A 226,181-nucleotide genomic window follows, 5' to 3' on the forward strand; every position below is an offset into this window, starting at 1 on the left:
CCTCTCTTGGCCCTGGGCACTGAGCACCCAGGGCTGTGCCCTGACATCCACCAGCCCTGAGGGATGGGGAAGTGGCAGCTTTTACAATGAAGTGGCTTTTCCTCTCTGGCTGGAGCTGACAAGCGTCACGTGCTGCTGGCCCAGCCAGCAGCAGGAGCCAGGCTTGGCCAGCCAGGATGGCCCTAAACAGTCCCAACACCCACCCAGCTCCTGAGATTGTGTCCTGGAGAGTCAGGGGGGAGTGAGGTCCCATGTCCTTGAGAGTGGATCCCTAAATCTTGCTCCCAGTCCCCTGGGAATTACAGTAATTTGCTGGGGCGACAGGGTCAAAACCAGCCCAGACCTTCTGGAAGAAGAAAAAGCAGAAATTGCATTAAGTAAATTAAAACTGTCTACTGCCGAGCAGCTCAGTGCAGACGAGGGAGAATATGCAAAAAGCTCTGTTTGAAACCTACTAAATATTACCATGTGCTGTTTATAGGAAACAAATGGGGAAAGGCATCTGCATCAATAAACCCCAACGTGGCTGGGCTTGGACTGAAGCCTTTCCACGGCTCTCAGTTATTGAATACCCGTTGCTTTCATGTGGTGCCAGCCCTGACCCCTGACACATACCATGGAGGGGAAAGTTGACTTGTGGGAATAATAGACATTCCTGGTGAGCGATTTAACCTGGCAGGAAAAGAGGCGACTTCCAGCCTCTCACATCCCTGTGCGATATTGGAGATGACAATAGCAACAAGTTGAGGGGGGCAATGTGGGACAGGGGGTGGGAGCAGTGCCAGGGAGCGATGCTGCAGGATCTCTGTGCCTGGGGCAAGCCCCCTGCAGTGCCCAGCCCCTGTGTGCCCCCAGGGTGCCCTCACCACCCTGAGATGGCAGCAGACAGACCGTGCATTGCCCACACCCCAGGTCCTGGTCACACCACCGTATCCCACCCCCATCCCAGGCCCCCACAGCAACAGAACACAGGAGCTTTAGTTGCCACAGTGCCTGCAGAGGTAGAAGAAGCTTTTCCAGCCCTTGCCCTCTTCCAGCACTGTTCCCTCCTCCAGGAAAGTGGGACAGTGGCTGGTGTCCTGATGGAGTGCTCTGGCAGGAGCTGAAGTCCTGTGTGTGACTCAGGGTCCAGCGTGAGGGTTTAAACCAGTTCATGTCCCCAGCATGGGGACAACCTGGCCAGTGCTGGACAACGTGGTTGCCCCACTGAGCCTGGCCATGGTCCACACTGCCTTGTGCTCACAGCACCCTTATTACACCCCTGCACCTGCATGGTCTCAGGTGATCCCTTCTCCCCTCACCACTGGGAAGGGAAGCTGCTCTTGACACCCAAACTGGGGCAGGTGACAGCCCTGAGCACCATCCCTTTGCAGACCCCATGGCCCAGTACCCACTGAAGGGGCAGGGATGATGCCAGGAGAGGATCCTGGATGGGGCAGGAGAATCTCTCCAGGAGGGAAGCGTTTCCGGGCTGGTGTCCTCATTGCCGGGGCAATTCCCACAGCTTTCAGCCAGATGTGCTTGGCTGGGGCTATGCAGAGGATGTTTCACCCATGAGGGCTCGTGCAGTGGGGATGGGGTTTGTTGGCAGGACTGGCACCATTCTGGTGGCCCCGAGCAGCCAAAGTGTGGGCAGTGCCAGTGGTGATGGGCTGGTACAAGCCCCAGCCCCTCAGAGGGCTCTGGCATCATATCCATGAGCTCCCACCACAGCCAGGTACAGGATGCTCAGGGTGTGGGTGCCAGCCAGGTATAGATCCATCCCCCACAGGACTCCCAGCTCTCTCTGACCTGGCTGAGCATCTCCCTGTGCTTGGCACTACCTGGGTACCAAACCCATTGGAACATATTCTCTGCCTGATAAGAGTCTGGAAATTTTGGGTACCTGGGTGCCTTTATAACCCTTCCCGGGCCCCTGGGTTGGCCGTGGCACGTGTTTGGCTGCCCTGGAAGCCCAGGCAGCTCACAAAATTCTCTCCCAAGGCCCGGCCACACTGCAAACCCCCTGCCCTGGCCAAAACGCAGTTTCCAAAGCTGGGAATGCCTCTGGCAGCAGCGCCGGGTCAGGGCAGCCCTTTGGCCATGCTCCTTGGCACCCACCCTGCTGCAGGATCCCTTGCCAGGGTGAGGAAGAAGAGACGTCTGCAGTTCCTCCCTCGGGCCAGGGGGACGCAGGAGCGGCCCCGGCAGCGCTGCTCGGAGCGGTGCCACATTCTGGTGGCGTTTGGTATTTGGGGTGACAGGAAGGAAGCTCTATTGTTCCTCTTTTATTGTTTTGTATTTCCTAAGTGGGACCAAGCACCCTCCTCCCACAGTCTGATCCAGCCCTGTGAAAGCCACACTGCGCCGGAGGCGGCTGCTGAGTGCTGGGCAAAGGGAAATGCAGGAAGAAACTTCCCTGTTTCCAGCGCTGATTGGCACTGCTAGCATGTGCAGGGATGAGCAGTGGCTGGGGCAGGGACATGGCTCACCTCGGTGTCCCTCTGGTCAAGTCTGTGTTCCCAGCTCACCGTGGTGCTTTGCTCCTGGCTGTGGACATTCAGGCAGCAGAAGTTCGTGCCAGCTGTGATGGGAAGGGACAATCCCGGTGTGAAAGTGACAGGGAAGAAGGGTGACATTGGCCATGCCATCATTCCTGGCCCTCTGCCATGATCCAGTGAGGATGTTGGTGCTCTCGGGATGATCCAGTCCCCCCCCACATCATTCCACTGCACACACCCAAACCCCAATAATTCAAACCACAGCAGCTCCATTCCCCTCTGGAAGCCACCCTCAGCTGCCAGTGGCACAGGCTGTGGCACAGGGACACAGAGCCCTCTGGATCTGGGATTCATCCAAAACTGTGCCCAGGAGTCCATGGGATGGGTACAGTTCAGGCATCCACTTTGCACCACAAACATTGAAGCCACGAGCTTGCTGCACCCCAGAAACCCCAGGGGCAGCAAGGCAGTGCTCTCCAGCCTTGCTGAATTTCCACAAAAAGTGCAAATTTCCAAGAGAAAATTTCGATTTTCCCAACTGCAGCCAGAACTCTGAGGACCCAGTGAGGTGGGTTTGCCTGGAGGCAGGTTGGGAAGCTGCTGGTGCTGAGCAGCCTTGGCCAACAATGAGAGCCAGGAACAGGCAGGAATTTCGATGAGAAATGCTTGTTTTCTTTTAAAATAGTTTTAATTGTGGCTTCCAAGGAAGAGAGCTGCTGGAACAGTCCCTGTTTCCCTGAGCCTGTCATGAACGAGAGGTTTGGGAACCTTGAAGAATCACTAGCAAAAATAGGTTTGATATAAGTTTGTCACTATTGCTGAAGGTGTAGCTAAAGCACTCCAAGGGAAATTGGATTAAAAGCAATCTCCTATGATTTAAGTGGAAATGACAACACAGAAAAGAAAGGAGGGAAAAATAAGGGATGCAAAGGGTAAGGGAGACCCCCTGAGCCATCACCGGGTGCAGGGAGGATCCCCTGTCTAAATTTAGCCTTAAACTGGACCAGTGGTCTAAGTCTAAAGGATTTACCAACACACAATCATGACAATATCTCATTAACACAGCAATAGTAGCACTGGATCAATTGACTAATTTAACTCTGACAAAATCATTCAAATGGGATTTTCTATTACCTGTTCCAAGTGGCAACATTCACAACATGCAGACATAAAGAAGGAACAGACCTGTGAGACATTCCCCTTGAATTTAGTGAAATACTCACATTGATGAATCTTCTCAGTGGGGAAGGGTTGAGCCTTGAGGAGTTGGGGAGTGTCAGCCCAGGCTCTGTCATTCTTAGTCCTCTGGATATCACAACTAGAAGAGTCCATGAGCTCCAAGATTCATCCCACTCCAGGAGAGTTGCTGGTACATACCACCCAGGAGAGCTCCAAAGGGTCCTTCTCAGGACCACTCATTACAGGGCCATGAGATGACTGACTTCAGTCACAAGTGAATTTCCATCCTGGTCATTATCCCAGTTGGTAACTCCTGGAGTTTTCCTCAAAAAATCCAATAACAAAAGTATGATTCCACACAGGCTGTTGTTCAGGCAGAAAAATGAAGACTCAATGCTGTTTGTGAGAAAACAGGAGCTTGTGAGAAATCAGGAGATCAAAGAGCAGAGAAGGTCTCAAAAAGTCAAGTGAAGCCACCTGCCCAGAATCCATTAATTAAGGAGGAGGCCTAATGAGCATTCCTGAGCCTGTAATGCACCACAGAGCCACAGGAAGGCAATTGGGGGCTGCTCTGGAACCTCTAAAAACACAGCCCATTCCTGGTCCCTCCTCATCCCCTATTCCATACCAACCCTGATCCCACTCCATACCCACCATGGTGAGCAGGACTGAACCAGATGCCTGGATGACCAGGGATGGCTGCAGTCAAAGCTTCCAAGTGGTTCCGTTAACAGAGAGAGGAGAAAACAATTTGAAAATTGAAAACCAATCCCCTCCCTGAGCGAAGCAAAGACCAGCCATTCCTCAGGCCCCGGGATCCTCTTGGCTTCTCCCTGCCCATCACACACAGACACAGGAGCTGACTCCGGCGAAAGTGCTCGCCAGAACAATGTCTCTTCTCTCAGCAAAAAAACGATGATTCTATTTTAATTAGTGCTAGTGCTGACATCCAAGAGCTCAGGGAGAAGTTGCCGGGCACAGGGCCGGCTCTGCCCCAGGCTGTGGCTCTGTGCCTCTGTCCCATGGTGGGCACGGAGTCCCCCACGGCTGCCCGTGTGCCCCAGCTGGAGCCAGTGCCTGCCCAGGGCTGGGACCAGCACTGTGGCCTCTTGCCCAAGCTCCTGCTGGGGCTGTCACTGCTCCCCAGGCCCTGGAGCAATGAGCCATTGCTGGGAAGGCACTTGAGCAAGATGCCACTGAGGAGCTGGAGGGTGGCCCCTGTGGAGGGGAGAAATCCAGTGGCTTCCTCGAGCATGGAACACCGAAATGACCTGGTGGGACCTTTGCTTGCCCACTGCTGAGGAGCCTCAAGAGGGTAAAAAGGCGATGGGGCTGGCCTGAGTTCCTGCATCCCCCCATCCCCCAGCATCCCTCTGCCCCACTCCTGCATCCCCTGAGCTCCTGCATCCCCTTTTCCCAGCCTCCAGCATCCCTCTGCCCCATGTCCTGCATTCCCCAGGCTCCTGCACCTCAGCTGGGCAGGGCACAGGGTGCTGTGCCATGGGTGCTGCCTGGCTGGGAGCCAGGGAACGGAGCATTAAGCAGGACAGCCGGGCCAGAGAGCAGAGCCTGAGGAATGAGGAAGCCAGAGCGGGTACCGTAGTGGAAAGGGCTTGGCACAGGCTGTGGAAAATGGAGGCCTAGAGAAATGTGACAGCAGGCTGGCCTGGCCGGCAGTACCACACAGGCGTAGTTAAGCCTTCAAGCCTGCCATTGTTCTCCCCTAATTATTCCCACTCCCTGAGTATTACACCCCATAATTCAGGAAAGCTGAGTAATGGAAGAAACAACAGCAATTTTAATCTCTCAGTACCGGTGGTCTCCACCAAAAAAATGCTTTCAAGAGCTCTGCGGTTGCGACTTCCTCGGTTTGGTGGGCAGTGGAGGGGAGGGGGAGCATGGCCACCAGCTTGGCCAAGGCTGGGGGCACGGAGCTGAGAGGGGACAGCACCAGGATCTCGCTTCAGGTGATGGGAGAGGAGCAGGAGGAACATGCTGGATGCTGGGAGCATCCCCACTGGGTACCATGTGAGCCCTGCGCCAGTCAAAAGGAGCCTTTGGCTGATTTAGCATCACCTGCCCATCAGATCTCAGGGAGCAGGAAGGGAAGGATGGGCAGTAGTGCCTGCAATGGGGCCAGAACATGTGCACTGAGCTGGGATCTGGCACCCCTTGGGAGCACTTTGATGCCAGGGCATCTGCCAGCCTCCACCCATCCTCCCATCCATCCATCCATCCATCCATCCATCCATCCATCCATCCATCCATCCATCCATCCATCCATCCATCCATCCATAGCTCTGAGCCACACAACAGCACCAAAACAAGCCTGCCCTGCCCCAGCTTCCTGCAGGCACAGCACTCACCTGCTGCAAACTACACTGACCATCTTCCATCCCATTGGAGGTTTTGGCAATAGCAATGCCCAGGCCAAATAAACAATGAACTCAGTGCCAGACGAGGAGCAGCTGTCCTGAGGAGGCCATCACAGCCACACAGGGAGTGCACCAGAGCCGAGGGGATGGGGCCAGTGACTTTGAGACTCGGTTCAGCATCACTTCTCAGCAGCTGCTGTAAGGTTTGGCTCCAGGATGCTCAGCTCCATGTTCCATTTGTGGAGGTCACATCCCTCACCCCCTCAGGTACGACCCGGGGCAATGCCTCTGCCATCCTGGGAGCCACATGACAAGTCACCAGCCCTGGGGGACAGGTCACCCTGCAGTGACCCATGAGGTTTAACCCTAACAACACACACAGCTCAACCTGCCACGTCCCTGAGTGCTGTCCCTTGGCCACGTGCCTGTGCCCCTTGGCAGGGCAGGTGAGGTGGGCAGGGGTGGCCCGAAGGTGACGGTGACGGTGGCGGCGGGCGCTGCCTCTGTGTGGTCTGAGCCATCTGGATGCACTTACAGCAATACTGCAGCAATTGCGGAAAGATCAAAACTCTTCAGGCCAACCTTGATTCCTGGTGCATTTTTTGCATTTTTGAGGACTTGAGCTCTATAACCTGACAGCAGTGAGGGGTGTTGCCTGCACAGCCCCAGAGCCCTTGGCAAGGCACTGCCAGACTCTGGGAGTGATGGCCAGGCTGTCCTGGCATTACTGCAAGAACCATGGGGTTCTGGGAATGACCCCAAGGAAACGCTGTTGGGCCCTTTGTCCATACCTGGCACTCAGGGCTGGCACTGCTTCTGCTGGAGGGTCAAATCCCTGAGCAGGACCTTGCTAAGACCCTGCTGCACCCCAGAGCTCTCACTCACAGTGACTGGGTGGTGGCTTTCCATGTGTTGCCATCCCTGGGGCCAGGGGAGATGCCAAGAAGCAACTGACACCCGCACCTGGCCTTGGGAATGACACAGTCCCACCCAGCTGCACCTCACTCCTGGGGCTTCCCATCTCCTTTGAAGCTCAGATGAGGAAAATTATCCCTCAACATGGACATAGAGGTGTCCTTGTGGTGGGGCAATGCAGAGGGCACAGGGATGTCTGAGGGGGCACAGGAGTGTTGAAAGGGGCACGGGTGAAGCAGCTCCTGCTCCCATGGCAGTCCTGCCCATGCTGGCTGACTGGTTCAGTCATTAGCAGAAGTGGGGCCATTTGGCTTTTCCCTTCTCCACCTGGAAAGGGGCCACTTACTGTTTTACAACTAAAATAACAAATTATTTCATAGAGGCTGGAGCTGCTGGGAGCTCTCAGGCCTAGCACAGTGTGGTGCTGGGGCAGGCTCAGCCCCCTGAGCCCCCTCCCCAGTGCTGGCCCCAGTGCTGTGGTCTGAGGTGCCCATGCCATGCCCACATGGAGTGTGGGCAAAGGGAGCACAAGGGATGGAGAAGGAGGAAAGGGACCAGCAGGGACAAGGGCTGAGTGCCTGTCCCTGTTGGTGCTCACCCCATCCCTGGGGATGCCCAGGGAACCCCAGCCCTGCATTCATGCTCTGTGCAGTGCTGGAAATGCAGCAGATTCAGACCCCAGGCTGCCATCAACACCCTGCAGCCCTGCCTGGTGATGCCACATCCCAGGCACTTGGCTTCCTCTGGGAAAGGGATTCTGAGCTGTGCCCCAGATTCCTCTCCCAGGGAAGGCAGCGGGAATCAGCCCTGTTCCCTGCTCCCTGCCCTGCAATGGGAACCAGCCCTGTTCCCTGCTCCCTGCCCTGCAGTGGGAACCAGCCCTGTTCCCTGCTCCCTGCCCTGCAGTGGGAACCAGCCCTGTTCCCTGCTCCCTGCCCTGCAGTGGGAACCAGCCCTGTTCCCTGCTCCCTGCCCTGCCCTCTGGAGCTGCTCATGCACTATCTGGCCTTGCAGACAGATCTCAGGGTGCCACAGGATGCAGAACCCACTGAGCAGAGGCCCCCATGCCCCCTCCCCAGGGTGACCTGCTGACAGCCCCAACAATACAAAGGTTGATAAAACCCCAAGGCCACACATACCCTTCCCTGTCCATCCCCACTGTGGCCCCACATGCCAGCCTGGTGCTGGGGGGTGGATGGGGGCTGAAGGACCCAAGCTGGGGTTGCCAGGAACCTGCAGCCCACCAGGACCTGGGGAGGTGCTTCTGCCCCACCAGCCCACCCTCCTCAGAGAATGACCCCTATAAAATGAAGCAGCAGCTGTTTGGTGGATAATAAACTGTTATTTTTTTCCTGTTTTACAACTAGTTTACTGCATAAACATTTCAGCAGCTCAGTGGAGCGCTGGGGCAGCAACCCTCCTCCATGTGCTCCAGGCAGCTGCTGGACAGGTTCAGAACACTGCTCTCATTCCATGGGATGGGTCCCACTCATGGCAACACCCACACCAGTCACTGGTGTGGCACAGGGAGGAAGGATGCAAACTGGGAGGGTGACCATGGTCCTGAAGACTTCTGTCCTGAGCCACCACTGTTGGAGGTCAGCTGGATGCTGTGGGGTGTCTCTGACCCCAGGATGGAGCAGCCCCCAGGACTCAGGGACTCTGTTCACCCTCTGCTCCAGAGGTAGATTTACTACCTCATAGCCAGGGGTGTTTATGGTGGGCTGGAATGTGTGTCCTCAGCACGTGATGAATTTACAATGTGCCAACGAGTGGATTTATTCCTACCCCTCTGTCAGTGAATTAATCACTGCAGCCATGGGAAGGCTGGAGGTGCAGATGGGGAGAAGTGCCCAGAGAGGGAGGTGACAGGGGCACGTGGGGCACAATGGGCACAGGGCATCACAGGGATGGTCCTGGCTCTGGGCTGTGTTGAGTCACGATGAGCTCCAGGGCTGCTGTGTCCTCTCCAGCATTCCTGAGAAGGGCTGGCAGCCTCCAGGGCTGCCATGGGGAGAGGTTTAACATTCAGCTTCCAATTGCACGTGCCATTTCCAAACAGAGGTGCAGGGGCCACCAGCTCCCACCTGAGCTGGCGCTCTGCAGACAAGGGAGCCCTGGAAACTGTAGGTGAGTGCAGTTTTTCCATGTGTATGTATATAGGAGCAGAGTCAGCTGCCAAAGTAAATACAACCCTTCCCTTTCCAAAAATGTCCTCCAGGAATTGTAAAGGATCCTGGAGCAAGAATTCTGTCTCAGATCCTTTTTGCTTTCTGTTGGGGGAAGTGTATAAACCCTCTGCGATTCAGCCTGAGCAAAAGCAACGTGCTGAGAGTGTTTTTTTATGACATGCACCAAAGGTGCTGGGAGCTGGAGCCACGGCCATGTGTACCCCGGGCAGAGCTCACGCAGGAAAACAATCCCAGTAAAGAGCTTTACAGCCACCGAGGAATGTGGAACCTCCACCAGCCCAGCCGAGGCTTGCAAAGCTAATTGCTTTGGGATTTGCTCTTTGGGGGGGTCGAGTCTCCATGGTTGCTGCCTCAGAGGGTCCCAGCTGCCCTTGCGGTTCATTAGGATGCTGAGCGGGGAACTGGAGATGCTTTTAGGAGGCTGCAGCGGTTGTGGGGTAAGGGAAGGAGCCCTGTGGTTCCCAGCTGCAGCTCTGCCTTCTCCCCTTACAGCCGGGGACCCTTCCTGCCCCGGCGGGGTCCATGCTCAGAGCCGGCAGTGGCGGTGGCGACCACTGAACCAGGAGCTATCCCTGATCCCAGTAGGACCATTCCCTTCTGTGTGACCCACTGGGACCCATCCTGGGCTGAACTCCCAAGGAGAGCCCCGGGGATGCTTTCTGAGGCTGATGCATCCTCGTGTGTCCCAGGGCGAAGCTGCGGTGGCTGATCAGACACGGTGCTGCACCCGCAGCTCGTCCCCCCAGGCCCAGGCTGCCCGCGTGTTTTCTTAACTGATCTTTTCTTGCTCATTTAAGTGACTTTGGAAAATGGGATTTTGGCTCTTAAATCGTTCAGGGGCTTTTGAAAATTTGACTCTAAATACTTTCCGAAGTGCATTTGTATGAAGTAATTCTCTCCAACCTCCCACAGTGGTAGTCAGATTGCATTTAATCCATCACTGAATGTTCCCGAAGGCTGGGATCTGGCACCGCACTCCACACGGAGCTGTGGCTCACCCTGCACTGTGCTGGCACCGCTGCTCCCTGCCCGGTGTCCTCTTGCCCAGGACACCTCTCACCTGAGTGTCACCACCAGCAAAGCAGGGATGGTGCCTCCAGATCCCTTGTCCCTGCCCTTGGCACACTGTGCTGGCACCCTAAGTGGGCACTGCAGTGCACCCCAGCCCTGCTCAGCTCTGCCAGCCCAGCCCCTGGCCCCCTCCTACCCTCACGGCACATTTTCCTGCTGAGCACCAAGGGCTGGTTTTCCGAGCACAATTACCCGTCTTGTGGAAACATGGAAATGATATTCCAATGCACGGGGTTGATTCGATTACGTCCGTGACCCACCGAAATTAAGTTAAGGCATTTTTCAGCCCTAGATTGAATTATGCCTCCTCCCAGTGGGATGGCTGGGATGAGGATTTTAGGGGGCAGCAAGCCCACGACCCCACGAGCAGCCCTGAGGTGCAGCAGTGCATGGTGCTCTGTGGCACCAGGGCTGTCACTGGTTCACGTGTGTCCCTGGCAGGGCCAGCACGATGCTGGGGACACCACAGAGCCCTGGCATGGCAGTGGGTGCAGGGCTGCCAGGGGATAGAGGCAGTGGAGCCGCTAAATCCCACGCTAAGCCCAGCTTCCCTCTCCTGCTGGGAAGGAGAGCATTCAGCAGTGGCTCAGCACAGTGCTGAGAGGTATCAGTTGTTTAGCTCAAATAAGTAAATTCTAAGTTATGACACTTGGTGAGTTGGGATGTTTGCTTTCCTTGCTCAGCATGAGGAGCTGGGTTTGCTGCAGCCTTGGGTCATGATCTGTGAGCTCACACCTGGACACATTTTGGGCTGGAATAGAGTAAATTTCATAGCAATTTTCCCAGTAGCTGATACAGTGCTGGGTTATGCCATGTATGAAAACAATATTGATAAGACATGGATGGTTCGGGTATTGCTCAGTAATGTTCATCCTAATCCCACATTTTTTTTTTCAGTTCCCTGTGCTCTACCAGCGAGCAGGTGCATCAGCACCCAAAACAGAGGATCAGGAGACAACAGCTATCAGCAGAAACTGCAACTCTACAAGGCCAAAGCAGTGACTGGCCTGGAGGAAACAGAGGAAGAACCAAATGATGGGCTAGAAGACCCAGCTCAAAAATGACCTTGCTAGGCAGTGGGAAGGAGCTGGTGTGGCCAGGGTGGCAGGGTCAAGATGGCATGGCCAGGTGACACGGCTGCACCCCAGGGTCCACCCCGGTGAAGGGACAGGCCTGTGGAGCAGGGAACCAACATGGGAGTGATGACAGGAGAGAGAGGCCAGCACGGAGCGAGGCTGCAGCCCATGGTTTGCTCTGCGGGACAGAGGAATGTCTGTGCTGGTGAACGAGTCTGTGAGTAGAGGAAATGCTTTGCCAGTGAGAGCTCTGGTTAAACAACGCTGGTTCACTTCTGCAGGAACTGCCGTGCCAGTGGAGGCCCCTCCATGGTCTGCCCTGTGCCTGAGCGCTGCAGGTGGGACAAGGACGTGGGAAGGAAAGCTGGCACTGGCGGTCGCACGGTGGCAGAGCAGTGTCCGAGCAGCAGGTGACTGACTGACCGTGTGCCGTGGTTCATCCCAGCTCAGCCGTGGCCAGGAGCTCGCCGTGGTCTGCGGTAGGGACCAGCTGCGGGTGGACCCCCAGCCCTGCCTGCTCAGAGCACGGAGGGGACCCCAGCCTCGTCCTCCGGCGCGGGGCACAGCACATCAGCATTCCTGAGAGCAGGGTCCGGCCCCGCGGCGGCTGCTCGCCGGGGGAAGGCATTGAGGGGGGATTAGCTGTCTGATGCCCCCCTCTCTCAGGCGCTTAATACAGAAAACAAACACCCTTGTGCACCCAGCGGCTTCCATCCCGACGGGCTTTCTCCGTGCCCGTTGCCTGAGCAACCCTAATCTGCCTCCCGGGGCACACCGGGGCCCTGCACCCCCGGCCCGTGCACCCATGGCAGCTGCGGCGGTGCCGGCGGTGTCCCGGCTGTGCCTGGCACGCGGCTGCCAGCGGGATGCCACGGCTCCTCCGCCTCGGGAATGGGCAGCTCACGGTGGTTGGGAAAGACGTGAGGTGGATGCTGCGGGCTCCTCACTCCCCCGGGATCGGGACACCTCTGTCCCGGTGTGTGATTTGAAACTGTGCCGAGTCACGAGGCAGCAAGACCCGGCAGCGCTGGCACCACATTTCCCGACTTTTCTGCCCAGGGCAACAGGATTTTTGGAGTGGTGAAGTTCCTCCACCACAGAAAAGGGGGGTTCCTCCTGCTGTGGCCCTGTGCCCACAACGAGAGAGGGCAGTGGGTTTGTGGGAGCATGGGAGAAATGCTGCTCCAACCCCAGGCTGCCAAACGGACCAAGGAGGGCAAAGAGTATTGGACCCCACTGTGCCCCATCACGGGGCCCAGCAGCACTCAGTCCTTGGGACTCTCTTCCCACCCTGTGGCTGGTGTTCTGGCATCAGCATCCCCAGGGCACTGGGCATCCCTGAGCTGGTGGACGACAGGCAGGCCCACGGGGGTCGTGCCCAGGGCCGCCTGTCCCGCGTGGGGTGGCGAGGAGGGGCCGGCGGGGCGGGGGCCGGGGCCGCGCTCTCGGGGATGTGCGGTGCGCGCAGTCTCCTTCCCGCGCCGGAGGAACGAGCAGTGCGGGACCAGCCGGGCTGGGACCGCCGCGGGGAGCGAGGAAAAAAGAGGGAAAAGAGAGAAAAAGAGAGTAATCGCAGCAGCTGGCCCGCCACGGTCCCATTCCGCGCCCCCCGCCCCACTCCGCATCCCCCTACTCCGCATCCCCCGTCCCACTCCGCATTCCCCACTTCGCATCCATCCGTCCTGCTTCGCATCCCCCCTCTCCGCATCCCCCCGTCCCGCTTCGCATCCCCCCGCAGCCACGGCCCCGCTCGGCATCCCCCGCAGCCCCCGCGCCCCCGGCCCCGCTCCGCCCTCCCGCCCGCCCCGCTCCGCCCCGCGGGGTGCCCGGCCCGGCCCGGCCCGTATCGCCGCTCCCGCCAGCGGCCGCCCGTGCCCGTCGCTCCGCTCTGCTCCGCCGCGCCGACGGGAGGTGAGGTAAGGTCCGCTCCGCTGCGCCGGGATGGGGTCAGGGCTCCGCCGCTCCTGCTCCCCTGCGTGTCCCCGGGCTCGGGCGGGAGTTGATCTCGTGGATTTCCCAGTCACGAGTCCCGCGGTTCTGGTGCCTTCACCCGCGGAACACCGCAGGACGCTTCAGCCATCCCTCCCCGGGGCAGGTCTGAGCCCACTTTCCTCTGCTTTTCCTCTTCTCATCCTTTCTCCGTCGTCTGACCCACCTCAGTCGGGTTCCTTTCCCAGGGAATCCTCCCCAGAGCCTCTGCCGTCTCACAACACCCAGCCCTTTCTGCTGTTAGGAAATTCGTTTGTGAGAGCAAAAGTGTTTTGGGGAAAGTGCCGTGACCTTTGGGACAGCTGCTGCTGGCACTCCCTGTCCTGGCCCTGCCTGGAGCTTGTTCCCTCCTGCAGCTGCCAACATCTGCACCCATCGGGTACCGGCACCGTTCCCAGGTACTGGCACTGGAGCACCTTCCACAAACACCTTGGGAAATACAAGGTGCTTATTTTATTTAGGTTTTTTTAAGAGTGTTGCTGTTAATTGGCTCCTGAGCTACCAGGTTCCCTGGCTTTGAACATTCCCAATAAGCCAGGAAAGATCCCCCCTGTACAGTAGCCCCAGGCCAGGCAATAACCTACCGGAGATATTTCTCATCTATGGGCAGCTTTGCTATAAGGAACATGTTTAATAAATCATAAGGCCGGTGAATTCCTGGGATTTTTATCGCTTCTGTAAAAATGCAGTTTTGATCCATCTGCGAGGGACACTGGGAAACAAAGTGGCTCCTTTCAGAGCCGGATCCTGTGAATTTAGAACGCAGAGCTGGCAGTGGGGCTGGTGGCTGTGAGCCCCTGGGGCAGGGACGGTGCTGTGGTAGTGAATGGGGCCTCCAAGGGCTGTCCTGTCCCTGATCTTTGAGGGACTCGGGTGCCTGGAGCCCCATCTTGGCTTCCCTTGCTCCACCGGGGCTGCAGACACGGCCGTGTGTGCGGAGCCGAGGCAGCGATGCCAGGGGAAACATCACAGCTGGAAATGCAGCGAGGCTGCGCCAGGCTTCCAGTTACATTTTTCCTCCTCACCCTGTTGCCCAAGGGGAAAAGGAACAGCAAAACCCAAACTGCTGAAAACCGGGAGAGATTCTTGTAGGAAGAATTGCCTGGTTTCCATCAGCCCAGCTGACTCGGTCCTCCAGCAGTGGGGAGGAGGATTGTCCCAGCGAGTCTGGGCAGAGGAATGGCAGTAAAGAGATTTTCTTTGCCTGTTCCAGTGTGAAAACTGGGGTTTAGGCGTGGGAGCAGAGCCAAAGTGTGAACAGCACACAGAGACGAGAACCTGGAGCTGTCAGGAACTCATTGCGATTTCGGAATCCACAAGTGCCTTGGCTGGGGAGTTGGTTGTGGGTTGGGGTGGGTGGTGGAGGGTGCTGGGCTCTGCCCCACTCTGCTGGGCCAAACCCAGAGGCTGGGCTGCCCTTGGCCACTGAGGCAGCGGTTTGGTGATGGGGATTTGTCCTGTCTCCTGCCATGCCTTTGTTTTAGGCTGTGCAGAGCCCGACTGCAGAGCAGGGAGGGAGCGTTTCTTTGTACAGGGAAGCATTTAAATTCTTTACAGTGATTCATATATTCCATTCATATGAAACACAGTCCTGCAGAGTGTGAATGGGGACTGTGGGGGGATTTTTTTAAGGCAATAAGCCCTAGAAGTGTCAAAAGTTATTCACACCTTGGTGAAATCAAGGATATTTCTGTCCATGGCTCTTGGCAGGGGCTCAGCACAGCTCGCCTTGCGTCAGGTTTTTGGTTTCCCACTTGGATACAGAGCGGGGGGAACATGGGGGCAGCGCTCCCGTTGCCCCTGCCCAGCACTGGAATGTTTCTCAGTGCCGGAGGGGCCCAGCACAGGCTGTGTCCAGGGGTTGTGGGGCAGTGCCCGTGCTTGGCCCCACGAGGGCTCAGACCCCCATGGGTCACATGCCCAGGAAGACCCAGGGCCGGCGAGCAGCTGCCTCTCAGTGAGCCCAGGGCTGGGTGAGGTGCTGCCCCTCAAGTAACAGTCAGCAGGGCTGTGACCAAAGCTCCAGACCTGCTGTCCCCATTGGGGCAGAGTCTGCCCTGTTTGCCCTCAGCACAGGGGACAAGAAGAGCCCAGCGAGGGGACAGGTCTCTCTTGAGCCTTTTTGTGGGGTACTGGGACCCCAGCAAGAGGCTCTATGGGTCAGGCATGACCTTGGGGGCACTGACCTTCTCTGGGGGGCTCCAAAGTCCCCATTGGGGAGCACTAGTTTGGGGTGAATCAAGCTTAGTGACTGAGGGCCGAGAGGTGTGGGGGCATCACCCCAATGCCACGATGTGTCCCAGGTTGGGGGCTGGAGCCCATGGGGGGCTCCTGCTGCCCTCAGCTGCTCCAGGATGCTTTGAGCCACTGTAAATCCTCTCTGAAGGAACTGGGAAGACAGTTTTATGGCTGCTGAGGAGGCAGATTAGCAGGGTGTTGTTTTCCGTGCTGATCCATCACGGGATGCTGGCGCTGTGTGGTGCATCCAAGTGCTCGGCTGCTGGCGGGTGGTGCAGCCTCTCCCCCGAAGGTGGAGATGAAACTGCCTGGTTTTAATGCTCTGTCTGTTCTCAGGATCTGTGATGTGAGGGACAAAACCACCTCCACGGGCCCTGGGCTCCATGGCTGCGCAGCAGCCGGGCTGCTCATATCAGGGCAACAGCAGATCAAGTGGATTTGGGCGATGCCACCTGTAAAAGGCATTAACCCGGCGGGGAGGGCGTGGGGGCTGGTCCCATCCCATCCCCACACACCCCTCTGTCATTCTCTCCTATTTCAGCTTGTCTGTAGCATGGGAAGGAGCAGAGTTTCCATTCCTCTGCACTAAAGAAAATGTCTGTGACAATAAAATCTCATAGGGCAGGAAGGGGAGGGATAAAAAGACACCAAATTGGATTTGTTTTTCCCCCAGTTTTTCAGTCCCAGCCCTTGCCCTGTGGGAGAGGGTACAGGCCATCAGCTCCATGGGGCACATGCTGGGCTCTGAACCTCCCCACTTCCCCATATGCTCCATTATTGGCTGATTAGAGAGGGTAATTAACTGCTTTAGCAAAAGTGGTGGGGAGCATCAACCCATGCCCACTCTCCTTCACACTCAGGGGTTGCCTGAACTGGACACTTGGGGAGCAGGACTGGATGCTGCTTGAACTGGCTGTGTCCTGCAGCAATCCCGTGGGGTTGGGAGCCTCAGGGTGGCTGGTGGGGTGGGGTGATGCTGACCCCCCGGCTCTACCCTCCTGCTCAGGGCTCAGCTGCACGTTGCTTCCCTGCGTTGGCGACTTGGATGCCGGCACAGACATAATAAACTGCTTTTCCTTTTCCCCTTGTCACCGGAGCCGCTCCTGAGTCACATCCCTGGCCGCCTGGCACTTCCCCAGGGCTGTCTGCTCTGGCTGCATAACCCTTCGCATCGGCTGTGAACTTCAAAGCGATGGGATCCATCCTGGCCGGGAAGGGCTGGAGGGATGGCAGCACTCCGGGAAACATCTGCACAGGGCTGGGGTGTGCAGGGCCTGGTGGGGCTGGCGGGGTGGCAGGCTGGGTTCCCCAAAGCCTGGCTCACCTCTGGGCATCGCTTGGCTGCTCCCAGGGAGCTGCAGGAGCCAGACCCTTCATCAAAGCCACCTCCTGCCCTTTATCCCGTGTCCTCACAGGAGTATCCCACCAGGGACCCCATGGCTCCCAGTGGATGCTGCACTCCTGAGCTTGGCCATGGGCTGCAGGTTGGAGATGGGTGCTGCCAAAAATGAGGTGGGTTAAAAAAGGAGCCAAAGGTGGTGTTGTGAGGGTGTCTGTTGTCCCCTCAGCTGGTGGCCATGGAGCGCTCCTGTGGCCCCTGGACCTGGTGTCAACCGAGTTCATGGAGCAAAGCTCCAGATCACAGGAGCAACTGCAGCCAAAATCTGCAGAGCAGCCGAGTCTGGTCTCTGCGACCTTCCCTGGGGCTGAGCCCGTCCCGCTGGCCCATCTGGAGATGTTTGTCCTCAGAGGCTCTTCCAGGCACTTCTGTCCAGGACAGGGCTTGGCAGGGAACAGTCAGGGAGGAGGACAATGGCCTCTGTGTCCACCTGCTGTGGGTGCAGCGGTCGATACAAGGCCTTGGTCATTTTTTACCAAGACCTGAGTTTTTATTTCTTGCAGCACTCCCAGCCCAAGCTCTGCCTTCGCCGGGCAGGATGGGCCCCAAGACCTGCCCCAAACCAGCAGATTTCTGCAAACCTGCTGCACACCCGAGCAGCACAGCAAGGCTGGACCCCTGGGACCTCTCAGCACTCCTGTGCCTGCCCCAAAGAGCTCAGGCCGTCGCCGAGAGCCTCTTTATTGTTCTGGCGGAGGGTTTTGTTTCACTGCTGCCTTCCAAGTTCCCAGGGATCTAAATTCTAAAGCAGGGTCTTGTAAAGAGCTCCGTCCAGATGGGCGAGATGATATTGCTGTATCAGATGAGATCTATCCCCGTCTTTATCCACAGACAATGCAGCAGTGGGAGCAAACAAGGATAGAGCTTTTCTTCAGAGGCACATTAGCCAAATAAGAGCCTTTGCTTTGTTTTGTGCTGAAACCCAAGACCTTGAGGCCAGACCACCTTGGGGAGCTGCCCCCATCCCTGCAGCCACACGAGGAGTTACCCCTTTCTCTGATGCTCATGTTCAGGCAGGGCAGCAAGTTCTTCCTGTCTCATTGCTGGGGTGTTCCCTGTTCTCCCCTGCTGTTGGAGCTGTGTTTGTGCCCCTGGGGCCTGGAAGGTCTCAGTGTGGCCACAGATATTGGGCAGCACTCAAGCCTCTCCTCAGACACCACAAAGGTGAAAGATGCTTTGGTTGTGCCCCATAATTGCAGGAGAGTTGAGCCCACTCAGACAAGTCAGGGCTGTCCAGAGTGGCCGAGGCCACTCCGTGCACTCACTTGTGGTGATGCTCAAACCCTGTGGCCAATTCACCTGCTTTCAGATTTCATTACAAGACCCAAAATTCAGCCCAGGTTTGTTTTAAGAAATTACTGGAGGCTGGGAGAGTCTGGGACTGATTTATGGCTTCCCATCAAAATCATGTGGTTTCACCACAAAACTTGGAAGCTCTGGCTGCATTTTTTCCTTTGGAGATTTTGGCTTCACTCCAGAGGCGAGAGTGTGAATCCAGGGTGTGCATCAGGGCTGGAGCATTTGGGTGCAGTGAGGGAAATGGAGGAGATATGGATCACCACAAGAATATTTAATGTCAGGATAACACAGCAATGGTTTTCAGGGAAGCACCGATAAGGCAGCAAGAGGCTTGGCATGGAGTGGAGCTGCAGCAGGTCCTTTGCTTTCCTTGTAGATTTCATTTCAACACTCATCACTTATCACCCTCACATCCTGCTCCATGTCAGTGGTTGGAGCAGCTTCCCCTGTGCTGCTGTGCCCAGGCAGGCTGGGAAGTCCCACTGCCCTTCCCTCTCCGGACCCACGGGGTGAGCTGCTGGTGCCCACTGAGGTTAAATATGTGGGCTTTTGCCAGAAAAGCATATTTTCAGCCTCAAACATGCATTGTCAACGAGTGCAGAAAGGTATTTCTCACTGCTCCGTGTGCCATGAGCCAGGGGACAGGAACAAGCTGACTTTTATTGCTATTTCTTCATATTTCCTGATATTGCCAGTCTGGCACTCACAACCCACAGGCAGATCCCGATGGGATCCCAGGTTTGGATTACAGTGGTGATACCTCTGTCTTTGCTATGCCTTTAATTTCAGGTGCTTTGAGCCCTGAAAGGCTGAGCTGATAAGCTGGGAGGGCAGAGCCCACAGCCCTGAGGTGGGCAGTGCAGGCACCCAGAGCAGACCCCAAACCAGGCCAGTGATGTGGGGCCATGCCTGGGCACTGTGGGCACACAGAATCACTGAGGTTGGACAAGCCATCCAAGACCATCAATTCAACTCTCATGCCCACTAAAACATACCATGAAATGCCATGTCTACTTGTTTTCTGAACACTTCAGGGATCCTGACTCCACTACATCCCTGGAGAGCCTGTTCCACAATCAGAGCTGGTCCAGAGCTCAGCAACCACCACAGGCCCACGGACCCCTGAAGGTCACGTTGTGGGGCTCTCAGCAGCTGGCTCGTGGCAGTGCATGAACAGAGGGAAAGAGCATTGTGTTACATAAATAACAAGGTCAGGGCCCTGCGAGCTGCTCCGGCTGTGCCGAGTGCCGCGTCCCGCCGAGCATCCCCTGGCGCGGGGGCCGGCGGGACAGCAGAGTCGCTTCGGGGCTTGGGTGCCTTTGTGGTTTTAATTTAGTGGCTTTTTAAAGTCGAGATGAAAGGGAAAGCCGGGCAGGACCACAGCAGTTCCTCTGTCTGCATCCAAAGGAAGCTGGTGGGGCTGTGCCGAGCACCAGTGGCTCTGTGCCCGCTTCCCAAACCTCCACTCGCTCCTTCCCACTGCCGGCACAGACACGTCTGTGCCACGAATGGACCTTGTCTGTGTCAACACTGTGCTGTGCCAGGACGTGCCAGCTCATGTGGCAGTGTGAGATGGTCCCACATGGCTACAGTGAGGGACACTCAGGTGTCCAGCACTGCTCTGACAGCCTGGCACGGCTGGTGCTGATGCTCATTTCCATTACACCTTCTCCCATCGTGGTTATTAAAGACCATGTGTGATGTCATTGCCAACCACCAGCTACGGGCCAGGACAAGACCCCAGCGCTCCTCAAGCAGCCATAAACCGAGCTGCACAAGGAGTCTGTAATTATTTTATGCCAAGCCTGGTGTTTTCCTCCCCCCAGGGAAGGCACCAGAGCGAACAAGAGCGGGCCCGTGCCAAACTGTGCCCAGGCAGCGCTTTTATGAAATCTTGGGTTCGTCAGAATTAATTTCATTTAAAACATTCTTCTCGTTTTTCATAAAGCACAGCAAATCCGCGGTACTTAGGGCAGGAATGCAGCCAGAGCGCTGCCGGGCAGGCGGCGAATCACCCGCGGCAGACGGGCCGTGACGGCGGGGTCGCTCCTGGTCCGGAGCTGCGCCAGCCTCAGCTTCCTGGGGGTATCCAGCTGGGAAGAGGGGAGGTGTGGAGGGACCGTCTGGGGCACAGCCAGGTGCAGGGCTGCAGCACCCCATCCCACTCTGTGCTCCCAAGGGATGTGGGAGCTCAGGTGTGTTCGTCCCCAAAGGTCAGTGAATGCCGTGGCTGTGGCTGTTCCTGTCCCAGGGCTGTGGTGTCCTGCATGAGTGGGACAGTGTGACATAGATCATCTGTTTGAGCCTCCTGGCTGGTGGCAGCTGGTCCAGGGGTGGAACCTGGTTGGAAACATGAGCAGAATTGCTCAGGTTGCCAAAAATTCAAGTGAGTTTTGGGGCTAGGGGTCCCTGAACTGGGCTGTGGAACAAGGGCTGGCAGCCGATGCTCCTGCCCTGCATGTAAAGGTGTGAAGATGAGGGCAGAGGGAGAAGCAAACTTCTATCCACCCATTGCTGGAGGCATGAAAGGGGCACCTTTCCAAAGACATGCCCCCTGTGGAGCTGCTGCCTGCAGGCTGTTGGCATAGGATGGGATTTGCTCCCTGGGGTCCAATCCCAGCTGGAGGAATAGCTCAAAAATCCCATTAGTGCAGCCCCACTGGGAAAGAGTTTAACACACCTTCCTTCAGCCTTTCCCCTTCTTGCAGCCCCCCAGGACAGGACCCAGGTGGGCATCTCAACCAACATGTGCTCTCAGGATGTGAACAGGTGCTTGTGACCTGGAGTGACCTTGGGGTCTGTCCAGGAGAGCAGGCGAGGGAAGTCCCCATGGGAGTTAGAAACCAGAAGGAGCTGATGGATTTGTCCAACTGGTCCCACTATGGGCTGGGATCACACCAAGCTGTGCTGGGAACTGTTTGCTCCAGACCTCCACCAGCAGCTGGGCTGGTGGGCTCTGGAGAGCTGGCAGGGGTGAGGAGGGGGATTAGAGGGTTTAGCAGGTGTTGAGCCTCGTCTTTCATCCTGCTCCAGAGAAATCCATGGCTTGTTTTTCTCTGCTCCTGCACAAGCCCCTCTGGAGTGAGGATACCCTTTCCCTCTGCATGTTTGCTGCTGACTGGGATGGACTGGGAGATGGGTTTGGAACAGTCCTGGGGATCTGCACTGTGTCCAGAGTTTTCTGGGCTTTGGCCAACTCAGTTTTGTCTGGATGAAGCTCCAGAGGAGTGGGCAGCAGCTCTCTGGCACCATGTGGCACAGCCAGGTGTGCACCTGATGGTGTTTGCCAGCTGCAGGATTGGGTTGATCCGTGTTGCTTCACAGTTTGCTGTGGAGTGTGAGAGTGCAGGGCTGGGTGTGCTGCTTGTTTTGGTTAAATCGAGTCTTCTTTGGGAGTTTGGGGGGCATGGGGGGCCTCCAGACAAGGGACTTTTGTGAGCTGGGCTGCAAACCGATCCCCCTTTGTGGTTTTGCTTTTTTGGATGATACAATTTGTTATTCCAAGAACTACCCAGCAAATGGACCCCATTAGCTGAGTCCCTGGAGCAGCTGGAGCTGGCGCTCACGGGGCCTTTGTCTGTGCCCACCTTGGGCCTGATGGGAGTGCTGGGGCTGTGGCACCACTTTGCCCCTGAATGGTGCCTGGGGCAGATGGAGGGGCCAGGAGCTGCTGCCTCTCCTTTCTGGCTGTGCTGACAGGGCATCTTACAGGATTAGCCTGGACTGGGACCAGCGGAAAGCACTGGGATTGTTGCATTCCCTGTCACACTCGTGTCCCTGGCACACACAGACAATAACCCAGTTGTTGCTGCGCTGCTGGGGGCTGGAGCCAGTGCTGGGGCAGCCCTTTTGCCCCCTTGGACAGGGCTGGACCCTCATCCTCACGCTTGGTGGGAGCTGTGGGAGTCTGCATCTTTCTCTGTTTTGTGCCCTGGGAAGAGCACTGGCTGCCAGCAGGGCCAACTGTCCTGTTGAAGTGCCAGGGGAGCAGGATGGGAAGCAGGGGGCAATTGCAGTGCCAGGGGTGCCACAGTGGCTCTGCAGACCCCAAGCAGGTCCCTGGCACTGAGCAGCGGCCCCTGCACTGGGAGCAGCATGCAGGGTCCTGCCAGCAGCCCTCCACGTGTTCCATGCAGCCCTGGCACAGCTGGTGCACCCAGGGTGGCTGTGTGGCTGTATTGTGGGATCCCAGCCCTGGGGCCATGGTGCCAGGCCATGGCCACCCTGCCAGGTACTGGGGCTGGAGGAGCATCCTGCCAGGTACTGGGGCTGGAGGAGCATCCTTGGCCTGCTTGGCGCTGCCTCCCACCATGCCGGGATGCTGCTGGCTCTGTTTATCTTGGCTCCAAAGGGATTTTTCCTGCATATGAGCAGTTGAAGCTGGGCAGGAGCCAGTGGGTTTATAACAGTATCAGACACCTCTCTGGGTGGTGCTGAAAGCTCCTGAAATAGCCCTATCAACCTGCCATGGCACACATGGACTCCCTGTCCACAGAGGGCACCCTGAGGCTCCCCCAGCTTCCTGATCCCATTTTGCCTGGGCTCACACACACATCACTCCTGTAGCACCAGGATGTGTTGCCCTGGCCAGCCAGGACATGTCCCTGTTCCCATAAACTTTCCAATGGGATGTGCCCCCAGAACTCACTGTCCCCCAGTGAGAAGTGGTGTCCAGGAGTGAGCAGTGGGTGCCAGCTTTGCCCAGGGGTGGGTTTGCCACAGGGGCTGGGTGCAGGGAGCATCCCTGGGGCACTGTGTGTGATGTCACCACACAAAGGGGACATTGTCTGCCGTAAAGTGACCTCTTGGCAAGCTCTGGTTGATGAAGAAGGTCTGGGGGGAGAGCACTGGCCTGGTGACTTCACTTCCCATTACTGCCTGATCACACACTGTGTTGGTGCCGTGGCACTGGCCCGGTGCGGGCAGGGATGGTCAGAGGCCGTGGGACACTGGCCTTGCCCGGCATTTGCTTTCCATTGACTCATCATGGCCATGGTCTGGCCCTGGCAGAGCCCAGCGGGGGCCGTGAGAAGGGGCAGCCATAACTTCCCAACAAAAGGAGCTCGGCAGTGGGCAGGAGACAGAGCTGGGAGCCAAGAGCTGGGGCAGGACCCTGTCCAGGGCTCCTTGGACCGGCCGCCTCCGCTCGCCACTGCCCACAGGGTGCCAGGGGGAGGAAGGCAGCCACAGCCCCCAGTGCCTCCCTTGGAGGCCAAAGGCCAGCCCAGACAGGGGGTTTCTGGCACCCAGCCACGACCAGAACTCTCCTCCCACCACGCCCCCGCCACATTCCACCCAGGGTCTGACATTTCAACGTGCCGAGCCTTTGGAAAACAGCATTTTAATGCTCTTGCTGTAAACGCAGTGGAAAATGTCCGAGGGCTTGTGCGAGAAGGCTCCCAGGAGCCAGCTGAGCTGTGGGTGTGCCCGGCGCTGGCTGAGCCCTACCAGGGCAGCTGGGATGGGGTGGGATCCTCCAGAGCCCTGTGCCTCTCCAAGACACCCCTGTGAGCACAGCCAGCTGTGCTTATCCTGGTTATTTCCATGGGCAGCAATGAGACTGGTGTTGCTTGTCCCAGGTGGGTCCCACAGCCACTCAGGTCAGGGATTTAGGGCGCACCTTGACCTACCCATAGTGAGTGTGGAGGTGGCTGTCACCTTCCCTGGGCATTGCCCACTGCCATCCCTGCCTCCAGAGCCTTTCCCAGCCCTGGTCCCACAATAATTTCAGGCTGAAGGCTGAAGGGTTCCTTGGGCTTCTTTTCTCTTCTTGGTGTTTCTTTTGGTTTTTTTTTAAAGAACTGTTTTCTAGAAAAATGGTCTCAATCAGTCAGTTTAATTTTTTCCCCATGTTTCATTGCTCATAAGTGCCAGGCCAGCGTGGCAGTGCAGCAGACACAGACTGGGGCTGCCACGTGCCCACCACTTCCTAGAAGGCAGCAGCAATGCCAGAGCCTGCCCTAGGTCAGGTCTAATCCCTGGGTCTTGGTCTCTTCCCCAAGTTTGGGTCTATTCCCAGGGTCTGGGTCTGCTCCTGGCATGGGGAGACAGTTGGAGTCAACGTTGTGATTCCTTGAGTGCAGTAACAATGCCAGTCCCCTCCTGAGTACTGTGGCAGCAAAGAAGGGGGTGCCCCTGTGCCAAGACAGAGGGTCCTGGCTGGGTTCAGCACCATACCACTGGCAGGATGAGCCTCTCTGAGCAGCAGGTCCCAAGTGGACATGGAGGGAGGTTCCTGCATGACACAGCCTGGGGGAAAACCCAGAGTGTTTTTCCAGCTTGAAGACTAAACAAAAGGTTTTGTAATAAGTGTTTCCCCGTCCCCCGGGGTCAGTCCTGAGCTTTGTGCCCCAGTGCTCCCGTTTCATCCCATCCTCCAGCAAATTCTGCCCCAAGGACACTGCAGGGACACGGGGACAGCCCTGACCGCCACTGGCTGTGTGTCTGACCAGGGCTGGCATCTGTAACAGAAACACAAGTTCCACTAAGAAAATATTCCATATATTCCACACTGTTTTCCACTGGTGCTGGAGCTCCAGGTCCCTAATTTTGCTTGGCAAAGGGTCAATGGTAACAGCAACGCCCAAGGCAGATGCTCTGGAGCCATGAAGGTCAATGGCTCCTCCAGGCCTTTCCCAGACAACTCTTTATGCTGTCCCAGCTGCTGCTTTCTACAGCCTGGGTCCAGAACTGTTTTATCCCCTGGAATGATGTGGGGCACACAAAATCCATCCCGTTTCCTCCTGGGCTGCCCTGTCGGGGTCTGGATGCTCCACATCCACCGTGTGCCCTGGACAGGGCGACTCTGCTGATGGTGCCACACTGGGAGAGGCACAAGCAGCAGGAGATGAATGTGTTTGTGGGTGCAGGGTTTGGACAAAGAGGGGTCTGGAATCTTTCGAAGCAAATTCAGTGGGAAACTTGATTGTACTGGAAATACAGAGCCTGGAAATGAAAGTGTGGCTGTGGGTTGTGGCCTGTTGGTGTTATGTGAGGCTGAAAGATTGTTAATGACAGAGATGGTGCACATGGGGACACTGAGTGGTCCCTCATGTCCCTCAGGATGTGCCACCCAGCTGGCCAGGAGCAGAGCTGCCCCATGGGACTTGCTGGTGCTTCTGCACGAGACTCAGGGGGATGAGGGATTGGCATAATCCCCAGGAAAGTGAGGCCACTGGAATTCCCTGTGAGGCTGTCAGCTCCAAAACAAAGGAAATGTGGAAACTAAAAAAAAGAAATAGAAATTTCAAACTGAAAAATCAAAGCAGCTGATTCAGCGATGGTGAAACATCTTGTGACAGTGTCAGGCAAATTCTTTCCAAGCAAAATTCTGGGAAAAAAACAGCTTGATTTTGCACAACACACATCTGTCCCAATGGAAAGACACGTGGGGGTGCCCACTGGGATGAGGGCACTGAGCTCTGTGGTGCTGCAGGGGCTGCCCCCTGACACTGGCATTACAGGGCACAGGGGGAATCTGAAATCCATTTGGGAGTGTGGGATATGGGAGTGTCTTGTCAGAGTTTCCACCAAACACCTCGCTCTGGCTGAGGTCTCACATCAGCTCACAGAAATTAAGTTAAATTAAATTGAATGACATAAATACTGCCTGAAATGTGCACTCCAGCCCCTTCCTGGGGCGTGGATGTGAGGAAGCAGCTCCACACCAGTGCTTGTGCCAGGAGCATGGCCCTGAGGGGCAGCAGGGGATGGGGATGGGATGGAGATGGGAAAAGAATGGGAATAGTAATGGGGATTGGGATGGGATGGGATGGGGATGGGGATGGGGATGGGGATACAGATAGGGATGGGAAGGGGATGGGGATGGGGATGGGGATGGGGATGGGGATGGGGATGGGATGGGGAGAGGGGAGCCAGTGCTGGTGCAAGGCTGTGTGTGACTGAGGCGAGGGCAGGACAGCGTCACCACCCCGGCAGGTAACTCCATCCCCCTGCACCGCCTGCCAGGGAGGGACACAGCCGAGGCTCCTGCTCCTGAAATTTATTTTAATGTAAACCTAGCTGTAAGGCAGCTTTTTCTCATTTTTAAACTATTTCATATCAATCCTTGGCCTGACATTTGTTTTCTTTGAGTGCGGTGGGGAGCGCGGTCGGCATTGCTGAGGATATCTCCTCTGGAATCTTGGCAGAGGCGGCTCCCTATCTTTGAAGAAAAGCAAATGCAAAACAGAAGGCTGATATTAGAGAAGCATAAACAATATTCCCCCCCCTCTGTTAACCCCAGGAGCAGCACAGGGGCCGGCTCGGAGACGGTGATGGGGGGACACGGACCCCACCGAGCTACACAGCACCTGCCTGGGCTGACCCCTGGCAGGGGGACCCCAGCACTGCTCCAGATGGGGCCCATCACCTGCAGCCAACACAGTCCCCAAGGGCTGTGACCAACCTGGTAGGACAGGGAGCAGGAGCCTGTTGCAGCCAGGGGTGCTCCAAACACCGTCTTGCCCTGTTGGGGGCAGGGAGCAGCACTCTGGGGTCACCCCCGAGGAGATGCAGCTCTGAGGATGGAGCTGGTCTTGCTGGGTGTTCTGGCAGAGGAGGAGGATGGACACGGTGAGGATGTGCCAGAGCGTGGGCGGGCAGGCACAGGCAGCAGCGCTGGCACCAGCCAGGCTCACCTGGGGGATTGCTAAAAAGCTGGAAGAGGAGAGGACAGGGAGATCAAAGGACCCAACAAAACCAGGGAGACAGGCTTTCAAGCCCTGACGTTAAAGTAAAATGACTGTTAGGATAAACACTGCAAGGCAAGCTCCCGTCTGGGCAGCAGGGCCAGGGATGGGGGATGTTCCTGGTGTTTCACACAGGAGGGGATGGTTTCACAGCAATTGACACATTTGCTGTTGTACCTTGGGTGGGTCGGGAGCACGGTGGAGGGGGGTGCAGGGGTGGAGCTCAGCTGAAAAAGCCACGGCGTGGCTCCCTGAGTGCTGTTACGGGCTCCCAGTGCATCTCCCTTCTCCCGTATCCCCCTTCACAGGAGTCCCCTTCCCGCGGGATGCACGGGCAGGGCTGTCACTGCCTCGCCTCGGCTGCAGGAGCTGCATCACGATGCGATGGGCTCCAACAGCATCACAGTGCTCTGTGCCACGCCATCACACTGGATCTCATGGAGGACAGTGTGGATGGGGACATGGGAGGTCTCTGGGACATCCCTGCCCCTTGTGTCCCAGCCTGCAGCCCCCTGAGTGAGTTCTCCTGAGTCCCCTGCCCCAGAAGGCTCTGGCCTGGCCCACGGCTCGTTATGATGAAGCTGGTGACCCCAGCACGAGGCTGGAAGTTTAAATGTCTGCGGTTGATGGCCACTTGCCCACAAATTCCCTGAGATGGGAATCGCTCTCTGCAGGTCCCTCCAGGCTTAGCAGATTTCTTTGCAAAACACCCTTTGCCTTAGAAAATGCTGTTTCTGGGCAGGAGCTGTGAGGACAAAGCGAGTCTGACCCTGGGGAAGCTCTGACTGCTTCCCACTGCTCCCACCAGGGCTCATGTGCCCCTGGAGAGCAGGGCTGGCTGAGCCAGCACACGTTCCTCAGGTAGTGATGCCTGATGCTCCAGAAGCTTAATGGAGCTCACAGCCCATGTCCTTCCCCATGGTTTCTGTACAGATGCTCCACATCCTGCCCCAGGATCCAGCAAGAAGCTGTGCTTGGCTGTGGAACAAGCCAGGGCTCACTCAGCAATTTGGACCCTCACAGTCCCCACACAAATCCCTGGAGAGGGACTCCAGACCCCCCCACGGTGGCCAAGAGGACAGGACCCTCTGGGACCCCCATCCTTCCTTCACCCCAGCTCTGGCATTTGGCTCTTGCTCTGCTTGGTCAGGCCCTCAGGGACAGTGTCACTGCTGCCCTCTGGGCAGGCCACCATCCCACTGGGAGGAGGAGACGGGAAGAAGAAGAGAAGAAAAAAACTGAATCCCCACAAAAATGTCTTCATAACAGGAAACGTCTCATAAAATACCTGTGGTTTGGCATGTGTGATCCGACTGGTCAAACTATGCACCTGGCAGGGAACCCTGCTATTAATGCTGCGAGTCTGGTATTTCTGTGGAGTGGAGGCTGGCGGGAGGGACACAGGACTGGGGGCTTTGGGTGCAGAACCCTTCACAGGGGCTGGGGCAAGGAGGGACGTGTCTCTTGGGTCTTGTTTGACTTCATGGAGGATTTCCCAGCTGTATTTCAGTGAGGGAACTGCAGCACCCCAGGGGTGCTGTGAGCCAGGCTGAGCCTCATCCCCAGGGCAGGAACCTGGTGTTCCTGCAGCTTTGGGCCAAGGTTTTCCACCCGGACCCAGGTGCAAGCCAGCAGTGACCTGGGGTTCTCTCTCTGGGTTTCCCAGTGCCATGGTGCCCACCATTCTGCAGGGCTGGCTTCGCCCTCACAAGCACCCTCAGCAATGATCACCGGGGCTCTGCTGTGCTCAAGAGGAGTTTTGACAGCTGGAGGTGAGGATTAAGCCCTGCACCGTGACCTGTGCCTGCGCTCCCGGCACACACGCCGGGGTCGTTAATCCGCCTGAGCTGAGCCCTGACCCGGTGGCCGTGGGATCAAGTGGTGGCACCGGTGGTGTTGGCACTGCTGCTGGACCCTGGGCCCCTCAGCTCCAGGCAGGGTGAACCACGGGTAGTTTGCACCATGGGCACGCTGTGTCACACCATGTCATGCCTTGCCATGCCATGCCTTGCCATGCCATGCCATGCCATGCCATGCCATGCCCATCCCACTCCGTGTGGGACCAGGCACAGGCGCTGCTTGGGGGCAGCAGGTCTCTGCAGATGGGGTGGGGTGTTTTTCCTTCATCAAGGAAAATGTTTTCTTGTTCCCTGGGCTGCTGGCGGGTGAGGCTCCGGCTCCGGCGGTGCATACAGCAGCCTTGGATCAGATCAGGTGTCATGCAGTTAAGGACAGGCTGGTGCCAAGTCTGCCCCGTGCTCCAGCACTGCTCAGCCGAGCTGCTCCCGATGCCTTTGGCTTTTGCAGCCCGGGCTGCGGAAACAATGTGCTGCTCTCCCTCTCCATAGCTCACTTTTCGTTTTTGACTCGGTTTATTATTATTTTTAAAGCATGTGTAGCGCAAAGCAAATCATCGACCTCCCGCTGGAGCCGGGCCAGCCCCATGTTGGGCTTGGAAATCCTCCCTGCTTTATTTTTTATTGTAAATGACCGGAGGATGGAGCGGCTCGATGGGACACGGCGGCGGCCAAGCCCGCCTGCTCCAGCCCACCCACGCGCGCCGGCTGCTCCTGGTGCTTCCCCTTCCCTGTGTCCCCACGCCCTGGGTGAGCACGAGGTGCTTCCCACTGCTCCCCCCAGCCTGGGCCCGGCTTCTGCCACAGCTTCCAGAGCTGGTGACTGTGCCTTGTGCTCCCAGAGCACAGAATGGGAATGGGATGGGCACAGGGACAGGGATGGGCACAGGGACAGGGATGGGCACAGGGATGGGCAGGGGGGTGGGGTCAGGAATGGAATGAGGCTACACCAATGAGCCTGGGTGTGCAGTTGAAGTGCATCAAACTCCTCATCCTGGCTCATCCCTGAGCCCTTCCATGGGGCTGGCGTGGCCCTGGGATGGATGTGGGGCCAGAGCTGGGGGGAGGGCCAGCGAGCACACGCCGTGCCCTGCAATGACCGTGCTTTGACTGCCGGGTTTAAACAAGTTCCCTGTTGTGCCGACCTTCAATCGCAACAGCAGATCCCCCGTGGATCACATATATTGACTTAAAAAATAATTAGCCTTGAAGGGAGCAGGCGCAGGGCTGGCCAGGCCCTTCATTAATATTTCAGTAACAGGGGCCATAAATCAGCTGCAGCTCAGCCAACAACCCCAGCTGTGTCCACAGGGAAGCACAGCCGTGGTGCTCACGGGATCATTGCCCAGTCCATGGGCACGGGAGTGCTGACATGGACACTGCGGGGAGAGAGGGATGGTGTGGGGGTCAACAGCCCCCTTCCGCTGGGAATGACCAGGAGCATGCCAGGAACACAGCAGATGCTCACCAACCTGCCCAGCACAAGACACAGGCAGTTCTGGAGCGATGGGGGCGGCACAGGCTGGCTGTTTTCCTGCGAGAACAAGGTGACATTTCTTGTCTCCTTTCTCATGCTTTAAGTGTGAGATTTTTTTCCCTGTTCCCAGCACTTTCATGGTGTGCCAGGGGTTTTTAACACGTCTGCTTGCCGCCTGCCAGGGGAGCCGCACTCCCACCGTCAGTGTGGCAGCGGCGGCTCTGAAGCCGTGCCAGGGGTCTTGGTGCTGGGTCAGGGCTCTGCTCCCCCCAGAGCGGTGCTGGCAGGCCCCATCCTGCTCCAGCATCTCCAGGGAACAGCACAGACCCCCAGAGCACTGCCCCTGGGTGAACCCTCCTGGCTCCACTGCTCCTGCTGGGCTTGGCTTTGCAGCAAGGGGTGGTTGTGGTTGAAGTACCGGAGTGTGCTGGGGAGACTGGAGCTGCCTCCAGAGCATGTCAGCCTGGTCAGATAGTGCCCAGCCTGGCAGCTGCAGGGCCCAAGCTGGGTGGGGTGAGCCAGGAGGGGCTGCACTTGGGACCCTCAATGCCTGTCCCCTGCTCCAAGTGGCAAAAATAATTACTTTCATGGGATTTCTGCTGGCTGTATTGGAGCAGGTTCCAGCCTTTGTTGTCCAGGAGGATGGGCAGGTGACCCTCAGCCCCCAGGAGGACAGGGAGGTGACCCCCAGCTGTGGCCACCACAGACCAGCCGCTGTTCAAGACCTGCCCGGCGAGGTGGGAGTTTCGAGCGGCTGCTCTGTGTGATTAATTATCAGTTCATAACACAGGAGATTTCAGGCATGAAAGAGCCTCTCCACAGGCACGTTGTGCACACTTTATCCATCATATGAGACTCCAGATGTTTCCATTTTATTCTCATTAAATCACTGCCTGGAGAGTGCGGGTAGAGGGAGGCCTCCTGCCCCAGTGCTGGGCACCACCGGGGGGGACAGCACAGCACCAGAGACCCTTTTCCTTGAGGGATGGACACAGGTACCTGGGGGGCTAAGGTCAGGCTCCCCTTTTCCCACAGCTTCTTGGAAGTGCAGGAGCAGGTGGAATAACCCAGCTGGACCAAGGGTCCAGGAGCTAAGAGCCTGTCTGGAGCTGCTGGCTGACAGAGGGCACAGGGAACTTAATTTTGCATCCAGCATGCAGCAAAACCATGGCCAGATTACCTTGCCTTCCCTCTCCCTTCCCTCTGGCTCTCTTTCCCTCCCCTCCCATGTCTCTCCAAGGGCTGAGGTCTCACAGAAGGACAGGGGGATGCACTGTCCAGCAGTGAGGGGCTGAGCCACCCCAGGGGGCTCTTCCCATGACAGCATCCCCAAAACAGCCCAGCAGACGGGACGAGCAGGGCTGAGCCCAGCTCAGGTGGGAGAGGAGAGAGCTGGGAAGGGAGGGAGGCAGACAGAGGCACAGGGGTCATACCAGGTAAGAAAAACAAGTAAATAGCTGATTCAGGGGTTTGTTCTCCTCTTTTATTTAACAGAAACTGTATTTTTACAGCTGCAATCCCTTAAAATGGGATTCTTTTTCCCTTAAACAAATCCTTGTAAAATAATGCTTCATAAAAAGAAGCGTTCCTCTCCTCGACCCTGAAGACAGAAAAACAATAACGCCGGTGAGGCCGTGGCTGTGCTGCCAGGGAGGCCTGGGGTGGCTGTCACGCGTGTCCCTGGCAGTGCCACCTGACCCACAGCCACAGCTCGGGGGGCTGTGGTGGGTATGGCATCGCTCCGGGCCGGCGGCTCGCACGGGATGGGCACAGCTGAGCTCCTCTCCCAGCATCTGCCACCACCACCTGCATCCTCACAGGGCCCAGGCTCTGCTGTGGCAGGGCCATCCCTGTCCCCTCCCGCCCTCAGCTGACTCCGAGGGCATTTTCCAGGCAGGAGAGCAGCACTCAAGGCTTCCTCATCCCTGGAGACTCCAACAACCTGCCAAAGCCTCGTGGCATCAGAAACAAACCCGCGCCAGGGCTCTCTGCTCCCTTGACTTAATTTGGTTTAATTTTGTTATAATTTGGGGGGGTTTGGGTTGTTTTTTCTGTAGGCTGCAGCTTTTTCTTTTTTTCCCTGCTGCTTCAGCAAAAGCGATTCAGGAAATTCCGATGAAATCCCGGCGCGCAGCAGCCCTGCCCCTGCTCCCCGGCGGGACAGGCAGGGAGCTTAATTCTCATTAATAACCACCATGGGTCAATTATTGCGAGAAGGAGGAAAAGCAGCAAAAAAGCTCTTTGGCATCACGTGTTGTTTAAGCTTCCAAAAATAAATGTTCCTTGCAAATCAATCTGTTTGCAGCTCTGCGCGTGGAGCCGGCAGGGAAAGTTGCTGGAGGAAGAGAGTATTTATGGAGGGGGTTTATTTTAAATAAACAGGCACTTAAGGCTGGGGCTGCTGCTCCAGTGTGGATCCCTCGTCCTCTGCACGAGCTCCCGGCACTGCCCACGAAGTGCCGCAGTTGAGCCACGAACGCGGCAAGTCTCCGGCTCCAACATCGTGGGTTTGGTCCAGCACCCACTTGGGAGACTCAGCACCCACTTGAGAAACTCAGCACCCAGATGGCTGTCCCCCCAGGGCAGGAAGAGCTTGGCAATGGCAGCCTGAGCCTCCCACAGGAGCCACGGCCACAGTGGCCACAGCTTTTGTCAGAGGAGCCCCTGCTCACTTGAGGGATATGAGAGCAATGTTGGGTTTGGTGGGCTGTGGGTTTTTCATTCGATGTTTTTTCCCCTTTTATGTGCTAAAAATACCAAGAAAACCTGATGCAGGGATAACCCCAGACTCACAGGTACCATGGCAGCCTCTGGAAGGCTCTGCTGGGTGCCCACCATTAGTTACTGCTCATAAACTGTGTATTTACTGTGCGTCTCCCCGTCATGGTGTGTCGGGAAGGGTGACGTGCTCAGGAAATCTCTGGTCCACAAAAAGGCAAATTTGATGGAGTCCTGATCCCACTGAGATCCTTCCCAGGCTCCTGGATGGTCCCTGCAGGGCAGAGAGGACAAGGGGGGCTGCGGGTGCCCACTCCCACTGTTGCTTTGTCCGCAGGAGCCGTGGGAGCAGGAGCAGGATGGTGCCGGACGCCGTGGAGCTGCTGGTGACGATGGTGATGATGGTGATGGTGATTGGCCCTCGATCGGCTGCAGGAGGCGGCGTGGGGGGCTACGCCCAAGTCAAGTACATGCAGCCCATGGTGAAGGGACCCCTGGGACCCCCGTTCCGTGAAGGCAAAGGGCAGTACCTGGGTAAGAGCCATGTCTATGGGGAAGTGGGAGGACATGGGGGAGCTGCTGGCACAGTGGGAAGGGGCCATGGCACCCCACAGCCATGTCACACTTGTCACCCCCTACCCTCAGATTTGGAGCCCCCCAGGAGTCACCTGGCACAGCTGATGGGTCCTGCTGTTCAAAACACCTTTGGCCAAACACAAGGGGCCTTTTAAGTCTCCTTAACCCAGTATAGAAGGACAGGATGTACACAGGGAGAGGCTCAGAGGGGAAGTGGAGCCCTTTGCTGGGCTGAGGGGGCACCCATGGGTCCCTTGGTCAGGGAGCTGGGACACAAGGGGACCCTCCAACTTCTTGCTCCCACCCTCCTGCCCGTCCCAGCTGTGAGATAGAGGAGCCCCAATACTCACCCTCTCAGCCTCTCACTGCTGTTAAACCTGAGCTGTCCTGGCAAGGCTTTTTCCACTTCTCCACCTATTCCATTTCCCTGTCTGTGTTTTGCACCAGCTGGGAAAGGAAAGAGTGCCAAGGCTGGAGCTGTGACCCAGCCTGGCAAGGGAAGAGCAGGAGAGAGACATTTCCTCCCTCAGAGAGCAGCAACCAGAAACTCCTCACATGTTAAATCATTCCCCGTGGAGTGACGTGCACTGGAGGGGCCAAGGCACCAGGGCCATCACTCAGCACAGCCAGGGCTCCAGGACCCCTGCCCTTCCATACCCCCTGCCCACAGCTGCCCACAGGACCTGTGCCCATCCCAGGCTGCTGGCAGCACTGCAGGATGGGGCAGCACTGAGTTTGGGTGCCCAGACCTGCCAGGTTGGTGTTTGGCCCTCGGGAAGAGCTGCTGGATCCTCCCTGTGGGTTCTCACAGATCCTGACCCTCACAGGAGCCGAACTCCTGGCTCTGGGAGGAGAAACTGGAGAAGGCTGGTCTGCCAGTGGCTGATTTACTGCGGGGCTGAATGGCTTATCAGGAGTTCAGCTCAGCACATGTGTCAGAAAACACACAGCAAAATCTGGAGCCGAAGTGTGCTCCGAGCCCCCCCTCCCTGCCCCCTTCCCAGCTGTTGTAAAGCTGCTCCCTGAATCCCAGCCAGAGCCAAAACCTTCCAGCGTAGCACAGGAACACTTCAGCTGCTGGTGGGACTGGATTCAAATCTCTCCCTGCTGTTTTCCCTTCTTTTTTCTCCTTCTTCCTATGCATGGGAGTGGCTTGTGCTGCCTCAGAGCAGCAATGCCTATGGTGGGGAGAGCAGCAAGTGCCAGGCTGGGGCAAGGTGTAATTTGGGCAAGTTTTGCCAGGTTACAGCAGGTGTAGAGGAGACATTGAGGCAGGGCAGAGCACAGGAGTCCCTGGGCATTACTCTCCTAAACTCCTGGGAAGGAGAAGATGGGGGGGGACACAGGGACATGGGCAGGGACAGCTGCAGCCTGAGCCACCAGCTGCAGAGCTGCATGGAGGCAGCTGGAGAAGCCAGTGCCTCCTGGATCCCACCGAGCTCCCATCTCTGCTTAACCTCTAATTTGGCAAGGAAAATCCCTGCTGGCCTTCTGCCCTGCTCGGGGAGCTCAGCTGACTCGCCGCGACGGCGCAGGGCTGTGCCGTGCCCCCGCAGGTTACCCCGACCCGGCAGGGAGCTGTGAGGGCCCCCCGGGCTGGGATCCCCGGCTGGAGAGGCACGGGGGTCCCTCCTGCCTCCAGGTGCCATCTAGTGAGGGACAAGTTTCCTCGAGGTGCCAGACACCTTTTCTGACCCAAAAGCAGCTGCCCCAGGAGCACAGAGGCAGCTCAGGGCAGGAGATGCTGCAAAGTGCTAAAATGCTCAGAACTTTGAAGCAGAGATTTGCACATTGGAGTTTATCTTTGGCTTAATTTAAACCATGTCCATGGCCCTGCAGCCAGGTAAACCTGCTGGATGCTGTGCTGGGACAGCAGCCGCTGGGGGAGAGGATGAGAGGCGCTAAAACATCGATCCCACGCAATGTCCCTGTGAGCCTGTGAAACTCTCTCACGAGACAGGGCTTGGCAGCAGCTCTGGAACGAGCTCTGCCACGGAGCAGCCAACCTCTCCTTCCTGCAGTGTCATCCGGCCGCGCTGGCCAGACCCGCTGCTGGCTGCTCGTGGCTGGGAACCACTTCCCATCCCGCTGGATTATTCCTCCGACGGCTGGTCTGCGCTGCTGGGTCCCTCCTCGGGGCATGAGGGGGCCTTACTGGGATGAGCACAGCTCTGAGGGGCTGCAGCACCCACCTGGCCGTGTCTGTGCTCCTCAGGATGTGGAACACTCTGCGGTGCCCAGGTGGGAGCTCGCAGGGGCTGTTCCTGCCCCATCTCCTTCCCGCTGCCCCAGCTGGCTGTGCATTAACATTCACAGCAACTCTCTCATGCTTCGAGGGGAACTCAGAACCCCTCGCTGCTGCTGTGAAGCGCAGAGCTCCGAGACATGTGTCTGTGGTAAGACATGGGCTTTTGAAATCGGACACCAGCGGGGCTGCAGTGTCCCAGTTTCTCTCCACTAACCGGCCCCGGTTTGGTTTTCCCGTCTGCTTTTTTGGCCGCCTGTGAGCTGGCAGCTCCTGCCTGGCGTTTCTCTCCACTGCCTTGTGTGAGAGAGTGTGTGTGTGTGCTTTTTCCTTCCTTCGTGGGCTCAGCTGTAGATCCTTGCTCTGATTCCATGCAAAATGACCTAGAAAACTAATTTGTTTCAAACCATTGCAAGAAGAAAAAAAAAAGAAAAAGTAGGGAGAGAAAACACATTGAAATGATTTTCTGGAGTAAATTTTTTCCAGGATTCAAACCCCAGAAACGGTGCAGCACTGCACAGCTCCCTTGCCCTCTTCCTCACTCTGTTTTCCGGGGTGAGGAGCAGCAGTTTGCAGAAATCCAGTGGCAATATCAGGACAGACAAGTATTTCCTTCATCAAGGGAGCCAAGTGACCGCGGCTACAGCTGGGGCTGTGGGCCAGGCTTTGATTTATAGATAAGCTCTGAAAATGTTTCCATTACCAAATGAAAACACGCCGGCACCAGGCTGGGAAGGGGCCGGAGCTAATTGCTGTGCTTAGGGCAGCAAAGCCACCTCTGATGCTCCGGGAGCGGTGCCTGCTGCTGCCACAGTTATTCTTTTCACGTGTCTCAAATCTCCCCTAAGCTTTTCCCATTGCCTGAGGGAATCTCCGTGCTGGCAGATCCCGGCTCTGTGGGTGTCTGTGCTCTCAAGGACTGGCTTGGCTTATTGAGAGGGGCAGGCTGGCAGACCCTGGGGACCCCACTGCCTCCTCTGCAACACCGTGCCAGGGCACACAGCTCCCATGTCCCGCTCCCATCCCAGTCTGGATCCGCTCCCATCCCAGTCTGGATCCACTCCCATCCCAAGAATTTCTCCATACAGATCTCTTCCCAACTGGAATGATCTACCTTAAGCAGATTTGGTTAAAATTCACCCAAAGATGTCAAGGCCCTTTCCTCTCCCTTTCTCATTTCTCGACATTGTCCTGTGTAGGTGCGACTGCCAAGTGTTTCCTTTATCTCAAACTTCCCAAAAGGAGAGCTTGTCTGATTTATTCTTTTTCACTCATTCCTGGTGTCACGTGGGGGGTGACACCCTGCCTGGGCCAGCCTCGAGGAGTTATTTATGCTCACGTCTGTGCTTTCCAAGCCGAGCTGCGGTGGGCATGTCCTCTGCCTCTCCTCGCCTGTGGAGACTCTCAGCCCATTAGTTGCTTTCTTATATCCGTTTGCAAAAGACCTCAATAAATTCTTGAAATGTCAAGTGGTTGCAGCCTATTCCCAGCTGGGCTGACTCATTTGGATGGAGCTGAGGCTGCATTTCCCTCCCAGCTTTTGGCTGCTCCTCCACCCCCAGCGCTTTTTTCCTTTTTGGTTTTTCTGTGCCTTGCTGGACTCGGGAGCTGTGCCAGCGAGCACCGTGGGCATGGCCTAACCCATACACCCATTGCCTCCTCGGGCTTTCGAGTACATGTCCAAGAGTTTTCTTTTTAATCCAAAAGGATTAAAGGTCTCTCGAGGCCCTGGACTCTCGGGATGGGGTGGAGGGATTATCCTCAGTCTTGGCTTGCGCTGTCGCCATCCTCTCAGCTGAGCCCAGGCAGGAGTGACTGAATCCCACGGTGCTTTCGAGGCCGCTGGGAAGTGAGGCAGCAGGAGGTTTGGATCCAGCTCCTAAAAACACCCCGCAGTAACTCATCACAAAACAGCCCTGCCAGAGCCCACGGCAAGCGCTGGTTGTGCTGACGCCTTCCATGGTGTCACCCAACATCCATGGAGGGATATAAGGCTGGGATTAGCACTCAGGGCCTTGGTCTTGCCTCAGGACAGCCCTGCTGTCCCCACTGTGGCCACATTTAAATGGAAGGGTCTTCCTACAAGCCCAGTCCAGGCAGCACAGAGGCCCTGGGTCCAACATGAACGTCCCACACCAGCACAGTCCTTGTGCACCACTGGCCCCAGTGACACTCCTGTGTCCTCTCTCCACAGACATGCCACCGCTGCTGCCGATGGACCTCAAAGGGGAGCCAGGACCGCCAGGGAAGCCCGGCCCACGTGGACCCCCCGGACCCCCCGGCTACCCAGGAAAACCAGGCACGGGGAAGCCAGGAATGCATGGCCAGCCTGGCCCTGCTGGGCCTCCTGGCTTCTCGGGCATTGGGAAACCCGGCATCCCAGGACTCCCTGGAAAGGCGGGTATGAAAGGGATGCCCGGAGCCAAGGGCGAGCCTGGCATGCGAGGGGAGCAAGGGCCAAGAGGACTTCCCGGCCCCCCAGGGCTGCCCGGGCCAGCTGGACTCTCTGTCAACGGGAAGCCGGGTCCCCAGGGCGGCCCTGGACTGCCTGGCTTTCGGGGCGAGCCTGGCCCAAAAGGAGAGCCAGGTCCCCGCGGAGAGCGAGGGATGAAGGGTGAAAACGGTGTGGGGAAGCCGGGATTGCCGGGGCCCAGGGGGAACGGGGGCCCTCCTGGCCCCGCAGGGCCCCCTGGGCCTGTTGGCGTTGGGAAGCCTGGCCTTGATGGGCTGCCGGGAGCACCGGGGGACAAGGGGGACATGGGCCCTCCCGGTGGGCCCGGTGTCACCGGGGAGCCCGGTCCTGTGGGGCCACGGGGACCCCCTGGGATCGATGGGATCGGGGTCCCGGGCGCTGCAGGGGTGCCAGGGATACAAGGACCAATGGGACCCAAGGGAGAGCCTGGAATCCGCGGGCTCCCGGGTCTGCCAGGCCCCACGGGTTATGGGAAACCGGGTTTGCCTGGCCTGAAAGGAGACCGCGGGCAGCCCGGGGCGCAGGGAGCCATCGGCGATAAGGGGGAACCAGGCATTGATGGGGAGCCGGGCGAGCCGGGCCCTGCTGGCATCATCGGCCCACCGGGCCCGCCGGGGTCCATGGGGATGCCGGGCAAGCATGGGCTGCCCGGATCCAAGGGGGACGTGGGGCCAAGTGGGCCCCCAGGGATGCCGGGGATACGTGGCGACCAGGGCCCGAATGGCTTTGCTGGGAAGCCAGGAGTGCCAGGAGAAAGGGGTCTGCCCGGCTCGGTGGGACCCCCCGGGCCAACGGGCCCCAAAGGAGAGCCAGGGTTCATCGGCCTGCCAGGGGTGCCTGGATTAACAGGTGGCCCCGGGCCCAAAGGGGATGGTGGGATCCCAGGGCAGCCAGGGCTGAGGGGCCCCTCGGGCATCCCGGGATTGCAAGGACCTGCGGGTCCCATGGGGCCACAGGGGTTACCTGGGCTGAAAGGGGAGCCTGGGCTCCCCGGCGTTCCTGGCGAGGGGAAGACCGGCGAGCCCGGAATGGCCGGACCCATTGGGCCTCCTGGAATGCCGGGAACGCCGGGGCTGAATGGGCCACCGGGCCCACCGGGGCCGCCTGGGCCACCGGGAGCACCGGGGGTGTTGGACGAGACGGGCATCGCGGGGCTGCACCTGCCGGATGGCGGCGTGGAGGGCGCCGTGCTGGGCAATGGGAAGCCGGGCAAGCCGCAGTACGGCCGAGGGGAACTCGCCGCCCGCATCGCGCCCGCCTTCACCGCCATCCTCACCTCGCCCTTCCCGGCGTCCGGCATGCCCGTCAAGTTTGACCGGACTTTGTACAACGGGCACAACGGCTACAACCCGGTCACCGGAATCTTCACCTGCCCCGTGTCCGGAATCTACTACTTTGCCTACCACGTGCACGTCAAAGGGACCAACGTCTGGGTGGCCCTGTACAAGAACAATGTGCCGGCCACCTACACCTACGACGAGTACAAAAAGGGGTACCTGGACCAGGCCTCGGGCAGTGCCGTGCTTGAACTCAAGGAGAACGACCAGGTGTGGGTACAAATGCCCTCGGACCAGGCTAACGGGCTGTACTCCACGGAATACATCCACTCCTCCTTCTCCGGGTTCCTGCTCTGCCCCACATAACGGCTGTTGGGCATGTTTCCTTTTCACCCACTTTAGCCATAAACTGTCTTTTTTTTTTTTGATAAAAAAGTGTTTTAAAATTAATACAAAAAAGGAAAGTCACTGGGAAGAACGCGCAAGCCGTTGCCGTGGGACCTTGCTTCATGCTGTTTGATCCAAGAGTCAAGAGGGCAATTGGGAAGGAGACATCTACCCATCTATCTTTCTTTTTTGGGGGGAGGGAGAAGGGAGGGAGAGGAGCAACTTCCTCAGCAAAGCATCTTTGGAATAAATTTTACCCCAGTGACTGGACATCAAACACAGGAACACGCTTGGGATGGCAAGGATCTGGCTCTGTGATCCACAGAGGGTCGGCTGGAAGACCAGACCCTCCTGGTCTGTATCAAGTGCCCTCGTTTCCCATTTGGAAAGCTGGATAAATGAATCCAGCTGTGTCATGGCTGGTGTTTGGTAACCTATGCAGGGTCCCAGCACTTACACAAACCCGTACAGCAGCAGGGATCCACGCTGGATTGAGAAATTCCTTCCCAGCCATCAGATGCCCGAGTTCCAGGCTTGCTGATGCCTGTTTTTCCAGACTCTGCTTTGGGGCAGTCTCTCCGATTCACTCCGGATTCAGTGTGGTTGGATTTATAATCCTAAAAAGTGGAACACTTTGCATAAGCACCTTCTAAGAAGTAAATATTATTTTGAACCCTCCCCCCCAGCACCTTTAGGAATTAAAACATCCAGGCACTGGTACCTGGGAGGATGGCACGACCTGTTCCAAAGGTGGTGAGGGAAGCTGTGACCCCTGGGATGAACAACAATCTGCTCTCTCCATTCACCTGCTGGGAAGTCCAAGGGGCTGGTCCTGTCCCGTCTGTCTCTGCAGCCCAAAGACTTGTTTGGCCTCGGGAGCATCTCTGCCCACACAAGGATGGCACTGGCTCACGGTGCTGCCCGCTGGTGTGACACAAGGACGTGCCACTGATGGATAACTTGCTTTTCCTGTTTCGGGATGTGTGAACTCTTGCATTGGTGTCCCTCCCTTTCTCTGGGGATCTTGGAATCAAGAGCAAAATAGTGCTGGTTCTAACCTTCAATGCAGTGCTATGATCGGTGCTATGATCCACTTAACAATGTTACTTACAACATTGTTCCTTAACAATGTTACTTACAAGTGTAGTGCAATATGTACCTGTGACAGGGCACCAAACATGGACCTGTGACAGGTCACCAACCCTGGTGCCACTCTGTGACTTAGGTTAAAAAAAAAATCAACATCTCTTTGTTGTCATCACTTTGTCTCCCTAATGCTGAGTATGAGCTGCAGGGTTCTGGGCCAGGTGTGCACAGCAATGCCCACCTGGCTGCTCTGTCCCTTGGCACAGGGAACAAGGGAACCTGTGGCTCTGCAGGTTTTCTCACAGTAGAACAGTCACTGCCACTCACAGGACAGGGATTCTGCTCATCCCAGGCCAGGAACACGCTGCTCAAGTCAATCCATGTGCATCCCACTGCATGTCCCTCTGCAAAGACACATCCCTGAGAAACAGCAACAATGTGGTCACCAGCTGAGCACCCCGACCTTTGCATTTTCCTACAGCCTGTTTGATGGCCAAAGAAATGCAGAACTAGGACTGAGCTTGTTCTCCAGATGGACTCTGCAAGATATTTAAACAACTTTTCCTATTTCTGTTTTGTTTGTTTTTCTCCTCAAGTCTGTCTTGTGTTTCCACTTCTTGCCATGTTTAAAAACACACCTATCCCTGAAATTAAGAAACACAAGGAGGAAATTGGCAGTTGGAAGGGCAGTGCTCCAGCCACTGCCTGTTGAGGCTGTGACCCCTCCCTGGGATTTTCTCTCCTTAAAGTTGCAAGTTTCATGCAAAGATGAAACTTCTCAAGCTGAAAGGTGTCTGATCCCACCGGACATTTTTAACTCCTGAGGGTGGGGTCAGGACCATTTGGGTTGTGACTGTAACATGTTATTTCCCAGCAGGAACAGGAGCATTTCCCAGCCAGGAACAGGAGCCGTACACAGAGTCCCTAAAATTAAAAGTGGAAGCTCAGATGCTTTTTCCAAGCCCAGTTTTGGGAGCAGGGGGTGCTGGGAGGGGACCCGTCTCCTTCCCTGTAAGAACAGGGAGGGACTCAGCTGGTTTGGCCCCACATGGCCTGTGCAGGGCCAGGAGCTGCCACACCTGGTGGGAGCCTCATCCTGCTCCTCAAAGCAACTTATTTATACTGTGCCTAACCCACACCCCACCTCTTTTTGTTCTGTTTCACTCCAAACTTCTTGTTCAAGCTGGCAAAAAGCAACGACCAAACTCCTCACTGTAACCACCCCCAGATTAACTCCTTGGTGCTGTAGATATTGTTTTGCAATCTCACTTTCCCTTCATGTGCAGAGCAAACCCATAATCACCCCTTTGCAGCTATTTAACCTCTTACATTTACACACTAATGGAAAGCAAAGATATTACACGCACATAGTTAGGCTAAAAAAAAAAACGATGCACAGGATGAGGGAGGCTGTTCACTCTCCAGAAGGATTTTTTTTCTGGAATACTGAGTACATATTCGCCAGCAGAAAGGATTATTTTCTGTCGTGTGTGTGAGCGCGTGGGATTTTGGTTTCAATCACAAGAATAAAAAAGGTTGGGTTGGATGAAGTGTCTATTTTTAATGCTGAAAACTGCATTACAATGTGCATTTTTATATACAAATTCTTACTATTTTTTTTAAATTTGCCTCTAGTATCTTCATTTCTAACCTAGTATATAGAGGTTTTTAGTTTTGTAAATACTTATTACATGCACTGTCCTAGTAAAAGTTGGTTTAAAATGCACTCTTTGTGACCTGAAACTGGCCTGCTCTTCACAACTAAAACTGCAGTACTTGATTGTATTGACAAAACATCAATAAAACTTATTGTATAAAGGTGGGCTCAGCTGTGCTTTGTCCTGGGACTTGCTCAGCCTCAGAGTTCTCTTACTCTGTCTTTCCTCCTCAAATCTCCTCACTCATTCCCAGCAGATTCCCGTGTTGGTATCCTTATGTAAGAAGTTATTGCATGTTTCTTGTGATTAAGAATTCCTGTATCCAGAAGTTCAGGTTCAAAAAAGGATGAAACCCAAACCCTTCCAGCCTGGCAATTATTAATTTGAGGAATTTAGGGTGAAACGTTGGGGGTTCCCATTCCCTTCCATGTGGGGGTTTTTATCATGATTTTTTTATTCTACAGCCAACCTCCACCCCATTCAGAAACAGCCAGGACTGGTGAATCACCTGTAGCAAAGCACCTTCAGAGGCTCAGAGTGCAAAGAATAAAGAGCAGAAAATGTGTTTTCCTACCTGATCTCTGACCTGGCATAGAGGAGACGTTCCCTGTAACAGGTGAAACACTCCCAGGGAAGCCTCATTCCAAGGCACAAGCCATCCTGGAGCTGCCAGGCACAGGGCTCCCAGCACATTCCCTGGGCTCTGCACCATCATCACACGCTGGATTCCAGCACCTGAACTCCTCCCATAGCCTGAGAAGGAAAGGGCTCTCCAGTGACCAAGAGCCATTCCTGGTACTCTTTCCTTTAGGGAAACACAACCTCCTGACTTGAATGAAAACACAGGAGCAGTGGCTGATTAACAAAGATAACCAAGGGACTTTTATTTCTTTCCAAGGAAGTCAGAGCTAAAGGTTTCAGTACATGTTTAAATTCTGGCCTAAAAAGAGCTCAAGTCTTTAAACAGGAGCTCTTTGCTCTCCGTGAGTTCCAAACATTTCAAATTATAAAACTGCTTTAAAAGGAAAAATATCTTCTTTTAAATAATTCCATGAATCTGGTTGCCCCTCTGGCAGAATAATGTGGAAAACCTGACATTTTACAGCTCAGATCTGCAGCACAATACAGAAATATACAACAGACCAAAATTCCACATGTTCCCAGGACAAGAATCCATTTATACAAGGAAAACCCATTAAAGCATCACACAAAAGACTGGCACTTGAAGGAAGCAGACTACAGGGAAAACTGGAAGGACCTGTGGCAGCCAGATTCCCACACACGCATGCAGCCTGACACAACCACCACGTGCCAACACCACCGGGGAGCACAACAGGCACTTCCCGGTGTCACGAGAAATACTGGAGAAATAACACTGTCACATTCAAATTTATAAACATTTCCATATGGTGACTTTGTGTTTTCAATTATTAAAAAAGCTCCCAACCCTTCTCTAGATGTGCCATTCCCAAGCTGTTTCTCCCTTTCTGACCAGCTCCACCAGGAAAAGGTTTTGAATGTGAAACTGTGGAATACAGCTGTGCTAGAATGTTCCTGGCCACCAGCACCAGCTTCTTCTAAACATTGCTGAGTTCTCCCCCATTAACCCACCTTCCCCTTTAATTTTGGGTAGTTCTTACCCAGTACAGAGGATTACAACTGTAAGAAGTAACTCCTACATCCTGCTCTAGTCACTTTTATCGCTGACTACAGCAGAACCAGGAATTCCATGCTTGTGTAACACCAGGTTTCACAACTATGTCCACCCCCATATTTGGACTCCCTGGGAGTTGGACTGTAATGATCCTTGTGGGTCCCTTCCAGCTCAACCATATTGTGATACTGTGATTTAAACATGAGTCTCATTTGGTGCTCTAGGCACACACAAGACATTAAAAATGTGGGATGCATGGATTAGGAACACAGGAGCAGCCAGAGTCCTGTGACAGCAGCTGTGCAAGGGAACACAAAGTGCAGCAGGGGACGGTGCCTGTCGGATCACAGGGCAAAGGACACAGGAGGAGCAGCAATTCAGCAATTACTGACACCCTCTCCCAGCAGGGACAACAAACCAGCTGGGATTGTCTGTGGGCACCAAAGATCTCTCACAGCACCATCAGTGATGCAAAGAAATCCCTTCTTTCTCTGGCACTTCTCATTCTGCCTTTTGGGAAACAAACCTCCCCGGAGAGGTCTGTGCTCTGGCATCCTCACTCAGCACTGGTGACAGACAACCCAGGCCACCAGGCCTCTCTGGTGACTCCTGTGACAGACCTTAGCTGGCCAGACCTACTGCTGAATGAGGGATGTGGAGCCTCCCAAAGCCACTGGACCCACCACTGACCACCAGAACACAGGCCATGGACACAGGAGCAGAGGAAAACAGGGACAAAGTCTGTGGATTTAGACACCTGTCAGTAACTGCAATGACAAATGGCACAATGGTGGACAAAGCAAGCAGCAGAAATCCCATGGAAAAACAAGACTCCTGTACACTCAGAAGAGCTGCACCCACTGTCCAAGTTACCACATGCAGCCATTTCCCAGCTGCTCCATGACTGAAGGGGATGTCCCCTCTCTCCCAAGGTGGCTCGTGCTCCCAGCTCCCAGCTGACAGCAGCAGGCACCTTTCCCAGGCGAGGCTCGCTGGTGTCGGCTGATGGCGCGGATCCACCACTGGATCTGACCACAAAGGCAGAGGTGACCAATCCCTTCGCCTTCAGGAATCCCCTGGAGCAACCCTGGAGCTCAGAGCCGCTGGCAGTAGAGTTCATACAAGCTCTTGGCCATCCTCTGGGTCTCCTGGAAAGCCTCACAGCTCTGCTCCCAGCTCGGGGGCACCTGCTCCTCCCCGTAGTAGGCGCCCGCGATGGCCCCCGCCATGGTGGCGATGGTGTCCGTGTCCCCCCCCAGGGAGATGCAGTAGATGATGGTTCTCTGCAGGGCGTTGTAGTGCTCGGGAATGTCGGGATCAGCGTCCATGCAGCGCAGGAAGGAGTAAATGGCAGTGGGGACGGAGCGCAGAGCAGCGATGCCATTGCCTGGAACACACCCCGTCATCACCCTTCTCCCTTCCGACTGCAACTTCCTGCTGCCACTGACTATCCATACCCATATCATGGATTTTATCAGGAAAAGTTTGTGCCTCAGGAATTGCCCTGAGTTCCCCAGTATCCCTCACATCCTGGGAAGCAACTCCCAGTTCACCACTATAATCTGGCCATACTTATCTCTGTCCCCACCCAATGTGATGATCCAGTGTCCATTAAGAGATCTTTGAATATTAAGATATATTATGGAAGGTAAGTTTTCCTTAGCAAGACAATTCTTCCCCACTAATATAGAGCAGGAATCACTGGGTAGAGACTCCGAATTCCTGCCTGGTGAGCACAGGCAGCTTTTCCAGCACATTCTGTGCCCAACAGGCAGCACAAAGAGAAATCTGGGGGAAGACACTCAGGCTTGTTGAGTTACTCCTGTTTCCAGCTCCTCCCTACTGCTTATAGTAAGAAAGGTACTCACCTAACTCAAACAACACATCTGCTTTGGGAACACTGCTGAGCTCCAAAAATTCCTTGATTTTCTTTAGACGCCTGGAAAATGGTAAATCCTCAAATCCCAGCCTGCAAGCAGAGTGAAGAGGAGAGAATGTGAAGAGGCAGAACAAACCACCACAGCAGAGCTGCTGCTTCCCCACAGCTACTCACGCCCTGGCGTCGCTGAGAGACTTGTCATCTGCCTCCACATGCTCCATGTGGCTGATGAGCTGCTCCAGGAAGGATTCCCTGCTGAGCTCTCCCTGCAGGGCCAGGTGCACGGCCAGGGCCTGCAGGATGGCCCCGTTGTAGCCCAGAGAGTTGGCGTGGGTCAGCTCTGCACTCAGCTTTGCAAACTGCCAAGGAAACCCCGGGGTCAGCAGAGCTTCCTGGGAGACTCACCCGGCAGCAGGGACACCCCAGGGAGCCCAGAGCGTTCCCAGCACCTTCTTGACATCCTGGATGTCAGAGTAGACGAGGGGGATGCCGGCCACCCTCATGGCCCCGCCGTTCCCGTAGGAGCCCTTCCCGTTGAACTGGGCTCTCGCAGGCTCGAACACGTCGCTGCACTTGGGGCTCAGGAGCTTCTTGAAGACATTGACCACAGCCATCCCATAACCCCTGTTGGGCTCCTTCTTGTACTCCTCAGCAAACCTGGCGTGGGCAGGGCAGGGAAAACACAAGGAGGAGTTTGGTCTCAGTGGTGTTTGTGACTGGGTGAAGCCTCTTGATAAAGTGAATTAATAACACACATGAGAATCAGTTGCAGTGAGGTTTATGGATTCTATTCCCCAGGGAAACAATTCCCAAATAATCAGTGTGAAAGGAGGAAAGGGTGTATAAACATCACCTTCCACAACCCCACTTGTTTCCCTCTCAGCTTTGCCTCAAAATAGAAGCAAACTGGAAACATTTCCGTGGGTCACAACCACAAGGAAAGTCTTTTGTTCAAGTTCAATGGAAGAGTTTTCTAAACAAAGGAACGCTCTCCCTTAAGTGGAACCAAATGCTCCCAGGGCGGGGGATTCCAGAGGGAAACAGATCATAAACAAAGCTAAGCTGAGCTCACTCCTATTCCCTCACTAAATTAAGGGCAGCACAAACATAAATAGCAACAAATAAACAGGAAATTAAAGGTTTCTGAACTCTCCAGGCATTCTCCTCCCCAAAGGTGAACACACACAGGGCTCACATGTCAAGGCAGATTCTGACCCCACACTGCAGCTGACGCTGCTGCAGCTCCAAGCACACAATAAATTACAGGATGAACCACCACTTTCCTAAATTTTGCCCCTCCACAAACTACCAGTGGCTCCACAGACAGTCCCAGTGATGGTTTCAGCTGCAGAAAGCTCTGTCCTCACCTCTTGGCCATGTCAACCTCGTCAAACTCCCTCTTGGCCAGCAGCGACTGCACCACCGACCTGCTCATGGCCGTGTCGTCTGTGTATGGCAGTGACTCTGCAACAGGAGGGACAGGGTGACATCCCCAGCCAGGGCCAAACTGCTCCTGCCCTCTGCCAGCACCTCCCTGATCTCCAAGGCCTGGTTGTCACAGGTTTCCCAGAGCAGATGTGGCTGTCCCATCCCTGGAAGTGTCCAAGGCCAGGCTGGACAGGGCTTGGGAGTATCCTGGGATAGTGAAAGGTGTTCCTGCCCATGGCAGAGGGGTGGAACTGGATGACCTTTAAGGTCCCGGCCAGCCCACACTACCCGGGATTTAAGTTCCCCAGCACTCTGAGCTTGGCACAGGTATGATCATCAGAGCAGAGACATCCAGGGAGCTTCAGCCACAGCTAAAACCAGACAGAATGTACTCCATGGTAAACAGAAGCCAGGAGAAAGTGTCTGATATCCAGAGGCACACAGAGATATGGGAATCTGGTCAACACAGAATCCCAGACTGGAGGATTCTATGAGGGGAGGAGTGGGACAGCACCCCAAAACCCAGTCCTGGGGGTGCTGAGGAGGGACACACACAAACCCCAAAGTACAGTTCTGGGGGTGATAAGGGACACAGACACCCCCCAAAACCCAATCCTGGGGGTGCTGAGGGGGGACACACACAAACTCCAAAATACAGTTCTGGGGGTGATAAGGGACACAGACACCCCCCAAAACCCAATCCTGGGGGTGCTGAGGGGGGACACACACAAACTCCAAAATACAGTTCTGGGGGTGATAAGGGACACAGACACCCCCCAAAACCCAATCCTGAGGGTGCTGAGGGGGGACACACACAAACCCCAAAATACAATTCTGGGGGTGATAAGGGACACAGACACCCCCAAAACCCAATCCTGGGGGTGCTGAGGGGAGACACACACACCCCCCAAAATACAATTCTGGGGGTGCTGAGAAGGGACACAGACACCCCCCAAAACCCAATCCTGGGGGTGCTGAGGGGGGACACACACAACACCCAGTTCTGGAGGTGCTAAGGAGGGACACAGACACCCCCAAAACCCAATCTTGAAGGCGCTAAGGGAGGACACAGCCCTCCCCAAAACCCGATTCTGGAGATCCTGAGGGGCACAGACACCCCTCAAAACTCGATTTTGGGGGTGCTGAGGAGGGAGGCGGCATCCGCACCCCAAAGCCCGATCTTGGGGGGTGCTGTGGTCCAACCCGACCCTCCAGGGCGTTGAGCCGGCTGTGTGAAGGGTGAACAAGTCCACATTCCCCCACCCACCTCCTCGAGCGCTCCCCGCAGCCTCCCCACCCTCCTCCTCAAGCGGCGCCGGTTCCAGCCCTTTGAGGAAACTCAGCAGCTCCGGCAGCTTCACGACGCTCCTGCCTTCGAAAACAGCTCCCAGGCAATCCCCCAACAACGCCCCGGCTAAGCAGCCCCGGAACCGAGCGAGGCCTGGCCGGGGACGAGCCGGGAGCCTCCCGGGGCCTGAGGCCGAACCGGCCGCCGCCATCTTGCCCCGAGCCGCGTCTTATTCCTCCGGGCCGCTAGGGGGCAGTGTTCGCGGAAGCGCCTCTGGCGCCTCTGGCGCTTCCGCGTACACTGCCCCCTAGCGGCCCGGAGGACCGAGTTGCCGACAGCAAACCCGCCTGTTCCCTGAAATCCCTCCTGGAATCCACATGGATTTAATGCCCTTGGATGACAACTGGGGACAGGCTTTTTATTGTTTATAAATCTCCTCGGAGCGCGGGAGGGTGTAAATATCATCCAAGGGGCAAGAGAGTTATAAAACCAAACTAAGGGGAGAATTCCATCCTCTCTTAACACGATGCAGATGTCGCTGCTGCTTTTTCTTGTTTTTTCCCCCTCTCCTGGCTGTGGAATTGTGTCACCATCGGGAGGTTGCACAATTCCCGGCGTGCTAACAAGTCAGCTCCAGCTGACTGTTCCTAGGGAGGTTCCTGGTCCGGTTGACAGCGTCAACCTCTGGATCATATTTCTCCACAGGGATCACGAGTTTTCTCCGGGTGTCCATGCACTTGTTGTCCAGCTGCAGGGAATTGGTTTTGTAGCCAATGTCGGTCTGGATGCGGTGAAGTTGTCTGTAAAGAGCATCCAAGGCATTCCTGGGAAAGAGGAGAAGTGAGAGGAGTTGGAATTAAAGGCTGCATTGTTCCCCAGGAAAGTGGTTACAGCCCCAGAGCTCAAGGAATGTTTGGACAGCGCTCTCATGGACAGGGTGGGATTTTGGAGTGTCCTGGGCAGAGCCAGGACTTGGACTCGACGGTCCTTGTGGTTCCCTTCCAACTCAGGATACTCCATGATTGTAAATGGGACAGGAAACACCCAACTTCCCACTTTCTGGCTTTGTACAAAGAATGAACTCATCGGATACTCCTTGATGGGAGATACTCATGGTTTGGGGCAGAGAACAATGAGCCCACACGCTGTTCTGGGAGGGCAGCACAGCAGTGGGAGCTGCCAACCCACAGCAGCACTTGTTTCTTCCTCCTCACCCTCCTTTTTGTCCCTCTTGGAACTCTCTGTGCCTGGATGAAGTCAGTCAAGCAGGGGCCATGGGAGCCCCACTCCCATCACACCGACCCCTTGTGCTGCACCCCGTGCCCACCAAGCCCTCCTGAGCCCCAAACGCAGCTGCTGCTCCAGGTGTGCCAGGGACACCCAGAGGCACATCCCGTCCCTCCCAGGGAGCAGGACACTCACTGCGACTCTGTCCGTTTCTGCTGGAGTGCTCGGATCGCCGCCTCCAGCGTCTGCACCTCCCCTGTGAGCCCGTACTGCGCCTGCAGGGGGGAGAAGGGGACAGCACTTAGAAGGGCTCAGTGCCGGTTTCACAAAGTCCTATTCCCCCTCCACCTCACTGTGACATTATCCCCTTGTTTTGCTCTGTCACTGTAGGATCCGTTGCTCAGCTCCTCCAAAACTCACCCACGTTTTCCAGAGCCCCCATCCCGCTCGGTTTCCCGCAGGGGCTGCGCCAGGGGCGGTACCTGGTCCCGGCAGAGCTCCACGTGGGGTCGGTACGTGCGGGTCTCCAGGCGGGTGTGAGCCACTTTCAGATCCAGCGTTCGCTTCCGGAGATCTTCCTCCAGCTGCCGGATGTCCTCCTCCATCTCTGCGATTTCCTCCAAGGTCTAAGGGTAAAGACACGTGTGGTGAGGGACAGCCCGGGAGACACACTGGGAAACAGCCCCCATGGCTCGGGGATTTAAGTTTGCTGGGGATGCGTTTTACTCCAGGGTTTCTGAGGACCAGGATGGTGCTGCTGGGGGGTGAGACCAAGGGTGACATAAAAAGGCCCAAATGTGGCAGTGCTGCAGAACGAGGCCAGAACAGCACCTGTGAGAGCTGCAGGAGGTGGGATACTGCCAGGATCATACCTGTGCCACTGAAAGCAAACACGTGGAAACCATGCTCAGCCCAAGCTGCTTCCCAGGTAACAAACAGCCTTTGGCATTTTATTCCCAACCAGGGTTGTGGTCAGTCACCAAAGAAACAACACTTACATTCTGCTCCTGCCATCTCAGTTCACTAAGGGCTCCTTCCATGTCTCTAATCCTCTTCCTCAGAGCAAACTCCGTAGCCATACGCTGAGCATCCAGCTCATTGTTTGTCTGGAGAGAGAACAACAGGCACCAGTCATGCTACAAGGTGTCTGTGTGCCCTCCAGCTGAGCCTGGGAGGCTGGGACAAGTCCAGGAGCAAAACCAGTTGGATTTGGCCACTTCCACAGGTGTGCAGGTCACAGTCCCCTGGTAGCCAAAAGGATTGATGGACAGGTATGTGTCCTCCAGCTTGCTGAGGCTGCTGCAAGCTCTGCAGCACAGCCAAGCTCCTCTCTTGTACCAGGAGGGCAGCTGCTCCCAGACAGACCCAGAGACATGCCTGTCACACTCCCACACTGCATCCACAGCTCAGGGAGCAGCTCACCTGGGCAATGGTAAGCGTGATGGCTCCTCGGAGCTCAATTGAGGCTTTCATTTCTGCCTCAGCACGATCCCTGTTGTGCTGGCTGTTCAGTTCCCACTCACGAAGTGCAGTTGTTCTGTGAACAAATCAGTTAACAAAATAAATTGAGTGTTTGCAAGACAGCTCAAAGGAATCACCTGCTGCAGGCCAGGATGGCTTTGTGCAGCACAAAACAATTCCAGAAATCTGGAGGTCACATCCTGCCTCATCTCCTCAGAGACTGAACCCCACAGAGCCCAACATCTGTTCCAACCAGGGACACATCCAAGCCATGGAAGGAAATGCCAAGTGAAAATGTGCAGCAGCTCCCCTGGGTTTGTGGTGACAGATTAGCTAGCTCCCAAAAAGTCTGTGGCTTCACCATTCCACAGCAAATCCCAGAAGCCAAATCCTGTTCTGAGCTCTCTCCAAAACTGCATCCATCAAATGAGGATACAGCACAGGAACAAAAAGCATCCTAGAGCTCTTCCAAGCACTCGAGGCTCTTTCCTTACCCATCTGGGATCCGTGTTGGGTTGACTTTGAAGGAGATGTTGCCAGAGGTGACGTTGAAGGACAAGCACTGCCGATCCAGTTCCAAAGCTTCCACCTTGTGCCGGTGGTCACAGTTCAGCTGCTGCCGAGCTTCCTTCAGGCGGCTGCAGAGAGCCAGGCAGGAGTCAGTGGGAGCAGGCCAAGGGGAGCGACAGCTCACGATTCCCAAAGTTTCATCACTCTGCCAGTCATCTTTGTGAAAAAGTGATGACCTTCAACCATCCTTGGGAACTGGGCCCGCCCTCCCCACCCTCCCCAGCACTGCCTGCCTCGCTGCCCCAGTGAAGAACAGAGATGTAAAGGATTCCCACAGAAGATTAAGGCCTGCGATCTTTAACACATCCCAGGTTCTGATTCCCAAATCAAGGCAGGGGGCACAAGAGATTTGTCTGAGCCAAAATTTCCCAAGGGTGCTTGTGAAGTCTCCCTTGACACAGTCTCCCTCACCAACCCACAGACCTTGATAATAATCATTCAAGACTCCTGTGGGGTTCCCTGCCTGCCCATCTCAGCGTGGCATTAGAAGCACATTAAATATCTGGGGCCAAGCAAGGAGGGCAGAGTTTGGCCAAAAGCTGTCATTCCTCACCAGAGCTGTTTGAAGGCTTCATCCACTCGCTGCTGCAGCTCTTTCTTGGTTCTCTCAATCACTTTCACCTCCCTGTGCAGCTCCTCCTCCACAGGGTCCCTCACCACGTCGATGTCGCGGCGACTCTCACGGAACGTCAGGCACTCGATGGCAACATCCAAACACAAGTTCTTTGCCTGGAGGGCATCTTCTGCTGCCTCCTTCACCTGGAAGAAGCAGTCAGCCAGGTGTGGGGGATATCCTTTAGGGATGGGAGGAAGAAAGGAAGGGCAACCCCACTGATACCCTCATTAAGAAGGGCTCACACTGCCCATCTTTGCAGTTCTGAAACCTTTTAGCAAGTCTGGATTAAAAACTGCCAGAGCCGAAGATCTTAGACCTCTACACTTGCCATTGGCATTGGAAATCACTCCTTACTGGGGGCCAACAACTCCAGGAGCAGCAGGTTTAGAGCTCACAGAATCAGAGATGTCCCACTGCTATTCTTGATTTAAAACCGAACATTTTTGAGGGATGGTTTTAACATATTTCTCATTATCATTCAGAGCTTTAAAAAAAGCCCAAACAACAAAAAAACACCCAGAAACCTAAAAAGGAGCATGCAGTGCAGAGCTGCATGACATGGCTTGGCTCAGCCAAGGACACACAGCGGTTCCAGGAAGTCATTCCATCAGCTATGAACCTCAGTACAAAATACACGCATATATAAGAATATATGTAGGGAGAAGCCCTCCTTGAACTCCAGATGGGCTTGCCCATTGCACAAAACAAGCCTCAGTTAATTCACATCCCATGTTGAGAGTGTAAGTTGATTTCCAGCCATCTGCCTTCCCAACATACTTTGGTTAAGGCATCAATTTCCAAGTCTATGTCTGTGAGGCATCTGGCCAGGACCTCTCTCCATCTGTCCACGCTGGTGATACGATCCTTCAGGCGGGTTCGGCTGTCACACTCATCCCATTTTGCCTGGAATTAGAGAGAAGTGCCATTACTCTTTTAAAAATTGCAGTTATGAATCTTGGTGAAGCCTTTCCCTTTTTTTGGGACTGACTGACCCCACACAGGAGCACAACACGCTGCCTTTTGCTCTAGTGGCCATTTACACAAATGGAGAGAGCACAGAGAACAACACGAGTTGCAACAGAGATGAGAATCACACCCAAGGATTTCATGACAGTACACACACATCATCTCAGGTGGATTTACAGGAAGAAAATGTACATATTTAGCAGGTTCTGTATGGGTAAAGTCCTTTTTATTCCCTTGTCCATACACTCAAATCCAGACATTCTCCCATGCTCCTGAGCCTGCTATCCTGACAAACCTGGGAGCAGCCCCTCTGCCAGAAGGCCCCACCTGGTTGCCAGTGTGGTTGCGGAGAGCTCGTGCTTCCTGCCGGATTTGGTGGGAAGTGGAACGCTGGTGTTCGGCATTGGCCGAGATGAGGTGGGAGTTGTTCTGCCAGTCCGGCAGGGTGAACCGCTGGCCCGGCTTTACGCTCAGCGAGGCCATCCCGCCCAGCAGGTGACTGAAAGGGAGCTGAAGATTTATGTGTTAATTCATGGAAGAACAGCCCAAATGGAGCTTCAGCTGCAGAGCTCTTCAGGAGAAAAGCAGCAGCAAACCTGGCACCTGGCCTAACACAGACACACGTCCTCACAACGGGGAGCACAAGGGCAGGTGATCTGTGCCATCCTCCACTTCAGGGAAAAGGAAAGCCCCGTGAACTGTCCCACCTGTCCCTCCCTGGGGAAGGGAGCTGTTTGCAGGGACCAGGAGCTGCTCACAGCACCAGCTCCCACAGGAGTTTACTGAGCTTGGACAAAATGGCTGATGATGTGGCTGGTCCTGCCTCGCTACAGCTGCAGGCTCAGCCCAGGGCTGTGACCTCGGGGGACTCCAAGGCTTTGCAGAACAGCTGAGGTTACCCAGCACATCCTGCAGAGCCCCCTCACTCCAGAGGCTCCCAGCAGGTCCCGAGGGGGCTGCAGGTGCAGTTCTGGGGGGATCCCTGGCTGTGAGAGACCCCAGCACTGCCGGAGCTCCTCGGGCACAGGGCCAGGGCTCCTCCAGCACGGCCACCGACCCACGGGCTGTCGGGGCAGGGCAGGCCGGGAATTTCCGAAGGGAGGGAAGCCCGGAGGGAGGGCAGAGGGGTGGAGGGGGAAGAAAGGGAAGGGAGCTCAGTCCGAACCTCACCGCGGCTGCTGTGAGGGCACTGGGCACCTCCGGGCGCTCCCTCGGGACCGACCCGGCTCCGCTGCCCGCCCCGGGACCGCTCCCGGCCCCTTCTGTCCCCTCTCGGAGCCGCTCCCGGCCCCTTCTGTCCCCTCTCGGAGCCGCTCCCGGCTCCTTCTCTCCCCTCTCGGAGCCGCTCCCGGCCCCTTCTCTCCCCTCTCGGAGCCGCTCCCGGCCCCTTCTCTCCCCTCACGGAATCGCTCCCGGCCCAGGGCCGATCTCGCTCTCTTGCCCTCTCAGGACCGGCCCTGGCCCCGCTTTCCACCTCACCATTCCCAGTCGATCCCCGTTCCCCAATCCCCCCTCACCTCTCCCCGCTACCCCTCACCGTTCCCGGCCGCTCCCCGGCCCGTTCCTCCCTCGCGGGGCCGTTGCCGGGCGTTGCGGGAACAGCACCGGCCCCGGGGCGGGTGCGGGGACAGGGACACCGCAAACCGCACAGAGCGGCACCCCGAGCAGACTCTGACAATATTGCTGCTTTAAAAAATCCCAACAGGATGACCCAGAGAGCAGGAGGGGGTGCCCAGACCCGGAGCCCCTTCCCAGGTCATAGGAATTAAACCACAACCTGAGCACTTCAAGATGCGCCCGGTTTGTGTTGTTGCTTTTCTGTGTGGATTTTTGTTGTTTTTTTGTTGTTTTTTTGTTGTTTTTTTTTCTTTTTTTAACTAAAATTTTTAACTAAAACATTGAAAATTTTAACAAAAGCATTAAAATAAAAATCAAAAAGACCAAAAATGAGCAGTTTTATGGGATTGGTGTGTCCAGTGCTCCCTGCAGATCCCACCCCAACACCTCCACCCGCTCCTGGGCTTTGGGAATGAATTAAAGTGATGCAAACAGAAACAAAGCACCATATGTGCATTTCCAAAAAAAATTTATTTTTCAAATGAATACGGTTCGTTTACAATACACTCAAGTTGATGGTATCTATAGCCAGCAGAGATCGATGACTGCTGTGTCCTATACACAGTCGTACAAAGGTTACAGATGCCTACGAGAGGGAAGGAACAGTGAAAGAAGTTGACATTTTACTGTGCTGGAAAGAAAGCAACTCTTGCAACAGGTAGAAAATTTTGGCAAGAACAATTTGTCCGGAAAAGGGAGAGAAGGGGCAGAGGACACGGCTTCTGCTTAGCAAGTACATCTCAAACACCAACACGTTCCCTCCCACCCCGCACGGCTGCAGCCCCACGCCCGCGGTACAAAGAGGCACACATGGTCAAGATGGTTAAGTAAAAATAAAGGCTTTAACCAGTTTGTTTGCCACCCATCTCTACAATCTATTTGTGCAACGTCTCGAGTCACAGCTCTACACTTTATTCTTGAAACAATTCCCTTTTGCTTCGAAAGCCCCCAGGACCTTCAACGGTGGGAACACATTCACGCTCCTGCCGAAGCAACGGGACACAAAACAGGGGAGCATTACCAGGATATGGGATAGAGCAGACACAGGGGAGGGGATCGATCCACTGGACTGGTTTATTAGCATTTCATTTGGAAAAGGAATCCCAAACAGCATGTTTTTTTTCTTTTTTTTACAATTTAAACACATGGTCTTAAATATGCAAGATTTCTATGCATGACGTCGCTTCCAGCAGTCTCCAAAACCAACCCAGCTCATAAAAATGATGTTTATGGCACACATGATGCCACCTGAGCCACCTCCCCCTGAAGATCCTCTGATCCTACTGATTACTGTGAAAGTTTTAAAGCAACACCTGCTGACAGACAATGTTCTTATCCATGCTCAGACACCTCCAGTCAGGTGAACAGCCCAGTTTTTCCCCACCAAACACCATTTATCCACCACGAGGCTGCCTGGGGGAGCTGAGCTGCTCACACCAAGGGAAGAGACAAGAACAACAGACCTGTACCCTGTGAACCCAAAGTGTCACCACATCCATGGAATGCTGATCTGCACACCAGTGCCTGGAAACCAACAGTTCTGACCCCAAACTCGCTCTGCCAGCCCCACTGCTGTGCTGCAGCTCGCTTTTCACACTGGCCTGCAAACAGACACCGAATGCAACGAGCTAGAAGCAGGTTTTTCTATAGGAAAACAACATGACGTTGCCTCAAGGTGAGATTCAACACTGAAAACTGCAAAAATCAGAATTTGCTGCAAAACAGAAATCAAGTCCAAAGAAAACTAAACACTACAGCCACAGGAGGGGAGTGATGTACAAAACTGAGTACCCAGAAGAAGCCATTCTTCACTGCAAAGTTGCTTCCTCTCATCAAGCTCTGTTGGTGCTCAATTCTCCTCACTACTTTAAGAGCACTACTCAAGTTTCCATCCACCTTGCTGGCATTCCATCAGGTTCCAAAACTTTCAAAAGTTCTTTAAACTCTCCAATGCTCCAGTGGGCATCACTTTGCTATTAGGTCTGAGTGGACACTGACCAGCAAGACATGGACTTTCTATCCAAGAAACTAGTTTTGAAGATATTTAAGAGATTTGTAAGTGTAAGCATAATGAAACTTTATTAGTAACTACTTTAAAAGCTAATTTTTGCACACCTGTACTTAAATGGGTTGTGGACCTGTGATTAATGGGCCAGCATAGCCCTGAACTCGACAGTTGTATTTTTGTGTTGCTAGATAGTGTTACAGTATTAATTTTCCAACTGCCAAACATGTTTGAAAGACTTGTGTAATTCTCAGCAATGAAAAAAAACCTTCATTGAAATAAAATTGCTCTCTGATAACCTGTTTTACAAGAAATGGATTAGTTTAAAAGAAAGCAGCATGTCAAACACCATGGGATCGACCCCAAGGGCCTTTGGGCTCGGGCAGAGCTGCGATGGGATGGAGGGGAAGAGAAAAGGCTCCGAGCAGAACTGGATTCACTGAAGAGGCAAATGTGCAAGAGGTGCACAGGTTTGTATCAAGCAGTTACCACTGTCATGACACAGCTGACCCTCAGAACACCCAGTAGCTCACGCCCATAAGGTGATGTGAACCATCACAGACATTTTCTAGATGGAAAAACAGGCAGTCATTTCCCTCCAGGTCAGAGAGGGAACTCACTCCAGAGCCAGCTGGTACTGGAGCTCCTGGCTGGACAACTCACCAGTATCTCAAAACTGGATCAAATACAACCTGTTGGAAAAGCTCTTCCATTTTGGTCTGAAAATCAACTTTTTTCAGCAGCTTTAAGCCCAGACTGGCATCTAAAGACACAGGTGTGTGATTCTGCACAGCACACTGTCTACAACAGGGACCTGGTGTCAGAGGATTGTTCCTCCCCTCACACCACTTTGTCTCTCCTTCCACACCCAATTCTGTTCCCTGACATTGCCACCCTCAGCTGTTGGCAAACTGCTTCTTGAGGAATTATCTGTGATGTTTAATCCTCACCTCCACATTCCCACTGAACCAGAGCTCTGCACTGCTCCCCAACATTCACTGGACAACATTCCCCACGTCCCTGAGAGGGGAGAAGCAATGGAGTGTATGGAAAGCTGCAGGAGCACAGTAAAGAGTGAGGACATCACTGGACAGGCAACATTCAAATAGAGGCAGAATTAACAATTCTCATTAGATAAACACATCAAGGCTAAATTTCATCTTAAAAAATTGCAAGTCTACCAGGAAGTAGGTTTATTTGATGACACTGGTTCTTCAGAAACCACTTATTTTAAAAGCTTCTCCTCTCTGGGTAGTTCTAATTCACAAATAATTCAGAGCTTGTTTTGATTAAATAATTCAACACAAAACCAACTCCATTCTGACCAAAGACTTTGAGCTTTAAAAACAGTTCAAGAAAAACACTAACCATCCTACCAATGCAAACACAGGTTTTTCCAGCTCTGTTCCTGGTCAGAAAAAGGCACATGCTTGCTCTCAGTGAGTTCAAGTCCAACAAAAACAGTTCAGGACAACCAAGCTCGTGTCTGACGTCCTCATCAACACCCCTGAAGGGCTCGAGCTGATCACAGCTCACCCAACACCCACCCACCTCCTACCCAGTCCTTTATTTCTTCAGGCTTTTGTCACCATCACTCCCCCACCCTCACACCCCGAGCTGCTCCGTGCTCCACACAGCTCCAGCATGGCTAATTCCACACAGGCAGGGGAGGGAGAGTGACCTCGGTCAGGGAATGGGAGGTAGGCACGAGCTGAGGAAGAGTAGAGCAACTGTGGTGCTACAGCAAAATTGCCTCTACACCTGCCTGCTGCTGCTCTTGGGAGCCAGACACACCTCAGGGCAACCAGGAATCCATCAGAGCATGTGTTGGATAGAGGGGTCAGATATTGCTCAGAAACCCCTCAGGTCCATTGGTTCAGGTAGCACCAACCTACTGGAACCTGTAGCTGGTTTGATCCAAGTAAAGGAGTTTCTTCAAAGTTTGGATAAACCACAGTTTGACTTCAGGGTGCAGCTGACCCAAGCACTGCCACCTGCTCACAGCACAGTCCTGGAGGAGAATAGGCACCCTTAAAACATACAGGAAAAATGGTTTTCCCCTCATGTGATCACAGAATCAGAAAATAGTTTGGGTTGGAAAGGACCTTTTAAAAGTCATCCAGTTCCAACCCCCTGCCATAGGCAGGGACACCTTCCACTAGACCAGGTGGCTGCAAGCCCTGTCCAACCTGGCCTTGGACACTCCCCAGGGATGGGGCAGCCACAGGTTCTCTGGGCAACCTGTGCCAGGGCCTGCCCACCCTCATGATAAAAAGTTTCTTAGATATAATCAGAACTGACTCTCCTTCAGTTTAAAACCATCACTCCTTGTCTTATGGCAACAGGCCCTGCTAAAACTTTGTCCCCATCATTCTCACAGGCCCCTTCAAGCACTGAAAGGTACTGAAGGAAAACTTCAGCTGTCAAAGTTCTGCTTTTTTCTTTGCTACAGGAAGCAAAGAAGGCTCTGCTGGTTCTTCATTAGCTCCAACATTCCATTTAGATTTTCCCACTTGATGACGTTTAAAGCAGTTGGAGTAACTTTTACTGGGCTCTGTTACTTTGAGTCTGTCTTGCTGCCTCTTCCAACTCTTTTCTTCCTCTTGCAGAGCTGCCCCAGCAGCTGCAGGATCTCAGTGTCCCACAGGTTCTCCATCTCCTTGACAAGGCCCTCCCTGTCCACCCACAGCTGCTCCTTGGGGTGTTTTGGTTTGCTGTTTTTCTTTTTTTACTTTTTCTTTTTTTTTTTTTTTAAATCTGAAGTATTTTAATAGTGTCTGTTTTCAGTGGTTTATTAGCTCCTATTTATTTTGGTACTTTAAATCATTATGCACCCTCCAATGACTGACACAGAAACATTTCTGCTGGAATTAAACCTTGTGTGTGGCAGTCCATCAACACCAAGGCAAGAGATTTATGTTCAACACAAACGTGCTTAATCAGGTGCAAGTTCATTTCCTTTGATAGAAGGAAGAGGCAGCAACTTCCTTCTAAATCTCAACAGCTCCAGTATTAGTTAAATGTAGAGAGAAACAAAGTGGTTCACAGGCGAGGGAGGAGATGGAGAATATTGCTGCAAACAAGCTGATGGTGCAAGATTTTTGGCCCTTTTTAGTCTAAAAGATAAAAACAGCTACTACTAAAAAGGACACGAGACAGTTTTGGCTCAGAACTTAGACTGAAAAATGCTCTCTAAACCCTACTCTAGTAACACTAAGAAATTGGGAATATAAAACAACTGAACATCATGGCAAGCTTAAATACCAACACAGTGGCACTGGGCACTGTAATAAGACAAGAAAGTTGGTAACAAACTACAAGAGACATTGGCTCATGTCTCGAAGTTGAATTAGAAGAAATTACAGAGCAAAAAGAGTCAACTTGTGTGTGGGGAGCGGAGCAGGGGCAGCGTCCCCTCAGCAAGGAGGTGTGAGCTCTCAGCAAGGGCACTGCCCCACGCTGGGACTCTGGACCCTACATATTTCATTGATGATGTCCAGAAGAAGCTCTACTTGCTCCCAGAAAAAGTCTGGACATGAACATATTCCTGCAAAGATACCACTTGGAATTACTCAGTGAGTTCTACACTTAAGCTCCAGATATTCAAAAATATCCTGACTGATGTCAAGTTATTCCACATCTTAAATGCCCAACACTATAAACAGTAATAAAATGCACAAAATCATTTTAGTTATAAAGAAAAAAGGTACCAATGAAGCCTCTGTTTATGGCGAGCAGGTTTATTGGCTCCTCTCAAACATGACTGGTCAAGCTGAATTCGGAGAAGAAAACCAAAACATTCAGGAACTTCTCCTGCCTAGAAGTAAATGTTAAAAGCAACACACAGAGCAGACACACAGACCTATGAGCTGCACACAGACCACCAATAAATATACAGAAACATCACAAGAAAGAATGAGGCTCATCATGAAAGAAAAGTCCCATAACTGCTACTCAGACCAAAGGAAAGGGAAGTGTGTGTTTTTTGCAGGCATGTGCAAGCACATTACAGTGTCATCAAAGCACAACTTTGCTATTATTATTACTTTATGCAGCATTACAAGGTTACTGAGGTGCAGTGTTTAATAGTCTAGTCTACAGCTTTTCCTGACTGGAGGAACGCTCACCAAACTCACCATGGACCCTCCACAGCACCACCCACCCACCAACCCCTCCCATCCAGAGCACCCAACTCCCAGCTGGGAATCAGAAGGACCCCCTGACCCATTACATCCCTCCTGGACACACACAAACCATGTGAGGACCCACCATCTCCTAAGCCATCCTTAAGACAACCCCATAAAGACACCCTTCAGTTTGTCTCCACCTCTGGGATTGTGCCACCCCTAAGAGATGACATCCTTTAGTAGCCATGGATTCCTCTGGACACTCACCATGTCCCCACAGCTTCTCCCACACCCCAAAGCCCCCAACCCCCTCAATATGAAGAGGCAAATCACACTGACCAAACCCAGCCCCACCCCAGCCTACCAGCTGAATTTGGTGATCGCTCCTCAATGCCTCTCCCTCCAAAGGAAAACACCTTCCTGGTTATTCTTGGTCCTGACTCAGAGAAGCTGATGCTTGAAAGTACCTAAAAGATACCATCAAACACTTGGCATTTTTCAATAATTTATCTTAAATTTGCAGCCACGTACAACTGGAAAATAAAAATCTACAGCACCATCTTCTAAAAAGGCACTTTCTGAGGACTGTCTTGCTTAAAAAAAAAGAAAAAAAAGTCACTCCAAGTTTTAAACAGTGGAACTGCTTTGTTTGAAAAGGACCCTACGGTAACGACCCATGTCAGGTGAGGGGGTACCTCAGAGAGGGTTTGAAAGGCCAGGGCATGTGGGGTGGAAAGATGGATGGAGTCTCCCCAACACCCTCATTTCTGCCAAACTGATGCTTTGATCTTTTCCCTCTCAAGCCTCTCCCTTACAATTCCTTCCCCTCCACATGCACCTTTGCTTACTCAGGGACAACAATTGGGGTTTTAGTGTCACAGAGATCAGGATGCTTAAGATGCTGCTCGGGAGGTAAAATGTAGGATCCTGTATCTGTCTTGCTCTTACCTCAACTACAGAAAGTACAAAATCTTCTACCAGCAGAAGCATCAACAAGCTCAAGCTCTAACTGTGATATTGTATAAAAACCAGGAGTGAATTGGCTAAGTGAACTTTGATTTCAACATGTGCCAAAATAAACTGATATTCTGACACCCAGCATCAGCCTAAAGTACCATCTTGGGGTAGAAAAGACAGACAGGAATCTTTCCCCTTTGATTTTTTCCCTAGGTCCAACCAACCTGCCAGTAACAGCCACAAAAATCCACGGTACTGAAAGGGACAGGGCACCTGCCTGGCCTGACCAGAGACCATGATGGTCATTTAGAAACAACCACCTTTGAAAACTGAATTTACAGGTCCATCATACATAAATCTGAGCTTTTGATTTCTTGGCTACAAAAGTGCTTTGAGAAAGATTCTAAACCCTCAGTTCACAAAACAGGGAAAATATCAAAACAGGACAAGATATGAAGAAAGTGTAAGAAAAAAAAAAAGGCCTCAAGCTTGAGCTTGGAATTTCACCAGAGTGAACTTTAAGACTAGTAGAAAACCAGTATTTGTAGCTGGAATTTGTACAGTAGATGACCATCTGGTATCTCATGTTAAGCATTTTATAGGACAAGAATTCATACATGAGTAAGTGAAAATCATTTAGGACCAAGAGCATCTTGAAATAATTTGACTGACAACTTCCAGAAACCCATTTTACTCCTGAAAACCATTTCAGTGGCCAAACTTCCAGAAGGATGCTGGAATGAACCCTACAAAAATTTAACTTTTGGACATGTGTAACCAGATGACACATTGAACAGTGACACAGCAATCCTGAGTCAAATGGCCACGGCTGAAAACCCTACCAAGGAAAAAAGGGTGACTTACAGAGTCACTCTGCTCTATTTGCAGATGTCCTAAGTTTAACACCTCAACCACAAAACATTCCAGGATTCCTTCCAGCTCTGGATCTACCAGTGGCCAGATGGCAGGTTTCAGCACCGGGTGAGGAGGGCACCGAGAGCAGCCCAGGATCCATCCCCAGGTGAGGAGGGGCACTGAGAGCACCCCAGGATCCATCCCCAGGTGAGGAGGGGCACTGAGAGCACCCCAGGATCCATCCCCAGGTGAGGAGGGGCACTGAGAGCACCCCCAGGATCCATCCCCAGGTGAGGAGGGGCACTGAGAGCACCCCCAGGATCCATCCCCAGGTGAGGAGGGCACTGAGAGCACCCCAGGATCCATCCCCAGGTGAGGAGGGCACTGAGAACACCCCAGGATCCATCCCCAGGTGAGGAGGGGCACTGAGAGCACCCCAGGATCCATCCCCAGGTGAGGAGGGGCACTGAGAGCACCCCCAGGATCCATCCCCAGGTGAGGAGGGGCACTGAGAGCACCCCAGGATCCATCCCCAGGTAAGGAGGGGCACTGAGAGCACCCCAGGATCCATCCCCAGGTAAGGAGGGCACTGAGAGCACCCCAGGATCCATCCCCAGGTGAGAAGGGGCACTGAGAGCACCCCAGGATCCATCCGCAGGTGAGGAGGGGCACTGAGAGCACCCCCAGGATCCATCTGCAGGTGAGGAGGGCACTGAGAGCACCCCAGGATCCATCCCCAGGTGAGGAGGGGCACTGAGAGCACCCCCAGGATCCATCCCCAGGTGAGAAGGGGCACTGAGAGCACCCCAGGATCCATGCCCAGGGGAGACTGGACACAGAGCACCCCAGGATCCATCCCCAGGTGAGGAGGGGCCCTGACAGCACTCCAGGATTCATCCCCATGGCCAGCACCATTCCAGCAATATCCTACAGCTGCTCCTGGCCCACCCTGGGCCTGGCCCACCATGGGAGAACTTAGTGGCACTTGTTAAGCACAAGTGAGGTCTCAGTGTCTGAGGAGACGGGAACTGCTTTTCCCAACAGGCATAAAAACGGTGTCTGCAAAGCAAAGAGAATCATCAGCCTGTGCCCACGTCTCTCTCTGGACTATCCACAGCCAGTTCCCAGCAGGAGAGGGGGGATCTGCTGTGCCACTCAAGGTTTCCTCAAACAGCACATAAAATTTGAGATTTTTTTTCTTTTTAAAGGAGAGCAGGTACAAAAATAAAAGAAATCCATATACTCTGAAAATATACTGGAAACTGCCACCACAGATGAGGTACCATTTATCCCAAACCCCCCACCCCCAAACTGCAAACATCAAAATATATATGTTTTTAAACAAAAGAAGAATATCTGGCTATTTAATCTCAGTTAAAATGACAGCACCCTTTGTTACACTTGATATTTCACACCATTAATTCTCTTCTGAAAAAAACCCAAGATATCTAACTAACCTTGATTCCTTGCTTTTCTCCTCATTCCTTAGTGCAGTAATTGTCCATCTCCATTTAAATAAATATAGCAGCTACAGCATCATAAATGTGTGGCCCTCACAACGTCAGTAACTTGATATCGTAATACAAAGAATTATCGGCACTTGACGTAGATATTTGCAAAACCAAGAAGAGAGATTAAAACTTCCAAATACTCTTCACATGAAAACCAGGTGCAATGTTACCTTGACAACTGAAGTCACTTTGCCAGTGAATTTTCTTTAGTTTTTTGGTGAAAGTAGCGAGCGAAAAGGCTTCTCAAATCCGAGTTGCCGAGCGTGGGTGGGATGAGAAGCATCCAGCAGCTTTGAGAGGAGAGTCAAAAGGCTTTGTAAAAAGGAATTTTCACCTAAATGCCAGAAGTCTACGAGAACTCTTTGTAAATTTTTTTTTTTAATTCTCTATTTTAAAACAAGATTTCTGTAAAAAGCCTAAGCTGAACCTTTCACAAACGGCACTGGTAAAGAGGTTTAGGAGAAAACTGTCAGGTCACAGACTGGGAAAATATCTGAGAGAATTACTGAGAAACCACCTTGCTCAAAGGACACTCAATCCCCTGCACCAGGTGTGTCTGAAGGTGCTGACAGGGAAGAGCCCTGGCTCCAGGGGTCCCTGATCCCTTGAGATCTGCTGAACCTCCCAACCACTCCCCACCTCCTCTCCCAGCACCCCCAGCCACTGCCCACCCTCATGACTGTTCTCAGTGCAATTTTAGCTTTGCCAAGTTAACATTTTTCCATTATTTTCCTTGATTTTGGGAGATAAAGTAAGTATCTACACTAACTGTTAGTAAAGCTCTTGCAGACAGTTGTGAGCAGCACTACAGACATTTCCATACAATATACAAATGCACAAAATACAGTACTTGGTTTTCTGGCAGAAAAAAAAGGGAATTTCATGCCTGGTGAAGCAAAACGGGCTCAGATTTTAGGCTCAAAATACAGTATATTGGCAAACAGTGGATTTGGTGAGAAAGAGGAGAGAAGCTACTTAGACCAACCCACTGGTTTTCATGTGAGAGCAGGTGGAGGTCGGGAGGGCTGGGATCACAGCAATGCCCATACAAACATCTGCAGTAAATATACTATGAACCAGTGCAAATAAAAACAGTCAAAAATGCAGTTCACGAGTTTACAAAGTGCAAAACTCCCCAGTCCCCTCGTTGAATAAACTCTCGTCTCTGACATCTTAAACATTGGTTTTAAAGTGGAATGAAAGAGTCCCATCGGTTTGTTTCACATTTCAGTGATTTAACATGTTAGAACTATCCCAGCCCTCTTTATTTGCAAAGTGAAATGAAGTTACCAATAACTTAATTTTAAAAGGAAAGTCATTATCAAAGAGGAAAAAAGCCTAAAAACTTTTATTAATTCCAGACATTTTACTGATGTCAAATAGGTTTAACTAAGCATGTAAAAACTGAGATCTTAATACAAAACCCTTTCCATTTAATTCAAATATGTTCCACATTTCACAGCCAAAAATAAGGCCAATTCCTTTGTTAAATCAAAAGACTGCAGTGACAAGTAAAGCTTGCAGAAGTCTAGAAGCATTTTTGTAATTTTTTTTTGATTTAAAAAAGGAAAATTCAAGATTCCTTCTGACTATAAAACTTTCCTTTCAAAATTAAGGCTTTTACTTTGTCCTTTTAAAATCCTGGAGGTGTCCATTCTCCCACGGTCCGTGGTACAGACACTGCTTCAGTACAGCTCAATGGACACAGTTTTTTCTTTAGAATGCTTATTGCACTAAAAGATAGCAAAACAAGTTGTCAGTTTCTTTTTTTAAAAATAAACATGGTTACATTTCTAAAAAATAAAAGTTGATGTTGACCATATGTTCTGTAATAATTAAATTAAAGCATTATTATTACTCTAATAAATATAAAAGAAACAAAAGGAAGCTAAACTTCAAACACACATACGTATGAATCACATTAAGGTGTGAGAGGCAGCAAGTAAACTAGCAGGTTTCTTTTTTTTTTTCCAAAAAGACCTTAGCTCTAAAGTTTCAGTTCTGGTGGTTACTGTATGTTATCCCAGAAAACCTGGGACATTGGATCTCACGTGAAGCTTCAACAGATTGGACTTGCCAGATAGGAAAAAATTGAAACTTTTGGACTAGGTGAAACAGCAGCTTTAGTAAATTCCCCAGGGAGCAAGAAGAGTTGGGTCACTACTGCCTGCACATGAACCACGAGCTTCTTGGATTGCTTTTGAAAGGGAACTCTTGGAGCTGAGAACTCCAAAGCTGTGAGAAAAGACACAAAGGCAGCCGTTGGCTAAATTAGGTTCAAATTACTGGGTTAGTGTGCAAAACATCTTTCCCCCTCACTGTTTTTTAGCACATTCCAATGCACTTGGATATGTTCACATTCAAATGCTCGATGGCAATACTGAGAGAGAGACTCAGTACACGGGGGTTAAAAACTTAATTATTTTCTTTTTTTGCACACTTTCCTCCTCCAAACAATCACTGTGATTGTTCCTAAAAGCTGGTTTGCTTTTTGTTTTAAATTCCACAATAGCTTTTAGTTTATTATTACTATTTATTTTCTTCTTTGCTTTTTCTTTTTTTTTTTTGCAACAATAGTTGTGCTGCCGAGCAACTTGAGGTAAAGGCAGAAGAGGGTTAAACTACAAGAAATAATAATTAAAAACAAAAAAATGATGGTGGTGCTTCCCATGGGAGCCCACCCAAAAAAGCAGTTGGCTGGTTTCATATTGCATAATAGTGCTGTGTTCCTGGATGAAGTAAACAATCTTCCTCGTGTCAATTTAAGGGTGAGCCTCTCGCCCCTGCACAGCGTCAGCTCCAGCACGATGGGAGGCACAGCCCCTAAACCAACCCCTGGAAACATACATTGTATGTGGCTTAAGTTCTCAGTTCTCCTCTCCGTGAGTGTCTCCTGGGTCACCGACTAAGCGAAGTACATCGTGCGTAAGGTGTCTTGGTGAATCTGTACAGCCTTCGCCAGGGCCTGGGGGTCTCGCCCGTTGCTCTGTCCTGACACGTGGCTCCCTTCAGCACTGCAGGGAACGAGGGAGAGACAGGCAGGGCTGTGAATTGTATGATTTCAGATCAAAAAGCTGCTCTTGAATCTCCTCCAATGGAGTCACTGAGACCTCTGAGATCAGAGTCTAACTGTGCTGGATCCCCACCTTGTCACAAAGCCCAGAGTGCCACATCCACCTGCGATGGGGACTCCACCACCTCCCCTGGGCGCCTTCCAATGCCTGACTGCCCTTTCCATGGAGAAATTCCTCCTGATGCCCAACCTGACCCTCTCCAGCACAACTTGAGACCGTTCCCTCTCCTCCTGTCCCTGTTCCCCCGACCCACCCCGGTTCCCCTCTCCTGTCAGGGATTGCAGAGAACAAGAAGGTCCCCCCTGAGCCTCCTTTTCTCCAGGCTGAGCCCCCCCAGCTCCCTCAGCTGCTCCTCATGTGACTCTCCAGACCCTTCACCAACATTCAGCAGAGCAACACAGCACCAGTAACAGAACTGGATATTGAGGAAAAGCAACTCTTTCATTCACCCAACAACCTCGAGGCTTTTCACAACCCCTTCACCGTGGCTGCTCAGCTTGTTCATCGAAAAATAAGCCTGTTATAAATATATTGATGGCTTGAAGCTTAAAAAATATTTCTGACGTATGGAGTTAGATAAGTGGAAGCACTTAACATTTGCTTCATTCATGACTACTCTGATCCCAAAGCACAAAACTAAATGCGCCGCTTGATTCCCTCAGGCCACGTCAAAGTCAAAACAGAGTATTTCAGTGAACTAAATTAATTCTATTAATCTGAGTGTTATTCTGTAGAATCCGCCAACCCTCCCTGGCCTGATGCAGAGCAGCAATGTCAGCAATGATGATCATAGAATCATAGAATTGATTGGGTTGGAAAAGCCCTCCGAGATCATCAAGTCCAACCCTTGGGCCAACTCCAGTCCCTTTACCAGATCATGACACTCAGTGCCACGGCCAAGCTCAGTTGAAAAACCTCCAGGGATGGGGAATCCACCCCCTCTCTGGGCAGCCCATTCCAATGCCTGAGCACTCTCTCTGCAAAGAAGTTTTCTCTGATCTCCAAGTTAAATTTCCCCTGGCAGAGCTTGAGCCCATCGTGCCCCCTTGTCCTATTGCTGAGTGCCTGGGATCTTAAGGCTGGTCCCAGAAGTAACAAAATCCAACAGCAAACCCCACGGTAATTACCTGCAGTCAGGAGGCTTTAGGCTTGACAGTGCAACGAAGGTCAGTGGGGACACAAACCTGAGCACACACTGACATTTACCTGTCGTGTTCTTTGTCCACCAGGTGGTACCTGGCCCTGAATGCCACCAGGTGAGCGTAATAGGCCGGGGCAGGGATGGAGACGGAGCGGGTGCAGCGCACGTAGGTGTGGCACAGCTGGTACGTGAGGAGCTGCAGCTCATCCGCAGTGAAACAGTTGTCATCCCACAGCACATGGTAGTGGGAGGGCCGGCTGGTTCCCTGTGAGAGGGGGACATCCATTCACTCACCTGGCTTTCCATACAAACCAGTTCAGAAAGGGTCAGACTGGCCAGTCTGAACTCCTACGGAACAGCAGCCAAGGAACATTCAGGCTCATGTGAGCCCTAAATGTATTTAAAGATTAAACAGTAACACTTAGACAATTATATTGCTCTAATTATTCTTACTTGGATAAAACCCCACATGCCTTCCACATAACCTTCAGTGATCACCTTCACTTCAATCATCACCTGTTCCCAACGTGACCAAACCCTGACACCACCTCTTACTCACCTTCAATTAAACTGTTGCTCACCACATTTCCCAGAGAAATAACCACTGCTTTTACCTCTTTCCAATTCCTGAACATCCTAATTTCAACTATGAACACTATAAACTACAGTTAAATCTTACAGTGCAACTGAATTGGGTCAACAGTTGTGCTCTAGCCAGGCTACAAGTCTCTCTTTTTAAAACAAGTATCTAAAGTATAAATTTAATTGAGGTTTTTTTGTGGCTTGCTGTATTAAAATATAAATTAAAATGAGCTGAAACTACATTTGGCATTTCTGCTTCAACTTAAATTAATACAGCTTTTTTCCCAAAGGGCCAAAAAGCAGCTTGCCCAGACAGGGATAGACAAAAATCATTGCCAATGATTCAAAACTGGAAAAGAAATCATGCCCATCCAACCTAAACATGAAAAAATTAAAGAGTTAATTTTTTCCATTTTAAGCAATATCCTGAAAGAAGCAGCAAGTTCTATTTTCAGAAACAACAAAGGTACCAAAAAAGTGCCCTCTTCAACATAAACTTTAAAAAGCATCACTTACCATCAGTGCAAGTTTAAAGGTGCAGCAGAGACTGCATCTTAAGCAAATAACACCCTTAGTCTCAAAATAACGTGGTATCTCATATTAAACTGAGCTAAAATGACACTTCCCTCCTAAATAATTGTTTGCAGAGAAAAACCACAAGTTCTAAATGCACATTTACTTACAAAGAAAGAAGCAACTGTACCTGTATTCCAGCATGGCTACAGAGGTAAAAATCAAACTCGTAGGGATGTGTAATGTCTGTATCTACAGTTGTCCCAGCTGGAATGTTGCCACTCCGTCCGACCTAGGGAAAAGTTTGTTAAGTGCAGCCTCAGCTGCTCACACAGCTCAGAATTAATAGAAAATACAAGTTTCTATTCACCATTGGCAAGGATTTGGCACATGAAGTGCCTCAGAACTGTCTGGAATGTGCCACTCCACAGCCTTGGAGGCTTGACAAGGACACTGGATGGCTCTCCAGCACCTCAACACTGCACCTGCAGCACTTCACAACTTTCCATCTCACACTCAAGAGCTGAACAGACATTTGTATTTTAGAATTGTCAGCTTCAGTTTGGATCGACTAACTCAGGAAAAAAGCTCCATCATTTTGCATTTTCTTCTGTTCCAATTGCTGGGGATTAGTCCTGGTTACTCACATGAATATCAGCTCCAGTGGGGATGTTTTTTAACATAATTAACAAAGGTTTGTCAATTTGGGGCCACATTTCATCAATCCAACACTTCCCTGAGTGCACAGACAACCAGATGGACACAGAAACCCACACTATAATTTCTGCAGCAGCTTAAGAGCCTGGCATGAAGTTTTCCCATAAGGCTCCTGAAGGAGGGCAGTGATTACCCTTTCTGTTCTGTCAGCACAGAACAACCGCGTATGGTGTCGCTTCTGCACCACAATGTAGGTTATTCCAGGCTGGTAATCCTTCTCCAAACTGATGCAGGCTTCTCTAATGGCCAGCAGCTCGTAATACAAAACCTATGAGCACAAGGACAGAAGAGTTTAGGTTTTCCTTCCATTGTATTCTACACACAACACCTAATAAAGAGGTTGTAGTTAACACTAAGTGCAACTTTGCCTTAGTAATCTTAGGAAACACCTAGAAATCCGTGGTTTCCCAAGTTCTAAGACTTCCCCTTCCAGCCAGGAAAGAAACAGCAGCTCCTCTTACACAACATGATTAAGAAATTCTCCACTTTTAAGTCTCAATTACTTTGTGCTACCTTGGTGTAAATGTGAGCAACTCAAACAGCACAAAACAAGACCTGGAGTGACTGTGGGGTAACAAAGCCCCTCCAGAAACCCCCAGCTGAACCCACCTGTCTGAACTGCCCCTCAGAGACCCCGTCCCTGTAGAAGATGATACGGGTGGGCTTGAACCGTGTTGACTTGTAGAACTGGATGAGCAGCTCCCTGACCATGGAGGCCAAGTCCTGGATGATCTCCTGTCGGGGCCGCTGCACCCTCACCGTGGCACAGTACCGGCTGGGATGGGCATCCATGCTGCCTACAACCTGCAGGGAGAGCACAGCAGTGAAGCCTTCAAGAGCCAATTGATCCAACACAAAAACAAAAGATAGCAAGAAAACCCCCAAGAGCAGCAAGTTTCAAGTGAAAGATACTTGTGTTAAACAAGAGTAACACTTTAAATGGGAAAACTGAAGTAGGAAGAGGTTTAAGACTTTCTGAGAAGAGGTAATAAAACTTGCCCCCAAACACCCTGAAATGAATCAGCAGAATTTGGCTTCCTTTCTTTCCCCATCTCACTAATGCAATATTCTTATAATCCAGACAGACCTTTTTCTGCAATTCTCACTTTTTACACAGTCAAAGACCTTGGTTTCCCTTAGTTACTTTAAACACAGACACAGTTTCTGTAACTACAATCAATGGCAACCAAAATGCCAAAGGGACAAAACAGGAGAGGACTGACCACGCCTCCAACCACCACCTACATCTCCTGGTCTGTACAGCACAAAAGGTAAGAAGTATCAAAAAACATTTCTGCCAAACCAGGCCTTTAGTTACATTTTTGTCCTTTAAAAAGATAAGAATGTCATTAGCCAACATCACTGAGCTGCATTATTTTCTTGAGAACATTTTTGCAGAAATACATTATTTAGCAATGCTATTTTACCTTGATTTAAAAATTAAAGAGCTAAGAAACCAGTCTGAAATATCAAGGAGTGATTTTTTCTTTTAAAGACATGATTTTTAATGTCACTGGGAATGTGTACAAAGAACTGGCATAAGCCCTGACAGAAATTTGACACAGACATAGTCCATGAGCTGCATTTAGCATTCTAACATTTACCTAAGATGAAAAAACACATTAATTTTAATAAAACTCACAGCAGCGATGGAGGGCTTCTTTCCATCTCCAGCTGGAGGGTGAGTGACATCAGCTCCCAAAAAGATCACTGGCTGCTGGAACACAGAAGGTCTTCAAAAAGAAAAAAGTGCTAAGTCACACTCGTAGCTGAGCAGCTGCCGCAAGGTCGTTGCTCACTGGGGGGGGTTGTTTCTGTCTCAGCCTTATCAGGTACTGGGGCCAAGGCTCAACAATGGGATCTTTGTGCACAGGAGGTGAACTTGGAACCCTCCCCAGCAGAGAGTCCAAAACACACTGTGAACACACTGCCAGAACTGGGGCAGGATTCTGGTGGGGAACAGCCAAGGAGCTGTTCCAGGGGGGATTCTGGTGGGGAACAGCCACGGAGTTACACCTCAGTGGTACATCCAGCTGCTTCCAGAGCCTGCCAGGCTGCAGGTGATCACAGCAGTGCCTGGAGGTCACCCAAGCCCCTCTGAGGTACAGCGTCAGCCCTGCAGCTGGGGGCAGTGGCACACACATCATTCTGGCTTACAGGACTTGAGCAGCAGGATGGTCTCCCAGGGCCTTTAAAATATTCTCCCACACCACTGTTTCACATTTCAACTTTGATACTGATCAAACTTGGCTTTAAGACCAAACTCACAGGCCAACAACCACTCAGAACCTGTGCTGGACAGAAATGAACTCTACCTCAAATATCAGGTACTGTTACCAGAGGAATGTTTCACCTTAAAACTTGGCCATGTTTAAATTTTGGGTGCTGAGTAGCAAATGGAACCACACCTGTTAAAAGAAAGCCCAAGCCAGGCTCCAGAGTCTTACCGTTGATGAGGTACAAGGATGTTGTTGATTCCTCCTAGTTTAACATTAATCTTCAGGCACAGATTTGAGAGGGTCTGTGGAGATGTTTTTATGACGTTCTTGACCTGAACACACTGTGTGGCCATTCCCAACAATGTGTCTCCCACGCGCTTCACCTCCGCTGAGGAGCAAATATGAAGAGACAACCTGAGTCCATCTGAGGTTATTGCTGCATTCAGATCTCTGATAAATCACAATAATCTCTCTGCACATACTCCGCAGTAACTTCCAACCCATCTGCACCCTCAGAGCTGCTTCCAATTTATCTCCAGACACAAAACATTGTTTCTAACACCTAAATAATGGACTTGAATAATTTTCTAACACACACCAAGCAGCAAATTTCTCCCAACAACACCCGACCAAACAGGCGAAGACAGAGGGGTGCCCTTACCATACACAGGTGTTTTCCCTGGCAGGATGACAATGATGAGCTGAAGCCCTGAATAGGTGTTCTTGAGGTGTCTGAACATGGGCTCCACACTGTCTGCACCCTGGGCATACTTGCAGAAGCAGGGCTGGCCCTGGATGGGCATCCCGGCGTCCTTGGAGATCTTGCGCAGCTGGTCTGTGAAACCCCTGAAGAGAAGCAGGTTTTTGGATTTTTGCAACAGCAACAGCACACAATAACAAGGCAGAAGGGGATGGAAGGTCTGTGTTAGTCAAGTGAAGAAAATTTCAAAGAGCTTGTGAAGCAGCGTTTTAAAAACATTCACTATGTGGAGGCTGTGCAGCTGTGGACACCACAGGCCAAAACAGGGGAAATACATTTAGGAACCTTTAGTACTTCCCTCATGATATCAGAAGGGAGTGTATAAAAAGCAGTGGTGTCACAGGACCAAACACCTCATGGTGCACCCAGGTAGAGTTTTGAGTACAGCTTCCAGCAAGGAAGCAAACCAGCCTGGATTCTCCCCTTAACATCTCAGATGATTAAACTCGGGTAAAACACTGCAGCAAGTATCCAAACCAGCCTGGATTCTCCCCTTAACATCTCAGATGATTAAACTCGGGTAAAACACTGCAGCAAGTATCCAAACCAGCCTGGATTCTCTCCTTAACATCTCAGATGATTAAACTCGGGTAAAACACTCCAGCAAGGACACAAACCAGCCTGGATTCTCTCCTTAACCTCTCACATGATTAAACTCGGGTAAAACACTCCAGCAAGGACACAAACCAGCCTGGATTCTCTCCTTAACATCTCAGATGATTAAACTCGGGTAACACTCCAGCAAGGACACAAACCAGCCTGGATTCTCTCCTTAACATCTCAGATGATTAAACTCAGGTAAAACACTCCAGCAAGGACACAAACCAGCCTGGATTCTCTCCTTAACATCTCAGATGATTAAACTTAGGTAAAACACTCCAGCAAGTATCCAAACCAGCCTGGATTCCCTCCTTAACATCTCAGATTATTAAATTAAACCCAGGTAAAACACTCATTAGGAATTCTATACTCGCATTTCACTTCAGTAAAGGAACAGTCCGAAGCCTGAACCACGACATGCCTTACTTCAATATTTCTTCTCTGCATTGTCTCTGTGTTGCAAAGCAGGCTATAGCCCACATCTTGATCTCCACCCCAGTGTGGAACTGCTTCCCTCGCATGTCCCACACGCCGTGGCTCGGCGTCGCCACGGTGCGGTTCTGGGGAAACAAAAGCAACAGACACTCAGGTGATGCAAGAGAAGCTGCCTGGTTTAGCCAAGGTGCACAGGGAATCACTGCTGGAAATGGAGGCCAAAGGGAAAGGCAGAGCTCACCCGTCCCCCGTACTGCAGCATCGGGGCCGGCAGCACACGCCCCGTCACATGGGCCATCTCATCCCGCACTTTGAACTGGAACTCCTGGACAAATGGATCCGCATCGTAATTCGCACTTCTCACCTAGAAGAAGAGATTTCCCATGTTACAGAAGTATCTGACTCGAAGTAATAGACAACAGACTAACAGGAACATTGCAGAAGTGTTCTACAACAATTTCATTGGAAAAGGCTCAGATTTAACTGCTCCACACAATCCCCAGTGAAAGCAATTACTACCATGAGTGATCTTGGATGGCATGTTGTTTTGTTCCCACTTGTTACTCAAGTGCTCATTTGTAGTTTGCCTATTGAAAAGCATTTTGTTTCCTCACAGTAAACAAAACACCTACTTGGAATTAATTGTAGAGAGGGTAACACAAGAGCCTGTACTATGGACTCATGCTATTGTTGAAGGCCATTATAAATAAATCCTATTAAAAAAGTAGTTACAATCTGTTAAGGACAAGAAGGAATGGAAAGACTAGGCTGGTATATAAGAAGTTTTTCATGGATGTAATGCAGCCCAGTGTCACACCAAGCTGGGATCAGGGAACTCACCAGTCTGCTGATCTCCTCCTGCCTGTCTGGGGCAGACCTGGCTGTGGCTTTGATCATGGTCGATGTTTGATTGTCCGTGAGCTTCTTGATGCACCTCTGGCCAGCCACGATGTTGCACACCTGAATGGGAAACCAGAGGCATTAATTCACAACAGGAGCCCTAAGAAACAGATCCCAATGCCCCCCCCACACAATACCATGCTGTCACTGTAAACCACAACCCCAAAGTGTCTAAGCAACTGCATATTCTTTCTTGCAGTTTTAAACATTAAAGCACTTTAACACAGTCTTTAGTGAAATTAGAGTAATGAATACGTAAATCAGCCAACAAGTTCATACTGCAAAAAGCACTGATTCTTAACTTTTTGCAAACTGAAAAAACCTTCTAATTTATCAGTCAGGCCCTTACTTCTAAAGGCAGGTAGGTGTGTTTTTGTTCTTGTCCCACTTGCAGGCAAGGAAGGTGAGGGTATTTCAGCTGGAGGTTGTACTTCTCTCTGAAATACTGTGCTACTGTCCTCTCCACAGTCTGGCCATTTTCCAGCTGTAAAGGAAAGCTGAAAAGACAGACATTTTAGTCAAATCTAAGTTGTCAAATACCACCATCTCTGAAATGAATCAAAACACTGATGAGCTGTTACACGCTCAGTGTGAAGCTGCCACACACTTCATGCTCTGACAAAAAGCCTCTTACGTTTGGTGACTTGCAGGTCGTCTGGTTACGTTACAGACACGGTACTTCCTTCTCATCGTCCCACAGTGAGTCACTTCTACCTTCAGACCTGCGGGAAAGCATCAAAACACTTGATGTCAGAACTACCCAAAAATGTGCACAGCAGAAAAGGTCTCACTTGATAGAACACAACAGCTTTGGGGTCAGCACCAAACAGCACAAACGTAAGAAATTGTTATTCTCTAAACATTTTGGCTTCCATTATAATTTGAGTTCTGACTAATCCTCAATATGTATAATACTTAACGTTCAGTGTCTTCTGAGTTTCCTGCAGCAGTTTCATTTAACAGGCACTGACTGAAGCCAGAGGGCTGTTTTCACCATATCCTCTTGTTCTCATTCTCAGTCTTGAACACCCTCTTTGAACTACCAGTTCCAATGTAAACAAAATTGAAAGGGCAAACTCAATTTTCTACTTTATTGTCTTCCCCCTCAGCTTTATGACCACACGCAGCCTGTAACTTTCTTTAATTTCACTGACCAGGTTTAACTTTAGATTTTAAGCACCTCATCTCAAAGCACTCAGCCTGCACAGCAGAGCCTCTCCACACTTATCTCTGTAATCCTGATAATCATGACAGTGGCAGCTCCAAAATCAGGTCCCCATGTACCTAACAGCAGACAGTGTTTGGTTTACTGGGGACACAGACATCCCAGAGGAGCACCAGCTGTACTTCTTTGCTCCCTGACAACACTAATTGCATCACTAACATCAGTATTACTCAGAGAATGGCACAGTCAAAAATAAACCACCACTGCCCTGACAGAGCATGAAGAGAAAATAGAGAAAAGAAACTACAGGGCACTGTGACCACAGAAAAAGGCTGTGAACACAGAGATATCTGGAACCCATCTCTGCTCTGCCATGTCTCTGCTGTGATGCTCCCAAGGCACTGCCCTCCCACAGTGCTGCTCACACACTGCCAGTGCTCTAATGCAGAGTTTGTTTTGCTGTAACTGGTCACATCCTGGCTGGACTCCCCACATCCCACAGCAGCAAAGACAAGTTTCAGAGCAAAGGTGGCACTTCAGCATTTTCTGACTATGGTAACAGAGTTTCTGAGGCACCTGAGGTCAAGCAGAGGCAGCTCTTCACTCTACAGTCACCCATCCTCCAGAACAAAGACACATAAATGTAAAAAGGAGGCATGTTAGGACTTCTACAAAAGAACTCCTTCAAGTTTTTTTTTACTGATGACTATTCTATGAACACGTCCCTTTCTGACTATAGTTCAAATTTACTCTTTAGCTGCCCAGTATTTCAGTAGAATTTAATCTTGCATCAAGTGTTTAAGAGCTGAGCTTTGAAGAGCTGAGCTCCTTCAAGGCTCTTCTCTCTGCAAATTACACTGGAATGAAGGATATGGGAAAATGCAAGCCCAAGCAGCATATATGGAGTGAAACCACTCAAACCAGCAGCTTATGCAATTCCTTTGGAATGGAATTTGGCCTTCAGCTGTAAGTGGTACTTGTTTTTCCACAAGGCCATCAGTTATTAGAAGTCACTGCAACAGCACTCTTTCAAAGAATCAACATTAGTCTTGAAATTCTGTTTACTTTGCCACAAGATTTAAACAGCAGGAGCCCACACACAATGCCAGGTGGCCTCAGAGACCATGGCTTAGGAAAGGCTGGCACCAACCAAGTCTCTCTGCCCAGGCAATGAACAACATACTCCCTCTTTCCCTCTAAGCCACTGGCAATGTTTTCCAGCTTTCATTTCCTCAGAGCTGCATTGTTTCACTGAGGATTAGAACTACAAACAGGGATACTGCAATTCCCTTGGCAGTTCCAGGCCCTTCTGATGCATGCCAGCCAGGTTTCCAGTTCAAACAAATCCCTTAGAATTACCTTGATTGTGTTACCTGGGACAAAACAGACCCATTTCTACTTACCCTTTATCTCTTTGGTGAATTTTACCCGATGAGAATCAGTCAGAGGTCTTGGTTGTTCATCAATATTATGAATGTCAAGGACTTCACACATGAACTGAATTACGGGTTGTGCTTTGTAGAAGGCAGTGGCAGAAACTACAAAGAGCAAAGTATTAAGTGTGAAAAAAACCCCCAACCCAGTCAGTGTTGTGAAGCAGTAGATACATGAATCCTTCTTAGAATTCCATGTAAACCTCAAGCAAATGCTGTGCAGCACATTTAAAAACAGAGCAGCAAACCCTGCAACAGTGAAATATCCAAAACCAGTGGAGAGCCCACAGTGATACATCAGTCTCCAGAACAATCATCCTGCTACCACCTTGCATTTCAGGGGTTTGAAGGGTTTTTCTCCAGAGAACATTTATTTCTAGAGAGCTGCAATGCCCCAGAGAGACATTCCCTTTCACCTCTGCATGGAGCTGCAGCCACAGGATTAACATCTCTCTACTGCACTTTTTAATATTAAAAGCCAACATTATTCAACATGCAATAGAATTTTGTCAATTACACAACCTGCTCAATTACTGAAAGAGTGTTTGGCAGAGACATGAGCACTGCTTTGACTATACAGGAATTGTGCTGGAGTAGTGGGGAGTGCAATCCTTGATCCACTCCAATCTCTCACCCTCTCCACATGCTAATGACACAATCACTTTGACAATATATTTGTATTCAGCAGGACAGTTGAGCCATTCTGTGGAATGAAGATCACAAACCATCGACTTGACAAAGTTACAGAATCACAGACTATTCTGAGTTGGAAGGGACCCACAAGGACTATCGAGTCCAACTTTTAAGTCAATGGCCCACACAGGGGATTGAACCCATGACCTTGGCATTGTTACAACCAAGTTTTAACCAACTGAGCCAATCTCAGGGTCAAGCAACTGCAACACCTTTAGCAGGAATGGTGAGGTGGCACCAGACAGAGCTCAGACCCCAACTGCTCCACACACTGAAAACTTTGGATGGCAACAACAGAAAAGAAACACCCAACAAGCATTTATCAGTTTTCCAGATCTCATGTACCAAATCCACCTCATCTGTGCTCACACAACCCAACATTCTTCAGACATGTGTCACTTGAGCTGGTTGCCAACTTCACATGACGCATCAGCCGCCTCCGGATGGCTCAATTCCTGAATGACCCCAAATCCTCACACTCCAGTGGGAGTGGCAGTGCATGGAGTGTCTCCCACAGCAACACTTCCACAGAGAACCTCGTACAACAACCAAACACATCTCCAGCCACGGGATTTGGAGGCAATTCCACAGCCTCAGACCACAACACAGGACGATGGCTCCATGCACCGACACTTAGAAGGGCTCAAGTTTCCCATTCACAGGAAGGACTGAAAAATTTCTGCTCCAAGAGTTACTACTAGACTTGCTAATGCTGGTAAGAAAAACTTGCTGCACAGCACAGTACACCATCAATTGGTGTGAATTCATACCCTTCTCCTGCCTGAACTGCAGCTCTCTCAGTACCTTGCACAGAGAGACCAGCACTGGTTACTCTGAGACAGGTAAAACTGTTCCATGGGCAGCTGCTGTTAGAAAGGCAATTTTACATGAGCAAACCCATCTGAAGTCATGTGAGTATCACCCTCAATTTAGGTAACCCAGAACACGTGGATTTGCAAATTTTCAGTGTGAAAGCTCAATATCTGTGACATTTTATTATGCTCCAAGACAGATGCTAAACACAACCTGACTGACAGTGCTTAACCTGGAGCAAGACAGACTATTTACCTTGGGTTTATAAAGCGTTTCAGACAGTGGGAACTGAATGTGAATCAGAGAAAACTTCAGGCAGCAGCTGCACCTCCACCACTGACACTTTTCAATGGGGGTTTAACAACTAAATAGACTCAAGAGCTGCCAGAATGCAGGAGTCTCACACAGGCACTGGTTGCTCTCAGAATTATTCATTTGGGACTCAATACAGTGGGGCAAGAGCAGATCTGCTTTTGCATAAGAAAGCCCAGCCCAATCAGCCCTATTCACAGAAGTGTTTGGGATATGTTTTACAAAGTTTTCCTGGAAATACTGAGCACTACTGACTGTACAGCTGCACAGAGACAACCTGCCTCTGCCATGGAAGGTGGACCAACACAGAAATTCAGTAGGAAAACAAGTCATGTGCAATTCCTTCCTGTGCAGGAATATTGTTTTTTATATGGCAGTTAAATGTCTGACATGATGACAAATCCAGAGGAAAAAAAACTAGGATTTCTAGGCTGCTTTTGCCACATCAGTCTGGTCGGAATCTCAGCCCTGGAACTCAACTTACCATCAATGTTGAGCATCATCTTCCACATGGCAGGTCGGACTGACTGATGGAACCCAAACCAGACCTCCCTGCCCCCTCCCAGGGGGTGGTCATAGCCTTCTGGAGCTGAGAAGAAGGAGCGGCCCACAGGGGTGTACCTGGGGAAACAGGTGGCCACACGTTTATGCTCTTGCTTTCCAAAGATAAAATTCATGTAATAAAGATTATAACACACAGCACTGTTTTTTTTTTAATTTTATGCACCAGGCATCTGTGCCAAGAAGCAAGTTTAAACAATATACCCTGAATGCTTCTCTTCCCATCCCAGTGCTTTCAAATTCAGACAAAACATTTACTGTTTTTGGGAATGCATAAACACTTTTAGTTTTTACAACAGAACAAGAACTAAGTTAACTTGCCCTTCCTGATCATCTACCTCAAGGACGCAGAATCTCCATCAGAGCAGAGTTTGTACAACAGCCCTGTCTGTATTGGCCTGACCTTCCAATACCATTTTGCCTGTTTCACTAAGGAACTTTTTAATACAAGGATACATCAAGAGAAGCAAAAGCTACAGGGGAAACAAAGAACTAGAAGAACTATTGCTTCTCTCTCTGGTACAAGAGCTGCTCCTGAACCTCCACACCTCCCCAGTTTTGTAATGACAGGCATTAGTGGAGGTTAACATCCAAATGCTTCCTTCAGACCCAGGGAAGCTGAGGAACTGTGGCTTCCATAAAACCACAAGCCCATTTTTTAAGGGTCAGTTATAACCAGTGTAACCCACCAGAGCAAAGCCATCCTGCTGCATAAAGCCAGCAAGCTTCAAAAGTATCTTCCATTGACCAAATCAAGCAAAATTCACAGAATCACAGACTATTCTGAGTTGGAAGGGACCCACAAGGATCACCAAGTCCAAGTCTTAAGTCAATGACCCACATAGGGGATTGAACCCATGACCTTGGCATTATTATAACCAAGTTTTAACCAATTGAGCCTTCTCTAAATTTTGGGTTCTGAGACAAAAATAACAAATAAGAGATTTTGTGAGGATGGGTTTCTAGTCCCAACCCTGAGAAACTCAAACTAGTGATGAGTATCCATGGATTAAAGAGACTCCTACTGTTCCACAGTCAGTGCCACAAGGGCAGACACTGGACTCCAGCTGAGCAGACACAGGACAGCAGAGCTCCAGCACATGGAACCCTCAGCACTGCAATTAAGGGCTATATAAATGTCTCCTGTTTCTTATCTTTTCAAGCACACATCACCTGCTCTGCCTACAGAAACACCTTTGTGCACAATTGGCTCCAGTCTCCCCATTCAGCTCACCAGCTGTGCTGCACAATGAGCAGCTTTTCTTGTCACCTGTGAAGAAACAGGGATGAAGGTGTCCCAGTGGGGATACTTCAGGTAAAGACAGACTGCAGGAAGACAGTGAACCTACTTCATGGAGGGGAGGTGTCGTAGCACCACATCGACAGCATGAACAGGGTTAGTGCTGATAGGTTTGTCTAGTTCCAGAGGCTCAGGCAAGGTTCTTCCTGTCAAAACTTCATGCAGCAAGTGCCAGCTCACCCGAGAAACAAACTTTATTGACACTTTGAAGGGACGATCTTTTCCACCTTCTCCCGGTAGTGTCACATCCAAATCCACCTGGGCAGGGGGGGAAAAGAAATTAAAACCAGCTGTTTGATCTGGAGTCTGGGAGCCTTGAGTTTCCACTTCTTCCCATAACTGGGCCAGACTCAAAAATTAAGATATTGAGGGCACAGAACAATTGATAAAATACATCATCAAATGCACAAAGCAAAGAGAACTGGGCCCTGACCAAACAGAAAAGAATCATGTCACTTTTGTCACCCCAAATAAGAAACTCTTAATTCCAGAAAAAACATGGTTTGATTTTTTAATTTAATTATAAGGTCACATATTAGTCTGTAAAACTGTTTCACAGATTCTGCTGCACAAAGTGGCTACTAAATCCCAGGGGAGGTTCTGGATTCAAGTGTTGCCTGCACATTTACACACACTGGAATTTGCAGAAAATATATCAGAAGGGCTCAGTTTCAGCACAGACACTGCAAGACACTTGCAGTTTTTCTGAACTCAGCAATATTAAGAGTTGTTTCTTTTTTTTTTCCTACGAAGCTGCTACCAGTGCAATGTTTTCCCAGTTCTCTTACCCCAGTAGTGGCCACAGGAAGTGGATTGGCTGTATAGAGGCTTCTTTTCCCATCATAAACTGGTCTACGGTCCCCAAATATTGTGACTTTAAAATGCTGCACCATGGAGTCCACCACGTCCCTGGAAAGGGGGATATTTACATTTTAGATGTTTCCAAAGAAGGATCAGACTGGAGTTGGCTCCCACCCAGCTGGGTTTGCTGAAGTAGTTCCAATAAACAGCACTCAGTGAGTTATAAACACCCACTGCTATTCCAAAAGGTGCTTCACATACTTCAGCTAAAATAATAAATAAACACTAAATAATAAAATCAGAATCAATGCAAATGCTCAAATAGGGAAATATTGGAACTGAAATAGTTTCAGAAACTCCCAGAAATGACTGAAGCCTTTGTATCACCTTTATTATGGAAAACAAGGACAGGGTTACCTTGGAAGAAACCCACAGGCTGGTATTGTGATAAAAACCAGTACAAATTCCCAACTGGAAGCTCTGCCAGCTCATTGTATTGTCTGCAGCAACGTTCATGTGCTCCTCAGTTAACAAAGACTTTTGAATTCTGCCAGCACTGGTTATAAACCCAAGGTACCCTAACAAAAAAGTCCTTAGTAACCTGAGTTTTTAACCACAAAATTAAGTAAAAGCCTTATCAAATGTGCACACAATTAAAGATTCATGTCCCTTGCTTTATTGTAAGTTGATGGCAATAAAGATTAATCTGATACAAGCACAGAAATTATACTTGAAAAGAACACCATAAAATTTTTATACAAAAAAGGCTTCTTGACATAAATAGTGGATAGAACCAGAGAGACTTTTGCAACACCTCTAACCAAAACTTGCCTTCAGGACCTGAATTCTTTGGGCAGCCTTTGTGTTTCAGAGGCACAACAACTGTACCTCACTGATACACAATTCCCTTCAGCACCTGCAGAGCAGAATTCCTGCACAACATTCCAGCCACCATTTCCTGGCCAGGCAACATTAACCCAAAGCACTTCAGGAAGATGATAAATATTGACTTCCTCTTCAAGCTAAATGAGCAGCAGCACTTTCACCTCCCAGCTGGGACGTGGGGAAAGTGCAAGAAATTCTCCCTTTCACAGTTCTTGATGTTACTGAACATTTGTACTTGGTACAATTAACAAAACAAATTCCATCTTCTCACCTGTTCACCCTCCGAGGACACTTATCTGGTTTGATATCTACCTCATAGAGGTAGACATCAATCTTTGGGATTTCAACTTGGAAGCAGTTGGCCAGCAGTTTAATGGGCTTGCCCATGGTGCCATAGCCGGGCCGTCTGGGCACCATGAGCAGGGGCTGTGCCCCGACGGGTCCTGCGGGAGGAAAAAACCCACAGGTTAGGACAGGAACACAACACAGAATTCCCTGAACCAAATCCCAGGACAACCAGGTGGGCAGCACACGGGAAAACGGGGAATCAGCTGTGTCCAACAGCACACATCCCACAGCTACCCGTGAAATTCCAAACAAACATTTGCCTGTTTTCAATTCTTAAGCCTCCACCCACATCCAGAGTGTTCTCTTACTGAGGAGCTTCAGTTGCTGTGATTGGCATGAATAAAAGCAGATTTTGGTTGGGTTTCCTAAAGAAAAATCAACCCAAAAAACACCAAAACCAACCAACCAAAATCAATCAAACAAAAAAAACCCCAAACCCTAATCAACAAAAACACTCCCCAAAAATATCAGAGAGAGTTTTACCAGACTGTTCTGAACACCCTGGTAATAACAAAGTGGCTGCAGAGTACAAAAACACATTAGGAGTTGTGGACTGATGCACAAGGTTAGTGATAAACTCTTCATTTCAGTGCCATTATCAGCTTAGTCTTGGAGGACAGATTATTCTTGAACTTTTGCTGGCTGAAAATGGATGAAGAGTAAGACCATTACCTCCTGTCTAACTGCCCCCACAAAGCCAATTTGCCAGAAGAGTAAAGACTCAGATTAACACACAGGATTGTTAAACTCTTGATTACTCATAGACTAGAGAATGCTCAGAGCTTTTCAGGGAAACATCCAGATCTGCAACGAGATGGGTATTTTGAAAATCAGCTAAAACCACCTGCCCATTAATCTGTTCCATTCTCATCTACTTAATTTACTTTGCAGCGTTTAGATGAGAATCCTGCACTCCAGATCTGCATTACTCATGTCTTACAAACCAAACACAGTAGTAAACACAGTCCATTTCCAGGAATTTCTACTGGTATTTCCACTTAAAAATACCTCTTTCCAGTCAACAAACAACAACAAACCCAACATGCTTTGTAGTCTGAATGTTAAGAAGTTGCTTGTGGTACAAATGTCCTGATTTACAGAGAACTTGAGTGAGTTGGTGCAAAGTTCTCCCCTCTCCTCCCACTCAGTGACGCAGGCGATTCCAGCCCACTCCTTTTCATACCAGTCTCAAAATGTCAAATGCTGGGAAAAATGTTTTTGTTTTTTTTTTTTATTTGCCTTCTGATTAATCTCCATAATTCCTAAAAAAACCCCTGCATTGTCTTGAAGGAAACCGTGTCCTGAGAACAGGTGAACATCAAAGCCAAGATCCCCTGTAACATTTGTCTGGCTCTACCCAGAGACCTCCCAAAAAAATCCTGAGTGAGGCTGGCTTGGAGCCACGAGATAAAACAAAACAGAAACCAAGAAGCATCATTTAAAACCCGCTCACAGACTCTGCTTATGCAAAACTTGTTCCAGGCATCTGCTCTCTTCAACTTTCCCTTCGTTTTAATGCTCTCACACGAGTACAAGCAGCTCTACAATTTACTCCAGCTATATTGCAGAATATAATAAGCATATGCAAAAAGAAGTTACTACTAAACATTTGAGAGGCGTAAAAGACTCAATAGCTCATTTTAATATTCCAAAGACACACACACACCACAGTTTATATTTAGTTCCTATCTGTGGGAAAGACTCACAGAACTGCTGAAATAAAGATGATAAAAAGGTTGTTTCAGTCTGGTCTGCCCTGTGTACTCCTCACCCAGCTCAATTTGGAAGGAGTTAAACCCCAGATTTTGGCAATCAGGGATTAAGTGACCAATAAATGAGTAAGAAATGCAGGTCCACACGCTGTTCAGGAATAATTTTTTAAAATTCAGCTATTTTGCTTGGACAGATTAACTTAAAAACATGCCTATGTTGTAACTCGGTTCTGCCATTATTGCCCACTCAGATCCTGCTTTCCAGAGACACTGAATTGCCAGATTGTGTGTTGTGAAAGTCTGTGTGTCTCTGCCTTCAAAGCTGTGACTCAAACCCCATCAAACACAAATAAGCAGCAATGCTGTGGGGACGAGGCTGCTGCCCATCCATCGGTGACTCACCCAACCTCATGCCTGAGCCCTGTGTCAAACTCATGGAAATAAACACACAAACCAAAAATACTCAGAGTAGTATCATTCTACAGGGCACAGGATGAGTGAGTGGCAGAGCCTTCAAAAGTCATTCAACCATTGCAAAAACAAAGTGGGTAAAGTCTCAAAAAGCTTTGTAGAAGCAGCAGCACTGCAGGGACTCCTCCTTCTGTTCCCTGGTGCTTCCAGACAGAAGATTTGCCAGATTTGCCCTCCTCAGCTGCCCACGGATTTTAGAGGACAAATGTCTTTGTGTGAATAAACCATCACCCTCTGCCATTACAGCGTTGGGTAAGAGCAAATCATGGAATCATGGAATGGGTTGGGTTGGAAGAAACCTGAAGGATCATCCAGTCCCACCTCCTGCCATGGGCAGGGGCACTTTCCACTGTCCCAGGGTGCTCCAACCTGGCCTTGGGCAGTTCCAGGGATGGGGCAGCAACAGCTTCTCTGGGCAAGCTGTGCCAGGGCCTCAATATCCTCACAGGGAAGAATTCCTTCCTAATATCCAACCCAAACCTCTTCTCTGTCAGTTTGAAGCCATTTCCCCTTGTTCTGTCACTCTGAGCCCTCGTAAATGGTCTCTCTCCATCTTTCTTTTAGGCTCCCTTAAGTTATCTATTGAGGATGTTCTTGAAAATCCAAGGAAAACCCCCCAGAGCAGAGCTCAATTCATAAAACCAGCCCAGGGAAGTCCCCAGCACTAAAAGTCAACTGATTTATACCAGAAAACAATGAACACACAGACAGGAACTAAAACTGGTGCCTTGGACAGGTTCTTGGAAGGCTTTTGTGCCCATCTGACTCCCAGAGCTGACTCACAGGCACTCAGCAACAGGACAAGGGGGCACGATGGGCTCAAGCTCTGCCAGGGGAAATTTAACTTGGAGATCAGAAGAAAATCCTTTCCAGAGAGAGTGCTCAGGGATTGGAATGGGCTGCCCAGAGAGGGGGTGGATTCCCCATCCCTGGAGGTTTTTCAGCTGAGATTGGCCGTGGCACTGAGTGCCATGATCTGGTAAAGGGACTGGAGTTGGACCAAGGGTTGGACTTGATGATCTCGGAGGGCTTTTCCAACCCAATCCATTCTGTGATTCTGTGGATGTGGCACTGAGTGAGAATCCACCATGTCTTTATCCAACCCCACTGTGAGAATCCACCATGTCTTGATCCAACCCCACTGTGATCACCAGCCCAGGGCACTCTGTGCCCTGGGCTGGTGATCACAGTGGGGTTGGATCAAGGGTTGGACTTGATGATCTCGGAGGGCTTTTCCAACCCAATCCATTCTATAATTCTATGATCTCAGGGAACAGTTTGGGTTGGGACCTCCAAGCTCACCCAGTTCTGGCCCACTGTGCGAGTCCCTCTGATGGTTTCGAGCACCTCTGAGTGAGGATTTTCCTCCATGGGATTATTGGTGTTCTGATCAAGCTCCCAAAATGGGTGGCAATTCCTCTGGCAGCACAAGGAGCACGTCTGGCCCATGTCCAAACGCCTCCTGATCTACCTTGGCAACCAGAGGAAGCCCTGCTTGGAAATAAAGCCTGAGCACAGCGAGCAGGAGCTCAGAAACCTGCAACTGCCTCCAACACACCATTGTACAGACAACTGAAGCTTCTGGCAGGCACAGCAGTTTTGCAGCACGAAGCAGAATCCTGATCTCTGGCAGGATGCTCATAGGAAATGCAGATTTCCTTACAGAAAGAGCCATCCCCACCAAGCTTCCAGCAGCAAATGATCCTCTCTCCCACCGTGGCTGCAGCATTACAAACCCAAACTACACCAACAGAGATAACTTAATGGTTTTATTTCTGTCTATGCAACCATTCTAAATTTCAAACTGAACGGGGTGATGGAACAGCCCAAAGGACACCAACAAGGCCTGAGCAGGTAAAATACAATTGAAACTCTGGCTCAGGAATACAAGGCAGATTTGTGGAACAGATCCTGGCCTCAGGCTGGAGCTGCACCCAAGAGAGCTCCCCAAGGATGGGGAAAAATAAAAGATTCCCTTTCAGAGGGCCCCTGGCCTCTGTTTGGACTCAGAGGCCCAGCCTGTGGAGTTCTCAGAAAATCCTAACACTACCAAAAAATAACTTAATTCTAGATTTAAAAAAATACATAGGGAAGATCAGATTCAAACATTGGTTTCAATAACTGAGCTCCTTCTGCCAGAAATCATGAATTGCCTCATTTCTGTCGCTGTGGCCTCTCTGGGTGGCATTACATTATTTATGAGTAATGCAATCCACGTTTTCTAAACATTCCTCTTTGCAATTTAGGGTTTGGGTTTTTTTCAAGGTTTCAGGTATTAAGTCATGTTAAAACTCATCAAAAGCCAACATTTTGATGCCATGCTCAGTGAGTGCCAACTGCACAAGGAAATGCTGGTGTGGCAACTGGTTCTGGCCTAATGGAGGTACAGAAAACAAAGTGAAGAGTTTGGGGAGAATTTGCAAGACAATAAACGCTTCTGAACCATTAAAAAATCTAAATACAAAGAGGTTTAAGCTCAAAAAAGCACACAGTGATGTCAATACCCAACTGCTCTGGGAGAAGAGCGTGCCAGCCCACACAAACCCTGGAAGACTTTTCCCTGGAAGGTATTTCCACAGACTATAATCAGGAAAGTAAAAATTAGCTCAAGAAATACTCTTGACACCTTCAACCCCGAGGAAGCAAAAGCTCTGAGGATGAAACAATTTGCAAAGTTCACACTGTGAGTCAAACAGCTTCCACAGCAACTGCAGAGGAAATCTGCCATTGTGTCTCAGAGCACAGAGTAACTTCTGAAGGCACCTCTGAATCATTCCCTTCCCTCCTCTACCCCACCCACAAAAATGGGACTTTTAATGGGCTTTCCAAGTCACTACTCTGAACACAGAAAGAGAAAAGCAACTTCTCAGGACTTTCTCTGCCCAAAGTTTGCAGAGAAAAGCAAATGGAATATTAAAAAATAGAGTAAAAACTCCAAACAATTTAAGGCTTTTAGCACAAAAAATGGTGAGCTTTGAAGGAATAATGCATGACACAGAAATAAATACACACACAGCACTGATCCAACTGGGCTACACCACGGAGCATCCCCAGCTGGATGAATCTCTCTGCCCTTTGGAAGTTTATTTCACATTCTCCTGGTGGAAGTTCAATGTGGGACACTGGATTCAAGTACCAAGAGCTGCTTTTCCCTCACTGTACTTTTCCCCAGTGAACATCTCATTCCTATCCCTCAGTTATTTGATTTCACCACAACCTGCACCCTGAGCAGCCACTCTCCCATCCTGCTCCTACTTTAAAGTATGTTCCAATTCCACAGGAGAGCCACATTTTCCAGATTTCACAGGCTAAGCCTCTCTCACACACAGGACATCACCTACAGCAGCTTCACCTGAGATGCCCCACACACAGTTCCACACTTGACTTGATTCCACACATCATTGAGTTCCACACTTGATTCCAACCCAATCTTTGTTCCCCTCTCCTTATTTTATCCCACATTTCCCTTTCACACACAGAAACCACATCTCAGTGTCCCTCTCCCTTTGAGTACAGAGCTCTAACCCTTATTTTTCTGCCAAAGATGTTTTGTGTCCTCCTGTTCCAACACCCCAGAACTGGGAACATGAACAGGAGAGGTGGAAGAGTCACCCCTTGTCCTGGACACTGCCTGAGCCCACCAGGAACACTCTCCAACAGCTTTGCTAAAACCCAACATCTTACAACAGGTAAACTCATTGCAAAGGGAAACTAAATGGTTTATGGGAAACTAAATGATTTATACATGGCAAATATGTTTATCAGGAGACAACTACCATTGCACCAGGTTATAATTGAAGATTATTTAACACAGTGTATCATCTGAATTCACCAGACTGCTAAAATCCTGCATCTTCCTAAAATACTTTCCACTCCTCATACAACTCATCAAGGTGGGGAGTTTTTCCAGCCAAATCCATCCCTGTCCTTAAATCTCCAAGTTACAAAAGAATCTACACATGAAGAGGCACGTTTTGTGTTGACCCTTCAGTCTCATACTCGTATTTGCACCACCTGTGGCACCTCCTGAAGTGACAGACATGGAACTCCAAGTGGCTTTGGACATTCCCAGGTATAGTCAGAGAAACTGCTGATCAAACACTGCCCAAACCTGAACTTTCCTCAGCTGTTCTGCCAACCTTAGAGATAAATTCTTTTGACAAACTGAAGCAGAAATTCCCCTTTCAACACTCAAAATCCACTTAAAACACACAATTTATAAATACCAAGCATGTGCTTCCCTGGCAAAGGGATCAAACAGCCAAAATGCAAAGACCTTCATAGAATGGGTGGGTTGGAAAGGACCTCAAAGATCATCCCATCCCATCCCACCCCTGCCATGGGCAGGGACACCTTAAACCATCCCAGATTGCTTCAGCCTGGCCTTGGACACTCCCAGGGATGGGGCAGCCCCAGCTCCTGTGGGTAAAACACCCACACCCTCCTGGCACGGTTGTCGTGGAGCAGCACCCCCAAGGCGCAGGAATTATCCTTAAAATCCCACGTGCCGCCGCAGCGGGGCCCAATTCCCGGTGGGAGCTGCTCGGGGTCGGTGCCGGGCACAGCTCGGACCGGGTTACACAAGCGGAGCATCCCGGTTATGAAATACCGACCCTTCCTGCCTCACCGGCGGGCACCGAGCGGGCAGGACCGAGCCCTGCCGGTACCGGATCTCTGTCCGTACTGAGCCCTGTCGGTACCGGATCTCTGTCCGTACTGAGCCCTGCCGGTACCGGATCTCTGTCCGTACTGAGCCCTGCCGGTACCGGATCTCTGTCCGTACTGAGCCCTGCCGGTACCGGATCTCTGTCCGTACTGAGCCCTGCCGGTACCGGATCTCTGTCCGTACTGAGCCCTGTCGGTACCGGATCTCTGTCCGTACTGAGCCCTGCCGGTACCGGATCTCTGTCCGTACTGAGCCCTGCTGGTACCGGATCTCTGTCCGTACTGAGCCCTGCCGGTACCGGATCTCTGTCCGTACTGAGCTCTGCCCGACCCGAGCCCTGCCAGTACCGAGGCCAACCCATACCGGGGTCTTGCCGGTACCGAGCCCTGCCCGTACCGGAGCTCTGCCCAAACCGAGCGGGCAGGACCGAGCCCTGCCCGTACCGAGGCCAACCCATACCGGGGCCCTGCCCGTACCGAGCCCTGCTGGCACCGAACCCTGCCCATACCGAGCCCTGCCGATACCGGGGCCCTGCCATTACCGAGCCCTGCCGGCACCAAGCCCTGGCCGGTAGCGGAGCCCTGCCCGTACCGAGCCCTACCCATACCGAGCCCAGCCCGCGGTCCCCCCCCGGCTCTCTCGCCCGCTGGGCCGGGCCCTGCCCCTGCGCTCACCTGCGCTGCCGATTTCCATTCATGGAGCTGGGGTGCAGCCGCTCGGGGGCTGCGGCGGCGGGCGCGGGGCTGCGCTCGGGCGGCGGTTTCCCCCTCGCCGCTCTCCGGGGCTCGGAGTTATTCCCGGTGGTGTTCCCGGTGCCGCTCCCGGCGGGCCCGGCCCTGGCGCGGCGGCGGAGGCGGAAGTGGCGTGGCCGCCCCGCAGCGCCGGCTCCTCGCGCGGCCGCTCCCGCCCCGCCGCGCGCGCTCCCGCTCCCGTCCCGCGCGCCGGAAATCCCGCCCGCGCTTCCCTTCCCCTTTCCTTTCCTTCCCCTCCCGTCCCCTTCCCCTCCCTTTCCCTTTCCGCCCCCCCGTGCGCGCCCCGGCCCTTTCCGGGGGAAGCGGATGCTCGGGAGGGGCCGGCGCGGTTGCCATGGAGACGGGCGGGGATGCCCCAGAGCGGGTACCGGGACACCCCGACAGCACCGGGGGCAGAACGCGGGGCACGGCGGAGCCCCGGGGGTGCTGCTCCCGTTACCGCACACACCGCACGTTGCGTGTTTCGCGTTGCGTGTTCTGCGGTGCGTGTTGCGTGTTTCGCGGTGCGTGTTTCGCCGCACCCTCGGGGTTCTCATTTTGGGGCCTTCCAGCCCAGTCCTCCCATGGATTCAGTGGATGTTTTCTTTTTAACACGCACTAAATCCACCAGGCTCCGGCCTCGGTGCCAGCCCGGTGTTCCCGGGACACGCTGGATGGAGCGCCCGGAGCCGCCGGGACGGGACACGCTGACCCTGCCCTGGAGATGCAGGACATGGAGCGCACGGACCGTGTCCGACTGCGGGAACCCAGCGGGGTCCGGGCACTGACCAGGCTCCCCAGGGCAGTGGGCACAGCCTCGAGGCTGCCAGAGCTCCAGGAGTGTTTGGACACCCTCAGGGACAGGGTGGGATTATTGGGGTGTCTCTGCAGGCCCAGGGGCTGGACTGGATGGTCCTTGGGGGCCCATCCCAGCTCAGGATATTCCCTGACTCTGTGGTGATTCACTGTCAGATGTACCAGGCTCAGTGCAGGGTCTGGCAATGGCACCTTTATCTCCACTTCCTCTGCCCCCAAAAGATAATTTTTTTCATAAGAACTGAATTGAGATTTGTTCAAGCAGGTTTGAACCTGCTGTGAATAAAAAAAAAACCACTTTCTGATGGCAAGAGGGGTCTGTCCAGCTGAAGAACTGGAACTTTGGGCCAGCAGGAATTTTGAGATTCATAATCCAGATTTCAGGATCATTATTAAGAATGACCATCTTGGACACTCCCAGGTACATTAAAAAATCCTAAGTGAGCTGCACAGTATGAAGTGAGCGACACAGTAAGGATTTTAAACCCATGCAAATTAAAGACAAATTACTAGAACATTTCCTTAACTGAAATCCAGAGCGGGAAGGGGGAATGTGATCACCAAGATGGAGCAGATACTGGGGAGGGAGGGAGGGAGGGATCCCTGTAGACACACATCCCTCAGGGGCAGCACGTCTGGTCCTGCAGCTGTAACCAGAACCAGGGCCAGGGCTCAAATGCCAATCTAACACCTGAAACCAGTTTTCTGACCTGTTTTCCAGGACTCCAGCCCCAGCTACAGCAGGCACACTTCACTACTTTTAAACCTCACACAGAAACAGCCCCCTTAAAACTGCAAAAGGTTTCTGTTGAATAGCAGAACTCCTTTCAAACAGGTGATAAAACCCACAAAGCAGCCAATGTGCCCAGCTCAGGACAGAATGTTCTGGTGCTGCAGTTCAGGTAATTAACTACTGAGGGCCTGCCTGCCATTAGCAAGCACTTCCTTAAAATTCCTTGGCATTATCCAAAAACCAAGTTACAGCCCAGCTGCTGAATCATTCATTGGTAAAAGTCTGTCCCTGCACCTTTGTGAGGTAAAACATGAGCAAAGAACTCAGAGGATGGAAAACAACCTCCAGTCCTGTTGGCACTGGGGAGGAGTAGGATGGATGTTTGCAAGAATTCTGAAGCTGGGAAATGTAAAACCTGGTGGGAAATGTAGAACAGGATGGGAAATGTAAAACATGAGGCAGTACAGAAACCCAGAGGATCAAGTTTAGCCTCAATCCAAGAGGAGTCTGAAGTCTGTCCTTAAAGCACCTCAGAGCCAACAGCCCCCGAAGCACTTGGAGAGGCTGGAGGAGCAGCAGATTTTGATGCATATTTCTGATAGTACCCAGGAGTCCCAATTCAGTCAGTTCTCAGATGACATTTTAATTAAAAGTAGCACTGGTTGATGCATTCCCAGAAGTTTTAAGCACATATTTGTTCGCTTAAGTGTTTCTCTCATTAAATTGAAATCTGGACAGTGAGGAGTGTTGGATCCTCTGCAGTGTCTGATGCAATTCAGCTCCAGTCAGCGTTTCCTTGTTTGTCCCCAGCCTTTCCCGAGGGAATGGGATGCGCATGTCCCTTCCCTACACGATGTGACTCAGGAGTGTCACCCCAACATATTCACATTGCTTTTATTTAGGTCTTCTGCCAACAGTTACAGGGTAACAGACACTTGGGACTGCAAAGTCAAAGTTGCAAGCAAAAATCAGGACCAAGGCAAAAAAGAAAAAATACACAAAGGCAATTAAATCAAATCCAATATAAATACAATGTTCTGGAGCTCTTTAATCATACTGCTTTCTTTAAGAAAGAGGTGGTTATGATCTTACAGTATTTTCTTTTGGCCTAATCCAATGATTTTGTTACTCTTTACCAGTCTTAATTCCACACATACAAAAAAAAATTGATATTCAACCTTTAAAATATAAGCCATATTTTCTTAATAAAATAAGTTTTGTGCTGCTGCTTGTTTAGTAAGTACTGTACATCAACTGTTCACGGCTATTTAACAAATGGACCATACAGAGTTCAAGCTAGAGCAAAAAAATCCCACAAGAAAAGTAACAACCCAAAGGGAGCATCCTGTGAACACCCTATGTACAGTCCCACACTTGCTCATAGAAAGGAGGTACGAAAGGGGCTGGAAATCAAACACAAAAGCACTGGAGTCCTGGAAATTTTCTTTCACAACTATTGAAGTGCAAATCACTCAGGCAAGATATGAATTTCACTTGTTTATTGCTCTCCTGCTGTCTGGCTTCCCTTCCTGAAACAATCACATTCTTTTATTTCACACGGATTTTCCAAGAAGAAAACCTTCCGCGAGGCAACGCTGGGTGACACTGAGACATCGGGTCGGACATGTGCGATCCCAGAACAACCCCAACCGCCCTGGGAGCTGCAGGGAGGGGGCAGAGCAGCCCTCCCACCCCATTCTGTTCAGATATGAGATTAGGGAAACAACAGCATTCAACAGGTAAATGAAAGCTACTCCTCTTCCCACAGAACTGCATGCACCCGGCGACGCTTCCAGTCGCAGACGGAACTCGTGCGCACGGAGAAGGCAGAGACTCGGAGCCGATGGGGATGTCCAGGTGGGGTTTGTGGCCAACTACAGATCCTGGGATGTACCTGGGGGAACACCTATCGGCTACGGACAGCAAAACGCACCTCAACATGCAGCTACTCGTTTGCATCTCGGACAAGAGAAGGGGGAAATGCCGATGCTGGAGCGCGGAGAGGGCACGGTGCATAGTCCAGTATAGAGAACATGCGGGTCACGCCAACCTCTCTAAAGTTCTTCAAAGTGGAAACAGGGTTTAGAGGGCACAGCAGCTACTGAGTTTGGCTTTTTTTATTTATCCAAAACCATGAAAACCCAACGCAGAGGGTGAAATAAGGGCAGAACACGATCTGCAAGTCAACAGCTGAGAGTTTCAGAAGCTTTTTTTTTTTTCAGAAGCTGTGAAGCTTTTGTGTAGTTAAAATTGCTGTTAAAAGTAGGTGCTACATCAGCAAGTCTTCATAGTTTTCTATGAACAGCCACCTTACAAATGAGTGCAAATCTTAAAGGTCCATTTTACATTTCAAGTCTCAAGGTTAAAAAAAATTGTTACAGAGCAACAAGCTGTTTCTGTAAATGCCCACACTATCTCTTTTCAAATGGTTAAAAATGGCACGTGCTATGCCACAGCTACTAAAAGACATTTCAGAATTCTAGACCCAACTAAAACACTAAAATAAAAACGAGGAACCAAAATCCCTTTGCCCCTCGCTGCAGAGCAGCAGCCAGGCGTGTTCGGTGTAATGCTGGTGAACAAACTGATTTGCAGAGAGAACCTTGACCTTGACCCCGATTTTATTCTTAAAGAGGAGCTTTCTAACACCAGGTGAACGACAACAGCCCCTCTGAGATGGTTCTGCTTTCAATGAACACAAGCCAGAGTTCGGAGGATGAGATGGAGGTGCTGATTGGTGTCACTATGCAGGCACTTGTGTAGAGGAATGTAGGCTTTTCATGTTGACACTTAGTGTTGATGCATTCCCTACGCTCTAAAAGCCTTCCTATGAGTTTCCTACCTGCTGACCACCAATAGTTACTGGTCTCCTCCTCGTCACCTTGAGGATATACAGCAGTGGAGGTTGACACAAGGTGCAAAGGAGAATATGAACCAAACACTGTGGTCTTGAGGAAAAACAGGACTGTGCTAAACGTAGGATCTTCACCAAACGTGACATCAGTGGGCTCAGCACTTGGTTTGCATAGCATAGTGATGTCTTCACTGTTCACAAACACGTTGCCCCAAAAGAAAACGGGAAGAGTGAATTCCCGGGGTTAGGACAGCTCAATGGGCCAACATGACCAGTGTGGTTTTCATGAAGGCAAGGCAAGTTTCAGCGTCAGAAAGTACAAACCAAAGAGGTGTAGATGTGCTTCTGTCCCCGCACGGGCCAGGGCAGCGCTCACAGGGGCTGCCTGGGACATGCCTTGGGCAGGGAAATGATACCAGAGCTCTTCCCCTCAGAGCGTGTGCCTCATTTGTCTCTTGAAGGAAGTGCTGTGAACACTTTCATTGTAACACTCCCAGAAAATCTGCCCAGGTGACACTGGTACTGAGCTGCCCCCATGGCCCTGCCGCCGTGCGTGCCATCACTGCGCAGCAAAACCAGCCTGAAAAGCAGTGACCAGGTTGCTGTGGGGAAAAAGGCTCTTTTCCTGCTACAAACACCAATCAGGAGTTTCCCCCACGACAACAACAAGGATTTCATCACTCTAAGGAACGACCTGGTGTGCTTTCAGAATCAACCCCCTGGGCATGACAGCAGTGATACCACACACGAAGAGCAGCAAACTGAGCAGCAGAGAGGGGGAGCCTGGAGGTGCTGGAGGTGGGAGGTGTGGTATGTTGGAAAGCAGCCAGCCCGGGCAGGCACGTGCCAAATGCACACGGACCATGGGCACTACGGAGCACCCAGCACAGAACGGGCTGCCGTTGGCAACACTCACTGGACAGGAAACACTGGGAAGCTCTGTCGTGAGCACACAGCCTCAGGAAGTGCGGGGATGTAAACTCTGAGAATGTTAATGACTTGTGGATTTTGGCAACAGACTCAGTATCGTATAAAAATAATGTTTAGTAAAAAAATCCCGGTCTCCATTGTAAAAATCAGGGCGGGGGAGAAGAAAAAAGAAAGAAAAAAAATGGATAACGCTTTCTGTCCTCATGGGATGGAGATGAGCCCATTTGTCAGAAACAGTTTTAAATAACAAGTAGTACATTGGAAACAAAAATGGGTCAGCAGCCATTAAACGTGTCCTGTATGAAAGTGCACATCTTTCAATGGGGTTTAACCACCGTGAGGTTGTGATCTGACACAAACTGCAACTGAGGACCATAGAAATTAACTCCTTCCGATGGAATATGGACCACCATCAAGACAATATTACTAGTTTCCTTACAAGATTAAAAACATTGAAATTTTGCAGCATCATAGTAAGGCACTCACCCATGGAATAGTCTGTGACTGTTGCTTTGAGAGGCAGCAGCTGACTAGCTTGTAACACGAGGAAGACAGTTTTCAGTTCTGAGCTAAGTGCTAGGGTGCCTTACATTATCCAGGGGGAATTACTTGGGGGTGGGGAACTGTTAGTGTTAGAATTCTCCTATAAACTAGTTGGTTTGTTTTTTGTTTTTTGTTTTTCCCTTAACCCATTAAAGCATCTCATAATCTAAAATATTAGTTTTATAAATCTAGTCTTCTGTTTTAAGGCTCTAAAAATCCCCTCCCCCCAACCCCCACAAAAAATACCTACCAGCGCCTGGTGGGCAACGGAGGACCAAAGCCGCCAGTTCACAGTCAGGAGTCTCTAGTATTGCATCTTAAAAATGAAAACCTGCTTCCACCTCCCGGGAGTTTTATCCCTTCCCTTGAATGCCTTCATGTGTTTGGTCAGGTCAAAATTTTGCAAAGCCAGAAAAAATTAAAAAAATAATCATCATCATCACCATCAGTCTCTTCCAATCCCACAAAGGTGTTGGATCGTTCTGTCCCGTGGTGCTGGTCTCCTGCCTCGAGTCGACGCTGCCTGCCCTGCAGTGATTTCTCATTGGAAAAAAAAAACAAGGTGTCCCAATGCTTCCTTTTTTGTATGGCTCCTACAAATCTGAAAGCTTTCTTGAGTGAGGTAACAAAAGTTAGGCTTTCAAGCAAAGTACATGGTACGTAAAGTGTCCTGATGAACCTGCACAGCCTTCGCCAAGGCCTGGGGGTCTCTGCCGTTGCTCTGTCCAGATATATGGCTGCCCTCGCCACTGAAAATCAAGGAAATCATTGCATAATTATTTCATATTTTCCCCTCAGGAACACTGAGAAACTCCCCTGGGGATGGGAGTCAGCAGCTGAGTGGTGGCAGCACAGGAAGGCACCTCACCACAGTGTGTGGAGATGCTGCATGTGCCAGTGCCTGTGCCTGGGCTGCACTGATTCCAGCACCCTGAGGCAGCTGGGAATGCTCAGACGCCCCAGGGATGCTCCTGCAGGCCTGGGATGAGCTCAGGATGGGATTTAACCCTCCATTAGCCCCTACTCTCCCTGTGCTGGGGCTTAAGAGGATGCAGTTATGTGCAGGTCTAACCTCCAGGAAGGCTTTGCTGCAGCACCACTCAGACACAGACACTTTCATGCCCCCTGCCCATGCCTGGCTGTGCCCTCCTGAAGCCACAGGCTGAGCCCCTCACCTGTCATGCTCCTTGTCCACGAGATGGTACCGAGCCCGGAATGCCACCAGCCGGGCATAGTAGGCCGGGGCAGGGATGGAGACGGAGCGGGTGCAGCGCACGTAGGTGTGGCACAGCTGGTACGTGAGGATCTGCAGCTCATCCGCAGTGAACCGGTTGTCATCCCACAGCACGTAGTAGTGGGATGGCCGGCTGGTGCCCTGGGAAGGAGAGGGGGCAGTGTGAGAGGTGCTGCCAGCACCCCAACATGGGCAGCCACAGGCAGCTGCCTCACATCCTCATCATCCCCTGGGCAGGAGGGATGCCTGTGCTTCCCTGATGTGAGAGCCCCAAATGATGAGGCAGAAAAGCCCTTGGCACCAAGGTGTGAAGCAGCACCAATGCCACTGCCCAAGTGCCTGTTCCCTCTGTGCCACTGCTCCCAGCATGGCACAGCCCATGGGATCCCCACTGACCCGGACCAGCTTCCTCTGTCCACACAGGGGAGGAGAAGCAGGGGAAGCAGCTTCCCTTGTGGAAGCAGCTGCAGATTAAGTGAGTGCAGTTTTTCCACCCTGGTTTCTGACTAATCTTGGCCGCCTGCAGCCAGGCAGCTGCAGAGCAGGCAGGGATGGCTGGCCCAGCTCTGCCGCCCACGGCCAGACAGCAGGTCCCTGCTGACAACCAGGCTCCTGGCGAGCCCAGCACGCTCAGACACCAGCTGACAAGCTGCTGAATTGGCTGCTCTGAAGGAGGAAAATCTCTTAGGAGAGATCCTTGGCTCTGGTAGAGAAACTGAGTACGTGCCACACAATGCAGCAGCACTGCAGACCCAGCACCTGCTCGCCAAACCACCTCAGTGGCAGTTCGGATCCAACTGCCCATGTCTCCGTGCCGGAGAGAGGGTGTGGCATGGCTGGCACAGATGCAGGAGAGCACAATGTGCCACACCAGCCAAAAAACCCAGCAGCACCACAACAGCCAGTGCTGCAGCATGGTACCTGAATGCCTGCATGACTGCACAGGTAGAAGTCGAACTCAAAGGGGTGGGTGATGTTTGTATCCACTGTTGTTCCCGCTGGGATGTTTCCGCTCTTCCCAATCTGCAGGGAATAGAAAGAGATCCAAGTGCTGTGGAGATGGGCTATTTCCAGATGCCCAGAGCACCATCCCTAACACTGCTGCCTCAGGGCCACAGCACAGCATTCCCATCTCACTTGGAGGGCAGCAATCAGAGCCACTCCCCAAGTGTTGGTTCAGGGGGGGCAGAGGCAGCTTTTCCTGCTCTGCTCCCTGTGTAAACAGGCCTGCTGGCATTTTCTGCAGGCATCAACAGCAGGCATGTCATGGAGACAGAGCCAACAGCAGGGAGAGGGCTGGGCACTGGCCCATCCTACTGCAGAGATGAGGCTTTAGTGATCAAAATTCCAGAGATCTTTGCAGAGCGTGTGCTGGAGGCTGTGCCACAAGACACTGGGGCTTTTACATCCTGATCAAAACAGTCCTCAGTTCCCAGGATTAAATCTTCCTGCTTAGGTAGAGCAGAGTCTGGTTAGACTTGATCTAACCACTAAATTCAGATGACATCTAGGAAAAGTGACAGCATCAATACTGCAGAGCACACACAAACAAGCTGTGAGCGAGCAAGGGGTTATTCACCCTGTCACGTCAGCGGCTCCAGCTATCACCAAAACAACAGATGTTTTCAAGCTGACAGAGGTTATTTCAAGAGTCACCAGGATCATCAGCACCCAGTAACTCATTATAATAACAGCAAACAGCTGGCTGGGGTTCTAGAAGCAGCCTAATCCGTGTGTCTGCGGGAGTCCAGCGAGCAGCACGTTTCATTCAGAACAAGCTCTCCCTGCCAGTGATGAGATTCCCCCTTGGCAAAGCCAAGGCTGGCTCTTCCATCAGACAGGGATGAATCAGCTGCCTCCCACCCCACAGCGCTCACCCTCTCGTTCTTGTCTGCACAGAACAGACGGGTGTGATGCCTCTTCTGGACAACGATGTAGGTGATGCCAGGCTGGTAATCCTTTTCCAGTTTGATGCAGGCGTCTCGGATTGCCAGGAGCTCATAGTGAAGGATCTGGAGAGACAAGGGCATGCAGAGTGTGGGGATACATCAGCACCCAGCTGTCCCTGGCACCCTTAGGGAGCCCTGTGGGAGTTGGTGCAGCCCTGCTGGCCAACGGGGATGTGAGGGACCCTCACCTGCGGGAGCTGCCCCTCAGGAACACCATCGCGGTAGAAGATGATCCTGGTGGGTTTGAAGCGGGTGGATTTGTAGAACTGGATGAGAAGCTCCCTCACCATGTAGGACAAGTCCTCGATGATTTCCTGGCGAGGGCGCTGCACGCGCACCGTGGCACAGTACCGGCTGGGGTGGGCGTCCATGCTGCCCACGACCTGCAGCGACAGGCCAGGCCCGTGTGTTACACCGGGAAGGACAGGGAGGATGTGGGACAATCCCAGCCTCCACCTGCTTCCCACATGCACAGCTGGCTGTAGGCAGAGCACCTGAGCTCATAGATCAGATGAAACAGCAAATACTGTACAGGCAACCAGCACCCAGAACGGACATCCCTGGTCATGGCCACATCCCAGCGTCACACTCTACCATGCCCTTTGCAACACTTATGGGAACTTCCAGTGAGACAATTTTGGCTGGTGCCACTGAGTGCTGTGGCTGTGGGGGCTGCTGCCTGGTGGTGAGGGGGACCAAGGGTGCCCCAGATGGCCATGGGCTGCCTGAGGACACAGTGGGTCGAATCACCACATGGCAGCCACTGAGCAGGGAGTTTCCATCGCAGTGGGTGCAGTGCAGGGGAGACCCCAGAGACGTCAGAACAAGAGGCTGAGAGCAGCCGGGCTCGGCTGTGACACATGCAAAGGTGCAGCATGAATCAGGTACTGGCCCACACTTGGGGATGTCCCTGGCTGCCCCACGTCCCCCTGAGTAAGGGGAAAGCACCACAGATGCCCTCCATCCCAGCAGTGTGAACCTGCTGCCCTTCCCCAATGCTTTCAATTTTGCTTCACAAACAGCTTTGGGGTTGGGGCTGCTCGATCAGAGTCAATGTGCACAACAGAAACAGCTCCTTTGGCACCAGCCACGGACCCCCCCTTGCCTAATCAACAACACACCAAGGACAAGGTCAAGTCCCTCCAAATGCTCTACCCTTCTCCTCCCCTGCAGCTTCAGAAAAGCTTTTATAAAATGTAAGAAAAAAGCCCCAGTGGTCCTGCACAAACCACAGAAGACGTTTTCAGAGGGGAAGCGTTGCCGCCAGGAAACAGACTGTTCTGTCCCACCCACACCTACAGCAAACAGCCCAAAGCCTTTCCCAACCCCTTCTAATTAAGAAAAAACACTCTTCCAAAGATGCGTTTGCAATGCCAAGGAAAACCTGAGCTGTGAGTCCTGGAAAGTTAAGAACTTAATAGGAAAATGCTGACATGCTTAATTAAAGGAGATGCTGAAGAGAACCTGACACTCTCCTGTGCTGCAACGAGCAGAGGGCAGCAACTCCCAGCCTGAGAGAGGCCACGAGCACCCCCAGTCCCACCAAACAGCACTTTGCTCCTGGATGCTCATTATTCATTTGAGGAGAAGGCAAATCCTCCTTCCCAAACGCTCAGAAGCCCAGTCACTCCAGTTTCCCCCATCTCCAAAATCCCAGCTCTCCCACCTGGGGAAGGTCCCTCCAGGGTTGCAGCTGGCCCAGGGATGTCCCGGGATGACTTGGTGCAGCTCTGAGCTCCCCGTGCACTCCTGCTGGCAGCGCTCGGGGCCGGCACAGCACGAGCCCCATCTGGTGGCAGCTGCCAGCTCTCCCTGTATCTCCCCAAAACTGCAGCTCCTCTGCTGAGAAGCAGGAGGGGATTGGGGACCCACCTCCCCAGGAATGGGATCAAAACATCCGAGAGGGCACGGGGCTGCCCCAACAAGTGTCATCATGGGTCAGCAGTGGCACAGCCTGCTCAAGGACACACGAGCCCCAGTCCAGCTCCTGCATCCCTGCAGGGCTTTTGGGCACCAAACTGGGAACTTACAGCCGTTATGGAGGGTTTTTTCCCATCCCCTGCAGGTGGGTGAGTGACATCGGCCCCGAGGAAGATCACTGGCTGCTGAAAGACGGCAGAGCTGGTGGGAGAGGAGAGAAAGCCACAGTCAGCCTTTGGGGCCATCTCAGGGTGATGCCCAGCTCAATAGAGAGGAGCAGATGACGCCAAGGACATCTCCTGACCTCCAGCTCTGGTCTGGGAACATCAACAGCTCATAACAAGGAAAAACAGGCTGCAAACCTGCATTTCAAAGAGCTACTTGGCAGGCCCCTGTGTAAAGCCAGGCAGGCAGCACTGCCAGGGCCTTGGAAACAACCCCAAAACTGTGAGAGGCAGTGGCTGTACGAACCGCTGGTGAGGCACAAGGATGTTGTTGATCCCGCCAAGCTTGACGTTGATCTTGAGGCAGAGGTTGGAAAGGGTCTGTGGAGAGGTTTTCACCACGTTCTTGACCTGGACACACTGTGTGGCCATTCCCAGGAGAGTATCCCCAACACGTTTCACCTCAGCTGCAGGGAGAGGAAGCAGGTGAGCACAGGGGCAACCAGCAGCACCCTCAGGAATGGGGAGAGAGAGCCCTGTGGGAGCCAGCCCTGCTGAGCCAGAGCAAAGCCCTTCTCCTCTCTGTACTCGCCCCAGACGCACCGTACACCGGTGTCTTCCCTGGCAGGATGACAATGATGAGCTGAAGCCCTGAATAGGTGTTCTTGAGGTGTCTGAACATGGGCTCCACACTGTCTGCACCCTGGGCATACTTGCAGAAGCAGGGCTGGCCCTGGATGGGCATCCCGGCGTCTTTGGAGATCTTGCGCAGCTGGTCTGTGAAGTTCCTGTGCCGGGAGGAGAAGCTGTAAGCCCTGGGCCCTGTAAGCCCTGGGCCCTCTAAGCCCTGGGCCCTCTAAGCCCTGGGCCCTGCTGATGGCAGCTGTGCCACGAGCCCCCAGCATGGAGCACGGAGCCCCACGGCCAAGGGCTGTGGCATGGGACAGACACGGGGCCATCACATCATCCTGTCAGTGGCTCTGCAGCACTCAGCAAGTGCATGGTGCAGGACACACAAGACCAGCACATGTTAGAGCTGAATTGTCCCCTCTCTGTGCCCTGTCACCCATGGACTGACTCTTCCTGACATGACAGAACTGAGCCCTTCTCTGGTAGGAAGCTGGAAAAGCAGGGAGCACACCTGAGCTGATTTCCATGGAGTTGCAAAGCTGTTGCCAGCTTGCAGTCACATTGGATTTTTTGATTGCCAAGGATGGATTTGATGCAGTAAGAGCCAGAGGGAACACTGGGTCTCAGCTCTGCCCCAAATAGGGCATGGGAGGAACAGCATAGTGTCACTCCCACCTGTACCCTGGTACTGCAGACATGGACACTCTGAGCTGTTCCAAACCCCACACTGACCATGCCGAACACCCAGAAGAGGCACACAAAGCACTCCTCTCGATGCTTCCACTCTCAGGAGAAACTGAGGCCCCATCAGAATCCAAAACCAAAGTGACCATTTCCCTAAATCAAATAAACTGTCACCACTCTGTCACTTCACTACAAAAGCAGTTTCTGTAAGCTACCAAAGCTTTGCAGAAAGCCCAAAACTTCTCTGTAATAACCACAGGAAGTTAGGATGCTTCCTACATGAATTACATTATTTCAGATAGATTATTGAGAAAACTTTTAATCAAATATCCCTCACAACCCCTTCTCTCTGAGGAGATTCAGCTAGAAAAGCTCAATAAAGTTTTAGTGCTGGCAGTATCAGCTCACGATACTGCAGGTCCCTGATGCAAAGAGCAGACCAAGGAGAGCCTGACTAGAAGCTCATAGGTGCTTTCTCCAACCTAGCAGCTTTGTCATGGTTCAGGGACTGTTTGCAGCCAGGACAAACAGCCAGGCCCTCTGGATAACCAACAGCAACAGGAACTGAACACCCCAAATCAGACTGGAACCACAAGCATTGAAGCTCCGTGTGCAGCTCCAGCACTGGCGATGCCGGATGTGCAGCCCCAGGCTGGGAGCAGCAGGGTGGCCACAAGACGAGCCACAGCCCCCCCAGCTCCCCCAACCCACATGGGCTGCCCCTTTCCTTACTTCAGCACCTCCTCTCGACACTGCTTCTGCGGGGCAAAGCAGGCAATGGCCCAGACTTTGATCTCAATGCCGTTGTAGAACTGCTTCCCTCGCATGTCCCACACGCCCTGGTTGGGAGTTGCAATGGCCCGGTTCTGCAAGGCAAACAGAGGGTCAGAGCACTGCAGCCTGCCCGGCCCCGCAGCCCCAGAGCCCACACAGGGCCAGGGCTGTGCTCCCTGTCACAGTGCCAGAGCTGCAACTGACTCCCAGTGCTGCCAGCCATCCGCAATCCACAGCCTCAGCTCCTCAGCAGTGACAGAAAATTCACCCAAGCTGCCCTACCCTGAGCATCCCTCTCCCCTTCACCTCTTGGTTTTGTCACCAGTGACTCTTGGCTGTAACTTCCAGACCAGTTATATTGCAAAAAAATCCCCAAAATACAAATCCAATGTATCCTGATAAAAAATTCTAGCTCCAACCTACAAATGTGAAGGTAAGACAAATTTTGTTGAGAAGCAGCATGTTCAGGTGTGACAGCATCTCCCTGCACAAAGCAGCTGAACCCAGGCAGGGCAGCCCTGCTTACCCGGCCTCCATACTGCAGGATGGGCGCCGGCAGGACCCGCCCTGTCACCTCCGTCATGTCATCCTTCACCTTGATCCCAAACTCCTGAATGTATGGATCCAGGTTGTAGCTGGCATTCTTCATCTGCAGAGGGAAGGAAAGGCCATGGCAGGGAGTGGGACCAACTGTTGCAACCCAGGTACCTGCAGCTAGCTGGGAACCATGGGCACCCGAAATTCTGTTCTCCACAGAGCTTCAGTCCCCTCTGTCAGGGGAGGGTGAGACGGTTAACACGAAGGCCCAAACCCCGTCCTCCAAAAACTGACCCATGGGGACCTGATTTTGAAACACACTGACCAATGCAACTGAGAGCAGAGCCTGCTCCTGAGATTTAAGGCTTCAACAGGAGGGTTCAGACTGGAGAGACTTATCAAGAGTCCCAAAAGGAGTATCAACTGTCTATGGCTTCGAAAGCTCAGAGACATCTGTTTGGGGAACAACAGCCCCAGTAACCAGCAGCCAGGCACAGGCAGAGTTCTTGTACTGCAGGCCCACCACACACAGCCCCACGTACATCCACAGCTAGAGGCGTTTCTCTAATTTGTTTCCCTGGTTTTAGTTCCAGCTCCCTTTGTGTCAGGTTCCCCCAGCACAAGGACCTGAATTTGCTGCACATGCATTTCCACGGTCACTTTGAGCCGGGCTTCCCTTCCCTGTGCCTGTGTCCATTACACACACACAGGCACCTCTAACCAGGGATTCAGTGGGAACAGGCACCAGCACCTCTCCAGTGCAGAGCAGCTGAGGAGCAGGTTCATGGCAAGGTCCACCACAGACATGAGGCTATAACCTGCCCTTGCTGCTGCAGCCCCAACACATCCCCCCCAGGGACTTGTGCCACGTACCAGGCGACTGATTTCCTCCTGCCTGTCTGGGGCAGACCTGGCTGTTGCTTTTATCATGGTTGATGTTTGATTGTCTGTGAGCTTCTTGATGCACCGCTGGCCTGCCACAATGTTACACACCTGCACAGGAGGGGACAGGTGAGATATGGGGGACCAGGGCCAAGCACAGCACTGGGGCCCTGCCACCAGCCCCAAAACAGTCACCTCCAACAACACTCACCTCCAAGGGCAGGTATGTGTGTTTCTGCTCCTGGCCAACCTGGAGACAGGGCAGGTGAGGGTATTTCAGCTGCAGGTTGTATTTCTGCTTAAAGTACTGAGCCACTGTGCACTCCACAGTCTGACCACTCTCCAGCTGCAACGGGAACCTGGCAGAGGCAGGACACGAGGGATGCACCTACTCAGAACAGACACTTCCAGACCTCAGGCACTACATATTGTGCCTGGGAAGTGGGAGCTGCCAGGCCCCCACCCCAAGCTGCCATACAACAAAACAAAAAGCATAACAGTGTAGTTTCAGAAATGGAGTCAGGAATACTCTGAACCTAGTTTGGGACTGAGGTCCCTAAATAAAGCTCTCCCTCACTAATCCAGCTAATCAGGGCAAATGTTTATTGCAGGACATGCCACACATGCCACAGGTACAGAAATACAGCACACTGGCACATGGGAGAGCTTGTGTGCCTGGTGCTTTCCCTTGGAGCCAAGCTGAGCTCCAGGGAAAGGCTGACTGGCCTCTCCCAGTATGGGGCAACAGCCCTGGGGTGGGCAGAGTGCAAGGGGCTGGAGAGGACATTTCCTTTCAAAAGTACAGGAAAAAAAAATCAAACTTCCTGCTGCAGAGCTGAGGGATGCCACAACACCTCCACCCAGAGCATGTTAGCCAGTCTCATCCAGCACCAGCTGCTCCCAGCTCCATAAAGAGCTCCATGAAAATGCAGAATTGAGGTGATATTCTTTATGGAGCCAAAATTAGAGAGGAGAGCCAGGCTGAACACCCCCAACGGGCACCACATTCTGCCTGTGCTCGCCAAGCTCTGGGGCTGCGACCCAAGGATGTTGGAGCACAGAGGATGCTGAGGGGTGCCCAGGCCCAGTCTGCTCCCAGGCACACGCAAATAACTCCAAGGCAGACACTCATGTTATCCCCTGACAAAGCCTCTGCTCTGGCAGTGGCTATTTTAAGAAAGAAGAAAACCAAACTTGGAGGTAAAAACTAGGACAATTCCTGGCATGTCAGCTCCCGCCCGCCGCCGCGCTCCGCCTGCCAGACACAGCATCCTCTGTGCTCCCACCTCCCTGCATCCTGCTCTGCACATGGCTGGCACGGGGCTCCAGAGCCCCAGACACGTCTCCTTTTGCCATCAAAGGCTGGAGCTTCCTGTCCAGCTCTCCCTAACGACACCAGCAGCTGTGAACAAGGAGAACGGCAAGGATTTTCCCAAGGGCACTGCCCACCCGCCTTACGTCTGGTGGCTGGCCGGCCGCCGGGTAACGTTACACACGCGGTATTTCCTCTTCATCTGCCCACAGTGCGTCACCTCCACCTTCAGACCTGACGGGAGACAGGGAAATACAAACAGTCATGGTGAAGGTGGGAGCAAATCCCCTTTGCCCAATTTCCCCAAGGCACTGCCAACACCTTCCTTAGCTAATTCCCACTTGCAGACACCCAAACAAGAGCACAAGGGAAGCAACGGTGCCCCATGAGAGATTTGAAATGTGCAACCCCTTGTACCCCCACTTCACTGCAGGGGCTGGGTGGGACACAAGCCACAGCAGCTGTCAGGGGATAGGTCCCAGTGCTCCCCAGGGGCTCTACCTTTGATCTCCTTGGTGAAACGCACTCTCTGCGAGTCCGTCAGGGGCTTGGGCTGCTCGTCGATGTTACGGATGTCCAGCACCTCACACATGAACTCGATGACAGGCTGGGCCTTGTAGAAGGCAGTGGCTGACACTGTGGAACAGACATCATTATGTATCTGCCCTCCACCAGTTTCCCCACACACACACAACCTCATCACTGCAGTTCCCCAGCATGAGAAATAACCTCACCATCAATGTTGAGCATCATCTTCCACATGGCAGGCCGGACCGACTGGTGGAAGCCAAACCAGACCTCCCTGCCCCCTCCCAGGGGGTGGTAATAACCTTCGGGAGGGGAGAAGAAGGAGCGACCAACAGGAGTGTACCTGTGAATGGGGGCAAAGCACATCACACAGTGCACACCAGCCCTACGGCATCACCCCCAGCTGCCCAAAGCCAGTGCCTACCCCACTGGTTGCATCACCCACTTTGTTTCTTTTCCAAGAGCACCCAGACACGAGGCAGGCACAGCCACCTCCTCCCAGCAACTGTCAAGGCCAATCTCACACAAGAGCCTGGCACGGACAACAGTCCCCTTCCCTCCCTGGCACAGCCCTGTTGTCCCTTTGCACAGGTACCTCATGGAAGCCAGGTGCCTCATGGCAACATCCAGTGCCTGGACAGACTCCAGGGGCACGGGGATCTGCCCGCTGACCAGAGCCTCGTGCAGCATTCGCCAGCTCACGATGGCCATCCATTTGATAGAGACCTTAAATATCCTGTCCTTGCCTTCCCCTGGGATTGTCACCTCAAAGTCAACCTGGATGTAGGAGAGAAGGTAAAGTGACCATGGCATTCCTGCAGGGACAAAGAGGGGTTGTTTCCTGCTGGTCCTTCCTGGGCAGGAGCAGGGTCACACTGCCCTCTCTTACCCGCTCGTTCCCAATGGGCAAGGCCGTGACAGTGTAGATGTTCTTCTTCCCATCATAGACTGGCTTTCGGTCACCGAAGATCTGCGGTTTGAAGTGCTGCACCATGTACTCCACAACTTCCCTACACAGGCAAGAGAGAGGGGCAGGGGGAGAGAAGGGAGAGGTTTGTTTTGCCAGTTTCTTTACAGCCTCATACCTCCTGTGATCTGTTCAGTGCCCTGCAGCCTCCTGCCCCAGAGCACTCGAGAGCTGGGCCAAGTCCCCTGGAGCAGGAAAGCCCCTGGACAAAGGGCCATGTGCCTTGCCCCACAGCTTGGTACATCAGCTTTGGGAGAAGAAGTGTACGTGGCACAGGGAAGGTGCAGCCACCAGAGCTGCTGCAGACCCGCCACACGTGCCAGGAGGGAGCAACTCACTGCCAAAGGCATGTGCAGCATCTGCTCACTGGCCTTCAGGTCACAGAGCTCCCCGGGCTGTGGGGGCAGGAGGGGACAGGCAGCGAACTGCACATCAAAAAGAAAAACAAAGGAAAGTAAAGTACACGATGGCCTGAGGTCCGGGCTTGCTATTTTTAAATCAGGGATTGTTGCCAAAATAACACAGCTGCTTTGGAGCAGCAGGGACCGTGCTGAGGCTCTGGACCTCTGAGGCTGCTGGGGAGGAACCAGCAGTGCTGCAAAAACATGGCTGGGGGAGTCTGGCCAATCAGGGGCATTGGACAGTGCCGTGACCCCTGCCACTGCTGTGACCTCTGCCACTGCTGTGACCCCTGCCACAACATCACCCTGACAGCTTCCACTGCAAAGACACAGACAGGCACTTATGGAGCCTCCACAAGGAAACTGGAAGCAGGGAACAAGTGCCAAAACCTCTAATACTTGCCTTACCTGTTGACTCTGCGTGGACATTTGTCGGGCTTGATATCCACTTCATAATGATACACATCGATCTTGGGAATGTCCACTTCAAAGTAGTTGGCCAAGAGTTTGATGGGCTTCCCAACAGTTCCTATCCCGGGCCGGCGCGGTGCTTGGAACACCTGCTGCAAGGGGGGCAGGTATGCGCCTGCAGCTGCGGGAGAGAGCATGGGTCAGGAGGGCTGGGAGGAACCCTGTGCCCAGACAGACAGACAGACACACTACACAGAGCCACAGCACTCTCCATCACCACATCCTGAACCAGGAGGTCTCCCACTACCCCTGCTCCTGGCAGGAAGTGGCAGTGGCAGAATTCAGAGCCTCACAGCTGGAAGCAGCTTCTCTGGGCACTTTCCCAGGAGCACCAGCACTAGCCAAGCCATCAAAGGGCAGTGCCAGGCCACAGCAGCCCCATTGCCTCCCTTGGCACCAGCTCCAGCACTGCCTCCTCTGATAAGAGAGCAGCAATGGCTCTACCAGCATGGAGTTGCAGGTCTGTCCCTCTCCAAGGGAATGCAATTCCCTGGATACTCTGTCAATAGGGACCTACAGACACATCCATTTCCCCTCCATTCTCCAGCAAATTCCGACTCACTGCTGGAGGGACAATGCCAAAGAAACAGGAAACACGTTATTGCATCTGCACTACAGGACTGCTGAACTGCTGGGTTCTGAAAAAAAAACCCAAACCCAAACCAATCCCAAATCCCCACTTCAAGCAGTGCAGGGACCTACAAAGAGGGAAATACCAGTTTTTCCACAATTCTCATTACACAGCCTCACTAACAAGGCTCTGCAGGCATAGTACCAGTGAATGGCAACAGGACTGAGCTGCATTTCTAAGCCAACAGCACCCTCAGACTCAAAGGTATCTAAAACATCACCAAGGAATTATTCCACCCTGATGCTCTCTGAGGTTAGCTCTGTCCTCCTTACCCCATTCCATTTTGCCCATCTCCACCCATCCCAGTTTGCACCTTCTATTTGTTCCTCAAGCCCTGCCAGGTCCGGGCCAGCTGGGCCGGTGTGGGGAGCACGTGGGGGTATTCACAGCGCTCCATGGGCGCGGCCAACTGTCCATGCCAGCCCCAAACAGCATCCCGGCTCCAATTCCTGAACACATGGTGCTTTTAGCACCCCTTTCTCCCATCCACTTTCTTTTTAAATCCAAATTTCGATTCCAGGTTAAAAATACCAGAAGCAGAAAAATAGAAGGGCAGCGAACTAAGCTTCAAATTTGTTCTTCACTTTTGCACCCAAACTCTGCAAGGCTTTTCCTGCCGAAAGGCCACTCGTTGTTGGACACTGAGGGGATGGGATAACTCTTGTGAGCATCCAGGGGTTGAACTGCAGAAATTAATGCCAACCTCTGCTCCTGCTTCTGCCCTGCACCAGAAGCTCCAAAATCAGCTGGGCGTCCTGGTCTAACCCAGCCCCAGCACCTCCTTGGACAAGGCAGCACAGGACTTGGAGAAAGGTGGGGATCCCCAAGGCTGCTGTGGGGCTTGGACCATACAGGCACCCACAGCTGCCCTAGGACAAGGTGACTGCCAGGCACCCTAGGACAAATGGTTGTGCCACGCTCCAGGGGACAGCTTGTTTTAAGGAACTGATTTCAGATGAGCTCCTGGTCTCCACATGACTAACATTTCTTGGCAGTGGCCAGCTCCCTCCCTGTGAGCTGATGCATTTTTAAATCACGGATCACAATCAAAGAGGTATTTGCCAGCGCTGCTGGAACCTCCGGTCCCTGAGTTTGAGTGAGGAACCACGCAGCCCATCTGTGCAAGACCTGCCAGGGGACAGCAGCTCTCCACTGCCTTCCCTGCAGTCAAAACCAGCACCTGCAGCTTCTCCTCCTCCGAATCATCTCATCCCCAAGATGCTCTTGACAGCCATATGTGAGCATCTCCATGTGCCCAGCACCTCCATGTCCCCATGGCATCCCCATGGATGCAGGGGACACAGGGTGGCCACAGACTGGCAGCTGCTCAGTGGCACTTGGGTGCCCAAGAGCAGCTGAAGCTGATTTGGGCCTGGCAGGAGCTGCAAAGGAGCAGCCCAATGGCCCTGCATCAAACCCACAGCCCAGCGCTGCTCCAGTCACCCCAAAAATAAGGCCTTGCCACAGGATGACCAGATGCTTCATCAACATAACACCCCAGACCACAACACGTGGTCCTTGAATGGGACAAGTGGAAGCAGCCACCCCAGCAGCACCTCCAGCATGTGAGGTGGACTCTCACCCAGCCTTGGCTGCTCCAGCTGAGGTGGGAGAGACCCCAAAGCCTTTTGGTGAACACACAGGTTGTGTTCATCCCTTCACAGACCACATTCCTGCCCTGGGGTGCTCAGGGTCCTTTCTTGATTTGTCTTGGTGCAAATCCTCCCTTTTGCCACCCTCCACCTGGCTCGGAGGAAGCTGTGCCAGGGAATCCCAGGCAGCTTGATGTGGCATCCCTGGGCACCTCGTGCCCACAGCCCTGGCTGCAGGGAGGAAGAGCAGAAAAGGGGCCAGTGAGAAGAAGCCTCGTTAAAAAGTGACCCAAAGTGTGTGGAAACAGGGGGACTCCTGCACATGGGGCGTGGGGGGGCTCCTGCATACCTCGACTCTCCATGGCAAAGCTGCACAGGCTCCCACTTTGTCATGTAAATGTGGGCGCCGGGGCCGGGGGCTGCAGGGCGAGTGTTGTTCCTGCAGCACAATGCGGCCAGTGAGCGGGATGAAATCCGCTGCCATTAGAAATTCCGCGGCCAGGGAGGAACCACAGACTTTCGCACACAAAGCCGTGCCCTGGGGACGTGCCGGCGGCGGGAGCATCGCCGGGTGCGGCGGGCAGAGACGGCGGCGAGGGCAGCGCTGCGAGGTGAACGCAAGTTTGGGGTAATTAGCGCTGGAATACGCTTTGTTTCTGTTATTTATTGTAACAGCTGGGGAACACGACCCACTGCCCAACAGCTGCCTGCGCCGGGCAAAGCCGCCGGTGGGACGGCATGAAATTACCATGTCATTGAAATCCTCTCCAGCGCCGCATTCAGCCGAGGGGCCGCGGGAGCGGGGCCAGACAAAAGGGAGTTTTATTGCGGCGGCGGCGAGTCCGCGCCGGCCCCCTCCCCGCACACCCACAGCCAAAATACAGCCGGGAAGCGGAGAGGAGAAAACACCGCCAGACATGCGGCGTGGTCCAACCTGAGCCATCTCCCATCCTAAACCACCCCAGAAACTCCCCGGGAAGAGAAGCCCCTCTCGCAAAGCAAGGGGCAGCACCAGCGGGAAAGGAGGTGCTGGTGAAGTGAGCAATTGGCATTCCAAATCTCCAGGCTCAACATCTTCAAAACCTCTGTCTCTAAGCAGTGACCGATGCCACCCTACGCGTGCCAGGCTTCAAAAAGCCCCATCTCAGCTTTGCCAACCCAGACATCACTGCCTGCTCCTTCCTGAGTCCCCTGAGCACCACCAGGATCAGGTAGCTATGGGTGCTTCTGAGTTTGACACCAAACTGAGTTTCAGTAGGTGATGCCCATGCTGGGCAGAGGCTCCAGCTGCAGCTCTCAGAGTGCAGCATCAAACCTGTGTGGGCACCAAAGCCCAGCTGCTGAGGGCAAGGCCGAGCTGCCCAAGCGCTGCTCCTGCCCTGCAATGGGGTGGCTGCACCCAAAATATGAGCCAAAACAGGCTTTACTCTATTTTCCTGTGGGACTGACTTCTGAAAGCAGCTGAGTTCTTTGGTAGCCTCAAATCAAGCTCTGCAAAGGGCATAGTTGTGCCATGTCAAACCTCAGCTTCCCACCTGGGAATCACAAGTGACAAATCCTAAAGTGCAAGTTATAAAACTGCCTGACCAAAGCAGGGGGGTCCCTGCACCCCAGCAAATGCAGTACCACCACCAGGCAAAGTCAGAGCAAAGCTGTGGATGTTGTGACAGAGCACAGGGAGCAGAGCAAGAGCATCACCAGCTCCATCGTAGCCACATGCAGGGGCTGCACTCTGGCTGTGCTGGCTCTGGAGAGCAGCGTGGTGATGCCAGCATTGTTGACACATCTCAACCCGCAGTGCCCTGAGCCAACACATGAAGGCCCAACTGAGCTGGCCCTGGCTGTCCAGCAGCTCCACATCCCCCTTTCCCACTCCTCACACATGGGGTGTGAGAATCCAGCACAGTGTCACCGACTCTGCTGTGCACACCAGGTGACACATCCAGGCTGTGTGACCCTGCACCATGACCTGCTACTGGCGCCTGGACCAGGCAGAGGCTGCCAGGCCCTGCCAGCCCCGCAGGGTCTTCTGCCACTCCCACACTGCCCAGGCAGCAGTCAGGGACATGCAGAGCCAGGAGCTGCAGACAAAGGCGGTCCCCAGTGCCGGAGGGACAGGACAAAGGCGACACCGGCTCCTCTCCACATCCCACTGTGGTCCCACAGAGCCACCAGCTCCCAATGCAGGGTTGAACCTGCAGCCCCCTGCAGATCACCCAGCCCAGGGGCATCTCCTCGGCCTGATCTGACTTCTTCTTCCTGTCTGCCATCTTAATAACTTGTCTGTGTTTTGTTCTTCCCGGGATTTAGGGAGAGGCTGCGCAAAGTGTTTAGAGATAAACCATCCAAGCCCTGTCTCCAGGCAAGGTGCTTCTCCCAGCTTTGTTTCTCAGCCTAATCCCTTTCCAGAACAAGCACACGCGATTTCATGTTTCCTGAAGATAAAGAGCCCCAACAGACAGAGCAGCTTTGGGGGTTTTGCAGGGTGCAGCACAGGAAGACAACGGTTGAGATTAACAGCCTTTAGGAAGTTTGTGAGGGATACAGAAAACTAAAAGTTGGGGGGAAATGAGTTTAGTTTTTAAAACCATTGCTTGTGTGTGCTGCCCTGAGTGGTGCCTGAGGGTCAGATGTCCTGGGTTTCCCTTTCCAGGCCTCTCCAGGTTGGGCACATCCAGGCACACGCTGGTTTCTGCTTTATTGCCCTGACAGGCCACAGCATAGTCAGAGCTCGCATGTGAGGCTCAGCCCATCCCCGAGGGCTGTCACAGGCAAAGAGGTGCCACGCCAGGGCATGCAGAGTGACACAGATGGGAGCAGACATCCTTCATCCAGATTTGGGTAGGGAAAGGGAAACTCCCAAGGGTGCAGCATCAGAGCCCTGCTCCCAGTGCAGCCCCTGCAGCCACAGGGATCAAACCCCAAACCTGTCCCCCAAGTGTGACCCCATCCCATGCAAGAGGTTTGTTTTAAAGCGCCTTAAGAGCGTCAGTTTGGGCTGGGGTAGGAGGGTGCAGGTGCCCAGCTGTGTTATCTGTGTGGCCCCGAGGTGGCTGTGCTGCTATCACCCCGAGGCCAAGCCCGTGGTGCTGCCAAATCACGGCTTCCAGAGGCCATAAATCAGTCTTAAACACAAAGGGCCAGCAGCCAGAAGGTAACACAGACATGGGAAGATCTCTGTGCCACACTTAAGGTAAATATTTTAAGAAAGGACCAAAGTTTGATTACAAACATGCAGCAGGTTTATGTCAAACACATTACAGTGGGTGCCAAATCCACCAGCACAAGATCAGAGGCAAAGGCAGCGACCCCTGTCCCCATCACCCTGTCCCTCAGCACCACAGCAGCTCCCCACCTCCACTGCCTCATCCCTCCTCCTGCCTTATTTTAGGCACCAAAATCCTTCTGTGGCTCAGGGCAGCACAAGTTTGTGGCACTCACGCTGGGCACGGGAGAGAGAGGCTGCCGATGATGGCAGAGTTTTGGGGAACAGATCTCCAAACCCTCATGGAGCAGCCAGGCACGAGGGGCCCTGGACCCAAAGCACCATTAACTGCTGCCAAGCCCTGGGTGTGTGAGGTTGGGGTGGGAGACACTGCGGGATGGAGTGGCTCTGGAGCTCGGGCCCAGCTCCGTGCATGCCCCCGCAGGGGGAGAGCAGACGCTTCGTGCTGTCACAGCATCACCGGCCTTCCACCAGCTCCAGCCTGTGCCCTGCTCCCTGAAACGGGGAAACTGGGTGCTGGGGGATGGATGGGGAGCTGGAGAATGGATAGGGAGCTGCGGGATGCATGGGGTGAGAAGGATAGAATAGGAGCTGGGAGGATGGAATAAGAGCTGGAAGGATGGAATGGGGAGCTGGGGGGATGGCACGGGGAGCTGGGAGGATGGAATGGGGAGCTGGGGAAGATGGAATGGGGAGCTGAGGGGATGGAATGGGAAGGTGGAGTGATGGAATGGGGAGCTGGGGGGATGGCACAGGGAGCTGGGGGGATGGAATGGGGAGCTGAGGGGATGGAATGGGGAGCTGAGGGGATGGAATGGGAAGGTGGAGTGATGGAATGGGGAGCTGGGGAGGATGGAATGGGAGCTGGGGCAATGCTGCTGCTGCTTTGTGCAGAACAGGCCCCTTGCCTTGTGGACCCCGCGGCTGGACGTGCTCCCTGGCCCTGTCCTCCCTGCTGCGGGTGTTTTGCGGGCACGGAGCCCTCCATCTCCACCCGCACCCCCGATGGTGCCTGGCATTCCCCTCCCCGCACATCCCGGTACCCCGCGACGGTGTCCGGCATCGCTCCCCCTGCACATCCCTCGGCCCCCGCCGCGGTCCCCGCCGCACTCCCGAGCACCGCTCGGCCCCGCCGTGACCGTCGCCCGGTACAGGCCCCCGGTACAACCCCCCCGGTACATCCCCCCCGGTACAGGCCCCACTGTACAGCCCCCCCATCACACCCACCCGCCCGGTCCCACTGGCCCCACCGCTCTCCCCACGCCGCACCGCGGAGGGCGCAGCGCCCCGGCCCGGCTGTTACCCGCTCCCGAGGGTCCCGCTTCCATCCCATCCACGCGGGCGCCGCTCCGAGCCGGGGGCCGTGGCCGTGGCCGGGGCCGGGGCAGGGCCGTGCCGGGGGCCGGGGCCGGGCAGGGCCGGGGCAGGGCCGGTGCCGCAGCCTCCGCACGCCCCTCGCGCCGCGCGCACGCGCCGCCCCCGCCGCCCGGCCCCGCGCGCAACAAAGGCGGCGCCCGCCGCCATCTTGGGCACCGGCGGGGGGGGGGGGGCACGGGGGGGGTACCGGAGGGGAAGACCGGGGATGCCCCCTTGGGAGCCAGGGGGTGCCACTCGGAGCTTCGGGGATGTCACTCGGTACCCCAAGGATGCCCACCTGGACCCCGGGGATGCTCCCTTGGGCCCCCCGGGATGCCCCTTCGGTACCCCAGGGATGCCACTCGAAGCCCCAAGGATGCCCCTCGGTACCCCCAGGGATGCCACTCGGAGCCCGGGGGTGCCACTCGGAGCCTCGGGGATGTCGCTCGGTACCCCAGGGATGCCCACCTGGACCCGGGGATGCCCCCTTGGGACCCCCGGGATGCCCCTTGGTACCCCAGGGGTGCCACTCCAAGCTCTGGGAATACCCCTTGAAGCCCCGGGGATGCCCCCTTGGGGCCCCCTTGACGCTCCCACAGATGTTTATTTTGTGCGTTTTTTCCCCTCTCTTTTCTTCGGACCGCTGGGCCAGGCCGAGGGGAGGCACTAGGAGGCATTTCGTGTGTGAGCAGCTCGTGGGGCACTCTGGGGGTGCCCTGGGCCTGGCCGGGCCCCTACATCACCTAAATCCAGCAGGACAGGCCAGCGCATCCGTCTTCCCTCCATTTTCCATCCCTTTCCCACCACACTCAGCCTACCCAGTGGGCGCAAACCCCGACCCTCTGCCCTGACTTTGGTAACAAAGAGTGAGAAACCCCAGGAGCATCTTTCCCATGCCCTGCCCCAGAGCCCAGGTGTGCAATCCTGGCCGGGCTGCTCCAGGTAAAGGAGGAAAAGCTGCAGGGCTTGAGCCTGTCAAAGTGTTCCCACCTCGTGCTGCACTCCCAGAAGGAATCCCACACATCACACAGCTCCAAGCTCAGGGGGTTTGATCCATGAGACCTTCACAGCATTGTTTGGAAGAAATGAGGATCCTCAGGTTTGCCTGAGGCTGAAATACCTCAGTCCTGAGCCCCCAGGAAACAGAACCAGTCCTGAGCCCTGCAAACAGAAGCAACACCTGGCACTGGGGTGTGGAAAGTGCCAGGAATTTCAGACAATCCTGTCCTGCTTTCAAGTCACAGCTCCCACGTTCCGGCCTCCTCCAAAAGCTTTTCCTGTCCTTCCTGCAGTATTTTTAGTGCAGTGCAGCTGTCTGAGGAAACAAACCCTCACCTCACATAGAGAAGATGGAGCAAATAGCTCTTGGATTTATTGTGACTCTCCAATATAGAATCCCCTCTCCAAGCAGGTGCAGTCCATCAGCACCAAAATTTCTCTGTCATTTCCCAAGTACTAAGGAACTTCCTTCCCCTGGGTTTGCAATTTCAGCCTCCTTCAGGATCTCAGGAGATGTCACCCATATTTCTGTCACTTTCTAACTCCTAAGGCACCAGAAATAGAGATGGTGTGGCAATGAGTTCCACAGGTGACACGTTGTGTACAAGTTTTAATTAAAAGTTAAATAATTTAAGACATTTGTTTACAGGCAACGGTATCGGTTGCTCACTCTGTACATTGCATTTATTGGACAGCAACAAGGAAAAACAGAACATTTGGCACAATAATGCCAATTCTTTTTTTTTATTATTATTAATATTTTTGGACACATGAACACAAAATATCCCTGCAGGCTAAAAAAAAAAAAGAAAATACATTGCAATTGTACACGACCAGCATCTTATCGCGACACAGGGCTGTGACCCCCAGGACAGTTTAGAAAGTACCTCGTATTGCTAGAGACATACATCCAGTCCAAAGTTAATAAAATACCATTTGAAACATTACAAGTCTAACAATATAGAAACCAAAAAATTACATCAGAAGTCAAACTGAACAAATGCAAACATTTTACATTGAAGTTGCAGCCTCTAGACATAGAAATATGAAAATGTCAATAGCAAGGTCTAAGAAAATCTGTAAGTGATATTTAGTGCAAGATCTTTCCTCCAGTGCAAAGGGAAAGGAACTTGCAGTGGATCAGGATCAGGATGGATCCAACACCCTCTGGCCCTGCCTTCTGAAAATGAAAGCAGAGTCACTCCCTCGCTATTGAGCAAGAAAACTCCTACAGCACATCCACAAAAGGGTCGGGGTTTGGGTCTGTTGGATGCTGGCTCTGAACAGAGGGCCCTTCCCCTTCCAAAGGGCCGAGCTGAGGGTGGACAGGACACACCTGTCTGTCCATCCCACCTCTGCTCCCTTGGGATGCAGCTCCAGCACCACACTGGGTAACTCACAGCGATGGAGATGGGCTACCAAGGGATTGCCAGAGCTTGTTCAGAGCTCAGCAGGGACAAAGCAAGCAGAACTGGGTGGAAAACAGGATTTCTGCCCCCTCCCCCCATTTTTAATATTTTTTTAATATTTTTTTAATATGTCAACCACACCCTCCCCCAACTCTTTGAACTTTGCTACATTTAAAATCTTTCACACCACAGAGCTAAACAGTGGCCAACAGGCTTTAATTATTTAAAAAAAACCCAAAAACAAAACGAAAAAACAAAACACCCTAAAACTACAGCTACAGAATGCACATCTTCCCATTGATTGACACATGCAGAACGAGTCACTCAGGCCCACAGGGCTCACCCAGGTCCTCAAGTCCTCGAGACTTGGGCTCAGACCTGCCTAGGGCAGCACTGCTGCAACTTGGATCCTGAACTTCAGTGCTTTCTCCCCAAAACTCCAGCCCTGTGCCCAGGGTGGGCTCACACCAGCCCTGCTCAGGTGCTGGCCCAGGGCTCTTACCTGGTCTGAGGTCAAATATCCAGTCACAGGCAAACCAAGGAGAGGCTCTCCCTTCCCTCAGTCTCAACTAGGAGTGCTTGGCACTGGACAACTAATTGGTGATAAAATTAATTAATTTTTTGTGCACCCTTACCAAAACAGCCCCATTGCTAGTGCACAAGCTCAAAACAGGGATCTTGGATCCCACCACCTCCATCAGGTGCTCAGGTGCTTTTCAAGGTGCCAAAGTTCTCTGTGTGTGTTGGGTCAGTCAGAGTTCACTCTAAAAAGGGGTTTTTTGTCTTCTCCCTGAACGAGTACTGAGAAAAGCAGCGGTCAGTCTCCCACCCACATGTCCTGATTTTATTACACAAGTGAGGTATTCTTTAAAAGAAAAATAAAAAACTAAAAAGAATCTGTTTTTTCAATCTAAACCTGCCCCAGCACATGCCAGGGGCAGGGTTCACTTCAGTCCCATTTTCAACAGAAATGAAAAGAGGTTAACCTTAATTTATGAGACGTTCTACTGTCAAGGAGGTTATAAAACTGCTTGAATAAGTTCAGTGTACTCTGGTACAACTGAAAACAACAGCATTTAGAAATGTAAACTTTCATTTATTTACAAGCTTAAAGACTGAAGGAAACAGCATTTCCTATTGCTGAAATTTGGGGGGGCTGGTTTCTAAGCTTTGGGACAGCAGACAACTTAGCAGCAAACCCCACAAGAGTATCAGAGACCACAGTGCAATCCTTGGGCTTCTCAAACTCCTCCTCAGTTTAGGAATAAGCTTTAATCTGCACTAACTCAGGTTTACAGTAGCACTAACTCAGGTTTATGCTAAGAGGAATCTAGTCTTAAATTACTATGTTCATGGATTGCAGGAATACCCAGGGAAACCAGGCCCCTGGGTCTGGCTTACAGGTTTGCATCTGAAAAAAAGCCAAGCAGATTAAAACTCCTAATTTATAGGCTGGGACAGAATCAGTATTTGAGACTCACATGGGTTCAACATGCTGTGAATGCAGTTGTGTGGGCAACCCAAATTCCCAGGGAAAAAAAACAGTTCAAAATGCTGGTACAAGTCCTCAGGTTGCCTGTCACACAATACATTTCGACTGTACACGTTGGCCTTTCCTACACGGAACACCCAGTTTCCAAGCTTATAAAAAATGTTGTAGACAGGACACCAACAGTGAATATAAAACAGTTAAAAATAATTCTTAAAAAAAGCATGGAAATGCGTCTTTTCTAATTAGTTTCAGAAACTGCCAAATTGTGTGTTCAGAAAACGACACGAGAATGTTGGTTAAACTCATGCACGATCCTCAGCTAGAAAATTACACTGTTGGGGGGGCTTAAAAAACAAAGATTTATTGCCAAAGTTAAACCTTCTATGAGAAAAAAGTTTTAAAATCACTTAGATTTATCAAACCACACAGCAGCATAAAGTGGGCACTTTTGTAAAAGTTTGCAAAATACCTAAAAGCTAAATTTTTTTTTTTGTTTTATCATTTTTAGAGGGGGGAAATGATGGTTCAGTACTTGTTACGATACCATGGCAGTATTATTTATAACCATTATCATTAAAATCTACTGACAGGCATCACTATTGGTTATATTACACATTCACAGAACAAGAACCACCTATTAACTCGCAGTATAGTGCAATTGCTTTGCAGCCCAAGTCTGCAGAGATTAAAAAGATAATTAGTAAAACTGACAAAAAACTGCAATACCTGTGAAAGTTATGTTTGTTAAAAGGCATTTACAGTAGTGAAATCTAAAATCTCCATTAAAAAATCTATGGCCCCACACGACAGAAGGATTACAGCGAGCTGGATAGAACATTTTTGCCATCACATCATACTCACGAAGCAGGGCACGGAGACAGGGCAGCAGTCACTGTCAGCTCATGGGATGAGGAGAACTTAAAAACCACAGCTAGCAAAAGATTCGATAGAAACCTTTCGTGCCAAGTCCTTGAAAAACTTCAGGATGATCAGCCTTTGCGCTTTGAGGTAAAAATTCAGTCCAATGCATCAGAAAAGACAAGTCTATGGATTTCTAGTACAGAAAACAATGAAACAAATGGCTCAATTGTGTTGGTGCATCAGACGTTGCAGTGAAGAACAGATTCAGTGCGACTGTCCGGAGCTGCTGGTAGTGGGCAGTCCGAAACCCCGGGCCCTGGCTAGAGCAGGAGGCTTCCAAACACTTCAGGACTGCGTGGGTTGTTGTTTTGCCTCATCTTCCCAGGTGCTCTCAAGCGAAATACATGGTGTGCTGGGTGTCATGGTGGATCTGCACGGCCTTGGCCAGAGCCTGCGGGTCGCGGCCGTTGCTCTGCCCCGACACGTGGCTGCCCTCGGCGCTGTGAGCAGACACACACTGTGAGCAACTGGGACAAGCTCAGGGTCACAGAATCCCAATGGATTGGGTTGGAAAAGACCTCCGAGATCATCAAGTCCAACCCTTGCTCCAACTCCAGTCCCTTTACCAGATCATGGCACTCAGTGTCACGGCCAAGCTCAGTTTAAAAACCTCCAGGAATGAGGAATCCACCCCCTCTCTGGGCAGCCCATTCCAAGGCCTGATTACTCTCTCTGGAAAGAATTCTTTTCTGATTTCCAACTTCAATTTTCCCTGGCAGAGCTTGAGCCCATCGTGCCCCCTTGTCCTATTGCTGAGTGCCTGGGAGAAGAGACCAAGCTGTGGGGGGTGACAGTGAGTGCATCCCTTAAGGAAAGCAGGTTACAGTTCTCCCTTAAAGAGAACAGAGCTACTTGTAGTGTGTGTGTGGGGGCTTGTGACCAATGAGAGGCTGTGGTGTATGTAAGGTGAATTGGTTAACCAATTATGTCATGGCATGCTGGATGTGAGAGAACATAAAAGGTGTGGATGTTACTGCATGAGGATTAGATCATCTAATAGAACTGTCTACTACTACTACTACAAGCTGTGAGGATCTGTCTGTTAACTATCTTGAATAAACTCTCTAAATTGTAAGCCTTCTGATCAAGCCTTCTGATGTCTGCTGTGCCTGAGCTCTTCTGACCGACATCCACGGCACCCCCCTGCCTGGGACTAAAGGGCATACCCCAACACTTGGAGACCCCTATACCAACCCCCACCTGGCTATAACTTCCCTTCAGGTAGTTCTAGACAGTGCTGAGGTCACCTCTGAGCCTCCTCTTCTCCAGGCTAAACACCCCCAGCTCCCTCAGCCTCTCCCCATAGGACTTGTGCTCCAGTCCCTTCACCAGCCTTGTTGCTCTTCTCTGGACCCGCTCCAGCACCTCAATAAACTTGGGTCATTACTTGGCTACCAGCATGGTGAGGCCACTCCTTACCTGTCATGATCCTTATCCACGAGATGGTACCTGGCCCGGAATGCCACCAGCCTGGCGTAGTAGGCGGGAGCGGGGATGGAGACGGAGCGGGTGCAGCGCACGTAGGTGTGGCACAGCTGGTACGTGAGGAGCTGCAGCTCATCCGCAGTGAAACAGTTGTCATCCCACAGCACCTGGTAGTGGGAGGGCCGGCTGGTTCCCTGTGGAGAACAGGTGAGCAATCAGCTGGAGAGCAAGAGCAGCCACAGAGGTAGTACCTGCAGGCTGCACCATCCAGCAGGCACCGAGGAGTCAGTGCCAAGCTGCACTCTGTGTCTGCCAAGCTACCAACAGAATTGACATTCCTCATGGGAACAACTATGAGGATTTAATCCCACAGCCTGAGCACAGCAGAGCTGACATTACCTGAATTCCTGCATGGCTACAGAGGTAAAAGTCAAATTCAGAAGGATGTGTGATGGTGCTGTCCACAGTAGTGCCTGCTGGTACGTTGCCGCTCTTACCCACCTAGTGAGGAAAGTTTATTATTAGCCCATGGGTTTTTTGGAAGTGACCCAAAGCTACCTCCTAAGGGAGGTTCTACTGAAAGCTGCTGGAGAATTTATTGCTCAAAAAGGTGGAAAAATATTAAGGTCGTTTACATGGGAGAAATGAAAATGTTCTTTGTGAGTTCATTTTTAGAAACTTCACCAAATCCAGCTGGTGTGTCATCAGAGGAAAATAAAATCCTTGCCAGCACCATTAAAGCTGCAGAGTGGGATAAAGCCTACACAAGTAATTCAGGATCTGAAAATTCAGGTTTCTGAGATAAATTTATTTCATACCCTTGTTTGCCCTCACATCCTGGAGATCTGGGTTTTTTTAAGCAAACCTGAGATGAAAAGCTTTCCTAAAGAAGGTTCCTCAGCTGGCCTGTGGATTTGTGCCACAGCCACAACTTGGATGCACCCAGAGACAGAACAGGGAACAGCTAGGTCAGCTCAGAGTCAGGAATCCTGGCCTATAAAAACCCAGGACACAGCTCCAGGTACTCAAACACCAGGATACAAAGCACACCTATTCCAAAAGGGGCTGGGAACAAGCTGTTCCATCTGATGTAGAGCAATAAAAAAGGGAGGAACTGGTTATTTTGGGAAGGAAAGCCTGTTACCACCCAGCTTTAGTGGGCAGGATGGGTCCCACCCCATAGAACCAAACAATCCCACTTTCCTGTGCCATCACCTCCCAGTCATGGAGTCAGTACTTGCCCTTTCAGTTTTGTCAGCACAGAATAGCCTGGTGTGGTGCCTTTTCTGCACAACAATGTAGGTTATTCCTGGTCTATAATCCTCCTCCAAACTAATGCAGGCCTTCCGGATGGCGATCAGCTCTGGCCAAGCTACCTACAAGTAGAAGATTTAAATATAAAATGATGAATCCAGTACACACAATATTAATTTTTTCCTGTGTACAAATGCCACGTTGTAAGAACCACGATCAGACAGAAAAACTGCACATTGTGTAGTAGCCAAGAAAGATTTTTGCCCCAAAAAACCTGAGTTTTCCTATTGCCCAGGAAAACTCAATGAAACTTAATTTTCCCAATAGTTATCTCCAACAATAATTTTCCCACATATATACTTTTTTTCCCAGGGCCAATCCCTTGTAATCCACATAAACATATATTCAAGGGCAAATACCTTTTCATGAACAAGCAACGATCAGACAATACCTGTTTCATCTGCCCTTCCGACACTCCCCCTCTGTAGTAAATGATCCTGGTGGGCTTGAAACGCGTGGATTTGTAGAACTGGATGAGCAGCTCCCGCACCATGTTGGTGAGGTCCTGGATGACCTCCTGGCTGTAGAGCAGCTCCTGGGAGGTCTCCTGGCGCGAGGTCTGCACGCGCACGGTGGCGCAGTAGCGGCTGGGGTGCCCGTCCATGCTGCCCACCACGGCCGCGATCGACGGCTTCTTCCCATCCCCGGCCGGCGGGTGGGTCACGTCTGCTCCCAGAAAGATCACGGGCTGCTGGAACACCGAAGGCCTGTTTGGGAAGGTTAAGGTTTGTTTGTTAGAATTGTGAGATCTCAGAATGGTTTGGGTTGGAAAGGACCTTATATATTATCTGGTTCCACCCACCCTGCCATGGGCAGGAACATTATCTTGTTCCACCCACCAATTCCAAAACACCTTCCACTATCTCAGGTTGCTCCAAGCCCCATCCAGCTTGGCCTTGGGACACTTCCAGGGATAGGGCAGCCACAGCTTCTCTGGGAAAGCTGTGCCAGGGCCTCACCACCCTCACAGGGAAGAATTTCTCCTATATACCTAACCTAAATTTCTCCTCTTTCAGTTTGAACCCATTCCCCCTTGTCCTATCATTCCAGTTCCTGATGAAGAGTCCCTCTCCAGTTTCCTCATCTGTCCCTTCAGACACTAGAAGGAATTGTGAGGCCTCCACACAACCTTTTCTTCTCCAGGCTGAACAGCCCCAACTCTCACAGTCTCCTTAAAAACTAATAATAATAAATAATACAAAGAAGGAGAATGAAGAACAAAAAAACATAATTACAGCCAAGGAAGGTCCAAACCATTGAACAGAATTAAAGAAGAATCTTTAAGGACAAGGATTTCTGCATCAAGCTTTTACAGTCCAGAGAGAACACAAAATGAAAAGGACAGGATCAAAGGCAGACTGAGTTACAAGCATTGATCAGAAAGTCATTCCTCCTCACTCTTTCTCTTTCAATTTGAAAGAAAACACAGGATGCTTTAGGAGGTGGCAAGAGAAAAGGCAGACAGTGAACTCAAGGGCAGGAAAGACAGATATGGGGAAAAAAAAGCCTTGGTGAGCTTGTTTTCCCATGCACTCTGGATGGCTCTGACTCTGGTTGGCTCAGGGCTGACTGGACAGACTGTGGATGCAGACACATCATCCTCTGTCCACTCCAGACTGTGGGCATTTCTAAAGCGTGTTTTATTTTGAAAGGTGTCATCTCAGCAAACACAACAAAAGGACACCACTTTGTCTGACAATCCAGACATCAAGGAGAGCTTTCAATTGCATCTCACCTTTGATGAGGCACCAGCACATTGTTGATTCCTCCCAGCTTTGCGTTGATCTTCAGACACAGGTTGGACAGAGTTTGTGGTGAGGTTTTGACCACATTCTTTACCTGAACACACTGTGTGGCCATGCCCAGAAGAGTGTCTCCAACCCTCTTGACTTCAGCTGTGACAGAAAAATAAGTCAGTGGTTCCAATTACCCCAAGAGGCAGTAGCTCCATATGCTTGCTCTTATTTTATTTTTTTACAAATGTTACTGTAATTCAGGTCCTTGAAACTTCACTGACAAAGGCTCAGTTTGGTAATATACAAGTTCTCCAACCAGATAAACCCATTCCAAAACACCATTTTAAAGGGAACAAATTCCCTCCTTCCTGCTACTCACTTGCAGTACAACCCATTATGACTTGACAGCCCCTTCTCGTACCATACACAGGTGTCTTCCCAGGCAGAATCACCACGATGAGCTGCAGGCCAACATAGGTCAGCTTTAAGTGCTTGAACATGGGCTCCACACTGTCTGCACCCTGGGCATACTTGCAGAAGCAGGGCTGGCCCTGGATGGGCATCCCAGCATCCTTGGAGATCTTGCGCAGCTGGTCTGTGAAACTCCTGAAATAGAAATGGATTTGCCCTGGCCTTTCCACTGTGGGTCACTTTGCCATCAGTTTTATCAACCAGGACTAAGCTGCTCTTGCTACTTCACAGCAGTACAGTAATTATTTTTTGGAAATTCTATCCCTATCAGGAGCTCACTAATACGACTCTAATCCTCTCTGAGGAAGTTCATCAGCTTCTGTAATTTTACAAGTCTTACAGAAACAGACAGATATTGGAGTTGAACACCCTGAGGCAGATTCCCAAACTAGTACTGATAATCTGGTAGATTTTTACTCATCCACCAAACCTATCTGAGCATTACAGTAACCACGATTTTTGCCAGGCAGTGGTTCACACAACCTCTCTCTTTAGAATTCTGCAGATTAATTTGAAGGACAGGGGAAAAATGTGGTGTAAGTTGTTTTTACTATTAGATGCATTAAAATCAACCTAGACTGCACATCACCTTTCAGAAACATGAGAAAAATAAACTTTGAAATAGAATCCAGAACAAAGAGTAAAATACTTACTTTAGCAAGTCTTCCCTGCATTGTTTTTGAGGAGCAAAACAGGCAACAGCCCAAACTTTAATCTCAATGCCAGCATAGAACTGTTTCCCTCTCATGTCCCACACGCCTTGGTTTGGTGTGGCCACAGTCTTGTTCTAGGTAAAAAACAAAGGCAAATTAAAAATCAAGTGCTGCTCTGCTTTGAGTGTACCCCAACAGTGCTCACACAGGGGAAACCTCATGAAAAGATTCATAAAACACCTCATGAATGTCAATAACCTCAGGACAAGACATGGAAACTCACCCTGCCTCCATACTGCAGCATTGGGGCTGGCAGAACTCTGCCTGTCAGCTCTGTCATTTCATTATGGACAACAATTCCAAACTCCTTCAGATATGGGTCAGGCCCACCAACCATACTGTTACTCTTCACCTGGGGACAAGAGAAGTACTGATGTCACTGCATTAAACCTTCAGGTGACTCTGCCCTCTTTGCTTTCTGTTTAAAAGGATTTGTTTTAAACAGCCTTTTTTGATGTCTCAGTTGTTGTGCTTATCATTACCTGTCCCCATGCTCTGGAAGAGCCACGGGGAGTGACAAACATGGACTGTGCAGTGGGAAGAGCACTCACCAGTCTGCTGATCTCCTCCTGCCTGTCTGGGGCAGACCTGGCTGTGGCTTTGATCATGGTTGATGTCTGATTGTCCGTGAGCTTCTTGATGCACCTCTGGCCAGCCACAATGTTGCACACCTGCAGGGGAGGGCAAGGGGTGCTGTGACACCCTTTAACAGGTTGAACAGAGGATACACCACACTACAAGAGTCAGACCCTCACCTCCAGCGGCAAATAGGTGTGTTTCTGTTCCTGTCCCACTTGGAGACAGGGCAGGTGGGGGTATTTCAGCTGCAGACTGTACTTCTGCTTAAAATACTGAGCTACTGTGCACTCCATGGCCTGCCCGTTCTCCAGCTGCAGAGGGAACCTAGAAAGGACATTTGTTCTGGTTAGACTTTCCAAGAATTTTTTTAAGGAAAAAATGGTATGGAAAAACTATTCCAGACAAGGAATGTTGCAAACCTTTATTTTCCTTAGCTACTGGATCTCTACTGAAAAGATTTTATAGACTATATACTGGATATTTCATATTTTAGCTGTTTCAAAAATTAGAGCCTTTGATAACTCCATTTAAAAGCCAGGATACTGCTCAATTTTCCTCGGGTTGAAGGAAATAAAGCAGTGGTTGAAACCATTACAACCAAACACTCCTGTAAAGCCACACAGCTGCTTCATCTCAGAATCATGTTTATTCCTGCATAAACAATATATCAAATATATTTAATAGGTTCAAGAGTTAAAAAATTGCCAGGAAGTGCTTGATACGTACGTCTGGTGACTGGCTGGTCGCCGGGTAACGTTGCAAACTCGGTATTTTCTCTTCATCTGGCCACAGTGGGTAACCTCTACTTTTAGACCTGAAAACCCAACAGAAAAGGGTTGGACTTGATCATCTCGGAGGCCTTTTCCAACCCAATTGATTCTATGATTCTATGAAAATAAATTCAGGCACAGGAACCAACTTGGAGGAGGATGAAGGCATCAGAACAGGCCAACATCCAAAGTGCCTCACAAATTTTCACTACAACATAATATGAGCAGCTTTCAGCATTTTGTTGCAGCAGCTTTAGGATAAGCCTTACCTCTGATTTCTTTGGTAAACTTGACACGCTGGGAGTCTGTCAGAGGTTTGCTTTGTTCACTGATGTTCTGGATGTCCAAGACCTCACACATGAACTCAATGATAGGCTGGGCACGATAGAAAGCAGTTGCTGACACTAAGGTAAAAAGAGAGGACAATTAACTGAGAAGCAGAAAGAACCCTGTTAGGTGAGTGAGACAGAATCTCCTACACACCATCGATGTTGAGCATCATGTTCCACATGGCAGGCCGGACCGACTGGTGGAAACCAAACCAGACCTCCCTGCCCCCTCCCAGGGGGTGGTAATAACCTTCAGGGGGGGAGAAGAAGGAGCGACCCACAGGGGTGTACCTGAAGAAAATAAGAAAATTAATAGTTTGATCATTTCTTTCTGATACATCTTTTTCCACTGACATATACGGCCCTTGAAACCCATTTCTACAACATGTTGGAACTGTCAGAGCTCATTTATGGCAAGCACACAAAGCCTTTCCCTTTCCAGTGCAGCTGGAAAGGCTACAGTGAATTCCTGTTAGAAACATGACCACCAGGCACAAGGCCTGAGTTCAGATCACATTTCCCTATTCTAGTGCAAATTTGTGAGGCAGGCATTGAATTACACAGCTGCATCCTCAACCCTTCTGCCACAGGAAAGTGCAATGGCAGCAGAGCAGCAGCAAGGAATAACTAACACAAATGTTACCATGGATAGAAGATGAATGAGGGAGGGAGGCCCCACAGCCACCCACCTCATGGAGGGAAGGTGCCGTGTGATCACGTCCAGTGCCTGTACAGAATCTTCAGGAACTTCATTCAGGTGCCCTGCCAGAGCTTCCAGCAGCATCTGAAGGCTGACGACTGACACCCACTGAATGGAAACCTTAAATGTCTGGTCCTTCCCCTCTCCTGGAAGTGTCACCTCCATATCCACCTGCCATGGACACAACAGAATCAAGCACAAGCTTTGGTAATGGACTGCACACAGATACAGCACTCAGCAATGGTACAGTTTTCTCCTAAGTGTCCTTTCAATCTATTTTTGACAAGTAGTTTGTGTAATCACCTTAAAATATGACAATTGGTTTCCTCAGGACTTTGAAAAGTTTATCATTTATTCATCTGAGAAACTGCACTGAGGCATCTTTAAATGTAAATTTTAAGCAGTAATTAGTATGGTGACATCAAAGCTCTGGAGAATGGTGAGTCACTTTTTTTTAAGTCAGCCAATTAACAGCAAGATGTTTTGTGAACCAAACGGGAAAGCAAGAAAACCTTTTGGTCAAAAAGGAGACTCACTGGGAAACAAAAATCTGAGTTCTGGCATAGTACTTGGGATGATTCCCACAACCCATCAGCCCAGAGGGCTGTGAACTCATCCTGGGCATTCCTGTTGGCACAGCAATAACCAGATTCCTGGGAGGAAGAGTACATGGGGTGAAGTTTTGTGGGGTGCTGGAGAGCACAGCCCAGAATACACAGGGCTGCAGCAGCAGATCTGGTTGTTCCCATGGGACAGGAGGATGTACCTCCACAGCACAGCCAAACCCAACTGGAGTCGTTGTTTACAAGGACTTTATCATTCAGCAACAGAATGAGGGCTAAGACAGGGAAAAGGGAAGTTTCCATCAGGGTGAAAAAAATATAATCTACTTGTAGCTGAAAGAGCAGAACATGTTAGTTCTCACTCACTGACATTCTCCAACTGAAGATCTGGGAATTAAAAACCTGAGGAAGACAAACCTCTGTAAAACACCAGTTCCCAGAGATCCTGAGTAGCCCTGCCTGTCATTTCCAAGACCACACCAATACGTGTGACAATGTTTTGGCTTATGTCAACAAAAGTTCACTTTTCAAATGACACTGTAACAGTTTTCCCACAGAAACTTAGAGCAACACTTACCCTGTCCCTGCCAATGGGTAAGGGGTGTGCCGTGTACATGTTCCGCTTCCCATCGTACCCAGGCTGCCGATCCCCAAAAATCTGCATCTTGAAGTGCCTCACCATCGTATCCACCACCTCCCTACAGAGGGATTCATCCAGTCAGGGCAAAGAACAGAAAATCCAGCAAGGGTCTTACACAGCTTAAAATTCCTTTTTTATTTTCTTAAAGGTCTGAGAAACACCAATGAGCACCCTCAGGTCACGCCAGGGCTATAAATGGTCCCTCCAGGTTAAGACACCCAAGTGTCCCACACAGATGTCTGTACAGGTGTCTGTGTTGTCAGCAGAGCTACAGCTGAACCAGGCAGAGGAACCTGGAGAGTTGTTCACACTCGGGAGCAGGAGCAGACACAAACACCTGCCCTGGGGTGGGTGGGGGAACTCCATGGATTGATTCCACTGACAGAGCATCCATGTGTGGACTCCAAAATCTACAAGCTGAATTCCCTCCCCTCAGCTGCTACATGTTTGTGTTACAGATTCTGGGACAATTATCAGGGACAATCACTTGTAGGCTGGAAAATAAAACCAGCTGGAGTTCAATGCTCAGTACATTTCCCAGAGCCTTCCAGATTACTGGCCAGTTGCAACACATCTTCATAAAAATAAGGAGAATATAATAGTCCACTGAAAAGCTGACCACAGAGCAGAGAGAAACTTTAGCAGATGGAGAATTCCAAGGATGTGGAGCTTCCTTACATTCAGGCATATACACTTAATTTTAACTAATAAATCTCCATTCAACAACTCCTACCTGTTGACTCTTCGGGGGCGTTTCTCTGGTTTGATATCAACATCATAGTGATACACATCGATCTTGGGGATCTGCACCTGGAAGTGGTTGGCCAGGAGGCGGATGGGCTTCCCAACAGTGCCCAGGCCTGGGCGACGGGGCGGCTGGAAAAGGCTCGCTGGGGGCCCTGGGAAGTCAATAAATACACGTGAGATGTGTGGGCTCACTCCATGCACCTCTCAGTGCTTTGAGTGACCTTCTGACATGCAGAAATCTCAAGGAGCTTTCTGAGATTGCAAACAGAGGTGGCCCAAAAAGCTCAGCCTTCCACTTGCTTGGAACTTCCATGTAAAAAAAAAATGTGCTCCCTAAAGCATGTATAGGTTGGTACCATAATTCATTCTTAAAACTTTATTGGCATTTATGCATGACTGTGGTTATGAACTTCACCAGAGTCCTAAGATGTAATGCAACCATGCAGACAGTATGTATTTTCATGTAATGTAAAGAAAAATACATCTCTACCTCCACTTCTAAAATAAACCAACAGCCACACAAGCCATATTTTGTCATTATTTTCACTTCAGATGTTAATGATCCAATTTATAATTCCAACATAAAGGTAGGAGTGAGGACAGGTTTAGGCTTTCTTCTAAATAGAAGGGTAATGGAGAAAACAGGTATGAACTCCTCAAAGATGTGAAGATAATTTATTTGGATAAAAGAGCTTCAGGAACAGCTCTAAGGAAGAAATTCTTAGACTCCTGGAAGTGTTACTCACAGGCAAGCTGGTCACTAGGGAAGCCTTTAGTTACCTTCCTCAAAGTGTTAAGATCTGAGATACCATGTTAACAAGATTAAACTGACTGGTTTTTTAAATCAATCACAGCCTCAGCTGACACTGCACATAAAGCAAATGGCATTGGTGTATTTTCATGGCTTTGGCTGTATCTGCCAGTGCTCAGTGTGATCAAAGTGTCTTCCCTCTGTTGTAGAGTGGCAAAGGAGAGGGGATAAAGTATCACAAGAATGCAATAATAAACCAATCATAAAACTCAGGGCACATTTAGTGTCATAACCTTACAGCATCTATGTCAGTCAGAGGCTCAGAGGTTATACCAGGAAGGAGAGGAAGGTAACTGACATTTGGGTAAACTTCAACACAATCACAAACAGAACTCGGGACCAAATCTAAGGAGATTCCACACTGGATTTACAAACCACCCACTGGTTACTGCATTATGAAATAGAATTACCAATCTGAGGACACCAGCCCTGGAATAGTTTTGAGCAGAAGGAATATGGAGCGTGTAAGCAGCTGGAGCCCACTGCCACATCAGCTCCCCAAAGCCACAGGGGCAGGGGCTGTCAGGGCCACTGACACCCTCAGGACACATTCCTTGCTCCACACCCTCTTGATGGATCGTGGTCTGTCCTGGACCAGCTCTCAGCACCACGGTCAGACCGGTTGTGGGGTACAGTTAGTGCTTATAAAGCTACAGCTGTCTTGACAAGTGTGAATCATCGAGGGCAATCAAAGTTTGCTGTGCTTATTTGGATACGAGAGATGATCCATTAATCCCATGCTAATTAGTCTGAAGGAAGTGCAGGCACTGACCTCCTGCGAGAGATTAAATGACAACTATATTTACCTATTTTTCTCCCTCAGTATTGACAAGTTCTGCAAACAGGCACAGCAATGCTGCCCTCGGTTCTGACCAAAGGAGGTAAAACTTAAATCTCCTTCTTCCTAAAGTTTTTTCCCAAAGCATTCCAGAGAATCAGCTGAAAGCTGTTTTCCTGTCTGAAGCCGGGATTCCCTCACGTCACAGGATTTTTACCTGATCAGCCTGACTAGGGTTGGATGTGCTGCTGTATTTCAATTTCTTCAATTATACTGAAAGCAGCTCAACAGTGTTGCTTCAGACAGGAAACAGTTTTCAAAACTGAAAGAGGATCTGCTTCAGCTGGAAGTCAAGGAGGCCACCATACATCACACACATACAGCAGGCTCTGAGTCAGCCCTCGCTACCTCAAACTCTGGATTCTTCTGGAATTGCACCTTTGTGTCAATAAACATTTCCTATCACACCAAAATCAACGCCACTTCGATTACACCAATCGTTTGAATGGGAACTCGATGGGTCAGGTGCGCAGGGCACTGAGGGCAAGAAGAACATCCTGCAGGCATTTGATGGACGAATAATCTTGGAATAAGGCACGGGCAGGAAAGAGCCAAATGCAAAAACCCACCAATATTTAAACGAAGTTTGCTAAATAAATAAACAACCATATTTTCAGACGGCATCACCTTAAACTCTCAGTAACAGCTCAATGTCAAATATAAAACTTATCACCGCACAGGCTGCAGGGCTCGCACCGCTGTGCCATCACAGCCCCGTCCCGTTCACCCCGGGGGAGGCCCAGCCGGGTCCCCCCGGCAGCGCCGGGGCCGGGAGGGCACCCGCGAACCCCCCCGCGCAAAGTTTCGGACCCGCTGCGGCTCCTCCGCGCCGGCGGCTCCGAGCGGGGCCCGGCGGTGCCGGGGAACCCCTTCCCGGGCCCGCGGCCTCCCTCCTTCCTTCCTTCCCTCTTTCCTTCCCTCCTTCCCCCGCTGTCTCGGCCCGGCAGGCCGCGGCCCCGCGCCCCCCCCGCGGCTCTCACCGGGTCCCAGCGCCTCCATGGCGGCAGCGGCGGCCTCGCTGCTCTCGCCGCCGGCCCCGCCGCCCGCCCCGGGCCCCGCCGCCGGCCCCGCCGCCGCCGCGTAGCGCTTGATCTCGGGAATATTGGCGGCGGGGTGGGCGCCCGGCGCGGACACGGGGGCGGCGGGGCGGGGGGCGGCGGACGACGAGGAGGAGGTGGTGGAGGAGGCGGCGGCGGCAGCGGGGGCGCGGCGGGGAGCGCTCCCCGCGTTCCGCTTCCCCGAGCGGCGGCGCGAACAATCCCCGCGCGGCGCCCCCGCCGAGCCCGCGCGCGCCCCCGCCGCCGCCAGCGCGCGCCCCCGGGGCGCGCTCCCGGGAACGGGGGTTGACGACGAGGAGGAGGAAGAGGAGGAGGAGGAGGAAGAGGAGGGAAGGAGGATAAGGGAGGAAGCAGAGGCCGCTCCGCGCTGCCCGGCGCCGCCGGCTCGCGCACGCGCCGCCGCCCCCCCACACCACCCCAGCCCGCGGGAGCGCGCACGCCGCCCGCGCGGCCCCGCGGCTGCAACAGGTGACGGTTCTGAATCCCAGAATATTTGGGAGGGTTGGAAGGGACTCCCAGGGGGTTGCCCAGTCCGACTTTCCCTCCTGTCAAGGGAGGGTCACCTGGAGCAGGTGGCACAGGAAGCAGGTCGGGTTGGGATGTCTCCGGAGAGGGAGACGCGCCCTTCCCGGGCTGCTGCTGCAGAGCTCTCCAGCCACCATGGGAAGAAGTTCTGCCTCGTGTTGAGGAATTATTTTAGTTTATGGTCATTGCTCCTCGTCCTGTTGCTGGGCACCACTGGAAAGGCTCTTTTCTCTTGTCCAGCAACAGGGTGAGGAATCATAGAATGGATTGGATTGGAAAAGATCTCCAAGGTCATCAAGTCCAACCCTTGGTCCAACTCCAGTCCCTTTACCAGATCATGGCACTCAGTGCCACGGCCAAGCTCAGCTGAAAAACCTCCAGGGATGGGGAATCCACCCCCTCTCTGGGCAGCCCATTCCAATGCCTGAGCACTCTCTCTGGAAAGATTCTTTTTCTGCTCTCCAATTTCAATTTCCCCTGGCAGAGCTTGAGCTGTGCCCCCTTGTCCTGTTGCTGAGTGCCTGGGAACAATGGTTATAAACTAAAACACAACGAGTTTCACCTCAACGTGAGGAAGAACTTCCAATGGAGGGTACAACAGCTGCCCAGGGTCAGCACAGAGTTTCCCTCTCTGGAGACATCCCAAATCCATCTGGACACGTTCCTGTGCCACCTGCTCAGGTGACCCTGCCTGGGGACCGGCTATGTCCCACTGGTCACTGTGTCAGCTCTTGGGGTCACCCCCCCGTGGCCCCCGTGCTGGTCCCTCCCACAGGATCCCCAGCCCTGTCAAGGCAGTGGGTAACAGACAATGCATTTTTCTTTTTTTAAAAGCCAACACCTCCAGCCAAGTGCCCTTAAATTAAGGCACTACAGACTTTTTGCCTTTTTAAGCAGCTTATGCTGTTTTAGGGAGCTGCTCTCGTGTGCACCTCCCAGGTTCTGTTCAGCCAGCAACTCTCTGCTGACTCACCAGAAGATCAGAAGTCAAAACATTTCATAAATAATAAATGCCTAGTCCACTTTATTTGCCTTTTTTGACCTGCAGGGTTGGTATTTTCCGAGCTGAAACATCAAAAACCCATTTGAAAAAGAAATGAAATTTGGGATTCTCCTACAGATCTGAGATACTCATATAATTCCCTGACAGCAGCTGATGAACACCAGTTTTACAAGACCAGTAACAAACCCCACGGTGTCTGGCAACATTTCCATGCTAATATTCAGCATATCTATGTATAAAAAACATGTATGTTGGGCTACACAAATAGTACTTAAAAAAACCCCACCAAAGATACAATCTCTGCCTCAAGAAATCTGCAATACAAAGGTTCAAACCTGTAAAATGCTGAGTATGACAAACAAAGCCTATAATTAAACCATTATAAATTCAATTAACTTGGTAAATATTCTGTACATATTGAGACATCCTGAGTGCCAGAGTGATCAGAAACTCATTTCTATATTTCAACCCACTCTTATATTGAAAACAGCCACATTTCCAGGGGCAAGAGTTGATTTGGGAGTGACAGATGATAATTATTACAGGCTTTGTTCTGAGTATTTGATTCTAAACACTTCACCTGCTACAGGTTGGGGAAGGAGCTTTTTAAAAATAGGAATGTCTTAATATGGTGCTTTATGAAGTGCTGAGTCTGTGGTTAGTTTAGAACCTCCTGAATGGCAAAGGTTTACCTGTTCCACTGGCTCTGTGTGCCAGGTATGAGTAACAACTCAGGATCAGAAATTACCTAATAAGGGTTGTGGCCAATCTTTTTGCCACCTTTTTCTTGTCAGCTGACTCTGAACTATTCCTGACACAGCAACAAGTGCACAGCTCTGAGGAGGTGCTTTTGTGCAGAACCAGCATCTGTCCCCCATTACTAAACACTAATTATTAAATTAATTCCTGTATCTCCTGCAGCAGAGCTGTGGTTCAGATCAGTTCATCTGCTCCTTGTCCCTCACGAAACTGTGGCTGGTACCAAACACTCCAAAACACATTTTTATTTTGGGCTTGCCTTCAGTGACAGCAGATTCCCACTGGCTGACACGAAAGGAAATACCTCAGCAATATGTTCTATAAAGCAAATGTAAGGATGAAAAGTGCCAAACATCCCTAATTTTAGTTGCTCATGTTTTGCTCTGTACTGGACAAGTTGTATTTTACTTGGCTCTGAGATTTAATTTTTTTTTAATTTAAGGTAGTGAATTTACTTAGTAGGGATTGTAAAAACTCAAAATCCATTTATACCAATTCCCTAAATGTAAAAAACTTTTGTAACTTTTCCTAACAAAAGCTCCAATCACCTCACTATTGTCTAAGCCTTTTCCTGGTGTACAAGGCCATTACTTGAAACAAAACACAAACCTCAATGTAGTAGTGGGATAAAGTGGAATATTTTCATACTTGACTTGGTTCTGTACTAGAATATGAAGTGATTTTCATCTGCTGAGTAGTTCTTCATTGACTTACATGTTTTCAGTAAGTTTTTCTGACTTCAGAATCCTTTATTTTCTTACCTTAAGGAGCAGAAAGCAGCAAGGTTAAGAAATCAAGCCATTAAACAACTACATAGTGAGACCAATAACTTATTAGAAGTAAAATTTAAATTCTCCATATGTAGAGGGGTATAAACTACTGAGAAATTCAAGGGAAAAATTTGAAAGGATTTACCCAAAAGGTTCAAACCTTCATTCAACCCAGAGTGTGGCTGCACAGAAGCCAAGGGAAGATGCTTATCTTTTATCCTGTAAATAGGACACTGCTGACACTCAGAGCTGTGTCAACATCCACAACCTTCTGTGTGCTCCCACCTGCAGGGTCACCTGGAGACAGGACATGGAGGTGGTGTCAGGATTTAGAGCTGTAACAAGAACTGATAGTATTTACAGCATAGAAATTACAGAGAGACAAACCAAGTGATCTAAAGAAGTAACGAGGAGGGGAACTGAGGCAGCCAGCAAGGCAACAACACCCAGTTACTTCTTAACCACCTGTATTGTGTTGAAGGAAGTTTGCAAAGGGGTCACATCAAATTTGGGGGAGCTACACAGAGAGGAGACCACCAAGACTTCTCCCAGGCACTCAGCAGTAGGACAAGGGGGCACGATGGGCTCAAGCTCTGCCAGGGGAAATTGAAGTTGGAGAGCAGAAAAATTTTTTTCTAGAGAGTGCTCAGGCATTGGAATGGGCTGCCCAGAGAGGGGGTGGATTCCCCATCCCTGGAGGTTTTTCAGCTGAGCTTGGCCGTGGCACTGAGTGCCATGATCTGGTAGTTGGACCAAGGGTTGGACTTGATGATCTCAGAGGTCTTTTCCAACCCAATCCATTCTGTGATTTCATGACTCTGATGAAGACCCTCAGAGGCCTCATAAGGATGGGAAATGTCACAAATACAGAACAGGAATGAAACAGAAACTGAATAACCATGTAATGCTGCCGTACCCCCTGCAGCGGAGACACCTCGGTGTGCGCTTTGGGGAATCAATTCCCAGCGCACCCAGAGTGCTGTGCCGGCGCAGCCCCACTTATAGAACTCACAGATCGAGTCTTGCTAGTTTAAATGTCGCTTTTAGGCAACAGAGGTTAGAAAAAAAAAGGATCCCGGGCTCTGTTTAACCCATAAAAACGAGGCGGAATTTGAATCGCTGCTCGGCCCCTCACCCGCCGCCGCCAGGGGGCGCCACAGAGCGCGGGAGGACTCGCAGCGCACGCTGCGATTGGTGCAGGCTTGGGGGGCGTGGCCACGCGGGAAGCTCCTGCCAATGGAGATGCAAGGGGCGGGGTTTCACGGCCCGTTCTGCGCAGCCATTGGCTATCCGCTGGCGCGGGGCGGGGCCGCGGCAGCGCGCCAAGGCTCGAAGCGGTTCCCGGGCGGCGGGAGCGCGGGCGGGACATGGCGGCGGCACCGGGAGTGGCGGCGGGTCCCGCCGAGGTGAGTCCTGCCGTTTTTTCGAGCTCTGGCCCGGCCGAAAGGCTGCTGGTTGCTGTCTGCGGCCTTGCGGCTCCTCTAGCAGAGGGCTGGGAGTGGCAGCAAGGAGGTGTCGGTCCCGGTGGGGGTAGCGGTCCCGGTTCCGGTGGCGGTAGAGGTCTCGGTAGCCCCACAGCTATCGGTGCTGGTGCCGGTGGCCATCCCCGCCCGCCGCCCGTGATGCCGCGGCGTCAGGAGACGGCAGACTGAAATTCCCCGCACAGACTACAACTCCCGGCGTGCCCCGCGCCCGCCGTTCCGGCCGCGGGGCACGCCGGGAGCGCCGCGCTGGGCCTTTGGGCGCGGGCGCGGGGCATGACGGGAAGGGCGGCCCGCGGGTTTGGGTGAAAAATCAGCGAATAATAAAATAATGAAAGGCCTTCGGTCTGAGTAAAACCTGTGGGTGCTGTTGTTTTAATGCGCCAAGTCGCCTTTTCAATCTGAGCGAAAGTTGGCGTGGTGTCACAGCCCCTTTTGCAAATACCAATTTGTGTTGGCAGATACGGCAAATGTTATTAATAAATACCAGTAAATGTTATTAATAAATACCGGTAAATGTTATTAATAAATACCGGTAAATGTTATTAATAAATGCCAGTAAATGTGTGAATACCGGGAGTCAAAATGTAACGGCAGTGGGTGTGTGTTTCACTGTGAGGCCAGCCCAGGGTTTGGAGCGAATTTAACCCACCAGGAGTCACAACTGTGTAACCAAAAAGGAGATAAATTGTGTTTTGTTTGTAGTTTCCTTTGGCAGGTTTGGGCCCGGACTCGCAGAAGCCTCAGGACAGCGACAGTGACAGCGACAGTGACAGTGACAGCGGCCAGGGCAGCTGTGGGGCCTCCCCGGGCCAGGGCTTGGGCGAGGACAGAGGTCTGGAACCTTCCCAGCATCTCTGCATTTCTTATGTCATAAACACCAGCACTGGGACCCCTCAGGAAAATGGGTTTTATCCCTTCTCCATGAAATCATCAGGATCTTTGCTAATTTTTAATCAGACCTGTCCTAACTTTGTATTTTATATTAATTTTTGATTGTGGCTTGTAGCCAAGTTAACCCTGCAGAGCTTTGACAAAGAGGAATTTAACCCTGGAGCTGTAGGATGAACTGTAAGGAATAAACCAAAATCCTGCTTAGATTAGAGGCTGAGTTGTAAGAAATAAATCAGAAAACTTGTCTAGGTTAGAGGCCTAAAGCTGTAACATGGTTTAGTTAAAAATACAGAGGTAAGAGCAGCCCATTAGATCTATTAAAAGTCACCCAAAATATCCTTCTTGAGTTTGGGGAGGAGTTTCAGTTGTAACTCAGGATATAAACCTGGAAACACAAAAGTCTCCTTGGTGGAATTACCCCCCCCATGTTCCCAGAGCTGAATAAAAGGAAGGATTTTGTTCTATTCTATTGGATTTGATTGTTCCATAATTCACTGCTTTGACTCAGTCTCTGTCACTTTTATTACTCTTTAAAGGCAGGTCAATATCAGTGAAGGATTTTCAGATTTGCCTTTTTTTTTTAATAGCTTAAAAACCTTTAACATCAATTTGGGTTAATTAAATGCTGCAGTAGAAGTGGGTTTTGAAAAGTTGAGTTCAAGCTGGTTTGGTGCAGATGGTGAACACCTGTGACATTTAACAACTGTTTGTTAATTAACTCGTGGAATTTCCCTGTTTTATTTTCATGTCTTTGGTCAGACTCAGAGGAAGAGATTTTTGTACGTAAAAAAGCCAAAAGCAAGAAGGTGCTCCAGGACAGTGAGAGTGAAGATGGAGAGGAGGGAGACTCATCCATGCAGGAGGATACTCTGGGTGGAGACAAGGAAGGTGGGGAGGAAAAGGAGGATGTGGCTGCCCAGGGGAACAAAAAATCCCATCGGATTGGCCAGGCTGTGCTGGACAGTGATGACAGTGACACTGGTGACCAGTTGCAGATGGAAAACCTGGGAACAAGCAGGATCTCTGGCTTGGCTCAGGATGAGCTGGAAGAGGAGAGACCCCTAAAACCTGGGGAAAAGTACAGAAAACACAAACGTGATGCTGAAGGGGAGACAGAAAGAAAAGCTGTGGGGAAATCAAGAAGAAGGAAGGAGAAGGAGAAGATAATGGAGTCCATTAAACAGCTGAAAAAAGAAAAGAAACCTGGGGCAGAGGTGGGTTTTTGGGCAGAAAATCTCAGATATTTTCCCAGCTAAGTTCAATTTATTGTTGCTTGTGGTTATTCTGCTTCAGTGTCCCCATTCCTGCAGCAGGTGTGGGATCCACAGAGCACCAGACAAGTCTAATCTGCAAAATTTACAGATTAGTTTAAATCAAATGAGGTTAAATTTGCAGTTTAATCTGCATCTAATGCTTGAGGATTTAATGTCATCTTAAATTAATGCCAAAGAACCAAAGGGACCTTCTGAAATGAATCACACAAATGTTTTACTCTTCTGGAAGCAGGTGGATGGTGGTGAGAGGATTCCCTTCAATGACAGTGGATGTCTCCTGGATGACAAGGAGCTCTTTGATAATGGCCTGGGAGAGGAGGAGGATCACCCCCCTGAGGATGAAGAATCCATAGAATCCATACGGGCAGCAGTGAAAAACAAAATAAAAAAATACAAGGTAGCAGTTGATACAAGATTATTGTAAATATACTCTGTTTCAAGAGAGAGGACAGGGTGAGATGGGATATTGGGAGGGAATTCTTCTCTGGGAGGGTGGGCAGGCCCTGGCACAGGTTGGGCAGAGAAGCTGTGGCTGCTTCAGCCCTGGGAATGTCCAAGGTTGGACAGGGCTTGGAGCAACTGGGACAGTGGGATGTGTCCCTGCCCATGGCAGGGATGGAACTGGATGGTCTTTAACCTCCCTTCCAGCCCAAACCATTCCATGATTATTGTTTTTTAGTGAGGAATTTATACCCAAACAGCTACTAAAACTCTTAGACCATGGTGGAGTTGTTCCACTATGGCCTTTTGGGTTTTGTTCTTAAGGATGGATAAATGTTGTGCTGGCAAGTTACAAAGATCATGCTGGGGTGGGAGCTTTGGAAATCTGCCATTGTGTGGGATTTGGGGGGTTTATGGGCACACTTGCTGGTTTTGCTGACCAGTGGTGATTCTGTACAGTTGTTTTCCACTGGTTTGCCCTTGGTAGTGCCTGTTCATCAAGAGAAATAATTGAGTCTCTTCTTATGCCCTGTAGAACAAAGAACATTTTCCTGAGGGTGACGGATACAAACATGTGTTTGATGAGGAGGATGAGGAGTCTGTGCTGAAGGAACCAAAAAGGAAGGTTGGTTTGTTGTGACACAAATGTATGCACAGTGTCCAGTGGTCTTGTTGGTTTGCTATTTATTTTAATCTGTTTAAGAAGTGGGGGGAGAGCCCCATGTTTTGTGTCCTGACTTCAGAGGCCTTTCTTTTCTTCCCCTTAAGGAGAGGAAAGCAGCAAGGTTAAGTAAAGAGGCCATTAAACAACTACACAGTGAGAGCCAACGACTTGTTAGAGGTAAAACTTCAATTCTTGGTGTGTAGAGGGGTATAAACTTCAGAAATTCAAGGGAGAAACTGAAAGAATTTGGCCCAAACGTTCAAGCCTTTGATCTAACATGAGTTATTGAGGGTTGAAGGGTCCAAGACCACCTTTATTGAAGGACTTGTTAAGGGTATTTTTGTAACTAATGAAATAAAGATACTTGTTATCAAAATAAATGTCTTGAGTGATGTTTTAAGTTTTCTCTCACCTCTTTTCTTTGGCAGAGTCATCTGTATCTCTCCCATATCATGTACCTGAGACCAAAACCATCCATGACTTCTACAAGGGCAGACATCGACCAGCCTGTCAAGGAAATGCCATGGCCTTGCTCAAGTAAGGGCTTAAACCTTCCTTGAGCTTTTTTTCAGAACTTTCAGGGATCTCCCAGCTTTGCTTTCAAGGATAACCAGGCTTTGTCAGGCTCCTTTAGTGCCATGAACACCTGGAAATTAGAATATCACTGTTGACATAAAGCATTGCTGCTCTCATGGCACAGTCACACTGTTGAAATAATCAGAGCCCAGAAGTAGCTCAAATGAATGAACTTGCTCTTGCAAAGTTACTTTAATGGGATTTAGGCTGGACCTCCATGTGTTTCCTTGGGCTTTTTTTTTTTGAGTAATGAGTAGTAAAGTACTGAAGCTCCAGTAGTCACATTATGACAGTATCAAATTCCTGAGAGAGATTTTGTAACTAGTAAAGTCTTCACACTTATGTTTTCAAAGTTTCTGTCCTTCACCTCTTCCTACACATTAATGAGACTAATTAGAAAATGGTTTCTTTCCCTCTGGGTTGGTTCTCACCCTCTTCTCCTTTTCCCACCAGCCCATGGATGACACATTTCTCTGCCTTTTTTAGGTCCTCTAAATACCAACTGCCCCTAAATGAAGACTCTGCAGCTACTTGGAACTTGAGCAGGGGCTGCAAAGAGGGACTAACAGAAGGTGATCAGCCAGCAGCTGCTGAACCAGAAAGGAGCCTTGGCAGGGATGTTGATGCTGCTGTGAATGAGCCTCTTGCTGCTGTGGGGAAGGAATTGCCAGAGGACTGTGCTGAGCAGCCCAGGCAGGAGAATGAGGATTCCTGTGCAGTTGGGACTGTAACAACTGATGACAACACAGAGGAGCAGCAGCTCTCCAAAGTCCTGAACACTGACTGTGGGGAGCAAAAGGAGAGTGAAATTCCTGGAGATGCCCTGGAGCAAAGAGGCCAAACAGCACCAAATGTAGAAGGTGAAACCAACACTGTACAAAGTGAAACAAACACTCAACAAGTGGGGCCTGAATTGGTGGCACAGCCTGAAAAAGGGAGGAAATCCAAACTGGATAAACTTCGTGAACTGGGAATAGACCTGTCCATCAAGCCAAGAATCTGCTCTGACAATGAATCCTTCATAAACCTTGATGAAGCTGATCCAAACAAAGGTATGACCTCTGCTGTAATCCTGAGCAGTGCTGGTCTGACTTTAGCTGGAAAATCTCTGAGAAATAGTTAAGTGATAGAATAGTCAGGCACATTCACTTACTAGTGTGGATTCTTTGAGATGGGTTAACAGAAATTTGGAATTTCTGGTGTCTGGGAGGCTGGCCTGGAAGTAAAGTGAGGTCTTGTGGATAAATGGTAGTCAATGGTAAGGTGATTTAATATTAACTTACATCAATTAAATACAAGTGACAGCAAAAATATCCTGTAATGGTTTATTATTAGTCAACTAGAATTGTTTTGCAAATGTTTTAGTATTAAAGATTTAGTTTCTAAACTACGTTTAGGGGAAAAAACCTTCAAGACCTACTCTTGCTACAAACTCAGTGATTTAAATGCTATCAAACTAATGTAATTAATATGCATTTGAAGAATTGGAAGCCCTAAAGGCACGTTTCTTGAAGCACACTCTGAGAACATCCAAACCCAAGGCAGAACGGGCTGTAAACATGAACATTATCCGAAAGGAGACAACATCTGATGGGAAGGAGGAGCTGAGAGCAGATGTGGTGCCAGCAGTGCTGGCTGCAGAGAGCCTGGAGGAAACAGCCTACACAAAGCCAGGTTAGTGGGGGAGAAGTGATGGGGATTGAATTGGAAAACACTTTATTTTCCTCTCTCATTCTGTTTCCCAACACTGCCCTTGGAAATACAGGTGAAGGGATATTTGTCTGTGAGATCACTATGTTCCCTTCCATTTTTTTAAAAAATAAACCTTGGTAGACCTCTTAAATAGCAGTGGCCAGTGTAGAACAGCCTCGGTGAGATCTCTGCAGCTGGTTCCTTGCATTTTTGTACTTCCATGAGAAACTATGGCTGCCCCATCCCTGGAAGTGTCCAAGGCTGGGTTGGACAAGACTTGGAGCATCCTGGGCTGGTGGAAGGTGTCCCTGCCTGTGGCAGGGGGTGGAACTGGATGGGCTTTAAGGTCCCTTGCAACTCAAAGCATTCCTTGAGGTTGTTCCTTTTCCCAGGTGAAAAGCTCCAGGCCCTGAAGGCCAAACTCCAGGAGGCCATGAAGCTCCGCAGGACCGAGGAGCGCCAGAAGCGGCAGGCGCTGTTCAGACTGGATAATGAGGAGGTGCTGGAGGAGGAGGAGGAGGAGGAAGAGATGACAGATGAGTCTGAGGAAGAAGAAGAAGAAGGTGATCATGAGGTCTGTATGCAGCAGTTTTCCATAACTTCATCAGCTTCTCTCTTCTGCTTCCTCTCCCCAATGGAATGTGACTTTTGTACACTATTAATTTGGGAAATCACTAAGAATTTTTCCTGGAAGGTAAAAAGCTGGTAGAGTTGTCATAATCAGGGTTTAGCTTGTCTAAAACTTTATTTGTATTTTCTTTATTTATCTAGACACTCTTAAGACCAAATACAAGCATATAAAAGATTCTGGTGCTCCTTTCTCTTTTTGCATCTCCTTGGCTTGTTGCTGGCAGGGCCAAACAGGTCACCTGCCTGACCTGGGGAAGGGTCATCACCATCTCTGTGCCATATTTGGGGCTGTTTTTTAGGAGTCAGAATTTGTGCTTGATGAAGCAGAGGAAGATAATGAAGATAATGAAGATGCAGAAGAGAAACCTATTGAAGATGGTGATAAAGAAACCGACAAGGAATCAGTTGATGGAGAAAAGCTGGAGAAACCTGAGCACTGTGATTCTGTTCTAAAACATCCTTCAACAGAGTCTACGTTGCTGCTTTTTAAGGACAGCTCCTCAAAAATGGGGTAAATAAGCCAAGCTTTAAAAATGGTGACTGAGCAATTTTAAATTTGATCAGCACATGTAGATGTTTCTATTTAAAGTGCTGTATGTAGGAATTTTTGTGGATTATCTTGGGGGTATTTGCAATTCATCCTGAATTTATTAGCAAATACCTTTTATTTAATGAATTGCAGATACTCTCTTCCTGATGAGAAACTGGAAATGGAGGAAACTGCAGACAAAGGATCTACCAAATTAGGTAAAATAGAATTATTATCCTAACTAGGAGTTTTTTCACTTGGCACAAATAGAAGTTTCTGTTTGAGATTGGTATTCAGTATTTATGTTATTTCACCACCTATGCTTATAAAGCTTTAGATTGATAAAAAAATGGGAGGGCTTCAAAAAACTAGGGGAAAATAAAGTTCAAAATAGTCCTGGGAAAAAATATGAAATATTTTGACTCCTACACAGGAGTCAAGAAGATGAAATTCCATAAAAAAGTGTAACATACATCCTGTGAAAAGAAGGAAATCCAACCTGACCAAATAATGAATTTTTGGCAAAGTGTCTGTGTTGCAAATTATTGCACTGAAGTTTTGCTGGATCACACACACACACACACACAAAGTTAAACTCTGTATTTTTTTATTCCAGAGGATGATGATTCATTTTCTCTGCCAACACTGGCAAAGGAAAACAGCCACAACAGCAGCTTTGAGTTCATTGGGTCCATGATCCCATCCTACCAGCCCTGTAACAAACAGGCCTCCCGGGGAGGGACCTTCTTCCCTGCAGCAGGAGGGTTCAGGTCACCCTCCCCAGGTTTCTTCAAAACAAGCTTTATCAGCTCTGCTTCCAAGGTGAGGGTCTCAGCTCTGCTCCTGTCTTATGTGAACACAGTGGGTGGTGAATAAATGTATTTTGTCCTGATGGTCAGAGCTACCAAAGAAATTAAACCAGTCAAATACCTTGATATGAGTGAGATTTCAGAACAACCAATTCTTCCTGGAGTTTATAATGTGACCACATTGGAATGGATAAAAGTGACATCTTAAAAGCTTACATTCTAAAACATCAAAGATGGTATAATCTGTTATTTATATCTAAAATATGTACATCATAATTATGGTTTTTGAGTGTGTTTACATGAGCTCCCCAATATCTGATGTCAGTGAACTCCTGTGGTTTATTGGAGCAGTGTGGACATCCTTAACTCCTGCATGGTCTTAATCCTTTAAAATAACCTAAGTGTTTAATTCAATTCTTCCTTTTGAATTTAATCTTGCAAAACAACTTAGATATTTTCATATTACTTTGAACAGAGCTCAGGAAAGACATCTGAGCCCTCTCTTCCCATAGAAGATTCCCAGGACCTGTATAATGCCTCTCCTGAGCCCAAGAGTTTATTTCCAGGGGCTGGGGAGTCTCGGTTTCAATTTTCCCTGGAAGATGATACTCAGAGCCAGCTACTTGATGCAGATGGGTAAGTGATGGGTGTAAAGGATGGTCTTTTGTGCCCATTAATACAAATAGGATGTACAGACCAGCAATATTTTTTCCTAACTACTGCCTTTTTTCAGGTTCTTGAATGTTGGACAACACAGGAATAAATACCAGTCCTCCAAGCATCAGCTGCCCCTGGCAAGCATGGATGAGAATGCCATGGATGCCAATATGGATGAGTTACTGGATCTGTGCTCTGGACAGTTCAGCAATCAAACTGAGCACGTGCCAAATACCAACAGCAACAAAAAGCAGAACATGGAAGAACTGCTCAATCTTTGTTCAGGAAAATTCGTGTCTCAGGGTACGTCCTGAATTCTCTTTTCAGCTTTGCTGGTTGTTTGATTTAGAATCTTTTTGCTGAGGTGCCTTCAGGTCTGGGCACTGATGCCACATGTGGAATTTTGTCTTTGCTGGGAGCTTGCACAGTGTTATCTCTAGGAAGTTCTCTGACACTTTAAGAGTAGAAATAAGTTGCCATCTTACTGCTTTCTGTAGCAGGTTCTCCAATGTGGGTTTCTTCGGTGTCTTCCAAGGCAGAAAAAGACAATGACATAGAAGATCCAATGGCAGAGGCTCTGGAGCTCTGTTCAGGCTCCTTTCCCACAGACAGGTTAGAATTGCTCTCCTAAAACTTACAAAAGCTTTTTTTGATACCTGTCTTGTTTCATTCTTAATGTGATTTCTTGTTTGACATCAATTTTCTGTCAGCAAAAGTGTGGTTTGTTTTGGAGGTGAAGGGGAGGAATTTTGCAAATTGCTCAGCAGTCACTCCCTAAATTGGCAGCATAAACTTTGTCCCACAGCTACTGTGAAGGGAAATTCCTTAACTTTCACTGATAGTGAAAGAAACATTGAAGAACTTTCATTAAACTGAGAAAAGCTGGTTCAAAGTGGGACTTTTGAGGTCTGTCCGGAGCTGTTGCCAAACTACTGTAGCCAACTGTAAGTTGGATACTTGGAGTTTTTAATTGACTAAATTGAAAGGTGTTTGGCTGCCTGACAAAAGGCAATATTAGGTGAATCCAGGAGGAATTCTAGAGAGGAAGCACACTTGGAAATCAGTACTTGTTTCATGGTTTGTGCAAGTGAAGGGCTGAGGTGTTAAAATACCCACACTAATGGGGATTTAAAGGTAAATGCTGGTGGGGGGTGTAACTGAGCACTTACAGGGAATTGCCTGAGACCAGCTGGGTGGTGGCTGAAATTTTACTTTGCTGCAGGGCCTGAAAATGTGCATTTTTGCCATTAACTTTTCCCCTAGGGAAGAGGAAGAGGAGGAGGAGGAGGAACAAGAAGAACTTGGTGATTTTCAGCTTCTAACAGATGAAGATGCCTTTGCAAGTGAAGAGGTGGGGACTGATGGAGCCAGGCAGCTGCTACAGCTCCTGACTAAGATAATTCCATTTATTTTCCTAGTTTGTTAATATGTCCATCAATGCAAAGTGTCACAACTTCCATAACAAACTACTGAAACACTTTTAAGAGCAAAGTTTGGATCATTCAAAACATCTCCTTAATATTATGATACACTGGATAATGTGTCAGCATAGCAAATCCTCTGGAAAATATCTATTGTTTTAGTCTGTTTATTGATCAAGAACAGAAACAATCCTCTGCCAAAAATTCCTTTATTTCTGAGAATTTTCTCTTTGACAGGAAGAAAAAGATGGAGACAGTGCTGCTGAAGAAGCAGAAGTGAGTGATGAAGAGGAAGAACTGCTGAGACATAGACAGGGCTTGAAGAAAAAACTGTAAGAACAAATTTTTTGTAAATTAATTGCCAGACAGAATAGAATATTAATAGCTCTAGAGATGTAATTTTTCATTATTCCCTCTCCAGCATTAGGGGCTGATGTTTATATGATCTACTTTTTCATATGTCTCTTTTTTTGCTTTGGAACTCTCACACTGTGTGAGTTTAACTCTGTTGCTGGTGGCTCGTAGGTGATTTTAATTATAATTTTCATTATATCTGAAAACCAAAAGGCGACAATGAAAGCAATGCAACACTTTGTTTGACCAAAAAAAGGGGTGCAAGAGAATTGCTGTGCTTCCTGATGTCTTAGATCTTATTTGTTCTAGTAAGTAAAAGCTGTAGTTGGTGGTTATTGCCACCACCTTTGATAGGGAATTTGGTGGATGACAAAGCTTTGGGGTGCTTTGTGTGTAAATGTGGAAGAACTCCAGGCTTGGTCTGTCCAAAAATTGATACATCCTTAGGAAATGAGAAATTGATACATCCTTAGGAAATGAGAAGTTGATACATCCTTAGGAAATCTGTTAATTTTACGTCAAAAGGTCAATCTTGCTTTCTGAAGATTTGTGAGATGATCATTGTGCTCCTAAACTGAACTCTGGTAACATTGTGCTGTAGGAGACTGCAGGATTTCCTGGAAGATGAGGCAGAGCTGTCCGGGAGTGATGTGGGAAGTGAGGATGAGTATGATGGCGAAGACCTGAACGACTATGAAGAGGAGGTGATCGACGAGGAGCTGCCCAGTGAAGTGGAACTGGGAAACCAAATACAGAAATTCCACATGTGAGTGGCAGTGTCTGTGTGGGGAAGGTCTTGGCTCTGGGATAGAACCTGCCCTGAGCTCTCCCTGTGTCCTGTGCTGGCAGGAAGACGATGCTGGATGACGACAAGCGCCAGCTCCGCCTGTACCAGGAGAGGTACCTGCTGGATGGGGACCTGCACAGCGACGGCCCAGGCAGGGCCAGGAAGTTCAGATGGAAAAACATAGGTGACCTATGATCCAGAGCTAATACAGGGGGGTCTGATTAGAAACAGAGTGTTTGTACATGAAACAGCACTTAGTAATCCTTAGTGGTCCTCAACCTTGAGGCCACACCTTGAGTGTTGTGTTCAGTTCTGGGCCCCTCAGTTGAGGAAAGAGATTGAGGGGCTGGAGCGGGGCCAGAGAAGAGCAACGAGGCTGGAGAAGGGACTGGATGTGGCACTGAGTGTCCTCTGAAACACCTCCAGGGACAGAGAATCCAACATGTCTTGATCCAACCCCACTGTGATCACCACATTGTGCCCTGGGCTGGTGATCACAGTGGGGTTGGATCAAGGGTTGGACTTGATGATCTCAGAGGTCTCTTCCAACCCAAGTGAGAAGAGAAGAGCAACGAGGCTGGAGAAGGAACTGGAGCACAAGTGCTGTGGGGAGAGGCTGAGGGAGCTGGGGGTGTTCAGCCTGGAGAAGAGGAGGCTCAGAGGTGACCTCAGCACTGTCTGGAACTGCCTGAAGGGAAGTTCTGGCCAGGTGGGGGTCGGTCTCTTCTCTCAGGCACTCAGCAATAGGACAAGGGGGCACGATGGGCTCAAGCTCTGCCAGGGGAAATTGAAGTTGGAGAGCAGAAAAAAATCCTTCCCAGAGAGAGTGCTCAGGGATTGGAATGGGCTGCCCAGAGAGGGGGTGGATTCCCCATCCCTGGAGGTTTTTCAGCTGAGCTTGGCCGTGGCACTGAGTGCCATGATCTGGTAAAGGGACTGGAGTTGGACCAAGGGTTGGACTTGATGATCTCAGAGGGCTTTTCCAACCCAATCCATTCTGTGATTCTACAAACAAAGCATTTCAGGACTAAATTGAGGGTATTTCCGAGTCTGCTTTTTCCAAATGGATAGCTAATTCTCTTGTTTCTTTGCCTAGATTTTGCTTCACAGATGGACTTGTTCCAGAGAGATTCAGATAATGATGAGGACAATGAGCAGTTTGATGAGACAGAAATGAAGTGGAGGAAGGAGCGGTTTGAGCGAGAGCAGTGGCTTCGTGAGCAGGTATTGCTGAGTTGCAAGAAAGGCTTGCTCAGTCTCTGTCATTGCTGGATGTGAAATTTGTTTGTTCCTCCAGTTAAATTTCAGTATTAGGTGCTATTTCTCATCTGGTTGTGATGTTGTCCATTAATAGAACAAGGATGATAAAGTATCAAAGAAATTGTAATAAACTCTTAGAGTAGAAAGTAAGTAATATTTTAATTTACATAAAGCAAGTACTTGGTCTATTTAAAATACCAAATTAAATGTTCATTTCAGTTTTACGAAGTGTCTTCTCTCTGTTACAGAAGGAAAAAAATAAAGAGCAGGAGGAGGAGGAAGAAGAAGTTGGTGAAGACAATGCATTCATGAAACTAGCAAAAAAAGTGACTGCCAAGTCCCTGCAGAAGAAAGGTGAGCTTGAATTTTATTGAAGTGACAAGCAAATAAGAGAAGGAAGGGTCAGTTTCTGAACTATGTCTCTGTGTCTCTGGCAGCCAGCCCAGCAGTGGTGGCACAGGACACAACCCTGTTACCCAGGAACCCATTTGAAACATTCAAACCTGCCAGTGACAGCCAGGTGAGTAATGGTCCTGAAAAATGGCATTTCCCAACACAGCCAAGTCAGCTGCCCCTGGATTCTGAGCATTCCTGCTTTGTATTGTAGTAACATTTAAGTTTTTCTATTGAGTAACTTCCTAAACAGCCTGTCTTGTTCCTGTGAGTGGTTTAACACAGGTTTTCTCTGTCCTTCAGATAAAGAATGGGTCTCTCTTGAACAGACCTAAAGCTGTCCTTGAGAAACTGGCAGCAATGTCAGATCTGAATCCAAATGCTCCTCGAAATTCAAGGAATTTTGTCTTCCATACACTTTCCCCAGAGAAGAGTGAAGAGGCAAAAGAGAAATCAAAACCTCAGGTAAAGATGGGGGTGGCAGGTGCTGCCAGGTGTGTGGATTATTGGAACACACAGGCACTGAACTCTCCCAAGCAGTAAAGAGCATTGTGGTCACACCAAATAATTATCTCATGACTCAGAATTTAAACTTTTTGGAGATTTTATGTATCTTAATGTATTTTTACTCCCCTTAGGTGAAGAAGAGAGGCCCTTCTACAGTGGCAGCAGCGCTGGCCAAGCGGCCCAGGGTGGAGAGCACAGAGGAAACCAGTCAGAGCCGAAGCATCTTCCAGTTCTTGGAGAGCTGAATAATCCAGTTTAGGGCCAGAAGTCCTGTCTCCTCTTTGCCAGCTGCAGTTTGTTTTGCCAATCTGCCAACCACCACCAGGCAGGGAAACAAATTGCTGCCACCTCACTCACAAGCTCCAGTAATTTCCAGGCAGTGGTTTTGTGTGTTCCCCTTTGTTTCTTGAAAGTTCTCCATGGCAAATGGGAGCTGAGAATCCATTCCTGGTTTGGAATGAAATGCTAACTTGGTCTTTCCCAAGTGTTAAGGAACCTTACACTACTGTGGGCTGCCCTCACAGGTGATGCAGTGGTATCAGCTCCACCTGGAAATGGCATTCATGTGACAGGTCTGACACAGAAATGCCTCATTTAGCTGAAAGCACAAAAAAGGAGGGATTTCTGCAGCTGTGGGAGAGAAGAAAGCCATGTTGGCTGTGGCAGGACATTGTTGTGTACACCTGCAGCACAAAGTTTTAGCTGTGCCTTCCTCCAGTGTCTTCTCTAACACTGAGCATTTATTAAGCTTCACCTTGTAAGAAGCTCTAATTTATCTTTGAAATGTTTACTTTGTGAAAAGGGTCCCAGCCTCTTCTGAGGCAGTATGAGAAGGGTTTCTTTCCAAATTTTTATTAGTGTTGATAACCTTAAATATGCAGCTGAATGTGTGTGTGAAGGAAGAATGTGAGTAACGTGGGAGAGGACAAGGAGGTATGTGGGGGTTTTATTTGCCTTGGTGGGGGGAGCTGGTTGGTTTGCTTTGGTGTGCCCAACTTCAGACTGTCTGAAATCATCCATTCCATTGTTTTCACGGGAGCTGCACTTATCCAGGAGATTCCATCCATTTCTGAGCAGCCAGTAGGGAAATGGCTGCTCTAGGATGAGGAAACCAATAAGGAACAGTCACTCACAACTATTCTAAATAGTGTGAGAGAAACTTGAGCCAGAATATCCAACATTCCTGCCTTTTCTGATCACAGATAATGGTGCCACAGGGTCCTGCTCTGTAAGACTGAACATCTCTGGGACTGGATGTCACATTCTTGAGGTGCTGACACTGACAAGAGAAGTGTCTGAGCTGTAAATTTTGTACCATCGTGAGCACACGCCTGGTGTGCTGTGTGTAAAGTATTTTATTGTATATTGTGTTTATAAAGGATTATGGTACTAATTGAAGTGCAAGTTTACAATAAAATGTGGTTTTAATTATGGGGGCAGTTGGAATTCATTTACAGGATTTCACTCAGTTGTATCTGTGTGTTGGGGTTCTTTTCCCAATATTTTTGTCTGTCTCTTTATTTTCATTGTTTTTGTAGCCAGACTAAACCCTTCACTAGGAACAGCTGCAATGATGTTGGAATACAACAAAAACAACCCCCTTGTCTTTATTGGAGTGTGAATTCTCAACTCCCCAAGTCTTTGCATAAAATTCTTGGCCAGAAGAACATTTTGCTTTTTTTCTTGCTTCAAGAGTTTTAGTTTTTTTAGTTGCTAGACAAAACTTCCTTTATCCTTGGCTTGAAGAGTTCCTGTTTCAGCTCATTCCGGCTAATTTAATAATCAATGTACCTGGATTGGGGATGGGAGGTTTAAGGGAAGAGAAGTGACCTTTCCTTCATTATCAGAAGTCCTTGAAGAACAGTTTAACTAAAGGATGATTTCTGAACATTCTGTTAATTCCCTGTCATGGTGTTTCAGTGATCTGCAAGTTGTACTAAATCAGCACAGACTGGATAAAAAAAATTCCAAGCTGCAAAATTGGACATTTTCTGTGAATTTTGCCACTAGAGAGCAGCAAGAGAATGTGATTCCTCTGGCAAAAAGAGAAGGCAGAATCCCTAAAGCTTAAACTGTGTCTTGACTCCAGGGGAAATCCTTGCAGTTTTCCATGCTCTGGCAGTGGAAAGGATTACATTTATAGACACCTCAGCTGGCTCCATTTTTGCATTAGAAGGAGGTAGCTTGGAGAGCACCTTTAGAGGGTTGGCTGAGTCCTGTTCAGGCTTCCTGGCCTCTCCAGCACATGCTAGCCATAATTCTGGCTTTTATATTGTTTTCCCTTTATATCTTTCCCTTTAGGATGGGTTTTGCTTATTCCAGAGGCAGGAGTAGAAGAAGATTGTTGGTCCTGAAAAACTCATTAATTGAAAGACACCGAATGGGAAGATTTCTGGCTGCATTTCCCCCACAAGTTTGCAGCAGTTCAGGGTTTGTGAGGTGCTGCTGGAAGCACTGCATTGCACCCCAAAAATTCCTTGCCTGGGAGCGTATTCCATGCCATGGACTGGGAGAAGGAGGCCAGGGACACGTTCTATGAGAGCTGGGATCTCAAAGGCAGGAAAGCTGAGCCTTGTGTTGAGCTGCTGCTGCTGCTCCTGTGCCAGCCCCCATCCCCAGGGCTGTGGAGCTGGCCCTGGCTCTCACCTGTGCTCCCACCCCTGTCCTGCCCTGCTCCCATCCATCTCCTCTGGCTTCTTCAGGGCTCCCCCTGCTCCTGTCTGGCACATTAACTCAGCTTTGCCTTCTCATTTTCAGGTATTGATTCAGCTCCCCCCTCCTGGCACTGGCATGAGGCCACTGTGTTAACAGGGACAAAAATCCTCCCTGTTGCTGCTGGAAGTGCCAAGAGTGAGCTGGGAAGGAGGGAATGACTGGGCAGAGTGGGATGAGGGTCCTGTGCCCATCCCCTGGTGGTGCTGCAGCTCAGCCTGAGCAGGGGCTGGCCAAAGGTTGGACTCTGATCCTGGAGGTCTTTCCCATCCTAAATGATTCTGTGAAGTGGTGTCTGAGGCCATCCTGGGCTGAAGGAAGAGCTGCTTCCTCTTCCCTCCCTGATTTTCCTCTCTGTTTGTACCTTGGGATAACTCTGGGCAGTTACATCTGAGAGTTGGGATTGGTGATGTTTGGGTTTGACTTTGTCTGGTGCAGAAGTGGCTGCTGCCTGGCAGGATGTGGATTTTCATCCAAGTTGGGCAGCTCTAATAACACCTCCGTGCCTCAGTTTCCCTTTGCCACAGAGAGGGAATAAAACCTTTGGGATCTGAGCTCCTGATCCTTGACAGCACCTCAGGACCCTCAATGAAGGCAGTATTGCTAATATGTAATGTAACCTGCTGAGTTTGCAGAGAGAATGAGCTTTTAGGAACCCAAATGATAATGAAAAAATTAAAAAAAAAAAAAAGACTTAAAAGCAGAGGGAGGAGCAGCCTTGGGTGTGTGGCAGAGGTTGACATTGCAGACACGTTTATAATCCCAGCTCCCGCCGCCGTGCGGCTCCTCGGGGCTCAAGGCACTCACTGAATTATGTTTTCCTTCCCTTTTTTTGCCAAGAGACTGAAAGGGGGAGAGAAAAGAAACTATTTGTTTGTCTTGTCTAATTTAATTTATGTTATTTATCAAATAGACAGGTTATTTGGGAAACCAGATGGACCCAGGCTAAAATCATCTGTATTTCCAACATGTGAAAAATTATGTCAGAGTGGACACATGAAAAGCAACATGGGGCAGGTTTGGTGAGCACTCAGCACGTGAGCTCTGCACCTCCTCTGTCCTGGGCCTCTAATCAGCTGTCCCAGACACATGATGGGTGTTAAAGGATAAAAAGCCCCCAGGCACACATGGGGGGTGTTTTCTAGAGTAGCCATGTCACAATTATTTACCCTCTCTGGCTTTCCCCTGCTCGTGGGCTGGTGTATCCCTTCCCCAGTGATGGATGGGGCAAGTTTTTGGGGCCAATAAGCATTTTTAGTTTGGGAACAAACCATGTGATGGTTTTATTGTCTGTTTCTTCTGCTTTGAGTTGTCTTGGAAAAGGAAACAGAGGAGGCAGAGGGATGGTTGGAGTCAAACTGACATGGAGAGAGAAATCCAGAAATAGAGAAATACAACAGGACTGTAGTAAAAACAAGAGCCCTCTGCTACTAACAGGCTGGACACTGATTGCTGCTGTATTGCCCAAAGCTGAGCCTGAAGCAGCTCCCCCTCACCAGAATTCCTTGTGCCCCAAGGCAGGGCCAGGGCAGCCAGCAGGAGCTCCTGGATGTGCAGAGTCCAGACAAGCTCATGACGTGGAAAGCAGCTCTGTGAGACCTGCAGGGCTGGGTTTAGTGGGTGACCTGTAAAGCAGAAGTTTTGCTCTGAATTAACTGTTAGTCATTACTATTAATTCCAGCTCTGCGCCTGCTCTGTGTGGACAGATGTTTGGTCCTTGGGGGTTGTTATTTTCTCTTGTATCATCCAGAAGCCCAATTTAGGGCTGACTCCAGCTCTGCTTCTCCAGGCAGCAGAGATCTAAACCAGCTGTAATTAAAGAAAACTATATAAAAGATTACAGGGAGGGGGGGAGCAGAAATCTTACAGCTTTGCAAGAGATTAATTTTATTTTTAGCTAATATTTTTTTTCTCTGCTCCTCAGGGCTGTTTTCATGCAACACACTCTGTGCTGCTTCCCTTGCAGTGGCCCATTGATTTTCAATATTTTATGGTGTTTGTGCCCAGGGCAGTGGGGGATCAATGTCCAAGGGTCACGTTCACGTGTGTGCTCACACCCACCTGGCACCACAAAGCCCCTGTGGTGTCCAAGCCCTCACCTCTGCCAATGGGATGCACCATGGAGCCCTGGATCCCCCTGCATCCCAGCATGGCTGGTTGTGGTCACTGTGCCAGGCTGGGCTCATCCTCGAGGTCTTGGCTGGAAGGGGACATGGGCCAGCCCTGCAGCATCTTCCTGCACTGCCCAGTTTAGAGCTGCCACTTCCCAGACACTCATTTCTGCGCAGGAAGAATCATTAACCACGAGGCACTGGCGCTGCTTTCCCGGCTGCTCAGGAGCCAGAGGTGGTGTTTCCACATTCCTACTTTACAGGAAGCCTGAAGGAGAGCTTTGAAACTCTCTGTCTTTCCCAATTAAACACCAGATTAGACAAAAAATGGCTTTTCCTTCCTCCCTCCTGTTCCTCAGCGAGCCTGGCTGGGGCACCGGAGCCTGATTTTGCCTGGGAATGTGAGGTCTGGGAGCTGCCACTTGACATTTTCCCAGTCCCAGCTCTAGGCTGGCACTGTGATGGGGTGGGACATTGCTGTGGGTCCCCAAGGCACCCTGAGCCCACAGGCTGGCACGTTGTGGTGCCTCCATGAGCCTCCCCACAGCAGCCTCTGAGTCGAGGACCCACAGAGAGGTTTTGGCATCCAGGACATTTCCCATCCCAAATCCATGGCAGGGCAGTGACCACAGCCAGCACCTCCTGCAGGATGCACATCCCAGCTGTCCCAGCCCTGGTGCAGACACTTCAACCAAAGGCAACGCCAACCCCTCCAGCCACTGCTGTAAGAAGATAATTAAAGCAGCAGGCAATTAAACCCACCATGTGGTCCCGATTTCACGACGTTCACGGTACAAAGCTCCGGGTGAGGCATCCGGGATGAGCTCACAGGCAGAGCTGGGCCCATTCTGGTGGCCTTCGCTCCACCTACGGATTTGCTGAGCGTGTGTGATTTCCAGAGCTGGGATGACACGAGCCCCAAAGTATGAAAACAGCTCCTGATGTGTCCTTGCAACCACCCCCCAGCCCAGCCTCCCATCGTGGTGGTGACCCTGGTGTGGTGAGGCTGTGCCAGCAGGCTGGGGCTGCTCCCTAAAGCCACAGCTCTGTCTCTAGGGCTGTGCCACATGGTGCTTTTAATTCAAAATTCAGGGGCTTGACAGCAAAATTCACCAATTTTGACCTAAAATTCACCAGCGCTGCTACCAAAGGCACAGGGCTGATGTGGCCCCATTGCTCCAGAGGACCAGTATGATCCCCAGCAATGGGGGACAAGGGGACATTGCTCCCCACTCTGCCCCTGTCCCCCCAAGGTCCCCCCTGGGCTTTGGAGGTCAAGGCGGCCGAGCCGGCGTTGCCGGGAGCCACGTGCACATCCTGCGAGGGGAAGAGCCCTGCTCCCGACATCTGCTTGGCGTTTGTTTGTCTTTCATTCCTATTCCTGCCCTGCCTCCCCCTCTGCTTTCATCCTTCCATCTGCACAGGCCTAAAAATAGGGCTGTGGCCGGACTCGGTCTGTGTCTCATCAGCCCGTCGGGACTTCAGTGTGATCCCGTCTGTGGCTCAGCAAGGAGGGGACGGGACCTGCTGGTGTCCCTCTGGTGTCACTTCCCTGCCACACGGTGGTGATGCCAAGTGGTCATGTTGGGGTCTCTGCAGCCCCTGATTTTGCCCCAGGGACTGTTCCCTGCTCCCAGCCCAAAATGCCCCATCTTGGCCATGGGGGTGGATCTCAGGCTGAGCCTCCTGTCAGGCCCTGCATGGCCCTACTGCAGCTCCTGGGGCTGGGGTGACACCAACTGCAAAGGTGCCCAGGTGGCAGAGGAAGAGCAGAGGAGTGTCCCTAAACCCCTGGCTCGTGCACCCTCCAAAAGTGTCCAGGGTGAGAAGTGAAGCCACAGGGACACCCTCACCACCTGGCTGGGGCTGCAGCAGGACCTGGCTCTGCCACCTGGGCTGCTTTGGGGTCCCTGAGTGCTGCTCTGGGGATCCCACAGACTGCTCCAGGGTTCCAATAGTCTGCTCTGGGGGTCCCTGTGTGCTGCTCCAGTGGTCCCACAAACTGCTCTGGGCATCCCTGTGTGCTGCTCTGGGGATCCCACAGACTGCTCTAGGGGTCCAGCACTCTGCTCTGGGGGTCCCACAAACTGCTCTGGGGGTCCCTGCGTGCTGCTCTGGGATTTCCATGTGCTGTTCTGTGGGTCCCACAAACTGCTCTGGGGGTCACTGTGTGCTGCTCTGGGGGTCCCACAGTCTAATCCGAGGGTCTCCACGCCTCCCACTCCCCAGGCAGGCTCATCCCCTGAGCCTCTCCCAGGCACAGAGCAGGGCGAGCATCACTTCACTGTGTCCCCGCGTTCCCCTGCCCCTTCCCCGAGTCGCTATGAATAAATCATTGTTTTATTAAAGAGAAGCAGCTGCTTTTTTTCTTCTCCTTTTTTTAACGTTTTTGACACCCCATCCGTACCCACGCGAGCCCTTTGGCACATGCTCGAACGCCGGAGCCCCATTGAGGGCCCCCAGAGCATAGCAATTGATACACAGAGATCCCCAAATCCTATTCACGCCCAGCTTTTCTGCACGAGCAGCCTCTAAACAGCTCATTCACTGCTCTTTTTGTCGCCGGGGTTAAGTGGTTAAGTGTGTGTGGATCCCATAAAAGGCCTTTACTCCATGAAAAGCTATATTTACATTGTAATCACCAAAGAACTGTTTAGGCAGTCAATAGTGGGGCAGGACGGCGGGGGGGCTCAGCGATGTGTCCTTCACCTCTCCCGCTGCGCCCCCCGGAGCAGGACTTTTGTGGGATTACGTCCCCCCACACCAGCTGCCGGGGGCGCGGCAGACGATGCTCTTTGTCTGGACACGGAGCTGGAACCAGCCCAGGCTCCCGACCCAGCATCATCCTGCACCCCGACAGGGATGGCACCCTGGGGTCCCGCTCAACACGGGGAGCCTGGGATGAGCCTGATGGTTTGGGTGCTGGTCCCGGGGTACTTGTGGCCACACAGGCATCTGGTTGAGCCCATCCCTGCATCACTGGGAGGTTTATTTGGATATTATGAAAAGATTCTTCCCCAAAAGGTGGTTGGACATAAGTCCTATGGGGAGAGGCTGAGGGAGCTGGGGGTGTTCAGCCTGGAGAAGAGGAGGCTCAGAGGTGACCTCAGCACTGTCTGGAACTACCTGAAGGGAAGTTCTAGACAGGTGAGGGTTGGTCTCTTCTCCCAGGCACTCAGCAATAGGACAAGGGGGCACGATGGGCTCAAGCTCTGCCAGGGGAAATTGGAGATCAGGAAAAAATTCTTTGCAGAGAGAGTGCTCAGGCATTGGAATGGGCTGCCCAGAGAGGGGGTGGATTCCCCATCCCTGGAGGTTTTTCAACTGAGATTGGCCGTGGCACTGAGTGCCATGATCTGGTAGAGGGACTGGAGTTGGATCAAGGGTTGGACTTGATGATCTTGGGGGTCTTTTCCAACCCAATCCATTCTATGATTCTATGGGCAATGAACAGGCTCCCCTGGGCAGTGGTCTCTGTCCCAAGACTGTGAGACCTCAAGGAGTATTTGAACAACATTCTGAGGGACAGGGTGGGATTGTTGGAGTGTCTGTGCAGGACTGGGAGTTGGACTTGATGATCCTTGTGAGGCCCTTCCAGGTCAGAATATTCCTTGATTCTATTCTATGATTAATCAACCTCCCAGTCACCCACCAGAGCCTCCCTGGTACCCCATGAGTGAAGTGTGAGCTAAAATTGTACCATTTTAACAAGATTAATTGAGCACAGCCAAGAATGGCAAAAACAAAATTAATTCACCGAGAGCAAGGCAAGGGCTTCCCTTTCCACCAGCAGCAATTTCCATGTAATCAATTAGATGATGTTCCAACTGATATCCCCGACAGGGAAGGGGAAACCCGCCTGCTCTCCCTGTGTGGGTGTGAATATTCATAACAGCGGCTCTTGGAGAGTAAATATGGGAGAATCCCCCCACATTCCCCTGGAAACCCCCATGGGGTGTGCACAGGAGGGATTAACAATGGGGTGACCAGTGGGAATGGGATGCTGCATCCCAGCAGGCACTGGGATGGGGATGGAGATGGGAATGGGGTCAGGAATGGGGCTGGAGATGGAGATGGGAGTGAGAAAATGGGATAGAGATGGCCATGAGAATGGGGATAGTGATGGGAATGAGAATGGGGACAGTAATAGGGATGAGGATGAGGTTGAGAATGATGCTGGAGATGAGGATGAGATAGAGATGGGGATGGAGATGGAGATGGGGATAGGGAGGGGGATGGGATCTTCTCCTGGTGCCTCCTGTGAGCTCTGCAATACAAGAAGTTTAGAGGTGTTTTACTGCATCCTCCTGCTCTGTGAGAATTGGAATTGTGAGGCTGAATAGGCTGGTTAAGCAGAGGAGGTGACTTTCCCAGTGGGAAAAACCCCCATGGATGGGGCTCTCTGCTCCAGCATGGCCTGGAGGCTGCTATTCCCTGGACAGGAGCTGGGACACGGGTGCCTGGTGCTCTGCCTGCTCCTGTGCCATGCCCTGTGCTGGCAGCACCACGATCTTTCCAGCGTCAAGGCTGGATCCTCCAGCACCGGCTCCAGTCCCAGCCCTGCCGTGCCGAGCCATTCGCATCATCTCAGGGTTTTGTTTTCCCTCTGGTTTGGCTCCCGCCCGGATTTTTCAAAGGCTCTGGAGCAGCGAGTGCCCTTCCTCCCCCGGCCGGCGCACATTGTTCGAATTAGTGCCTAAATGAAAGGATATTGTTGGTTCCTGTTGGGAGATAATAACCTCGGTAGCGGAGGGAATTTCACCCATGCAGAGAGAATTTGCCGGGCTGTTCCCGCCAGCAGAGCCCCTCGCCGGGGTCTGTCTCGCTGGGACGATGGCTGATGGGAATGGATCTGCCAGGAAGCAGGGATTTATCTTGGCATGCCGCTCTAATTGCTGAAAACTCTGCTTTCTGACCTCAAAAACGTGCCACTGCTCCCTGTCCAGGGCAGGGGCACCCGTGGAACAGCCTGGGCACAGCACAGAAAAGCAGCAGCTGCCTCCTCATGCCATGCCTATGGAAAAGTGCTCCTGTTCCCAAATTCCCATGGGTCTTTGGTTTTCCTTCTTGTTTCCCATCCCTCTGCCTTCTGCCACAGATTAGAGAGATGTAAACCCCTCATCCTGTCATGGAAGAGGAGGAAAGAGGATGGAAAATGAACCCAAGCCTGGAATCCTGGTGTTTCTATTTGCATTAAAGCACAGGGGATTTCAAGCAGACAGAAAGCGTCCTTTTCAACCCAAAAGGCACCTTCAGCCCTGTTTTTCTGCTGGGGGCACACTGGCCAGCACGGAGTGGCTCTCAGTGCCTCCCTGGTGCCTTAGTGACTGTCCCCACTGTCCCCATGATGGCATGGCAGGTGTTGGTGGGGCCATGGAGCTCACAGGGACATGGGGACAAGTGTGGTGGCACCTGCCTGGTGCTGGGGCAGGAGGGGACAGGGTGGTGGGACCCCTCCATGGGACCCAGCTCCTCACAGTCTGTGCTGGCCAGGTGGTCACCCTGCTTTTCAACCCCACGTCCTGCCATCCCACCTGGCTGCAACCTGGACAGTCATTTCATTGCGCACCCCAAATTTTAATTTTTTCAGCCAGTTCTGCTCTGATTGAATTTTTAACAGATGTTTTGACTTGTTATAGGTGAAGGAAAAATAACTCCAAGTGTTTCTTGATTAGAGCTTGTTCAGAGTTCTCCAGTGGAGCTGTTTCCACATCAGAAAATCCTGACTATGTGCAATCAAACATTTAATTTCCATGGATGCAATATCAGAGGATTCCTTCAGGTTAGAATCTGTTACAGTTATTAATCAAAGCAGTGCGGCTGAAATGAAACCTTTTATTGAATGTTGTGACAAAGGGATAAATTAAAGCATTTGTGGAATGTATCAGATTTGGGTCCAAGACTGAAATTTCAAAATCTTGAAGTTTTTCTGTGTTATGAGGTCCAAATGTGGAGCCTTTCTGTGTCAGGACAAGTGTGCAGCAGTTGGGGAGTGGTGGGAGCTGTGGGGCCACCACTGTGCCACCAGCAGGGAGGGAGGGGACAGTCCCATCACTGCTGAGGGGTCTGGGCTGGAGGACATGTCATGTCCCCTCCCCAGCTGATGACACCAACTCTTCCAGGGACACTTGAGCAGAGGATCCTGTGCCCAGAGGCTGATGAGGAACCCAATTACAGGTACCAAATGATGGGAGTGTTTCCCTGTACACCGTGGCCCTGGCACAGGGGTCAAATAAAAAACATACACTTTAATGTACACTGAGATTTTCATCCCCAAATCCTTGCAGAGAGACAGATCCATCCTCTGGAGAGCTCTGCCTGCAGCCAGACTGGGAATGGTCCATGGCTGGAGCAGACTTGGGGATCCCAAGGCAGGGACCTGCCCACGGTGCTGGGAGGTGATGCTGAGGGGCAAAGCCACCCAGAGGCACCAGCTGTGGTGAGAGCCTGGCCCTCCCCCTTCCTCTCCATTTCCCAAACAATTTCCTAATCAGACTTTTCTGTCTGGAGTTTATTAGTGATTCACAGGCCAAGAGGAAATGGTGATTTTTGGGTCCTGGTCTGATGGAAGGGGTGGAGTCGGCAGCAATATTCCCTTTTTGTGGCTCAGCAGCAGATAAACCACAGAGGAAATGTCTGTGGAATGCCAGCCCTGCTCCCTTGGCCCAGAGAAACCCAAACCAAGAGAAAACCCTTTTTTTGGAGATTTTAGGAAAGCAAAGAGGAAGGAGGATTCCCCCCAGCATGAGTGGTCTGGTGAGGGGTGTTTCCCCACTCCAGGTGACTGGAGTCCTCATCCTGCTCATCCTTCTGGCAGGAGGTTCCTCTGGGTTCCTCAGACCCACAGCCTCTTCCTCCACATTCTCCTCCTCCTCTCCCTGCTGCCACCTCAAAGGCTAATCCTGAGGCTGTCACAGGGAGCAGGCTCTGACCTCCAGTCACAGATCACAGACTATTCTGAGCTGGAAGGGACCCACAAGGATCAGGATCATTGAGTCAAACTCTTTAGTCAATGGCCCACATAGTCCTGTGCAAATGGTCTGGTCTCCTCAAGATTCCAGGATCCTCTGAAATCCAGTCTGGCTGCAGATTCCTGGCATTGTTCACCAAACACGGTGCCCCTACCACTGCTTTAGATTCTGACTGAAACAGAATTTGGGTTACAGGTAGATGTCCGGCCAAGGGCAGGGGAGAGGGATTGCCTGGTCCAGCCCCTCCTGCCCCTTCCCCGGCCTTCCAGTGCTGTTTTCCCCAGAAAACCCTGTGGGAAATGCAGGCAATGGGATGCTGCATGACAGGGCAGGACAGGGATGGGGTGGTGACAGGGATGGGGACAGGGATGAGGATGGAGCATGGCGAGGGATGGGGCTGGGCTGGCAGTGATGCTTCCCCCCCTTCCTGGCCAGTGGTTTTTCCGGCCGCTCTCCAGAGAGGAACATCAGCACTTGTACAGCCTGGGGTTGCTTTTCTTTCCCTCAGCCTACAAAAATGCCCAGGACTTATGAAAATAAGAGCATTGTTTTTAAATTTTGTAAGGCCAAGAGGACAAAACCTTTACAGCATCCTCCTCCTTCTTCTCCTCCTCCTTCTTCTCCTCCTCCTTCCCTTGCCCGCACTTCTGACATGAGGTTTTCCAGCCCCAGCTCTGCAGGGTGATGGTTCCAGTGGCTCCTGTTCCTGCTGGCAGTGTCAGCTCTGAAGCCTCAACCACGTGAAGCCCCTCACAGCCAGGGATGTCCATGGCCATGGATCTCAGAGCCATCAGCCCACGGTGTCTCCCAGGGCTCTGACCCAATGCCTGGCCCCAATTTCTGCTAGTTTTGGGGACAGCTGATCCCGTGGGACCCCCTCAGTGCCCCCCCTCATATTTACCCGAATGTGTTTACAATTACAGGCAGTGCCAGGGAAGGCAGAGCGCCGTGGCCGGGGCAGCGCGGGCTGGAGGTCAGCACGCTGTTTACTTTAATTTCTCAGAGAGCTTTTTGGGAGATTTCCCTCCTCTGTTATTAAACTCAGATGAGCTGCTGGGAAGGTTAGGTCGCATGTGGTTCAGGGCAATTTTTTCTTTTGTAATTTTTTTCCTTTTTTTTTCTTTTTTTTTTTTTTTTTGTTTTATTTGTAATGCTTCATCTTTAACTCTTTCGGGACAAGTTCCCCATCACAGCACTGGGGTCTCAGGATCAGCCCACTGGTGGGATGATGGTTCCTGGTGACCTGTGTCCTGAATGGGCTGATGCAGGTGTGCTTGTGGCCTGAGGGTGTCTGGCTGAGCCCATCCCAGCATCACTGGAAGGTTTAGGTTGGATAATAACAAAATATTATTCTCCCAGAGGGTGGTTGGGCACTGAACAGGCTCCTCAGTGAGTGGTCATGGCCTCAAGCTTACCAGAGCTCAAGGAGTGTTTGGACAATGCTCTGAGGCACAGAGTGGATTCTCAGGTGGTTCTGTGCAGGGGACACAGGGGCTGCAGCAGAACCTGACGAGCAGCAGCACCAGCTCTCGCCTGCCCCTGCACCCCCAGCCACGCCATGGGGTCCCTGCCCCATCCCACACTGGGAACTCCAGTGCCTCCTTCCCAGCAGAGGGGTCGGGCACTGGCCACGGGGCCACGTCATGTGGGCACAGGGCCAAGCACCAGGGCTGCTTCTGGGACCAATTTTGTTCAAAGCCTGTGGCACGTTGCACCAGTTAGAGGGACGCACGGCAGATGAGAAGCAGACGCGGCTCCCCTGCACAGGGGGAGCACAGGGAGCCAGACACTGGGACTGAAGGACCATTTCCCCCCCGGCTCCTGTGGCTGGTGTGTCCCCATGGCATCACCAGGTCCCTGCTGGTGTGAGGCCCCAGCAGCCTGAGTGCAAAGGGCTCCTGCTGCTGGGACAGGCCTGAGCCCAGGGAAGGGCTCCAAGGACCTGCCTTGGAGGAAAAGTCTGGTCCCACTGCCTTCTGGAGAGGCTCTGGTGGGTCACCCCAGCACCCCTCTTCCCTCTAAGCCCAGGATCTCCAGCTCCAACCCCCCAGTGCATCAAGTCCTGCACTCAGCTTTCTTAAATTATTTTTAATTTCCTGAAGGGAGAGCTTTTAATTTCTTTCTGGAAGAAAGTGGGTGAAGGGGAGGGGAAGATGACGCTGAAATCCATTACTAAGCCCCCTCCACCTCCAAACCTTCCCTCTCCCACAATCCCCAAAGGGAGCAGCCCAGCCCTTCCCAAGCCCCCAAATCCCCTCTGTCCTGCACCCTGGGCTGGGGTTCCCTGCTCTGGGGTTCCCTGAAGGTGGGTCCTTGGGGAGAGGGGCAGATGGGGCTGAGAGGACACTGGGTCACAGGAGAACAGAGCTGTTCTCACAGGAAGCAGCAAATCCTGCTGGTCTCCATCAGACAGAGAATCCCAGGGCTGGGGGAGCTGGGCTGAACTTGAGCTGCACCACTGCAAAACCATCCTCAGCGAGGCAGACCCCTGCAAATGCTGCTCCTGGATCCGTCTGGGGATTCCAGCACTGCCCTGGCTCCCACCACTGCCAGTACTTGGGGGAGGAAGCCCAAACCCCCAAATCAGTGGAGCCAGAGCCAGGGCAGCAGGTTGGCAGCAGGGACAGCTCATCTGGCCTGTGGGGATTTCTGGGGTGGGGACAAGGAAAGCTGAGAGAGGAGCAAACCCCATCCTGCCCTGGAGCCAAACTCCAGCCAGACTTGCAGTTTTCTTTTGCTGTTGAAGTCTAAACCAGTGATGGAAAAGGCCTGTTTGAGATGTGTCTCTTGGTAAACTGGGAAGAAGGTCCATGAAAGGATCAAAATTCCCTCCATGCTCTCAGTGACAAATATTTCACTGTTGGAGTTCAGGCCAGGATGGGAGCAAAGCCCAGCCCAGCACAAAGCAAAGGCTCAGCTCAAGGCAAAGGCTGAGCTGAGCCCATTGTGTGCCCTAACTCCTGTTTCTGTCCTGCCCATTCCCAGATGCCTGAGTCAGCTCCTGCCTTTCCTGTGCAACAGGAAGGGTTTGTTTCTTTAATTCCAGGCTTCTCCTGGAGCTGCGGCCCAAGTGTCCCAGTTACAGCTCTTGATCCTCCCCTCTGACTGCTCCTCCATGGAGGTGTCAAAGCTTTTGGAGTAGCCAAGAGCAGGAGAGGCTGCTGAGGGGTCTGTCAGGCAGATGAGAACTTGAAACAACTTATTTATCACTTATAAGTGATATTCCACTGCTCTGAACCCTCGCAATGTCATGGGGATTATCTGCTCTTGGTGTTTCTCTTCCACATCCCTCTTCCAACAGTCCACAGCTTTGAAGAGAATCTTTGTCTGCCCTGAAATCACCCTCATTCCACCCTTCCTCCCTCTCAGGGTGGGTGGGAGGCACCAAACACAGGGTGGGCTTGTGCTGCAGAGTCCTTGGGATGATGGTGCTGTGCTTGTGCCACATCTATCCCAGAGCTCCCACGGGATGTGAAGGACACATCGGGTGCATCTGGCAGGACATGGGACCACCCCTGCCTGGGGCAGCTCTGTGAGTGACAGTGGGTGGGTCCCAGTCCCACAAAGCCTCGTTTATCTCCCAAAACACTCTTGGTGCTTCATGTGACCCCTGAGCTGGGTTTGAGCTCGTGGGAACTGTTTGATGTTCCTGAGCCTTTTCCTTTCCCAGTATGGACATCCCAGCTCTGGGCATAAAGGGAATAAAGAACCCACTGAGCACCCAGCACCCGTGTTTCACCCATCCCCATCCCCACGGGGACCTCCTGAGGCTCACGGGACCCACGGGCTGGTGGGAAAGAGTCAGCATGTCCCAAACCGTCCTCCCTGCCTGTGCCGGGGTGAACCCACCAGAATCCACCCGGCGCCGAGCTGGGAGTGCCTCAGGGCTCCAGCTCCTTCTCCCTGACACAAGCAGCAGTTTTCCCCTTTCCCCTGAGGCCAGGCGGACACGGATGGGAGTTTCCCGAGGGATGCAGTGGGTGCACATGGACACATAGGGATACACACAGTCACGGTGGTCCGGGGCGGGCAGCGCCGGGGGGCACCGGGCAGGACCGGGCGGCACGGGGCGACCTCGGGAGCGGCCGCGCAGCCCGGTGCTCCCCGAGCATCCCCATCCCCTGCACCATCCCCGTCAGCCCCATCATCCCCGTCCCACCTCGAGCATCCCCATCCCTCCCATCATCCTCGTCGTCCTCCGAGCATCCCCATCCCTCCCATCATCCCCATCGCTCTCCGAGCATCTCCTTCCCTCCCAGCATCCCGGTCCCCCTCCATCATCCCTGTCCCCCCCCTCGCAGCCCCGGCGGTGCCGTCGGAAGTGCGGCCGTGACGTCTCCCCACGCGTGGCCGCTTCCGCTCCCGTTCCCACCCGCGGCGGTGGCGGCTCACGGAGCCCGGGGCCGGGACCGGGGCTGGGCCGGGGCTGGACCGGCGCGGTGAGTGCTGGGGCCGGGCGGGCGGTGGGAGCGCATCGGCGGGTCCCGGAGGTCGCATCCTCCCCCCCCCCAACGCCACGGACCACCCCGGCCGGGCCGGGTGTTCAAGGGCGTTCTGTGGGAGCCCGAGTGGGGCAGCGGGACCCTCCGGCCGGGCTGGGAGCGCGGGGGGGCTCAGGGGAGCTCTGCGGGGGCTGTGCGGGGCAGGGATGCTCCTTATTTCGGTCCCGCCGGTCCCTCCCGCGCATCCCTCCCCGGCGGAGCCGCCCGTCCCCGCGTCTGCCGGGGGGCAGCGCTTCCCTGGGGGGGCACATCTTCCCTGGGGGGCAGCGCTTCTCTGGGGGGCAGCGCTTCTCGAGCAGTCAGCGCTTTTATGGGGGCAGCGCTTCCCTGGGAGGCAGCGCTGCTCGAGCAGTCAGCGCTTCTCTGGGGGCAGCGATTCCCTGGGGGCAGCGCTTGTCTGGGGGCAGCGCTTCTCGTGGGGTGTGGGAGTTTTACGGGGGTGGCACCCAGCCCTGGACCGAGCAGATGTCAGTGGGGGGGGGCTGCGGGGTGGGGGTCCCGATTCCCAGTCCTCTGGCAGCATCCTGAGCTGGGCACGGGGTGCCTGCACCGCTCCTGCTGCCCCACTGCAGTCTGGGGTCAGACCAGGACACTCGATGGGTTCCTTCATGGGATTCCTGTGAGCGTGCCCTTGTGGGAGAGAGCTCGGAGAGCACTGCCATTGACCGGGAAAGGAACGCTGGGATACCCTTTCATTTTCTGGCCCAGTTTGCTCCCAGTCCTGCGGAGGAAACACAGTGGGGTGACTGGTTTGGGCACTGGCGGAGACCAGCCTGCCAGCATAACACAGGGTTGATGGCAGAGGCTGTGCAGAGGAGCCTGGGCAGCTGCACCTGCTGAAATACATTTTACTGCTGCTGGAAAAGCAGGTCCTTCCAATCACACCCCTGTGTTTGCCACAGCCCAAACACTGCTGGAGCAGCGTGTGTGGGTGCACACCTGTGCCCCACGGTGCCCTCTGGCATCACACAGAGGTTGGGCTGGAGGAGAGATGGGGTGGGAGGTGCCTTGTTGAACTTCTGCATCAGGTGGGAAGTTGCCCTGGAATGGGTGGCATCCCTGCCCATGGCAGGGGGTTGGAAGTAGAGGAGCTTTAAGGCCTGTTCCAACCCAGGCCATTCTGTGATTCCATGACATTGCCTGGGGACACAAAGCAGTGGCCAAACGCCCAGGAACGCTGAGCCCATGATGGCACCAGTAGCTTTAAAGAGGTAAATAAAGTCAGAGAGTGTTTTTCCTGCTGTAGCTGCCCAGGCTCTGCCTGTGCCATCCCATGTGCCCCACAGTCATGTCATGGCTCTGTGTCTCTCTTGCAGGCAGGACACCAGAGAGATGTTCGCTGTCTGCCCACCCAACACCCCGTTCCAGCAGGGCCGGGGTGCCCCAACACTGGGCACAGCCACGCCAGAGGCTGAGCATGGGCAGGACTCCAACTCCAACTTCGTGGGAGAGGTGTGTGACAGCAACGAGAACTGGAGCCGGGCAGCGCCGGGGTCTGCGCCAAAGGAGGGCTCCAGCCAGAGTGAAAACACCACAAATCCGTCCGATAATCTGCAGTTATTAATGCAGAGACAGATGGTCCAGGGCCGGCTCACGGACGCCGTGCCCAGCCCAAGGCTCCCCGAGCAGGGGGTGCGCAGCCCCCCCGAGGGAGCGGAGGGCGGAGGGGCCGGGGGCCAAAACACCACTGAGGTGGGGGCTGGGGGGTGTGTGAAACCCCCGAGCTCCCCTGGGGAGGACAATGGCTACGCCAGCAGCTCCCTGAGCATCGACAGCCCCGACAGCGCCTGCAGCAGCACCTGGGACCCTCCAGCCTCTGCCCCCCACGCTGGGAGCCCCCCTGAGCCAGAGGCGGCTGAGCCCGAGCCGGGAACCCTCTTCCCAGCACTGGCAGAGGCTGTGCAGCACCTCCAGGACAAGGAGCGCTTCAAGGAGCAGGAGAAGGAGAAGCACCACATCCAGCTGGTGATGTACCGGCGCCTGGCGCTGCTGCGCTGGATCCACGGCCTCCAGCAGAGAGTGGTGGACCAGCAGAACCGGCTGCAGGAGAGTTTCGACACCATCCTGGACAACCGCAAGGAGCTCATCCGCTGCATGCAGCAGGGCCCGGCCTGCCTGGCTGCCACAGCCACCTCTGGCCCCTGAGGTGCCACCCCTGAGGTGCCACCCCTGAGGTGCCACCAGCACTGCCTGGCCCAGCCCTCGCCCTCTGGCCAGTGTGGCGTTGGCTGGTGGCATCTCCATCCTGTGCAAAGCACTCACCGGACCCCCTTGGGTGTCCGCCCTGCCCTTCCCATCTCTCTCTAAAACACAGCCAAGAGTCCCCAAACATTCATCTCCATTTTCCCTCTGCATGGGAGTTCATTGTGTCCTGCACCCCATCCCGCTGGGCTGGGTCAGCCTCAGGACCTTGGGGTTTGCTGAGCCCGGGGTGACCAAGGTTGTCTTTAAATCTAATTAATCTTTTGTATGACCCAGGCACAGCCCATGCCAGGATGGGCCCATGTGGGAGCTGCAGGGCAGGGAGGGTCTCAGGGCAGTGTGGCTTCTGAACCCGCCTGGCAGAGCACTTGGGCACTTGTGCTTCCTCCCCACATCCCACCTGCACCAGTGTGTCTGTACAGCCACGGCCCAGCCACTGGGAAATGTTGCTTGTTGGTCAGAGTGAGATGTCCTGGGCTGTGAGAGGGAAAAAAGTCATTCTGAAAAGTGGCCTCAGAGTGTTGAGAAGTAAATTTAAGTGTCAAATGATCTAATGCCAATGTATGTTTTTAGTGTCAGTATTAGAGGAGAGTTAATTTAGGTCCGTGTGTGTGTGTGTGCACGTCTGTCTGTCGTGGGCGATGCTCTAACACTGCATGATCCCAAAGCTGCTCTTGCATTTGTGCTATTGGTGTTTATATTAATTTATCATTGGAGAGCAAAGAGAGTATTTTTTTCTAATCTATATTTTATTCAGCGAGGGTTGCACACAGAACCCAAAGAACAGTGATCTTAACGAGACATGGAAAAAGTGCTGCTGTGTGTTTGCTGTGCTTTGCTGCGTATCCATAGGACACACATTCCATTGAAGTGCTGGGGTGGAGGAGCAGCAGCAGGACAGTGAGGGCTTGGCTGGAGGGGAACTAATTCCATTTCTCATCTGCAAAAGGAGGGTGATGAGGGATTCCAGAGCTGCTGTGTCCCACCAGCCGAACTGTTTCCTGCCTTCAGAGGAGCCACTTCACCAGGATCCAGTTCAGCCTGGTCAGTGGACAGCACCATCCAGCAGCCCAGGCAGATCCCAACATCCACTCACTGTCAGATGCTCCTGAACTGTGGATAAACATCCATGGCTGAGCACACCAGCCAGAGGCTGCTCCAGCCCAGCACCAGGGCACAGCCGGGCTCTGCTCCCACCCAGGGCTGCTCCCGGTGGGTAAAGTGAGGAGATCCACAAAACTCCACTCTGAAAAGGACATTTTGGTGGCAAAGGGGACACTGGACTCAAAACAACCTTTGCCAGCACTGGAGAATTCCAGCAGCATCCACAAAGCTCGTGCTGCCCTCGCTGCCCTCCTGCTCCCTCATGTCCAGCGCCTGCTGCCTCTGTCATATCCCAGACCTGTCATTGTGGGCATGTTGCACACTTCAATAATAAAGCCTTGGAGCTGAAGGAGCCAAGTCCTGGCTGGATTTGTTCCTTTATTTCACTTCCCAAGCCTGCCAGGCTGGGAGCAGCCACCTCGTGCTCTCTGCAGGGACTGGAGTGGTGTGGGTGGGAGTGAGGGCAAGTGGCAAGTTGAGGGCACAGATCCTGGCACCTTCCTCCCATCCCTGCATCCCTGGGCACGCTCCTGCCATCAAGACAATTTGCCAACACCAGCAGTTCACCCAGGCTCAATTTGGAAGCCTTTTTGCTTTGCAAAACTAAAGTCACATGAACTCCCATCGCCGTGGGCAGCGGGAGCTGGCACTGGGGTGCAGTGTGGGTGCAGGATTTACTCTCTGCCCCGGGAAGGAGTGGCTGGAACCGGGGGATCCGGATTCCCAGCACCCTGCCCTGCAGCCCCACTGATGGGGAGGGCTGGGGGCAGCTCTGGGTGATGGGGATGGCAGATAACAACACCTGAGTGTTGACCCAAAGGTGACTTTGCCTCAGGCCTCACAGAGATTAACTAGAGATGAAAAACCGAGGCTGTAGCAGCCTTTTGAACCTTCCCTCACCTTTTCCCCCCACCCTTCCTGCTTCTCCTTTCCAGCCTCTGAGTCTGTGGGAATTCAGAGATGCAACAGTCCATGTAGAGACACTGCAAGGCACAAAGGGCAGAGCGGCTGCATTTTTCCATCCCTATCCATGCCCTGCGGCCAGGGGTGCCAGGAGGTTTGTCCCAGCACTCGGGGCTTCCATAGGATGTGGGGTGCTCTGCTCCAAGCCCTTTTCTCACCTCATCCACTTTCCATGCAGGTTTGGGGGAACATGAGCCCTCCCAGCCCCGCAGTGAGACCGAGCGATTCTCTGTTTATCTTGGTCGAATGCTTTACACAAATAATTATTTCCAAGGTAAACATTGTGAAAATCCAGATTATTTGCTCAAGAAATGAAAGAATAACTGAGGGAGCACATCAAAGAGGTGGATCTGCTCCGGCAGGGAGAGGCTTCCTCCCTGGTTATTGGGAGCCCGATGCTCCTGCCCCAGGACCCGGCTGGAGATGGCCAGAGCTGATTTGCAAAATCAACTTCAGACAGAGCTTTTCCACCCCCAGCTCCAGTGCCCAAATGAGATTTGGGAATTAATTAAAAACCCAACCAACTGCGGGGGGAAAAATAATAAAGACACAAAATGCTGCAGGGCTGAGCCTGGGCCAGCTTGGGGGGGTTGGCAGGGGCCCCCTGTGCCCCCATCACCCACCTCCTGGGACACTGGGACCCTGCTCAGCCTCCTGTGGGTGCAATCCAGATGGGATGGGTGCTGCGGGCAGGAGCCAGAACAGGACTGGGCACAGGGATGGGCCCCAGGACCCCCTGCCAGGGATGTCCCCACCCTCAGGGATTGCCAAGCCTTGGTAAATAAGGGGCTGGATTCTTATCCGAGGTGGATAACTCGGCTCTCAGGGGAGATGCTCCAGCTCCAAACCCTCCAGGTTGGTGGGAATATGACCAGCAGGATCTGGATCCAGCCACTGTGCTGGGCAGAAGTGGGGAACCCTGCTGGGGTTCCCCCTGGCACAGAGGGATCTGAGCTATGGACCCCATGGCATCTGAGCTTGAATTCCTCTGCCCCTTTGGGTTTTAAAGTCTGCTCTGGAAGTTTATTGTTATTACACCAAATCCCTGTGACACTGGGCTGGTTTTATTGCACAAAGTGAGATTTGGCAAATGTTGCCTTGCTTTGAAAGTTAAAATAATGGCATTAAACCAAAATCAAGTATTTATGAAGCTTTGGAGGGAAATATTTTACCTTGTAATTGGAATCCACTCTAACCCTTTCCAGTATTTTGTGGGCTTAAAAAAGAAGTCTTTAAAAATAAAATTGAATGATGTGGTAACTCATGCCATGAAAGTACAAAAGAAAATTAATCATCTCAGGACATGAACATCCAGAGATGCAGACTGGGACACACTTAAGGCATCCTGGAATCTCTTGTTTATTGTGTCTCAGAGACTTCCAGATCCCACATGTTTAGTTTACAGCAGGAAAAGGGCTTTCCTTGCTCTTGGCTGGGAGGGTGAGCCCAGCCAGGGCTGCTCTGCTTGTCCCAAATATCACATGCAGGCAGTGCCCAGCAGGGTGAGGGATCCTACCCCCCCAGAGTGCCACTGTCACTGTCCCTCCCTGCTGCTGCCCATGGCATGAAGGAGCAAGGCTGCCCAGAGAGATGAGCTCAGCCCTTAAAGGATCCATGTCCTGCTGTGCTGGGGGCACCTGCTGCTGCCTGGGAGGTCCAGGAGGGTGGTGGGGAGCAGGAGGGCTCTGCCACTCCACAGAGAGATGCTCCTTACCCAGCCAGGCTCCCTTTTCCTGCAGCCCTGGGAAAGTGGCACCAAGCAGTAGAATGGGAGGGTTGGGGACAAATCCTGGGAGTTCATGCATCACCCTGAGCCTAGGTGCATCTCTCCTTTTCCAGCAGCATCCACTGGGACAGAACCACCATTCACAGGATTTTTCAGGCTATTCTCACTCCTTGGTATTTTAGGTTTCATTTTAACTGCCTCATATTGGCAGAATAAATACAAAATAAATACAGTCACCTCTGGCTTGAAAGAGAGTGGGGCAGCGCCAGTCCCGAGAGCTCAGGGTGGACAAGGAAGAGGCAGGATTGGGAACGCTGGTACCTTCCCCCCACATGCACTGCTGAGGGGTTGGGACACATTGCAAACCCTGCTGCCCTTCCAGGGCACTCCTGAAACCTCTGGATGCGTTAAAATCTGGGCATCATCAATCCTTGCAGAGCACCTGCCCATCCACACCCACAGCTGGACCACACCAGGGTATGACCAACACAGCCCTGCTCGGCAAGAGCATCCTCCTCCTCATGCTGGCTTGGATGGTTCATCTTCTCTTCCAAGACCTGTTTCCTCCTCGTCCTTTCCAGCGGCGTTGGGATGGGCGGGATCCCGAGTGCCGTGCCAGGCTCTGCCGCGGTATCTGATGGAAACGCGGTCTGAGCCTCCCTTCTTTAACGATTCCCTTTGAAATGTTGTTGCTTCCGCACATCCCCCTTCGGGGTAGAATATTAAGCAAGAGCAACTCGGCTGGAAATTCAGATTGTTTTTGTGTCTGTTTTCATTTACATTTTAATGACAGAGAAATCGCAGCAATCGGGCTGTTTGCAGCTCAGCTCCACCGCGGAAAAGGGAAAAATTCACCACCTCACCTTTGCCCTCCACAAATGGCACCAGAGAGCTGGGAATTGCCAGATTTTGGGGTGAAAATGCTCTTTTTCCTCTCTCCTCCTGTCCAGGAAGGTGGGATTGAAGTCAGGAAAGGTCTCTTGGGCTCCTTGCAGGGGGTTTGCCCGGGTGCAGCACCAAGGGGTTGGTCTCTTCTCTCAGGCAACCAACAGTAGGACAAGAGGGCACGGGCTTAGGCTCTGCCAGGGGAGGTTTAGCTTGGATATCAGAAAGAAATTCTTTACACAGAGAGTGGTCAGGCACTGGAATGGGCTGCCCAGAGAGGGGGTCATCCCTGGAGGTTTTTAAGGTGAGACTGGATGTGGCACTGAGTGCCATGATCTGGTAATCAAAGTGGGGTTGGATTAAGGGTTGGACTTGATGATCTCAGAGGTCTCTTCCAACCCAACTGATTCTATGATTCCAAAGTGTGGGAGCAGTGGGTGTTTTGGTACTGGACAGGGGGTTGTGGTGTGGAGGAGCAAGCTGAGGGTTGCTCTCCTTTGGGGATGGTTGGGTGCTGAGGCCAAGGGTGCTGGTGCTGCCCCAGGAACTTGATGCACCTGCAGAAGGAGGGACAAAGGGGTCCCTGATGTGCCCAGGCCCCATCACCTGCCTTGGGCAGAGGTCAGGGGGCATTTTCCCTGTGACAGCAGAGCCCCATCCCAGTAACCAGCACCTGGGAACAACTCAGGATCTCCCCAGCAGCCCATGTCTCTTCAGCTGAGGTACAGGGATCCAGGCCTCCCAGAGAAAACAGCTGGGAGTAAAGATCACTGGAAGAGCAGCAATAAACTCTCAGTTATTCTTCTGCCAGGGAGGCCAATCGAGCTGCAAAGAGTGCCCCAAGGCCAGCCGTACATCATTATTTCCTCGCGCATTCCTGGGTGATGTAGTGGCTGTCTGGCTGGAGGGAATGCCTTCCCAGTTCTCAGCATCAGCACTGGAATATCTAGAGCCCTGGAAGCACTGGGCTGAATCCCAGAAGCCTCAGTTCTGCACTTTATTCCTCCAAGGGGATAATAATCCAAGTGACATGCACATGGCCTGTCCAGGAGTGTTTGAGTGAGGGCTAAAAACAAAGATTCTGCCTGGACAGCCAAGAAACCCCTACACAGCCCTGTGGGGGGCTGCCAGCTCCTCCTGGGGGCTGCTGCCCATTAGGATGGGGCAGGGGGCTGCCAGGGATGGGCTCCAGCTCTGTGATATACGTGGGGTTGTGGCATTGCCACTGCCACCCTCAGGAGACAGAAACCCCCGGGGTGCAGACCTGGGGCCAGGCTCAGTCCAGTGGGAAGGAGTTGACCCCCAGCGATGGCTGGACCAGCCACAGAGCTCCCCTTGGATGACTGTGAGGGAGGAAAGCTCAGGCTGAGGGGGTGCGGGAGGCTCCCAGTGCATCTGTGTGTGTTTCCAACTGAAGTGCCCGGCCGGGCTGCATTCACAGGCTCTATCTGTGTTTTCCATCTTGAAATCTCCGTTTTCCTCTGTCCTGTCTTAATCTCTCTGCTCTGGACAGGACCAGAGGGAGCAGGCAGCTTCCAGCTCCCGGTCATGGATGGAGGCTGCATTTCACACTTGAGCAAAACAACAAAGAAATGCTTTTGGGGTTTTTTAAGTCCACTGAGAGCTCATCTCGTTTGGTTTCCCTTCCCAAAGTCTCCTTTCCCTGCCCTGCCAGTGGCACCATCTGTATTTCCACGTCTGAGTGCTGCTGGCAGGAGCAGTGGCACCGTGGCACCGGCTGTGCCAGGACCAAGTGCTGGATCCCATCACCACACCAGCCCTTTCATCCCCTGGGCTGGGACAGATTTCATTTCTCAAGCCATGCATAAACTTTCTGGGATGAGGAGTTCCAAACTGACTTTCCATCTCCTTTGTTTCCTCCAGGAGGGCAAGGAGGGGGATCCAGAGCGAGCACCAGGACAGGCAAACCTGCCAGAACCCGGCGGGAGAAATGGAAACTTCTTAAAAATTCATGAAAAACGAGGAATACAGAGCCGAATTAGGACAAGCGAGTAGTCTGAGTCTGTTTGGTGTTGATACTGTGTAGAATTAAGCCACACTGGTCTTTCTTGTGGCCAGAGGGTAGGAAAAGGGCTCCCAGTGGAGAGGACCCAGCCTGGCGCTGGTGGTGCTGAGTGGGGATTGATAACCCGGCGCGGGGGCCGCGGCTCCGGCGGATGCTGCTCCAGGCCCAAAAGCTGCATTTATCCCAGCGATAGCAGCCGAGCCAGAGCTGAGGGCCTTGAGGGGAAAAAAGGCTTAAAAACCCATCCTTCATTCATCAGGCAGCTGAGATGGAGTGGGGGAGGAGAGGGAGGCAAAAAGGATGGAGAGCGACAAATTAAGAGTTGGGGGGAAGGTGGGGGAGCTGCTGTGCCCTGGACAAGGGGCCCAACCCTTGCCCCCAAAGCCAGCAGTGGGCAGGAGCCTGGGTGGGGGGTACCTGCCCCACTCTGTCCCTGCGAGGGGATCAGGACATGGATCCCAGCTGAGGTATCACTTCCCAATCCCCAAATAACAACCCTCTCCAATTATGGAGCCACCTACTGCAGATGACGGTGGGTAGGGGAGCAGCAATGGGTGCTGAGGTCTGGGGTCCCCTTTCCCAGCATCCCCCTCTGTCACTGGGAATTTTGCAGTCAGGGGCATGGAAGGAGAAGGCTCATCAGTCACTTCTCATGAGCAAATAATGCAATGTGACAGCACGAGGCTGTGAGGGGCTGTGGAGACCCCTGCACAGAGACAAACCCATCATGTGTAGGGAATGTGCCCAGCAGGGTGGGCAGGGACCTGCCAGAGCAGGAATTGGTGCGGGCAGGCAGTGAGCAGAGGGTGGGGGAGTCTCAGGGCTGGAGATGCTCATGGCTGGGACATGTACCCCAAAAACTCCTGCCTGCTGTGGGGGCGTTCCTGCTCTGCCCACAGCCCCAAGCTCCTTGGGACACGTGGGCAACTTGCCATGGAAAACTTTCCTGAGAACTCAGTTGGGTTGCACTTTGGAAGAAAACCAGGTTTTAAAACCTTGAACAGTTGATGAACCAGTTCTTGTCCTCTGGCCAAGCCCAGTTCTGCGCCCACCGACTGCGGGGCCAGAAGGGACCATGACACGAATGGAATTTGACGTCTTACCCAGCACAGGCCAAGGAAACTCACCCAGAACCTTCTACAGCAGCCCCACAGTTTCTGACAGCAGTGTCTCATCTGGGAAAGCATCTGTTGGCTTTGAAGTGACAAATGAGGCCATGGGCACAGAAATTAACTTCTCACACCCTCCCAGGTTCAGGGGACATCATGGCAGGTCTGAGAGCAGTTGTACAATCCCCCTCGCTTTTCCTCTTTATGGACATCGAAAGTGCATTTGGGAACCTGCCAGACCCCAGGGAGGACCCTCTCTGGGTGCTGGGAATGAGCTGTTTGCAGCCTGTGGGGGTCACCTGGTGGCCACACTGGTCACCCAGGCCAGGAGCAGGAGTGACACCACCCAGTTTCCCTGTGGAGGAGGGAATCTCCTGCCATGTTGCTCAGTGGGGTCCAAAACGCCAGGATCACACTGTGGAAATAATTCAAATTAGGCATGCGTGTAATTACCGATATTTTATCCAAACAGGAGGAGCTGGAACATCCCTGAGTATCTGGGGAATCATCTTGCTGGATGCAAAGTGGGAAGTGATGTGGTGGATGAGGGACAGGCTGATGTTGACCCTGCCTGGTGGGACAGGGGGACAATGACGGTCCTGAGTATGTGCCACCAGCTTGGGTGTCCCAGCCAAGCTACCTATGGCTGCTGTGACTCCTGAGGGCAGAGCCTTCTTCCTCCTCCTCCTCTGCTGTCCCTCCCATGGTATGTTGTGGTGGGACAACTGTCCAGACAGTGGGTATCCACCTCCAAGCATCCTAAATGCTTGGAATGGCACACTCCTGTCCCATCCTGCTCATCTGCCAGCTCCTTCCAAGCACTGTTAGAGGAGGCTGCATCCCTGCTGGAGCTGCCATGCACCTTCCTTGTGTGTGGAGGGTGAGGCGGTGGGACCTGGCAGATGGAAGGGTTGGGTCCAGAGACCTCCAGGAACCAGGAGCCACCAGGACAGGTGTCACTCAAAACTATCTGAGCTCCTGCAGGCCAGTTCTGCTCTGGTTTATCTCTCAGCAAGTTTTCCATGCCCTGGTTTTGTTTTCCTTTGCTTGGAACTGGCCCAATCCATCAAGTTTTGCATGATTTTCTGCCTCTGGCTCTGGGCTCTCTAGAAACTCAACCTTTCGGCTCGTGCCAGCTCCTGGTACTGCCAAAAGTGCCCTGGAGGCTGCTTGGGAATCGCCAGCACAAAGCCTGGGCACGAGCCGTGGCTGTGGCTGCAGGGACAAGGTGGGGACGGAGCCCGGGGCTCCTCCCGGTGCTGCGAGGAGCGTGTCGGAGCAGGTTCCTGCAGTAAAGGTGAAACTCGCAGGGAGCTTCTCTGAAATGAAAGCAGCCCCTGGAGCAACCTTTCCTCAGGAATTACCCTGCTGATTAATCTCTCCCCAAGTCACCTGTGATAAATGAAGCGATTAAGGGACTGACCTGCCTGTGGGGCTGAGTTTTTGGGGTGGGTGGGTAGGGAGGGATGTTTCCCCCCACCACCATTTGGGCTCTATGCAGACCTGGCACCTCTTAAATCCGTATTGCCAGAAGCAGCCCTGGGTGGCTCCTGCGGTGGGGACTGCACTGGGAGGTCACTGATGGCCACCTGGGATCTGTCCCCACTCACAGGGGACTGGGGACATCGGGGAGAGGGTGTGGAGATCAGACTGACCCTGTGCAGGCGGGGGCTGAGGGTGCTGCTGCTCTCAGCTGCGTTTGGTGGTCCCTGCGTGTACCGGGGGCTAATACGTGTGAAAAGCAGATTTATTTTTGCCTACGTTTCATATTCTTCACGCTCCACAGCAGGAGACAAAGGCTCTGCTCTTCAATGGAGTCCTAAGAATAAACCCTAAACCTCATCAAATCCAATCCGGCAATAAAAATTACCCGAACAAAGGGCCAGGGACGGAGGGTGGTGGCGGGGCCGTTTCCCCACGATAACAAGTTTTCACAAGACTGTTTATCCGCACAATTTGGAACGACACTTAAAATCTCTAATCCCAATAGGCATGAAAGTGCTTGTCCCGAGCAAGCAGGTGGATTGTGCCGGAGCGGCCGCGTTGCCAGCGCTGCTCGGTGGCCGCGGCGGTGCCCGTGGGGGTCACGGGGAATGTGCTGAGACGGGGCAGCTGCAGCCTGAATGCTTCTCTTCAACCTCAAAGCCTCGGCCCCTCTCCCCCGCACCCCTCTGCATCCCTCCCCCTATTCAAGCCGGTTTTAAAAGGCAGCAAAATGGTTACAAGGTTTAAGGCAGAGGCGAGCAAAATGCTGCACAAAGGGAGGACAAAGGCGTGCGGCGGCCGGTCCCTAATCCAGCATTGCCCGTGGCGATGCAGCCCCGAGCGGGGCTGCGCGGATTAAACCCGCTGCCAGCGCCAGGGTTTAGGGGCAGGGCTGGGGGGTGCCGAGGGGTGTTCCCCCTTCCCAGCCCACCAGAAGGGAATTCTGCCACCAGAATCCTCCAGGGTGTCCGTCCCCTCCAGGGCCTGGTGCAGGAGGTGGGTGGAAGCAGAGAGGCAAAGGGGGTTCACTCTGTCCCCGGTCCTTGTGCTGGTGTGGATCCCAAGGATGCTGGAGGTGGGATGTTGGGAGCTGATTGAGGATGTGAAGCCACTAACGCTGCTGGGCTCAGCAGAGATGCTGAGGGTGGAGCAAGAGCCTCTGTGTCCCCAGTGACATCTCCAGCCCGAAGAAATCTTTTATTCCTCCTGTTTTTGCACAAAATCCTAGAAAGTGTTGATAGAGAATTTCAGCTCCTAAACTGCCCAGTTTGAGGCCTTCCAAGGCTGTGCCATGAGCCACCAGACTGGCTGCTTTTCCCTTATGGCTGCTGTCTCCAACTCCCAACTCAGTGCCATGCTGGGAGCTGGCACCCAAACTCCTCATACAAGCCTCCAGAAAGAGGGAATGTCCCCTCCGGGCAGGGATGGGGTGAGCCATAAACCCCCAAGCCAAATGCTGGGACGGGCCACTCACACCCCTCTGCCCCACACAAACCAAGACACACAGATCCTCATCACCCAGCACAGTCTCAGCTCCCAGCACACTCTGCCCATCCTTGATTTAGGGAAAACTCCTTCTTCTTGAGCCTGACATTCCCCCAGCACGCAGCAAAGGAGCCATCTCTCCCATAGCATCAGGCTTCCCCTCTGTCTAAAGCTGGTCTTGAAATTACGGTAATTATTTTCACGGTCTCTGCGTTATCTGGCGGCGCCCGGCGCGGTGCCCGCCCGGCCGGGCCGCTAATCCCGTTAGCGCTCCCGAACCATCACCGAGACAGCAACGGGGCCGGGGACAAACCCGAAGTGACATCCCTTTCGCACGTGGAGGTGAGGACAGACACAGCAGAGGGTCCCGGCCGGGGAGAGCAGGGGAGTCCGGCCCCGCGGGGTGTCGGGGACGCGTCACGGTGTCGGCGACACGTCCCACCGGCTCCTCCAGTGTCAGCGCGGTGCCACCGAGCCGCGTCTGCGGGTGACAACGGTGGCACCCCTAACTGGCACCGCCACGCAGCCCCGCTCCCTGTTCCCGGTGTCAGGGCACGGCTTGGCTGCGGTGGGCACCGCTGGGCTCGGGGCTGGGAGATGCCCTGGGTGTCCCCGAGGTGAGTGGGATGTCCCGGGGGTGGCTGGGACATCCCAGGGGAAGGGCATTAGGGGCAAGGTGAGGGGTGTGCTACCCCCACTCCCCAGGGCTCAGCGTGCTGCATCCTCGGTTGGATGCTCCAAGGCTCCCACTTGCTGCAAAAAGGCTTTTAATTACTGTCAGTGTCCGAGTCCCGCAGCAAAGTGCTCCCTCCTCTCCCCAAAGACAGGCTGAGGGCAAGGTCAGGGCCATTTTCGGACACAGATTTTGTGATCCAAAGGGAAGGACAGAGATCCCAGGAGCACATCGTGTGCAACGTGGCTGGTTTTTACCAACTGGTAACGGGGCAGCAACTCAACCCATGCCCAGAGCTGCCTAAGGCATTTCTAGCAAGGGAAAAGCTCAGAGTGAAAATCTCTTTTCTCCACAATTATGGCCACAGGAACCGTGTTTGGACACACTCCATCTGTTCCAGGCTGTCCTCTCCTTCCCTAAATAATCTGCCTTTAAAACAACCTCTATGAAACCACAGCAAAAGCAATACCCTACTTGACCAGTCATGTATTTTTTCCTCCTCAAGTTCCTGGCAAAATGAAAGCACTTGAATAAAGTTGGAAAAAAAATCCCAACAACCAAGACAGTGAGGTTTTGCTTTAAATTAGCATTAATTTACAAAGCCCAGACAGACCCGCTGAGCAAATTGTGCCCATTAATGTATTACCAACAGATTTTTTCCTACTGCTCCTTTGGGTCTGGAGCCTGAACAGGGGCTGGTGATTAAGGCTTTTTTAATTCTAAGAGCCTCAATGACCGGGCTGGACCCGGCGTGCGCCCACGGCCGCCTGTGCTGGGAGAGTGTCAGGGTGACCTCAATAAAGTAGGTGACCACGGCACCTCTAATCCCCTCTTTTAATTGATTACTCTCACCCAGCCCCCGAGGCCATGAGAATGGGGGACCCACCCTCTATAGATTAGCACCCTTTAGTTTACAGATCAGCCACTTTTTCAGTCCTCTGCCCTGCAGCAATGCATGAAAATAACACTAATCTCATTAAGGACAGAAGGGAGCCCTTCAAAGTTTATTAATAATGGGAGCAGACAGGGAGAGAGTCAGGCTCTGGGTCAGATTTCAAAGCTGGGGAAGTGGCAGGAGCTTTCCAAGGGCCTGGTTTTGCCAGGGAGGAGGGTTTTTGCCATGTCTTGAGCCGGGTCTGGTGATGCTGATGATGGCTCTGAGGAGTGCTGGGGTTGCTGAGCATCTGGGACCCCCTAAATGTGGCTGGGCAGGGGTGGGCAGTGCCCAGCTGGTGTGGCTGCTCAGGTGCTGCTCCAAACTCTTTCCTTCTTTGCACAGGGCTGTCTCCCCTACAAGCCACAGCTAAAGAATTATTTAAATGATGACAAGATCTCATCACCTTGATAGAGACCTGGCAAACAAGACCCTAAGCTTTAAATGCCAGAATGAAGTGGGCCCATTAAAGATAAGATTAGGATTTTCAAGGCCAAAGCAGCATCCTGGCCCTGGTGATAGTGCTTTTATCTCTTTAGGGTGGAAATGCAGAATTCCTCCCATTGCTGCTGGGGTCTCCCCAGCCTCTGGCTGCACCCAGCAGGGCAAAGCCCCCAGCCCAGCACCCCTGATCCCAGAGGAGGCTGCAGGCTTGGCATGTGCCAGCTGGACAGGAAAGTAAAGCTTTGCTCATCTCTGAGCAGGACAGACCTCAGGGTTTCTCCCTCCACTTATCTTTCCATCAGCAGGAGTGGGATGAGCCCCCTGTGAAAAGATGCTCCATAGGATCTGCACCACTGACCCTCTCCATGTCCAGCAAGGGCAGAGCACAGGTGAGCAGGGCACAGGTGAGCAGGGCACAGGTGAGCAGGGCATCTCACAGACACCCTGGACTGCAGGGCAGCTGCCAAACCCCCCCTCCACCAAGACAGAGGCTCCCTCTCTGTGCAGAATCTCCTGCTGGCCTTGCTTCACCTTCCTCTTCCTCATCATGGAATGGGAGACAAACCATCTTTCAGATCAGAGGTCTGAAGCTCTATAAATGCTCTGAGCAGCCTGTTGGAGGCCATGAGACATCACCCAATTTCTCCCAAGCTGCCTGAATCCTCCTCCAACAAAGCCCAGGAATTCCCAAAGCACATTCCACGTGCAGAGTTCGCAGCTAAAATGCTCTTTTAGGGACAAGCCTTGATTTATTTCCTGGTTTCAAACAGGACATGCCAGCACAAATACCTTCAGTGCTGCCAGACCAGAACTCCACCTCCAGGAATTCCCAGGCGTCCTGCAGGATTGGGGTGTTGGGACCCTTGATCATTCCTGTAGAACCTGTAAATCCCAAGGGAATTGCAGAGCCCCAGGGACACACCTCACCTGTGAGAGGGCTGAGTGCAAGGGCAGGATTTCCCCTTTCCTCCAGTTACCATCACACTTGGGGATGGAGCATCCCATGGCCCAGGAGTTTGGGATAAAACCCTCTGGGACATGGAAGTGAGTAGAGAAACAACTCAAAGATCACATCCTGCCCTAAATCCATGGGGTAAACCCACCATTGCACCAACCCCTTGAGAGGGCTGGATTTTGGGATGGGTGTTTGGGGTGTAACCCCAAAGGGTTGAGGGGGGACAGGAGAGAGGATGAGCGGGATGGAGAGGAAGGAGGGTCCCAGGCTGCGATCCCTGCAGGCCTAACCTAATCACCATCGCTCTGCATTATTACCCTGCCTAACGTGGCATGCTTTTAAATAAAATATGCAAAGATTTCTCAAATTATTTCCCCGGGGCAAGTGCGTTTTCTGTCTTCGCTCGTGCATGTTAATCTGAAAAATGCAAATTCCACACACACCCCCATCTGTTGGGGCTCGGCCATTTATTAACTTTTTTTTTTAACGCAAAATATTTCTTTCTTTTATATATATATATATATGTACGAAAAAGCAATGAGTTCTGTTATCACTGCCCCTATTTTATTTCATTCAGAGAAAACAGGTTTTAATGGGTAAAAAATAATAACAACAACAACATAACAATAATAATAATGCTAATAATGTCAATAATAATGCTAATAATAATAATGTTAATGCTATTGCTAATGCTAATGCTAATAATGCTAATAATGCTAATAATAATGGTAATAAATGCTAATGCTAACAATGCTAATGCTAATAATGCTAATAGTAATGATAACAATAACAAAAATATTAATATTAATATTAACAACAAAAACAAAACAATAATAAATAATAATAAATAATAATAATAATAATAATAATAATAATAATAATAATAAATGGCCCTGAGGTGTTGAGGATTACAACTCACTCAGCACTGGAGTTTTAATCAGAGATTGGTGCTGGGCAGGATTACGGCTGTGAGAGGGCTGGGCCTGCTTTAAGAGGAAATGCTGATGTTCAGGGGACAAGCTTTACTTATTTATTTATCCAGGATGACTTTGATACTCAGGGCTGAGCCGACAGCACATCCTGAGAGACTGACAGGTCCCCTATGGCTGCCTGGATGTTGGTGGCACTTCCCTGGGCTAAGGGCTGTCCCTGTCCCTGTCCTCACTGCCAGCCAGGGGTGACAGTCCCAGACTCTGCAGAGCATCACGTGGGGACCGTGAGCAGCGCCCTCCTCTCCATCGTTAGGGCTGCTTTGCAAAATCATTAAAAACATCAAGAAAAAAGCAACCACAGACAAAAAACGGGAGGGAAGGAGGACCCAGGCGTGGTGTTTTCTCTGACAAGAACCTGATGTGACAGAGCTCGGCATGCTGAGCATAATTGGCAGCCTCTGCCCAGGAGAGGCCACGGACAAACTTGCTCCGGGATGAGGATGCCCCGTCCCTGTGCCCGAGGGTCCCGTGGCAGGGGGTGAACGGGCACAGCGGCTCCGGCACGGCCGCCGTGGGGAACATCAGCCTTCACCTGAGTAATGAGACAAAACCCAGGGAAAACACACATGAAAAGGAAGGCAAAGAGAAACTCTTAGGAAATAAGATCAAAGTCCTGCCTTCAAAAATGTTGTCCTGCAGCTACGAAGAAACCCAGATCGCCCTAATTGCAGCGCTTGGCACAGAGCTTGGTGCAGTGAGGGAGGGAGGGACGGGCTGGGGGGAACCCAGAGGTCCCAGCACCCAGCTGGGAGGGACAGGGACACCAGGGATGTGCTGGGGTTGCTGGGTTTATTTTTGGAGTACTCCTGTTCCCACAGAGCTCAGGGGTGATGTGCAAATGAGAACGGTGGTGCTGGTCCAGGGAAGCTGCTGGCTTGGGACACATCACACATTGCATTTAACACAATTGTATCAAATACAATAATATTAAAATTGTCTCCTCTAGACATCTGAAGGAGAAATGTTGGATAAAACTGATGGCCAAGTGCTTGGATGTGGTTAGAGATTAGGTTTATGCATGGAAAATGGTTACAAAGGAGAACAGAAAAGGAGCTGCACTGAGGAAAGGAAAGTCTCTGTTTTGGAAAACTGCAAAGAAACCCCAGAACTGCAGCTCTGCCAGGCTCCCTGACCAACTTTTTGAACTGGTAATGGTGGAGAGGGAGCTCCAGCCATGTTGGGGGCCAGGGATGCCCAGGTGTGCCAGGGTGCTCTGGACATGGGGATTGCTGCTGATCTGGGCTGGCTCTTGCCACCCTTCCTCTGTTTATGAACATGCTGAGGGCACAGATTGGCTCTGCAGGCAGACACTGCTGCCTTCACTGGGTGCTGGTGCTGTGATAGATGAGCTGGTGGATTTGTCTTCTCTTGTCCTGTTTTGGGAGTTGCTGCCCATCCTTCCCTCTGCCACAGCCCCACAGCACCCCAGTCCTTCAACACCCAGACATTCAGCTGCCAGTCCCCGAGGGGACATGAGGGTCTGGGAGTCACAGCCCCAAGCCAACCCGACCCCCATGATGGGTGCAGAGCACTCAGGTCCCCATCACAGCACAGGGAAGCAGCTGGCTGGCCCTTTAAAGCCTTTTTTTCCTCTCTTGTTAAAAGATGTCTGGGAGGGGAGCTGCCAGTCTGAAAAATGATCCTTCCTTTTTTCCATTTTCTTCCTTCTCTCCTTCCAGCTTGTGCTCATCTGTTCAGGTGAACCTCAGGCACATTCATTAAATCTCTGTCTTTGACACCTCAGCTGCTTTGGAGCCCTGGGCTGCTCTTTCTCTTTTCTTTCCATGTTTTTTTCCTGTTCCCCATCTCCGAGCCCGCCTGATCAGCACACCAAGGCAGCGAGAGTGAGGTGCAGAATTGTTAATGAAGCACAACTCTGGCAGGGAGGTGCTGAGTGGCTGGTTTTGGGGAGGGTGCTGGGGGCACCCACCATCCCTGCCTGGGCACGGGGAGCATCGGGGCACTGTGAGGAGCCACCACTGGCACCAGGGTGACACAGAGGGGAGGTGAGCATGGTGACAGCACACCCTGCACCCAGCCAGCACCCCAGGGCTGTGACCAGCAGCCAAGGGCTTGGCTTGCTCCCCTGTCCCCAGTCCCACTAAATCCTGTTACTCCATGCAGGAGCATCTTCCATGCTCCCCAGGCTCCCCTGGGCTCCCCAAATCCTCTCTGCCCACCCTCATGGACCTCGTCCTTGCCTCTCACATAAGTCCCATCCTGCTCCAATGGCTCATCCCATTGCGGATTTGCCGCTTGGCCAAAACAGACAGACAGAGCCCATCTCCAGTGGAGCAGCTGCCGCTGCCTCTGGATCAGCTTCTGCTGCTGAGCAGGGCTGGAGTGGGGAGATAACCCACCCAGTGCCACCAGGAAGGATTTGGCCTTGGCTGTGCCGGTGCCTGGCTGGGATTCCTGCTGGCTGCTCCCAGCCCTGGAATCAAGCACTGGAGGTGGTGGGGGAGGAGATGCTCTCCATGGACTTTTGCATGTGGGACAAGGGGTGGCCGTGGGCTGAGGGCAAAGGGGCAGGAGCAGGAAGGATCCCCATGGGACAGGCAGAGCCCTGGAGAGGAGCAGGGCTGGGGATGGACCTCGGGAAGACACGTGCCCAAATCCCAGCCCTCCCAGGGATGTGGTGCTTGTGCCCAGGGCACAGTAGGGCAGTGTGTCCTGCGGGAAGGGGACAGCCCAGTGTGGAGGACGGGGCTGAGCAGGGAGTGGCTTCGGGAGGCTCAGCGGGACTGGGACTGGAAAGCTGCGAATTCCTGCAGAGTTTTGTTAGCGGGATCGGTGCACAGCCTGGTGCCCTGCTCCGAATTAATTATCCGCTGACACGATTTTGCTTCTTTCCCTTTGTGTTATTTTAATTAACAGAGATCTCCTCCAAGCAAGCCAGCTGTCATGTAAATTGTAAAACTGTCAGCATGTACAGGAACTTAACAGGGACTGGAAGAAAGCCTTGCACAAAGGGATGTGCTACTTTCCCTTTCTGGTTTTTCTTCTGTTATTTTTTTTATTTAAATCTGACACATTTGTAAAGTTTAAAAACAAATGTGAAGACTAGGGTGGGGCAACAGATGGAGAAAGCCCAGCTGTTACTTTAGATCCATTTCTTGAGGTAGAGCTGCAGGACAGAGGTGCTGCCCAAGTACTCTGGATCAGGATCACTCCCTTGCACATCCTGGCCATTCCTTCATCCAGCCTGGCCATTCCTCCCATCTCCCCTCCCCTCCACCCATGCAGGCTGTAGGTGGGACAAGACCTGCTGTAGGAAGGGCTCAGCATTAAGCTGGGCAAAAGCAAGAATCAGTAGCTTTGATATGATTAATCTGGTCTGTGTCCATTGCAGATTTCAGCTGCCTTCATCCCGGAATTGGTGCATCCCTGTGTGCCAAAGGGCAGCTGCAGTGCTGGCACCGGCTCTCTGCTCTCTGATCCTGCACCCAGTTGTATCTGGGCTTGAGACTTTTAACTACAAGCTGAAATCAGCCAGTTCTTCCCAAGATCAGGCTCTGCAAACAAGCAAAACCGTGTTAATGGGCCCCATATGTCTTTGGTTAAAAGCTGCTCCAGCAGCAAGAGCAGCAGATGCAGGAGGGAGGAACGGCGGGAGTTCATGCGAGGATACTCCGTGGCCATCCCATCTTCCCCCAACGCCTGTGGTAACCCTGCAGCCATCAATTAATAAATGTTTAGGCAAGTCAATGAAGGTTAGCAAGGCCCCAGCTCAAAGGGGAGCTCAGGGAGGACAGTGGGAAGAGGAGATGCTCTGGAGCATCGGATGGCTCTGGTGGATGTCAGGGCAGCAGGACAGCGAGGGGCAGATGTGGTGGGGCAGCCTGAGGTCTCTGTGCTTGGTGGGACCTCATAAAGCCACGATGCAGGAGGGACACTCACCAAACCTGCTCCCTGCAGAGGAACCCCCTCAGGCTGTAAGAAAGTCCACATTTTTCTCCCTGCCTCCTTTTGGGAGAAGATCAACAGCCTGAGAAGAGCCTGAATTTTCTGCAATGGGGTTTTTGTGCACATCTCATCCCTACAGGCCACAGACCTGAGCTATGTTTGGATGAGAACTGAGCTACTTAATTCCATTTCCTACCTTCCTCATCACAAATAATTTTCATTGTCCTTTGAGAACAAAACAAAAAGATTCCACACCACATTTTGCTGAAGAAGGAGGGATTTTCTTTCCCAGCAGCAGCCAGGGATAAAAGCCTGGAGACAGCTGAGCAAGCTGCAGCATTAAAGCCCAAACACTGAGCTTATCCTACGAGCACAGCCGGGCTGTGAGGGGTTCAGCCCAATGCTGAGGGTTCCACAACGAGGACGGTTTCCCAGGGGCTGGGATCTGCTGATCCCAGATGGAGGTTCCCTCTCGGCCCCGTTTGCATGCCAGGCATGCTGCTTGTCCACTGAAACAAATGACCTTGAGCAGCACTGCGGGTCAATAAAATAATTTGCCAACTGATCCATCTTCTGTGGCAAACAGATGAATCAACTCCGGCTCCCTGGGCTGTTTTATGTACGGATGGGAGAGCCGTGAAGTTAAAATAACGTGTGTGGCCACATCCATCTCTGTGCAATGAAAGGATGGCTCTGAGTGAACAAAGTTGTGTATTTCAAGATGGAAAAAACCCATCTCTGCATCTCCTGACACCTGGCTTTGTGAGGTGGATGCTGTACCCCAGGACAGCGTGGTGTGGGCTGCTCTCTCCCTTGGTGGAGCATCATGACCCCTTCATTGCCACTGTCTGCCTGTTGCCTCCAACATCTCTGCTGCCCTGGCCTGTCCCTGATGCCCCCTCCTGGGGTTCAGCCCCCACACAACCCTTGGCCACCCTGTCCTTGCCACCACCTCATTTTTTCTCAAGGAATGGTCCGAAGGCTCCGGTTTCAGTCTCACAAAGGTGACTCACAGTTGGGAGCTGAAGCACCGTGGGAGGCAGACTCAGCTTTTACTGCTCTCCAGCACAGCAAAGCACTAAAAGCAATTAAGAAATGACCATTTCCATCGTGGTGCCACAGCCTCCTGCAGCATTGGCAGGGGGTGGGAAGGAGCCGGAGCCACCAGGGCTCGTGCACGTGGCTGGGCTGCATCTGTCGGAGAGAACGGCAAACTGGGGCACTCGGAGGGAGCAGAAAGGCCCCGAGGCAGTCTGTGCTCACTGAGCCCCTAATCACAGCGAGGTGATTAATGCCCTTCTGCTCCTGTGAGCCGCTGCTCTGCTCCTGTGCTGCCCTGGCTCGGCCCTGCTGCCGTGGCAGGTCCCGCACCGGTGGGCACCAGGCACTTGGCTTTGCAGGGATGGAGCTCCATTTTCCTGGTGCTGAGAGCAGGGATGGAGATGGCACAGCAGGGAAAGGGCAGGGCAGAATGACCCCCAGAACTCATCCTTGGCCGTGAAATGCCCTGTGAATTGGTGGCTCTTGCAGGGAGAAGGGTTTTTGTCATCTTTACTCCCAGACCATCCCAGCTGTGCAGCTGGCCAGGGCTGGGGGTTTTAGAAATCCCAGAGCTGAGGTTCAGACCCACCTCCTGCCACTTGCACGTTGCTCAGTCAGGCTTGGGCTGCCCCATGTCCATCTCTTTGCAGACCAATCCAATGAGTGCATTGCCACTGGTTGTAGGCAAAGAAAGTGGGGTCTGGGAGCAGGACAGTGCCCAAATTTAAGCTCAGGAGCTCCCCAGGGAGTTGCATTCCAGGTTTCAGTGCTGAGACAGAGTCTGCAGAGGATAAAAATTCCCTGTTCCCTGCTACTGTAGTAGCTTATCTTCCAAATCCGTTATTAAGATTGCCAGCACAAACACAATTTTGTAGGAGGGCCCTGCAGGCCCTGTGAGTGGATGGAAGGTGCTGGTGAGCTCCTTGTGCCAGAGAAAAGCCTGGCACCCAAACTCCTCCTCTGACAGCTGGAGCACAGAGCTGGGAGCAGAAAGGGGCAGTCCTGGAGTCCAGCACTCACTGATCCCAACACTGCAGGATGGAGACCTTCCTGGGGGATGCAGGAGGGATGCTCTCCCACATCCCTCTGCTCTCCCATAGCGAGGGGTGAGTTACCTGGCCATGCTCCCCCAAATCCCCCACACAGGTTAACAGGACTAGGCACAGCCCAGGCAGGTCAGGCACAGCTCAGGCAGGTCAGACACAGCTCAGCAGCAGCAAATAGTGTCAGTGAACAGGAGTGAGTGGCTGTGCTCATTACGGGGAGGTGAGAGGTCACAGTTTGCCCGTCCCAGAGGTTAACAAACCCTGCACAGCCACCCCGAGGGCACAGGAGCTGGACATCAGAGATAAAAGAGCTGCTCAGAGAGCTCAGAAAAATGTGGTGCCTTCCACAGGGCCATGGGAAACACCTTGTGCCCTGGCAGCCTCACACTGTGCTCCTCTTCCTCATCCATGCACTGGGCAAGGCTCACTCTGCACTGGGATCACTGCAGGGCATTTCCTGCGAGCCATTAAAGCACATTGGGTAATTAATACCTTCCATGCATGAGGAAAAATGAAAGGCAGGTGGGAGGAGGAGAGGAGGGGAGCAGGGAGGAGGCAGCTCCATTTTGAGGGCATCAGGGTGGTTCTCTCTCGGTGTGTTGCTGTAATTTGGAGGCTCCCGAGTGCTGCAGCGTTCACACCTCTCAGCCATTGTTCACAGCCTGATTCCAGCCAGCACCACGGTGCTGTTGGACTGTGCAGGATCCATGCTCCTCCTCATCCCTCAGGAGCAGCTGGGGCTTCCCCACACTCCAAGCTCAGCACTCAGAAGGCTCCTCCAAACCCCCTCCCTGACTGAGGTTTACAGCAAAGACCCCTCGGTGCTAAAGAAGCTCCATTTCAGCACCTTAAACACAGTTTTTTAACAAACAAAATGTTTGTTTTCTGACTAATAATAATAAAAATAAAAAAAGGACTCCAGCCTCGGGGCATGCAGTGGGATGGCTGTGAGCTCATTGGAGCGTGTGTCCATTACCGTCCCCACTCAGACCCAGCGCTTTATTCCAGGAGAGTGACTGACAGACCCTGATCGATGCTGATTTGGGTCTTAAATAAACACATTGGCCCTGGCTTGCTGGGAAGAGAGAGGTGCCAGCATCTGGTTGACAGGCAGAGGGAGGCAAACTTTGCCAAATGGGCATTTCTTTGAGACAGATTTCCCTTCTTTGTGAGATATTTCCCTTCTTTGTGAGATATTTCCCTTCTTTGCGATGTATTTTCCTTCTTTGTGACGTATTTTCCTTCTTTCCAATGTATTTCCCTTCTCTCAGCACTGTGCAGTGGGATCCAGGCAGAAGTTGGGATGGGAAGGTTTCAGGGCAGGGGTTATTTTGCATTTTTCTCTTTTAACTTGTGTTTTCTGTAGCCAATAAAGCAGAGTTCAAGTATTCAAACAGAATCGTGCTGCTCAAAGCCCCCAGATTTGCTGGTGACAGACTGAGCAGGGAAAGGTTCTTCACTGCCAACAGCACCTGTCAAGAGAAAAGCCCTTTGATAATTTGCTGAGCTGTGGCAATTCATGTCTGCAAGAGCTGTAGAGCTCCAAGAAACCCTGAGATTCTTGGAAATGTTTTGCACCAGCATCATGTAGGTCTTAAAGTGAATGGAAATGGCACTTGAGAGATGAGTGAGTCGGGGTTGGAAAATGCCACTCAGGTAATTTTTTTCTCCCTTTGAGCATCATTTTGTCCAATCCAACACACCTCCAACACCCATTTCTTTGTTGCCATGTCAGGCATCAGTATTGGAATAGCAGCAGACAAAGTTTGCTGCTGCAATCCCCCAAACACTTCTGTGCACCCACGTTCTGGTGGCTCCCTGTGAGGTGACTCTGTTATCTCCCCATCTCTGACCCTGCGTGCCAGCAGATTCCAGCCTGGGCAGAAATGAAGGTCACAAGTTACTGAGCCAATCTGGGAAAGAAATTCCAGGAGAGCAGATTGGGATTGTTTTAATTAAAGGAGAGAGGCAGGGGAAGGGGGGCACAGCAACACTCGAGCAATCAAACATTTTCCCCTCAAGAAGGTGAATGGTTTGAGGTGGGATTCAGAAGGCTGAAATTGTCTGTTTAAAGGAATGTAAAAATGTGTACGTTGAATGATTGACAAATAAAGGGCACTTTCCTTTAATTTAAATATGCTCCCAGTTTGTGCAGAATATGTTAATTTATACATTGCCTAAATAGCCAGTAGCTATTGTCTGTAAAACCACATCAGATCAGGGCAGCAGGGCAGTTAATGTACTGGCTGGATGTTATGGCTGGTCAGTGAAGCGATCCCAGCTTCCTTCCACTGGCTCCCAACCCCTAAATGGAATAGCTGAGCTGTAAAAAACTGCCAGGGGCATAAACTGAAGTTCATTCTGTCAGCCTTCAATAGGACAAGACTCTCCTTCCCACAAGGACCCATCTGACCCCCCCAGCCCCAGCCTGGCTCCTGCTCCTCAGTGACCCCAGAGCTGTTCCCCCTTTTGCTGGGGAGCCCTCCAAGCCCACGTGGTCTCCATAGGGTTGATTTTTGGGGTACCCACAGCACATCCCAGGAGCTGTTTGCAGCTCTGAGGTGCCTTCCCCTGACCCAGTGCTCCTCTCGTGCCTCAGTTTCCCTCGTTCAGGCTCTCCTGGCCCCTCCAGCCCAGCTCTCCTGGGGCTTTGGTGGTCACATCTCTCTTCCAGGAGCCCACAGCAGGGTCTCTCAGCCTCTCCAAAAAGTTCTACTCCACTCCTGCCTTGTCATGGCCCCTGTGAGGTCCTCAGAGCAGCTTCCAGTGCTTCCCAAGCAGCCTTGGGGGCTCAGCTGGAATTCTGACCCAAACAGGTCCTGGCTTTGATCCATCCATGCCTGACCTGCCTCTTTCTCTGCCTCCATGTGTAGCCATGACTTGGTCTGGTCTCTGGAGCAATTTTTAATGCAGAGAGGCTTCTAATTAACAGGATTCTGAAGTTAATTAAGACAATCTCATTTAGATCTCTCCATGAACACTCACCAGGGCAATGCTGCTTCCCTGAACTCCTCAGGAGCCTCCACTCTCCTTGCAAATCACATCCCAGGGGTTGTCATGTCTCTGGGCAAGGGTCTGGGATGTTCCCTTAAAGGTCCTGGAACATGTTTGTCCAAAGGACCAGATGATTAGCATGGAATTTCAGACTCCAGAGACTCTGGGGCTCTGTTCCAACCTTTCTGGGCCCTCCATTCCCTTCTTGGACAAACCCACTGCCTCAATAGGTGAATCCTAAGTGGAAATTGTCCTCCTGTCTCCCACATCAGCCCCAAACTGGCAACATTATGGACCCATCTTGCTTAAGAAAGGTCCATCCTCTGCATTCCTGATGCCTTCCCAAAGATCACTCTGGATTAAGTTTAGAGTGATATGATAAGTAGTAATAATTCTGCTGCCTTGGCCCTAATTATTTTCAATATAATTACGTACCCTCAAGAAACCTTTTAAATAGCACACTCTCCTCAGTGCTCCGGTCCAAGGGATTCATTTGTCTCAAGAAAGAAATATTCTTGGGGCTGAATCCTTCATTAGTCTTTCCTGGAGAGACTCCTGCTGAAGTCAGTGGGGCTTGTGTGTCCCACTGGAGGACGTGGGGCACAGGGAGATTTTTACAAGCCCCTCAGAATTTGGTTTGTTGGCAGCAAAAAGCATCTGGCAGGAGAAAAAAAAAAAGCCTGGAAGTCTGTTGGAACGTATCTGAGTTTCAGTGTCTTTTATCAGCTTCTCACACTTCCTTCTCTTGTGTTTTAATCCCACAGAAGTGCTGCAGCTCCAATGGGTGAAGGAAAAAGAGGGATTAAATCCCTTGGTGCGTAGCTGGGTGTGAGGCTGCATTCCCAGAACATGCCCAGGCACAGGAAGGGGCTGAGGTGGCATTTCATCTTCAAATCATACTGTGTGAGTAGCTACAAACCCAAAATCCCTACCATGGCATCACTGTGGTGCCCTCCCCTACCTGGAGATCAAAACTGGCAGGGAACAGCGAGGCAAGTGTGTTTGGAAGGGAGGAATTAAATGCATACACTGAATTTATACAATATATTTTCAGGTGGTCCATCATTTTTCTGTGCAAATTGACTTTTCAGTCAGGGTGTGCTCAGGTGGGATCCTGTCTGTGGCAACCACATGGAATTTCCTGTAAAAAGAAGATGTTCTTGGCTGGGTTTTGCACTGTCCCAGTTACCTGCTGCCCTCCTTTCCCACCACCAGCAGCACATCCAGGGGCTGGGATTCCCATCCATGCCCACAGCCCAGATCTGTCCTGATGCTCTCCCACCTTCCACATTCAAACCTGTGGGATGCTCAAAGCAGGATTCAATTTGTGGGTTTTAAGCAATTAATGATCTTTTAAAGATTAAAAACCTGTTTAAATTGATGCTTTCCCATGATCCTGTTTTATTTACTTGCTGTTGAATCCACCTGGATTTTCATCCTGCAGAGACTCTTCGGTACCTTATTAGGTGTCCTGGGCTGTCCCCTGGATTTAGGGGTTATTCCTGATGGATGAAGGATCTGTGTAAATCAACACCTGCCTGACCCCTGGACCAGGGAACAGGAATCCCAGCACTGCCCAGTCTGGATCCCTGAAATTCTCTGGAGAAAGGGAGGACTCAAACTGGGAAGTGCCAGCCCAGCCCATCCCTCTCTGTGCATCCCCACACCTGCATTCCAGGCTGCCCCTTCCCTGCAGTGTCTGAAAACCAAGGATGACTTTCCAAGGAAGTTTCCTCACTGAAATAGCTAATGAGGACTGATCACATCCCCCAGCTCTCTCCCCCCACCCCTCTGAAAAAAAAAAATCAGAATAATAATTAAAAGATGCCTAGAAACGCTCTTGGAAGAGCATAAATTCTGAAGATGAAAGTAAATTATTAAAATAATTAAATACTTCAAGTTGACAAGCAGAAGCAGAATCTTGCCAACGGACATTTGTCGGTAATTAGTTAATTAATCCTAACACAAATTATAAGCCATAACAAACCAGTCAGGCTGAACGCAGCCGGCTGTTCGGAATTAAACTTAGGAAAAGAGGGAGAGAGAGAAATAAGAAAGAAAAGTTTGAAGATTGTTGTTGATCTGAGGGAAGATGCTGTGCCAGGGCTGGTGTTGTCATGGGAAGAACAGCCAGGGACATGGGTTGGTTCAGTGGGGCAGGAGCTGGGGCAGGGCAGGGCTCTGTTCCCACCTGGCAGGAGCACAATGGGATGGGATGCTCAGAGCAGGGAGGGCAGAGAAGGATTTGGGATTTCCACCCATTTTCTGTGAGGAAATGTGGCAAAAAGCTTCCCAGCTCTGCTTCCCACTCTGCCACTGCTGCCAGTGTATGCCTGAGGTAAATCCTTGCCAAAGGAACAAGCTGGGATGGGCAGTCAGGGTGCCCTCAGGTCCTACCACAGGTGGTGACATTAATCCAGAGGTTTCTGGAATACAGGTGTGGACTGGCACCTGAGAAGGGCTCTGTCTCGGGGTGTTGGGAGGGGAGCTGCAAACCAGCTGCCCATTTGGTTCGGGAAGTGTCTCCAGGACAGGCTGGGAAGGCAGAGTCAGTGCTTGGGAGATGGGTCCTGCCAGGGGAACTCAGTGCAAATGACACCAGGCCAGGTGTGGCATCAGCAGGGACCTGGTGTGAGCCAAATCACTGGGCAGGTGGGGAGGACGGAGCCTTTGGGAGATGGGAAGAGGTTAATGAGCTGCAGGCTGGTTTCCACCTCTGGTCACCTTGGCTCAGGTCCAGTTTTCAGTCCTAGATTGGGTGAGGCCAGTGATGCACAGGCAGGACACGGTGACTGATGGCTCATCTGTGGCTGCACTGCTGTGTTCACACGTCCAGCTGGGGCTGGGGAGGCACTGCAGGGCCAGGCTTTGCCCTTCCTCCAGCATGGAAAAGCTCTGGAGCTGCCAGGAGTCAGTGTTCCTATGGAGAGGGGCTGCACTGGGCCAAACAGCAGCTGGGAACGCAGCTCGAGTGAGAAATGGGACATACAGGTTGCAAATGGGCTTTTATCAGGGAGGAAAAGAAGGCATGAAATGTTTTGGAAGAATAAAGAGGCAGCAGGGAAGTGTGACTATCCCACAGATCCCACAGCCAGAGGAGTGGCTGGAGACTGATGTGCCACGTGTGCCGTGTGAGAGGAAGTCCCACCATGTGAGCACACATGACCATCTCCTGACGGGATCTACACACAGAGGAGAAAGAGATTATTTATCAGACAATAAGATTTACCACTGAAGAAATGCAAAGCCCATGTTTTTTGACCCAGACTCCCTGAGATACCTGTGGAGCAGGTCCCTGTTTGCCATCAAACCCACCCAGAGCTCCGCTGAAGACAAAGTTCCATCCGCATGTGCGTGAGCCGTGTGTGCACGTGTTCTAAGTGTTCTGCATTATGTGAGCTCTGACCTTCAGAGGGGAACAGAAGGAATATTTTCCCCCCTCAGGCTAGAGTTGTCAGTGAAATGTCTGTCTTCCTTAATAATTTCAATCCGGGTGACAGGGGACAGGGCATTTTGCTCTGAACGAACGTACTGTAAAAACTGTCAGATGGAATTTGTCTCAAGCAGCAACATTTCCATCCATTCGGGGTCATAATTACAGGCATCTTATGACCTGTGGAGCAGCCACATTTTTCTCAACCGAAGAAAAGGAGTCCTAAAATAGGTGGTTTGGTCTTCTGCAGAGCTTTGGGTTGAGCCTAAATGGATTCTAGCAAGCCATGGTGATCTGCAGCAGAATTCTTTCTTCGTTTGTTTGTTGGCTGCTTTTTTAAAACCCAGAACAAACTGTGCACTGAAGTGACGTAGCAGAAAAAAGGGAGAGAAATTGCCATTCCCTGGGCTGGAGTAATGGCCTATTTCTCCTATATCCTGTCTCCTAACTGCCTGCCTCTCTGAATTTCCTCCACACTGACACTGGCCAGCGTCTTGTTAATGAACTGAATAAGTAACTAAATGGGTGATTAACCAAATGAGCATGACGATAATTTGATTGTGCTTTCCTCACTTTTAAAGCACAGGAAATAGTAAGAAAAGTAATAATTCAGTGACCAGCAGGAATTCAAGCAGGGCAGAGCTAGAGGAACTGGGGGGGAGCTCTGGCTGGATATTGGTGTCTATAAATGCACCACAACACTGCAGAAATCTGTTTTGCTAAATATTTTCATTTCTTAATTTGTGTTTCCACACTGGGGAAAAAACCCCCAATTATCTGAAGCAGCTTTTCCTTTTATGGTTGAATTTTATTATTAACAACATGTATGAAATGGATCATCCTGCTGTGCAGTTATGGGTCACACACCACTCAAATCTGGATATTTTTTGGGGGTCACCAGCCTGGGTTTACACAACAGAGCCTGCAGTTCCTGCTCACTGAGGTCTGAGTGGGAGAGGGAACAGAGTTTCCACAGTGGGAAGGCAACAGGACAAGGGGGCATGATGGGCTCAAGCTCTGCCAGGGGAAATTGAAGTTGGAGAGCAGAAAGAAATTCTTTGCAGAGAGAGTGCTCAGGGATTGGAATGGGCTGCCCAGAGAGGGGGTGGATTCCCCATCCCTGGAGGGTTTTCAGCTGAGATTGGCCGTGACACTGAGTGCCATGATCTGGTAAAGGGACTGGAGTTGGCCCAAGGGTTGGACTTGATGATCTCAGAGGGCTTTTCCAACCCAATCCATTCTGTGATTCTATGGATGTGGCACTGAGTGAGAATCCACCATGTCTTGATCCAACCCCACTGTGATCACCAGCCCAGGGCACTCTGTGCCCTGGGCTGGTGATCACAGTGGGGTTGGATCAAAGGTTGGACTTGATGATCTCAGAGGTCTTTTCCAACCCAATCCATTCTATGATTCTATGCCAACAGCCTGCTCTGCATCCTGGCAGATCCAGGCTCAGGATTAAACCCCACTGACAACCCTCTGCATCCAGGTTGTGTCTAACACCCCTCTGTCAAAACAAAAGAAAGACTCTGTAACTTTGCTCGATGAAACTTCAGCAAGAGCTGCTCTCTGGGCACTCTGAGGCATCGTGGTAGGGAGGACAGAGCCAGACTGGCATCAGGGTTGCCAAGGCTTGTCCCTGCCCATCCCTAATGGGAATCTGTGTAAAGACCCCGTGTTTAGGCCCACAGAAACTCAGCTGCAGGAGATCTGTGGAGCCCAGACAGGGAGATTAAGAGCAAAGCCCTGTGTAAGCCTTGCAGGGTTCATTCCTGGGTTGGTGATCCAAAGGCACAGCCCAGCAGAGAAGAGGAGCTCAGTGAACCATTTCCATTCCTGTCCACTCCACTCCCCAGCTCTGTGATCTCCTAAATCACTTCTCCTCTCTGCACCTTCATTTCCTGCACCTGAAATACCAGCAACATGAGGGTTCTCTTCTGTTCTGGAAAGCAGGAGCTCCTGCAGGAAACCCTGTCCAGGCATTCCAGTAACAAAGAATTCTAAATAGGTGGGCTTAGTTTTGTGTGAACTGGTTGAAGAAGACAAACCAGGCAGATGTGGCACAATCACAGACACAATCCCAGACTATTCTGAGTTGGAAGGACCCACAAGGATCATCGAGTCCAACTCTCAAGTCAATGACCCACACAGGGGATTGAACCCATGACCTTGACATTGTTACAACCAAGTTTTAACCAACTGAGCTGATCTCAGTAACTGTAACATCATCTTTATTCATACCATACTGAGAGAGATGACAGCAAGGGGCACTGCTCAAATCATCCCTGGAATGACAAATCCCTCCCGTGCCACAGTTGTGCATCACCCCACAGCCAGGGACAGAGCAGAAAGCCCAGACCCCTCAGGACAGCATTTCCCAGCCCAAGGAGGCAGCAGTGCAGCCAGGAGGGCTTGGCATTGCTCTTCTGAAAGGGGAGACCTCTCAGGACAGCATTTCCCAGCCCAAGGAGGCAGCAGTGCAGCCAGGAGGGCTTGGCATTGCTCTTCTGGAAGGGGAGACCCCTCAGGACAGCATTTCCCAACCCAAGGAGGCAGCAGTGCAGCCAGGAGGGCTTGGCATTGCTCTTCTGGAAGGGGAGACCCCTCAGGACAGCATTTCCCAACCCAAGGAGGCAGCAGTGCAGCCAGGAGGGCTTGGCATTGCTCTTTTGGAAGGGGAACAGGACATTGGGAGCACCAGATTGGGAGACAGAGGTAGAACTGCACAGCCTTCCTCCTCCTCTGCCACATTTTGGGTGTTGTGTTCCCTCTAAAAGGTGTTCTGCTCTCAGAGGAGGGGCAGGGAAGGATGCCAAGTGTCCCTGTGCTACTCACAGCTTTTGGTTTTGGATGTCAGCACAGAGGCTGAGGAGCACACACATAAATAAATGCACACAACTGCAGTGTTTGCACTGAAAATAAAGCAGGCAAAGGTACCTATAATTTTAAGAGATGCTGCAGCCTGGACAATTTCCCTTTAATGGTGGAAAATGTGCCCTGATTTCTGCAAGGCAGAGCTGTCCTCCTGCTGTCCTGGATTAGTGTCAGGTGCACCTGCACCCCAGGAAGAGATGGGTGTTCCTAAACAGGGAAATCCAACCTGCCAAGAAAATTCAGTAACAACCTTCACGTTTAATTGTACCCCATGGCCCAGTAAAAACCAACAGGAGTGCCAGGTGTGGGTATTTTTGTTAACCTTTCTCTTAAAAACCACTCAAAAATAACCACTGAATGAGAAGGGCTGGTTGTACATGTGGGAATAAGGATGGAAATCTATAGGGGGGAAATGTGTGGAAAATTTCAGGCTGGATCAGGACAGAAAATCCCTCAGTAAAAGGAAACCTCCTGGTTTGATTTACACACACAGCACTCGATTGAACAAGTGTTGCCACAGGCAATTGGAAAACAGTCAAAATGGTGAATTTGCTGCTTGCACACATTTATACCATTTCCTGGAGACAATCTGCTGTTGCTTTTTGGCATGGTTAGTAGTTTTTAAGCCACACAAAGGTTGTGCCCAGTTCTCTGGGTGTAGGTGAAGCTGGAAGTTTGCCATGTGCTGGAGCATCCCAAGTTTTCTGTCCTGGGGCTGCTTCAGGGAACGTGTTGATGACAGAATTACAGAATCACAGGATGATGGTGGGGCTGAGGCAGAGGCAGGTCCTGATCCATAAACCAAGGCCCAGTTGGAGTCACCTCCAGTGAGACAATGTCCAAGCAGTTCCAGGGGTTGTTTGGATTCTCTTGTTATTAATTATCCACATTACAGCCACACCTGGAAGGTTCTGGGTGGAAATGCCCAAGGTCAGGTTGGATGGGACTTGGAGGAACCTGGTCTAGTGGAAGGTGTCCCTTCTCATGGCAGGAGGATGGAATTAGATGATCTTTAAAGTCCCTTCCAACCCAAACCATTCCAGAATTTCTAAGAGAAGGCACTTTTCACTCCTGAGAACTTTAAGTAGATTGAGACTGGGGGATAAAGGAAATAGCAGAGGGCAACATTTGCTGCTCAGCAGCTGCCAGAAGGCACGGGCTGAACCTCAGACCACCCCAGGTCTGTCCCTGGGCTCCTGGGGGAACTCTGAAGCCACCAAGTGATGGGAGAATCCACAGGGACATCTACAGCTCTGGGGAAAAATATTGGCTTAATAGGTGATCCAGGCTTGGGCTTCACCCTTTGGGGGATCCAGCCTGGGATGGTGTTGGGGACACAAATAAAAGGACTTTCCCAGGCACTCAGCAATAGGACAAGGGGGCACGATGGGCTCAAGCTCTGCCAGGGGAAATTGAAGTTGGAGATCAGAAAGAAATTCTTTGCAGAGAGAGTGCTCAGGGATTGGAATGGGCTGCCCAGAGAGGGGGTGGATTCCCCATCCCTGGAGGGTTTTAAGGTGAGCTTGGCTGTGGCACTGAGTGCCATGATCTGGTAAAGGGACTGGAGTTGGACCAAGGGTTGGACTTGATGATCTCGGAGGTCTTTTCCAACCCAATCCATTCTATGATTCTGTGGATGTGGCACTGAGTGAGAATCCACCATGTCTTGATCCAACCCCACTGTGAGAATCCACCATGTCTTGATCCAACCCCACTGTGATCACCAGCCCAGGGCACTCAGTGGGTTGGACTTGGTGATCTCAGAGGTCTCTTCCAATCCAACTGAGAAGAGCAACGAGGCTGGAGAAGGGACTGGAGCACAAGTGCTGTGGGGAGAGGCTGAGGGAGCTGGGGGTGTTCAGCCTGGAGAAGAGGAGGCTCAGAGGTGACCTCAGCACTGTCTGGAACTCCCTGAAGGGAAGTTCTGGCCAGGTGGGGGTTGGTCTCTTCTCCCAGGCACTCAGCAATAGGACAAGGGGGCACGATGGGCTCAAGCTCTGCCAGGGGAAATTGAAGTTGGAGAGCAGAAAAAACTTCTTTGCAGAGAGAGTGGTCAGGGATTGGAATGGGCTGCCCAGAGAGGGGGTGGATTCCCCATCCCTGGAGGTTTTTCAGCTGAGCTTGGCCGTGGCACTGAGTGCCATGATCTGGTAAAGGGACTGGAGTTGACCCAAGGGTTGGACTTGATGATCTCGGAGGTCTTTTCCAACCCAATCGATTCTGTGATTCGATTCTATGGATGTGGCACTGAGTGAGAATCCACCATGTCTTGATCCAACCCTACTCCGTGCCCTGGGTTGGTGATCACAGTGGGCTTGGATCAAGGATTGGACTTGCTGATCTCAGAGGTCTTTTCCAACCCAATCCATTCTACCATTCTATGACTCTGACCATCCTCCTGTGCTGGGCACTGGTGAGGCTGAATCCTGAGTTCAGGTTTGGACCCCTTAGGACAAGAAGGATATGGAGGGGCTGGAATGTGACCTGGAATAGTGGAAGGTGTCCCTGCCCATGGCAGAGCTGTAGGACTTTGGATTTTCTTTGAGGTCACTTCCAACCCAAACCATTCCAGGATACCAGGAAGGGAATGGAGCTGGGAAGGGGTTGGAGCAGCAGGAGGGGCTGAGGGAGCTGGGGGGGCTCAGCCTGGAGAAAAGGAGGGTCAGGGGGGACCTTCTGGCTCTGCAATCCCTGATGGATCCAAGGAGGGGATTTGGGCTCTGCCCCAGGGACAGAAGGAGAGGGAACGGCCTCAGGCTGGGCCAGGGAGGGGCAGGGGGGACACCAGGAGGAATTTCTGCATAGAATGGGGGATTAAACATTGAAAGGGGCTGCCCAGGGAGGTTTGGAGTGCCCAGCCCTGGAGGTGCCCAAGGCAGCACTGGCCGTGGCACTCAGTGTTGGGGGACAAGGTGGGCATCAGGCACAGGGTGGGCTCCATGGGCTGGGAGGGCTTTGCCAAGGTGGGCATCGGGCACAGGGTGGGCTCCATGGGCTGGGAGGGCTTTGCCAAGGTGGGCATCGGGCACAGGGTGGTCTCCATGGGCTGGGAGGGCTTTGCCAAGGTGGGCATCGGGCACAGGGTGGGCTCCATGGGCTGGGAGGGCTTTTCCACGCGAAACCAACTCTTTATTCCCAACATTTCCCCGCAGTTTTATCCGCACAAGGACGGCCCTTTCACTTCTCCTCCTCCCGTCACGGGGCGGCGTGACGTCATCGGACGGCGCCGACGTCATCGGTGCGCGCGGGGCGCTGTGTCACGGCCATGGAGTACCTGATCGGCATCCAGGGCCCCGACTATGTCCTGGTGGCCGCGGACACCGTGGCCGCCTCCAGCATCGTGCAGATGAAACACGGTGAGAGGAGGCACGGGGGGCCCCGCGGGAGGGGCTGGCGCGGGGTGGGGGGCGGTGGGGCGGCCCCGAGCGCTGGGTGGGCCTGGGGCGCTGCGAGGCCGCGCTGGGCCCCGCGGGAGGGGCTGGCACGGGAGGGGCTGGAACGGAACGGGCTGGGACAGGGGGATCTGGCACGGGAGGAACTGGCACGGGGGGGGCTGACACGAGGGGGTCTGGCACGGGGAGTTTGGCACTGGAGGGTTTGGCACGGGAGGGGCTGGCACGGGAGGGGCTGGCACGGGAGGGGCTGGCACGGGAGGGGCTGGCACGGGAGGGGCTGGCACGGGGAAGTTTGGCACGGGAGGGGCTGGAACGGGAGGGGGTGGGACAGGGGGATCTGGCACGGGAGGGGCTGGCACGGAGGGGTTGGCACTGGGGGGTCTGGCACGGGAGGGTCTGGCACGGGGTGGGGTGAAGGGAAGAGCTGCTGGGGCGCCCCAGGGGAGGCCAAGTGGCCTCTGGTGCTCCGGGCCTTGTAAAGATTCCAATCCTTAAACCTGGGGCTCAAAGAGGTGATATAAAGTTCCCAGTCCCAAACCCAGGCTCAAAGTGGGGCTTTAACTCAAAGGGCCACTTCAAAGCTCTCAGTGCTAAACCGTGGCCTCAAAAGGCAGCTTTAAAGTTCTGAGTCCTAAACCGGGGTCTCAAAGAGGTGATATAAAGTCACCAATCCCAAACCCAGGCTCAAAGTGGGGCTTTAAAGTTCCCAATCCTAAACCTGGGGCTCAAAGGGCCACGTTAACATTCCCAGTCCTGAACCTGGGGCCCAAAGGGGTGATATAAAGTTCCTAATCCTAAACCTGGGGCTCAGAGAGGGGCTTTAAAGGTCCCAATCCTGAACCTGGGGCTCAAAGGCCCCTTTAAAGTTCCCAATCCTAAATCCAGGGCCCAGAGAGGTGATATAAAGTTCCCAATCCCAAACCCAGGCTCAAAGTGGGGCTTTAAAGTTCCCAATCCTGAACCTGGGGCTCAGAGAGTTGATAAAATGTGCCCAGTTCTAAAGCCAGGGCTCAAACAGGTGATAAAATGTTCCCAATCCCAAACCTGAGGCCCAAAGGGCCACGTTAAAGTTCCAAATCCTAAACCTGGGGCTCAGAGGAGGGATACAAAGTTCCCAATCCCAAACCTGGGGCTCAAAATGCCACTTTAAAGCTCCCAATTCTGAGCCAGTATAATTATGTTTTATATATATATATAATTATTATATTATTACATGTAATAGAGACTGTGTTGGGTTCTCAGCTTAACTCCCCTGTCCAGCTAAATGTTGGCTCCAAATAGTTTTTTTCCTCTAAGGAAAATGTACTTAGAATGTAGAATTTGGTTGCCCTGGGAGGTGGAAGAAGGGAGGGAAAAAACTCCATAAATTTCACATAATTATTTAGAATATTGGTGTTGGCCAGTAATTGGTTTAGTTAATTAATTTCAGGGTGACCTCATTGGCCCTTTCAGTGGCTGAAGGAGCTACAGGAAGGATGGAGAGACTCTTTACAAGAGCCTGGAGGGACAGGACAAGGGGGAAAGGCTTCCCACTGACAGAGGGCAGGGTTAGATTAGAGATTAGGAAGAAATCCTTCCCTGTGAGGGTAGTGAGGCCTTGGCACAAAAAAGGGCAAGCAAAAAGAATCTCTGGAAAAGTCTCAGTCTCATAAAATTCTAATTTTTGAGGAAATGGAATCATTTGGCAAGGAATTGCCTCTGGGTTTCCTGAGGTTGTTCTTGCTCAATGTGTTGATATTTCAGCTTTATATGAAATGATTTGCTTTTGTTGCAGGATATTTGGGTAAAGCTGAATGGTCACTGAGCAAAATTCTTATTCCTGATCCTGGGAGGCCAAATGTTACACTTTGAACACAATATTCTGTGTGAAGCTTTAGTGTTTCCTATCCTGTTTCTAAGGTGGGAAATGGTCTGTGTTTCTGGAATGCCTCCCCTTCTGAAGAGCTTTGTTTCCCTGGGTGATGTTTGGGAACTTTTGTGTTTTGTGCCACCAGTGTGAGAAGCTGAATGTCAGGAGGAAATTTTGGTGGTGTTCCAGGTCATGGTGCTGTTAATCTAAGTCTGTTTCTTGCTGCTAAAAGGTCCTGGTGTGTCAGGATATTGGCAGAATAATTTATTCATGTGACCACTGCTCTTAATGTTGTTTTTCTCTTTACCCAGACCACGACAAAATGTTTAAGATGAGTGAGAAGATCTTGTTGCTGTGTGTGGGGGAGGCTGGAGACACGGTGCAGTTTGCAGAATACATCCAGAAAAATGTTCAGCTCTACAAAATGAGGAATGGTGAGTGAAGCAGGACAGGGACTGGAGGTTGGAAGCAGAGCTGGGAGTGGTTTCCACAGGAATGTTGGTGGAAAAAACTGGATTTCTGCAATTTTAGTGTCCAGCAAAGGTGGTAATTCAGGCAGGATGCAGAAATGGAGGCTGGATTATGTAGTATAAAATAAAAGGTTTATCCAAACCTCTTTGTACTATAAATAACACAACTATTTTACTAACAAACCTGTTATTCTCTTAATGTGCCCACTGCACACCAACTGCCACCAGTTCTGGTATATTGGACAAAAAAATTCAAGCTACACGTGCTTAATATTTCAATTTTTTGAAGCCATGTGTATTTCCATGGCCTGTACACGTGTGAGCTACCCAGATTTTGAGGGCACTTTTTGTGCTTGAGCTTTCAGAATAAAACTGGAATTAGACAAAGGACTCATTTTGTCACCAAAGGACTCAACGTTTTGTCACCAAAGGACTCAACGTTTTGTCACCGAAGGACTCAACGTTTTGTCACCAAACCCCACAACGTTTTGTCTCCAAAGGGCATCTCATTCTTTCAAAATGGGAGTGGGAAGGTGGGAATTGAAACATGAGTGTGGGTTTGTGCTGTTGCCAAACAAACACTGACTTTCCTTGCCCAGGTTATGAATTGTCTCCCACGGCAGCCGCGAATTTCACCCGTCGGAACCTCGCGGATTATCTGCGGAGTCGGGTGAGTGGGGGCTGAGAGGGCTGAGCAAAGGCTCACAGGGGGCTTGTCCATCCTCCAGGAATGGAGTCTGGAAAAGGTGGGAGCTGCTGTCTGTGGTGGTGAATATGCAGCACTCCAGGCTGGGCACAGAGTGGCTGGAGAGCAGAAAGGGCCCTGGGGGGACTGAGGGACAGGAAGCTCAACAGGAGCCAACAGTGTGCCCAGGTGGCCAAGAAGGCCAATGGGATCCTGGCCTGGATCCAAACTAGCGTGGCCAGCAGGCCCAGGGCAGTGACCCTTCCCCTGGACTCTGCCTTGGGGAGGCCACACCTTGAGTGTTGTGTTCAGTTCTGGGCCCCTCAGGTCAGGAAAGAGATTGAGGGGCTGGAGCGGGGCCAGAGAAGAGCAACGAGGCTGGAGAAGGGACTGGATGTGGCTCTGAGTGTCCTCTTAAACACCTCCAGGGACAGAGAATCCACCAGGTCTTGATCCAACCCCACTGTGATCACCAGCCCAGGGCACTCTGTGGAAAAGCGGGTTGGAAAAACCCTCTGAGATCATCAAGTCCAACCCTTGGTCCAACTCCAGTCCCTTTACCAGATCATGGCACTCAGTGCCACGGCCAAGCTCAGTTGAAAAACCTCCAGGAATGGGGAATCCACCCCCTCTCTGGGCAGCCCATTCCAATCCCTGAGCACTCTCTCTGCAAAGAAGTTTTTTCTGATCTCCAACTTCAATTTCCCCTGGCAGAGCTTGAGCCCATCGTGCCCCCTTGTCCTATTGCTGAGTGCCTGGGAGAAGAGACCAACCCCCACCTGGCCAGAACTTCCCTTCAGGCAGTTCCAGACAGTGCTGAGGTCACCTCTGAGCCTCCTCTTCTCCAGGCTGAACACCCCCAGCTCCCTCAGCCTCTCCCCACATCACTTGTGCTCCAGTCCCTTCTCCAGCCTCGTTGCTCTTCTCTTCTCACTTGGGTTGGAAGAGACCTCTGAGATCACCAAGTCCAACCCTTGATCCAACCCCACTGTGATCACCAGCCCAGGACACTCGGTGCCCTGGGCTGGTGATCACAGTGGGGTTGGATCAAGACATGTTGGATTCTCTGTCCCTGGAGGTGTTTCAGAGGACACTCAGAGCCACATCCAGTCCCTTCTCCAGCCTCGTTGCTCTTCTCTGGCCCTGCTCCAACCCCTCAATCTCTTTCCTGAACTGAGGGGCCCAGAACTGACCACAACACTCAAGGTGTGGCCTCCCCAACACAGAGCACAGGAGAAGGATCACTTCCTTCCAGCTCACCTGCTCCAGATGGGCAGCACAGTGGGGAGGACACAGGCAGAGGCAGATGTGTTTACTTACCGGAGACAAAGCGCCGCTCTGGTGCAGATGGCAACGCCCCAGGGCACGGCGCTCTCTGACACTGCTGTCACACTACACTGATCCCCTTTCCCTCCAACCACAGCACTTAATGACTTGTTTGTGGGATTTAGAATTTGATAATACAAGCCTTGCCATCAGAATTTTTTTTTGCCTCTGTATTTTGTTACATTTTCATCATCCTGTGTGGGATATCAGAGGGCTTAACACTATCAGGAAAAAATTCTTTGCAGAGAGAGTGCTCAGGCATTGGAATGGGCTGCCCAGAGAGGGGGTGGATTCCCCATCCCTGGAGGTTTTTCAGCTGAGATTGGCCGTGGCACTGAGTGCCATGATCTGGTAAAGGGACTGGAGTTGAACCAAGGGTTGGACTTGATGATCTTGGAGGTCTTTTCCAACCCAATCCCTTCTATGATTCTATGATAGTGCTCAGTATCTAAACTGCATATGGGATTCCTGGAGGCTACTGGTGTAATGATGTAGATGAAAAAATTAAAAATTAAAACAATTGAAAGGTGGAACATGCCAGTGCCTCCTGTTAGGAGTAGGAAAATAGTTGACAAGTAAAGAGTTTGATGTGGGGAAAATGTAGTTTCTTGCTGTGTTGGTAGTCACCATGTGGAGCTGTTACAGAGGCCAGAAGGTGTGTGTGAATCATTGAATGGATTGGGTTGGAAAAGACCTCGAGATCATCAAGTCCAACCCTTGGTCCAACTCCAGTCCCTTTACCAGATCATGGCACTCAGTGCCACGGCCAAGCTCAGCTGAAAAACCTCCAGGGATGGGGAATCCACCCCCTCCCTGGGCAGCCCATTCCAATGTCTGAGCACTTTCTCTGCAAAGAATTTTTTCCTGATCTCCAACTTCAATTTCCCCTGGCAGAGCTTGAGCCCATCGTGCCCCCTTGTCCTATTGCTGAGTGCCTGGGGAAAGGTTAAACTGCAGCAGGACTTTCTCAGGCATTAGACTCTTGTTGGAGGTGAGTGGTGACAGGACAAGGGGGAATGGCCTTAAGCTGAAGGAAAGCAGGATTAGATGAGCTCCCATCCAAACCAAACCATTCCATGGTTCTGTTGTTACCTTCTCCAGCACCTCCCTGGGTTCACCAAGTGTCAGATTTAGTACATTTGTCTCACTGCTGAGGTTGTGTGGTGGGGAATAGGAAAAACAACCCCCTGTCCCTCCAAAGGTGGTGAAGTTCAGTCTCTGGTTGTGATGCTGGTTAATTATAGGTGACAAAGTCTTGGCTGGAGTCCAAAGGCAGCTCCTACCCCTGTGTCCACACTTGGCAGGAAACTTCCTCACTCCCACCTTTCCCCCCTTTGGTTTCTGCCAGATGTCACAGGGCTGTGTCACCACCACCCTCCTGAGCTGGGGTGGGTTGGGGTGTTCAGCACAACTCTGCCCTTCAGCTGTAAATTCTGAAGAATTTCACACATCTCCTAATTGCTGTCATTATTTTAAAGCAAACAGCAAGTGCAAAGCTACTCAGGATGGGAAATGGTGTCTCTAGAAGGTAAGTTTGGGATAAAAAAGTGCCATCCTGGAGTGTCACTCATCACTCATTTGGTGGCCCTTTGACCACACCAGACTCATAAGGAGTTTAGGAGTGTTGGCATGGACTGAGTCACAGGAGCCAAGGAAGGCTGAGAATGGACTAAAGGATTGGGATGTACCAGGAATTCCAGTCCCAGCATTGGGGTGTCACGCTGCAAATTTCATTTATAATCAGGGAAGTAGTAAATAGATTATGTAGATTTCCTAATGTTTAAATCCTGCTTTTCTTGAATAATAAGGCGTGGGGGATAATTATTTACATCTGAGTTTTAAGAAGTCTCAGAGACCATTAGCAGGAGAACTTACAACTGAAAATCAGTTTACAGATGGGTTTAAGTCTGTGTAACACCATTTATTTATGGTTGAGTATCTCGCATATGCCAATGTTGGTAATTCCAAGTCACACAATAATTTGAGTGATCTTGTGTCATGGCTCTTAAATATCAACTTGTGTGATGTTTCAGAATAAATAAAGGATGAAATGCAGCCTAATTAAACGAATACAGCTGCATGGTAACTTCTCTCCAAATATTCTTGGATGCTTTGAAGATTAAATCACAGCATTTAAAGTGATGTTTGATATATAACTGTAGCCTGCTTTATTTTTTCTTACTGCCTAAAAGTTAAAATAAAATGTCTTGTGATTTTTTTTTTAATTTTTTTTTTTACTGTGCTTGGTATCAAAACTTTTCCCCATGATACAGTTTGGCTTTAGGGTAAAATTCTGTTTGCTTTTTTAATCTGTTGGTTGCATCATCATTTTTTTCCTTAGTTTGTTGCTTTGTTGATCCCAGGCTTTCCAGCAGTTTAGAGATATCCTGTTAGTACAATTAATTTAATGAGAAACATTGTGTAGATAGGAAAATACTGGAAGTATATAAAAGCTGCTTTTAAAAATACATACAATTCCCAATTTTTTTTTTCTGAGCCTGCATTTAAAAATAATACAGTGCACGTGTGTTTCATGGTCTTACAAAGTACAGATCTTGGAAGGAGATGTGGGAGAAGGAGGCATGTTTGATTTATTCAGGATGGTGGAACACTAAACCCAGAACATGAAGGAAACTGCCAAAGATTAAACTTGGTACATGCAATAAAAAAATCAAATTGCCAGTGAACAGGACTCTGTGTGTAACTGTCTGCACTGTGAGAGGTTTTATATGCACTGAAATGGGCTGTGGGCACGGGGAGGGGGGCTGGGAAAAGAGCAAGGAGCAGGTTAAAGGAACAAAGAGTTCTCACAAACTGCAAAATGTTCGTGTTGTGCTCACGTGTCGACAGGAAAACTCCACAGGTTTTATGTTGAGATGAAAGGGCCTGGTGTGAAAACTGCATTCAAGTTTCCTTAAGTTGGAGTGTGCTGTGAGAGCTGTAAAAAACCCCCAAACACGCTGGTTTTCAGGAGAATCAGAGTTTTATGTCTTTCCTTGCTTGTGCAGTCCATGTTGCCAGGAGACCCTGATGGTTTTTAGGTTGGGACCCACAATCTGCTCCAGACAGAGTAAAGAATTTAGTGCAGAATTGTGAAACCAGCCACGTTCTGTTCTCCAGGTGCCACAGGGAATTAAGACCCAAAGGTTTAGGTGTGAACACCCTTTCTGTTTGCAGACCCCTTACCATGTGAACCTTCTCCTGGCTGGCTACGATGACCACGAGGGGCCTGCCCTGTACTACATGGACTACCTGGCAGCCCTGGCCAAGGCCCCCTTTGCAGCACATGGATATGGAGCTTTCCTCACCCTCAGCATCCTCGACCGCTACTACAAGCCAGGTGAGTGCCCCAGTGGGCAGGAAAACTCTCCTGTTTCAATAAAAGTCTTTAATTTATTAATGAGTGAGACTGCCATTTGCCAAATCAGGTGGGGTTGCTGTGGTGCTACGGATTGGAGCTGACTTTTTATTAGATAAATGGAGATTTCAGTGTTCCCTTCTGGTGTTGCTGGAATGGTAATTTGAAACCAGTCCACTCCTGGATTTTTTTTCCTGTTTGCATCTTAACAGACTGGAAGTGAATGAAGTTCTAGTTTATTCTAAAACATGAGTAGACTTTCCTGGACCATTAGCTGCTGGTGGTTTGCTTTTAATAAATAACAGTTTGATAACTTTATCTTCCTGCTTGTCTGTTGGCTCTGACACTTTCCCAGATTATCAGTCTGCAGAGGGCAGTCCCAGATCCTGTTGCTCCATAGCTTGGATTGGCTTTGTGTGATACTGAAAACATTCAAGTGAAAAGATATTCCCAGTGAGATTGTTTCCAGAACTCTGAAGTGGTGGTGAATGATCAGAATATGGAATGATTTGGGTTGGGAAGGGACCTTAAAGCTCATTTGTTCCATGGGCAGGGACACCTCTTACTATCCCAGGTGGTTCCAAACCTCATCCAGCCTGGCCTTGGACACTTCCAGGGATGGGGCAGCCACAGCTTCTCTGGAAAACAGAGGTTTTGGACTGATTACAGCTCTGTGCACGTGGCAGCCACTCATCATAATTCTTGTACTTGTTTGTACCTGTCTAAAGTTTTAATTTTAGAATCATAACCCACTGCCAAGGAATAAACGTGGCCCCATCCCCACTGTACAGATGAGGAAATTTGCAAAGCTTGGGATATTGTTAATCTGACATCTTTGGCTTTACCTACAAAACAACTTAACTCCTGTGTGCAAAGTTGAAGTTCATATCTCTGCTCTGAGATTAGAAATCCTTTCATCCACCTCCTACAAGAAATGTAGCTGTAAACTGGTAATTTTATTCTAATGGAATCTCTGCCTGAACAGTGGATGCAGATCTGGAACAAAGTGTAGAAACAAGTTCTGAGACATCCACACACCTTGGTTGTTTTCCAGTCATATCCCTTAAAAATTCTACTGCTCCATTTCCACAATTCCTCATGGAACAGAGAAAAATAATGACCTGCCATGCACTGTCATGGCTTGTCATCCCTGTAGGCTGCTGGATTTCATCCTAAAGTGTTGGAATAGCAGGAGCATCCCACACGTGCCTCCCCCATTCCCGAGCTCGTACCCAGCAGGAACGTTGTGTTAAACCCATCTCCACCTCCTGCCCCTGCCTTGCAGCAGGCTGGGGCAGCTGGAGCTCATTTAGGGCTGCAATAAACTCGAGGAGAGGCAGACAGAGCCGGGGCCTTGGCCATGGGAGGCAGAATTCCGTCATGCTTCCCATTCCCTGGAACAAATCGATTCTCAATGGCTTGTTGTGGTGGTGCACGGCGGCCTCGGGACATCTGGAAAGCGTTTGGCCTGAGCTGGGAAGGAGAGGTCTTGGTGCTCAGCTGAGAAGTTGTTTAAATTTAATAAAGTTTCTGCAGGGAGAGGTGGCCTCTAATGAAATCAATCTGTGGATGTTTTCCCTTTCAGGTATCACACGTGAGGAAGCCTTGGAGCTCTTGAAAAAATGTCTAGAGGAGGTGAGTTGCCAAACTCAGGCCCTGCTGGTCCTGAGAAAGGGGTGTTTGTTTGCATTCATTCCCTGATACTTTCCTGTTCCTCTTGTCGTGTTTTTTGCTGCCTTTGCCAGGAGGGTAATAAATGCACATTGGCCAGATGTGGAGGAGCTACTGAGGAAGGGGATTTGTGGGCACTTGTGTTGCCTTTGCATGGTTCATGTCCTCCAGAACCTAAACTTGGAGCTTAATTGCTTTTCTTTACTTCTGCTTCTTCCGTGCTTAGCATAATATTGACACAGTCCTTTTCCTCTGGTGTTTCTTCTGAACATCCTCCAGCATCCTTCTGTCACTTGTGTTGTACTTAAGCACTCTTAGGAGTATATTCTGGTATTTCCTTGTGATACCTGAGTTAAAGCCTTGACCTGAAGTTCATGACCAATTTAGTGTAAACATAAGACTCCAGATATTTCAGACACTGAGGTTTTTATTGCAGGAAAATAGTAACTATCCTTGTATTTAAGAGACTGAATCAAATTTAACTCTGGGGAAGCATGAGGAGGAAATGCTCTGGAGAGGTCCTGTTTGAAGTATCCTTGTGATAGGTGCACTTTGTGCCCAAATTTGTAGCCCACTCAAGATTTCCTGCTTAAATGTTAACATTTTAGTCCTGTGTATTTTGCATCTCTAGCCTGAGCTTGATAAACTCACACTAATTTGTTCCTGAGCAGTGAAAAAAACCCACTCTAGTTCCTCATATTTCAAATCACTAGAACCAGGATGGAAATTTTGATGTGCAACACCTTGAGTGTTGTGGTCAGTTCTGGGCCCCTCAGTTGAGGAAAGAGATTGAGGGGCTGGAGTGGGGCCAGAGAAGAGCAACGAGGCTGGAGAAGGGACTGGATGTGGCTCTGAGTGTCCTCTGAAACACCTCCAGGGACAGAGAATCCAACATGTCTTGATCCAACCCCACTGTGATCACCAGCCCAGGGCACAGTGATCACAGTGTGCCCTGGGCTGGTGATCACAGTGGGGTTGGATCAAGGGTTGGACTTGGTGATCTCAGAGGTCTCTTCCAACCCAAGTGAGAAGAGAAGAGCAACAAGGCTGGAGAAGGGACTGGAGCACAAGTGCTGTGGGGAGAGGTTGAGGGAGCTGGGGGTGTTTAGCCTGGAGAAGAGGAGACTCAGAGGGGACCTCAGCACTGTCTGGAACTCCCTGAAGGGAAGTTCTGGCCAGGTGGGGGTTGGTCTCTTCTCCCAGGCACTCAGCAATAGGACAAGGGGGCACGATGGGCTCAAGCTCTGCCAGGGGAAATTGAAGTTGGAGATCAGAAAGAAATCCTTTGCAGAGAGAGTGGTCAGGCATTGAAATGGGCTGCCCAGAGAGGGGGTGGATTCCCCATCCCTGGGGGTTTTGAAACTGAGCTTGGCCGTGGCACTGAGTGCCATGATCTGGTAAAGAGACTGGAGTTGGACCAAGGGTTGGACTTGATGATCTTGGGGGTCTTTTCCAACCCAATCCATTCTGTGATTCTGTGGATGTGGCACTGAGTGAGAATCCACCATGTCTTGATCCAACCCCACTGTGATCACCAGCCCAGGGCACTCCGTGCCCTGGGCTGGTGATCACAGTGGGGTTGGATCAAGGGTTGGACTTGCTGATCTCGAAGGTCTTTTCCAATCCAGTCAATTCTATGATTCATGATCTCTTAAATTATATTCTCCTCTTTTATTTAATCTTTTAGTGAATCTCATCCCTTTTGCCTTTTTGTCTCTGCTGAACAGCTCCAGAAGCGCTTCATCCTCAACCTGAGCTCCTTCAACGCGCGGTTCATTGACAAGGAGGGAATCCATGACGTGGCCAATATACCCCTGGCCAAGGTGGAGTCCTAACCCCTGAGAGCTTCCTCAGCAGCCTCCTTGTTTTGTTCACTTTGATTTTGTTTTTTTTCTATTCATTTGGAGCACACAAGTCGTGTGCTGCAGTGGGAGATCAAATAAAGTGTGACATTTATATAGCCAGTGTTATCTTTTTATTCCACTCATCCTTCCTGAGAGGATTCAAGTAAGTTGTGCCACAGCAAAGGTGAAACTTGATTTACTGTTCATGGGGGCACACTCGGGTTATTTATCCTCCCTCTTCTGAGCTTTTACTGCTCCCCAAATCTCCTGTGTGGGAAAACTGTATTTTCTAGTTGACATTGTGCTGTCATCTCCTCTCAGCAAACTCCAGGCAAGTGTTCCATGCCAATCATGCAGCAACTTCATTTTTCCAGAGATGTTCCCACTGTTTATCAAATAATAATCAGGTTTTCAAAGACAGTTTGCTTTTGATATAATTTTTTTTGTCTTGAATTAGATTGAAACAAAGTTTTTCACATAGAATGGAGTTTAAAATGCACTTCTGCCTCACCTGGTCATGGTTCTGTTACTGGGAAGGAGGTTTCTGCTGGCACAGTGGGTTCATAACTGCATTAAATGGAATTTAGGTAGTATTTTAAATAGAAACTGATGTATCAATTTTATGATTTTAATTGTTGTATCTGTACATTTAGAAGTACATGAAAGCAGTTAGATGAGAAATTAAACTGCAGCACTTTTCATAGATATTTGAATTACTCTGAACTAGTTAAGAACTTTTTTTCCATGAGAATGATCCCTGATCATGTAGGCTCTGGATGCTGCTTCCCTCTAAAACCCCATTCATGGAGCAGCTTTGGATAATTACCATGTGGCTGATACTTGTGCCCTGCCCAGGTAAGTTTTTGGTGTGACTCCCTCCCTACTTGAACTGGCATTAAAAATGCTCTGGGTGCTTATTTTTTGTTTGAGTAAGCTTGGAAAAAAGAATCTTGGAAATAGAAGGATGGATATACAGAGGATTGTGTGCAGACAATTATTTGTGTGTCAAGGCATAACACCCAAGTTCTCAGTTGGAAATGGTGACAGACCCAACTCTTCATTTGTCAAAGATTTTCGGTTTTGCCTCAGCAAAGTGTTTGAAAATGTTCATTTCTTCCCCCAGAAGTTGCCAGCCTTATTTACCAAGTATTCCTGTCTTGTGGAAAAGATGAGAACTGGGTGAGACTGAGCCTTGGTTAATGCCACAGAGAAGTTTGCAGCTCCAGTGCCTCAACTCACCTTACTTCTTAAATCTAATTCTCCCCTGAAGTCCTGTCAGGCTTTGTAGTTTAATTCTTCCCAAAAAGAGTTTAATTATCCTCTGGTTTTGCTGCAGTGGTACAGAACTCTAAAACATTTTGCTAAAATTGGCTTTATCTCTTAAAAACCTTTTCAGCTTCACCCCCAGCAGTGCCCAGGCTGATGATTTGCCCTTGGCAGGTCACATTTAACAGGAGCAGAGTCTGAGCGTTCTCCTTTCCAGACTGAAATCTCACCCCTTCGTGTTGCATTAATGTTCTTGTTTAGCCTAATGCAGCATCTCTAATTTATTTTACCACAGATGCTGAATGTTTTTGCAGGTTTCTTCTCTCATTTCAGACTCATCACTGCAGAGGGGGCTGAGCTGATGTGATATTTTTGTCACTGCATATGAAAGCAGCGACGCCTCCTCATTGGAGGAGTTGGTTGTTTCCGACCCCAGACTGGGGTGTGGAGCTCTTGGGTGGTGTGAGCCCAGCACAGGATCTGCCTGCAGTTTTTATTGGCACCTATTTGCATGCAGGTGATTAATAAACATCAAACAATTATTGCCTGGCTGGATTCAGGTTGGAATGGAACATATGTTTTGCCCCAGGGCACGGCCCAGGATCTGAATCCCCCGTGGAGGGAAGATCCAAGGGTTGAATCCAAACCAATGGAGCAGCAACCCCGAGGAATGAATAAACACAGCCCTTGATTCCAAACCAGGAACAAAAGAACTGGCCCACGATGAGCTTGGACTCTAACAAAGCAGATTTTTTGAGGACTTTCCAATAATTTGCACTTTTTAAGGAAAAGTGTGATCTTTTTGCTGTGTGACTTATTTTTTAAAGGCCTGCAGTGCTGATGTTTAAATTCAGAAACCAGTTTTCATCTATGGAATCTGTTTGAAATATCAGTGTTTTATGTTGCTAAAAGAGAAGTTTAACCCTGAAGCTTTTCAGAGTCATATTTTGCCTGGAATCCAGGAATCCCTTTTGGAAAGAATTCACCTTTCCATTTGAAACATATCTGTGTTTATCATGACAGGCCTCTCTTTCATAAGGAACCCCTGAAAGAATTGAGTGCTGCAAGAAAATACTGTTTCCTACTAATTTTTGTGGTTGATACTATAAAAAAATGAGTGTTACAAACCAAAGCTCTGTGGACCTGGGGCACTGTGGTCACAGTGAGCTGCTCTGCCTTGCCTTGCCTGGTAATTCTGACCACATGTTTTCCTCCCAAGGCCTCAGGGCCCAAAGAGTTAACAAGGCCCTTTTTCTCGTCTTGGGTTTCCTGTTTAAGGATGGTTTTTTCCTGAGGAGCAGATCATCCCCAGCTCATCTCTCCAGAGCTTGGAGTTTGCTCCAGGATCAGTTTTCAGAGCCTTTGTGCCTTAGGCCACCTTTGGTTGGGGTTGCTTTGCAAGAATGTGAGTGTAGGTGCAGCACTCACAGGGCTTTTTCTTGGAGTTAATTACACCTTTCCATGAAGAAAATCTGTATTTGACTCTGAGATCAGCTCAGTTGGTTAAAACTTGGTTGTAATAATGCCAAGGTCATGGGTTCAATCCCCTGTGTGGACCATTGAGAGTTGGACTTGATGATCCTTGTGGGTCCTTCCCAACTCAGAATGGTCTGTGATTCTGTGATTCTGGGGTAGACCATGATATTTGGCACAGAGGAGCCCTCAGTGCCTGGCAGGATTACCCAGGTTTGTAGCTCTGCCAGAGCAGTTCTGCAGCCCAAAAGTGACTCAAAGTGGTCTCGGGTTATGCAGCTTTTCCCCCGTGGGATCAGTGACACCAAGCACTGACAGCAGGTAAAAGCTGGAATGGCTGGAAGGTAAAACTCTCTCCCTTCTTACTGTGTTCACCTTCATGGGGAGTTCTGTTGGGGAAGAGCCCCCAGACTGATTCACCTGCATTTCCCTAAGATTTCTCCTAAAAATCCAAGACCCTGCTCTGTTAAACAGCCCAAGAATCAGAATCATGGAATCATAGAATGGATTGGAAAAGCCCTCTGAGATCACCAAGTCCAACCCTTGATCCAACCCCACTGTGATCACCAGCCCAGGGCACAGAGTGCCCTGGGCTGGTGATCACAGTGGGGTTGGATCAAGACATGGTGGATTCTCACAGTGGGGTTGGATCAACACATGGTGGATTCTCACTCAGTGTCACATCCATAGAATCATAGAATGGATTGGGTTGGAAAAGACCCCTGAGATCATCAGGTCCAACCCTTGGTCCAACTCCAGTCCCTTTACCAGATCATGGCACTCAGTGCCATGGCCAAGCTCAGCTGAAAAACCTCCAGGGATGGGGAATCCACCCCCTCTCTGGGCAGCCCATTCCAATCCCTGAGCACTCTCTCTGTAACTGCTCCAGCCCTGGCAGGGGAGTGGCCTTGGGCAGGGACTGGTTTTCTGTGCCCTCAGCAGAAATTAGTGAGCCATTGTAGAGAGTACCCAGTAAAAAGAATAACCCAAAATACAGAAATTCAGCATGATTGGAGCAAAATCCTACTGAGTATCCTGAGCAGCCTTTGAGTCTGACTGTTCAGGGTGATGAGTTGTTGGCAGAAGCTTTGCCACCAAATAGAACTGTCACTTTTTGGAGTCAAGATGTGGGAGCAGAGGGGAGAGATCAGGCTGAGCTCTCCCAAGGATGTGTTTTCCTTTGCTCTTGTCTCTGGTTTTGACAGGAGGTTCCTGCAAGAGGCATCTGCCTGTGCCAGGGCTGACATGAGGAATTATGCTCACAGGGTTTGGTTGAGTCCATTTTCCCATCTGAGGCAGGCACAGAGTGTTCCTTCTGTATGAAATAAGTTGGCATTTGAGGAATGAAAACCCTCTAAATTTCCTACCTGTGAATCTAAGGAAAAATTAATTTATCCTACCTATAAAAAGTTTATCCTTCAAGCCATTTCCAACTCTTTAAAGGTTTAACCTCACATGTGTTTTTATCAGCCATCAACAGTAATTTAGTGCAGGAAATTTTCACTGATCAAACTAAACAGACATCAGTTGTTTTAACAGATTAAAAAGAAAAGGCAGCAAAATGGAAATGCTGGCATTAAAATACACAACTTGTCTATTTTCCACGCCCTTGACTATATTGGTTTGGATCTCTCTGTTCTCCTGAGTGGCTGAGGATTTTGTTAAAAAGTAAGTTAGTTGTCTTGAAAATGTAAAGTGACAGTTTAAGTGTTTGGTTTCTGTGCTAATGTGCAATTAGGTCGTTATCCAATAAGCTGATTCATGTAAGTCTAACTGGAGACAGCTGTGGGAGGCAGAGGGAAAACCCTTTGCTGTTGGGGAGCAGGGAGAGGGGGCCTGAAAGGATCCATTCCAGAGCTGCCAGGATGGTTTTTTCCCTGTGTTAAATAGCAAAGCTTGGCAAGGGTTGTGAAAAATTAAATTCTGCTGATCAAATTTATAGAGAGAAAACTAAAGTGTGGGTAGATCTGGGTGCCAACAAGTGTGGGATCATTTTTGATCTATAAATCAACTCTAAGGCAGCACTACAAGGTGGGGCCAACCTAATCACTGAATTCTCTGAAGTGATTTCTTGCCTGAGTGTGTTTGGATTTGGGTAAATTACCTTTTTATTAGTAAATATTTCCTTGATGTTGTCAAATATTTGTAGTGTTTATGCCCCAACCTGAAAATAGTGGATCTCCTTGAATTAATTTACAGCAGACAGAGGAAGCTCCATCACTTTTGTGTCAGTTTTTTGGGGGTTATTGACAGTGTCCTCTTACAGGACCACCAAAACTCCTGTGGGTTTCAGTGATGCTCCATCTCCTCTTGCCAAATGCTGGGAATGCAGCAGGTGCCATTCCCTGCTCCCAGAGTTTTGGGTTGTGGGGAGCTCCTGTGTGTCCCCAGTCTGTGGATTCAGCAGAGGGCACTGATCTTGCACTCTGCCACCTCCTCCCAGACTGGTCTGGCCTCTTCCTCCCTTGCAGATCATCTGATGGTGACAGAACTCCATGTCATGGAGAGAGAGGAGCAGTGGCTGGTCCAGCACTGCAGGTGGGATGGACCAGGTTTGTTTCTTCCCATTTTATTTTTCACAATGTTGGGCTGTTGTCCCATGGAACAGGTAATTAATTATTCATGTTTCCATGAGGAAAGATAGCCAGGGACTCACCAAAAAGAGCAGCTGGAATCCATCCTCTCCTGGTTCATCACACACTGAGTAGCAGGGATGTCAAGTTAAAGTAAATCTTCCATTTCTTTTTTTTAGGATAATACAATTCTTCCTTTTAAAGCTGCCCCCAGTGAGGATGCTCAGAGGGCTCTCTCAGCAGCTGTGCTGGGGAGCCAAAACTCCAACACCACATGATCCTCCTCTCAAAGAACTTTCTGTGGTCCCTCAGCAAAATTTGTCAAGGAAAAAAAAATCAGGGAAAGTCCACAATGGCTGGTTTGGAATGTGGGATATTCTACCACCTTCATTTGCTCCTTCCCAACAAGTCTGCAGTGTGTGAGGCTGGGGCTGAAGGGTGTCATTATGGGCCTGGGCTGAGCAGAAAATGCACTTGTCTGTGTGATTAAAATGTCCCCAGTTGGATTATATGGGAATCAGAAACTTTCAAGGACATTGCCAGACTCTGACATGGGAATTGGGAAAACATTTCCGAAGCTGTCAGCTCATTTTGTGGTTTTCTTTCTTTTCTTGAACAGCAGTTTCTTAAATCTGAAATTTCTGTTATTGGGCAAGGCTGAGTTTGGGATACAAAAGGATTTCCAGGGTTTACTTATTTATTATTTTCTCTGATTTAAAGTGATAAAGTTCAAACCTATTTCTCTTTTTTTTTTATAATCATCCTTAAACCCACATAGCTCTGAGTGAGCACCTTCAAGACAAAAACAATCAAAACAAGGTTTGAATTTAATTTCTTGCAGTGTTCTCTCAAAGCAGATGAGAAACCAGCCCAGAGCCCCAGAGTGGGGCTTTGCTGGGGCACATCTGATGCTGTTCCAGGGGGGGTGTGCTGGTGTTTCCCTCGGTGTTGGTGGTGCTGGGCTGAGCCAGGGCCAGGCTGGGTATGTGAGCTCCTTTTCCCACGTTCCCAGGTCTGGATTTGAGGTTTAACCCCTGCTGATGTGTTTAGGAGCTGTGAAGCCACAGTTTGGCTTTTGGTTCCCATGTTGGCTCCAAAATTTGCAGAGAACTAAAGCAAAAGGTTCTTTATGTTCAAAAGCTGTGAAAAAACTTATTAACACAGGAATTAACAGAAAACATTTTCCCCCAAACTGAGCTGAAAGGAGCTATTTTTCCTGGCAGGATTTGCTGAATTACTCCTTGGCTGAGCAGGTTCAGAGGCACTGACAAGTTTTTTTTTCCAGAATACTTTAAAAAGAATGAATGCTCTTAATTTTTTTTACCTTTTCATGTAAATTTTGTACTTTCCCAGGTAAGAATCTCTACAACGACCTGAAGGGATGTTGGAGCCAGGTGGGGGTTGGTCTCTTCTCTCAGGCAACCAACAGTAGGACAAGAGGGCAGGGGCTCAAGCTCTGCCAGGGGAGGTTTAGGTTGGATGTCAAGAAGAAGTTCTTTACAGAGAGAGTGCTCAGGCATTGGAATGGGCTGCCCAGAGAGGGGGTGGATTCCCCATCCCTGGAGGTTTTTAAGGTGAGACTGGACGTGGCACTGAGTGCCATGATCTGGTGATCACAGTGGGGTTGGATTAAGGGTTGGACCTGATGATCTCGGAGGTCTCTTCCAACCCAACTGATTCTGTGATTCTGTGATTCTCTAAGTGGTCCATCAAACATTCTGAAAGGTCCCCCATGGGGTTTCCCCACCTCTTTTGCTTTGCTCACATTTCTGGGCAGAGCTGGATCTTCTCCCTTTGCCTGAACCTCCCTCTTTGCCCAGAGCCAGAGTGGCTGTGCCCTGATGAGGGGCTGATGTGCTCCCTGTCCCCTGTGGATGCTCCTTGTTCCCATTTTGGCTCTGCAGAACTTGAGCCAAACTCTGCCTCCCTCAGAGAGGGAACCTGAGCAGGGCCAAGTCTGTGCTGCAAGACTGGTCTGATCCCCTGTGGTGGTTCCTGAGAGCTCCTCAGGCTCCCTGGGATGACCAAACGAGCAGGAAACTCCAAAAGCCACAATATATAATATATAATGTGCTGCTGCCTTATGACAGGGCTGGGCAGAGGAAATGAAATGAAAATGGGTCAGGAGTGGGAGGTCTGGGCTGAAGCAACTCCTTGTGGTGCCAGAGTCCATTTAAGAGGCAAAACAGCAGCACATTAACCAGGAGGGTGAAAGAAAAGCTGTTTTCGTGGTCCAAACTGAGCAAACTGGACTTTCCAGCAGCTCCTCCTCCTCAGCAGCTGCATCCAGAGTGTCCTGCCTCCCTCCTGGAATGCCTTTCTCCCTTTGTTTCCACATGGAACCAGCAGGCAGTGGAGTGGAACAGGGATTCTTAAACAAGAGAACCTTCCATCACTGGAAATAAAATAATAACCTTAAAGATTCTCTCTTTAGAACAGTCTGCTGAAACATCTGGGTGAATTTTCTTTAGTTATAGTGTTAGAGTTGATTTATCCAGGTTTGAATCCCAACCTTTTCCCTAAATTCCCCAAGTCACTTCAGCCCTTTATGTCACATCTGTTTTCTGTGAGGAGCAGGTAACTATTTCCTTGGGAATCTTTAAGAAAGTTGAGGGTAAGATCTTTCTGCAAAGGGTCTAATCCAAAAGAGGATTTGCTGTTGGATGGCACAACAAGGTACTACAGGAATGTAAACACAGATATTTGTATTGGATAAAATGGTTTCTTAGGAAATTCTTCTTTTAAAAAAGAAATATTTGCTTCATGCTGAAACTCTGAGTGTGGACAGAGGAAGATGATGGGCTGATTGTTGGGTTTTGTTGTGTTCAGTTCAGTCATACCAAGAACATGCTGCCTCTTGGGACGTTTTTTAGGCAATTTAAGGTAGAAAATGGTAGAAAAACCTGAGGAGAATCCAAGGTTCTTCTGCACAGACAGACACATTGTCAGGTAAGGAGCTGCAGCATCCAGACACATCTTGATGTGCTGCAGAACTTCTTGACTTGGAGCAATAACTTGATTATTTTCTGAACTCATTTCACACCCCAGAAGAGCCTGACTTGTCTCCATTTAACATTTTCTACTAAAATGAAACTTTCCTGATGGGAAATCCTTCTGGATTTCAGGGCATCATTTTAGGATTTTCTCTGCTGAAAATCATCAAATAAGAAGCATCTGAAGGTGTCAGGACAAACTCACACAAAAGGGCCATCCAGAATGGCAGTGCCATAATTTTCCCTGCCTTGGGAAGGTTCTGGGATGCTCCATCACCAGGACCTTGGGGACAAAGCTTGGGTGGATATTCAATGTCTGGAATGGTTATTGCTATTTCTGTGTCCTGTTGGGAATGGGGCGATGCTCAGGTGGCTGCAGTGGGAATTCTTTGCCATATGGAGGAGGTGAGGCAGGAAGAGCAAAATGGAACCTTCTGGCTCAGCAGGTGCCAGGGAATGGCATCAGACTCTCCCTGTTGGGATAATGAAGGTTCCTCATGCTCCATGTGCAGCCTGGACAGGGAGCTCAGGGTCGAATTCAACAATCTCAGGATCATCACCCTCACAAGTAACATTTATTTTACTGCCTCATTGGAAAATATCTCCAGTTTTGGTGTTGGGATTGGGCTGCACTAACAGGAAAAACTTCCCTTGCTCACAGACTCCTTGGATTCCCATGTAAAGCTGGGAATTTAATGGACTCTCCCATAGGAAGGAATGCATTAACTACAGGTCAGCAAACTCTGGTTATTGGGTTGTTTCACACCAAGAGCTGTTATTACCCTGTTGCTTTTAAGGTGCCTGCTTAAAGGTAATTATTTAGTGTGTCCAAAGCCCTGTGGAATTCCAGCCCAGGCTCTGCTCTCTGTGTTAATGATGCAGCACAGTCACAGCTCCTCGTTCCCCTCAGTTTGCCCTTGGGACAACTGACTCTCAGGGAATGAAGAGTTTTTGTTATTGCTCTTTTTCTTTTTCACTTGTCAAGGCTTGGCATGTGGTTTCTCTGGATTTGTCATTCATTCAAAATTAATTCAAAAAGGATTTTTTTGTGTTTCAGTTCCCCTTTAGGACTGAAATTCCAGTGTGTTCTATAACAAGCGTAGAAACCATGAGCCTGGGTCTATTTTTACTCTTTGACACAACCCTACATGGTTTCCCACGATAAGATTTGGGATCAGTGTGGGAATTTATACCAGGGTTGAGCTCAGAATTGTGTAAAATTCCTTTTTTTCTGTTGGGATGGAAGGACAGAGGACACATCATGGAATGGCCTCATTTGCCACTGAGCTGGGAGGGAACTCCAGTATGGACAAGAACTGGCCTGGCACAACCCCTGACTCTTCTGGGGTGTCTCTGTGGGCCTGCAGGAATGAGGTGTCCAAAATTTTGGGAAGTCCTGATGCTTTTAGAAAGTTGATCCTGCGTGATGTGCCCATTGCTGGTCTGGAGGATCTGTGGTGGAGTCAACAAGTGAATCCTAATCATCCAACTCCCTCCCACTCACAGGTCACTGGAGGCATCTTGGCCTGTTGGGCACAGACTGTTCCTCTTAAAACATTCCAAAGACTTTCAGGTACCCAAGGAGGAAAACGAGGAGGGAGGTATTTTCCACCCCATGGCTGAGGTCTGTAATTACTGGAGGCAGATCCTGATTCTCTGTGTTGCTCATCATTGCTGTGTCTAAGAATTCCTTGATATTCAAAGTGCCCCAACCAAGCCAGGTTTGCATAATGTGATTAAATTAGGAAATGATATTTCACGCCTGGGCATTACAGGGAGCACACAAACACTTTCATCCCGTCGGGGCGTCGCTTGCTCTGCTCTGATGCTGCAGCACAGGATGTCTGTCTGCAAATGGAATTATTTCAGGATAGTTATCCTAAATAACCCCGTGGAAGGAAACCTGTATTGTAGCACAAAGCACCTTCCTCCCCTTTATCCTAATCCATTCAAATGTGCTTTATGCTGATGCAGAACAGGGCGCTCCTACTTTGGAATAATTTTAAATGGAATAGTTTTTGTGCTTTTGGCTCACACCCTGAATTATCCAAACTGGCTTTGAAGTGTAAACAAGCCTCTGATGTGTCTGTAGGATTTCCATTCTGCTCCCTGTCTCCTCCCTGTTCCTTGGCTCTTCCTTTGGGAAGGTCCAGAGCAAACCCAGACCTGCAGAGCCCGTCATTTATGCCTTTGCTTTCACAGACCTCATACCAAGGGATGTTTCCACTCCAATCCCCAATTTAAATGCCTCCCTAAGCTTTGAAGGGAATATTTAAATGCAAGTTTCTGACGCTGAGCCATCCCCACAAATTGTATTAGGACATGGAATGTTTCCTTTCACACTTCTCTGAAAGGAGGGAGGTTTGTTTCAGACCTCCTGTTGTCCCTCCTGAGACAGTTTGGGGTTTTCCTCTATTACCATCAGCCTATTCTACATCTCCAGAGAAACCCAATGGGTACAACCCTGAGAAGGGTCCAACACAGCGAGTGCTGCCATGGCTCAGTCCCATTCCAGCTGTCCAACCTCTGGCTGTGAGGAGCAATGGATGTGCAGGGAAGTCTCCCTAAAATCACCCTCCATTGTGTCAAAAGCCATTTTTACATCTGCTTCCATGAAAACTCACAGCTTCTTACCTAAAACAGGCAAGACTCACTTATCCAGACCTCCTTCCTGACCTTTTCATGGCGTGTCCTGCCTCTCATTTTGGTGTCATCTTTCCCTGTTTGTGTTCTCTTGGACCACAGTTTTCCACACCTCTGTCATTCATGTGCTTCCTCCTGCAGCTCTAACCCATTCCCACCTGAGATCCCCCTGGATTTACCAGCTGGACTGGCCAGATCTGCAGGTGGCATTTGGGGCATTTGGCACACACAGATGTCAAGCAGCACAATCTGTTTTCTGGTCTGTTCATCCATTTTTTAACCATTCCCACTGTGTTTGTTTCTGAGCTCTGAGAGCACGAGGTGCCTGATACAGC

The 226,181-nt window shown here is 51.0% G+C and overlaps 9 protein-coding genes across 17 annotated transcripts; 4 read left to right on the forward strand and 5 right to left on the reverse strand.

Annotated features, from left to right (window-relative positions):
- Window positions 1-13,119: 13,119 nt before the first annotated feature.
- On the forward strand, window positions 13,120-42,810 carry COL8A2 (collagen type VIII alpha 2 chain). 2 transcript variants are annotated; one of them, XM_071576869.1, is made up of 3 exons: window positions 13,120-13,204; window positions 33,292-33,488; window positions 37,970-42,810. In XM_071576869.1, the coding sequence occupies exons 2-3, from the start codon at window positions 33,314-33,316 to the stop codon at window positions 39,889-39,891; spliced, it is 2,097 nt and encodes a 698-aa protein (XP_071432970.1). In that variant the 5' UTR covers window positions 13,120-13,204; window positions 33,292-33,313; the 3' UTR covers window positions 39,892-42,810. The 2 variants fall into 2 exon arrangements, with proteins under 2 accessions (XP_071432970.1, XP_071432969.1); XM_071576868.1 differs by lacking the exon at window positions 13,120-13,204 and adding an exon at window positions 30,109-30,306.
- A 702-nt stretch (window positions 42,811-43,512) lies between these two features.
- On the reverse strand, window positions 43,513-49,131 carry ADPRS (ADP-ribosylserine hydrolase). 2 transcript variants are annotated; one of them, XM_071576919.1, is made up of 6 exons: window positions 48,915-49,131; window positions 47,557-47,653; window positions 46,639-46,846; window positions 46,364-46,548; window positions 46,179-46,279; window positions 43,513-45,697 (listed from the first exon to the last, which is right to left on the reverse strand). In XM_071576919.1, exons 1-6 carry the CDS (start codon window positions 49,114-49,116, stop codon window positions 45,405-45,407), a joined length of 1,086 nt encoding a protein of 361 aa, XP_071433020.1. In that variant the 5' UTR covers window positions 49,117-49,131; the 3' UTR covers window positions 43,513-45,404. The 2 variants fall into 2 exon arrangements, with proteins under 2 accessions (XP_071433020.1, XP_071433018.1); XM_071576917.1 differs by having other exon boundaries at window positions 48,885-49,131.
- A 187-nt stretch (window positions 49,132-49,318) lies between these two features.
- Window positions 49,319-55,309, reverse strand: TEKT2 (tektin 2). 3 transcript variants are annotated; one of them, XM_071576739.1, is made up of 10 exons: window positions 55,283-55,309; window positions 54,073-54,255; window positions 53,557-53,682; window positions 52,717-52,922; window positions 52,088-52,231; window positions 51,555-51,669; window positions 51,131-51,238; window positions 50,615-50,758; window positions 50,328-50,407; window positions 49,319-49,729 (listed from the first exon to the last, which is right to left on the reverse strand). In XM_071576739.1, exons 2-10 carry the CDS (start codon window positions 54,226-54,228, stop codon window positions 49,525-49,527), a joined length of 1,284 nt encoding a protein of 427 aa, XP_071432840.1. In that variant the 5' UTR covers window positions 54,229-54,255; window positions 55,283-55,309; the 3' UTR covers window positions 49,319-49,524. The 3 variants fall into 3 exon arrangements, with proteins under 3 accessions (XP_071432840.1, XP_071432841.1, XP_071432842.1); XM_071576740.1 differs by having other exon boundaries at window positions 50,557-50,758; XM_071576741.1 differs by having other exon boundaries at window positions 49,523-49,729; window positions 50,553-50,758.
- Window positions 55,310-55,814: 505 nt separating this feature from the next.
- Window positions 55,815-91,883, reverse strand: AGO3 (argonaute RISC catalytic component 3). 2 transcript variants are annotated; one of them, XR_011699646.1, is made up of 20 exons: window positions 91,593-91,883; window positions 83,993-84,164; window positions 82,824-82,944; window positions 82,085-82,293; window positions 80,659-80,795; window positions 78,327-78,461; window positions 76,393-76,480; window positions 76,108-76,255; window positions 75,699-75,818; window positions 75,100-75,222; window positions 74,850-74,983; window positions 73,725-73,909; window positions 73,292-73,451; window positions 72,487-72,577; window positions 71,454-71,648; window positions 70,978-71,112; window positions 70,318-70,419; window positions 69,098-69,297; window positions 67,665-67,831; window positions 55,815-66,550 (listed from the first exon to the last, which is right to left on the reverse strand). XR_011699646.1 is itself a non-coding variant. In XM_071576962.1 (19 exons), exons 1-19 carry the CDS (start codon window positions 91,609-91,611, stop codon window positions 67,723-67,725), a joined length of 2,583 nt encoding a protein of 860 aa, XP_071433063.1. In that variant the 5' UTR covers window positions 91,612-91,883; the 3' UTR covers window positions 55,815-67,722. The 2 variants fall into 2 exon arrangements, 1 of the variants encoding a protein (XP_071433063.1); XM_071576962.1 differs by having other exon boundaries at window positions 55,815-67,831.
- A 2,195-nt stretch (window positions 91,884-94,078) lies between these two features.
- Window positions 94,079-116,882, reverse strand: LOC139682318 (protein argonaute-1). Of its 2 annotated transcripts, XM_071576579.1 has the most exons (19): window positions 116,731-116,882; window positions 109,916-110,099; window positions 109,029-109,149; window positions 108,731-108,916; window positions 108,346-108,478; window positions 108,113-108,247; window positions 107,758-107,845; window positions 106,511-106,658; window positions 106,291-106,410; window positions 105,407-105,529; window positions 104,839-104,972; window positions 103,396-103,580; window positions 103,100-103,259; window positions 102,739-102,829; window positions 100,897-101,091; window positions 100,637-100,771; window positions 99,681-99,782; window positions 98,701-98,900; window positions 94,079-98,274 (listed from the first exon to the last, which is right to left on the reverse strand). In XM_071576579.1, exons 1-19 carry the CDS (start codon window positions 116,753-116,755, stop codon window positions 98,166-98,168), a joined length of 2,574 nt encoding a protein of 857 aa, XP_071432680.1. In that variant the 5' UTR covers window positions 116,756-116,882; the 3' UTR covers window positions 94,079-98,165. The 2 variants fall into 2 exon arrangements, with proteins under 2 accessions (XP_071432680.1, XP_071432681.1); XM_071576580.1 differs by lacking the exon at window positions 116,731-116,882 and having other exon boundaries at window positions 109,911-110,033.
- A 1,493-nt stretch (window positions 116,883-118,375) lies between these two features.
- On the reverse strand, window positions 118,376-134,654 carry LOC139682301 (protein argonaute-4). The gene is made up of 18 exons (XM_071576510.1): window positions 134,221-134,654; window positions 131,578-131,743; window positions 130,782-130,902; window positions 129,631-129,812; window positions 129,096-129,232; window positions 128,882-129,016; window positions 128,569-128,656; window positions 128,019-128,166; window positions 127,815-127,934; window positions 127,487-127,615; window positions 127,204-127,337; window positions 126,501-126,685; window positions 126,079-126,238; window positions 124,735-125,050; window positions 124,271-124,405; window positions 123,429-123,530; window positions 123,024-123,223; window positions 118,376-122,044 (listed from the first exon to the last, which is right to left on the reverse strand). The coding sequence occupies exons 1-18, from the start codon at window positions 134,237-134,239 to the stop codon at window positions 121,936-121,938; spliced, it is 2,586 nt and encodes an 861-aa protein (XP_071432611.1). The 5' UTR covers window positions 134,240-134,654; the 3' UTR covers window positions 118,376-121,935.
- A 4,022-nt stretch (window positions 134,655-138,676) lies between these two features.
- CLSPN (claspin) lies at window positions 138,677-153,157 on the forward strand. 3 transcript variants are annotated; one of them, XM_071576832.1, is made up of 25 exons: window positions 138,677-138,761; window positions 139,542-139,671; window positions 140,490-140,944; window positions 141,234-141,401; window positions 141,981-142,070; window positions 142,214-142,286; window positions 142,538-142,646; window positions 143,172-143,737; window positions 144,168-144,359; window positions 144,770-144,951; window positions 145,307-145,518; window positions 145,690-145,754; window positions 146,153-146,358; window positions 146,821-146,981; window positions 147,079-147,305; window positions 147,500-147,614; window positions 148,266-148,353; window positions 148,661-148,755; window positions 149,379-149,543; window positions 149,627-149,748; window positions 150,661-150,788; window positions 151,073-151,178; window positions 151,262-151,344; window positions 151,521-151,682; window positions 151,856-153,157. In XM_071576832.1, the coding sequence occupies exons 1-25, from the start codon at window positions 138,723-138,725 to the stop codon at window positions 151,967-151,969; spliced, it is 4,053 nt and encodes a 1,350-aa protein (XP_071432933.1). In that variant the 5' UTR covers window positions 138,677-138,722; the 3' UTR covers window positions 151,970-153,157. The 3 variants fall into 3 exon arrangements, with proteins under 3 accessions (XP_071432933.1, XP_071432935.1, XP_071432934.1); XM_071576834.1 differs by having other exon boundaries at window positions 147,503-147,614; XM_071576833.1 differs by having other exon boundaries at window positions 141,237-141,401.
- A 14,691-nt stretch (window positions 153,158-167,848) lies between these two features.
- C24H1orf216 (chromosome 24 C1orf216 homolog) lies at window positions 167,849-170,771 on the forward strand. The gene is made up of 2 exons (XM_071576699.1): window positions 167,849-167,957; window positions 169,337-170,771. Exon 2 carries the CDS (start codon window positions 169,353-169,355, stop codon window positions 170,163-170,165), a length of 813 nt encoding a protein of 270 aa, XP_071432800.1. The 5' UTR covers window positions 167,849-167,957; window positions 169,337-169,352; the 3' UTR covers window positions 170,166-170,771.
- A 32,759-nt stretch (window positions 170,772-203,530) lies between these two features.
- On the forward strand, window positions 203,531-215,012 carry PSMB2 (proteasome 20S subunit beta 2). The gene is made up of 6 exons (XM_071576908.1): window positions 203,531-203,656; window positions 205,856-205,978; window positions 206,614-206,684; window positions 211,203-211,365; window positions 212,969-213,018; window positions 214,782-215,012. The coding sequence occupies exons 1-6, from the start codon at window positions 203,566-203,568 to the stop codon at window positions 214,887-214,889; spliced, it is 606 nt and encodes a 201-aa protein (XP_071433009.1). The 5' UTR covers window positions 203,531-203,565; the 3' UTR covers window positions 214,890-215,012.
- Window positions 215,013-226,181: the final 11,169 nt, after the last annotated feature.

Source organism: Pithys albifrons, chromosome 24, assembly GCF_047495875.1.
Source record: "Pithys albifrons albifrons isolate INPA30051 chromosome 24, PitAlb_v1, whole genome shotgun sequence".
In the NCBI taxonomy this organism is placed as follows: domain Eukaryota; kingdom Metazoa; phylum Chordata; class Aves; order Passeriformes; family Thamnophilidae; genus Pithys; species Pithys albifrons.

What these genes read in the sequence shown, in the direction of transcription:
- LOC139682318 (XM_071576579.1), bottom strand. Translation starts at nt 116,755, where the DNA reads ATGGAAGCGGGACCCTCGGGAGCGG. An exon ending in ACACATACCTGCCCTTGGAG is followed by an intron (nt 106,411 to 106,510) that starts GTGAGTGTTGTT and finishes CCTCCTGTGCAG; the next exon opens with GTGTGTAACATTGTGGCAGG. An exon ending in AGGGAAGACACCGGTGTACG is followed by an intron (nt 103,260 to 103,395) that starts GTGCGTCTGGGG and finishes CTCTCCCTGCAG; the next exon opens with CTGAGGTGAAACGTGTTGGG.
- TEKT2 (XM_071576739.1), bottom strand. Translation starts at nt 54,228, where the DNA reads ATGGCCTCGCTGAGCGTAAAGCCGGGCCAGCGGTTCACCCTGCCGGAC. An exon ending in GCAACCACACTGGCAACCAG is followed by an intron (nt 53,683 to 54,072) that starts GTGGGGCCTTCT and finishes CTCTAATTCCAG; the next exon opens with GCAAAATGGGATGAGTGTGA. An exon ending in TGAGATGGCAGGAGCAGAAT is followed by an intron (nt 50,759 to 51,130) that starts GTAAGTGTTGTT and finishes CTTTACCCTTAG; the next exon opens with ACCTTGGAGGAAATCGCAGA.
- C24H1orf216 (XM_071576699.1), top strand. Translation starts at nt 169,353, where the DNA reads ATGTTCGCTGTCTGCCCACCCAACACCCCGTTCCAGCAGGGCCGGGGT.
- AGO3 (XM_071576962.1), bottom strand. An exon ending in ACACCTACCTGCCTTTAGAA is followed by an intron (nt 75,819 to 76,107) that starts GTAAGGGCCTGA and finishes TTTCCCATTCAG; the next exon opens with GTGTGCAACATCGTGGCTGG. An exon ending in TGCTGCAGTACGGGGGACGG is followed by an intron (nt 74,984 to 75,099) that starts GTGAGCTCTGCC and finishes TTGTTTCCCCAG; the next exon opens with AACCGCACCGTGGCGACGCC.
- PSMB2 (XM_071576908.1), top strand. Translation starts at nt 203,566, where the DNA reads ATGGAGTACCTGATCGGCATCCAGGGCCCCGACTATGTCCTGGTGGCC. An exon ending in CATCGTGCAGATGAAACACG is followed by an intron (nt 203,657 to 205,855) that starts GTGAGAGGAGGC and finishes CTCTTTACCCAG; the next exon opens with ACCACGACAAAATGTTTAAG. An exon ending in GCTCTACAAAATGAGGAATG is followed by an intron (nt 205,979 to 206,613) that starts GTGAGTGAAGCA and finishes TTCCTTGCCCAG; the next exon opens with GTTATGAATTGTCTCCCACG.
- LOC139682301 (XM_071576510.1), bottom strand. An exon ending in TGCAGGGAAGACTTGCTAAA is followed by an intron (nt 126,686 to 127,203) that starts GTAAGTATTTTA and finishes TTTCTATTTCAG; the next exon opens with GAGTTTCACAGACCAGCTGC. An exon ending in CGGAAGGGCAGATGAAACAG is followed by an intron (nt 124,406 to 124,734) that starts GTATTGTCTGAT and finishes TTCTACTTGTAG; the next exon opens with GTAGCTTGGCCAGAGCTGAT.
- ADPRS (XM_071576917.1), bottom strand. Translation starts at nt 49,116, where the DNA reads ATGGCGGCGGCCGGTTCGGCCTCAGGCCCCGGGAGGCTCCCGGCTCGT. An exon ending in GAGGTTGACATGGCCAAGAG is followed by an intron (nt 46,847 to 47,556) that starts GTGAGGACAGAG and finishes TGCCCACGCCAG; the next exon opens with GTTTGCTGAGGAGTACAAGA. An exon ending in ACATCCAGGATGTCAAGAAG is followed by an intron (nt 46,549 to 46,638) that starts GTGCTGGGAACG and finishes TTTCCTTGGCAG; the next exon opens with TTTGCAAAGCTGAGTGCAGA.
- CLSPN (XM_071576832.1), top strand. Translation starts at nt 138,723, where the DNA reads ATGGCGGCGGCACCGGGAGTGGCGGCGGGTCCCGCCGAG. An exon ending in TGGCGGCGGGTCCCGCCGAG is followed by an intron (nt 138,762 to 139,541) that starts GTGAGTCCTGCC and finishes TTTTGTTTGTAG; the next exon opens with TTTCCTTTGGCAGGTTTGGG. An exon ending in GGCTCCTTTCCCACAGACAG is followed by an intron (nt 147,615 to 148,265) that starts GTTAGAATTGCT and finishes CTTTTCCCCTAG; the next exon opens with GGAAGAGGAAGAGGAGGAGG.
- COL8A2 (XM_071576868.1), top strand. Translation starts at nt 30,266, where the DNA reads ATGGGGGCGGCACAGGCTGGCTGTTTTCCTGCGAGAACAAG. An exon ending in TGTTTTCCTGCGAGAACAAG is followed by an intron (nt 30,307 to 33,291) that starts GTGACATTTCTT and finishes CTTTGTCCGCAG; the next exon opens with GAGCCGTGGGAGCAGGAGCA. An exon ending in AGGCAAAGGGCAGTACCTGG is followed by an intron (nt 33,489 to 37,969) that starts GTAAGAGCCATG and finishes CTCTCTCCACAG; the next exon opens with ACATGCCACCGCTGCTGCCG.